Below are 233,466 nucleotides of genomic sequence, written 5' to 3'. Positions count from 1 at the left end.
TTGGCAAAAGACATGTAATATTTACTAAAAGATTTTTGTGTCAAAGACTCTACAAAAACAAAAATGAGGAACAGACACTAGTTGTATGAATTGGATAAACTAGAATACAAATTAAGCTACATAAAAAAGAGAAAAAAAGAAAAATTATTAAATAAAACTGATAAATCAGTAAAAAAAACTTCATATTAAAGGGCATTTCTTTTTGGAACATAAAGTTGTTTAAATCTTTTATTCAATGACATTCGACTTCCTCCAATCACCTTTGCATTACCACTATATCTGTCTACTTAAAACTTTTGTAGCATGCTACTGTCTGGAGGAGTCTGTTCAGATCTAGCCAACCTAAAATTGACATTACTGAAAAAAATACATACATATGGTCATGAGTTTCTTGGCTAAAAGATCTGTAAACAGAGTTCTCAAACACCGAGTAATAAAAACAGACATGATGCAGTACTTTTTGGAGAAATTTTAAAAAATTCTTGCAGTTTTTTTACTGGAGGACCTTACCAAAATAATAATAATAATAATAATAATAATAATAATAATTAGGTTTACTTGATCACCTCACCATAACTTGCCCATCAAACTCCTCACTAACAACCTGATGAGGTGTGGCCAGGAGTGGAGAGACAAGGCAGCCAAAATCGGGAGAAGCTGAGAAACCACAAGGAGGCAAGACTCTGAGGTTTGTTCTGCGGACTTCAGATGGACTAACATTACTGAGACTCAGTGGATGAAGAGGAAAATATAAGTGCTAATTATGGGTGGCCTTTTATGCTTCACCAAGAAGACTAGAGTTTAATGGAAGAAAGAGAGGCTTTTGGTGAGCTCCAAAAGGGAGTAACCTGGTTGGGTTTTGAAAAATTGCTTAAGCAATGCTATGGAAGATGGTTTGCCTGTCACGAAGCTATGTCAGTAGTTTAGGGGAGAATGACAAGGGCTGAACTAAAAGTAGCAATGACGAAGAGAAAATGGTAGGTATAAGAAATGTCAGAATTTAAAATTTCCAGGATCTGGAGACCAGTTGAGATGACGGGCGGGTTGAGGAGGAGGAATGAATTCTTACTTTTGTTTTGTGTGACTTGGTGTTGGTTGTCACCATTTATCAAGGCACAAGGCTCACAATTCAGTGCTCTATATGCAAAATCATTCAATCTACTGAATAAGTTAAAAATTATGATTAAACAGCCATTCCTTTGGCTCATGTCATCATTTGGGAAGACAGGCTGTCTGTCTTCAAGAGAACCAGAATAGCTCCAAAAAATAAGATTGCCTTAGAGGATTAGTATTAAGTTCTGGCCCTCAATCTAGCAGGAAATCAAGAATGGATTCATTTATTATTTATTTTTTAAACAATCATATTAATGGAAGTATTAATGATATCACCAATTTATTTACTTATATAAAAAAAAGCTAAATGCTAGCCAGTATCTTAATGTAGGTATGCTAACATAAAAATGGCAGGTAAAAATATTTAAAGAGGATTAGTTCCATAATTCATTCTATATAGCCTGAATATTTAATGGTATCAGATTAGAATAAATCGCATGTATCCCTCTTCATGATAAGACGGTATATGTCATATTCTTTCTTTTTTGGGTAAATTAATATACTCAATCATATCAATCCAATTTGGCTGAGACAGTGCTCTCCCCTTTCAGCTAAAATTGAGCAAGTCACCGTGGTTGTGTTTTGTTGATGGTTCTGTTACTCTATTAGTTGGGTCTGATTTTCAGAAATTTGTTACATCTCTAAGACCATACTTAAAATGAACTATTAAAAAGCATTCTTAACTCCTTTAAATTCCTTATCTTAACTCATTTGCTGCTCTCTGTTTCCCACTTTATGTTACTATTAGGGTCTAGTGCATATTCTAATTATCATCGTGAAAAGACGTTATGTACCTGCTGATCCAGCAAGGTTATTACTAAATGAAGGAAGATCAACATCTTACCAGATCACCTCAAAACATTATACATTTGTATTCACATTTAATGTTTTAGTCCTCTTTTTTATAAGAGGTAGTAACCTTTGAATTGTGGCCAGACACTGCCAACATTGTCTTTCAGAGAGATGACTTAACAGAGATAGTGTATAGTCCTGCTGAATTCCAGATTGGGCAATTTTGTAAGGCCAGTTCTCTCAATGATGCACTGGAAAGGGGCTCTGGACATTCCATGGGGGAGATGTCTAACAGTAACATAAAAGGATTGTTAGTAAGTTGCTAAGGCTACTGAAAACCAATCTATAACTGTTATAATGATCTTTTCCTTTTCAAAATAGCTTTTCAGTCGTAAAGTTTTGGTATATATATATATATAGCATTTGAAAAATATAACAAATAAAAGTAACCAGGTGCGGTGGCTTATGCCTGTAATCCTGGCACTTTGGGAAGCTGAGGCAAGTGGATCACCTGAGCTCAGGACTTCGAGATCAGCCTGGCCAACATGGTGAAACTCCGTCTCTACTAAAAGTACAAAAATTAGCTGGGCATGATGGCATATGCCTGTAATCCCAGTTTCTCGGGAGGCTGAGGCAGGAGAATCACTTGAACCCGGGAGGCGGAGGTTTCAGTGAGCCAAGATAGTGCCATTACACTCCAGCCTGGGTGACAAGAGTGAAACTCAAAAAAAAAGAAAGCGAGAAAGAAAGAGAGAAAGAGAAAGAGAGAGAGAGAGAAAGAAAGAAAATTTGTATTTAAGACACCCAGATGTATCTACTGTTACTCTGTGATGAACTTTCTTTATACTGTTTTCCTTAGACGGATGTCAGCAACATTGCAGAACAGGAAGCTCCTGGCACTCCCAATACTCACAAATGCACAGAATGAACATCTCAATTAATTCCCTCTGAGAGAAAGTCAGAAATAAGTTGAGAGACCCCTGCCTAGCAGGCAAGAAAGAAAACATGCATGGCTGGGCGAGGTGGCTCACGCCTTTAATCCCAGCCCTTTGGGAGGCCAAGGCTGGTGGATTATTTGAGTCCAGGAGTTCTAGACCAGCCTGGATAACATAATGAAACCCCATCTCTACCAAAAATACAAAAATTAGCTGGGAATGGTGGTGCGCATCTGTAGTCACAGCTACTCAGGAGACTGAGGCAGGACAATCACATGAACCAGGGAGGTGGAGGCTGCAGTGAACCGAAATTGTGCCACTGCACTCTAGCCTGGGCAACAGAACCAGACTCTGTTTCAAAAAAGAAAAAAAAAAAAATCCAAATAAACAAAACCCAAATATGCACTTCAAATGGGTAGACAAATCTGAGGCATACTTGAGCATGGACCCCCTTCCAGGTACTTCACTACATAACTGAAATCACTAACACTCAGATTCTCCCTGTGGAGAAGACTGGGACCTCACATACAGCACCCCAATTATAAGGTGCCCAACAGTTTGGCTCTTAATTCACCAACTCTGGGAGTTAGAGAGAATTAGGCTTACACAAATTTATTTAGACCACAGGAAAAAAGTGGCAGTTTTATATGTGTGTGCAAGCACTTTTTCAGAGGCTTTAATACTGTGAATTAGTACAGACACAGGACTCAAAAGTACCACTACCTGTTTCTCCCTGGAAGGTTTACAGCATACTCCCCTAGTGGCTACTTGACAGTCTGGTTTCTAACTAACGCCATCTGAGAGTTAAAGGGGCAAGCAAAAAGTAGCTCTCTAACAGCCTGAGCAGCAGCTTAGCACTTCCTGAGACTCTTCCTCCAGTTCAACTCTGCAATAATCCTAGTTCTCCCAATTCTCTCTGGAAGGAGTGTGTTCACCCACAAAATGCTCTAACTTTTACAGCATTTACCAGAAATACCATATCCCAAAACTTCTGGCTCTAAGAGCAGAAGAGACTAGGCATCTACAAGTCTCCCTAGATCACAGAACAAAGAGATGGTTTTAAATAGGCATGCAAACTCTTTCAGGAACGGTATCTCTTGGGAGCAGTATAGAACAGGGGCTAGAATGCACAGCTCCTTTTTTTTTTGTTTTTTGTTTTCTCTCTAGCAGCTTACTGCACACTCATCCAGTGACAACTAGACAGCTTAACCTCCAGCTTGCATCAGGGAGCTAACAATGCAGACTAATAGTAGCTCTCAGGTAGACTAAGCAGAAAGTTGGCATGTCCCCAGCCTATTTTTCCTAGAAGGAGTTTGTTCACATACCAAGTGTCACAACTTCTATAGCTCTATTTATTTCTTCTATTATTTTATAGTCTACCTATTCTTGAAAAGAGTTTGTTCAGAAATTAAGTGTCACAACTTCTATAGCTCCCACCCAAAGGACTGAATTCTTAACAGGCTAAACTTGGAAGTGGTGGGGCTTTGCATTTCTAACTTACTCTAGATCGCAGATAACAAAGACATAGACAAACAATGGCTCCACTTCCAAAAGCTATCTTCCCAGAATCAAAAAGTGTGGCCTGAACACAAATACAGGCAGTTTCCATAGAACCTCTCCCTGGCTTCGTGCAGAGAGAGTGGAAAAATAACACCTGCACCCAACTTCAACATGAGGATAGAAGGAACTGGACCACACATCTAATACTTGCATTAGAAATTTCCAGCCACATTTTGAAAGTCTGGCCTCTGTCTTACAGTTCACAGAGTATTGATAGGACATGGCATATCCCAATCTCCTGGGAGTCACCAGTAACAGAAACAGTGGCCTGAACAAACACAAAGCTTTGAGAGGCACGTTAAAATTTTTTGTCAAATAGACTAGTGATATTTTTCTTCTATGCAGGTCCTGTTTGATAAGACTGGGAAAGGCAGCTGTCTTATCTAACATGCAGAAAACAACACAGAGTCAAGGAAACTAAAGAAACAAGAAATATATATTTCAAATAAAGAGCAAAATAAATGTTCAGAAATTGACCCAAGTGAATGAAAGAGATGTAATTTACCTAACAGAGAATTTAAAACAATGATTATAAAGACTGTCACTAAGGTCCAGAGAGAAATGCAAAAACAAACTGAGAACTTTAACAAAGAGAAAGTATATAAAAGTATCAATCAAATCTTAGAGCTGAAGAATATTAAGCTAAACTGAAAAAATCAACAGAAAGGTTCACCCACAAATGAGATTAAGCCGAAGTAAAATATCAATGAACTCAAAGACAAGTCACTGGAAATCATCCAGTCCGAGTAGCAAAAAGGAAAAAGAATGAAAAAGAATGAACACATCTTAAGAGACATACTGACACCCTCAATCAGAGCAATATACACATTATAGGTGTTTAGAAGGAGGAGAGAGACGACAAGCACAGAACATATTCAAAATATAATGGCAGAAAATTTCCCAGTACTGAGGAAGAAAATAGAAAGCCAGATACAGGAATCCCAAAGAATACAAAATAGAATTAATCCAGATAAATCCACACCAAGTACATATATATCATGAAATACTGTGAAGCCATAAAAAAGAACAAAATCATGTCTTTTTCAGGAACATGGATAGGCTACTGGAAGGTATTATCCTATGCAAATTAACACACAAACAGAAAAACAAATATTGCACGTTCTTTCACATAAGTAGGAGCTAAACATTAGGTACACACAGACATAAATATAGAAACAATTGACACTGTGTGCTCCAAAAAGGGAAAAGGAAGGGTCCAAGAGCTAAAAAAAACACACTTCCTATCAGATACTATGTTCACTATCTGAGTGGTGGGATCAACAGAAGCACACCACCACACAATATGTCCCTGCAGCAAATCTGCACATGTACCCCCTGAATCTAAAATTTAAAAAAGGAAAAGAAACCCACACCAAGGCACATCATAACAAAACTGTCAAAACTTAAAGGTAGAGTATGGAAAGCAGTAAGGGAGAACCGAATTGTCACATTTAAGAGAACTCTGATAAAACTATCAGCAAAATTCTCAGCATTAACCTTGAAAGCTCAAGGGAGTAGGATAATATATTCAAAATTCTGAAAGAAAAAAACCTGCCAATCAAGAATAGTATACCTAGCAAACGGGTCTTTAAATAATGAGGGGTGTTAAAGACTTTCTCAGAGAAACAAAGGCTGAGTTTGTCACCATTATACCTGCGTTATAAGAAATACTAAAGGGAGTTCTTCAAGCTGAAGGAAAAGAATGCAAAATGCAAAATAGAAACATGAAAACATGTGAAGGTATAAAATGCACTGGTATTAATGGCATTTTTCAAATCCAAAACATTCGAAAATTGTAATAATGGCAAACACATCAAGGATTTCTCTAGTATAAGAGTTAAAAGTCAAAATTCTTAAAAGCAACTATAGCTACAATAATTTGTTAAATATATATATGATTAAAAGATGTAAAGAATTACACTATAAACATTAAATTTAGAAGGAGGAGAGTAAAAGTACAGACTTTATGTAAGTGATCAAACTTAAGTTATTATCAACTTGGCATAGCTTGTTATAGGTATAAGATGATTTATGTAATCACAAAGCATGATCCTATAATAGATACACAAAATATTTTGAAAAATTCAAAATATATCACTACAAAAAGCAAACAAATCCCAAATAAAGAAAACAAGAGATAAGTAAAAAAATGTAGGATCTAGAAAACAACTTGAAAACAATAAAATGGAAGTAGCAGGTTCTCATCTATGAATAATTACTTTAAAGGTTAATGGATTAAGTTCTGTAGTCAAAAGGCATACAGTACCATGATACATACCAAACAAGATCCAACTATATGGACCTACAGAAGACTCATCTTACCTTAAAGGACACTCACAGGTTGAAACTGAAGTGATGGAAAATGATATTCCAGGCAAATAAAAGAGAGCAGGGGTAGCTATATTTATTTCACACCAAATAAACTTTAGGTTAAAAAAAAACTATAAAAAGGGATAAAGAAGGTCAGTATATTATTTAAAAAAGATCAATGAATCAAGATAATATAATGATTGTAAATACATATGCACCCAACACTGAAGCACCTAAATATATAAACCAAAGATTAAGAGATCTGAAAAGAGACATAAATGCAGCACAATAATAGTAAGTAATTTTAATATCCCACTTCCAACAACAGAACTACTAATTAGACAGAAAATTAATAACAAAATATTAGACTTGAACTATACTTATACCAATGGAGCTAACAGACATATGCAGAACATTTCATCCAACAGCAACAATATATACATTTTTCTCAATTATACATGTAACATTCCCTAAGATAAATCGATAGATCACAAAACACATCTTAACAAATATCAGAAGATCAACATTATATCAAATATCTTTCTCAATCACAAAGGTATGAAGCTAGAAATCAGTAACAGGAGAAACCAAGAAAAATTAGTAAATATATGCAAATTAAACAACATTCTCCTGAAAAAACTACTGATTCAAAGAGGAAATTTCAAAATTAATTTTAAAAATATTTAAAGAAAAATGAAAACACAACATACTAAAATTCATGGGATTCAGCAAAAGTGGTTCTAAGAGGAATGTTTGTAATACTAAATGCCTACGTCAAAAGAGAGAATGAGAGAGGGAGAGATTTTAAATAAATAACTTAATGTTACCTCTCAAGGAATTAGTAAAAGAAGAACAATCTAAGCCTAAAGTTAGTGGAAGAAAAGAAACATTTCAGAGCAAAAATCAATGAAACAGAAATTAGAAAACCAATAACAAGAGATCAGTAAAGCTAAGGGTTGGTCTTCCAAAAAGACAAAATTGACAAACCTTAGCTAAATTAACTACGGCAGAATAGAGGTGGTTCAAATGAACTAAATCAGAAATGAAAAAAGATATCACAATTGATAATACAAAAATACAAAGGATCTTATGAGACCACTATGAACAATAACATGCCAACAAATTGGACAATGGAGAGGAAATAGATAAATGATTCGATACATAACCTTCCAAGATCAAATCATGAAATTAGGAATATAAACGGAACAGTAATGAGCAAGGAAATTAAATCAGTAATGAAAAGTCTGCCATCAAGGAACAGCCCAGGAAAAGATATTTTCATAAACATATTCTACCCACATTTAAAGAAGAACTAATAATAATTATTTTCATACTCTTCAAAAAATTGAAGAGAAGGAAATACTTCCACAATCATTTTGTAAGGTCAACATTAGCCTGAGACCAAAGTCAGACTAAGAAACTAACAGAAAAGAAAATTACAAGTCAGTATCACTGATGAATATGGATGCAAAAATCCTCAACAAAATACCAAAAACTATATTCAACAGTACATTAAAAGGATCATTCACCATGGTCAAATGGAATTTATCCCTGGGATGCAAGAATGGCTTACCATACGCAAATCAAGTGGGGATTGTTAATGGGTGCAAAAATACAGTTAGATAAAATGAGTAAGACCTAGTATTTAACAGCACAACAGGGTGACTACAGTCAATAATAATTCATTGTATATTTTAAATAATTAAAAGAATGAAAGTGAAATTCTCTAACACAAAGAAATGATAAATGCTTGAGGTAATACTCCAAATACCCTGATGTGATTATTAAACATCATATGCCTGTATCAGAACATTGCATGTACTCCATGAAAATACATACGGATTGTGTACTCATAATAATTATAAATAATATTTTTTAGATTCACTCTGCTTCTAGGTCTACAGATGTGGTTTTCTACCGATCACAAAATAAATTTATGGAAGTAAAAAACAATTAAAAATGTGATTCACCATAGTAACAGAATGAAGAATAAAAACAATATAACCACCTCAATAGATGAAGAAAAATCATTTGAAATAATTAAACATCCTATCATGATAAACTTTTGAAAATCAGTTATAGAAGGAATATTTCTCAACACAACAAAGACCATATATAACAAGCCTACAGTGAACATCATACTCAGTGGTGAAAAGTTAAAGTCTTTTGGATCAGGAGCAAGACAAGGATGTCTGCTTTCATCAATTATGTTCAACATAGTACTGGAGGTCCTAGTCAAAACAACTAGGTAAGAAAAAAAAGCATTCAAATAGGAAAAGAAGAAATGAAATTGTTTGCTGATGACATGATCTTACATATAGAAAACTCTGTAAGACTCCACCAAAAATAATTGTTAAATTAACAAATTTTGTGAATTTGCAGAATACAATATCAACTTACAAAATCAATATTATTTCCATACACTAACAATATACAACCTGAGAAGGAAATTTTAAAAAAAAATCCCATTTACAATAGTATCTTACACACACACACACACACACTCATTTAGAAGTAATCAATGGAATATGATAGAAATAAACCCACATAACTATGGTTAGTTGATGCACACACACACGTAGGAGTAAATTTAACCAAGGAAGTTAAAGTTCCATATACTAAAAACTATAAAACACTGTTGAAAAAACCTGAAGATGACACAAATAAATGAAAAGCTGGTCCATGCTCATGGATTCGAACAATTAATATTGTTAAAATGGTCATACCACCCAAAGCAGATTCAACGTAATCCCTATGCAAATTCCAATGCATTTTTCACAGAAATAAAAAATTGTAAAATATGTATGAAACCACAAATAGCCACAAATAAAAATCTTGAGAAAAAATAATGCTGCAGATATCACAGTATCAGACATTAAAACACAATACAAAGCCAGCAGCATGGTACTGGCATAAAACCAGACATATCAATCAATGGAATATGATAGAAAGCCCAGAAATAAACTCACACACCTATGGTCAATTAAATTTTCATAAAGATAACAAGATCAAACCATGGGAAAATGACAGACTTTTCAATAAATGTTGTTGGGAAAACTGGATATGCACACACAGAAGAATCAAAATGAACACTTATTTCAGCTCTTGTACAAGAATCAACTCAAAAGGGATTAAAGACTTAATATAACATAAGACTTGAACCTATAAAACTACTAGAAGAAAACATATGGGGAAACCATCATGACCTGGATATGAGCAGAGATTTCTTGACCCCAAAAGCACAGACAATGGAGGCAAAAATAGACAAATGGTATTGCATCAAACTAAAAAGCTTCTGCAGGAAGGAAAGGAAACAGTTAACAGGCTAAAGAAGCAACCCACAGATTGGGAGAAAATATTTGCAAATTACGCATTAGATAAAAGGCCAATATCTAAAATATGCATGAAACTCAAACTCCTCAATAAGAAGAAAACAAATGATCCTATTAAAAATGGGCAGAGGACTTAAATAGACATTTCTCAAAAGAAAACATAAAAGTGGTTAAAAGATACATAAAAAATGCTCAACATCTCTAATCATCAAAGAAATGCTAATTAAATCACAATGAAATATTATCTTACACCTGATAGACTGGCTATTATCAAAAAGATAAAAACAAGTGTTGATGAGGATGTGGAGAAGAGGGAACCCTTGCACATTGTTGATGGTATTGTAAATTAGTACAGTTATTTTGGAAAACAGTATGAATGTTACTAAAAAACTAAAATTACTACACAGTCCAGCAATTCCACTTTTGAGTATATAGTCAAAGGAATTAATATCAGTATGTCAACAAGATGTCTGAACTCCCACATTCACTGCAGCATTATTAACAATAGCCAATAGTTGAAAACAACTTAAGTGCCCACCAACAGATGAATGGATTTTGGCAATGTGGTATATATAAACAATGGAATACCATTCAGCCTTTGAAAGGCAGGAAATTTTGTCATTTATGACAACATGGATGAACCTAGAGGACATTATGCTAAATGAAATAAGTCAGACACAAAACAACAAATACTGCATGATCTCACTTAACATGTGTAATTTAAAAAGGCAAACTGATAGAAATACAGAGTACACTGATGGCTACCAAAGGCTATTACACTACATTATAACTAAATGTAGTTAAAAAATAATATACTTTATATTTCAAAATAGCTACAAGAATGGATTTTAAATGCTCTCACCAAGAAGAAAAGACAAGCATTTGAGACGACAGATATGTTAATTAGCCTGATTTGATCATTCCACAAGGTATGTTTGCATCAAAATGTAACATTGTAGCCCGTGAATAAATACAATCATTATTTGTCTATTAAAGATAAAATATTACTGAAGAAAAACAAAAGATAGGCTAATTCCCCTTGAGGAGGGGTACTGAATACCACAGTGTATAGTAGTGATTCATCTAGCTGTTTCCCAAAGGTATGAACTGCCAGAATTTGGACAATGGTAGTATCAGCATATGGATAAGAAGAATACCTAGATCTATTGTGGAATCTTAAAAAAAATTCAAAAATGTTTTACTTCCATTTATTTATTAGATTTTTAAAGCATAATTTTTATATTTGTATACACATTTGGACATTAAAATGTAAATAGCCTCTTTATTATTTTCTTCCAAATCAAGAAAATAAAAAAAGATCACCATGATATGACTACATATGTGTAAGCAATATTAATATTTGGCTACATTTCTTAGATTTTTGCCATATATACATATGCACCGTATATATCATTTTTGAATGCAGAGATAGTACAGGATTATTCGTTCCTTAATTATAGATGAAAATAATGTGAACAAAGACCTGGTGAAAGTTAACATCAATTCTGAGTTTCCAGATGACTATTTCCCCCAAACTTCCACATTTACTTACTGGATTTAAAGTGTTAATATATGTGTTTTTGAAAACAGACCCTCCAAATTCTAAGGGTTAAAGCAGAAATTTCAAGTGGCTCAAATTCTGTAAAAAGAATATAAACATTATATCCATATAACAGTACATTTTTTGTGTCGAAATTACTCAGTTGTAAATGTGGTACATATACACCACGGAATACTATGCAGCCATAAAAAGAAACAAGAGCATGTCCTTTGCAGGGACATGGATGGATCTAGAAGCCGTTATCCTCAGCAAACTAACACAGGAACAGAAAACCAAACACTGCATGTTCTCACTTACATGAGGAAGCTGAATGATGAGAACACGTGGTCACATGAGGGGTAACAATATAAACATACACTAGGGCGTGTCGGTGGGGCAAGGGAAAGGAGAGCATCAGGAGGAATAACTAATGAATGCTCAGCTTAATACCTTAGTGATGGGTTGATCTGCGCAGCAAACCACCATGCCACACGTTTACCCATGTAACAAACCTGCATATCCTGCACATGTACCCCAGAACTTAAAAGTTGATGAAGAAAATAAGAATTATTCAGTTGTCTTTTGTGATTATAGAAGTAACCTACAAAAAGTTAAAAAACAAAAAGAAAATTATAAATAATAAATTGAAAATATGCAATTAGCCTTCCAAAGATAAATGATGTAATATTTGATATATAGCTTTCAAATTTTTCTAGACATAGTTGTAAACATATACTATATGTATCTTATACAGCTGTACTCTACATAGTGTTCTGTAATTTGGTTTGCTCTCTTACCAATGCCCACAAAGACCTCTCCATGTCCGTATGTAAATAAGAAAACTGTCATACTGACATCTACCCAGTGTTCTATTATGATGCTTTAAACTTTATTTAACCCAATATTTATTCGTTTATTCAATAAATATTTATTGAACACCTATTACATACCAGGCCCAGTTTTTGCTTTAGAGATACGTATTAAGCCACCCTTGTATTGCTATAAAGAAATACCTGAGACTGAGTAATTTATAAGAAAAGAGATTTAATTGGCTCATGTTTCTGCCAGCTGCACAACAAGCATACGGACATGCGCTTCAGAGGGAGGGTCTCAGGGAGCTTTTACCCATGGTGGAAAATAAAGCAAGAGCAGGTACTTCAGATGGCAAAAGCAGGAGCAAGTGAGAGGAAGTTCAGGGGAGGTGCTACACAGTTTTAAACAACCACATCTCGTGAGAAGTCAGAGCCAGAGCTCACTTCTCACCAAAGGGATGGCCCAAGCCATTCATTAGGGATCTACCCCATAATCCACATACCTCCCACCAGACCCCATCTCCAACACAGGAAATTACATTTCAACATGAAATTTAGGTAGGAACAAATATCCAAGATACATTAGATAGATAATAAAAGAGCTCCTCTTTTAGAGTTTATATTCTAGGTGATTAATGCAAGCATAAAAAAAGTAAATACTATCTACATCAGGTATCTATAACTCCAAGGAAAAGCATAAGGCAAGGCAAAGATAGGATGTAATGGAGTTGTGCGGTTAAGAATGGCTATTTTACATAGGTCGAGTAAGTAAAGCAACTGCAGAAACAAGACACTCAGAATAAGTAATGAGAGATTACAGCTAGAGAGAAGAACGATTGCAAAAGCCTTGAGATTAAGTATGTGCTTGATGTGTCCACAGACCAGCTATTGGGCCACTGTGGCTGGGCAGAACGGGCAAAGGGCAGAATGGATAGGGGCCAGAGAGGCTGTGGGGACGGATGCTATGGGAATTTACAGAGATATAGTAAGGACTTCAGTTTTTTACCTGAATAAAATAAGGACCCCTTGTGTGCCTGCAATTGGTGGGTTCTTGGTCTCCCTGACTTCAAGAATGAAGCCGCATACCCTCGCAATGAAAGTTACAGTTCTTAAAGATGGTGTGTCCGGAGTTTCTTCCTTCAGACGTTCAGATGTGTCTGGAGTTCCTTCTTACTGGTGGGTTCGTGGTCTTGCTGACAGGACTGAAGGTGCAGACCTTCCGTGAGTGTTACAGCTCATAAAAGCAGCACGGACCTACAGACTGAGCAACAAGACTTATTGTAAATAGTGAAACACCAACCATTCCACAGCCTACAAGGAAACCCAAGCACGTTGCCGCTGACTGGCTTGGGCAGCCTGCTTTTATTCCCTTATCTGGCCCCACCCACATCCTGCTGATTGGTCCATTTTACAGAGAGCTGATTGGTCCGTTTTGACAGGGTGCTGATTGACGCATTTAGAATCCTTTAGGTAGAGGCAGTGCTAGATCTAAAAGTTCTCCAAGTCCCCACTAGGTTAGCTAGATACAGAGTACCCATTGGTGTATTTACAAACCTTGAGCTAGACATAGAGTGCTGATTGGTGCACATACAATCCTCCAGCTAGATATAAAAGTTCTCCAAGTCCCCATCCGGCTCAGGAGCCCAGCTGGCTTCACCTAGTGGATCCTGCACCGGGCTGCGGTAAAGCTGCCCGCCAGTCCCCAGCCGTCGCCTGCACTTCTCAACCCTTGGGCGGGCGGTCGATGGGACCGGGCGCCAGGGAGCAGGGGGCGGCGCCCGTCAGGGAGGCTCTAGCCACGCCAGAGCCCAACGTGGAGTGGGGGCGCTCAGACATGGCGGGCTGCAGGTCCCGAGCCTGCCCTGTGGTAAGGCGGCTGAGGCTCCGCGAAAAGTCGAGCACAGCGCTGGCGGGCCAGCACTGCTGGGGTACCTGGTGCACCTTCTACAGCTGCTGGCCAAGTGCTAAGCCCCCTCACTGCCTTGGGCGGGGCCACTGGCCAGCCGCTCTGTGTGCCGGGGCCCGCCGAGCCCGCGCCCGCATCCGCCGGAACTCGCACTGGCGCTCCGGAACTCTCACTGGCCCGCAAGCGCTCCTCGCAGCCCTGGTTCCCGCCAGCGCCTCTCCCTCCACACCTCCCCGCAAGCAGAGGGAGGGGGCTCTAGCTTCAGCCAGCCCAGAGAGGGTCTCTCAGGGTGCCCTGGCGGGCTGAAGGGCTCCTCAGGCACAGCCAGAGTGGACGCCGAGGGCGATGAAGTGCTGTGAGGGCTGCTAGCACATTGTCACCTCTCACTTGGAGAGTATTGAGTAGTGACAGTTTTGTTGACATTTTTAAGGGGTTTTAATTGCTTTCTTGTTGAGAATAAACCATAGAGAATTAAGGTGAAAGTAGGAAACCTAGTTGGGAGGCTAGCAGGGTGCATTGAAATATAAGATCAAGAAGATATTGAAAAAGCAAACAAATGACTGAAGTGAAAGGGGAAATCCATGAGAACAGAACATCCTAGAAGCCATGTAAGGAAAGTGTTACAAGGAGAAGGGAGTAATTAACTACAAATAACTCAAGTAAAATGAGGACAAAATACTGATATAACAATGTGGAGGTCCCACGTGACCATAATAAAACAAATATTTGTGGGATTTGGTGAGGAAGACCTAGATGAAGTGGATTCAGGATCAAATTGAAGCTGAGGAATTTCTGATCACAGGTAGTTTCTCTTTCAAGGGAATTTGCTGTGAAGAGAAGCAGAGAATTGAGGCAGTATCTGGAGAGAGATGTGAGGTCAACAGAAATGCTGGAAATACTAGGTTATACTTGTTCCATACCTAAAGCACTTTTCTGACTAAAAATCAAGTTAAAGTCACATGTATAATATAACTTTTGCTGTTTGCTATCATCTGTCTTTCTCTAAATTAGAAGTCCCTGCCACAGACCAGCTTTCTCCTTCCCTGTAGTTTTTTTCTCTCATCCATATTCTAAATCTGATGCTTTTACAGGGATTAATACAATATTATTTCATTTCATTTTATTTTTTCTTTTAAGAAATTTAAAATTTTGAGAGGGAGTCTCTCTGTGTTGCCCAGGCTGATCTCAAACTCCAAGGCTTCCTTTGGGAGGTCCTCCTGCCTAGATTTCTCAAAGTACTGGGTTTGTAGACATGGCTCCCAGACTGCTACATTATTATTATTTTTTTTTTATTATTATTATTTTTTGAGATGGAGTCTCGCTACGTCGCCCAGGCTGGAGTGCAGTGGCCGGATCTCAGCTCACTGCAAGCTCCGCCTCCTGGGTTTATGCCATTCTCCTGCCTCAGCCTCCCGAGTAGCTGGGACTACATTAGCTGGGACTAGGAGCCCGCCACCTCGCCTGGCTAGTTTTTTTTTTTTTTTTTGTATTTTTTTTTTAGTAGAGACGGGGTTTCACCTTGTTAGCCAGGATGGTCTTGATCTCCTGACCTCGTGATCCGCCCATCTCGGCCTCCCAAAGTGCTGGGATTACAGGCTTGAGCCACCACGCCCGGCCGACTGCTATATTATTTTTAAGCAGATCACCTTACCTTCATTTTAATCTCTTTCCTTAAAGGACTTTGTCTATTTAATGGAATAATCTTAAAAACTTTTCCTATGACTTTTTTTCTTTTTCTTCTTCTTCTATAGATTTCTAAATAAATTTAACTTTTTGGTTGATGTAAAGTCGATCTCCAATGCATAATTTACAAATAGTTGACTTACTACAAATAGAATTTAGCATTACTGATATTTGTACCTGATTTCCAATTTAATCTGACCTTACATTCATTAAGATACTCAGAAAAAAAAATTCCTTTTGAGGGTCATCCTATTGCCTATTTTGCACAGTACTACTTTCCTCTCCTTGTATTCCTCCCCGTTTTATTCTATTTGCATTTCTCTCCATATTTCCCATTCATCAGATTTTTTTTCTGTTGCTGTGTGTAAATTCCCCCCCCCAAAACTTATGTACCTTAAAACAACAATAATGATTTACTATCATTCATGCTGTCTGTGGATTTGGAATTTGAGAATGGCGTGGCCGGATGGTTCTGGCTCAGGGAGTCTTTTGAGGTTTCAATCAGACAATCATTTCAGAGGGATGATCTTGAAAGCCTTTTCTCCACTTGTTTGGTGCCTGAATTGGGAGGCCTTGAACCTCTGAGACCCCTTGAACATAATCTCAATGTCTATGTAATTTCTCCACTTGATCTACCCAGTAGATAAATTTTAGGATAGCTGAGCTTCTTGCAAATAAGCTCAGGGTTTCCATGGCATATGTTCCAAGAAAGAGTTAAATGAAAGCCATTATTTACTTGTGTGTATTAACCTTTGAAATCATCCAGTATCACTCCTACTGCAATCTGTTGATGGAGGCAATTATAAAGTTTCGTTTGCTTTCAAGGGAGGGGACATCGGCTCCACCTCCAGATGGAGGAGTGTCAATATAGCATGGTAAAAACAGCTTGTGGAATTAGATATATATTGGTGTAGCCATCTTTGAAAGATACAATCTGCCGCACCTCACAAGCACCAATCTCCTTCTTCCTTGACTCATGTTTCTCACTCTAATTATGCTCTTACACTTCAACATAATCTCCAGTCTTGTATGATTTTCTTATTCTCTAATCATCTCCTGACTTCACTTCCTTGCCTTCTAGTCTGACCCTCTGGCTAGGAATTTCTTCCCACTCTTCAGTACCCTCAGATGCGTGTCCCTTGTGATCCTTAAGTACTCGAAATATAGTCTGCCCTCAGTAAATGTGGGCTCTGTATCCACGGATTCAGCCAACTGTGGATCAAAACCAATTTTTTTTAAAAAAGGCATCTGTTACTGAACATGTACATGTACTTTTTATTGTCATTATTTCCTAAACAATACAACTATTTCCACAGGCGTTGGGTATTATAAGTACTTTAGAGATGACTTAAATTATAAAGAGGGAGTTATATGCAACTATTATGCCATTTTATATAAGGGACCTGAGCATTTGTGAATTTAGGTATCCATAGGGAGTCCTGGAACTAATTCCTCACGGATGCCAAGGGACAACTGTATGTCAATTTCCAAGTTTAATTATCTCTCCTTCTGCAGGACTGAATCATACTGAAAAAAAATTGCATTACTGAGTTTTTTGGCTTTATTATTAGTATTATTTTAAATTCTGTTCTTAATCAATGTATTGACACTGCCCAACAGTACTTCCTCAACTAATTACAAATATTCTCTGTTCTAGGATGGCTATTACAAACACTTTGCCACGTTTATGAAATCATCTTTTCACAATTCTCTATTAGCAGAAAATTCAGCTGCTGCTAACAGAAATTTCTCTTATTATCTGACCTAATCCCTCCAACATTTAATTTTTAAAATTATATGTTTTAGTTCATTTATTTTTATAATTTTAAAAAACATTAAGAACATATAATACTCCATATTTTTGTCTTTTATTGATATAGCTGCCTTCCATCCATTGTGTTTAAAGTCTTCTCTTTTTTTGTTATTTTTAAGTTAGTAATGTCACTTCAGTTTTGATTTTATTCTAAATCTATTATTATTTAAGATCACAGTCTTAACTTTTTAGGTTGACATTGATTTATACTGACATTATTTATACATACTATATGTCAACAATGGATCTAAGTGTTTAATACATATGGGTCATTTATTCCTAAAAAAAAAAAAAAAAAAAAAAAAACGCTGATGATGTAGAAACTATTATTTTCCTAATATTACTGAAAATTAAGCTGAGGTAGAGAGAAGATAACTAACTTTCCCACATCACAAAACTAGGATAACTAGAGTTTATGTTCACAACCACAATATGATACTTCTTCAGTTTTTACACAATGTTATTAAATTATTATTAAGTTGGCTTATAATATCTCTACTTTCCTGGCTTTACCAAGGTTTTCTGAGTGGCCAAATTATTAATTATTATAAATGTATAACAGTTTAAGAAGAAATTGTATATTCTTATTTTATAGGCTACAAAGTATAGTATATATGTGATAGATACACGTACATTCTTATTTTAGTTTGATATATTACTTTCTGCAATAACTATATTCTTGTTACCTGATAATTTGCGTTTTATCAAGGTATTTTAGTTTTATATTGTTTGTGTTTTGTTAATATGATTTCAAGTTTATAAAAGTTTGTCGCCATGGATCGTACATTTATTCTTATTTAATGTCCCTCTTTGTCATGTTTTCACCTTAAATTTTACTTTATCTAATGACAATAATATCTGACTTTATTTTTGCTTTCACTTCCCTGGGACATCTTTGTGCTTAATTTTAGTTTTTTTTTTTTTTTTCCTAATCACCTTAAATACACTTTTTATAAACAATGTATGGTTGGAATTTATTTTATTAGGGTTATTCAATCCATGTATTTTTACTCTAATAAAATATAGTTGCTTTTATGCTTTCGTAGTAATTTTATGATGACATTTTTCTTACTCTTGAATGCCCTGTTCAAATTCTCTTTTTCTCCCCAATTCTCAACCAATTTTCAGATTTTTATCTCAAATATTTTAATGTTTTTAGTCCCCGGCTGCTAAGAAGTTTTTCCTCAACTATCCCTCCTTGTTTTCAAGTATCTTAACATTTATTTTCCAGAAATGTAATCATTATTGCAGAAGGTACTGTTAGTTTCCTATCAGATATCTATGTTATTATTTTCCCCCTAATTTTATCTGAAGGTCAATGAGCGCAAATAAAACACTTTATATCCTGGTCTCCTTGACAGCCATCATTTCTATGATTGGTTGGGGAGGAAAGCTTCTTAAAAAGGGAAAATGCAGATTTCATATACCTTTGTGTTCCTTCTTCCTTTTCTCTTTCTTACTATAATTTGGGCATAAAAAAAAATGCAGCTTTGGTCACCTTGCACATAAGGCAGTCTTGAGGAGGAAAGCCTCCCTCTAAGGATATGGGGCAGGAACACACATGTCTGGCACCTTGAGAATGGGAAACCCACAAACCTGTCTTCCCCCCAACCCCCCAGATTGCATTTAAATGAAAGACAAGTAAATTTAGCTTTTTAAAGCCAGTCATTTGAACTTTCTGTTTTCTGTAGCTGAAGTTAATCCTATCTAATAAAAAATCAATTTTTCACTTGAATCTGTTAATGTATATGCATATATGAATATTTATGTCATGAGATGCAGCTTAGCTTAATTCTTGTCAAGTTCATTTTTCCTGTCTTGAGATCTCAGTTCAATTGTATTTTAGTTTAGGTCCTTCAAAAAAAAATTTCCTCGGAAACAGTCTCTGACTTATTAAATGTCCCAAAATGTCACCCTTTGGTTTGACACATTCTGGATTCAGAATCCACAGACCTCTGATTCTGCTGCTGCCAAAGCACAGACTTCAAGATGTGAGGGACTGCACGGTTGGAGTACTGTAGTGAGTTATTAAAATCACAACTGACAGCAAGGTAGCCTTTGAAAACTAACAACCCAAGTGTAGTCTTTGCCAGTAAAGAGCTTCTAAGGCTTGGACTTAGGACAGGTTTTGATATGAGACACTCCGGGAAATGTATAACATGAGTGGGGAAAATGTGGCCTGCTTTCTTCTCATTACAGAAGATACACACACTCACAAACACACACTCAAAGAGAGAAAGGTGGAGAGAACAGAACCCTCAAAACCTACACTTGTACATCAAGGCCAGCATTGGCAGGAGAGCAGCTAGCAGAGCAGGCTGAGGTGGGCCAGGTGGTGGCAGATTCTTGGCTCTAAGACCAGCAGACTGGCAGTAGTGTTAGGGTTTTGAGGCAACATATGCCAGAAGGAAGTGGTGGGGGTCATTGTTTGGGGGAAAAGAGAAAGAAGGCCTTTCAAAGACTGAACTTCTATGTATGATCCTAATTCTGTAGTAAAAAAGCACATTAACGAGAGGAGGACAACTTCACAAACGTATCTAAAGCACCCAGTCCTCTTAGCTACTGGAAAAGCACCTCTGTATTAAAGCGGATGGTGGCTGGGATCCATTGTAAATAGAATTAAACATTAATGTGGCCTCTTTTATTCCCCAAATCTTCATCTAGATATAAAATCTAGTGTTTATTTTCCAGCCCTATTGCCACTGCCTTGGTTTAGTTCCAAATCATGTTTCCTGAGGATGAATACTGCTGTAAAAACCTATTTGAGATCTAAACTTTTGAGACCCAGCTTTCAAATTCACCAGCTGTAAGGCTATTGTTATGCTCCCAGAACACAAATCTAACCTTGTCACTCCTCAGTATAGAATTTTTAAATTGTTCCTTATTGTATAACACAAGTTTCAAATTTCCTTGAATATTATTAAATACTTTTTACTATCCTTTTCCTCCTGTTCAATTCCATTTTCTGCCATGGGCTCCCATTTTCCTTTTAAATTATGTGTAATTTCCTGAAGGGTTCATGCTGTTTCATACCCCATCCCATTGTGGATCTGTCCTTGTGCCCAGAGTGGCCTTCCCCATCTCTGCCTTTAAACTACAGCGAAGCCTCTCCCAAAGCCACTTAACTCCAAGCAGAGCCAGAAGATTTTGTCCTGTCTAATCTCTAGCACCTAAAAAAAAATGCATTTTTGACTTTGTTTACGTTCTTCTTTACAAAAGAGTTAGTTTAATACGGACAGAGATTTAATCCTTTAGATCTGTATATCCCTTCTTAGTACAGTGTTTAGGTAAGTAGTAAATACTATTTTTTTCTTCATTAACAAGGTCTCCACTTGTTCTTAGCACTTTTAACAATTGATTGAAATAGGCTGGGCACGGTGGCTCACGCCTGTAATCCCAGCAGTTTGGGAGGCCGAGGCGGGTGGATCACGAGGTCAGGAGATTGAGACCATCCTGGCTAACACAGGTGAAGCCCCCTCTCTACTAACAATACAAAACATTAGCCAGGTGTGGTAGCGGGCGCCTGTAGTCCTAGCTACTTGGGAGACTGAGGCAGGAGAATGGCATGAACCCAAGAGGCAGAGATTGCAGTGAGCCGAGATCGCACCTCTGCACTCCAGCCTGGGCGACTGAGTCAGACTCCTTAAAAAAAAAAAAAAAAAAAAAAAAAAAAAATTGAGTGATGGGGCTTCTTTATTTATTAACCTATTCAACAAAAGTTAATTGAGGGTCTACATCTTATGAGGCACTGTGCTAGGCCCAGGACATGGCTCACAAATTTCTCAAATATAACATGGTTCTTGTCTACAAAGGTAGGTCCTAAAAAACTCAGGTCCTAGGCCGGGCGCGGTGGCTCAAGCCTGTAATCCCAGCACTTTGGGAGGCCGAGACGGGCGGATCACGAGGTCCGGAGATCTAGACCATCCTGGCTAACCCGGTGAAACCCCGTCTCTACTAAAAAAATACAAAACACTAGCCGGGCGAGGTGGCGAGCGCCTGTAGTCCCAGCTACTCGGGAGGCTGAGGCAGGAGAATGGCGTAAACCCGGGAGGCGGAGCTTGCAGTGAGCTGAGATCTGGCCACTGCACTCCAGGCTGGGTGACAGAGCGAGACTGCGCCTCAGAAAAAAAAAAAAAAAGAAAAAAACTCAGGTCCTAATAACTTAAGTCCTAATGGGGGGGAAAATGCTCCAATTAAAAGGCTAAGATCTACAATTAATTGATAAGAAAACTAGTACTACAAGATTCTAAAATGATATCTAGCAGGTTATTGAATTAAAATTAAAATTTTGAGAAAGGACAATTTTATGTATATATTAAAAAATGTACTTTTTCAGTCTTAAGAAAATTATAACTGAGACGTTCATCAAGACCTGAAATCCATCAATTGGAAAAGGATTTTAAATGTAGTTGACATTTCCAAGGACCAAACTAAGAAGGCAATTCCATCTATAATAGCTACAAAAAGATGAGATAAAGTAAAATGCCTAGGAATACATTTGACCAAAGAGGTAAAAGATATCTATAAGGAGAACTACAAAACACTGATGAAAGAAACCCTAGATGACAAAAACAAATGGAAAAACATCCCTGGCTTATGGATTGGGAGATTCAATATTATTAAAATGACCATGCTGTCTAAAGCAATATACAGATTCAAAATAATCTCTATCAAATTACCGATGTCATTTTTCATAGAATTAGAAAAAAAATCCTAAAATTCATATAAAACCAAAAAAAGAGTCCCAAAAAGCCAAAGCAATTTTAAACAAAAAGAACAGAGTCATTGGCATCAAATTATCTGACTTCAAATTATACTACAAAGCTATAGTACCAAAACAACATGGTACTAATATAAAAATGTACACATTGATGAATAGAACAGCATGGAAAACCCAGAAATAAAACCACACACTTATAACCAACTGATTTTTAACAAAGCCAACTAAAATATTTAATAAGTAAATGACTCTCTATTCAATAAATGGTGCTGGGAATATTGGATAGCCATATGCAGAAGACTGAAACTGGACACCTACCTCTCACCAGCTACAATTACAAAAAGTAACTCAAGATAGATTAAAGACCTGAACATAAGACCTGAAACTATAAAAAATACTAGAAGAAAGCCTGGAAAAAAATCTTCAGGACATTAACCTAGGCAAAAAAAATTATGACCAAGGCCTCAAAAGCACATGCAGCAAAAACAAAAGTAGACAAATGGGACTTAAACTAAAAAGCTTCTGGACCGAAAAATAAACAACAGAGTGAACAGACAAACTACAGAATAGGGAAAAAAATTTCAAACTATGCATCTGTCAAAGGAGTAATTTTTGGAATCTGCAAGGAACTCAAACAACTCAGCAAGAAGAGAAAACCCCATTAAAATGTGGGCAAATAATATGAAACTTTTTTCAAAAGAAGATATACACACTACTGGCATAGTGATGTCGAGAAAATGCTCAACATCACTAATCATTGGAGAAATTCAAATTAAAATCACAATAAAATATCATCTCACACTAGTCAGAATGACTATTACTAAAAAGTCAATAAACAACGGATGTTTGTGAGGATGCAGAGAGAAGGGAATGCTTATACACTTTTGGTGGAAATGTAAATTAGTACAACCTTTATGGAAGAGAGTATGGAGATTTCTCAAAGAACTAAAAATAGAACTGTCGTTAGATCCCGAAATTCCACTACTTGGTATATATCCAAAGGGAAAGAAATCATTATATTAAAAAGATACCTGCACTCACATGTTTATCACAATAGCAAAAATGTGGACTCAGTCTAAGTGTCCATCAACAGAGGATTTGATAAAGAAAATGTGTGATACACACACACACACACACATACACACACAATGCAATACTAAGACATAAAAAAGAATAAAATTGTAACTTTTGCAGCAATGTAGATGGAACTGGAGGCCATTATCCTAAGTAAAATAACTCAGAAACAGAAAGTCAAATGCTGCATATGCTCGCTTATAAGTGGAAGCTAAACAATAGGTACATGGGTATACAGAGTGGGATAATAGACCTTGAGTACTACAAAAGATGTGAGGGTGGGGAGATGAGAGTTGAAAAATTACTTATTTGGTGCAAGGTTCACTGTTCAGGTTATGAGTACACTAAAAGCCCAGACTCCACCACTGTGCAATATATACATGTAAGAAATCCACACTCATATACCATAAATATATAAACATAAAAATATTAAGGTATCTGGCATCTCAAAAATCTTTTCTAAGAGACTTTTGTGAATACAAATTATTAATGTGATGTGTTATGGTATAGAGGGTTACCAAATTTCATTTGGGAGGTTTTGATATATATAAAATGGAGATATTCACTCTTCAGCTCTGACACAGGCAGAAACAACTTGTTCAATCATCTGTGGAATTTGGAGCCAGTACAATCTCTTCCACAGAAGCCACAGTCTGGGAGACTGGGACCCCAAATCTGCATTTGTACCTTAACCATATTTTCAAGTTCAAGTCCGCTCTCTGTGATACAGGTTAGAAATTTTTTTAAATAAATAACTTGCTAAAATGATATAAACTTAAATGTATCTGCAGATAGTTTTCAGTTTTGCATAATATTTAACTCTTTAACCTTTTCCAAGTACTTTTATTTTTGTGCTTTTTTATTATTATACTTTAAGTTCTGGGATACATGTGCAGAACATGCAGGTTCATTACATAGGTATACACGTACCATGGTGGTTTGCTGCACCCATCAACCCGTCATCTACATTAGGTATTTCTCCTAATGCTATCCCTCCCCTAGCCCCCCAGCCCCCAACAGGTCCCAGTGTGTAATGTTCCTCTCCCTTTGTCCATGTGTTCTCATTGTTCAACTCCCACTTATGAGAGAGAACATGCAGTGTTTGGTTTTCTGTTCCTGTGTTAGTTTGCTGAGAATGATGGTTTCCAACTTCATCCATGTTCCCGCAAAGGACATGAACTCATCTTTTTTTATGGCTGCATAGTGTTCTATGCTGTGTATTATATGTGCCACATTTTCTTTATCCAGTCTATCATTGATGTGCATTTGGGTTGGTTCCAAGTCTTTGCTATTGTGAATACTGCTGCAATAAACATACGTGTGTATGTGTCTTTATAGTAGAATGATTTATAATCCTTTGGATATGTACCCAATAATGGGATTGCTGGGTCAAATGGTATTTCTGGTTCTAGATCTTGGAGGAATCGCCACACTGCCTTCCACACTGGTTGAACTAACTGACACTTCCACCAACAATATAAAAGCATTCCTGTTTCTCCACATCCTCTCCAGCATCTGTTGTTTCCTGACTTTTTAATGATCAACATTCTAACTGCCATGAAATGATATAACATTGTGGTTTTGATTTACATTTCTCTAAAGACCAGTGATGATGAGCTTTTTTTCGTATGTGTGTTGGCTTTACTGTTCTTTTTTGTGCTTTGTATTGGACTTTATTGATTGATTGATTGAATGATTGATTTTTTGAGACAGAGTCTCACTCTGTCACCCATGCTGGAGTACAGTGGCACAATCTCAGTTCATTGCAAGCTCCACCTCCCGGGTTCACACCAATCTCCCGCCTCAGTCTCCCAAGTAGCTGGGACTACAGGCACCCGTCACCACTCCTGGCTAATTTTTTTCATATTTTTAGTAGAGATGGGGTTTCACTGTGTTAGTCGGGATGGTCTCGATCTCCTGACCTTGTGATCCGCCCGCCTCAGCATCCCAAAGTGCTGATATTACAGGTGTGAGCCACTGAGCCCAGCCTCTAACAGACTTTATTTATATTTATTTCTTCCAAAATCATTTAAGTAAAAAATACAATTTTGAAACATTAAAATGCCAGGAAATGGAGGCAGATACGAACATAAAGTGAAACCAGATAGAATTAACACATACAATGTTTGTCACGATATCCTGTATGCAAAGATGGGATTGGGCATGTTACAGATCTGCCTCTAATCCTTCCAGCAGGTAATTTGAACAGCAAGCACGATTTTTAAAAATACTCTATTGTGCAGTGTTCTTAAGAAGAAAGCAAGAAAAGTACAAGTAGTACAAAGTATTCCTGGCACTAAGTCCAGGCAGAAATTTCTTTTTATATATTCTTTCGTATGAGCAATGTCCTCAATACATTTTTTTTTTTTCTTGAGACTGAATCTTGCTCTGTCACCCAGGCTGGAGTGCAGTGGCGCCACCTCGGCTCACTGCAACCTCCGCCTCCAGGGTTGAAGCGATTCGGCCTCAACCTCCTGAGTAGCTAGGATTACAGATGCATGGCCTCATGCCTGGCTAATTTTTGTATTTTTTAGTAGAGACAGGGTTTTACCATGTTGGTCAGGCTGGTCTCTAACTCCTGACCTTGTAATCTGCCCTCCTTGGCCTCACAAAGTGCTGGGATTACAGGTGTGAGCCACCGCACCTGGCCTTATACTTTTAAGTAAACATAATAACATGTTCTTATATTCTTTTTGGAAAAATTCTCAATGAAGGGTACTATCATTACGCCTACGTGATGGGATACACACACACACACACACTCACGTACGGTGCAATAACAGGACACAGCTCCACCAAGGGTTAACATAAGGATATACTTTAAATAAGCTGGAGGAAAAGAAAGGTGGCCTAATCTTACAGAATATTCTCCACAAATACTATTTTCTGTCATAGCTTTTGACATGCAAAGAACAGTTGTGAGTTCCATAAGTTTTTCTAAGTACCTGCAGTTGGTTTCTGAAAAACCGTTTGGAAATCCATTTATAGGTAAGTCCAAAGTAACGTCATCTGGTGGTGGTAGGAAGAGTTTTGCTTTGGCTTAGAACTTTTTTGTGATCAGACAGTATTAGTTACAAATTTGAAACTGGGAGAATATCTGAATCTTGATAAGAGCCTGGAATACAGTTATGTTACCAGTCAAAAATCAAGTCATATAATTTAGCTCTTAGAAAACTGAGATTGTGTTAATATATTCTGAACATTAAGAAGCCAAACAAGGACAGTGGCTTGAATGAAACTCTGCCTGATCCAATCAGAATCAGGCAACGAGGCCCCAATCAGAAGTGGACAGAGAAGCCCAGACTACAAACATTCTCCTCAACTGATATGGCGTCTGCTCTAAAACATGTAAGTGGTTGACTTCCTAGAATCCCAGATGATAAATCAATGACCAAATGCTAGTCTAGATCAATTAAATCAGAATCCTTCAGTTTCATCTCAGACTAACTAGTGTATTGGGGGTGGTATCAAAGAATCTGCATTTTTAACAAGAATCTCCGGGGAGTTTGAGACAGAAATGACTTGGTAGTCTTTGCCAGAAAATCCTGATGATATAGTTTGGATAGTCGTCCCTTCCAAATCTCATGTTGAAATGAGATCCCCAGTGTTGGAGGTTGGGCCTAGTGGGAGGTATTCGGTCATGAGGGCAAATCCTTCATGAATGGCTTGGTGCCATCCCCCTAGTATTGAGTTATCACTCTGTTAGTTCACGTGAGAGCTGGGTGTTAAAGAAGTGCCTGGCACCTCTCCTCTCTCTCTCGTGCTTCCTCCCTCTCTTGCCATATGGCACTCTGGCTCCCCTTGCCTTCTGGCAGGAGTAAAAGCTTCCTGAGGGCATTACCAGAAGCAGACACTGGTGCCATGCTCTTTGTACAGCCTGCAGAACCATAATCCAAATAAACCTCTTTTCTTTATAAATGATCCAGCATCAGGTAGTCCTATGTAGCAGCTCAAAACAGACTAATACACCTGGTCAAAATATTTTTAGCTTAGAAACAAGGTATAAGCAAACATCCCAGTAAATCATGCACATAAATCCCAGCTTTAAGTATTACTAGTTTGTTATAAGCTCTGAGATCATCTGGTTGAATAATAAACACAACTTGATTGGAAAAAGTGTCTCATTAAATAGGAGGCTTTGATTTATACTAGCTAAAGTCTTAGAGTGGGGGCATCAAATTGTACAAATATTGGTTAATGGTTTTATCGAGGTATAACTATAGAAAATGTTATTTAATTAAAATATGTTATTTAAAGTTCTTTTTGATAGTAGTAGCTAGAAGGCTGTTTCAGTGGTCTATTCTGGACACTCCTAGTAGCAACATGACCTTGCAATATGTATGTAAAATATTAACTATTATTCTGTGCTCTGTAACAGGAAAAGAGATCCTAAATTCATCAGATTTAAACCTTGAAATAAACCAAAATTTTCAAATACTTAAAGAAGGAAAAAGAAAACTCATTAATGGTCACCCCATTGAAAAATCTGTTAAGGGAACATCTTTACAGACTCTGACTCTTAAGAAAGTTCCGAACTTCTGAAACGATATAAACATTCGTACGGACCAGGACTTACCCACACTCTCTGAGAAATAAAGAGCTAGGAAGATGACTCCAGTTACCTGAACAAGTTGTATTCCAGGCTGTTCTTTGTTTGTTTGTTTGCTTTTATTATTATACTTTAAGTTCTAGGGTACATGTGCACAACGTGCAGGTTTGTTACGTATGTATACATGTGCCATATTGGTGTGCTGCACCCATTAACTCGTCATTTACATTAGGTATTTCTCCTAATGCTATCCCTCCCCACTCCCCCCACCCCACAACAGGCCCTGGTGTGTGATGTTCCCCACCCTGTATCCAAGTGTTCTCATTGTCCAATTCGCACCTGTGAGTGAGAACATGCAGAGTTTGGTTTTCTGTCCTTGAGATAGTTTACTCAGAATGATGGTTTCCAGCTTCATAATGTCCCTGCAAAGGACACGAACTCATCCTTTTTATGGCTGCATAGTATTCCGTGGTGTATATGTGCTACATTTTCTAAATCTAATCTATCATTGATGGACATTTGGGTTGGTTCCAAGTCTTTGCCCTTGTGAATAGTGCCACAATAAACATACATGTGCATGTGTCTTTATAGGAGCATGATTTATAATCCTTTGGGTATACACCCAGTAATGGAATCACCAGGTCAAATGGTATTTCTAGTTCTAGATCCTTGAGGAATCACCATACTGTCTTCCATAATAGTTGAACTAGTTTACAGTCCCACCAACAGTGTAAAAGTGTTCCTATTTCTCCACATCCTCTCCAGCACCTGTTGTTTCCTGACTTTTTAATGACCGCCATTCTAACTGGTGTGAGATGGTATCTCATTGTGGTTTTGATTTGCATTTCTCTGATGGTGAGTGATGATGAGCATTTTTTCAGGATTGGTTTTGACCTGCATGTAAGTTGATCAGTGATAAGCATGAAAGAATCTCCTACAAGAATACATAGAATGTTGTTAACTTTCGAATCACAGATTACTGCAAATGGAATGAGGGAAGTATTTTTCTTTCTCAATCCTCTAATTCTATGATCTCACTCCATTCTGGTTATGTGCAAAGTAAGTTATAAGAAGAATGCAAATTAAGGACAAGAAGGTAGGAAAGAGATGGGTTCTTTCAGCAACAGGAATGTAACAATCATGAGGTAGCATTTGAAGTTGAATATTCATAGTCTATTGGAAACAAAACAAAACAAGCAAACAAATGAAACATGGTCGATAGATACTTCCTTGTAATAATACAATCTAAATGCCTAGACTACATTTTTGCATAAAGAAGCCATGCTTTTAGAATTGATAGACTATACAGATGCAAAAAAAATACACTTTGTAAAGAGAAATATAATTTTCTAATAAAAGAATTTTCATTAAATAAGTCAACCTTGTTTGTGTGTGTGTGTGTGTGTGCATGTGTGTGTGTTTCCTTTTTTTTTTTTTTTTTTTTTGAGACAGGCTGTTGTCCAGGCTGGAGTGCAGTGGTGTGATCTCGGCTCACTGCAATCTTCGCCTCCCGGGTTCAAATGATTCTCCCACCTCAGCCTCTCAAGCAGCTGGGATTACAGATGTGCACAACCATGCCTTGCAATTTGTGTGTGTGTGTGTGTGTGTGTTTAGTAGAGGTGGGGTTTCACCATGTTGACCAGGTTGGTCTCGAACTCCTGACCTTAAGTGATCCACCTGCATTGGTCTTCCAAAGTGTTGAGATTATAGGCGTGAGCAACCACGCCTGACCAAATAAGTCAGTTCTTAAACACCAAAATGTTTGACCGAGCACATGAAGAAAGTTTCTCTTAGAGAAGGGAAAAAAATACAATATGATTAGTTCGATAATCAGATAAATAGTTCTGCTGCCTTTTCAAGATGCCAGCGTACAGTAAGGTAAGTTCTGTTATTTTACCAGTTCTCAATAGAAGCAATAAAGCTACAGAATGTATGTAAACAGTCCTTGCTGCAGATGCATTTAAAGTGGATACTTTCCAATTTTGGAAGATAAATTTAAAAATTATTAATAGCTAGTACATTTTAAAAAATGAGATTAACTTATTTTTGCCTCAAAATGTACCCAATTAAAAGCAAAGATTGGACAATAAGAAGTGTAGGTTTTAGAGGGTTTGAGAAATCAAATTAAGCAGATTTATATGATTTTTAAAATAATTTATAAATGATAAAATTATTTTTATGACAATTTCTGAAGCAGAAGAAAAACTAATGTGGGCTCATAATAGCAGAGATAGGGTATAAAAAGTGCTGTGGTTAGTGCCATGGCAGGCTTCCCATCTGGAGTATCAAGCATACAATTCTGAACAGAACAGTGCCTGGCTCTGCTGGCCTAGCCACCTAACTCCATGAGGGCTTTGTACCTTACTTCAACCATTTCTTTTCAGTTCTCTTCTAAGAGGGCAGGCTTTCTATTGTATGAAAACTGTCATGAATTTCACCAGGACAAATAGTAAGAATTTGTTGATGGGTGCTGATGAATTGATGGGTGCAGCACACCAACATGGCACAAGTATACATATGTAACAAACCTGCACGTTATGCACATGTACCCTAGAACTTAAAGTATAATAAAAAAAAATTAAAAAAAAAAAGAATTTGTTTGAAGTAAATAGTATCTAGTCATAAGTGCAATTCTACCTGATCATCTTGCTTTTCTCTGAGTAGAGAAGGAAGGACGTCCAGGATGGCACTGATAGGCTGGGATAAAATAAAAGGGTAAAGAATCCAGTAGTCGCTTTGGGGTTGAGAAGGGAAGTTGTAGTGGGAAGAAATGTATAGGAGGAAAGGATGGAGAAGTAGTTGTTGGCTTAACATAGAGTTTTATATTTCAGTGGAGGATCTGTTGTTATAGGAGATAATAAGCACACAGTGCAGCATGTGATCTGCTGTGCAAAACTGTGAGAGTGGTTTGATGAAGAAATGTAGAAATAAAAGTCAGTCACATCAGAGAGACCAAGGAAGAGTTAAGTTGGATTCCTGGATGCATTACCCACATTGACCCAAGGGCTAGAGAGTATGACTTCAAGTCAGTTTCCAATGTGTGTAAGTAAGGGGAGGAGAGCCCAAGAGGCTGAAAATGTCAGTAACAAAGAGAGGTTTACCATGATAAATCCTCTTACATGTGCTAGATTTTATTCATGAAAGAAAGAGTAGATGTCTGGGCATAAAATTGGTGAGCAAAAAGAATACTGGTGCTACTTGCCAGTTTGATGATGGTTAGAGATTAGGATTTGGTGTTCTCAAAGTACAGTTTAATTTTAGTAAAATAAATATGTGCTTTGTAGACACTGAGAATATAGAATGTTTTGTTCACATGGAAAGATAGTTCTGTAGACACATTGAAGCAATTGTGAGAAAATGAAGCAAAATGATGAATTGGGAAAAGAATTGTCATGCAGTTATTATTAAATCATTAATTGAAGAGATATTTATCAAACAACCTTTGTGTGCCAGGCATTATTCTAGGGAACCAATGAAACAACAGGCAGCAACACTAATGAGAAGGCCTTCGACATCAAGGAACTTTATATTCTTAAGGATTATTGGCAATGAATTTCCAAGGAGATAGGCAGTTTACAGATCTCTCCTTTCCACTTGTCTCAAATTGTTATAACCGTATGAATGTTAGTTAAAAACAAACAAAAACAAAGAGAAAGAAAGAAAAGGAAAAATACATTCTTGAGGGAAAAAGCTCTCTAGAAAAGCGGAAATATAGAACCTGGATATTTGTAAAAGAGTGAGGAAAACTAGACACCAAGGAGTGAATTAAATGAAGAAGAGACATTAAAGAGCCAAGATACAAAACATTGCGGTACATATTCGGACTAATTAACTGAATGTTGTATATGGAGAGACATACATAGACATACACACACACACATTTGCATTTAGAAATGTAAACAATTTTGGATATATTGACGATACTCTAAAATTGCAATTTTCCCACTTTATAATGGATATGCTATATGATCTAGACTCAGCTTTATAGGCAAGTCCTTCACTTAGTCTACCAAAATCATATAAACAGAGCTTTTAAATCTGTGCCCCTGTTTTAAGGAACATCACTTTTCTGAAGATGTTCTTGTTATCTCATCTATAATAAGTAAGTTTCATGTTGCCATGCACTGTTGAGGATTTTCCAGTTCCACAACATTTTGTTTGTACCATTCTTCCTCGGTAATTAAAATATTACCTTAAATATTTTGAAATTAATCAGAAATTGATCACCTAATAAACAACAGTTTAAAAAAAATAAGTATTGCTTTTTTGCTATTGCTCAGGCTTGGGCCTATGAAAAGTAACACAATAGCTGTTTTGTTTCTGAAGGTATCACAAGCAGTACCTCCTCAGATATATCTCCCCTCCGACCTGCCATAGCCTTAACATAAGATTCTCAAAACTGGGATTCCTTCTGGCTTGAGGCAAGAAGCTTAGCTGGGGCTTGAAAAGAGAGTTGTCACAGATTCAGAAGTCCACTGATAAACATAAATGTTCAGGGAAGAAAATGAATGGGTTTTAAAAAAATGTAAAATTATGAAATTTTGGATATGAAAAAATAAATGTTTTACTTTTTCCTTCAGCTCTGCTTCATTTGTTCTCAAATTAACTACTTGCCTCTTGTTAATCTCACGAGACAACAAGAGCCTAGGCAATTGGATGGGTTGGGTTAAAGGAAGGACCAGGAGTTGTATAGGACAAGGCATGCTGTGGAGGGAGGTCTGCTGATACAGCTTGGCGCTAAAACTGGTGGTGACATTACAAGTGAAGAGTGACAAAACAGTGAAAGGAGAACAAGAACAAAGAGATGCTTCGAAAATTTTGCTACCCAACTTCTCATGCACGGCCATGGGCCTGGATAACAATGAAGATGCTGTGACCACTCTTCAGGGCTGGCTCCAGAAGGAAGAGGAGTGGCCAAGTAGCTAGTCTTTGCTAATGGATTACTTAGAGCAACACATTCTCACCACTGAATAATTTGTTTTTCTTGTAATTTCACCACGAAAAAGTTCACTTCCTCCTGAGACCCCTACTAAAATCACATTTTCCTAGGAGTCAAGTATTTACCTTGAAATGTTACTTTGGCTTCATTTTATATAAAAGTTAGAATAAACAGTGCTGAATAAAAATTGATTTTTAAATTAATATTCTTAGTGTCTGATTCTGTAATTTCCCAGAATTATTTCGATAAAATTTGAAAAGCTGAAAATATACATTTTAAAATTTATCAGTGAACATAAAATAGTTCTAAATGTCTTCCACAAAATGGTGCAGAAAAAAATTAATTATGTAAATGTCACTTACTAGTCTGATAATAAATAGAAAATCATGAGTTCATCATTTCATCTCAATGTAGACTAAATCTCTCAACTCAGATAAAAGCTCCAAAATTTAATGCTGTATTTATCTGGTTTTCATAACTTTTATGAAATATTTCTGTACCAGTGTTAACCTTCTTTTTTATAGTACCTGCTCTTAAAAACAACATTAAAAACCTTTTATATCATGATTATCCTTGGTTATATAAACTTATTGGAAAAACTGTTTTGATCATTAGGTACTGCACCAGAGGGCTTAATTCAATCCTTAACTGCAGAGATTTGACATTAACTATGAGTGAATACACAACTCATCTAATCAACAATAACAAGATTTTTCATACAATAGAGAGGGCAGTGTAAATGTGATTATAGAATTCTCAATATAGTTTTTACTTAAAAACTACATAATGCACATCCGCACATCCTTTACAGCAGTAAGTGTGTAATCACATTGGATTTGATAAGAAATTTCTTCATGAAGACACAGTACAATCAGGCATAAAGAATTTCAAGATATAAGATAATTGTTAAACACCTGACATAATGTTACACACATGAAATACAATAATTATAGAAATACATTTCATGAAAAACCTAAAGGACATTTAACTCCAAAGATTATAAAGAAAACTTAAGAGAATAAAAATACGTGGCAAGTGGAGGGGGTTGTTGCACCCTCATTAGTAGCAGTAGTTGTGTAGAAAACAATTCCCTTTGAACTTTGGGAAATAATAGTGTTTTCATGCCTTTGTACTTTAGTTTTTGTGGTACATAAGGTAATAGAGTAGACTTTTACAATATTTTCTCTATATATTGTCTCTAAAAAATCTATTTTTTGCTTCATGCAGTTTGAAAACTAATTGAATAAAACTTAGTGGAATTTACTTTTTTTGACTTGTGACTTGTAGAAAGTAGAAAAGGCATTTGTTGTAAAACTGACACTGAAAAGCTTTCTAAACTGTAATGACTAGCAAAATTTTTTTTGAAATGCAGTTGATGGCTATTACAATTTACATCAAGTGCATTCTATTATTACACTAGTATTAAAATAATAGCCCTCCTCACAAATTGGGTCCATAAACAGTTTTGGGGTTTTTTTGCCATTCTGATATTTCAGGTTTAAGCATAGCCAGACTAAATGTTATAAACATATTTACCTTAATCTTCATTAAAACAATGTATCTTGGGAGTGAAATTCAATATCATTTTGTCTGCTACTTGCAATTAACTCATCAATAATTTATAACAGGTGTTTAATATCCTATAAATTCTCCAAGCTTTGGAAATTCAGAAGTAAATTTCCTCACAAACTGGGAGTAATCTTTAGCCAACAATAAATAAATTCAAGTATGAAGGTTTTCGTGGTTTTATAGAAATTCAGAAATAACAAAGTTAAAATGGATTCAATGTTAGATAAATTTATATCATCCCTATTGATAAAAGCTCAATGACATTGACAACTTACATTAAATCTTTGAAATATGGCAAAAAAAAAGAGAGATACATATTCAAGGTATAGCATAAAACAGTCCTAACACATTCCTTTCAAAAGATGTCTTTGCATTTGTGTCACTAGCAAATAATGAGGTAAACAGTTGACTCTTTGTTTCATAAGATTGGCAGGGTTTGGGAACACCTGTTTCTTTATCATTTGTCCTATTAAGGTAACCATACTAAATCCAGACCTCTTAGAAAGATTCCTGGATTCACATGTTGAGTGCTATGTACATGATTTATTATATTCCCAGAGTTTAAGTACTGGTTTTATTTTATTTTTATATCTCCTTCCATGAAATTATCATTCTTAGAAACTATCTGCCTCTGCAAAACAAACTTTAGTAAGTATAAATAAGATAGGGATTTTAAAGTTTTACTTAAAAACTCAAGTCATCCAGGTGCATGTAAAGCACACAAGTGCCTTAAAACCAGTCTTTCACACTGCACTTATCAATAGCAATTGTTTTGTAAACTGTATTTTTTTAATAAGATGACATGAGTGAGAGTCAACATTGATACTCAGCTTCTTCTTTCAGACATGCAGCCACATTGACCGTAGCGATGATGGTGGCCCCTGTTGTAGACACCTGTGCAGTAAAAGACTTTATTTCACACAGGTTGATAAACTTATGTCAGATGGTATCACTTAAAGCAGTGGGATCTCAAATCTTAAGTGCTTCAGAATCACCTGTAGGGCTTAACACACAGCTTCCGGGCTATCACTCCTAAAGTTTCTGGTTAAGTAGGTGTGGGATAGGGTGGAAATTAGCATGTCCAGTAAGTTCCCAGATGATGCTGATGCTGACAGTATAGAAACCACATTTTGAGAATTACTGATTTAGAGCAAAGGAATTCTGACTTCCCATCCGTCACATAACTGCTGCTCTCTGAGTCAGTTTTTTCCTCTCTCCCCCTTTCCCTCCCAATCTCTCTCCCTTTTCTCTCTTTTAAATTATAAATAGGTATATTTGGGTCTAAGGAATTTACTCTTCCTCTGAACTATTACTTGACTATTAAGGCATATTATCAACGTTATTTGAAGTTATCCTCAAACTTTTTAAAGTGCTGTCATCACGATCCAAAAATTACAACTCTCCTTTCATGCAGCATAAATAAGAAAAGAAGTTCTGAAACATACAAAGGGGAGAAAGGAGAGAGTTCAAATACTTTGCTTTCACTGATATAGTGCTTATATTTTACAACATGATCACAATAAACCTTGTATAAGAAGATAGTTTTTGCTTTGAGTCATAAAAGGCACAAGGTAACAGAACCCCAAATTCCAAGATTTGAAAACAAATTGTGGATAATTAGGCTGTATTACTTTTCTCTGAGAGTAATGGAAAATGAAAAAGATAACAAAAATTAATTTTCCGTGAAAGTTTTTCTTAAACACTGTGCCCCATATCTTTTGTTTCAATACAATCAGAACACCTGTTACCATAATATGCGATGAAAATCATCTTTCATAAACACTTTTAATTTTCAAGTAAATATTTGAATCAGAAGAATTTTTCAGGGGAATAAGTTTGAATATTCAGTGCTTTGACCCCTAAATCTTACATTTTCTACAAAATATAGGATAGTCTATTCATTTATGTGTGAGTTAAGAGCAAGCCCCTCTGTTTTTTAACCACCTGGTGCTCAGCCCCAGGCCCACATGGAATCCACTGACATCAACTGTCATTGTAAGTAAATTGAAAAAAAAAAAAAATGCCACTGTGCTACAAACTTTCTGGTGAAAACCACTGTCCTTGGTAGCTTCACTGCTCTGTCATGACCAAGAATTGTCCCCCAGATTGTTTGCTGCCTTGCACTCTGTCAACATGTCTCCCTCACTAGACTGAAGCTCTTTTGTAGGCATGTTTGCATTGACCCCACCTCATTCCCTAGCACCTAGCACAGTGGTGCATTTTTTATTTAATCCAGCGAGGCTGACTGTGTCATTTTTTTGTTTTTGTTGTTAAAAGAACATAATGATGTGATTTAGCTTATTCTTAAATGTTAAAGTCTTTCATTAGAGATGGAAATTATGTTAAAACTTTTACTGTAATAGAGTCTTACTGGCCATATATTGAGACAAGAAATGTTAGTAATGGTCAATTTGCAAACCTGAGAAAATTGTGTAAATGAGTGAGTATATAGTTTTGTAAGACAATTTTGAATTACCTAACACAATATGCTATTTTATATATAAATATTTTCTCAGATATCACATTATAACAACAGTCTTGTGATTTTTTCAGAAAAAAAACTATTAAGTCAACTAACATGTCTATTGTTAATTCAGAATTAGTAATTTCTACTTCTTTTAGTAGCAAAAAAAATCATTGGATAGTTTCTCGTAATTTTTAGGAACCAATTTGAATGTGAGAGATTCAAATAATAAGGGATTATAAAAAGAATTAGAAATGTTTAAACATTTAATTAACACACATTATAACACATGAAACTAAAAGTGAAATAGCCTGAAATAAGTTCAGTTGAAGGTTAAACTTCTAACATATTTAAATCAAAAGTTGAGAAATCATTTTAAACTGACTTTTTTTTTATGTCCAAAGAGCAATAGATTAAAAAAAAAAAAAAAAAAAGATCCACAAGCAATTTTAACTTCACATCAATAGGATAATAAAATTTTTGTTCCCAGTGATTTTAAAAAGGATAGTTTTACTCAGGTATCCTTGTCATATGAACCAATATTCTACCAGTTTTGAAGTGGTCCTGCTCCATTGGCTGCTGGGAGTGTGCTTATGCTAGTGAGCACGACTTGCTCGGAAAGTTTTGATACGTTATCAAAGTTGCTGATCTGAGTGGTCAAGGACTTCCGGCTCTCTGTGCTAGTTCGTCCCCTGGTGAGCCGATCCTCCTGGCGATGGTGAACTCCAAGGCAACAGCAAGAAAATGCAGCTTTAAATTCTTCTCGAAATTTTCCTGGCAAACAGAGAGAATGAAAGGAAAAGGAATTATGCATAAATGCTTCAACAAGTTGTGAATAGGGTACAACTGAGTTGCTCCCTTGAGCCAAACTAACAATGAGGTGTAATATTTTGCAAAGATGGGGAAAATAGAAAAAGGAAATTGAGTTTATTGGAAGCTTGGTAGACTCTTGAAACAATGAAGTATTTTCATAAAATAATGAGGCTGCCTTTCATGTATGGTGCTTGGAATTTATTTCATTCCTTTATAGTCAAACCTCATATATTTACACATATTGGTATATTTTATCTAAATAACTATAACAGAAGTGATCATCAGTGGAAGAATGCTCAGAGATATTTAATAATTAAACACAATGAAACTTATGTCATACAAAGCCAAAATTATACAAAAATTACTCCTGCATTTTACTCTAAATAACTGATACTGAAACAATTAAATCCACAAAATACTTAGAAAAATTCACTCAAATATCCAGAAAATTTCCAGTTTCATAATCTATGTAAGAAAGAACAAAGACTGAAGGGGGAAAACTACTGTATTCCTTGTCTTTAAATTATGGAGGAGACATTGGAGAACTATGTGAATGAATCAGTTACTTTTATTAATGTGAATGGCAGTATTGGGAATCATTTCTTCTCTCTTAGCCTCAGCTACCCACTGAGTTATCAGTGATTAAATGAGAAGATGAATGTTCACGGGCCCAGCACAATAGCAGTCACATAATGAGTTATCAGTGATTGTCAGTTGCCTCCTCTAACTCACTTTTATCCTCCATAACAGGACTTTGACCTGGTTCTGTGACTTCTGCTTCAAACACTTCTCATTACAACTTCCTTATAGCCTTTACCTGCTTAGTGCAAGGTTCAGAGCTTTAGTCATTGTGCTAGATTTAAAAAAAAAAAAAAAAAGAACAAAATTGTTTCTCAACAATCTAATTGGTTGCCTTTTTTTTTCAACCTATGCAACCAGAAGGCCAAAGATCAAGTTGGAAGATGCACATGCTTTATTAAACATGCCACAAAATGAATTTCTGTTCTTCCATATAAAATCATCATGCAGTTAAAGATAGAAATAACAAAGAAATTGCCAATGAGTTGGAGAGTAAGGCAATGTAAAAATGTAGCTAATTAAAACATAATTCTAAAAGTCAGTCAGGCAAAATGTGAATAGTGATTTAAATGATTTTTATAATTATATTGATTCCATAAACAGATATAAATTGTATAAGTCATACATATATCTATGTGTGTATCATTTAACTTACGTGTTATTTTGGAGTACTACTACTTTTGGTAGTCAGTGGGAAATATTGAGATAAATCCAAGAGATGATACACACAAGAGAAATGTAAATATAGCAAAATATCTAAAAGTTAATAGATCCCAATTCTGTCTCAATTAGGCTACACATTTTGGCAAAGGAATAACATAGCAAGGCAAAACAGAACAAAGTATTTTATATTTTTGTAAATCAAGAGTTTGAAGTATATCATGTGAGATTTTGTGTTATTGATTTCTCAGAATGTTTACTTTTCTATTATAACATTTCTTATAAGTTTTACATGGAAAAAATCACTTAGTTCATTTTCTCTGATGAGTTCAGTAACAAATATTTTGCCTCAAAAAAGAAGAAACTCAAGACAAATCAGGTCAGGGAAAAAGAAAAATCTCACATAGCAACTAAACTCTTCATGTAATTGAAGAGTGTTCATTGATTCCTCATCCTTGGTTAGAACTGTGGCTTATGGAAGAAAAGTTGAAAACTCACCACTGAGAAAATTATAAATAATTGGATTCGCAGCACTATTGGCATATACAAGCCAGTGTGAAAAGGTAAACCAGGCATATACAGTCTCTCTGTCGTCGGTGTGGGTAAACATCCCAAATACTCTGCAGGAAAAGAAACAACAGAAAAGTATCTTTTAAATAATTAAATTCAAAGGTGAATGAGGCTATTGGTAGAGGTTGGTCTGACCCCTGCCCTCCTCGGTTGCAGGAATTGACCACAGATTGGTTTCTGACCCTATAATTGGTTTAGAACAACTTCAGTGCCTGAACAGAACCTCCAGAGCACAATCAATAAATCAAAAGCCAAATCAGGTCAGAGAAGGGTCTCTCCCTTTCACAAATAGCAGATGCAGTATTTCTTGTAAATAAGAATACAGAAGTTGAATATATATCTTATTTCATTTTCTTTCTAAATACAATTGAATAATGTTGTATTAATATTTCATTATGTGTATCATTTAAAAATCACTCCTAAATGATAGTCTTCAAGTACTTTTTCCTACTTTCATTTATGTATTGATCAAAGTATCAGAGGCCTTCAACTCCAGTCTTCCTGGACTATCTGCAACTTGCCTCTGGGACTCCTTAATACCCAGAGAAGAAACAGTTCTCAATGGGCAGAATTTTGGCAATTTTAAAAAATTAATGAGTGTTAATTTTTCATGTATTATTTTAAACTTTAAAAAATGTTTTATTATGCTATCCTTAAAGACGATTTAAAAATTTTCTCCATACTTAGAAATATTCCATCTATTAAATTCTAATCGCTAACCTACAACAGATAACTTACAGCTACTCGATAAGATTATAGGTCAAAAATCATATATATTTCCTGCTAAAGTCTCCATCTTTGATTGTCTGTATCTGTGTGTGTGTGTGTGTGTGTGTGTGTGTGTGTGTGTGTGTTTTACCACAAGAAAGCATGATAACAATGCATTTCTGGTATAAGGTGATGCTCTAAAACGTACTAGAGTTTTACAAAAATACTACATAGAGTGAAACAATATGGACAACAGAAATTTGTACTATGTTATGACCCTTTACCTCAAAATGTCTTTGAAATCTTGGACAAATCTGGACTGTTGTAAAGAAATTGGTTTTGACTAATCCGCAAAAAGTTAAGTTTTAAGGAGAAGAAGCTAGGAATGGCTTTTGTGGGAGAAAGAAAAAACAAATTTCATATGCAAGGACAAACAAATATACAAGCATTTGAAAAAAAATGTGTGTGGTAACAAGAAAAACAATCTTCAAGTTCTTGTTTTCAAAAGTTTTTATATTGTGGAAAAGAGTAGAATGCCCAAAAACTTGAAATATTTTGAATTTAACATGGTCTTGCTCCTTTGACAGTTATTTGTTTTCCTTGGAAAGGAAGGGATTTGAGTCAGAAGAATAAGACAAATATTATTGACAAAAAAGTATTTGGAAATAAAAGGAAAGAGCAAGTTCTGAGATACAGGAAATCCAAATACGGAACCCAGAGAGAGGTAAATCCAATTTTCATTGAATTTAGACTGAAAGAAGATTAAAAAGAGAAAGAATAAAACCCATCTAGTAACATGTTTATAAAGTTCTTAAAAGCAGAAGACAGTATCTAGAGGTGGCCATAATAAATTTATACTAAATTTCTGTTAGCAAAAAAATGATAATAATAATAAGAGGCGAAGCACAAAAAGATATGGAGGGCAAAATAATTTCTATTTTGTGAGCTGGCATAAATAAAATTTATGTCTGTGAGCAGACATAAATGTCTGAAGGACCCAGGCCACAAAAAATCATATATCTTTAAGGCTGTGACTGTAGTAAGTAGTATTACTGAACAAACGTCTATTCTCCATTTCTTCTCCATTGAAAAAGCCATTAAACAATCAAAAACAGGGGCCAAAGAGAATGAGAACCCATTGCAGCGGGTTACACCACCTTTCTTCTGACTCCAGCCAAAGCTGCTGTTCTTCCGTGTTCCCAGCTGTGAGGAATATGATATTGATTCTGAAGCAGGGAAAAGTGAGAGGAGCAATTCTAGCTTAAGTTCGAAGCCTGTTGTAAACAGAATTGGTATTGCCTTGGGACCAGTCTATGTGGAACAGTTTTGATAATTCCCAATAAAGTTAGCTGGCCATGAAGTTTCGTGTGTACCGCTGCCTCTGCATCTGCTGTTCATGTCATGGGTCAATATTTTTAACTTAATAGTTGTGCCTGCAGTGTAACAAATAACACATTTTCCCTCACTGATTTTTATTAATATTTGTCCTGAGCTTGATTCAGTGACTTCAGGAAATGAATTCTTCTGTTTAGACATTCGACATACATATCTGCCTTGATTGCTTTTTTTAAAGTGCTCGCCAATGCACTTTTAAGTATAATTAGAAAACTAATATAAGATTCTTACCTCTTTTTATCCTTAAGAGATAATGCTCTCACAATTGCCTATGTTTTTGAAAACGAAGTTTTGAAAAACCCATTTGTTCTCATCAAGAAAGAACTGCAAGCTGTAAATTAGTTGTTACGCATTAGAACTTTGTCTGCATCTAAGGTTTAGCAACTAGCTTGAAGAGATTGGAGAAACATCTGTTTTATGTCTGCCATGCAACTGAGAATACGCATGGACAAAAGCACACGTCTGAGCACTCCTAAAGGCTGTTCGCCTTACCTGCTGGTAACAACATAACTGAGTCATCTGGCCTGACAAGGTATCTAGGCAGAAAGTTTAGGTTTTTCTCTGGCTAGTAAAAAAAAAAAATGTTAATTAAGAATCAAGAAATGGCAGGCTATTTCATTTTCAAATAACAGGTAAGTTTTACCTCTTTAGCACATTGAGGATGCTAATTGGTAGATAGCAGATTGCAAATACCAAAAGCACAACCATCAGCATCCGGGCTGTTTTCCTTCTGGCTCGGATCTGCTTTATTTCAGCCGCCACAGCGCTTATCCGGGACTTTGTCGGCTGTCCTGGCCCTCGAGGCTGTGAAACAGGCTGCAGGGGCTTCCATTTTCTCTGAACTACAGACGATGTTCCAGGAATCTGAAAGGAGAGGAGACAGACCCTTACTGCAATTTGACTTAGGATAAGTTCCACTTTGGGGAAATAATTAGAAAACACAGTCAGAAAAGGCTTCCAGACGCCTGAGGTGTGGGAGGTTTGAGCGCCTGTTTCTCCGGAGCATTTGCTGAGCTTAGTATGTGCTTGGCATTAATTCAGTCGAATGCCAAATAGGAGTTTGGGTGGGAAAAAAAGTTAAAACATCAAAATTTTGTCGATCTTTAAAGAAAGCTGCATGGATATTTCCTTGTAAAAAGAACAAAGCCTGGGAAAGGAGAATGATAAAGGGATGACAGCCATATTATCTTGTTAGGAATTTTTGTTCAGCTCAGATACCAAAGTTTAAAGCAAAGGAAAAACCCAGCAAGTAACGCCAAGCAACCTGTATGGATTTTTCACGCATCAATACTGCCATCTGCTGCCAGACAGAGAGATAGGACTTAACTACCTATAACTTTTTAGGTTTTCTGCTTCTCAAGTTCGGACAAAGCAAACTTTTGAATGAAAGGATATTTTAAAAAATCAAGTATTTTTTGTTGTCCACTATTTGTAGTTACGAAATTATTTGAAATCAATTTTGTGGTCCAGCCCTTTAAAATGCACACAAAACCATTGAGGATTTTTGTGATCTTACATTAATATTTCAAATAGCTGGAATTTGTAACAATAATTACACAATTTGTACTTTTCCATTTCTTTTTCTTTTCAGAGTTATTTGATAACAGCAGGGAGTCCCTCCAAGTATAATATTTTCTTAATTGTAAGCTCATGAAGATTGATAGGGTTTAGTGAACAGAACAATAAAATTCAGCATGCATAATTTTTTAAAGAGGAAAACGTGCCAACAAGCACAAGAAAAGGCCACCTTAGTTCTAATAAGATTATTCAACTTTGGTTTTTGTTTCTGTGCTGCAAACCAGTACTGACCAATGTGTCCCTGTGGCCTCTCAGAATAGATGTTCAATGGATTTTATTGCTTTTTACACCACAAGATCAAAGTCTGTTCGATAATCTTTGAGAACAGACTTTTACTTATATGTCCACACAGATAAATTAATATGACATTTCCTTTGACCATCTTCTCTCTTGAAGAGGCAAATGTTAACAAAAACCTGCCCTTAAATGGAAAATATCGGATAAATTATTTGTCTTCTCACTCTGTATGTTTTGTCGTGTAGACAACCCTTTTTACATAGTAGTGGTTCAACTCAATCTTTTAACCCATTAGTTGGGGAGAGATAGGAACTTTCTCTTCTCTGACTCTCATTTTAAATAGCAATTTTTAAAAATAACTGATGAGAATGAGCAATAGATGCTGGAAAGTTCCAGGAGACTTCTATCATGAAAAGCCTGTATGTGTCTGCTAAATGATCCTGAATTGTTTTCTAAATGATCTCTGAAAGATCAATTAAACTTTAGTGATTCTATCACTAACTGTTCCCCTGAAGGAGAGAATCAACATTCTGCATCTGATGACTTCTGCAACCATTAGAAACAGTTCTCGATCACCTGAGGTTGGGAGTTCGAGATCAGCCTGACCAACATGGAGAAACCCCGTCTCTAGTAAGAATACAAAATTAGCTGGGCATGGTGGCACATGCCTGTAATCCCAGCTACTCGGGAGGCTGAGGCAGGAGAATCACTTGAACCCAGGAGGCGGAGGTTGCAATGAGCTGATGAGATCACACAATTACACTCCAGCCTGAGTAACAACAGTAAAACTTCATCTCAAAAAAAAAAAAAGAGAAACAGCTGTGGTCCCTGACATCAGGGAAAAAATGTAGTGATGCCCTTTTTAGACAATCATCTAAATAAGGATAGAAGATGCTGAATCCTGCACTCATTTTGAGGACACATAAATTTCTCCATTGATAAGCTGTCTAGAGACACTGAGAATCCAGAGAAACTCAGTATAAAATTCAGAGGAATAACTGACATTACTGAGCTCCAGGAACTATGCATTAGTAATCCTAGCACCTTATTGTAAATCTCATAGATTTCAATCAAGCAGGCACTGAGAAGGATTAAGTAGAATACATGCACCCCACTTTTATTTCATGATTATAAATAAACTTTATAAATCATATTTAACACAAAAATACACCCTGAAAAATGTATTATCACAGTTATGAATTGGAAATAGCATGTACATGATGGACCTTAAAACCTACTCTGTCTTAAAAAGTGTTTGTGACCAGGATAAAGTTATGAGGAAGAGGCACACATGCTACAAACATTAAAGATATCATGAATAAACAATGAATTTGCCAACTTACATGAAATAGAAAAAGCCCTTGAAAGACAAAGATGACCAAAACTGACACTGTACGTACAAACCTTGCTACAAGAAAAAATCTCCAGTCCCAGATAGGTCCATTAATGAATTCAATCAAACAGTAAAGAATAAGTAATGCCAATCTTGTTCAGACTTTTAATGAAATGTACAGAAAATATAATATTTTTCAACAAATTTCACGAGGCCACATTTATCTTACCAATCAAAGATATGATAACAAAAGACAGCTAACAACTAAATATCCTTCATGAATAGAGATAGAAAGCACTTTAAAAATATGTTATCAAATCAAAGCCTGCAATATATAAATAGGATAATACCATTTGCTCAATCAGATTTATTCTAGCAATGCAGTGTTGGCTTACCACTCAAAAAATCAAGTCTTCTGTCACCACTTGTGGACTTTGAGCCAATACAAGAAGAAAAGAAAAATAAATAAATAAATAAATAAATAAATAAAATGCATACAGATTGGTTCTATTGAGAAGAAATTATTGCTTACAAAGATCATCCTAAAGAATCTACAAAAAACCCACTAGAACTTATAAAAGAATTTAGCAAAAGGAGCAGGACACTAAATCAATAAACAAAAAAATAAATTATACTTCTATATACTAGCAATAAATGGAAAATAAAATTTTAAAGGTTTCAATATCAAAAGAATGTGTTTTAGGCACACATTTCATAAAATATATATAAGTATATATATTTATTAAATATATAATATATTAAATATATAAGTATATATTTTATTTTTTAAATATATACACATAGATATTTAATAAAATATATGTTTTCTTTTATTAAATATCTATGTGTATATATTTAATAAAATATATATATACTGAAAATGATGAAAGCAGAGATATAATAAAGAACTCCTAAATAAATAGATTCATTGTGTTCATGCACTAAAAGGCTTAGTATTGTTAATATGGCAATTCTCCCCAAATTGATCTATAGATTTAATGCAATTAATCACATTCAATACCACAACAGTCTGTTTTGTAGAAATGAAAGTACTGATTTTTATTTTTTATGAAAGTGCAAAAGACCTGGAATAGCCAAAACGATTTAAAAACAGAATTTATTCTTTTTTAAACTTTAGTTGCAGGACTTATAAAAACTCATTTCAAGATTTATAATAAGGGTACAATGAGTGTTTAAGTGTATTTGTGATTGTGTGTATCCCAGAGGACTCCTCTGATGTATATATTTACTGGTCAGGGAAGGAAAGGTAAATATTTGAAGCAAAACGTATTCAAATCAAAGCAGGAAGAAAGTATATGAACAATGAAACCACGAACAACATTGCTTAATGCTGCCAAAAGATCAAGAAATACATTTTAAATATGTATATTCTTTATAAATCATTGGTGATTTTTGTGTAAGCTGTTTCACTGTAGTGATGAAAGTTGACACTACATTGAAGTGAGCTGAGACATCAGTGGAGGTGGCCATGAGTGAGAAGAAGATGACAAATGGAAATAAGTCAAGAATTTTATCTGGGAGGAGGAGGAACAAAGAGTTAAGTTTGTGGCTGGATGAGTCTGAGAGTTTGGATGATGATTTTTCTTAACGCATAGCAAATGCCTGCTCCATTTGCTAAGTGCTAAGAACCTTGTAGGACAGGTCTCTTTTCTCCTTACCCTATTCTGTAACCCATTACCCATTTCATCATAATGGAGTACAACAGATATTTGGTAGGCACTGGCTGTCTTATATGCAGCAATAATCTCCTTACATTTCCCTGTTCAGCAGGGACCGTGAAAATTTTTCTTGCCCCTTACACTCCCCACCATATGAAGATGACTGTGTTCCAACTCCGAGGGAGTTTTTCACATTAAATTCCATGACTTCCTGACACTTTTTGTTTACCTCGGTACTGCTCTGATAAAAATTAAGATTTGCATGCTAAATTTTTTATAATGAGGACTATAATTTTATTTGTTGTTTTTCTTAACATCATTCTCACTATGAATAGCTCCACTTTCAGAGTGTACAGATGGCCCTTATGGGTGACAACTGCAATACCTGGTCTTCTCACTATGCCTCCTGCCCCTTGTCCAACTCCAGATCTGTTGTCTCACAACATTATTCTGTCACACAGCCTATGACTTCTTCTTTGCAAAAAAAAAAAAAAAAAAAAAAAAAGGTTTTCCCTCTGCTCTCTGGGACTTGATATATGGTTTCATGGAATAGGTTCTCTCATTTTTTGCACACCTATGGACCATTTTAAAGTCTATAGAAGTACAGAAAAATACTTTAGTCAGAAAGTACAGAAAAAACAACCTGGGGATAGTTCCTATTATAGTCTCTCATTACATTAACATGTCAAATTGGGTGTTTAACCATTTTTGCTTCCCTGTGGTTTCAGCAGCAGAATTTTCTTAAAAAAAAAAAAAAAAATCCGTTTTTAAAATTTTTAAATATCCATAATTTTTGTTCTTTTTTTCTTTAAAAAAAGACATTTTATTGAGATATAATTCACATACCAAAACCTCACTGCTTTAAGGGGTTCAAAAATGATTTTTAGAATATTCACAGTTGTGCAACTATCACATCATCACTATCTAATCGAGAACATTTTCATTACCTCCAAATGAGGTTCCAAATCCATTAGTAGTCACTTCTCATTGTCCCATTCTGCTGGCCGCTGCCAAGGACAAATTATTTTGGCTCTATATATTTGCCTGTTCTCAATATTTCATGCAAATAGAATTATGTAATACGTGGCCTTTTGTGCCTGACTTCTTTCACTTACTATGTTTTCAAGATTCATCAGTCTTGTGGCACATATCAGTGCTTCATTTCTTTTAATAGCTGAATAATATTATATTGCTTGCATATAGAACAGTTAGTTAATCCATTTATTCACTGATAACATTTGGGTTGTTTCCCTTTTTGGCTACTATGAATTTTATACTGTTATGAACATTCATGTGTAAGTTTTTGTGTAAACATGCCTTCAGTTCTCTGGGTATATAGCTAGAGATTGAATTGCTGGGTCATGTGATAATTCTCTAAGATTTTGAGGAACTATCAAACTGTTTTCCAAAGCAGTTGCATCATTTTGCATTTCCACCAGCAATGTAGGAGGATTCCAATTACTCCACATCCTTACCAATAATGATTATTGCCTTTTAAAAAAATCTATCCTGTTGTGTGTGAATAGGTGTCTCATGATTTTGATTAATATTTCTCTAATGAGTAATGATGTTAAACACCTTATGTGCTTATTGACCATCTGTATATCTTCTTGCAGAATTGTTTATTCAAATCTTTGCCTACTTGTGATTGTTTTTTGAATTATTAATTCATAAGAGTTCTTTAGATATTCTGGATACAAATTCCTTACCACAAAAATGATTTGCAAATATTTTCTGCCATTATATGGGCTGACTTTTAACTTTTCTAATGGTGCAGTTTGAAGCACAAAAGTTTTTGTTTTGATAATGTCCAATGTATCTATGTTGTCATTTGTTGCTTGTGGTTTGGTGTCATATTTAAGAACCTATTGGTTAAGCCAAGGTCATGATGATTTGCTTCTGTGCTTTCTTCTAAGAGATTAGCACTTACATATAAATCTGTGATTCATTTTGAGTTAAGTTTTGAATATGGTATGAAGTGAGGTTCAACTCCATTCTTTTGCATGTGGATATACAATTGCCTTAACACCATTTGTTGTAGGGTTATGATTTTTCCCATTGAACTGTGTTAAAACATTTATCAATACTCAATTAATCATAACTATGAGCATTTATTTGTGGACCATGAATTCTATTCCATTGATTTATGTGACTAACTGTATGCAAGTACCACACTGTCTTAGTTACTTTGGCTTTTTATTAAGATTTGACATTAGGAAGTAAGTTTTCCAATTTGTTTTTCTTTTTCAAGATTATTTTGGCTATTCTCTACTCCTTGCATTTCCACATTAATTTTAGGATCAGTTCATCAATTTGTGTCCAAAATGCAAAGCCATCTGGGATTTTAATAGGAATTGTATTGAATTCATAGATTAATTTGAAGATTATTTCTATTTTAACAAGACTGAATCTTCCAATCCATAAACACAGAATATCTTTTCATTTATGTAGTCCTTCTTTAAGTTTTTTCAATGATATTTTGTAATTGTATGTGTACTCTTTGTGTACAGATTGAATCCCTTATCTGAAATTCTTGAGACCAAAAGTGTTTTGAGATTTTTTTGAATTTTGGATTATTTTCATATACATAATAAGATATCTTGTAGATGGGACTTAAGTCTAAACCCAAAACGTACTTATGTTTTATAAACACCCAATACAAATAGTCTTGAAACAAATTTTAATAATTTGGGGCATGAAACAAAGTTTTGGTTGACTTTTGATGTGACCTGTCACATGAGGTAGCGGGGGAATTTTCCACTTCTGGCATCATGTTAGCTCTCACAAGTTTGGGATTTTAGAGCAGCTAGAATTTTAGGTTTTGGGGTTAGAGATGCTTAACCTGTACTACATGTAATTCAAGGACTGTGTTGGTAACCTTTCTGAGACTGAATATGGTGATGAAGAACAAAATGTTACAGAAATGGACTATTTGATGCTTGAATGGAAATAGCTGACTCGAGAAACTTGTATAATGGTGGACTACTCATTGAAGTTGCTAATAATTATGCTTGTAAATGATATTCATGTATAGGACTTGAAAATATTGAAGGAATATTATTTAATTGATTTGATCAACATACTATTTATTTTTAATAATCCAGAGCCATTTCCTTTTCCTTATTTTTGTTGCCTATATAGAGAGGAGAACCACATCATTTAGCAGATGCACCTTTTAAAATACAAAAATAGGGTAATTTTCTCCCCGGATCTTTGGTGGTTATGTTAGAATCCTCAGCAATACAGTGAATTCATAATTCTCTTTTTAGGGAATTATAACTGCTGCATGGAATCCATGTTTCTATAATTTCTGAACATTCTCTAAATATACATGTTTATGCTGAAGACCTTTGTTTTTTTTTTTCGACAAGAGTCTAACTCTGCCACCCAGACTGGAGTGCAGGGGTGCAATCTTGGCTCACTGCAGCCTCTGCCTCGAAGGCTCAAATGATTCTCATGCCTCAACTTCCCGAGTAGCTGGGATTTATAGCTGGAATTATAGTCTTGCTCTGCACCACCATGCCTGGTTCATTTTTGTATTTTTAGTAGGAATGTGATTTCGCCACATTGAACATGCTGGTCTTGATCTCCTGGCCTCATGTGATCCTCCCGCCTAGGTCTCCCAAAGTGTTGGGATTACAGGCATAAGCAATCGAGCCTGGACAAAGTCTCTTATTAAGCTTCTTTTATTAAATTCATTTCTAGGTATTTGATTAATTTTGTTGCTATTTAAATGATTTTTCTTTGCTAATGCATAAAAATGAAATTGATTTTTGTATATTAATCTTTCATCCTGGAAACTAGCTGAACTCATTTATTTGTTCTAATGTATTTGTTTTGCAAAATAATTCATTAGGATTTTCTATATAAAATATCACATAACCTACAAGTAGAAATAATTTACCTCTTATTTTGTGATCTTCATGCCTTTTATTTTTTATTATTGTTAATATTATATCTTGCCTGTTTGCCCTGTAAAGAATCAGTTCTATTCAATATTGAATGAAAATGGTTGTAGCAGACATACTTGTCTTGTTTCTGACTTTAGTAGGGAAATATTCAGTCTTTCACCATTAAGTATGCTGTCAGCTGTGAAGTTTTCATAGATGACCTTTGTCAAATTGAGGAAGTCCCATTCATTCCCAGATGATTGAATATTTTTTATCATGAAAGCATATTGTATTTTTTTCAAGTGCTTTTACTGCATCTATTAAGATGATCATGTGGTTTTAGACATTTATTTCATTAATATGATGCATTACATTGATTGATTTTCACGTGTTAAAGGCACCTTGCAATGGTGGGCTAATTCAGTTGATCATTGTGTATAATTATTTTTATATATTGTTGGATTTGATTTGATAGCATTTTGTTGAATACTTTCACATCTATATTTATAACTATATTAGTGTGTAGTTTTATTTTATTGTAATGTCTGTGGTTTTAGTATCAGGGAAATTCTGACCTCATGGAAGGAAATGAGAGTGTTTCCTCTTTTTGTATTTTTTGGAAAAAGTTGTGAAGGACTGGCATTAATACTCGTTTAAATGTTAAGTAGAATTCAATGGTGAAGCCACTTGGGCTTCTCTCTGTAGGAAATTTCCTGATTACTGATTCAATCTCTATTCAGATTTCCTAATTCTCTTTGAGTAGGATACAGTAGTTTCTGTCTTTCTATGAAATTGTCCATTTCATCTAGGCTATTTGTTGGCATACATTTTTTCATACTGTCCTCTTATTCTCTTCTTATCTCTGTAATGACAGTAGTGATAGATCAAGCAAAAGCAAATCAAATTGGGAAGATAACTTCTGATGTTAGTGATTTTTGTTTTCTCTCTTTTTTCTTGGTTAACTTAGGAAAAGGTTTGGTCCTTTTCTCTGATCTTTTCTAAGTTCCAACTTTCTGTTTTATAGATTTTTTTTCTATTGTTTTTCTATGCCTCATTTATTCCCTTTCTAATCTTTATTATTTCCCTCCTACTGTTTTCTTTGGTTTTGATTTTTTTCTTTATTTTTTTAGTTTCTTTTGGTGGAATATTAGGGTTTTCTATTTAAAATCTTTCTTCTATTTTAATATAAATGTTTATACCTATCAGTTTCCCTCTCAGCACTTATTTTGCTGCATTTTGTATATGTATATATGTTGTGTTTTCACTTTCATTGATCTAAAAACATTTTCTAAATTCCCTTATGATTTCCTGTTTTACCTATTGATTATTTAAAAGTGCTATGTTTAATTTTCATACAGTTGTGAATTTCACAAATTTATTTTTATAATTAATTTCTAATTAACACAATTATAATTCTATCATGGTAGGAAAATGTATTTTTTATTATTTTAATTGTTTAAAATGTATTGAGGCTTGCCTTAGAGCATATCTTATGATCTAACCTGGAAAATGTTCTATGTGCACATGGGATAAACATGCATTCTTCTGTTTTTGGTGGAGTGTTCTATAAATATCTGTTAAGTCCAGTGGTTTCATAGTTTTATTTAAATATTTTATTTCCTTGTTGCTATTCTGCCTGTTTTTTCTTTCCATTACTGCAAGTGAGTATTAACATTTTGAACTATAATTGTCTAGCTGCCTACTTGTCTCCTTAATTCTACTAGTTTTTGCTTGGTATATTTTGGGTTTCAGTTGTTAATTGCATCTATGTTTACAACTTTTATATTTTCTTGATGGATCGATTCCATCATCATTATGAAACATCCCTCTCTATGTATAGCAATATTTTGTTAAAATTTATTTTGTATAATTTTAGAATAAGCACATTAACTACCTTTTTGTGATTATTTTAGTATTTCTGTTATTTTACATTTAACCTATTTGTATATCTGAATAAGAGGTATGTCTCTTGTAGACAGCATAAAGTTGAATCACGGGTTTTTTAATTATTATTATTGGTTGGTTTTTATCTATTATGTCAATCTGTGCCCTTTGAGGTATTGTATCCATTTATATTTATTTAATCATTAAGAAAATATAATTTATATCTGCCATTTTACTATTTCTGACTTATATATATTGTATCTCTTATGTTCTTCTATTTCCTCACTACTGCTTTATTTTGTGTTAAATATTTTCTGTATACTATTTTAATTCTTTTGTTGCTTTACCTATATTTCTACATTTTTCAGAAAATTATTTTCTTACTGGTTACACTGGGGATTAAAATTAGCAACTTAATCTAAACAATCTGCTTAGATTATGCCAATGTAATTTCAATAGTATAAAACAAATTTGCTGCAATATAGCTCCCTTTCCTCCTCCTTTTTGAATTACATCTGTATACATTATAAAGTGAATCTTCACAATTTTATAGCTATTGTTTTATGCAGTAATTCTTTAAATCAGATAACAGAAGATAAATATGTTTATTCTGTCTACTGTATTTACCTATGTAGTTACCTTTACTGGTGCTCTTTATTTTTTTGTATGGACTCCAGTTACTGCCTTCCTGATTCTGCCTCTGCAATTGTAATTTGTTTGCTATTTTCTCACACTAGACTGATTTGTCACCATCAACTATTATTTATCTTAAGTTCTCTTTGAAGAGTGCTGAATAAAGAGCAGCAGAAAACTTTGTGATAAGAGCTGGGGAGGAGAAGGTCTTTCAAAGACCTTGAAAAGCTGAACTATAGTTTCAGACCCAAATATCTATTACAGTCCATCCTCAGTACCTCACACCATAGCTGACACAGAGTATGTGCTGAATAAATGTGACATAAATTAACACAAGCACATGATGATTAAGATTTAGTGTTGAATTATATGAAGGGTCTGAACTAGGAAAAATGCTGACAGATAAATGAAAGGGTCAAGCAAGCTAACTTCTTTAAAAAAAAATAAGTTTTAGAAAATAATCTGTAGAATTTCCTGAGTACTCTGAGTCAAATTGCCAAAAAGAGAGAAAGAAAGAGAGAGAGAGAGAGAGACAAAGAGAGAGAGAGAGAGAGAGAGAGAATTTAAGTAGTTCACAGCAATGTATTAGCTAATTCTTTTAATGAGGCTTAAACTCCTTGAGAAAGTCAGACAAGGACACACAATTTGTTCACTAATAATATTACACTTACTAGTTCAAAAGCACACAACAGATTTCATGCATTTCTGTAATTTTAAGCAAAGAGGACAAGCTCTTCATTTGATGGCTCACTTAATGTAGCCTATGGCACACATAATACCTTACAACTTTGTTTATAGACACTAACAGTTGGAAATTGAGAGTTGCTCAAGCAGAATTCTATGTAATCACCCATTTGAGGTTAATTCACTTTATTGTGGCTGCTAAAGTGAGTTCAGCTGAACGTGGCATTTTCCATTCCAATCTGTTTTGTAAATGATTTTAGTTTCACAGCCCAAACATTGTACTGCAAATCTTCTGAATCGTGTGGCTTGCACTAATCAGCATAGTTCATGAAAAGAATGTGGATTATTTCTGAATCTGTGATGCAATTTATTTTAAACATTATTGCAGAGTTTGGGAAATTTCAAACTATACGCTTAAATGGTGGAAAATTAAATTGTTTGGATTTTGGTGTCACTCATTTATTTAACAAACATTTTAAAATATTTTCTGTGGCCGGACGTGATGGCTCACACCTGTAATCCCAGCACTTTGGGAGGCCAAGGTGGGCGGATCACGAGGTCAGAAGAGCCAGACCATCCTGGCTAGCACGGTGAAACCCTGTCTCTACTAAAACGTACAGAAAATTAGCCGGGCGTGGTGGTGGGCACCTGTAGTCCAAGCTGCTCAGGAGGCTGAGGTGAAAGAATGGCGTGAACCCAGGAGGTGGAGCTTGCAGTGAGCCGAGGTCACGCGACTGCACTCCAGCCTGGGTGACAGAGTGAGACTCTGTCTCAAAGAAAAAAAAAAATTTCTCTGATGGTACCATGTAAACTTTAGGGTTACCATGGTATCATGGTAAAGTTTTACCATATAAAAGTAACAAGACAGATACATTACAACCTTTAAAGAGTTTTAAATGTATGCCAATTTGTAAATAAATGAATAAGAAATTATAAGCATATATTTTATACAATGCACACTAACCAGTAAAAATAAGGAAATAGGGGATATTCTTAACACTGAACATTCCCCAACAAAATCTCAATCCAAATCTAAAACATCTTTATTTCCACATGCTCATTAATTACTTTTTCCCCTTCAAGAAATTCTAATCCATTTCTACAAACGTTTATCAGAGTAACTGGGCAATCTGGGCAATAGATTCTCTATGTCCTCTTTTATCTAAACTTCCCCAGCACTTTCTCCTATTCTACTTGCTTTTTCCTTATGAAAAAAGCAACTGATGTGTGCTGAGCATGTGCTATTTCTAGGGGTACAAAGATGACAGCGAGACAATCTTTATCTTAGCAGAGTTGACAGACAAATAAGAAGCACTATATTGGTATTTCCATGTGTATTTAAAAAAAAAAAAAAAAGTCAGGGGTGGAGCAAGATGGCCGAATAGGAACAGCTCCAGTCTCCAACTCCCAGCGCGAGCAACACAGAAGACCAGTGATTTCTACATTTTCAACTGAGGTACTGGGGTCATCTCACTAGGGAGTGCCGGACAATCGGTGCTGGTCAGCTGCTGCAGCCTGACCAGCGAGAGCTGAAGCAGGGCGAGGCATCGCCTCACCTGGAAGCGCAAGGGGGAAGGAAATCCATTTTCCTAGCCAGGGGAACTGAGAAACACAACACCTGGAAAATCGGGTAACTCCCACCCCAATATTGCGCTTTAAGGAAACAGGCACACCAGGAGAATATATCCCACACCTGGCCGGGAGGGTCCCACGCCCACGGAGCCTCCCTCACTGCTAACACAGCAGTCTGCGGCGATCTATCCGCAAGGCAGCAGCGAGGCTGGGGGAGGGGCGCCCGCCATTGCTGAGGCTTAAGTAGGTAAACAAAGCCGCTGGGAAGCTCGAACTGGGTGGAGCTCACAGCAGCTCAAGGAAGCCTGCCTGTCTCTGTAGTCTCCACCTCTGGGGACAGCGCACAGCTGAAGTCCAATAGGGGAAGCAGCGGGGGCCGGTGCAGAAGCGAACGACTCTGTCTGACAGCTTTGGGGAGAGCCGTGGATCTCCCAATGAGGAGGTTGAGATCTGAGAACGGACAGACTGCCTGCTCAGGTGGGTCCCTGACCCCTGAGTAGCCTAGCTGGGAGACATCCCCCACTAGGGGCAGTCTGACACCTCACACCTCACAGGGTGGAGTCACCCCTGAGAGGAAACTTCCAAAGGAAGAATCAGACAGGTACACTCGCTGTTCAGCAATATTCTATCTTCGGCAACCTCTGCTGCTGATACCCAGGCAAACAGGGTCTGGAGTGGACCTCAAGCAATCTCCAACAGACCAACAGACAGTCCTTCTGACTGTCAGACGGAAAACTATCAAACAGGAAGGACACCTATACCAAAACCCCATCAATACATCACCATCATCAAAGACCAGAGACAGATAAAACCACAAAGATGGGGAAGAAGCAGGGCAGAAAAGCTGGAAATTCAAAAAATAAGAGCGCATCTCCCCCTGCAAAGGAGCGCAGCCCATCGCCAGCAACGGATCAAAGCTGGTCAGAGAATGACTTTGACGAGATGAGAGAAGAAGGCTTCAGTCCATCAAACTTCTCAGAGCTAAAGGAGGAATTACGTACCCAGTGCAAAGAAACTAAAAATCTTGAAAAAAGAGTGGAAGAATTGACAGCTAGACTAATTAATGCAGAGAAGATCATAAACGAAACGACAGAGATGAAAACCATGACACGAGAAATACGTGACAAATGCACAAGCTTCAGTAACCGACTCGATCAACTGGAAGAAAGAGTATCAGCGACTGAGGATCAAATGAATGAAATGAAGCGAGAAGAGAAACCAAAAGAAAAAAGAAGAAAAAGAAATGAACAAAGCCTGCAAGAAGTATGGGATTATGTACAAAGACCAAATCTATGTCTGATTGGGGTGCCTGAAAGTGAGGGGGAAAATGGAACCAAGTTGGAAAACACTCTGCAGGATATCATCCAGGAGAACTTCCCCAACCTAGTAGGGCAGGCCAACATTCAAATTCAGGAAATACAGAGAACGCCACAAAGATACTCCTCCAGAAGAGCAACTCCAAGTCACATAATTGCCAGATTCACCAAAGTTGAAATGAAGGAAAAAATCTTAAGGGCAGCCAGAGAGAAAGGTTGGGTTACCCACAAAGGGAAGCCTATCAGACTAACAGCAGATCTCTCGGCAGAAACTCTACAAGCCAGAAGAGAGTGGGGGCCAATATTCAACGTTCTTAAAGAAAAGAATTTTCGGCCGGGCGCGGTGGCTCAAGCCTGTAATCCCAGCACTTTGGGAGGCCGAGACGGGCGGATCACGAGGTCAGGAGATTGAGACCATCCTGGCTAACACGGTGAAACCCCGTCTCTACTAAAAATACAAAAACTAGCTGGGCGAGGTGGCGGGCGCCTGTAGTCCCAGCTACTCGGGAGGCTGAGGCAGGAGAATGGCGTAACCCGGGAGGCGGAGCTTGCAGTGAGCTGAGATCCGGCCACTGCACTCCAGTCCGGGAGACAGAGCGGACTCCGCCTCAAAAAAAAAAAAAAAAAAAAAAAAAAGAAAAGAATTTTCAACCAGAATTTCATATCCAGCCAAACTAAGTTTCACCAGTGAAGGAGAAATAAAATCCTTTACAGATAAGCAAATGCTTAGAGATTTTGTCACCACCAGGCCTGCCTTACAAGAGACCCTGAAGGAAGCCCTAAACAGAAGGAACAACCGGTACCAGCCATTGCAAAAACATGTCAAAATGTAAAGACCATCGAGGCTAGGAAGAAACTGCATCAACTATCGAGCAAAATAACCAGTTATATCATAATGACAGGATCAAGTTCACACATAACAATATTACCTTAAATGTCAATGGACTAAATGCTCCAATTAAAGACACAGACTGGCAAACTGGATCAAGAGTCAAGACCCATCAGTCTGCTGTATTCAGGAGACCCATCTCATATGCAGAGACATACATAGGCTCAAAATAAAGGGATGGAGGAAGATCTACCAAGCAATGGAGAACAAAAAAAGCAGGGTTGCAATCTAGTCTCTGATAAAACAGACTTTAAGCCATCAAAGATCAAAAGAGACAAAGAAGGCCATTACATAATGGTAAAGGGATCAATTCAACAGGAAGAGCTAACTCTCCTAAATACTATGCACCCAATACAGGAGCACCCAGATTCATAAAGCAAGTCCTTAGAGACCTACAAAGAGACTTAGACTCCCATACAATAATAATGGGAGACTTCAACACTCCACTGTCAACATTAGACAGATCAACGAGACAGAAAGTTAAAAAGGATATCCAGGAATTGAACTCATCTCTGCACCAAGCGGACCTAATAGACATCTATAGAACTCTCCACCCCAAATCAACAGAATATACATTCTTCTCAGCACCACATCGCACTTATTTCAAAATTGACCACATATTGGAAGTAAAGCACTCCTCAGCAAATGTACAAGAACAGAAATTATAACAAACTGTCTCTCAGACCACAGTGCAATCAAACTAGAACTCAGGACTAAGAAACTCAATCAAAACCGCTCAACTACATGGAAACTGAACAACCTGCTCCTGAATGACTACTGGGTACATAACGAAATGAAAGCAGAAAAAAGATCTTCTTTGAAACCAATGAGAACAAAGATACACCATACCAGAATCTCTGGGACACATTTAAAGCAGTGTGTAGAGGGAAATTTATAGCACTAAATGCCCACAAGAGAAGTAGGAGAGATCTAAAATTGACACTCTAACACATCACAATTAAAAGAACTAGAGAGGCAAGAGCAAACACATTCAAAAGCTAGCAGAAGGCAAGAAATAACTAAGATCAGAGCAGAACTGAAGGAGATAGAGACACAAAAAACCCTCCAAAAAATCAATGAATCCAGGAGTTGGTTTTTTGAAAAGATCAATAAATTGACAGACTGCTACCAAGACTATAAAGAAGAAAAGAGAGAGGAATCAAATAGACGCAATAAAAAATGATAAAGGGGATATCACCCCGACCCCAGAAATACAAACAACCATCAGAGAATACTATAAATGCCTCTACGCAAATCAACTAGAAAATCTAGAAGAAATGGATAATTTCCTGGACACTTACACTCTCCCAGGACTAAAACAGGAAGAAGTGAAACCCTGAATAGACCAATAGCAGGCTCTGAAATTGAGGCAACAATTAATAGCCTACCCACCAAAAAAAGTCCAGGCCAGATGGATTCACAGCTGAATTCTACCAGAGGTACAAGGAGGAGCTGGTACCATTCCTTCTGAAACTATTCCAATCAATAGAAAAAGAGGGAATCCTCCCTAACTCTTTTTATGAGGCCAACATCATCCTGATACCAAAGCCTGGCAGAGACACAACAAAAAAGAGAATTTTAGACCAATATCCCTGATGAACATCGATGCAAAAATCCTCAATAAAATACTGGCAAACCGGATCCAGCAGCACATCAAAAAGCTTATCCACCATGATCAAGTGGGCTTCATCCTGGGATGCAAGGCTGGTTCAACATTCGCAAATCAATAAACGTAATCCAGCATAAACAGAACCAAAGACAAGAACCACATGATTATCTCAATAGATACAGAAACGGCTTTTGACAAAATTCAACAGCCCTTTATGCTAAAAACGCTCAATAAATTCGGTATTGATGGAACGTACCTCAAAATAATAAGAGCTATTTATGACAAACCCACAGCTAATATCATATGAATGGGCAAAAACGGGAAAATTCCCTTTGAAAACTGGCACAAGACAGGATGCCCTCTCTCACCACTCCTATTCAACATAGTGTTGGAAGTTCTGGCTAGGGCAATCAGGCAAGAGAAAGAAATCAAGGGTATCCAGTTAGGAAAAGAAGAAGTCAAATTGTCCCTGTTTGCAGATGACATGATTGTATATTTAGAAAACCCCATCGTCTCAGCCCAAAATCTCCTTAAGCTGATATAAGCACTTCAGCAAAGTCTCAGGATACAAAATTAATGTGCAAAAATCACAAGCATTCTTCTACACCAGTAACAGACAAGCAGAGAGCCACATCAGGAGTGAACTTCCATTCACAATTGCTTCAAAAGAATAAAATACCTAGGAATCCAGCTTACAAGGGATGTAAAGCACCTCTTCAAGGAGAACTACAAACCACTGCTCAGTGAAATCAAAGAGGACACAAACAAATGGAAGAACATACCATGCTCATGGATAGGAAGAATCAATATTGTGAAAATGGCCATACTGCCCAAGGTTATTTATAGATTCAATGCCATCCCCATCAAGCTACCAATGACTTTCTTCACAGAATTGGAAAAAACTGCTTTAAAGTTCATATGGAACCAAAAAAGAGCCCGCATTGCCAAGACAATCCTAAGTCAAAAGGACAAAGCTGGAGGCGTCACGCTACCTGACTTCAAACTATACTACAAGGCTACAGTAACCAAAACAGCATGGTACTGGTACCACAACAGAGATATAGACCAATGGAACAGAACAGAGTCCTCAGAAATAATACCACACATCTACAGCCATCTGATCTTTGACAAACCTGAGAGAAACAAGAAACGGGGAAAGGATTCCCTATTTAATAAATGGTGCTGGGAAAATTGGCTAGCCATAAGTAGAAAGCTGAAACTGGATCCTTCCTTACCCCTTATACGAAGATTAATTCAAGATGGATTAGAGACTTAAATGTTAGACCTAATACCATAAAAACCCTAGAAGAAAACCTAGGTAATACCATTCAGGACATAGGCATGGGCAAGGACTTCATGTCTAAAACACCAAAAGCAACGGCAACAAAAGCCAAAATTGACAAATGGGATCTAATTAAACTAAAGAGCTTTTGCACAGCAAAAGAAACTACCATCAGAGTGAACAGGCAACCTACAGAATGGGAGAAAATTTTTGCAACCTACTCATCTGACAAAGGGCTAATATCCAGAATCTACAAAGAACTCAAACAAATATACAAGAAAAAAACAAACAACCCCATCAAAAAGTGGGGAAAGGATATAAACAGACATTTCTCAAAAGAAGACATCCATACAGCCAACAGACACATGAAAAAATGCTCATCATCACTGGCCATCAGGAAATGCAAATCAAAACCACAATGAGATACCATCTCACACCAGTTAGAATGGCAATCATAAGAAGTCAGGAAACAACAGGGTTGGAGAGGATGTGGAGAAATAGGAACACTTTTACACTGTTGGTGGGATTGTAAACTAGTTCAACCATTATGGAAAACAGTATGGCAATTCCTCAAGGATCTAGAACTAGATGTACCATATGACCCAGCCATCCCACTACTGGTATATACCCAAAGGATTATAAATTACTCTACTACAAAGACACATGCACACGTATGTTTATTGCGGCACTATTCACAATAGCAAAGACTTGGAATCAACCCAAATGTCTATCTGTGACAGACTGGATTAAAAAAATGTGGCACATATACACCATGGAATACTATGCAGCCATAAAAAAGGATGAGTTTGCGTCCTTTGTAGGGACATGGATGCAGCTGGAACCATCATTCTTAGCAAACTATCACAAGAAGAGAAAACCAAACACCGCATGTTCTCACTCATAGGTGGGAACTGAACAATGAGATCACTTGGACTCGGGAAGGGGAACATCACACACTGGGGCCTATCATGGGGAGGGGGGAGGAGGGAGGGATTGCATTGGGGAGTATACATGATATAAATGATGAATTGATGGGTGCTGACGAGTTGATGGGTGCAGCACCAACATGGCATAAGTATACATATGTAACAAACCTGCACGTTATGCACATGTACCCTAGAACTTAAAGTATAATAATAAAAAAAAAATCACATACACCAATTCAACACACGCTCATTATTTTAGAAATATAAGTACAATTAGTTGAGAGGCCATTATTAAACAACAACTATTAAGATATTTTGTTTAATAATGAGCACTTTCTATATTTAGGCACTGGAGTTAATTAATCTAAGCAAGCTTATCCAACCCACCTAATATTTTGTTGTTGCAGTTCTGTTTTTTTTTTTTTTTTTTTTTTTTTTTTTTTTTTTTTTTTTTTTTAAGGCTTTTAGCAGCCTGAAGCCATGGTTTTTGTTTCTATCTCTAGTAATAAGCAGAAAATAGGGATGAGGAAGGGGCTTTACTGGCCCAACCAGAAATAGAAACTAAGAACCCACAACTGTGTTTTCTCCCTTGGACACCCCTGAATGCATGTAACAAATCTATGAGGAAGATTGTATGTGACCCCATTTTAAAGTTACTAAAAGGAGTCACAGAAATTTAAGTCATTTACAAAATTCATGTAACTACCAAGTGGTGGAGTGAGGATTTAAATTCATGCAGTCTGGCCCTTGTGTTTTTGACTTCTCTGTAGTGTATCATTCCAGATCATTCATCCCCACCTTGTAAGAAGCTCCCCATTGCCCTGTGATGTGTGGTGTCTTTCTGTCAGAGAAGAATGCTTCCCTTCTTCATGGTCAAGTTTAACCACATGACTTGTTTTAGCCAATGAAAAGTGAGATGTAACACATGCTGGTTTGTAAAAGACATTAAGAGGAAATATACTTTTCTTCCAGTTTTCTTTTTCTCTCAGTCTCAGAATGGCATGTGCCAGAAAGTACCATTTCTTCAGACTAGGTTCTGGAATGAGAAAACATACGGAGCACAGTGCCCCAGCCAATCCTCACCACTGAACTGTAATATGAGTGAAACAGAACTGTTGTTGCAAACCACATTTTTTAATAGAAGAATAACCTAGCAAAACATGACAGATACAATAATAGGTACTAGGAATCAGGATGCTGTAGTAACAAACACCCTAAAATATAAGCATTGGCTTCATAGGGAGGTGGAGAGTGCTGAGAAAACTATCACCAACATCTAGAAAATCACCACTCATGTGTCATAGTGGTCCACATTTGTTTTTATAGTAACAAATGATGGGAAACAAAATTTTAATAAATGTTGCTACTGGTTGCACTTATAAGGTCATAAAAGAAATGACTTCTTTGTAAAAGTAGAGGATTATGAGCCATGTAGTGTTGAAAAATATGAGTGTTGCTCATATCCAGTCAGTGACAGATGATCTTGAAAAATGCTTTGAATAACAAGAGTTGATTTAAAAAACAAAGACCCATCCTCAAAGACCAAATAAAGTGTTTGTGAAATATTTTTAATGAATTAAGGTGACTCCAGTAAATCTTTTCAGTTGGATAAAATGTGTCAGAGAAAACTGACTAATGGCATGGCTTTCCACAAGCCTGATGAACTAAATATTGATGATAAGTTTAAAGAAGGAGGGAAATACATCTCTGAGAATTATGGCATTTTAAGATACATTTTACAAAATGTGACAGACTGAGCCACATCCTTTTTGTCTCTATCTTACAAACTACTAAATGTGTTTGTTGGTGATTTGCTTTGCATCATCAAGGTTTAACTTAAATGTTACCTTCCCTGGATTAGATACCCTTTTAGTACATTTTGCTCGGATTCTCTGTGCTTCTATTTAAAGAAATTTTCACCCTGCATCTGACCATGTCCCTTCTCTAGACTATGAATTCCTCGATGGCAAAAAGTAGAATTTTTAGCTTTTTTTTTGTGAGACGTGTATGTGAAAGGTTCATGATATATATTTGAGGAATGAATAACTGAGTGAGTGAATACACACATTCACTGATACAGCAGAATTATCTAACAAAGTGTAGTAACCCCAAATCAGCATTATATAGTTTTTAAAATTATACATTCTGCCTGAGTCATAATCTTCTAAAGAATGACATATTTGAAGTTGGAGATTTAACCCATATGTTCAAATGTATTAAATAAATCTGATTAAAAATATAACCTTTTAGACTCACAGTCTCAAAAACTCTAAAGGAATTTTCATTTGCTATTTCTCAGAGAAAACGAAATTAATGTTATGCCTATACAAAAGTTAATCAATCACAGATGTTAAATTTTGTTTAAAATGTAGAGCACTTTATCAGGTTATAAAATACATTTGCTAAATATTACTCTAAAAATACCTAGACGTATTTCTATGTCTAGGTTCTCATTATTTTAGAAGAACACACAATATAATACTTTTCTGAACATGTTATGTTGGTTCAATGTGTTCTTCAATTTTGTTTATATATGCATCCTAAAAAAAACACAGGCAAATTATTTGGAAGGAATAACAAATAACAAATTATGTGTGGAGGAATAACACACACAAATTATTTGAAACTACATACCTGTCGACACCAGAGTTTACGAAATATTTGCAGATAAGCCAACACCATAAGACACAGTGGTGCCATATATGTCACCAGAAAGAAACAGATGTGGTACATCTTGGGATAAATTTCACCTGGGATGAAAATCAAAACAACAAAAGCTTACATTATAATTGATGGACTTTTTAAAAAGATACATGTCAATGCTTTTCTTCAAAGTACATATTTACCTTTTATTTGATGTCATTGTCATATTATATATGCAAAGGGGAAAATAATTCATAATATTTAACAACTTAACTTTACTCAGTATATGTGTACACACATACCAAATGTAAACTCTTAATTTCACTTAGTGTACTCAGATAAATAACAATTAGTTATTTCTTAATTTGTGCTACCCAAAGTCAAGTGTTCACTTGTTTAAAGGCCCTTTATTTGACTTGATTACATCTGGCTAATTAACAAAATTAATTTGAGTTCTAAACTTTCATTTACAAAAAGGGACATGACTCAATGAAAACCGAATAACTAATGCTTTGGTTAAAATCGGAAGAAAATATAAACTCAATTGATTCTTCCTTATTAGAATGTAAGTTCCCTGAGAAATGGGAGGCTATTCCCAGTTGTATCTCCAAATACAAATGTGAAAAAAATTTTGAAAACTAAATACGATAAAAATTTGACAATGATTCTTTTTGTTGACTTATTGGAACCTATACAAAATTCCTTCTTAAGCATAGTATGTCTGTGGTGTGTGGATTCTTTTATTAAAAATACATATATGCACTTTTAATAACAAGAATTTTAAGGCTTTATAACATTAATTTTCTCCAATCCAATATGAATATTTTCTCACTTGTTAAGCATAAGCATCTCTAGGACTGCAGTAATTTTTTTATTTATCATTAATCCTATGTACACAGATGATACACATCACAGATTAGCCACTTACGAACAAGTCGATTAATGACTTCATGGCATTGTGGTTTAATATTTTAGCTTTTGTAAATTATATTGATTACTAACCTTGTAAATGCTTTAGAAGATATATATATATATATATATATATATATATATATATATATATATGTTCCCTAAGTATTATATATTATATGTTCCCTATTTTATATATAATATATATAACTATATATTATATATAGGGAATCTGAATTTATTTATGTATTTATTTTTAAAAATTTTTTATTCCAGTAGGTTTTGGAGGAACAGGTAGTGTTTGTTTTTGTTTTGATAGGTTTTAAGGGAACAGGAAACAGGTGATATTTGGTTACATGAATCTTCAGTGGTGATTTCTGAGATTTTGGTGCATCCATCACCCATGCAGTGTGCACTTTACCCAGTCTGTAGTCTTTTATCCTTCACCCCCTCTCCTACACTTTCCCCTGAGTCCCTGAAGTCCATTTTATCATTCTTATGCCTTTGCATCCTCCCACTTATGAGTGAGAATATACGTTGTTTGGTGTTCCATTCCTGAATTACTTCAATTAGAATAATGGTCTCGAAATCCATCCAGGTTGCTGGGAATGCCATTATTTCATTCCTTTTTATGGCTGAGTAGTATTCCATGGTATATACATACTATATTTTCTTTATTCACTCATTGATTGATGGGCATTCTATATTTTTCCATTTGCGAATTGTGCTACTGTAAACATGTGTGTGCAAGTATCTTTTTAGTATAATGACTTATTTTCCTCTGGGTAGCTACCCAATAGGGAGATTGCTGGATCAAATGGTAGATCTACTTTTAGTTCTTTAAGGAATCACCACACTGTTTTCCATAGTTGTTATACTAGCTTACATTCCCACCAGCAGTGTAAAAGTGTTCCCTCTTCACCACATTCATGCCAATGTCTATTATTTTTTGGCTTTTTGATTATTTGATTATGGCCATTCTTGTAAGAGTAAGATGGTATTGGCCAGGCGCAGTGGCTCATGCCTGTAATCCCAGCACTTTGGGAGACCACGGCAGGAGAACCTCCTGCAGGAGGTTGTAGAGAGCCAAGATAGCACCACTGCACTCCAGCCTGGGTGACAGTGAGAGGCTCCGTCAAAAAAAAAAAGTAAAGTGGTATTGCATTGTGGTTTTGATTTGCATTTCCCTAATTATTAGTGATATTGAACATTTTTTCATATGTTTGTTGGTCATTTGTGTATCTTCTTTTGAGAATTGTCTATTCATGTTCTTAGCCAACTTTTGATAAGACTGTTTGCTTCTTTTCTTCCTGATTAGTTTGAGCTCCCTGTAGATATTAGAAGATATTTTTTATACTAGCTAGTATTCAAATATATCATAATGGTCTATCTAGTTTTACTGTAGTGTAAAAGAGGAAACAATATATCCTGCATAGATTCCATAGATTCCATAGATAGATATTAAATGTAATAACTCATTATAATTCTAATTGAATGCTAACACAACAGAGGTGTTTTGTTTTTCTTCTAAAAATTACATACTTTATTTTGACTTTTCTATTGGCAAGGAGATTTATCCCATATTATTATTGAGGAATAATGCTATTACCTCTATGCATTTTATTCTTTTCATTACTTCTTTTTTTTTTTTTTTTTTTTGAGACGAAGTCTCGCTCTGTCGCCCAGGCTGGAGTGCAGTGGCCGGATCTCAGCTCACTGCAAGCTCTGCCTCCCAGGTTTATGCCATTCTCCTGCCTCAGCCACCCAAGTAGCTGGGACTACAGGCGCCCGCCACCTCGCCCGGCTAGCTTTTTTTTTGTATTTTTTAGTAGAGACGGGGTTTCACCATGTTAGCCAGGATGGTCTCGATCTCCTGACCTCGGCATCTGCCTGTCTCGGCCTCCCAAAGTGCTGGGATTACAGGCTTGAGCCACCGCGCCTGGCTTCATTACTTCTTAAAAGGGATGTAGAAGCATGAAAGCTTGGTTACGTGATTAAATTTGTGATAAGGGCAGTTTATAGTCAGGATTAATCAATAACAATAAGCATGATGATTGTGATAACAATAGATAATATTTATTGAGCAATCATGATTTGATTCTTGCTGAATATATTTTAACATATTTATGAGTTTAATATCCTCCACAATCTTATTTCTATAGCCTGTCTTTCAGATGCAGTTGAGTTTGAGTCTAATGTTCTCCATATTCAGTCTAAACCCATCTTCTCTTTCAGTTTAGATGTCTTTATCTGCTGCAGTCTTCAGGGGGGTCAGCAGGATGTATGTGTTGGCAGGTGTAAGAGACCAATTTGAGGTGTCATTTGTAGCTTCTCTCTGGCCCAGGTAGCACTCACCTACCTCATCAGTTTCTAACTTCCTTTAAAGTTGATCCTGTAAAACAGGCCAGTTACATAAAAAGTGATAACATTTAAGTATTTCTGACTGGAGGAATAACAAACAGTCTTTTGCTTTGAAGTGCCACAGCCTACACAGCATTTGTTGGGCCAATTTCAAAGGAATCTGAAAGTGACCTGGGCACTTCCCAGGCACCTAAGAGGCTTTGAACTTTTATTTGTTTTGAAGAAGTGTCACATGAGCTTTCCACATTAAAAAATCTATATAACTTTGAAGCTTACGTACCTCTGAAGCCCTGATGTCTGTGTAAGACAAATTGAGTGGATAGAGGAAAGCAGATTTAACAGGTAACTTTTATCCACTGCAGCTATGGATAGCATCACTGTGATAACAGTTTGGCGTTTTGAATAGATGGTAGCAAAAGCTCCCTATGTGGTCGGTATATTTATGAATAATTAGAAAAAGCATGTAATTGACTGCTAAATGCACATTATGATAATGAACACTGATATGGAAAAAGATCAAGCAAAATTATACTTCCAGGGTAGGATAGATTGTTTTAATAAGGAGATTATAATAGATAATTGGGGAAACATGATAGTCTTAAATTCCTCATTTCACACTTAGAGTCTAAGCTGATTAAAAAATCAGATATGCCATTGAAATTTTAAATTATGTGTGATGAAAATAAAGTATTTTTGCATTTCATAAGCAATGTCTTCAATGTATTTAAGACATTTGTATATAACCTAGAATATAGCTACACAAACTTTGTTCCACATACACATTACTTTAATTTTAAAAAGTATTTTAAATATTGATAATCATTAAAAATTAGTTTTTACCAGCACTTTGGGAGGCCGAGACGGGCGGATCACGAGGTCAGGAGATCGAGACCATCCTGGCTAACACGGTGAAACCCCGTCTCTACTAAAAGAATACAAAAAAACTAGCCGGGCGAGGTAGCGGGCGCCTGTAGTCCCAGCTACTCGGGAGGCTGAGGCAGGAGAATGGCGTAAACCCGGGAGGCGGAGCTTGCAGTGAGCTGAGATCCGGCCACTGCACTCCAGCCTGGGTGGCAGAGCGAGATTCCGTCTCAAAAAAAAAAAAAAAAAAATTAGTTTTTACTCAACTGATGAATAAGCACAATCTAAATAAATGTTATATATATATATATATATATATGAAAATAACTAATAAGGAAAAAATGTGGATCTTTAGTCTTTGAAATCAAAGATTAAAGAGTCATATCATATATTTGACAGGCAAAACTTAATTTCTGTCAGATGAGTTAAGGTTCATTATTCAGCCAGCATGTTATCTTAATTATCTAGAAACTACAAACATTCCTCTTTCATGGTACACGTATCAGGAATTCAGTGAACAAATAAATTAAATATAATTTCCCAATATTCAACTTGACTGTCTTTTCAAAGTTTAGGGGTGCATTAAATTTACCTGAATGTTTAATATGTTTTAATATCTTCTCCCTAACAAATAGGTTTAATAAATCTTCCCATTAATAGACATATACACATATTTATATGCTTTCAAACCTCATAACAGGCCAGATGCCATAATTACTTTGACTGTAAAAAGGGTTCCAGTTTTTTAGCCCACCAAAGAACAATTTCTCAGTAATATTCAAAAAGAGAGATATTACTAATCTCCAGTGTTCAGAACAATTGACCAACAGTACATGATAATTAAACTCTGAATGAATGAATAGTGAAGAAATTATAACTTTGATTGAGTGTATAAAAAGAGTTATTTTCTTTCTTTTTGGAGACAGGGTCTTGCTCTGTCACCCAGGTTGGAGTGCAGTGTCATGATCTCGGCTCACTGCAACCTCCTCCTTTCGGTTTCAAGCTATTCTGCCTCAGCCTCCTGAGTAGCTGGAATTACAGGCACCTGCCACCACACTGGGCTAAGTTTTGTATTTTCAGTAGAGACAAGATTTCACCATGTTGGCCAGACCGGTTTCGAACTCCTGACCTCATGATCCACCCGTCTTGGCCTCCCGAAGTGCTGGGATTACAGGTGTGAGCCACCGCACCCGGCAAAGAGTTTCTTTCTATAGGATCTTTCCTGTAGAACTATGCATTTACAAACCAAGCAATCAAGAATTGTGGGTTAATTCAAAAAATTTAAAAGTATAAAATGATGAGACTGAAGCAAACAGTGAACACATACAAATATATATTTTAAAGATTATTAAAATAAGTATTAACATTCTTTATATGTTCTTGAGTGTTGTGTGTGTCTGCCAGAAATCATGGCTTATGGTTCTTTTCAGGAAGAAGTAATGGGCAATAATGAATATAATTAGTTTTAGAAATCATTTATCCATATATAATTACATATTTCTGATAAATTTTTTAGACAGAGTTTTCAGTTATTTTGCACCATGAGTAAAACAGCATTTACAAAACTTTTCCAAAAGTTATTTAATAGATATGTATCAACTGACCAAATTGCTTTTCTGAATTTTTTTCCACTGCAATATTGGTTGTAGGATAATTATGATATCACTCTCTATTTTTATAACTACATTGTTGATTTAACTTAGAATAAAGATAAGAAAAAGATTATGAATTAATCTCAAATAGAAGGTATTTTACAATAGTTTTTAAAAGCAGGCTAAATGACAGTTGGCTTTTTAAAATGTTTGAATTCAGAGAGCTGACACTGTAAAATATACTTTCTTATAGTTTTTTAAGTTGTGACAATCACACATATGCAAAGGTTTAACATTATAAGTTGAACAAGGACTTATAAATAGTTTACACGAACAATGATTTTACATGCTATGTAAAAATCATCATAATAAATGTCTAATAAAAAAGACAAAAATCTGCTTTGAATTATTTTGTGTTTCTTAAAAACGTGAAGTTATTAGCAATTTCATTTAATATTTAAATGACTGTAGAGCTTTTATTAAGTTGGATTTTGTAGATAATCACTTCAATCCAACAATACTTAACTTTAGTGTTTATAAGCATTGAATTATAGGCTATTATAAAATTGCCTTCAAATAGTTTTCTTAAATGACTTCTGTAGGGTAAGTTTAGATTTTTACGTATTCACCAATCATTTTCTTTTTTTTTATGAAAATGTCCATACTAGAGTTATGTAATAAAATATCAGAGTAGAAATGAGTTTTATGTATTTATGTTTACCACTCAGAGGTAATTTAAACATCATACATCTGTTTACTTAATCATAATAACTGAACAGGATTCCATGGCATTGCAATCTTTTTGTTAATGGAGGTTACCATTACTTGATTATTCAGGGAAACATTAAAAAAAAGAAAAGCTTATAAAAGCAACCCATAAACATATAAGTGAAACTAATTGCTAGAATATTAGAGAAAATACTGCTGACACATATTGAAAAATATTTTTATATTTTATCTAATTGCAATATCTATAAAACTTAAGAAATCTCAACTTACAAGTTGGAAGCTTTAGGTTTAAATATACCTATTTGCTTCATAATCTTGAAAAAATAATATAATCTTTCTAGGGCTAAATTTAGTCTTGAATTTAGTACAGGATTCTGAGAAAGACCTTTTTAGGCTTTCTAAATATAAATCAGTGTAAAAGAATTATATAAGAGACATGTCACAGTCAGTCCCCAACCCATCTTCTTTCAAAGCTCAATTATTTAGACTACCTGCCCTGATGTTCCAGAAACTACAAGTTCTGACTCACTTTCTCTCTTCTTTGTAATGTAGTATCTATGATGTGGATTTTCTTGCTTTCTGGACATCATTTTCCCTCTTCTCAGTCTTGATAATTGTTGCTTATCTTTAATGTTTTGCTGGAATGTTAGCAGCTCCTCCGTAAACTTTTGTTCAAATGGCTAGAACTGAGTGTGTTCTCTCATTTGTGTTCCCAGCACTTTGTGTATAAATATATTAAAATACTGATTATCCTATGAAAATTTGTTTATTGGCCTTTGAGCCTTATTATATAGTGTGTGCTCCCTTAAGCAGAGTCTGTTTCTCTCTAGGTGGACACAATGCCTGACATGTACTAAGTTCTCAAGGTGTTGTTTGAGCGTTAAATAAATGGAACATAAGACAATGAATATTGCTACCATTTTGAAAATTTCCATTTATTTTGTTTTTATCTGCACTATTAATTGGGAAAATTGGAAAAAACTAAAAATGATCCAGAGAAAAATACAGCAAAAAAAAGTTTCAATGTTAAAAAGGAAAAGTAAATCCCAATAAAAGAGAGATATTTGATATTTGGTATAATAGATAAAGCAAATTGTAAAATTTTAGTTATTATAGGTCTTACAACAATATATGAAATAATCTCAACCTCTCTTAAATATTATCTTGCTGTAGATATATCCTGTAGTATATGCCTAATATATCAGTGATTGACTTTTTTTCCTTGCAGTGTTCTAATACAAACACCAAGGTAGGAAATAACAGAACTTCAAAGATTACAGTATTTAAGAATATTATCCATAATCAATCCCTGGTGTGCACTGCTTGTTTTGATAAATCTTTCTAATAAAAAATAATTTTAATGTATGAATTCCCTAAATATGAGCCATTTTAGTATACCTACCTAGAAGAGGTCAGATTGTGGTGGTGTTTTTTTTTCAGATTACATGTGATATATTGGAATCAGTGCATGCTATGCTGAAATGTAGTTATTTTATTTTGTCATTCTTTCCTGTGCCCAGATTTGTGCTAGCACCAGGTGTTGATAGCAGTGTTCTCACTGTTACACAAAAACCTCAGACTGACTCTAAGAATTTCGAACCAAAGAAACATAAAGCCTTCAAACCAGATTGTTTAAATTTCACATCATACATGTCAGATGGGAAACCAGATTGATTCATAATTAATATAATTCTTAAACTGGATAATAATTATGCTAGTAACAAAACTCACCAATTGAATGTATTATGAATAGAGAAAACAAATTTGTATTATTTGACTTAGAGAACCACATGCTGACTCTGGTCATGTTCCTAGGACCATGTGACCCAGGACATGGTCTTAAAATGAAAAAATTCAGTTGTATTTGAAGCCCATTAGGGACACTGACACTAGACAACACAGTGTTGAACCATCTTTTAAATCATGGATCATTCCAGAATACATAATTGGATTTGTATTCCATATTGCTTTTTGTTTAAAGAGTTTAACAAAAACTAAAATAACCGAATCTTAATTGCAGAACAGTCTCCTTTCATTTCCTATCTGAAAGATATGAAAATGAGAAAATAGTAGATAACATTTCCAAAGGATTCAGATAGGTAGAGTTATTCTGTGAAATTGTTTTGAAATTCAAGTTGGTTTTCATGCTCTTGCAAAACTGTATTCACAAATGTCAATAAAATATTTAAGCCCAGCTTTACAATAGCTATGATAATCCAATTTTCAATTTGCTGCTGTAATATAAATGTCAGTTCATGGGCCATAAGGTACTTACCACCCCAGCGCTCATCACACACTGTAAAGAGGGTGGTTTTATTGGCTAAGCCCGGGAACATAGAGCTGCACTCCATGACGATGGCCTGAGGAATCATTATAATGCAGGAGACAATCCAGATGATGACAATGCTGTTACGGGCCCGCTTTGCTGTGCTCTTAAACATCAAAGGGTGACAGATTGCATACCACCGATCCAAGGCGATACAGCTCAGTGTGAGGACAGACACAGACACTGATACGGTCTAGAGAAAAGAAAAATCATAGTAATAGAGAAGCACCAGCTGTTAAAAGAGTTACTCTTAACATATTTACTATATGAGAAAGGTAGTCACGACATAAAAGCAAATTCAAAGTTGCCAAAAAAAAAAATGCATGCAAGTCCTTTCTATTTAAAAAGAAATTATATCACAAAGAAAAATGAAATATTAGAAATATATTTTTAAATGCATGTTTATTGTTAAACATGAAAATGTATGATGAAAACTTGGCAATCTTTTTTTTATTCCAAATGTCTTAATTTAGAATATGAAATTCTTTAAATAATTACTGTAATTATTTTGTCCTGTGACTTTTCCATTGATTGGAAGAAATCATACCCTCATATAGAAAAAATAAAATAAAACACATATGTTTAGTCTAAACTGGAAAAGCCTCACTTATAAACAATAATATGTCTTTCTTCTAAATTATCATATAGACATTTGATTGAAATTATATTTAATTAACATTTTTAATTATAGGTAGCTTACTTCATATTTTCAAATAATAAGGGCTATTTGTACATCAGTGCATTTTCAACATGTAGCACCCAAGGAAAGTTATGAGTCATGTTAAAAGAGAATTCTGTATGCGAATCTCCTTATGACAGTTTGCTTATTGCCAGCCTAGGCAATGTGACTCCAAAAACTAGAAAAGTTCACCCAGTCAAAATTTTTATATCATTAACAACACCACAAATCATTCTTTAACTTGGCACTTTAAGGAAATAACAACAGCACCAAAAAAAAAAAAAAATGTTAAAAATGTCTAGATCCACATGATTAGTTGATGTAATTATGTTCGATGTGCTCTCTTATACTGGATGAAAAATTGATTCTGATATCAGTCTCAGAATCCCCTTTCCCTTTAAAAAGGCTTTTGATTTCTTTTACAGTTTTTTACAGATTGTTATTTTTTTTTTTCAGCATGTATAAGGTAGTAAATTATTCACTTAATTTGCTTATTTATCATCTGTTTTCTCTATTGGAACAAAGCTCTATGGTAGGAGGGACTGCTTCTGTTTTTTTCACAACTGTGTCACCAATATCTGATACAACATTTGATGTCCATTATGCATTTAATAAATATTTTCTTTTTAACTTCTATTTTAATTTGAGGGGTACATGTACAGGTTTGTTACATAGGTAAATGTCTGTCATGGGGTTTTGTTGTACAGATTACTTTATCACCCAGGTATTAAGCCAAGTATCCATTGCTTATTTTTCCTGATCCTCTCTCTCCTTCCACCCTCTACCCTCTGAAAGGCCCTAGTGCATGTTGTTCCCCTTTATGTGTCCATGTGTTCTCATCATTTAGCTCCCACTTATAAATGAGAATATGTGGTATTTGATTTTCTGTTCCTGCATTTGTTTGCTAAGGATAACAGCCTCCAGCACCATTCATGTTGCTGCAGAGGACATGATCTCATTCTTTTTTATGGCTCCATAGTATTCCATAGTGTATATGTACCACATTATCTTTATCTAGTCTATCATTGAAGGACATTTAGGTTGATTCCACATTTTTGTTATTGTGAATAGTATTGCAACGAATGTATACTTGCATGTCTTTAAAACAAATATTTATTAATCTATTAATAGTGGTGAGCCTTAATTGAAGACAGTAGATGTAGTCCAGTCATCTCCCTCTATTTTTCTGTCCTGGTTATATTGATCTCACAGTATGTGGAAAGGGTAGATATCTCTATCTTTTACGTGAGGACCTTTCTTGTTGGTATGTTGATTATAGGCACAAATGAGTGAAAGAGATCTAAGAGCCAGTGCAACAGTGCAGGAAGTCTCTGGGCTGTCAGGATGATCTATCTGTTCTCGCTCTCTGATCAGCTAGCTGCACACTATTGACTCACTCACTTTACAGCTTTGGGCCTAATGTGTGTGTTGTGTGTTGTGTGTTACGTGTGTGTGTGTGCTAAATGAAGGAAATCAACAGGATAAGATTATTATCAACTATGATTCTTTTGTTTCTCTATGGGAGAAGCAGAAGAGTATAGTTGGAATCAAGTCTGCAACCAGGTTTTCTGGGCATGAATCCCATCTGACTTACAGAGTGATCTTAGGGAGGTTATTTAACCTCTCCATTCCTCGGTTTTCTCATCTGTAAAATGTGGATGATTAATAGTACCTAACCATGGAATTGTATGGACAGTTAGTTGAGATGAAAATATCTATTCCAGGGCTGGCATATAAGTGCTATGTGTTTGCTATTACTTATGATTATAATAATAATTATGATAATGATTATACTATTAGTTTTATCTTTCATTCTTAAGCTTGAAATTCTATATTGTAATTGGAACAGATAGCTTTTCAGAGAAGAATATTCATAAAATTACAAGTGAAAGCCTAACCTTTGCTAAATTATTGGAGACTAATATCATTTTGAGTGTAATTTTAAAGGGCTGGACTCTGTGAGAATGGGCTTAAGTTGATTAGTGACTCCTGGAAATTTCTTTGTGCTACCTTAGAGTACCTTCAACTTGCTTTCTCATACCAATCTCACCTTATTCTCTACAACCTCCATTCCTTCTCTGCAAATAAGTTAAGCACCTCGGGCCCCTCAATACCATTGCTAACCTGGGAATAGAACTATGGTTGTATAGATTTGCACAGTAGCCTTTTCATAGCTTCTGGGCTAGAGATATATTGATCCTCTCTAGCAACTAGAAGTACAAAGTGTTCATCATGGCTTAGTAATTTATAATCCATTAATCTAATCCACATGGATAAATGGGATAGATGTAGCATTCAAATATGAATGTCATTTCTAGTGTTTCCTAATGCCATTAGGTCATAATGATCAATTCATATCAGTTCACTTGAAAGACTGACATCCAGCACCAACAGTGACCCAGGGAGCACTGCCCTTCATCACACAGAAAAGTGGGGAATATGCTAGTGTGATTTATCTAACAGTAGAATGAACCAATCCATTGAATGAACCCTTGACAATCAGTGAGTTAATATTCATTGTTTGAACTACTATATTTGCTTGTGCACTTGACACATTAATATACAATTACGTGCAGTGTATAAAATTTTCTTGGAGGTGATATAAAATTGCATTTTATCATGAGTAATTATAAGCGAAAGTTTTGTTATTGCTTTTAACTTCTAAGAGTGTACTTCTGGGTATCTTTTTCATTTGGATTCTGACATTAGCTCAAGCCAGTCTAATAGTAAATCATTTGAGAAATGAATCTAGTGTGGATTATGAATGTTGAGAATGAAGTGGAGAGATAATGGGAATTTTCTTCTGCCTTCAGGTACTTGGCCTTTGACCTATACTATGGGCACCCTTCACATCGGGTAATATTTGGAGATTTCCTTTAGTAGAGAAGTCCACTTACTAGCAAATAGATATGTCAAGGTGATCTTAAATATTCCCTATAAGGAGAAATGAAAATTTTGCCAAATCACAGATTTGGATGATAAACACTAATAGGTAGAAAGGTTGCAAAGTATGACTGAAAGAGAGGGAGCTTGTTTGACTACCCATTGCCTACCTCCCACATCTCACTTGGCTTTTTTTTTTTTTTTTTTAATATTTTCTGTGTAGAGATTCTTCCGCAGTTAAAAAAAAATCACTCTGAAAAAGTAACCAATGCTATTGTCATTGTTGGAAGAGAAGTGAAATACATGATAATTATTCAGCAAATAATCAAATACATATTAATTGTCTTGGAGTTATACAATTATTAAAGATACAAAAGAGTCATTTTAATTATTTGGCCAAGCTTTATAACATTTCTGAGACTTTTAAGATTTTTGTGCATTTGCCAATGCGTTACAGCATATCACTCATAAATCTAAAGGCTGTATTGTATTTAGAAGAAAAAGAACATATAAATTATAGCAAATTAGTAAATGCCCAAATAATCTGAAATGCAACCAAATAACTTTAAAATGTGGCTGGGCATGATGTCATGTGTTTTAAAATATTCAGTAAGACATAAATATCATATCAGGGATATAAGTCATTCATTTCAGAATGTCACAACTAGGGAGAAAAACTGCTCAAATTTAAATTATATGTTTTATGCCCATCGGCACTGTTCATTGCATTTGGGAAAATTCTATGAAAAATGAGGCAATAAATATCAAGAATTTTGAGATACTAGTTTTACCTATGCACGAATCTCTTGGTGCATTTACACCTTTCAGTCAAGAAGTAATATTGGATGGTGTAACAAATGGATCTAGTCTTTTGCATCATGTGATTACCCAGTAGTTTTTTTTCCTTGCTCTATGGAGAAGAGGATCAGCTAAGGAACTGATTAGATCAGACACTGTGTGTGGAGAGGCAGACAGAATTCTTCCAGAGATGAGGATGTTCCTTGGACTGTAAGACTTGTTAAGTAGTTCTGCTGTGTGAAAGGGGACTGTCAGTGATTGCAAGAGACACCCATGCCCTGCATCACTAGCTGGTTACACTGCTTCCATTCTGTCCTCTAGTGCAAATACTCACAGGAAACTCTGAGATGCCTGCTCTGCAGAAAGCTATCGCTCTGCATTAGCACATGATTGTACCTGCCCTTATCACTTCACTTATCACCAGGGAATCTTCTGGTTCACAGAGAGAACACGAAATGTTCCCAGTCAGTTGAAGACTCTTGGCAACTGCAGCCATACCAAAACTTAAGAGAATCCTCAAAATAGTCTCCTGGGTAGTTATTGAAACCGAGAGAGGTAAAAGGCTTTCTGGAAGTACCACAGAGATAATGAAATATTAGAATTATCTGAAATGTATTATTTTTCTAGTGCCTCTATGCAAACACTACCAGAGCCATTCATTTCTTACTAACTTTTCTTCTATGAGGATATTTTTCTCTGTTGTCCCACGTACTATTTCCTCAAAACAATGTGCTACTGTTCATTTTGTAATCCATTCATGATTTTCAGCAGGCTGACCCAGACTAGCTTTATAATTAAACATAATATATGCATGGAGCTTATAACTTCTATAGTATTTTCCACTTACTATTCTATAAAAAAAGTTTAACCTTAAAATTTTTTCACTTCTTTTTATAAGAGGTAACTGAGGAACTATTGAACTAAATATCTCTTTGCAACATTTCATTCCAAAAGCCTAATCAGCATAATGTCTAGTAATAGGCTATTTATGCCCCCCCCCCGCCCACTAATTTTTTGTTACTGGGAGACTATTTTCTGTTTCCTTAAAATATTATAATCACCATCTGGGAGACTGCATGGAGTAACAACTGAGGATGCCGGAAGACTATGGGAAGACAAATAGAGAGTGATCACCATTTCACTTGCTGTCCAATTCATAAGGGAAATCCATCCTTTAGGATGGATGTATGAATGTGAACATCATCTTATGAATCTTTTGTTTCAAGAATTTTAGAGCTATAATAACAATCAGAACACTAATCTCTGAAAGCATTAGTTCTTAATTACTGAAATGGCAATTAAATAGAAAAAGAAGCTGTTTTCACTCTTAAGGAAAGAAAAACACCTACTAATGATGATTCTGATGCTGATAATTGATGTTTATTGAGAACATACTGTTTTTATAAAATCATCATCTTCCAGAGGGTAATCACTGAGCCAAGTTATTTATATTAATTATCTAAGTAAATGGTCACAGCAACCATATGAGGTGGATCTCATTAAAATTATTCTTTTAGATAAGTGAATTACAACTATTTGGCTTGATAGCATATAATTGGTGAATGGTAGAATGGAGATTCCAAATCTGGTAGTTTGAATTAGAATCTATACTAAAACCTGTTCATGGCACTGATTTGACCAAGTAGGTCTTAATTCTTCAGTATAAAATAAAATCACTGGTAAAAACAAATGTCCTCAATGATTTGGACTGGAAGATAATTAATTGGTTCAAGAGAAAGATCAATAACTGGTTTGGGGAGATCATTAATTGGTTAAATCATTAATTGGTTCAAGTTTCTTATTTAACAATGGGGAAATTAGGAATCAAAAAAGTTTGTGCAAAATCAAACTTTTGGAATCAAACAAGGAATCAAAAAAGTTGTGCAAAAATGTTTGTGCAGCATCTAATGATGCTTGGCAGATTGTTGCTTTATTTTTACCCAGAACTTAACTCATTTCCCCATAAATTCTCAAGTATTATTTTCCTTCAGTTTGCCAATGCCTTAGGCAAATATATTTTTCAATTCACTAGTTAATTTACCATAAGGGTCATGGCTATGACTGAACATTTTTTTAGTAGCTTCAAAAAAACATAAAAAAACAATTACCTGTAGATAAGGAATCACTTTGCAAAGGGACTGTCCAAAAAACCAGGTCTCAGTGATATCCACGAGCAGTGTGGCTGGAAGGCAGGTAATGGTCACAAGCACATCAGCCAGAGAAAGATTGACTATGAAGTAGTTGGTTACTGTCCTCATGTGGTGGTTCTTCCACACTGCCACACAAACTAATTTGAAAAGAAAAAGGAATGGTCACTCAACAAAGAAAATAGGTATTGGAGAGGAAACAATGTCAATATTTCTATAAAGTCCACAAATATGTATTTAAAAGGAAAAATACTTGAAGGCCATGTTGTATTTTCACTGAATCTGTCAATCTGTGTGAATGCTAAGTACATGCTTAAAATCAGTTCATTTGCCTTGCATGATACTTTTCAATAAATCATAAGGCTGTATTTATTTTCACTTGACTTTGAATTGCAAGTTTCAGAAGTTTTAAAATGGTCTTGGATTCATCTTTCTATTCCCTCAGTACTCAATATGTAGTAGAGTCTCAAGAAATGGTTGCTGAGTTAAGATAAATTAGGAACTAGCAATTTTTATTGCACTGTAGTGTTTACCTCATCCATGACCTTGACCCATATCTGCTCCTAAATCCTGCATTTGGAACTTTTAACAAATAGTTTTTTTTAAGGTGAGAGCCAAAAATTATTCAGCTCCCATCATTGCCAAATACTGAGCTAGATGGTTCATACACTTATGTTTTTAATGCTGACAACAATCTTAAGGGACAATGATATTACCCACATTTTATAACAGAGGAAGCTGGGACACAGGAAATTAATTCACAAAACTTGTCTGAGGACATATGGGCTCACAAAATATAAAACTACAGCTATAACTTGACTTTAGCCCCAATACTTGTGGTCTTTTCACCACATGGGTTGCCTTCTTTGGTGAAAATGAGAGTACTGTAATAAAGTACATATAAGTTCCAGACACTCAATTTTGCCTCCTTTCTATTACCTTAGGGCCTCTAAACATCGTCTTGTAATCAAACATAGTTTTCAATACTTTCATAGCCAGCCTCCCTCATTGCCTTGTAGTATATCCCCAGTTCAAACGCTGTCCTGTCTCATTCAGTTGCTCTTTACTGAAAGAACATCCAGTTCCTCAATTCTCTGTCCTCCCTTGGTCTGACATATATAAAAGTTACATAATCACTAGCTCTGGAGTTATACAGGTGTACACACTGCCATCACATCTGTTCATGGGTTTGCTTCATTGAAAGTTACTGAGTTTGTCTGGGGCATCACAAACTTGTCAGAGCTGTCACCCATGCACCCAAATAATGCGGGGATTAGTATCTTTATGTAGTGAATAAATAAAACCTCATTTTGTTACATTTAAATCACTGAATGAGGATTTCTTTGGACAATTATGTAACTCTTATTAATAGTTTTGTAAGCTGGAAAATGTTCTTACTAGTTCCTGAAGCTGAAATTGGCTGTCAGCTATCAACAGATGTCAATTTAACAAAATACCTGGATTTTGGAGGATTTAATTTTGAAAACTTCACATCATCCTCTAACTCTTGCGTGGTAATATCCAAAACTCAGGTGAACCTTAATCAGGGTAGCTGTAGTCATTATTATTTGAAAATGATGCCATTGAGTGATTTATTTTCTATAAACACTTGAAACACACACAGACACACACACACACATATTCACACACACACACACACACACACACAAACCCATCCTAGCAGTTGACAAACACATTATCACAGTTTGAGAAAACTGACAAAAAATATTATATTTCTGGTACTTGGTCAACAAGTTGTCCAAATAGTACAATCTTATATCTAGAAAAATGCACAGGACTTTTAGAAAACATGCAATTATTTCTAATCTTTTAACCCTGTATTTTGGACACGAGGAATGGTGCTGGTGGGAAGACTTAATGTATTATATCTAGGCAATCTAGATAATAGTAGAGCAAGTATATGTTCAAAAACACTTCTTTAGTCATTACTACGTGCTGTGCCTTGTTCTAAGCATTTTAAATTATTAACTAGTGTCATGATAATAACATTATGATGTGAATAGTATTAATATCTCTGTTTAACAGATGAGAAAATAAGGAGAGAGAAGTTAAGGGGCCTGCCTAAGAAAAAATTAAGTACTGGAGTACGTAAAAGTAAAACTAAGTGCTATATCTTGAATTTAAGTCTTATCCACCATGCTATATCATCCCTATAGCCTCTTGATTGGAGCAGAAAATGAAAAGGAAGCTACCAACGTCTATTTGACAGGGCTTTAAGATAGGATTATATAATTTTTCACTTGGAGGTTATTCAGTCTAACCTTCCATCTGATGCAGGAGTAATCACCTCTGCACCATCTGTGATTCATCCTGCTTGAACATTTATAATACTAGGTAATTTAAAACCTGCTGAAGCCCTTGAGTTCATTTTGTAGTGGCTTTAATTACTGGCAAGTTCTTGTTCATGTTCTGTTTTCCCTTCATTTCTGCTTACTACATCCTAATTATTTCTTGGAACTGAATGAAGAAACCTTACCTATTGATGGGCGGGGCCAAGATGGCTGACTAGAAGCTGTGGTGTTCGGAGGCTTCCATCGGGAAAAAACATAATAAGCCTCTGAATCCTTCACCGGCAACCAAGGTATCAAGGTTCTCTCATCAAAATTGACTAGAGGGCTTGCGTGACCCACTGAGAGAAGGAAGAGCAGTGTGGTGTGGTGACCCACATGGGGAAGGGGAACTTCCTCCCCACAGCCAAGGGACGCGAGCACCGGAGATTGTCAGAAGATCTCACTTCTAGTCTTAGCTGTAGGACTGTGGGAAAGTCACGATATATTTTCCTTATACTCAGCTCATATGTTAAATTGAATTTAACGGGAACAAATGAGAAAAAATGCTTAAGATAAACAAAATGTGTAATATTTATTTTGGATCTACTATCCCACTGTCTTCATATCCTTCACTTGACTTTTCGCTAATATAACACAGGAAAAGTGTTAGCTATTTGAAGGATACCCCAAAGATGAATGAAGAGAAAACTCACCACCGATTTCTCATTCATTTATTCAAAGATATTTACTGATTCCTATTTTGCACCAAACATTGTGAGAGGTTATGAGGCCAGTGTTTAAAAAGTAAGACACAGCGGGGGCGGAGCAAGATGGCCGAATAGGAACAGCTCCAGTCTCCAACTCCCAGCACGAGCGACACAGAGGACCGGTGATTTCTGCATTTTCAACTGAGGTACTGGGGTCATCTCTCTAGGGAGTGCCGGTCAATCGGTGCAGGTCAGCTGCTGCAGCCTGACCAGCGTGAGCTGAAGCAGGGCGAGGCATCGCCTCACCTGGAAGCGCAAGGGGGAAGGAAATCCCTTTTCCTAGCCAGGGGAACTGAGACACACAACACCTGGAAAATCGGGTAACTCCCACCCCAATACTGCGCTTTAAGGAAACAGGCACACCAGGAGAATATATCCCACACCTGGCCGGGAGGGTCCCACGCCCACGGAGCCTCCCTCACTGCTAACACAGCCGTCTGCGGAGATCTATCCGCAAGGCAGCAGCGAGGCTGCCATTGCTGAGGCTTAAGTAGGTAAACAAAGCCGCTGGGAAGCTCGAACTGGGTGGAGCTCACAGCAGCTCAAGGAAGCCTGCCTGTCTCTGTAGACGCTACCGCTGCGGACAGCGCACAGCTGCAGTCCATTAGGGGAAAGAGCGGGCCGCTGCAGACCCCAACGACTCTGTCTGACAGCTTTGGGGAGAGCCGTGGATCTCCTAACGCGGAGGTTGAGATCTGAGAACGGACAGACTGCCTGCTCAGGTGGGTCCCTGACCCCTGAGTAGCCTAGCTGGGAGACATCCCCCACTAGGGGCAGTCTGATACCCCACACCTCACAGGGTGGCGTCACCCCTGAGAGGAAACTTTCAAAGAAAGAATCAGACAGGTACACTCGCTGTTCAGCAATATTCTATCTTCGGCAACCTCTGCTGCTGATACCCAGGCAAACAGGGTCTGGAGTGGACCTCAAGCAATCTCTAACAGGCCAACAGACAGTCCTTCTGACTGTCAGACGGAAAACTATCAAACAGGAAGGACACCTATACCAAAACCCCATCAGTACGTCACCATCATCAAAGTCCAGAGACAGATAAAACCACAAAGATGGGGAAGAAGCAGGGCAGAAAAGCTGGAAATTCAAAAAATAAGAGCGCATCTCCCCCTGCAAAGGAGCGCAGCCCATCGCCAGCAACGGATCAAAGCTGGTCAGAGAATGACTTTGACAAGATGAGAGAAGAAGGCTTCAGTCCATCAAACCTCTCAGAGCTAAAGGAGGAATTACGTACCCAGCGCAAAGAAACTAAAAATCTTGAAAAAAAAGTGGAAGAATTGACAGCTAGACTAATTAATGCAGAGAAGATCATAAACGAAATGACAGAGATGAAAACCATGACACGAGAAATACGTGACAAATGCACAAGCTTCGGTAACCGACTCGATCAACTGGAGGAAAGAGTATCAGCGATTGAGGATCAAATGAATGAAATGAAGCGAGAAGAGAAAACCAAAAGAAAAAAGAAGAAAAAGAAATGAACAAAGCCTGCAAGAAGTATGGGATTATGTAAAAAGACCAAATCTACGTCTGATTGGGGTGCCTGAAAGTGAGGGGGAAAATGGAACCAAGTTGGAAAACACTCTTCAGGATATCATCCAGGAGAACTTCCCCAACCTAGTAGGGCAGGCCAACATTCAAATTCAGGAAATACAGAGAACGCCACAAAGATACTCCTCCAGAAGAGCAACTCCAAGACACATAATTGCCAGATTCACCAAAGTTGAAATGAAGGAAAAAATCTTAAGGGCAGCCAGAGAGAAAGGTCGGGTACCCACAAAGGGAAGCCCATCAGAATAACAGCAGACCTCTCGGCAGAAACTCTACAAGCCAGAAGAGAGTGGGGGCCAATATTCAACGTTCTTAAAGAAAAGAATTTTCAACCCAGAATTTCATATCCAGCCAAACTAAGCTTCATCAGTGAAGGAGAAATAAAATCCTTTACAGATAAGCAAATGCTTAGAGATTTTGTCACCACCAGGCCTGCCTTACAAGAGACCCTGAAGGAAGCCCTAAACATGGAAAGGAACAACGGTACCAGCCATTGCAAAAACATGCCAAAATGTAAAGACCATCGAGGCTAGGAAGAAACTGCATCAACTAACGAGCAAAATAACCAGTTAATATCATAATGACAGGATCAAGTTCACACATAACAATATTAACCTTAAATGTCAATGGACTAAATGCTCCAATTAAAAGACACAGACTGGCAAACTGGATAAAGAGTCAAGACCCATCAGTCTGCTGTATTCAGGAGACCCATCTCACATGCAGAGACATACATAGGCTCAAAATAAAGGGATGGAGGAAGATCTACCAAGCAAATGGAGAACAAAAAAAAGCAGGGGTTGCAATCCTAGTCTCTGATAAAACAGACTTTAAACCATCAAAGATCAAAAGAGACAAAGAAGGCCATTACATAATGGTAAAGGGATCAATTCAACAGGAAGAGCTAACTCTCCTAAATATCTATGCACCCAATACAGGAGCACCCAGATTCATAAAGCAAGTCCTTAGAGACCTACAAAGAGACTTAGACTCCCATACAATAATAATGGGAGACTCAACACTCCACTGTCAACATTAGACAGATCAACGAGACAGAAAGTTAACAAGGATATCCAGGAATTGAACTCATCTCTGCACCAAGCGGACCTAATAGACATCTATAGAACTCTCCACCCCAAATCAACAGAATATACATTCTTCTCAGCACCACATTGCACTTATTCCAAAATTGACCACATAATTGGAAGTAAAGCACTCCTCAGCAAATGTACAAGAACAGAAATTATAACAAACTGTCTCTCAGACCACAGTGCAATCAAACTAGAACTCAGGACTAAGAAACTCAATCAAAACCGCTCAACTACATGGAAACTGAACAACCTGCTCCTGAATGACTACTGGGTACATAACGAAATGAAAGCAGAAATAAAGATGTTCTTTGAAACCAATGAGAACAAAGATACAACATACCAGAATCTCTGGGACACATTTAAAGCAGTGTGTAGAGGGAAATTTATAGCACTAAATGCCCACAAGAGAAAGCAGGAGAGATCTAAAATTGACACTCTAACATCACAATTAAAAGAACTAGAGAGGCAAGAGCAAACACATTCAAAAGCTAGCAGAAGGCAAGAAATAACTAAGATCAGAGCAGAACTGAAGGAGATAGAGACACAAAAAACCCTCCAAAAAATCAATGAATCCAGGAGTTGGTTTTTTGAAAAGATCAACAAAATTGACAGACCGCTAGCAAGACTAATAAAGAAGAAAAGAGAGAAGAATCAAATAGATGCAATAAAAAATGATAAAGGGGATATCACCACCGACCCCACAGAAATACAAACAACCATCAGAGAATACTATAAATGCCTCTACGCAAATCAACTAGAAAATCTAGAAGAAATGGATAATTTCCTGGACACTTACACTCTCCCAAGACTAAACCAGGAAGAAGTTGAATCCCTGAATAGACCAATAGCAGGCTCTGAAATTGAGGCAACAATTAATAGCCTACCACCAAAAAAAGTCCAGGACCAGATGGATTCACAGCTGAATTCTACCAGAGGTACAAGGAGGAGCTGGTACCATTCCTTCTGAAACTATTCAATCAATAGAAAAAGAGGGAATCCTCCCTAACTCTTTTTATGAGGCCAACATCATCCTGATACCAAAGCCTGGCAGAGACACAACAAAAAAGAGAATTTTAGACCAATATCCCTGATGAACATCGATGCAAAAATCCTCAATAAAATACTGGCAAACCGGATTCAGCAGCACATCAAAAAGCTTATCCACCATGATCAAGTGGGCTTCATCCCTGGGATGCAAGGCTGGTTCAACATTCGCAAATCAATAAACGTAATCCAGCATATAAACAGAACCAAAGACAAGAACCACATGATTATCTCAATAGATGCAGAAAAGGCTTTTGACAAAATTCAACAGCCCTTTATGCTAAAAACGCTCAATAAATTTGGTATTGATGGAACGTACCTCAAAATAATAAGAGCTATTTATGACAAACCCACAGCTAATATCATACTGAATGGGCAAAAACTGGAAAAATTCCCTTTGAAAACTGGCACAAGACAGGGATGCCCTCTCTCACCACTCCTATTCAACATAGTGTTGGAAGTTCTGGCTAGGGCAATCAGGCAAGAGAAAGAAATCAAGGGTATCCAGTTAGGAAAAGAAGAAGTCAAATTGTCCCTGTTTGCAGATGACATGATTGTATATTTAGAAAACCCCATCGTCTCAGCCCAAAATCTCCTTAAGCTGATAAGCAACTTCAGCAAAGTCTCAGGATACAAAATTAATGTGCAAAAATCACAAGCATTCTTATACACCAGTAACAGACAAGCAGAGAGCCAAATCAGGAATGAACTTCCATTCACAATTGCTTCAAAGAGAATAAAATACCTAGGAATCCAGCTTACAAGGGATGTAAAGGACCTCTTCAAGGAGAACTACAAACCACTGCTCAGTGAAATCAAAGAGGACACAAACAAATGGAAGAACATACCATGCTCATGGATAGGAAGAATCAATATCGTGAAAATGGCCATACTGCCCAAGGTGATTTATAGATTCAATGCCATCCCCATCAAGCTACCAATGAGTTTCTTCACAGAATTGGAAAAAACGGCTTTAAAGTTCATATGAAACAAAAAAGAGCCCGCATTGCCAAGACAATCCTAAGTCAAAAGGACAAAGCTGGAGGCGTCACGCTACCTGACTTCAAACTATACTACAAGGCTACAGTAACCAAAACAGCATGGTACTGGTACCACAACAGAGATATAGACCAATGGAACAGAACAGAGTCCTCAGAAATAATACCACACATCTACAGCCATCTGATCTTTGACAAACCTGAGAGAAACAAGAAATGGGGAAAGGATTCCCTATTTAATAAATGGTGCTGGGAAAATTGGCTAGCCATAAGTAGAAAGCTGAAACTGGATCCTTTCCTTACCCCTTATATGAAAATTAATTCAAGATGGATTAGAGACTTAAATGTTAGACCTAATACCATAAAAACCCTAGAAGAAAATCTAGGTAGTACCATTCAGGACATAGGCATGGGCAAGGACTTCATGTCTAAAACACCAAAAGCAACGGCAGCAAAAGCAAAAATTGACACATGGGATCTAATTAAACTAAAGAGCTTTTGCACAGCTAAAGAAACTACCATCAGAGTGAACAGGCAACCTACAGAATGGGAAAAAATTTTTGCAACCTACTCATCTGACAAAGGGCTAATATCCAGAATCTACAAAGAACTCAAACAAATATACAAGAAAAAAACAACAACCCATCAAAAAGTGGGAAAGGATATGAACAGACATTCTCAAAAGAAGACATCCATACAGCCAACAGACACATGAAAAAATGCTCATCATCACTCGCCATCAGAGAAATGCAAATCAAAACCACAATGAGATACCATCTCACACCAGTTAGAATGGCAATCATTAAGAAGTCAGGAAACAACAGGTGTTGGAGAGGATGTGGAGAAATAGGAACACTTTTACACTGTTGGTGGGATTGTAAACTAGTTCAACCATTATGGAAAACAGTATGGCGATTCCTCAAGGATCTAGAACTAGATGTACCATATGACCCAGCCATCCCACTACTGGGTATATACCCAAAGGATTATAAATACTCTACTACAAAGACACATGCACACGTATGTTTATTGCGGCACTATTCACAATAGCAAAGACTTGGAATCAACCCAAATGTCCATCTGTGACAGACTGGATTAAGAAAATGTGGCACATATACACCATGGAATACTATGCAGCCATCAAAAAGGATGAGTTTGCATCCTTTGTAGGGACATGGATGCAGCTGGAAACCATCATTCTTAGCAAACTATCACAAGAAGAGAAAACCAAACACCGCATGTTCTCACTCATAGGTGGGAACTGAACAATGAGATCACTTGGACTCGGGAAGGGGAACATCACACACTGGGGCCTATCATGGGGAGGGGGGAGGAGGGAGGGATTGCATTGGGGAGTTATACATGATATAAACGTCATGCACATGTACCCTAGAACTTAAAGTATAATAAAAAAAAAAAAAAAAGAAACCTTACCTATTTACGTACATTGTATTTGTTTTCTAGGGCTGCTGTAATAAAGTACCATAAACCTGGTGTCTTAAAACAATACAAACTTACTGTCTCACAGTTCTGGAGATAGAAGTCTCAAATCAAGGTGTTAGCAGGGCTGTCCTGTCTCTGAAAGCTGTAGTAAAATTCTTCTTTGTCTCTTCGTATTTTCTGGTGGTTTGCAGGCAATCTTTGGTGCTCTTTGGCTTGCAGCAGTATAACTCCAATTTCTGCCTTTGTCAGTGCCTGACATTCCACTGTGTTTCTATCTTCACATGGCCATCATCTTATAAGGATCCCAGTCATATTGGATTAAAGGCCCACCCTACTGCAATATGACTTTACCATATCAAATTACATCTGCAATGACCCCATTTCCAAATAAGGTCACATTCTGAGTAATGATCATTAGGACTTAATCATATCTTTTTGGAGAAACAGAATTCAAATCATAAAGGCGCTCATTCAAGTATTTAACAACCAGAGCTATGCCCACTTCCCCAGCTTATGCTTCTCTAGCCTAAAGATCATCAGAATCTATCATGTGAAACTTTTGGGTTTTTCATTCCCCATCACCCTGGTTATTTTATTCTGAACACACTTCAGATTATTAGTAATAGCTCTCAGTGAGCTATCCATAACTGCAGTCATTTCTCCAGGTGCATTCTACCCAGAGCAGCAATGAGAAGGATGATTGATTTGGTTATTGTCACTCTATTAAGACAGTTTGAGATCTTGTAAGCGTTCTTAAAAGCCAAGGCTATATATATATATATATAATATATATATTACACACACACACACACACACACACACACACACATTGGTTCCCTGGTTTAGATGCTAGGTTATTTACCTCTCAATCCTAAGAAGAAATAAAAAGAAAAAAAAGGTGTTTATAAAGAAAGCTATTGGGACAATTAGATACATTTGAATTTTGAGTTTGTGTTAGCTAATATTACTGTGCCACTTAAAAATATGTTAAGTGTGGTTGTCACAATATGTCCATTCAAATATTTAAAGACTGTGGCTCTGCCCAAATATCAAATGAATCTTAAGCAAAATGAACAAAGCTGGAGGTATCATATTAACTGACTTCAAATTATACTATAAGGCTATAGTAACCAAAACAGCATGATATTATTAATAGTATAAAAATAGACATATGGATCAATAGAACATAAAAGAAAACTCAGATATAAAGTCACATTCCTACAGCCAATTTATCTTCAACAAAGTCAACAAAAATAGACACTGGGGAAAGGACACCTTATTCAATAAATGGTGCTGGGAAAATTGGATTAGCCACATGTAGAAGAACAAAATTGGACCCATATCTCTCACCATATACAAATAGCAATTGAAGATGGATTATAGACTTAAAAGTAAGATGTGAAACTCTAGAAACCCTGGAAGAAAACCTAGTATCTGTCTTTAAATGGACTATTCAGAATCACACATATATCTACAAGAGCACATCCTCTAAATTTGTGTTAGACAAACATCTGTTTATTCAGTAACCCACTCACCCGTGCAAAGTTCTAAAAGAACAAAGTAAACATCACCTTCTCCTGAGAGCACACTGAATTTATACAAGTTAAAGTTATCACTGGACTTCATGCTTCTCTGAAAGATAATAACCTTCCATTTTATCCCATTAATTATGCTTGAAATCTCCAAAATATCTCTTTCCTCTATTACATTCTTTCTATTCCTATTGCAAATACCCAATGTCAGACTGTTGTAACCATTAGCTAGAGTATTGCAGTGACCTCCTAATAGTTTCTCCTGCATTGTGCCTGTCTGTACTCCTATATATTTTATCCATTAATGTCATTAATGGATAAATGTCATAAAATAATAAAATAAATGTCATAAAATGGATAAAATCCATTAATGTCTTTAATGGATAAAATATATAGGAGTACAGACAGACACAATGTCTTGTTGTATTAACTCTTCCATTTCACTGAGAGCTCTCTTTTCTCCTGGACAGTACACAATTCTCAGATGGCCAATAGTAACTGTGTTTCAGTTGAATTTTTGCCCTTTATCCTTTATAATGTTTTCCATAAAATACACAGAGCAGCAGAGTGAATCTGATATTTCACTGTGTATCAAACATATTCCATGCCCAGGCCATCACTCATACCATTCCTCTGTCTGGAAATGGCCATATTCCATTTCAATAGCTTTTTAACTAATTAAATACTACCCAAAACTATCCAAAATCAACTGATCAACCAACCAAATAAAAAAGTTTCTGGTTTACAAAATATATTTTAATCAGGTTAAATTAACATGACTTCTTTCTTCTTTGATACCCAATCACATGTTGTACCCTTCATGGCCATAAATTGCATTCTATAATTACTGTGGATCATTGTGAATTCCTTTTGTATTTTTTCTTCTCGCTCTACTGGCACAAAGGCTCTTTATCATTATAAGCTGCCTTTTCTCTTTCCCTTACTTTGCCAAGTTTCTGCTGCTTTTCTCCCAGCAAGAATACTGCCTATAATACACTCTGCAGTAACTATGTATGGAATCAATTTGCTCATAAACTTAGAGTATGTTGCTACCATTGGTATGGTATATTTTCCCATGAGCAAAGTCTTTTAAAGGAGAAAAAAGGCCCAACGGCTAAACAGAGAATTTACTTTCTTCATTTCTTTTGAGTGAAATCTGAGAGCTTACAGAGAACTTAGCTGTTTGTCAATATTCTCTTAGACTTAAAGCAGGCTGTGGTTCTCAATTCGCCATGTACCGTCCTCCGATGAACTTTGGTAAGCCCCAGGACCTGAACTTGATACCACATTTTAAATCAGTTCTGTGAATAACCATTAAGCACCAACATTAAAGTCAACGTATGGTTAGTCTGTATTTAAAAGCCTGCCCTCATTAACCAGGAATAAGTGAGGAATAATTGAGCATATGAGGGTGAAAGAAGATAGCAGAAGGCAAGAATGCAGATTCAATGAATTCTTGAATTCCACCTCCAACATGGGCTTTATTGAAATAGTATTTTTGAAATGCAGAGGTGCCAAGAAGATACAAATATTTTTTCCTTTACCTTTCAGACTATCATTTGTCTTACCAGCTCTTTCTCTGAAAGAATCAGATGATATATAGCTCCTGTATATTCTCTGTAAGACATGGAAAGTGACTCAAGCTGCATGAGAACATCTGCAGCCATGATGCAAAGAAGGATATCTTTATAAAATGTGTTAAATAATATTCAGATATAGACTTTATGATGTAAGTTGTTTTCCTATTATTTTATGGGCTCAAGACGAAACTGATTTTCAAATGGGAAAATAATACATTATTTTTAAAAAGGCCTTTGCCATTATTTCACTTATAATAAACTGGCTTTTGTTTTAGTATCTCAGATTGTATATGAGCAAAATTACATTCCAAAACCAATACTTGCACTTAGACAAATGTAAATGAAAGTGATACGCTGGTGCTAAGACTGGATTAAGAACATGTAAACTGCATATGTAAGATTGCATCTCTTATTAAACATATACTTGGGCCTTGAAATGTCAACCAATAATTGACTATAAAATTTATGATATTGTGATGTGATTGGACATGGTACATAATTGGTAGACCACTGAGTGTCTCAAAAGGATCTGTACTAAATATATCAATTTTATTTAAAGAATTTGCTTATTTATTTAATTTTGGTTATATTAAAATAAGGTAAAAACAGAAAGGGACAATGATTACATGATTCCACAGATATGAGGTACTCAGAACAATCAAATCAGGCAGATAGAAAGTAGAATTTTTTTCTCCCCAGGATCTAGGAGAAGAGGGGAAGGAGACATTATTGTTTCATGAACACAGAGTTTCAGTTTTAAAAAATGTTAAATGTTCTGGTGGTGGATAGTGGCGATAGTTGCACTATAAGGTGAATATACTTAATGTCATTGAACTATACACTGAAAACTGATTAAGTTGTTGAATTGTATATTATGTATATTTTACCAGAATTTAAAAAATTAGTTGCTGGCTGGGCACGGTGGCTCACGCCTGTAATCCCAGCATTTTGGGAGGCTGAGGTGGGTGGATTCCCTGAGATCAGGAGTTCGAGACCAGACTGCCAACAGGGTGAAACCCTGTCTCTACTAAAAAATACAAAAATTAGCCAGGCTTGGTGGCGGGAGCCTGTAATCCCAGCTACTCAGGAGGCTGAGGCAGGATAATCACTCAAACCCGGGAGGTGGAGGCTGCTGTGAGCCGAGATTGCACCACTGAACTCCAGCCTGGACGACAGAGTGAGGCTCCATCTCAAAAAAAAAAAAAAAAAAAGTTGCCATGACAAGACAGACTACAAAATGTGAAATACACTTTGAACTAATGGTGATGTTCCCTCAAAAACCTTCAATACAGAATGAAAACTCCTAGGGATAATCTTAATGACTCATTTTATAAATATGATGCTTTTTAAAAGATTGAAAGAAAACACAATTTTTCAAAAACCTGAGTTCCAATATATTAATGCAATGTTAATCACAGCAACTGTGATTTTTATATGCAATTCAAATTATTTTTGAAACAAAGTATTATTTGTAGTAAGTTGTGATATTTCAGTTTAGATATTATCTTAATAAAACACTTCGCAATTTCTTGGTTGTTTATTTAATTTACATACATAAGCACATAAATAAATAAATAGTATAACAACTTCTTGATTGTTATTTGTTATATTATACACATAAAATCAGGAAACAACTTGGCCAAAATATACTGTAGTTCCACAGTTTGCCACAAAGTGTCAGTGAAAGCCTTTGAACCTGCTTCCATTGTCACTTCTGGAATGAGTTTTAAGCATTAAATTCATTGTAATATCTTTTATAATGTAGAACTGAGTATATTTGTTTGAAGTCAGATTTTCTAGATAGAAAATAATGTTTAAAGAAGGACAAAACGGCCAACACTTTCTCAATTAAATATAAATAAGGGAACGTGAAATAAAACATTTCTAAATGAAAAAGAAAAAAATGCAACTGAATACATAGGAAAGAAAGCCTATATTTAACTACCATTTTCAAAAAACCTACCTTGAAACAGGTCATGGAATGGAGTCATCCAAAATCATTACAGTGTTCAGATTAAAGAAGCTGGGAAGCTGACCATGAGTATTATCTTAAAAAGGTAAAATAAACCCTCCACCAAACCCTGAGGCATTTTTCTTTTTCTTGTTTTCACTCCATCCCACTGCTATGGCATTGGCCCTCTTTCTATTGCTAGTTTTACCCCCTTCTCTTCCTGGGCCAATATGTCTGTCTTGATCTCCCTTTCTCCATCTACACACCTTGGCAAAGTTGTCCCCAAATCTCCATCTCAGAAGAACTACATGCAAACGTGCCACTTCCTTTTTTACAACGCAGACAAATGGAGGACTGTTAAGAAGTGCATCTGTGCTGTGAAATGTGCCACCCAAAAGGTTATCTAATATGAATATAAATAAAACTTTTAAAACAATTTACTGGCCAGGCACTGTGGCTCACGCCTGTAATCCCAGCACTTTGGGAGGACGAGGCGGGCGGATAACCTGAGGTCAGGAGTTCAAGAGTGGTCTGGCCAACATGGCGAAACCCCATCTCTACAAAAATACAAAAATTAGCTGGGCATGGTGGTGTGTGCCTGTAATCCCAGCTACTCTGGAGGCTAAGGTGGGAGAATCGCTTGAACCTAAGAGGTGGGGGTTGCAGTGAGCCGAGATGGCGCCACTGCAATCCAGCCTGGGTGACAGAATGAGACTCCGTCTCAAAAAAAAAAACCAAAAACAAACAAAAAACCAATTTACCACATATGCACAAACAGCACTATATCTTAAATGTGTTTTGGTTTTTATTTCCTCAAGAAAATATAAAAGTCTCTAATTAGATAAATGTTTTCTCACTGGCACTTGCTCATTATGCTCAAAAGTGAGAACTTTTATCAATCAATGGTGTCTCTGTAGTGTTGATAACCGTTAGGTACAGTGGAGAATAATTAATATATCACAATTAATAATTTGTCTTGAAAGCGATTTAGAAAGAGTATCTTCACACACACACAAATGTGCAGGAAGAAAATGCATAGAGGAATGCTATACCACTGAATCCTGTGATTATTATTTCTACAGAAATCAAATCCATAAACAAATTCTTCAAACAGGTAAAATACAGTGAAGAAAGTGGGAAAATAGGCTTGACTTATCAGCTGTCTCTGAGTGGCATGATTTCTCCCAGGGAGGGGCTCAACCACAAATTGGCACCAAGCCTGCTGGCACCAAGAGCTGCCAAAGAACAAAACAGCAGTGTTATTAATAGAGCTTCACAGGCCTTTAGGGCTGGCCTGAGGAGAAGAGAGAAGGTTCCATAGTTTCAGTGTTCTATTAATGGCTATACCTGGTAGTTACAGTTTCACTTCAGTAAAATTTGTTTTAGAGGAAATGACAACCTTTTGGTTACACACATCTTTTTACACTTTGTAGATAAGCCATTACAAGTCCCTGTTCCCAGTGTGATGTCTTAGAAATGCATCTGGATTTTGACCCTGTTCTCAGAGCTCTTCAGGGCCATAAAGTCAGTCCTTCTCTTTGATCTTTTTGCATTAATTAACATACACAAGCAACCAGTCCTATCTTCCCCAAGACATTTGACTTCTGTTCATCTTACTACCTGCAATGAATTTATTTTGGGGGTCTCTTCTGTAGAAATGCTTTTCTCTTTCACCACATATCTGTCTTTAATCCACTTGTCTTTTGTTCTTTCATTATCTTTCATTAGTTGTTCTTACTGATTCTCACAACTTTATGTCTTATCTATGGAAGACCAACCCAATATTATAATTCAAAGTTATACCTCTAGTTCTTGCTCTCGCTCTTACTTTGCATACCAGAATTTCTGACTACAACTGTTTTTGTCTTCTAGATGTTCTATCTTTCTATTAAACTCAACTTATGAATCATGAAATGTATGTGGGTGTGTGGGTGTGTGGGTGTGTTTGTGTGTGTGTGTATTCAGTTAAAACATTTGGATACCGTCCTGCAGACTATGGAGAATTGGAAAATTACAAAATTACTGAGGGATTTTTAGCAACAGAATGGCAACATCCTTTTTCAAAGATGACTTAGGGGGAATATGTGGAAAATATATGTCTTTATGTTGGAAGCAGGGAGATTAATATTGACAGTTTTAAAATTCCAAGAAAGCAAATTGGTAACCAAACAATGGAAAAAGGTGAATTCCAAAAATAACAATGAGGTTGAAATATCAGGCCTTAGTGAGGGATTAGATATGAGGATGAGAGAGTAAGGAGAACTGAGGATGATGAGCAGGTATATTGCTTGACAGCTGGGGGTGCTCACTGAGCTAGGGGATAAAGGATAATGAGGTAGCTTTGTTTGGAAGAGTAGAGAGAAGATGAGAAATTCAACTTTGTATATGTAATTGTGAAGCACCTGTGAGTTGTCTTAGTGTCAATATCCAGTCGATATTTAGATTTATGGTTCTATACTTCAGGGGATATAATTTCTTTACATGTAAATATTTGGGATTCATCAGAATAGAAACAGTGATGAAAGCTTGTGGAGTGGATAAGATCAACCAGTAACAGAATTATAGTAAGAAGGGAAGAACCTAAATCATCTCCAGAAAACTGTGTAGTTTCAACAACATATTCTTGATTGGGAATATCCAGGAAGTGACAATTGATCTCTGAAGTACTAAATATTGCAGTACAAAAGTATACATTTGTTTTACTATTACAAAATGTTTCTATTTCTGGTAATGGCAGATAAGCTTACTGCAGAACAAACTTCCCACCTAAAACAACCAGAAGTGTTACACATTTCTTTAAGACATTGGAAAGCTACTAAGGCAGAAGGGACATCAAAGCCAATATCCTGGAGAAAATGCAAGGGGGAGATGCTCTGGCATTTAGCACCTCTTTTCTTCTCAAACTTTTTGGTAATTTGCAAACACTAGCTAAGAACAGGAGAAGAGAAACAGAGAACAAAGCAGATAATAGGAGATGCTAAGCAGGAAATTTAGTAGTCTAACAAAAAATAAGATGATAATTGGAGTCAAGGCCTATCAAATAGGTAAACAACCCTGGCTTTCAGCTGTAACTTCAAGTTGTGAACTCTAATAGGGATAAATCCGAAGTAGACAAGCTCTCCTAAAGAATGAAGCCCAGCTTCCAATGCCTCCAGTGACTGACGGGATAGTGGTTTTCTGTCCCAACACTAGCTGCTGGCCAAAGCAAAAGCAAATTCTCTATGAAAGAAGATAACATTATCTAGAACATCAGATAATTTCTACAATTTTTCATAAAATATCTCAGAAATTTTTAAATGATTGAATTAATAAGGTCAAGAAATTAGATGTATTATAAAGAATATAAAAAATAGAAAAATAGTCCAAGGAAATTATAGAACTTAAAAATATGTGAACTGGAAACACAACAAATAAATTTAACAGAAAGATTAGATAGAACCATCTAATAGGAATATACAAACTAATAGAAAATATCTAAGCTAAAGAACAGAGAGGAAAAAAGGAAAATGCAGAAGAGTGTGAATAACACATGGTGAAAATGCTACTATACATGTGATTGGATTCTCAACATGTGTGTATAGAAGTAGCCTGAGACAAAAGCAATGTTTAAAAACATATTGACAAGGCAAAGATATTATCTAAGAATTTTCCAAAATGAATTAAAGTTATATATTTATAGATTTAAGAAGTGTTATAAATTTCAACCAGGATAAAAATATAAGAGAAAATCACACCCACTTATATTATCATAAAACTGCTGAAAAACCAATAACAAAAGGAAAAATCTTAAAGCAAGAAGAAAAAAATGCATCACCTCCAAATTGTCATATTGGGATTGACAGCTAAATTCTCAAAAGTTAATATCTACAAATATTTTACTAATTCTCATAAACAGTCTTTTGCTCAGTGACCAGGAGTAAGTTCACAAAGTCTTTTATGGTATTTCTATTTAGCATTGTGCTGCAGCAATGGTAATAAAGCAATAAAAATAAATAAAATAATGAAGTTTGGAAAGGATTAAATAAAACCTATCATTATCCACAGAGGGCATACTTATTAAGAGTGAAAGAATCTCCAGATAAATTACTAATCTTAATAAATACCTTTATAACACTTGCTGAATATAAAACAATATATAACATAAGAGCTATGTGAAATTGATATATAAAATATAATGTATATATACAAAATCAATTCTGTTTCTATTAAACAAAAACAACCAGAAAATGCAATTTAAATAAATGATACTATTGACAATAGAAAATAAATGTTCAACAACTAGGAAAAAATTAATGAGAAACACATGATTTCTACACTGTAAGATATAAGGAATATGAAAAATAACCTAAATGGATAGGGGGATATACCATATTCACGGAATAGAGCAATAAGTATTGTAAGGCTGTGAGTTTTCTCTAAAATTGATATATGGATTCAACGCATTCCAAATTAAAGTTCTAGCATTCTTTTGGTAAAGACTGGCAAGCTGATTTTAAAATTTATATAAAATACAGTGGACCAAAATTAGTCAGTACTAAATTGTGGAAAACCAAATTTCAAGGATTCACATTAGCTATCAAATATTAACACAAAGAGTCAGTAAACAAAACAGTATAGTACTGGTACAAGGACTGAAATGTAGATCAAGGGAATAGAATAACAATTGAGATCCAAAACAAGAACAAAACAAACAAAAAATGTTGAGATCCACACCTACATATATAAGGACTCTTGACATATGACAAAAGTGCCATGTACTGCAATATCAAAGAAGTATCTTTTCTACAAGTGATACTGAATAAATTCATATCTACATAGAAAACATAAAAATTTGATTTCTACATCACATCATATAGAAACATAAATTCCAAGTTACTTACAGATCTAAATTTGACAGTTAAAAAATAAAATTCCCGAATTGCCTGTCTGACAGCTTTGACGAGATTAGTGGATCTCCCAGCACTGAGGTTGAGATCTGAGAATGGACAGACTGCCTGCTCAAGTGGGTCCCTGACCCCTGAGTAGCCTAACTGGGAGACATCCCCCACTAGGTGCAGACCGACACCTCACACCTCACACGGCGGGGTATGCCCCTGAGACGAAGCTTCCAGGGCAAGAATCAGACAGCAACACTCACTGTACAGCATTATTCTATCTTCTGCAGCCTCCGCTGCTGATACCCAGGCAAACAGGGTCTGGAGTGGACCTTAAACAAACTCCAACAGACTTACAGCTGAGGATCCTGACTGTTAGAACGAAAACTAACAGAAAGGACACCCACAACAAAACCCCATCAGTATGTCACCATCATCAAAGACCAAAGGCAGATAACACCACAAAGATGGGGAAAAAGCAGTGCAGAAAAGCTGGAAATTCAAAAAGTCAGAGCACTTCTCCCCCTCCAAAGGAACACAGCTCATCGCCGGCAACAGAACAAAGCTGGATGAAGAATGACTTTGATGAGTTGAGAGAAGAAGGCTTCAGTCGATCAAACTTCTCAGAGCTAAAGGAGGAACTACGTAACCAGCGCAAAGAAACTAAAAACCTTGAAAAAAGAATGGATGAATGGATGACTAGAATAATCAATGCAGAGAAGACCTTAAAAGAACGGACAGAGATGAAAACCATAACACGAGAACTAGGTGACAAATGCACAAGCTTCGGTAACCGACTCGATCAACTGGAAGAAAGAGTATTAGCGATTGAAGATCAAATGAATGAAACAAAGCGAGAAGAGAAGTGTGGAGAAAAAAGAGTAAAAAGAAATGAACAAAGTCTCCAAGAAATATGGGATTATGTGAAAAGAGCAAATCTACGTCTGATTTGTGTGCCTGAAAGTGACGCGGAAAATGGAACCAAGTTGGAAAACACTCTGCAGGATATCATCCAGGAGAACTTCCCCAACCTAGTAAGGCAGGCCAACATTCAAATTCAGGAAATACAGAGAATGCCACAAAGATACTCCTCGAGAAGAGCAACTCCAAGACACATAATTGCCAGATTCACCAAAGTTGAAATGAAGGAAAAAATCTTAAGGGCAGCCAGAGAGAAAGGTCAGGTTACCCACAAAGGGAAGCCCATGAGACGAATAGCAGATCTCTCGGCAGAAACTCTACAAGCCAGAAGAGAGTGGGGACCAATATTCAACATTCTTAAAGAATTTTCAACCCAGAATTTCATATCCAGCCAAACTAAGTTTCACCAGTGAAGGAGAAATAAAATCCTTTACAGATAAGCAAATGCTTAGAGATTTTGTCACCACCAGGCCTGCCTTACAAGAGACCCTGAAGGAAGCCCTAAACATAGAAAGGAACAACCAGTACCAGCCATTGCAAAAACATGCCAAAATGTAAAGACCATCGAGGCTAGAAAGAAATTGCATCAACTAATGAGCAAAATAACCAGTTAATAACATAATGGCAGGATCAAGTTCAAACATAACAATACTAACCTTAAATGTAAATGGACTAAATGGTCCAATTAAAAGACACAGACTGGCAAACTGGATAAAGAGTCAAGACCCATCAGTTTGCTGTATTCAGGAGATCCATCTCACATGCAGAGACATACATAGGCTCAAAATAAAGAGATGGAGGAAGATCTACCAAGCAAATGGAGAACAAAAAAAAAGCAGGGGTTGCAATACTAGTCTCTGATAAAACAGGCTTTAAACCATCAAAGATCAAAAGAGACAAAGAAGACCATTACATAATGGTAAAGGGATCAATTCAACAGGAAGAGCTAACGATCCTAAATATCTATGCACCCAATACAGGAGCACCCAGATTCATAAAGCAAGTCCTTAGAGACTTACAAAGAGACTTAGACTCCCATACAATAATAATGGGAGACTTCAATACCCCACTGTCAACATTAGACAGATCAACGAGACAGAAAGTTAACAAGGATATCCAGGAATTGAACTCATCTCTGCAGCAAGCAGACCTAATAGACATCTACAAAACTCTCCATCCCAAATCAACAGAATATACATTCTTCTCAGCACCACATCACACTTATTCCAAACTTGACCACATAATTGGAAGTAAAGCACTCGTCAGCAAATGTACAAAAACAGAAATTATAACAAACTGTCTCTCAGACCACAGTGCAATCAAACTAGAACTCAGGACTAAGAAACTCAATCAAAACCGCTCAACTACATGGAAACTGAATAACCTGCTCCTAAATGACTACTGGGTACATAACAAAATGAAGGCAGAAATAAAGATGTTCTTTAAAACCAATGAGAACAAAGATACAACATACCAGAATCTCTGGGAAACATTTAAAGCAGTGTGTAGAGGGAAATTTATAGCACTAAATGCCCACAAGAGAAACCTGGAAAGATCTAAAATTGGCACTCTAACATCACAATTAAAAGAACTAGAGAAGCAAGAGCAAACACCTACAAAAGCTAGCAGAGGGCAAGAAATAACTAAGATCAGAGCAGAACTGAAGGAGATAGAGTCACAAAAAACCCTCCAAAAAATCAATGAATCCAGGAGTTGGTTTTTTGAAAAGACCAACAAAATTGATAGACCGCTAGCAAGACTAATAAAGAAGAAAAGAGAGAAGAATCAAATAGATGCAATAAAAAACAATAAAGGGGATACCACCACCAACTCCACAGAAATAAAAACTACCATCAGAGAATACTATAAACACCTCTACCCAAATAAACTAGAAAATCTAGAAGAAATGGATAATTTCCTGGACACTTACACTCTCCCAAGACTAAAAAAGGAAGAAGTTGAAACCCTGAATAGAACAATAGCAGGCTCTGTAATTGAGGCAATAATTAATAGCCTACCAACCAAAAAAAGTCCAGGACCAGATGGATTCACAGCTGAATTCTACCAGAGGTACAAGGAGGAGCTGGTACCATTCCTTCTGAAACTATTCCAATCAATAGAAAAAGAGGGAATCCTCCCTAACTCATTTTATGAGGCCAACATCATCCTGATACCAAAGCCTGGCAGAGACACAACAAAAAAAGAGAATTTTAGATCAATAACCCTGATGAACATCGATGCAAAAATCCTCAATAAAATACTGGCAAACCGGATTCAGCAGCACATCAAAAAGCTTATCCACCATGATCAAGTGGGCTTCATCCCTGGGATGCAAGGCTGGTTCAACATTCGCAAATCAATAAATGTAATCCAGCATATAAACAGAACCAAAGACAAAAACCACATGATTATCTCAATAGATGCAGAAAAGGCTTTTGACAAAATTCAACAGCTCTTCATGCTAAAAACGCTCAGTAAATTCGGTATTGATGGAATGTATCTCAAAATAATAAGAGCTATTTATGACGAACCCACAGCCAGTATCATACTGAATGGGCAAAAACTGGAAAAATTCCCTTTGAAAACTGGCAGAAGACAGAGATGCCCTCTCTCACCACTCCTATTCAACATAGTGTTGGAAGTTCTGGCTAGGGCAATCAGGCAAGAGAAAGAAATCAAGGGTATTCAGTTAGAAAAAGAAGGAAGTCAAATTGTCCCTGTTTGCAGATGACATGATGGTATATTTAAAAAACCCCATTGTCTCAGCCCAAAATCTCCTTAAACTGATAAGCAACTTCAGCAAAGTCTCAGGATACAAAATTAATGTGCAAAAATCACAAGCATTCTTGTACACCAGTAACAGACAAACAGAGAGCCAAATCAGGAATGAACTTCCATTCACAACTGCTTCAAAGAGAATAAAATACCTAGGAATCCAACTTACAAGGGATGTCAAGGACCTCTTCAAGGAGAACTACGAATCACTGCTCAGTGAAATCAAAGAGGACACAAACAAATGGAAGAACATACCATGCTCATGGATAGGAAGAATCAATATTGTGAAAATGGCCATACTGCCCAAGGTAATTTATAGATTCAATGCCATCTCCATTAAGCTACCAATGACTTTCTTCACAGAATTGGAAATAACTGCTTTAAAGTTCATATGGAACCAAAAAAGAGCCCGCATTGCCAAGACAATCCTAAACCAAAAGAACAAAGCTGGAGTCATCAAGCTTCCTGACTTCAAACTATACTACAAGGCTACAGTAACCAAAACAGCATGGTACTGGTACCAAAACAGAGATATAGACCAATGGAACAGAACAGACTCCTCAGAAATAATACCACACATCTACAGCCATCTGATCTTTGACAACCTGAGAAAAACAAGAAAAGGGGAAAGGATTCCCTATTTAATAAATGGTGCTGGGAAAATTGGCTAGCCATAAGTAGAAAGCTGAAACTGGATCCTTTCCTTACTCTTTATATGAAAATTAATTCAAGATGGATTAGATACTTAAATGTTAGACCTAAAACCATAAAAACCCTAGAAGAAAACCTAGGTAATACCATTCAGGACATAGGCATGGGCAAGGACTTCATGTCTAAAGCACCAAAAGCAACAGCAACAAAAGCCAAAATTGACAAATGGGATCTAATTAAACTAAAGAGCTTCTGCACGGTAAAAGAAACTACTATCAGAGTCAACAGGCAACCTACAGAATGGGAGACAATTTTTGCAATCTACTCATCTGACAAAGGGCTAATATCCAGAACCTATGACGAACTCAATCAAATTTACAAGAAAAAAACAAACAACCCCATCAAAAAGTGGGCAAAGGATATGAACAGACATTTCTCAAAAGAAGACATTCATACAGCCAACAGACATATGAAATAATGCTCATCATCACTCAACATCAGAGAAATGTAAATCAAAACCACAATGAGATACCATCTCACACCAGTTAGAAAGGCAATCATTAAAAAATCAGGAAACAACCAGTGCTGGAGAGGATGTGGAGAAATAGGAACATTTTTACACTGTCGGTGGGACTGTAAACTAGCTCAACCATTGTGGAAAATAGTGTGGCAATTCCTCAAGGATCTAGAACTACAAATACCATTTGACCCAGCCATCCCATTACTGGGGATATACCCAAAGAATTTTAAGTCATGCTGCTATAAAGACACATGCACACATATGTTTATTGCGGCACTATTCACAATAGCAAAGACTTGGAATCAACCCAAATGTCCATTAGTGACAGACTGGATTAAGAAAATGTGGCACATATACACTATGGAATACTATGCAGCCATAAAAAAGGATGAGTTTGTGTCCTTTGTAGGGACATGGATGCAGCTGGAAACCATCATTGTCAGCAAACTATTGCAAGAACAGAAAACCAAATACCACATGTTCTCACTCATAGGTGGAATTGAACAATGAGATCACTTGGACACAGGAAGGGGATCATCACACACTGGCTCCTATTTTGGGGAGAGGGTAGCGGGGAGGGATAGCATTGGGAGTTATACCTGATGTAAGTGACGAGTTAATGGGTGAAGCACACCAACATGGCACATGTATACGTATGTAACAAACCTACATGTTGTGCACATGTACCCTAGAACTTAAAGTATAATAAAAAAAAAAGGAGGGGAAAGAAAAGCATAAAAGCATCTTACTTTTGCCACTTCTTTAGACTTCACTTTCTTTTGAAGATCCGAATGCACATGTGTAATTAATAAAATTATTAAAAATAAAAATAAAAAATAAAATTCCCATTGATATGATGATGGAGTAGATAAGCATTTCTTAAACAGATTTCATCAAATATATTAAACATAAAGGACATGTTTGAAAAATTAAACAAACCTAAAATTAGGCTATATCAAAAGAGGACAAAAATATATGCCAAAGAGTGAGAGAAGTTATTTATAACACATTTATTTGACGAAAACAATTTACATGATTATTTCTTGTGGCTAATGGGCTTTGTTGTTGCCGCTGTTGTTGTTGCTTTTCAGATATTTTTACTGAAGTATCACACATGTATAAAAATATACAAACCACCATGTATCACTGGACAAATTACAACAGAGTTCACATACCCTTGTAACTACTATTCAGACCGAGAAATACAACATGACCAGCACCCCGGAAGCTCTCTTCATATTTCCTCCCCAACAACATCCCCCCTGCCAACAAAAGGAAATCCATATACTGATTTATAACACCATAGAGTAACTATTATCTGTTTTTAACTTTATCTAGGTAGAATCAAAATTTGTGTGTTATTTTGTGTCTCAATTTCTTTCACTTATGATTATGTTTGTAAGATCTAGTTTGTATGTTTAGCAATAGTTCCATCATTTTCATTCCAGTGTGTGATTATATTATCATTGAAATACTCTACAATTGTTGGACATTTTGGTTCATTCTAATTCAGGGCTATTGTAAATAAGGCTGTTACTAACATTCTTATGTATGTCTTTTGACACATATGCGTAGATTTCTGTTAGTTACGTATCTAACAGTGAAATTGCTATCAAAGAGTATCCATATGAGCACCATTACTACATAACTGTCATTAAGTTTTCTAAAGTGCTTGTTACAGTACCAATTTTTACACTCACCAGCTGGTATGAGTTTCCCAACTCTCTGCATTTTTGCCAACATTTGGTACTACCTGGCTTTTTGCATTTTTTTTTATTATTCTGCTGTACCAGTTTCATACATTTGTTGCCAATTAGAAAATGGAGTAGAACATTACTGTCTAGGGCTTTCATTATCTTACAGAAGTTTTATCCACATTTATGGGGCAATTTGATGCCTTCTTTAGGATGTGATCTTTTTCAGAACTCATAAACTTAATTTAAATCTGGACTTATTTTAACACTAGGTAATCCTCAAAGTAATCTAGTCATTTCTCCCTTCTCTTCTTATAGTATTTTATAATCTTCTTTTTTCCTTAAATTGTATGTGTCATTTTACAAAACCAACCTTTTACCTTTTTTTCTATAAATCAGGTGTTCCATTCTAAATATAGTAGATTCTCAATGGTTGCTGAGTGACTGAGTGACTGACATTGATTGTGTAAAATGTACATGACCCAGGTTTTATTTTTTGACATTAGAGAATTTATCATTGATAGCTGATCCTGGAGAGAAGAAAATAACTCAGTATAGGTAAAGCAGCACAGCACCTATTTCTACTTTGGCATCTTATGTCATTTTGCTCTCATAAAGTCCTGAAATAGTATCTGAGAGTGGCTTAGATGAAGGCTGAAAACAACAGAATGACCTTTTAGATAATAGGATGGGTCACATTAAATGAATTTGCACCTAATCTAGAGACTGATGGCAAACCTTTCTGTGATGGTGTAGGTACACTACAAAGATAAAAAATCCAGGTCTGTGCTACAAACCACACTGATTTATATTTTATAGTAATGTATATTTAACTAACATACATGGATTTGCAAATAATTACAATATAGTTAACTTACTAAATAATATTAAATCATGTTTTACTTTCTATTTTTGAATATAGTTTCAATAATTGAGTAAATAAAGCAAAGACTATTTGTATCTTCCCCAAATATTACTGATTTTAGGCTTGTCCAGACTTTTATTTATTTATTTATTTATTTATTATTCTTTAGAGACAGGGCATTGCTCTTTTGCCCAGGCTAGAGTGCAGTGGCATGATCCTCCCTCATTGTAACATCATTTCTGTACTCAAGTAATCCTTCCACTTCAACTTCCCAAGTAGCTACAACTATAGGTGTGCACCACCATGCCTGGCTAGTGTTATTTTATTATTGTTTTTGTAAAGATGGGGTCTTGCCATTTTGTCCAGGCTGGTCTCAAACTCCTGGGCTTAAGCTCCTCCTTGCCTCAGAATTTTTGACATTCAAATGAAATTTGAGAATAATGTACAATGACCACTTTTAAAAACCAGCTTTGGCCATGCACGGTGGCTCATGCCTGCAATCCCAGCATTTTGGGAGGCCGAGGTCGGTGGATCACCTGAGGTCGGGAGTTTGAGATCAGCCTGGCCAACATGGTAAAACTCCATCTTTACTAAAAAACACAAAAAATTAGCTGAGTTTGGTGGTGGGCGCCTGTAATCCCAGCTACTATGGAGGCTGAGGCAGGAGAATCACTAGAACCCAAGAGGTGGAGATTGCAGTGAGCTGAGATCACATCATTGCACTCCAGCATTGGCAACACAGCAAGACTCCAAAAGCTTTTTTTTTTTTTTTGAGACGGAGTCTAGCTCTATGGCCCAGGCTGGAGTGCAGTGGCCAGATCTCAGCTCACTGCAAGCTCCGCCTCCCGGGTTCACGCCATTCTCCTGCCTCAGCCTCCCGAGTAGCTGGGACTACAGGCGCCGCCACCTCGCCCGGCTAGTTTTTTGTATTTTTAGTAGAGACGGGGTTTCACCGCGTTAGCCAGGATGGTCTCGATCTCCTGACCTCGTGATCCGCCCGTCTCGGCCTCCCAAAGTGCTGGGATTACAGGCTTGAGCCACCGTGCCCGGCCAAAAAAAGCTTTATTCATTTTTCAAAAATCCGTTTTTGTCTGTCACTTTACTTTCAAAATGTACCTCACTCTTCTTGAATCATCAGACAATCATTTCTTCAAATTACTGCTAAGAATCTAGAATTGTGTAAAAATATTTTCTTCTGAAATAAAAAAGCCTAATCTTTAAAATCATTCTCTTTGAAGACAAATAGATATTACAGAGGTAAAGTTTATGCACCTTGGAGTTAAAAATCTATTTCAGACTTCACCTTCCATATCTTGTTTAGTCAAATTATTTAGCATCTCTGGCTTTAGTTTTGACATGTATAAGATTGAGATACTTGGCCGGGAGCGGTGGCTCAAGCCTGTAATCTCAGCATTTTGGGAGGCCGAGACGGGCGGATCACGAGGTCAGGAGATCGAGACCATCCTGGCTAACACAGTGAAACCCCATCTCTACTAAAAAAATACAAAAAAAAAAAAAAAAAAAAACTAGCCGGGCGTGTGGTGGGCGCCTGTAGTCCCAGCTACTCGGGAGGCTGAGGCAGGAGAATGGCGTGAACCCGGGAGGCGGAGCTTGCAGTGAGCTGAGATCCGGCCACTGCACTCCAGCCTGGGTGACAGAGCGAGACTCCGACTCAAAAAATAAATTTAAAAAAAAAAATTGAGATACTTGTACCTATTTTATAGGACTGTTTTAATTACATAAAAACAGTTGTCACAAAGCTTGGAACATAATGCATGATAGATGTTCACTAAAAATTATATATTTTTCAACAGAATAAAATTTAATAAAGTTCTTCACAAGTGATCTCTGTCATCCAACATCAAGATTTCTATCTCTGAATATTTCAAAATTTTTACTGAAAAGTTAATCTGTATTTGATAGTTAAACTTGATCTGCAATCAGAGTTTGATAAACATTTCCTAGTTTTAGGACTCATACTGAATAAGGTAAGATGATATCCTTTTAGACAACATGTCAGAGAAAGATTTATAATTTCGACTCTATTCAAGGAAAGAACAACAAAAGAGAATGTCCACCTGGCTCTATTGGACAACAAGAGCAATGGCATAAACAGCTGCAGCTGTTTCAAAATTTACATCCCATCGATTTAGTGAGAACTCCCAAGAAATTAGGAATTGTGTGGTGCATTTTAATAAGTGAATATATAAAGAGTGTATTAATTAATTGCCCATTTGACAAAGTAATATTCATACCCCATGAATGAGTATGAAACTGAATTACATGCAAATTAATGTAAATAGTCACACACTGACAAAGAGGGGATGCTCTTTGAGGCAACTATAAGTGTTGTTAAGTTTTTAATTATAGGTTGAGGCCAAATGTTTGCCAGAATAGATCTCTGAAATAAAAAAAAAAGGAAATTATTTTGTATACAAAAATGTGTTCAGGAAAATGGGTTAGGACACATCTGTTCTGCAGAAGATGATGGACAATGAACAAAAATGGAGAGATTGATCACAGCAGGAAGAGTGAGGTGGAGATGAGATTATGAGTTTTCTTTGGAACATGTTAAATTTGATGTATTTAAGGGACATCCATTATAGAAGGTATAAGGTATGGTTAAATATAGAGCAACAGCAAAATGTATGATTAAAAATAGAGAAACAGCTAGATTGATACAGCAGTTATTAAATGGAAAGCACGTCAAACAAAATAGCTCATATTGGCTAGTCTTTAGTTTGTTATTTCACCACCTCACAAGTTTGCAAGCCTTGGCAATCATTTTTCTTTAACAAGTGAGTCAATTTCTTTTTCTTTCACTCAATTTTTGGATGGAGTAAGTCTTTATAATAACTGAATCTGCTGTATTAAGATGATGCATTTCTCTTCTAATTTGGAAAGAAACACAAAGCAGATTTTTACTTTATAAAATCTTGGCTTCCTTCCTAAAAAAAAAAAAAAAAAAAACTGCAAGTACTTCCCATAGTTATAATTAGAAATAAATAAGTGGGACACTTTCAGATACTGAGTTAAATAAAGTGGGTTATTCCTTTTGATTCTATTTGCCATTAAAACAAAGAGAATAATGTGGTGTATAATTTTATATGGATATTTCATTATTGCTTCTCTTAAAAGAGAGTATTAGTCTCTCTTCACAAATTTAATTTCATTACAATAACTTAAACTTAATAAAAAGGGATATTGAAATTTTTGCTGGTCAAACATTAAAAAGTTCCCTTAATAGAATACCTGTATGTCTATTATTATAAATATAAGTGAGTGTTATGTATAACTTTCATTCTTTTACCTCATTACTGAAGTGTGTATAGTTGACTATCATAAGTAGAATATTGATTGGATCATGTGTTTTAGAAAAACAGTGTATCTTTCCTAGTCCTCGCCTAAACCGTATTTCTGAATGACACTCAAGTCTAGAAATAGCAAGCGCCTATGGGTACCAGAGTTACGGGAAGTACCAACTAACTTGGCTAATTATGGAAAAGATTAGACGTGATACTTCTTACTGCTTCGCAGCCCGCAACAAATGATTCTACACAGCAGTGAAGTGACTGAACCTTGGTCTTACTGGCTAGAAACGAACCAGAAAAAAAATCTTTGAATTGTTTCATTGGATAATAACATTCAGATGACTGAGCCACACCTGAGGTTTTCCCTGAATTTTTATTCATTAATTCAGTCGTTCAACATATATTTATTGAAGAGAACGTTTCAAGTTTGCAAATATGCCTTACACATGTTTTAAAATGTGATTATCCATTTTGTGCAAAATACAAAACTGTGTTCTGTGGTTTAAGTCCCTTAAATCTGTTTATCGATATTAAATGGAAGTGGAAATTTATGTAGTAATTAATCTACGTCAGTCATCAGGCTAGGTGACAGTGAAAAATGTTTTGATGTATTCTTTCAACACATCCCATATTACTTCAATTCAGGGGAAACAATACCATTTACTCATGTTTTCTTTAATTTAGATTATACATTTTAAATGTCAAACAACTCTTGGGAGTTTCTGGGTTAGATGCTGACTGCAGCTTTCTAGGGATTATGCTCTGAGTAATGAAGTCCTAACAATCCTGTCATCTTAAACTCATTTTTGTTATGCTATTGTTATTATTATTAGAAGCATTAGTGTAAAACCACCCATAAAGCCAACCATTTATTATGTTTAACCATTTATTATGTTTACAGTTATTGCTCAAATCTTGGCAGTTTATTACATCTAAAATCTGTACTAAATACTTTAAAACAGAGTGTAGATTTTTATGGAATTAAAAGAAAGTTATTTAAAGTTCTCAGTCTATTCATATCCTGGTTAGTAAATATGAGCTCTCATTCTCAATTATCTCAGCAGTAACCTATAATTAAGGCATGAGAGTATTGCTGGTTGGTGCCTGACCAGTCAGAGAGCTCCAGGTACTGTCATTTTGACCCTGTACCATACCCTAGTTTCCTCACATAACTCTGGGGACCTTCCATTTTTTTTCCCAAGTAGTTTTTGCCTGTGAAGCTGTGTGTGTAAAACCTGCTGTATTATATTTCATTTCATTTTACTGTACTTTCATTATGAAAAGAGCACTCAACATGGTATCTACTCTCTTGATACATGTTTAAGTGCATAATACTGCATCATTAACTGTAGGCACAATGTTGTACAGGAGATCACTAGAACCTATTCATTTTTGCATAATTGAAACTATGTACTCATTGGACAGCAGTTCCTCATTTCTGCCTCCTCCCAGCCCCTGGCAACCACCATTCTAGTCTCTGTTTCCATGAGTTTGACTATTTCAAATACGTAATATAAGTAGAATCATGCACTAATTGTCCTTCTATACTTGGCTTATTCCACCTAGCATAACATCCTGCAGGTTCATCTATGATGTTGTATTCAGAAAGATACCCTTCTTTTTTAAGGCTGAATAACATTCCACTGTAGGTGTAGACTACATTTTCTTTACCCATTCATCCATGGATGGACATTTAGGTTGTTTTGTGAATAGTACTGCTATGAATGTGAGAGTGCATATATCTCTTCAAGATTTTGATTTAAATTATTTTGGATATATACCCAAAAATGGAATTGCTGGATCATATGGTAATTCTATTTTTTATTTTTTGAGGAAAATAAAAATATTCCAAGCTGGCACAGTGATTCATGCCTATAATTCCAGCTCTTCAGGAGGCTGAGGTGAGAGGATCACTTGAGTCCTGGAGTTGGAGGCCAGCTTGGATAACATAGCAAGACACATTCACAAAAAAAAAAAATGTCTATAGTGGCTGCATCATTTTATAATTCTATCAACGCATACAGGGGCTCCAATTTCTGCACATCCTTGCTAACATTTGTCATCTTTGGTTTTGCTAATGTTTGTTATCCTAAAAAGTGTGAGGTGATAGCTTTGTGGTTTAATTTGCAAAAATCCCTCCTTTTAGCATCCCACCATGAAAATCAGCCTCATCCACATGCACAGTAACCAAGCAAGTGAAGCAACCCTACTTAGTGGATTAATAAAATGAATACGAAGTTTGTTCCCAAACTCGCCCAAAAAAAGTGCTGAAAAGTTGTGAACAGCTAATTTTGGTTAAGTCATTTCTACATGTTTACTTTCATTAAAATAAGTTATTTTGTCAGTAAGTATGATTAAAAAAACCTTGAAAAATCGTTGTAAAAGAATTGTTTTAGAAAAAGAGATTTAAAATTTTAATTTTTCATTCTATGAAGTTTTAAGAATACAAGTAAAATTACTAATTGCCTAAGAAATTTCTTGGTACTTAATACAGAAATTTGAATAAGACTTGAGCAGATAAATGGAATTTGATAAGATCTCAGGGGCTATTGGTGTGATAGCTTCAGGGGCATGTTATTGGATTTTTTTTGTTTATTTATAATGTCTACTGACATTATTATTGAATAAATTATTGTGGTTCCAATAAGAAAGAACGAATGTAGTGAATAATATGGCATTGACTTCTCAAGAATCACAGACTGTAAGATACAGACATTCTTACGTTTTGATATACATGTCAAGCCAAAGATGCTATGAAGTAGCATCAAAAACTGAATTTCAGTTTCAAGGTATTCAAATCCTACATTACATATTAAAATTAAATATTTTAGTTTTTTTCTTCCTATACTCTAAACTCTCTTGCTTTCTTTTCAACTTCTTTGTAGAAATTATTTGTTGTGTAAGTTTCATTAATAACTTTCTTCATTCAACTCTTATACATAAATTTCAAAACTTTTTTCTATCCCCATTCTGCTTGACTTCTTTTCCCTTGGTCCTATCATTATTCATATGATGCTGTGGGTCCACATGCTCCTTCTGCTGAGGTTCTGTTATTCATCACTGTCCTGGAAATCCTCTCACTACCTCAACCATGACTTCTGCATTTGTGTAAGTCTTAATTGACTCCTCCCTCACTGTCTGTTTGTACTGCAATGCCTGAGGCCCAAACAAGTAACCTACCACCTCATCCTTCAGACTATAACCAGTGCTTTGATAATCTCTTGTCTTCCAACTGCCACAATACTACTTATTAGGAAAAATAATCACTGTTACACCCCATCTTATTTATCTCCCTGTGTTGCTGGCATCTTGATTACATAGATTTATCTACACTCTCAATTTCATTTTTAATTTAATTCCATTTATCTCTCCTTTTGCTTTTTTCTTTGTTCACAATAGAAATTGACTCTTCCCGTTTAGTGTCCCCTTTCCCCCCGCCAAGTAGAACCAACAGTACCTAATTTATATCAAGTATTATGCACCATGGGGAGACTAGTGATGCATAGGATATAGTATCTGTTCTCAGACTGATACAGTTTTCATGGGAATAGGAAACAATTAGATGAACATACTAAGACAGGCAGTAGTCAAATATTTAATTGTATGTAATATACAGGAATATCTTTAAGGCAGTAAAAAATTCCCTGTTCAAACATACATGTTAAACATTAATGCTTTCCATGTTGCATAAAATTAGAATAGGTTTTTACGTGTGCAAACACACACACACACACACATATTTGAGGGATAGGAAAAAGAAACAGAATTGGATAGAGTTGGATTTCAATTAAGGTCCCCATAGTAATAGCTTTTGTGAACTCAGCCAACCTACTTAAAAAATCTAAAACTAATCCTGACCCCTTGGGAGTAATGTAAAAAGTAATCAAAATAACCCATTGATATTTCCATGACTAATTCTCAATCAACAAATATTTTTCAGTAAGTGGATATCAAATACTTAATGTATAACTTTGGCTAGGTGCTTAAACCTTTCTAAGCCCTCACTGTAACACATGGATTAAAAAAAAATCATAGACTACTGCAAGGGTTAAGAAATCAAGTAACAGAATAATACATATCAATTATAACTATTATTATGTTATGCTGATATTTTCTTGTTTTTCTTCATTCATATTTTAAAATTTAAATTCTATAACTTTTATAAATAGATGCATTAAATTTGAAATAAGAAAGTTACTTTGTTAATGAAAAGAATCCTTCAGTAATCTTCATATCCTGTTTTCATAAATTCTTTCATAATGTAAAGAGTCACCTGGAATTTGGTATTACTCTACAAGCAGAGCTTAAACATAAATACATCATTTTGGATGTTTTTATGCTTACCTGTGCCCTAAGATAAAATTGCAGTTTTTGGCCGGGCGCAGTGGTTCATGCCTGTAATCCCAGCACTTCGGGAGGCTGAGGTGAGCAGATCACCCGAGGTCAGGAGCTCGAGACCAGCCTGGCCAACATGGTGAAACCCTATCTCTACTAAAAATACAAAAATTAGTCAAGTGTGGTGGTGCATGCTTGTAATCCCAGCTATTCGGGAGGCTGAGTCAGGAGAATCACTTGAACTCAGGAGTCGGAGGTTTCAGTGAGCTGACATGGCACCATTGCACTCCAGCCTGGGTGACAGAGTGAGACTTTGTCTCAAAAAAAAAAAAAAAAAAATTGCAGTTTCATTTTTCAGACTTCATCCTGAATGAATAGGAAGCACTTCAGAGCACTACTATTTGCTTTGTATTGTAATATGGGATTAATGAAGCCACAGAGGGACAAAGAGAAAGTGGGAGGAGAATAGGAAAGAAGGAAACTAAGAAGGATGTCAAAGCACAAGATTCAACATATCCTTTAAAGATACATGAGTTGTTGATGTTTTATAAAAGCTGCTCTTGCAAATCTCCCAATGATGCTGCAATCAGATGTTTCTAACCTAAAAACCACCTTGTTTGTCCCTCTCATTGCACAGGGATGCCCAACTAGGGAGGAAGCACAAAACAGCTTAGGCTGTCTTTCTAACAGTATTGTGTTGAGGACCAAATGAAAAGATTCTGAAAATGTTTTGTCAATGATAAGCCCAAGTAAGTCTTCCCAAATGTTGTAAGTATAAAGATCCTTCTATTATGTGAAGAATGTCCAAGGCATTTAATTACATTTATACTTAAAAGGAGTTGACAGAAATTATACTTTTAGTTTCTGTTGATTAAGAAAATAATTACAATTTCAATTTGATTACAGTAATTTAAAAAATACATTGACTTTATTAATTATAACATAACCTTCATATATCTTAAAAATATTAGATTATGTATATGGAATTATAATACACTGCACTAGCATTTCCAGGTACTTGACTATTGTGGAATGAATGGATGGGGAGTGACTGTGTGGGGTACACATTTTTATTCTCTATGCCTTGTGCAGGTCTGGCACATATTATATTAGAATCTCTCAAGAAGTATTTGTGGAATACGATGCTTTGCCTACACAGACCATGCTTATGACAACTCATATGCCTTTGTCTCACCATATGGTCTGAGAAAGCAACACCATTACTCTGGAGTACAGTCACTAATTCAACTCATAGAAGGATGGGGACAAGAAAGAGCAGAATGTGTTTTATTAAAAAAAAAAAAAAGACAGGGCTAAAATAATAACTAGGGACATAAAAGATCAGACACACCATTTGTAAAGTAATGTTTCTAGTTGAGTATTTGCATAATGCACTTATGGAGAGAAAGACATACTTATGTACATATAGACCAATAGTAAACACTATAAATAATTTTTGTACCTTAATTCCTAATTTTCTTTCATTTATCTACATTAAATCTGTAATATTTTTTAAGTTGACAAATAAAAATTGTATGTAGTTATCATGTACAACATGATGTTTTAAAATATCTATACATCGTGGAATAGCTAAAGGGAGCTAATTAAAAAATGTATTACCTCACATAATTATCAGTTTTTGTGTCAAAAACACTTAAAATCTACTCTCTTAGCAATTTGAGGATACAAAATATTGTTACTAACTATATTCAACACGTACAATAGATCTGTTGAATGTATTCTTCCTCTCTAACTGAAATTTTTTATTCTTTGACCACCATCTCCCCAACCACATCTCACCCCAACCCCCAGCACCTGTTAATCACCATTCTACTCTGTATTTCTATGAATTCAACTTTTTTAGATTTCACATATAAGTGAGATCATTAAGTATTTGTCTTTCTGTGCCTGGCTTGTTCCTCTTAACATGTTTTCCAGGTTCATCCATGTTGCTGCAAATGACAGGGTTTCCTTCTTTTAAAAGGCTGAATAGTATTCCATTGTGTATATATACCACATTTTCTTTCTTTCTTTCTTTCTTTTTTTTTTTTTTTGACAGGGTCTCACTCTGTCTTCCAGGCTGGAGTGCAGTGGCACAACCTCGGCTCACTGCAAGCTCTGCTTCCTGTGTTCACGCCATTCTCCTGCCTCAGCCTGCTGAGTAGCTGGGACTACAGGCGCCCACTACCACAGGCCTGGCTAATTTTTTGTGTATTTTTTTAGCAGAGATGGGGTTTCACCCTGTAAGCCAGGATAGTCTCGATCTCCTCCTTGTGATCCACCTGCCTCGGCCTCCCAAAGTGCTGGGATTACAGGCGTGAGCCACTGCACTCAGCCCATGTTTTCTATAGTTATCCATTGATGGGCACTTAGATTTATTCTATATCTTGGCTATTGTGAATGAAGCTGCAATGAATATGAAAGTGTGGACGTCTCTCTGACATACTGAACTGATATTCTCTGGATATATAGCCAGAAGTGTGATTGCTAGACCATATGGTAGTCCTATTTAATTTCTAATGTTATAAAACAAAATTTATTTAAGAAAATACAACACTTTGAATTGAATTTCATATACATTTAAATTAAGACTAAAGAATACTTACAAGATAACTCCAAGATGCCTCACTATCTAATAAAATCTCTCATTGAAAAAATGTCAGCAACTGTCTTTGAAGTGTGAATTTGGGGAAATTCACCCATGTAGAAATACACATTTGTTCAACTATTTCATTGCTTATCAAGTAGAAATTTGGCATGTAGATTGCTGCCATTAACAGCACTGCATATAAATAATTTCCCTGCATATAAATAATTTCTACCATATTGATAGATGAATAAAATTATTTTTAAAACAGATGATTAGGTAAAAGAAGTACTGAAATGTAACTACATTTTTTTTTCCCAGGTAAGTTGCCAGAATTTTTCTGCATCATAGCCAGATTTTTAAATCAGCCTACAGTTTAATCTAAATTTGGAGTGACTGCCCACCATATAGAGGTTGAAAAACTAAAATATTCTCAAGTGATAAAAAAAACAACAGAGAATAAATCTAAAGTTGAATTTAGACACAAGAGTAACATGAGTAACAAAAGTAATCACAAATACGTAGTAGTAAAAAGACCCTTTTCTTCCCTCTACCAATTTAAATTAATTTTGCAAATGCAGTTTGTTCCTAAATGCTAATTAGGGTCAAAGGACACCAAACAAAGGAAATTTCTTCCCTTTTGTAGTGTTAAAAATTACTTCAGGATGTTTTAAAAGCGATGCTGTATATTTAATTTATGGTTACAGGATAATGGTAATTTAAAGAGAAGGCACAAAGGAGAATAGAATCAAATCACGAAAGGTAAGTAAGGGCCTATGCACTAAAGTAACCAGATGGCTTGTTGTCACAGAATTGATCAGTCTAATTGTTTGGCATCACATAGATACAGCTGCAAGGATCCCAGTTACTAATAAAAAAGCTAGAAAAATTGGAAAATTTGGTGCCAATAATTTTAGGAGATTAACTGGCAGTCTAGCTACATAAAAATGGGAAACAAACTAAAAGAAATGGATCATTAGAAGAAAAAAAAATAGTTTATATACTTTGCTTTAGTAAAAATTCCCTAAAATGATAATATGGATATATTAACAAATTAGTAAGCTGTACTGTTTCTTGTTTTTTAATTTTATTTGAACTCGTGTCACTATAATTCCATCTGGCAAATTCTTTAGTAACTTGGTTTCAAAAAAATGTGATAAAAATCACGTAACAAGAACCTAACACGTTTTTAAATGAACAGTACAATATTGTTCATTATATGCATATTGTTGTACATCAGATCTTTAGAACTTTTTCATTTTGCATGCTTTAAACTCTATACTCACTGAAATGCAACTTTCCTCTTACCCTTACTCCCAGGCCTTGGCAGCTGCCATTCTGCTTCCTGCTTCTATGACTGACTACTTTAGATACTTCATAGAAATATATTTATGCAGTATTTGTCATTCTGTGACTGGTTTATTTTATTTAGTATAAGGTCTTCAAAGTTTGTCTATGTTGCAGCATATTATAAGATTATCTTCTTTTGTAATGCTGAATAATATTCCATGATACGTACATGCCACATTTTATTGACTCATCTGTCATTATAGATTTCATTTGTTTTCACCTCTTGACTATTGTAAATGAGGCTACAATAAACATGAGAGTGCAAATATCTCCTTGAGTTCCTGTTTTCACATATTTTGGAAAAATATCTAGAAGTGGGATTACTAGATCATATAGTTTTATTTTTAATTTTTTGAGGAACTTCCAAACATTTTTTCACAGTGGCTGTACAAAGGTTCCAGTTTCTCCACATCCCTTTCAACACTTTTTTTTTTCTAATTCTCTTTCTTTTGTTTCATAATGGTCATCCTACCAGGTATAAGTGATAGCTCATGTGGTTTGATTTGCATTTCCTGATTACTAATGATGTTAAGCACTTTTCATATATCTGTTGGCTGTTTTTACATCTTTGGAGAGATATCCATGAGGTCCATTGCCCATTTTTAATTGTGTTACTTATTTTGCTATTGAGTTATAAGTGTTCCTTATATATTCTGTATACTAACCCATTATCAGATATATGGTTTGCAAATATTCTCTCCCATTTCATGGTTTGCTTCTGCACTCTGTATTTTTTTATTATTTATTTTCTGTACATCAGTTTTTAATTTTATGTAGTTCTGCTCATCTATTTTTCTGTTGCTTTTATTGTCTGTTCTTTGGTGTCACATACAAGAAATTATTGCCAAAACGAATGGTATAAAACTTTTCTCCTGTTTTCCTCTATGAGTTTTATAGTTTCAGACCTTGTATTTTTTTTTTTTTTTTGAGACGGAGTCTGGCTCTGTCGCCCAGGTTGGAGTGCAGTGGCGTGGTCTCGGCTCACTGCAAGTTCCGCCTCCCAGGTTCACTCCATTCTCCTCTCGAGTAGCTGGGACTACAGGCGCCTGCCACCACGCCCGGCTAATTTTTAGAATTTTTAGTAGAGACAGGGTTTCACCATGTTAACCAGGATGGTCTCGATCTCCTGACCCCAGGATCTGCCTGCCTCGGCCTCCCAAAGTGCTGGGATTACAGGCGTGAGCCACCCCGCCTGGCCAAGATCTTGTATTTTTTAATCCATTTTGACTTGATTTTTTGAGTAAGATCTAATTTCACTCTTTCGAATGTGGCTATCTAGTTTTCCCAACACAACTGTTGAGAGACTATCCTGTCCATGATCTTTGCACTTTGTATATTATTTTACCATGTATATGTGGGCTTATTTCTGGGCTCTCTATGCTAGTGTGTTAGTTCATATATCTGTCTTTATGCCAGTGCTAAACTGTTTCTATTACAATGGCTTTGGAATATATTTTGAAGTCAGGAAGTATGAGAACCTCTACTTTGCTCTTCTTTCTCCAGATTCTGTAAGTATCCAGGGTTCTTAGAATTTTTTTCTATTTCTGCAAAAAAAAGACATTATAAATTTGATAAGATTGTATAGGATCTATAAATTGCTTTCAGCAGTGTGCACATTTTAACAATATCAAGTTTTCTAACCCATGAAAACAGAATTATCTTTCTATTTATTTGTGTCTTTTAAAATTTTTTTTCGGTAATGCTTTTATGGTTTCCAGTGTATAAGCCATTAGCCTCCTTGGTTAAGCTTATTACTAAACACTTTAGTCATTTTGATAGTATTGTAAGTGGGATTGTTTTCTTAATGTCTTTTTCAGAGAGTTTGCTGCTATTGTTTAGAAACCTAACTGATTTTTTGCATTTTGATTTTATATTCTGCAATTTTGATGAACTTACTAGTTCTAACAGTTTCCTTGTGTGGTTTTTAGAATTTTCTACATATAAGATCATTATATCTGGGAATAGAGATAATTTTCCCTCTTCCTTTCTGATTTCAGTGCTTTTTATTTCTTATTCTTGCATAATTGTACTAGCAAAGACTTCTAGTAATATGTTGATGAGAAATGGCAAGAATGGACATTCTTACCTTGTTCCTGATCTTGGAGGAAAAGCTTTTAGTTTTTACCATTGAGTATGATGTTATCTGTTAGCTTCTGATATGTGACCTTATTATTGTGTTGAGGTACATGCCTTCTATTCAAGTTTGTTGAGTATTTTTATTACAAAAGGGTATTAAACTTTGTCAAAGGACTGTTCAGCATTTATAGAGATTATCATGTGATCTTATCCTTTGTTCTGTTACTATAGTGTATCACATTGATTGATTTTCATATGTTAAACCATTCATAATTCCAGAGATAAATTCAACTTGGTCACAGTGTGTGATCCTTTTAATGCACTGCTGAATTCAGTTTGCTATTTTTTATTAACAATTTTTGCATTTATATTCATCAGAGATAGTGGCCTGTAGCTTGTGTGAGAGCGTGTGTGTTTCTTGTGATATCTTTGTCTCATTTTGGTATCAGGAAAATGTTGGACTCATAAAATGAGTTTGAAAATGCTTCCTCCTCTTCAATTTTTTGCAAAAGTTTGAGAAGAATTGGCATTTTAAAAATTATTATTAAATATTGACAGAATTCTTCAGTGAAGTTTTCTGATACTGGGGTTTTCTTTTTTGGGAAGTTTCTGATTATTGATTTAATCTCCTTACTAGTTACAGATCTGTTCAGATTCTGTATTTCTTCATGATTCAGTCTTGTATATTTCTGAGAATTTATACATTTTTTCTAGGTTATCCAATTTGTTACTGTATAATTGTACAGAATAGCCTCAAAATCTTTATCGTCCCTGCATCTTTCGTTGTAATAGCTCCTTTTTTATTTATGATATTATTTATGAGTCTTCTCTCTTTTTTCCTAGTTATTCTAGCCAAAGGTTTGTAAATTTTATTGATCTTTAAAAAGCGGCTGTTAGTTTCATTGATTATTATAGTAATTTTCTACTTTCTGTTTTATGTATTTTTTCTAATTTTTATTATTTCCTTTCTTTGCTAACATTAGGCTTAGTGTTTTCTCCTTCTTCCACTTCTGAGGTATAAAGTTAGGTTATTTACTTAAAATCTTCTTTTATACGTAGTCACTTACCAACGTAAACTTAACTCTTATTACCACTTTTGTTCCATTCCATAAATTTGGGTATGTTGTTTTTTTTTATTTCATCTTGAAACATTTTCACTTATCTTGAAACATTTCACATGTCCCTTATAATTTCTTCTTTGACCCATGGACTGTTCGGACTGTTCAAGAATTTATTGTTTAATGTACACATGTTGGTGAAATTGCCGGTTTCCTTTTGTAATTTAATTGATTTATAGTTTCATTCTACTGTGTTCAGAAAAGATATTTGGTATGATTTCAGTATTTTTAAATTTGTTAAAATATGTTTTGTGACATAGCACACGATCTATTCTGGATAATATCTGTGTGTGCATGAGAAGAATGCATATTCTAGTGCTGTTAGATGGAATTTTCTGCATATGCTTGTTAGGCTCATTTGGTCTACATTGTTCAATCCGCTTCTCATTGATCTTCTGTCTGGATGTTTTATCAATTTTTGAAAGTTGGGTCCTGGGCGCAGTGGCTCATGCGTATAATCCCAGCACTTTGGGGGTCCCAGATGAAGGATCACTTGAGCCCAAGAGTTCGAGACCAGCTGGGCAATATATGAGACTTCATCTGTACAGAAAGTTAAAAAATTAGCCAGGTATGGTGCTGCATGTCTGTAGGCCCAGCTGCTCAGCAGGCTGAAGTGGGAGAATCACTTGAGTCTGGGAAGTGGAGATTGCAGTGGGCTGAGATTGTACCACTGCCCTCCAGCCTGAGTAACAGAGTGAGACTCTGTCTCTAGAAAAAGAAAGCTGAGAATTAAAATCTCCTCCTATTGTTGTGTTGCTGTCTTTCTCCCTTCAGTTCCATTAATGTTTGTTTATATATTTTAAAGCCCTAATACTGGATACATATATGTTTAAAATTGCTATATCTTTCTGGTGAATTGACTCTTTTAATATTTCATAATGTCCTTCTTTGTTCCTTGTGACAGTTTTTGACTTACAATTTTTTTGTCTGATATAATGAGCCCTGCTCTCATCTGGTTACCATTCACATGGCATACCTTCTTCTATCCTTTTAATTTTATCCTATGTGTGTCTATAAATTTGGAGTGGGCTCCTTATACTTCTTGTAGACTGCATATAGTATTTTTTAAATCCAGTCAGCTACCCTATGTCTTTTGTTTGAGAAATTTAGTTCATTTATGGCTAAAGTAACTACTGATAGATAAACTCCTACTATTGCCATTTTATTGTTTTCTATATGTCATATAGCATTTTTGTCTGTATTTTGCTCTCTTAGTGTACTCCTTTGTGTTTCATTAATTTTTTGTAGTGACGTCACTATGGGTTGAATGTTTGTCTCCTCTGAAACCCATATGGAAACTTCATCCCCAATGTAACAGTATTAAGAAGTAGGACCTTTAAGGGACAATAGAGGCAGAGCCCTCATGAATAGATTAATTCACTCATGGATTCACCGATTAATGGCTTATCATAGGAATAGGATAGTTATCAAGAGTGGGTCTGTTATAAAAGCCAGTTTGGCTATTGTTCTTGCTCTTTTAGAATGTGATGCCTTCTGCCATCTTATGATACAATGAGAAGATTTTCACCAGATACGTCCCTTTGACCTTGGTCTTCTCAGTCTCCATAACTGTGTGAGCCAATTTCCCTAACAACCCCCCTTCTATATATCCCATTTGTTTTGTCTCTCTGGAGAACCCTAATACAGATTTTGGTAACAAGAAGTGGGGCTGATGCTAAACCTAAAAATGTGCAAGTGGCTTTGGAAATAAGTAATGGACAAAGGCTGGAAGGGTTTGGAGGAGCATGCAAAAAAAAAAAAAATCTTATATTGCTGAGAATAGTGTGCTTCTAGGGAGGGATTGGAGGATGAGAAGACTATGGAAAGTCTAAATCTTTTTAGAAGTTATTTAAGTGATTATGGCCAAAATACTAGTAAAAATATAGACAATGAAGGTCATCATGATGCTTCAGACAGAAAGGGGGAACAAGGTATCATAACCTTGAATAAAGGTCTTACTTGGCATAAAGTAGCAAAATGCTTACTGGAACTATGTCCATACTCTAGGGCTTTATGGAGGGCCAAACTTGAGAATAATAAAGTAAGATATCTGATATAAGAAATTTTTAAGCAGCAAAGCATTCATGATGCTGTGTGGCTACTTTTGGCTGTGTGGTTACTTTTGGCCAATTCAGGAGCAAAAGGATGACTTAAAGACAGATGTATAATTAAAAGGGAATCACAGCAAAATGCTTTGAAAAGTTCGCAGCTTAGCCATATAAACAGCAAAACTGCTTGCTAAAGAGATTAGCACTGATAGAAGGGAGCCAGATGCTATTCATTAAGACAATGAGGAGAATGCTTTAAAAGTATTTTGCATATTTTTAAGACTGTCCCCTCTCATGAAAAGCCCAGGGGCCAAAGAGGGTAGGATAGTTTCAGGGGACAGGCCCAGGGTATTCTCCACTGGCTTGCTGCCCAGGGCTGCTCAGGACTCCTCTGCTCTCTTCATGTGAGCACATCATTCCTCAGCCCTTTCAACTGACTCAAGAGGCTCCAAGTGTAGTTTATGTCACTGCTCCAGAAAGCAAAAGCCATAAGCCTTGGCAGTGTCCACCTGGTGCTAATTCTGCAGGGATACAGAATGCAAGAGCTGTGGCCATTATGGCCTCCACCTAGATTTCAGAGGATGTATCTAAAAGCGTGGGGATCCAGGCAGAGACTCGTCACAGGGACAGAGCCATGGCTGAGAGCCCCACTACAGCAATGTTGAGTAAAAACACGGGGTGAGAGCCAGAGCTGCCTTTGAGATCCTAGAATTATAGAAACACCGGCAGTATGCAGTGTTCACCTGGGAAAGCTGCAGGCATCAATGAGCAGTTCCAATCTGAGAAAGCTGAAGTGTGGTCTAAGCACAGCAAAGCCACAGGGGCAGAGTGGCTCAATGTCTTCCCCGCATTGTGCAGAGAATGCTTAACATGGATGCAAAAAAAGAGTATTCCTCAGCTTTACAATTTAATATCTGCCCTGCTGTGTTAAAGACTTGCTTGGGGACCATTATCCCCTTCTTCTAGCTTATTTTCCTTTTTGACAACGGAATGTCTGTCTTATTCCTGTACCACCATTGTATTTTAGAATTATATTACTTGTTTTGCTTTCACAGCTGAAAGGGAACCTGCCCAAGGATGAATCATGCCTTGAGTCTCAGATGAGACTCTTAACTTTGCATTTGGGAGTTGTTGCTAGAACAGGTTAAGACTTTGGGGCTACGGGAATGGAATGAATGTATTTGTATATGATAAGGACATGAATTATGGGAAATGCTAAGGACATGAATTATGGGGAAATATCATGAGTGAAATGCTATGGTTTGAATATTTATAGACTCTGAAACTCATGTTAAAACTTAATACCAATGTAATAATATTGGTATTAAAGATATGGGTTTTTTGAGAAGGGTTTGAGTCATGAGGGCTCTGCCCACCTGGATGTATTAATCTATTCATAAATTAATGGATTAATGGGCTAGTGGCTTAATGGGTTCTCATAGGACTATGTAAGTTGTCACAAACTAGGTCTATTATAAAAGCCAGTTTGGCTCTTGCTGTTGCTTTTTTGTCATGTGATGCCTTCTGCCAGTAAGAAGGCCCCCCAACAGAGGCAGCCACTCAAACTTGAACTTCACCGCCTCCAGAAATGCAGGAAATAAATTTATTTTCTTTATAAATGATCTAGTCTCAGATGTTTTGTTATAGCAAAATAAAATAGACTGAGACACACTTTCGTTTCTTTCTCATTTTCTTTTGTCTATTGCCTGTAGGTATTTTCTTTGTAGTTGCCATGGGGTTTAAATCAAACATATTATAATTATAACAATCTATTTTAAGGTGATAAAAACCTAACCTCAGTCTTATTTAGAACTCTGCACTTTTACTTCTCCTCTCCACACATGGTATGTTATCAGTATCACAAATCACATATTTTTACATTGCATATTCATTAATAATTTTATAGTTACAGTTATTTTAATACTTGTTTTTTAACTTCTGTACCAGGATGACGAGTAAGTTATCCACCACCATCACAATATTCTGTTGTTTTTCCTTTATATTTATCTTTGACCAATGAACTTTATACTTTTATATGCTTTTGTGTTGCTGTGCAGTGTTCTTTTATTTCAACTTGAACAATTTCATTTAGCATTTCTTGTAAGGCAGATTTAATGGTGATGGATTCCCTCGGCTTTTGTTTATCTGGAATATCATTTATTCTCCTCATTTTGAAGAAAATTCTTCTGGATAAAGTATTGTTTGTGGGCAGACTTTTTTTTTCAGCACTTTGAATATGTAATCCCACTTATTTCTGTTTTGCAAGTTTTCTACTGAGAAATCTGCTGATATTCTCATGAGAGCCCTCGTATATCTGATGAGTCACTATTTTCTTTCTGCTTTCAAAGTTCCTACTTTGTCCTTGGCTTTTGATAATTAGATTATAATGTGCTGAAGTATAGACTTTTCTGGGTTCATCTTAGTTGCAGGCCATTGTACTCTGGATTTGGAATGTCTATTTTGTCTTTCATAATTGGGAGGTTTTGGGTCATTATTTTGTCAGTGATACTTTATGCCTATTTTTCTGTCTTTTTCTTCTAAAACTCTGATAACACTTTTATTGGTCTACTTGATGATGTCCTTAGAGTTTCTTCACGCTTTTTTAGTCTTCTATTTGCTTCTCTGACTGAATAATTACAAATGACCCATCTTCAAGTTCCCTGATTCTTTCTTCTGCTTGTTCAAATCTAGTATTAAACTCCTCTATTATAATATTCAATTTGGTTATTGTATTCTTCCACTGCAAATTTTCTGTTTAATTCCTTTTACATGTATCTCTTTATTCATAGCTACATTTCGTTCATTCATTGGTTTTCTAAGCTCATTGAGTATCTTTATAATTGCTATTTTGAAATTTTTCTGAGTTTTTTAAAACAAAACAAAACAGGTCAGGCATGGTGGCTCATGCCCGTAATCCCAATGCTTTGGGAAGCTGAGTCAGGAGGATCACTTGAAGTCAAAAGTTCAAGTCCAGCCTGAACAACAAAGTGAGACTGCATTTCTACAAAAAAAAAAAAAAATTAATCAAGCACAGTGGCATGTGCCTCTAGTCTCAGCTACTCAGGAGGCCGAGGTGTGAAAGATCACCTGACCCTTGGAGTTAGAGGCCGCAGTGAGCTATGATTGCATCACTGCACTCAAGTCTGGGTGACGAAGCAAGATCCCCATATTTACAAATATGGGGATCACCAATAAGCCCAGCTAGAAATTCTGGGGCCTCTATTCTTTTTCTGCAAATTCATCTTTTCTGTACCAGTGTGTGTAAATTTTCAATTAGAATTAATTGCTCATTTCTTTTTTCAGGAGCTTGTAATCTTTTCCTCCCTTTGGTGTCTATCTGTGGTAGCACAGTTCTTCTGGAGCTGCTGAAACTTGCCTACCTCTCTTTTGTTCTCAATGGCCCCCAAGCATCTAGAATATGCTAGGTTCCATCTGCACTCTGAGATCAGTGTGGTAAAAACTCATTTTTTTTTGATAGATCACTCCCACAAAGCCATAATATTGGATAACTGCTTTGATTATTTCTCTCCCCAGGAAAAACCCCCTGAGAGTTAAGGGTTTTCTTCTGCTCATTCTATGAAGTGAGGGGAGGAATTACGGCAAATGAGTGCATGCTAGTCCAAACTGTTGCCCTTGTTTTCTGCAGCCCCCGATATTGTGGCCTTCCCTATTAGCACTTGTATTTAGGCATGACAGAAGCCAGTCCTTGGAGCAGCCCACACCCCACCCCCATCAGAATATTAGACTTATGGTATATTTTTCTCTTTCCTTTCTAAGAAAGTAGCCAGGAGCTGATAATTTCTTTTAGATTGCACTGTGCTATGCCAGAAGAAGTGACCATGATGAGTGAGTACAACAAATTTTCTGCTGGTTTTGTTGCAGCTGGTTTTGCACTCATCTGAGATACAGGAGCCTCTTAACTAGCTTATTGATTTCTCAGAAAGTAAATTTTTTCCATTTGTCATTTTTGAGTCAGTGGTTCCATGGAGGGAAGGAGATCCTGAGGACTGCTATAGCGCCATCTTGCTGATGTCACTCCCCAGCAACTAGTTCAGTTTTAATTCTCCTTAAATTATAGATAAATGACAAGACCCATATGACAGCTAATTTAAATAATTATTGCTTGCTATATATGCTGATAATATTACGAAGATGCCACAAGGTGGAATGTTGTCTATTCTAACTTGACCTTTCATAAATGATACCCCTGAAACCCCAAGATTCTATGTGCTGCTATTCAGTGTTTTTTTCTTTTTCATTTCACTCTACCTTTCTGTGTTCTCCCACACCTCTGGCATTTGCTTTCTGTGCTAGCTCCTTCTTACTTCTATCTAGGGTTTGACCTTGTCCTGTTGTTCTTCCTTCTTGTCTGCTCTCTCTCTTCCTCTTTTATTTCATGTACTCTTACTTTCTTCTCACCCTTGAGAGTCACCCTGCAACTATCTGACCTACATACAATTGGAAATCAATTGTCATAGCTACAATACCAATGAAAGAGCAGTGGAAGTTATCCCCAATGGACACATGAGAACTTTTGTAGTATATTTTTTGAGATCCCGAGTTTGTTTGAGATGTCTAAATAGTTGGAATTTTAAGTTAGGTGGCCATTTGTCAGATGCATTTTGATTGGCTTAAAATAAGATAACATCACTTATGATATGTTTGTTTGCAAAGAACAGCTTAAACCACAAAGACACTTGTTATTTAAGAATTTAGATAAATTATATCCCAGGGTTGGTTTAACATCTTATGAAGTAAAACAGACTCAGTGTTTCTACATACTTTCATATGTTTATTTGTCCTTAGGTTATTCATCACATAATTATAAAATGTCTACCTAAACCTTGGGTATCATATGCTCTCACAACTATTTCCATGCCAAGAAGAGGGGAAAGAGGCCCAAAAGAATCTTCTCCTGTTTCTGCTTTTGATTTATATCAGAAAGTAAAATCTTTCTTACATGCTTCAAAACAGAATTCACGTTATTGGCTAAAACTTGCTGAAATGTCCACTTCCATACCAATCACTGGGGAAGGGAAAGAGGATTGATATTGTTGCTTTAGAAAAATCATGATTCATTTCTGAAACTGGGCATGTTACTACTTGAACAAAGTTGGTATTCCTATAGTAATAATAAAGGGAGAATGGCATGTGTAGTTATCTAACCATGTTTACTTTGGAGTCATTTCCAAATTTGTATGGTCTTGAGTAGTCAAAAGTCCTTCTGTCACTCTAGCAGCAAGCCTCACACTCAGGGAACAACCGCAGCCATAATTGGGTTCTAAGGATACCTCTTATTCATCTTTCATTCTCAATCTTTGCACTGGAATTTGTTCATGAATGCTGGCTTTTCAGTATGATCTTGAGATATGGAGAAAGACAGGTATTTCTTTGTATGTATGTGTGTGTGTTTGTGTGTGGGTGTCTGTTAATGTAACACTTTTTGTTGTTATTCTTCAGCATTTCCTTTTAGAGAAGCCCACCTTTAGAGAAGCCCTGTGCTAAACAGGGGACAAGATAGCCATGGTTTCTGCTCAGATAATACTCAGGGGCTCCCTGGCAAGGTGTCGCTGATCAAATACTAACAATGAAAAAAGGTAGGCATTGTGACCTGTAGCCCAGCATGCTGTGCAAGAACACATCCCAGTACCTTGGGAAAAATAGAAAGCTTCCCAGAGGAAGTGATGTTTCACTTGAGGCCTGAAGGAGAATTAGGAGTTGGTCAGGAAGCTCCACATCAACACTGTATGTGCAAAGGCTTAAAAGTCAGTGAAGCATGCTATGTTTAAGAATTTGAGAGAAATCAAATAAGGCTAGAGGGCACAGTTGAAAAGGAAAAGTCATAAAAGATGGGGCGACATCATGAAGGGCTTTTAATAATACCAAGGCATTTGGAATGTGTCCCCACTCAACAACAGATAAAGATGAGTAGCATATAACCCCTGAAGTAAATGAAATACTGAGTAAAATGTGGATTGTAAGAAGAGAGGGAAAAAAGTCTGTATGCTCTCATCTATATTTATGGAATATGCCTTTTCCAGAACTGAGCAGCATATTAATTCCAGGTTGCTTTAACAGTGATCTGATTTATACCATTTGATGATTTGCAAAATGCTTGTGAGATGGAAGGTACAGAACATTCAGGATTTGAAAGTTATTGTACTTCTAAAAATTATATTTATTTTCACGTATCTCATGATCTCAAATGCTGTAGAATAAAATAGACCTAATAATACAGTCAATCTTTGCTTAATGACTGGGATATACGCTGAGAAATGCAGCCTTAGGTGATTTCATCATTGTGCAAACATCATAGGGTATGCTTATACAAATCTAATGGTATAACCTACTACATACACTTAGGCTATAGGGTATAGCCAATTACTCCTAGGCTACAAACCTGTACAGCATGTAACTGTACTGAACACTGTAGGCAATTATAACACAATGATAAGCATTTGTGTATCCAAACATATCTAAACATAGAAAAGTACAGTAAAACATGATATTATAGTCTTATGGAACCACCGTCGTAGATGCAGCCTGTCATTGACCAAAACGTCACTATGTGGTACATGAACGTACTCTTAGGAAGTAAAAACAATACCAATCGACATTTTGAAGGGCTTTTAAATCCAGGAGAAGTTAATAAAATCAGATTGTACCCAACAAAATTTTGTGTTGTTGTTGTTGTTGAAAGTTAAAGAACCTAAGTCTAGTTTATGAAAAGAAGTAGACATTTGTCATAAGGATGCAAATATGTCTTACAGAGTCTAGAGCCAGTTCTATATCCAGCCACAGGAAGGGACAGTGATCAGGAAATGGAAAACTATCAGGGTCATGTCTGTGTGTTTTGGCATTTTTCCTGTCCTCATTTGCTTATTTTATTCTCCATGTTTGTTCTCCCTGTGGACTGGGTTTCTCAATTCCCCACTGCAACAGTGGATCGTATTCTACTATAAGTGATGGCAGAGATGAGTTGCCACTTTTGAATTTGTAGTATAAATTTTAAGAAAAAGTATCTGAATTGCCCCAGGCCAGATGTCCACTCCTGGTATATTTAGAAAGGATCAGAATTACAGCATCACAGAGTGTGTCTGCAGGCCACCTACTCCTGTGTTTGGAGAGCATGTCCCCACCAAAATGTATCAATGTAAGCTAGGAAGAAAATTCAAAAGTCTATTCCAACACTAACAAACTAAGACCAATCCTAACGACTATACTACTAATTTAATTGTATTTAGTAGTTCAAAGTATGTATTCATACATACTTTAAATAAGCATACCTGCCTAAGAAATAACACATTTCTAATAATCGTTTTTATATATGAATTTTATTATTACCATAAAAGTGGCCATACTGAGTTAGTTTCCATTGATGTCATTCCAAAAGATAAACAAAAAGGCATTTTATGGGTGGACAGTCCCTTTTAGTGAGTTTTTTTTTTTTTAATCTAAATGTTTTCTACTCCCGTTATTAGTTCACAAACTTGGCCAAGGCAATAATTTACCAATTATAAACCATCATGAGCTCTATGCAGGAGCTCACTTTTATTCTAACCGAATACACTGTTCTTCAAAGACGCAAATGACATTAAATGTTTTGTAAATAAACTCACTGGAGTGCAAGAAGAATATTATATTGGAAAACATTAAACAACCTGAAAAAAAAAGCAAATCATTTCCCAACCACAAATTGCAAGTTAAAAAAAAAACTAAGCCAATATTAAAAACTACTTTAAAGTAAGTACTGCCAGCACTTGAAGTGATAAGATTTACGAAAACAGAAAGAAGAGAGTAAGCAACGTCAGCATTTCTTTGGGGATGTATAACACATTGGGAAGAATCCAGTTTTCAAGTTTTTGTTACTAAGCCTCGTTTACCTAGTAAACTCGGCTACCTAGTTTAAAAGTATGAACAGCCTGGCCCTGCCTCCTACAGGCCTCTCCTCTCTTCATAATTGATTGACTGTGTGGCATGTGAACAAAAAAACACCATGATAAAATGACAGCCTCTTCCTGTAAAGAAAAAGTTTCTGAGATCAGCTTATGAGGAAAAACAAAAACCAAAACAATGAAGCAATCCTATAGAAATCAAATATCGTTAAAACTTGAATTTGCTTCATTTTCACTCATTGTCCAAGTGGGCTTAGTAACATTTTACTTTCTTAATGAGGTATTTTATAACTTTTTTCTAATTCATTTTTCCTGACCAAGAAACCTCTTTCCATGACACTTAAAGAGCATGATTAAGCCTCCTTTATTATATGACTCACTGGTTCATGAATTCTGATAGTCTAGAGATTAAATCATGTCTCCTGAAGCATGCCAATAATATATGGTAGAATAGAATTGTTTTAACTCCCTTAGGGAACTCTATTTTAATAGATTTAGAAAACATTGTTTGATTTGCCTTATTGTTATATTAACATAGTACAAACTAATGCATAATAGTTACCTTAGAAAGTGCATACGTAATAAAAGAATCATGATAAGTAAGATAAAAGTAGTCTTCACTTTGTAATTATTTTTCAGTACTTCATACCTCCTTTCTGAAAGATGCCTCAGTAGCAGTATCCACATTTGGGCCTTGACTTAAGGCCCAAATAATGGTTTTACACAACTGTCATTTCTATGCATTTTTAAAATTTATATGGTTCATCTAAATCTGATGCTCATGAAAACATAACTCATCATTGAGTTCATCTAAATGTACCTATATATAATCATGGCTGCATTATATTACAGATATAACCTGGAGATCTTTAGTACACATCACAGCAGAAAATGGGAAGACTGAAAACATCTTAAAGTGTGAGGTGTAACTTCATCCACACAAATCAGAGCAGAAATCAGTAGATGACATGGATAATATCACGAAAAAAGCTTTGGATAAACCCTCTCATTTCCATCAAAAGATACAATCTTTCAGGATTAAATTTAATCATCAGTGAGGCACATTTATGAGTAATTCATTTATTTTTTTTTTTTTTAATTTTTTTTTGAGGTGGAGTCTCTCTCTGTTACCCAGACTGGAGTGCAATGGTGTAATCTTGGCTCACTGCAACCTCCGCCTCCCAGGTTCAAGCGATTCTCTCACCTCAGCCTCCCAGGTAGCTGGGATTACAGGCACATGCCACCACACCTGGTTATTATTATTATTTTGTATTTTTTAGTAGAGACCATTTTTCACCATGTTGGGCCAGGCTGGTCTCAAACTCCTGACCTCAAGTGATCCACCCACCTTAGTCTCCTGAAGTGCTGGGATTACAGGTGTGAGCCACCGTGCCTGGCCGAGTAATTCATTCTTAAATGGAGGTTTACAGATACAATTAAGAATTCTGCTTCTTTTTGTAAATAATTTGCTCTTGTTAAAAAGACTGAATATCCTCTCATTAGGGTAACAATCCATGATTATTCAAAGCTCTTTCAAATGTAAATCTCAAGTCATATCACATGATGATGGCATTAAAGCTCAACTAGTTCCAAGGAAGAGACACTAAAACAAAAAACGTTGACATTAAATTGATATTAAAAGCTAAATTTGTTGTAGGATCACAGATACTACAAACTGTTTCTGTAGTTGTAGCAGACTTTTAGAATGAATGCAGATATATATTAACATCCAGAAGTAGTTTATTGCTTGCCTTCTTTTGATATTAATATACTCTTAGAGGTTAGAAAAAAAAAAAGTGCATTGTGTTATTTTATTGTTAGAAGAAACTTTATCAGTCAACTTGACTGACCTTCCACCCAAGACAGAAAATCTTTGGTATAATGGCCCCGGTACAATGAACCGCTTAAACATTTGAAGTGGTTATATCACTTTTAGCCTGTTCCATCATTTTGCAATACTTCTTATTTCTTCCCTATTGTAAGCTACAATTTTCTCCCCATTATTTCTACCCTTTTATCCTAATACAGTCCCACAAATCTGTCAATATGGTCCTTGTATCCTATATGCTCATAACCTAATTGAATTTTTAGATTTACTTCAAATGGTGAGGTTTAAAATAAATCACAACCATATTTCTCAGACTTGATATGAAGACCATTGAAAAGAGAGATAATTATTAAGTTCAGGTGAATGCAAATCCTTAACTTATCAATTTCTACATTTCACTGAGTTCAAGGCAAAGAAAACATTCTGTTCTACGTATTGCATCATTTTTCATTCAAAATGCCAATAAATGCTTTCATAATTGAGCATTTTTATTTCACAAGCTAGACACACTCAGGTAAAATAAATTTTCCTTATTGTATTAGTGAAATGTAACAATTTATTGATCAATATAAATGAAATAAAATTTAGAATTTATTTCCAACTTTGCTATAATGCATAGTAACGAGACTCCATCTCAGTAATCTATGAATTTCCATATCTAAATCCAAAGAGTCTTAGATTTATAAGATAATTTGGAAGTTATTTTCTATCCTCTCATTTTATAGAAAAGCAAACCAATGCCTGGAAAATTAGGCATATTTTCAATGGTCTTACCTTAATTAATTGTAAAGAGAGGAATATAATGAAGTCTCTTGTCTTCTAGACAAGTGTATTTTTTTTTTTTCACTGCATGGAAAATCCTGAACTTGGAAACTTACATTAAGTCAATAAAAATACTCACAAAAAATTATTCTACAATAATTATGCAATTATTTTTGCCTTTTTTGATGTGATCTTTTCAAGAGGAACATGTCATGTTAAGAAGTTTCTGAAATTAATTAAATGGTAAAAATCTTTCTGATCTATAATAATGCATATAGAACACTTCAGGTTTTCAATAAATGTCACATAGCTTTATTTGGCCTTCATTATTCATGATCTAGTTACAATGAGCTAAGAACATAAGCCTTAATTCTGGGTTTGCTGATATTTTTAGAAGAATTACTCGCTTTGCAAATCCTTATAGATAGATGTTATTTTTCACCATACTCCTTGCATTCATTAAAAAAATTGAAATAACTATTAAACTCTTTATAGTCTCACACAGCTTCCATTAATTCTAGTTTCTGTTTGAAAATCTGTATCTTTTCTCCATAATTCATCTTAGCTAGTTTCATAAAATAACTATAAAATAGATGTAATACTTCTCTTACTAAGGAGATGAAGAAATTTCTCAGGTACTATCACAGTCGTGAAATCTTTTTTTGTTTTTAATTGTGTTGCAATTTTACATTTTATGATTATTTTGTGATTCTTCAATATGAAAATAGTTTTATATATTACAAATTCAAATAAAGATTTTAATGGGTCGTTTGTATAACTTCACCCACACTTATTAAAAAGCTCTTGAGCCATTTCCTCTACTATCAAAATATCTGAAATTTCCTTCAACGAATACTTGGTTATTTATTGGTCTTATTAAATCTTTCTCAAAGTCTGATTAAATATTTAATTGGACTGATATTCCAAAAAATGAGAGAATGATTTCAACAAATAAAAGAGTTAGTAAACATTATTTAAGAAATTTTTTTAAGTCATAATTTTTAATTTCTTTTATTTTTAATTTTTGTGTATACATTCATGGGGTACATGAGATGTCTTGAAATAGGCATAAATGCTACAATTATAATAAGGGTGTAAAAAATGTTCAAGCTAGGGAAACTATAATAGCAGAATAACAAATAGAGTTGCGTTATACCGCACAACCAGGGCAAGGCTGAAAACATGGGTTAAAAACAGCTAATATCATACTGAATGGGCAAAAACTGGAAAAATTCCCTTTGAAAACTGGCACAAGACAGGGATGTCCTCTCTCACCACTCCTATTCAACATAGTGTTGGAAGTTCTGGCTAGGGCAATCAGGCAAGAGAAAGAAATAAAGGGTATTCAGTTAGGAAAAGAAGAAGTCAAATTGTCCCTGTTTGCAGATGACATGATTGCATATTTAGAAAACCCCATCGTCTCAGTCCAAAATCTCCTTAAGCTGATAAGCAACTTCAGCAAAGTCTCAGGATACAAAATTAATGTGCAAAAATCACAAGCATTCTTATACACTAGTAACAAACAGAAAGCCAAATCATGAATGAACTTCCATTCACAATTGCTTCAAAGAGAATAAAATATCTAGGAATCCAACTTACAAGGGATGTAAAGGTTCTCTTCAAGGAGAACTACAAACCACTGCTCAACGAAATAAAGGAGGACACAAACAAATGGAAGAACATACCATGCTCATGGATAGGAAGAATCAATATCGTGAAAATGGCCATACTGCCCAAGGTTATTTATAGATTAAATGCCATCCCCATCAAGCTACCAATGACTTTCTTCACAGAATTGGAAAAAACTGCTTTAAAGTTCATATGGAACCAAAAAAGAGCCCGCATTGCCAAGACAATCCTAAGTCAAAAGGACAAAGCTGGAGGCGTCACGCTACCTGACTTCAAACTATACTACAAGGCTACAGTAACCAAAACAGCATGGTACTGGTACCAAAACAGAGATATAGACCAATGGAACAGAACAGAGTCCTCAGAAATAATACCACACATCTATAGCCATCTGATCTTTGACAAACCCGAGAGAAACAAGAAATGGGGAAAGGATTCCCTATTTAATAAGTGGTGCTGGGAAAATTGGCTAGCCATAAGTAGAAAGCTGAAACTGGACCCTTTCCTTACTCTTTATATGAAAATTAATTCAAGATGGATTAGAGACTTAAATGTTAGACCTAAAACCATAAAAACCCTAGAAGAAAACCTAGGTAATACCATTCAGGACATAGGCATGGGCAAGGACTTCATGTCTAAAACACCAAAAGCAATGGCAGCAAAAGCCAAAATTGAAAAATGGGATCTAACTAAACTAAAGAGCTTCTGCACAGCAAAAGAAACTACCACCAGAGTGAACAGGCAACCTACAGAATGGGAGAAAATTTTTGCAATCTACTCATCTGACAAAGGGCTAATATCCAGAATCTACAAAGAACTCAAACAAATATACAAGAAAAAAACAAACAACCCCATCAAAAAGTGGGCAAAGGATATGAACAGACATTCTCAAAAGAAGACATTCATACAGCCAACAGACACATGAAAAAATGCTCATCACCACTCGCCATCAGAGAAATGCAAATCAAAACCACAATGAGATACCATCTCACACCAGTTAGAATGGCAATCATTAAGAAGTCAGGAAACAACAGGTGTTGGAGAGGATGTGGAGAAATAGGAACACTTTTACACTGTTGGTGGGATTGTAAACTAGTTCAACCATTATGGAAAACAGTATGGCAATTCCTCAAGGATCTAGAACTAGATGTACCATATGACCCAGCCATCCCACTACTGGGTATATACCCAAAGGATTATAAATTACTCTACTACAAAGACACATGCACACGTATGTTTATTGCGGCACTATTCACAATAGCAAAGACTTGGAATCAACCCAAATGTCTATCTGTGACAGACTGGATTAAGAAAATGTGGCACATATACACCATGGAATACTATGCAGCCATTAAAAAGGATGAGTTTGCATCCTTTGTAGGGACATGGATGCAGCTGGAAACCATCATTCTTAGCAAACTATCACAGGAACAGAAAACGAAACACCACATGTTCTCACTCATAGGTGGGAACTGAACAATGAGATCACTTGGACTCTGGAAGGGGAACATCACACACCGGGGCCTATCATGGGGAGGGGGGAGGGGGGAGGAATTGCATTGGGAGTTATACATGATATAAATGATGAATTGATGGGTGCTGACGAGTTGATGGGTGCAGCACACCAACATGGCACAAGTATACATATGTAACAAACCTGCACGTTATGCACATGTACCCTAGAACTTAAAGTATAATAAAAAAACACAAATGAAAGTATTTCTTCAATCCCGTCTAAAAAATAAACACACTAGCCAATCAAAAACAAACAAACAAACAAAAAACAAACTCAAGAAATTATTCTTGAGTATAGATTGGCCTCCAAATACTTGCCTTTTCTCCTTTTTTAATTTTTTATAGCAGATGTCTTGGAAAGAATTGTCAGTGTCAATGTCTTCAATTCCTCTCTTTCTATTCTCTGTTGAATTTGAATTCACTCTACTTACCTTCTGCATCTTTCTATTACTACACTAAAAGCACTTCCTTTAAGGTCATTAACGATCCCCATAATGTCAAATTTTATGGTCGACTCTCATTCTACATCTCACTTTACTTATCAGTAGCATTTGAGGTAATTACTCTCTTGTCTCCTTGACACATTTCAATCTCTTCACTACCTTAGATTTCTTCTTCCCCAGCCATTCTTCTCAATCTCCTCTCACATTTTCTTGTCTTTTCAACATTTGTGATAGTATTCCATGTCCTGATTATTAGATATTTTCTCTAATTTATCCTATTTACCTACCTACTGATCTCATCTGGGCTCACAGCTTTAGATACCAAGTATGTGCTCCATTTCCCCAAAATACATCGTCACCCCAGACTTCTTTAGAAAACTCCATTCTCGTACATTCTAGTTGACTTCTTTACTTGGCTATCAAATAGACATTCAAAACTTAAATATTTGAAAATAAAATTTTGGGCCATGCACAGTGGGTCACACCTGTAATCCCAGAACTTTGGGAGTCTGAGGAGGGTGGATTGCTTGAGCTCAGGCAACATAGCAAGACCTCATCTCTACTAAAACTTAAACAACAACAACAACAACAAAATCACCTGAGCACGTTGGTGCACGCCTGTAGTTCCAACTGCCTGGGAGGCTGAAGTAGGAGAATTGCTTCAGCCCAGGAGGTCAAGGCTGCATTGAGCCAAGATCGCGCAACTATACTACAGCCTGGAAAACAGAGCAAGACCTTATATCCAAAGAGAAGGAGAGGGGAGGGAAGCAGAGAGGATTTTGATATCTTAGGATTTTAGATTCTCCCAAATCTAAGTTTCTACTTGCTTAGGACAACTTTGGTGGCATCCTTGACTTTCTCTCCCACTCTTTTTATTACTTCTCACAATCCATTTTTCCACCAAATCTCTTGACTGTGTCTTCAAAACAAATAAAGATGTGATAGCTTGCACAATCTCCTTTGCTACCACTTTGATCCAAGCTATCAGGCTCTGTCCTACATCACTACAACACCTACAAAATATTTCCCTGCTTCCACTCTTTGCCCCAGTCTTAGTTCAGGTTTGCATAGAAGATTCTAAGAAAAATATTCAAATAAAGGTAATTTATTTTGGAAGTGTTCCCAAGGAACACTATTGGAAAAACGGAGAAGTAAGGTCAAGTGGGGAGAAAATTAATAAAAATTATGTTAGTAAGCAAGATACTACTATCAGAAACTTGAGCTCAATCCAGAGGGTGCCCTCTGGGTAACAGTGTAGAACACACATCTCAGAGCTCTTCCACCCAAGGAATATGAGAGCTGGGGTATTCATCTATCAACTACCATGAGCCATAGGTTGAGAGTGCTCCTTGTCAGTGCTCTGTGTCATTCCCAGCCTGCTGGATAAGTAAGCAGATTAGTCCCTCACAGCCCTTATGAGAGGGGATAGAAAAGCTGTCATGCAAGAACTCACCGAAGTTGGCAACTAGACTATTTAACAGACTTGTGTGTTAAATATTGAGCAGAGAAGGGTAAAATCAATATAAGATCTGATACACACTCTTAGAGACAATTTTCAATTTAGCAAGAGTAGTCCCGTTAAATGTAAGTCAGATCATGTTACTTTTCTACTCAAACCCTTCTAATAGATCTCCATCTCATTTGGAGAGAAAAAAACAAAACAAAACAAAACAAAAAAAAACCCTAAGTACTTACAATGAGTTACAATTTCTTACCAGAGATTCTTTTTGGTTTCCAAGTACATCTGACTTTCGTGCCACTAATTTCTTACTGTTACTCATATACCTAAGGTATGCATCTACATCACGGCTTTTGCATTGGCTGTTACCTTTGTTGGAAATGTTTTTTCCTAAGATAACTGCATGGCATTCTCCCTTCCTTCTGAAGATTTTTGCTCAAATGTCACCTTATCAGTGAAAAGGTGACCATCCACTTGTAAAGTGAACCCATACCGGAACAGCCACTCCATAATGAGAGGTGAAGCTGGCTGAGCTTCTGGGTCAGGTGGGGACTTGGAGAACTTTTCTTTCTAGCTAAAGGATTGTAAATGCACCAATCAGTGCTCTGTGTCTAGCTAAAGGTTTGTGAACACACCAATCAGTGCTCTGTGTCTAGCTAATTGGGTAGGGACTTGGAGAACTTTTCTGTCTAGCTAAGGGATTATAAATGCACCAATCAGCACTCTGTGTCTAGCTAAAGGTTTGTAAATGCACCAATCAGCCCTCTGTCAAAACGGATCAATCAGCACTCTGTAAAATGGACCAATCAGCAGGATGTGGGTGGGGCCAAATAAGGGAATAAAAGCAGGCCACCCCAGGCAGTAGCAGGAGCAACCTGCTTGGGTTTCTTTACTGGGTGTGGAAGTTTTGTTTTTTCGCTGTTTGCAATAAATCTTGCTGCTGCTCACTCTTTGGGTCCACACTACCTTTATGAGCTGTAACACTCACTGCGAAGGTCTGCGGCTTCACTTCTGAAGTCAGCGAGACCACGAACCACCAAAAGGAATAAACTCTGACACATCTGAACATCTGAAGGAACAAACTCCGAACACACCATCTTTAAGAGCTGTAGCACTCACCGCGAGGGTCCGCGGCTTCATTCTTGAAGTCAGCGAGACCAAGAACCCACCAGAAAGAACCAATTCCAGACACAATGACACCTCTTCGATTTTACTCTTTTCAATAGCACTTAACTTCATCTAAAATTTTAATGTACATATTTTACTTACTACTTGTGTTTGTTTCTCAACCCCCAGTGAAAGTGATCTCCAGGAAGACAGCATTTGTTTTGTCTTTATTTTACCAATCCCTGACTATAACATAGTTGGGCACATGGTAGGTCGACAGTATAAAAAAGATAGAAAGCAAACAAACAAAAACCCCAAACCATGGTTGCAATATTGAATGTCATTGATTAATAAGACAGAGATAAACTAATCAGGAAAATAAGCTATTCTCTGAGCTTGGAGCTATGCTTGCTATTTGTCAAATGAGTTTTTATGTATAGAACTAAGTACAAATTCTATCCTTCAGAGAAATTTTATATATACATTCATACATATTCCCTTTATTGAGTTTTGATAAAGTTTCAGGCACAGTTTTTCTCTGTATAGAGGCAAATTTAGAGCGGGGTTCCTAATTATGTAGTTCTAGTTTGATACAACAGTAAAACTGGAAGAACTCTGAATAATGAAAAGAGAATAGGCTTTTTAAAGAAGTGTTTTTACATTTTTTAAGGTAATGAAAGTATATTCAAAGCAACTCTGATGTGGAAGCAAATATTACACATAAAATTTGAGCTGTTGAAGCTTAAGTGGGATGTGTGTGTGTGTTGGGTGGCAGGGAGAGTTTTCCTCATACTACTTATCCCTGCCATGCTTTAAACTACCATATCAGATAAAAGTTTTTTCACAGGCCAGCTCCTGAAGATAGGCATTGCTATAGATTGAATGTTTACTAACCTCCCCCTGGCTTCATTTGTTGAAATCCAATCCCTAATATCATGGTCCTTGGAGGTGGGCCCTTTGGGAAGGAAGTGGTCATGAGAGCAGAGCCTTCATGAATGAGATTAATATTCTAAAAAAGAGACATCAGAGAACTCCTTTGCCCCTTCTATCATGTGAGGACGTATGAGACAACAGATGTTTATCAATTAGGAAACAGGCCCTCGCCAGACATCAAATTTGATCTTGGACTTCCGAATCTCCAAAACAGTCAGAAACAAATTTCTGTTGTTCATCAGCCACCTAGTCTATGGTATTGTGTTAGAGCAGCCCAAACTGTGTAAGACAAGAATGTATAAAACAAGATAATGAAGACTAAAATTTAGATCAACTATTCCATTGATGAAGGTCTATCACCTCCACAAAAGGGAACGTATTGTATTTACAGGTAGTTGATAAATATTTTCCAATGCGCTTTAATTTCATGAGTGGGTTGAGAGAATTTAGCAAGAGTAGGTGGTGAAGAGACAAAATATATGTAGCTATCAAGTAGCATTTCTTGTCTGAAAAGCAAAAATGGAAATAAAAACAATATTTATTTTATTAAGATCACCAAAGCTATTTTAGAAACACAATTAACACATTATTTAATCTGAAAAGTTTTTTCTACTCTCTTCTTTCCAAATCTGAGAATCTATGAGCTCTCTTATAACCTTGAACTTACCTCTATTGTGAGTGCAAGAACTTATGTTGAATGTTTTAATATCGTTGTATCTATAGCTTCTTTCTAAGAATATTACATTCTTAAAATTGCTTCTTGAATAACTTCCTCATTCAGATCCATGGTCAAGAAACATTTCAAAACCAACAAAAGCAGGCTTGTTAAAGCAGGTGTGTTAAATCTGGGCAATGTGAATAGCTGTTAATAGTATATGCTTCTGACTTACTTTTTTTACTTGCTATAAAATCTGAGTTTGTGGATGTAAATAATTTAGAAAACTAGGTCTTCTTGAAGTATAAAATATTTAAATTATCTTCTGGCTAAGCAAGAGGTTGAATTATCAGTCATAGATTTATGCAAATCCCCCCAAGCAATGAATATGTCACTTGCTAATTCATTTACACTCATGAAAATTAGTTTTGCTTAACCTTTTCCACCACTAGTAAATCAATGTAGCTACGTAAGAAAAAGGTTAATTTATATAGTGTGCTTACCATTTAAAAATACATTTATAAATGAGCAAAAAGAATCACCAGAAAAAAAATCCCTTAGTTTGTTCCCATTGTAAATTAGAATTGCACTATTGTAATTTGCATTTAGAATTCCACAAAAATGTGTTTTTGAAGTGAACATATATGAGTATTTTAGATGTACGTTTTTCAAGCTTTCTGTACATGGTACTGTGGAAAACTGCCAGAATCATTAGCATGACTTAACACAAGCAGAGAAAAGAGAACAGCAAAGGTCTAAGGTTAAGTAGAATTTTACTAATTGTATTATTGATGCAGCTGGATAGAAAAGTACATTCTTGGACTACATGTGCCTCTCTGCCTAAAGCAGAGAAGGACAAATGGCACTAAGGAAAAATAAAAGTATTTGATACATTTTCCCTGCCTACACTTAATCCAAAATACAAAAAAGCTTAAATGACCAAGGCAGGGGAAAAAAGACGTCTGTCCTCTAAAATCTGGGAAAACCTACCAAACAGGTCTACCTTAATTCCTACTCTCACCAGCTTAACTCTTTCTCTACCCATGAATGTGTGCAATATGGCAGCAAGCAGAGGAGATATGATTCTTAATTATGCAAGTAAAAAATTCCATTCTCTGATAGGAAAGAGGAATTTGGATCCACAAAATCAATACGTATATCAAAATCAAGACAATATTAGATAACAAAATATTAAACTATAATTGAATATTGAAATAAATTATAAAATAACAACAAATAATTTCTAAATATCTAAACAGAATTAAAGAACATGCTGAAAGCTATTATACAAAATAAGATTTAGAGAATATACAATAATATTATATAAAATATATTGATTCTGTAATTGCAGACAAGAAGCATCAAAATTCTACTAATTGTCTTGTCAGGAATACCAATAATAAAAAATTAGTTTTTAATGTAGCGAATAAGACTAAGGATATTGTAAAAAGATATATGGACTCATGGAAAAGTATTAGCAGGGCAGAAGAAGAAAGAACAGTAGATGCATTTATGAAGCAACTGATAGACTGAAAGACAACCATTAGTAGAATTACAATTGTGAGTCTCATCTTCTGAATCAGGAAAAAGTCTTTTTAGAAAACATCAGTCTGGCCAACATAGTGAAACTCCATCTCTACTAAAACTACAAAAAATTAGCCGGGTTTGGTGGTGTGTGGCTGTACTCTCAGCTGCTCAGGAGGCTGAGGCAGGAGAATCGCATGAACCCAGAAGGTGGGAGCTGCAGTGAGCCAAGATCCCGCCATTGCACTCCAGCCTGGGTGGCAGAGTGAGACACCGTCTCAAACACAGACACACACACATACACATGAACACAAGAAGTAAACAAGTACAAAAACATATATAGTAAAATTGAAAAAAAAAAAGGATATTTAAAGGAGAGAGAAAATTATAGTAAAAGATTTCTAGATTCAGCTACAAATTCTTTTGAAGTTTTAACAGCACAGATTTTAATCTTGTTGTCACAACAAGGTGGGCCTGACAGGTGGAGAAATCTGATGAATGGCAATATTCACTTGGGCAGTAAGTGGCAGAGCTCTGGTCTATCCAGCACCAAATACCAACCTTTAATCACCACGCTATGCTCATTTACATTCATTGTACAAGATGTGGATTTCTTTTTTTTTTTTTTTTTTTTTTTTTGAGACGGAGTCTTGCTCTGTCGCCCGGTCTGGAGTGCAGTGGCCGGATCTCAGCTCACTGCAAGCTCCGCCTCCCGGGTTCACGCCATTCTCCTGCCTCAGCCTCCCGAGTAGCTGGGACCACAGGCGCCCGCCACCTCGCCCGGCTAGTTTTTTGTATTTTTAGTAGAGACGGGGTTTCACCGTGTTAGCCAGGATGGTCTCGATCTCCTGACCTCGTGATCCGCCCGTCTCGGCCTCCCAAAGTGCTGGGATTACAGGCTTGAGCCACCGCGCCCGGCCGTGGATTTCTTTAATATATTCATTCAGGTACTGAGCACATTGATAGTATGCAGTGAATAAACTTGTGATGAATTTAGATTTTTGACTGACTGATTAAATCCTTCCCTTATATATTTTTCATTTCATTCACGCAGACAAGGGAGAAACCTAGAATTTTAATATGATATTTTTCCCATATTGTCAATTATGATGAAGGGTTTTTCCCCAGCTTTAAATTATTCCCAAATTACAACTTCTTATTAATATTTTTAAAAAATAAAACAAATGTAATTATTTTGAAGTGCACATAAGAGATGTTGAACACATTTAGAGATAAATGCATAACTGCATTTTGTTTTCACCTTCCCACTGCTATTTTTGTAATGCATAGAATGTATTCCTAGAAAAATTAGTTCAATACATTAATTTGAATATGTGTACTCTAAGTGGACAGATTAGGAGAAGAAAGGAGATAACTTTACAGATTGAAATAGTTCATATTAATGAGTTAGAAAACAGTCATGAGTCAGCTGTTTTCTAGTAAGCATCTACATTGCCTGAGACAGAAGACTACCATTTACATTCCTAAAAGAATTCAATCCTCCCCTTTGTAAATATCTTTTTAAATACTCTCCAAATTTTCAAAGACAAAACGTGAACTATTTCCAACATTATGACATGTTGCATTAAAAAAAAAAAAAAAACTGGTCAAAACCACAAAATTAGAAATTAGAAAGTTGGGCTAGATGATCATAAAGGAAAATTCTTCCTCAACATTTGTGGTAGTGACGTGTTTTTGTCATTACAATATCCATTTCTCATTCTCCCATTAACAGTAACCTAATTTTCCTTTCAGAGAACCCCCTTAACCAACTCTCCCACTCTTCATATTAGTGTGCCCAGTTGTATTAATCCCTTACCTGAGCAAAGTTAACTAGGTTTGATGTAAACTACTCTTGGAATTTAGGCTTCAGTAACCAGGAAAACAGAAATACTATCTTCTGTTGTAATTGATCCTAGTGTATTACAGGCCTGAGGCCATTTCATCTTGCCACAGGAAACCTAAGAATGAATCCAACAGGGAGGAGGAAGAGATTGGAGTGAGTGACAGATCAGATCCTGATGGCAGTATGGGGACTAGGGAATCCAGGTATTTGTGAAATTCAGTCCTGAATTCTTCTGTTCCTTGAGCCTATAACTCTCCTACTTTTCCCTTGCACACATATATTTCTTTTTTTCCTTGTTAAGCTAATTTTCAGGGTTTTATCTCTTGCAGCAGGACAAACTCTGGATAACACAATAATTCGAAGACCCTGATTCCACATCACTATTTTCTGATTTATTATCCAAAATTAGTAAAGAAAGTTGGATGAGAGGAAGCAAAGAAATGACACCCAGAACACTAGTGGGTGCTAGTATGCCCAAGCATTGATCCAGATTAAAATTTAGTGTTTGGGTTAGAGGTAGGTTTAAGGTTAGGGTTGGGTTTAGATGCAGGATTTTGTTTAGGGTGAGGGTTAAAAGTAGCCTGAAGGTTTGCATTAGGGTTACAGTTTGAGATAGTGTTGGGGTTCATTTTAGATCTAGGGTAAGAGTTAAAGTTGGGGTTAGGTTTAGAGCTAGATGTATGATTAATAATAGGTTTGCAGTTAATGTTAGGGTTAGGGTTGGAGATATAGTTAAAGATAGGTTTGGACTTAGTTTGAGACTTACTGATTAGCATTAAATATTGGGAATTGGGTAGTGTCAGTGATGGGGTAGAGATGCAGATTGGGGTTTGTTCTAGCATTAGTGTTATTGATAGGATTGGGGTTAGGATTATATTAATGCTACATGTAGTTTTGTGAAGGTTAAGGTTTGAGGTACATTTTGAGTTTTGTTTAAGTTTAGATTTACTTTTGGGGTTGGGGTAGAATTGAAATAGGATTAAGTATTTTGTTAGAATTAGAGGGACCTTTGGAAAAAAAAAAAAAAGAATTAGAGGGACCTTTATAGTGAGTCATCAGGTTAGGTTTACAATTAGAGTTATAGCTAGGTTTACAGTTAGTGTAGGTTAAGAGAAAGAGTCGGCCGGCCGCGGTGGCTCGTGCCTTTTATCCCAGCACTTTGGGAGGCCAAGGCGGGTGGATCACCAGGTCAGGAGATTGAGACCATCCTGGCTAACATGGTGAAACCTCGTCTCTGCTAAAAATACAAAAAATTAGCGAGGCGTGGTGGTGGGTGCCTGTAGTCCCAGCTACTCGGGAGGCTGAGGCAGGGGAATGGCATGAACCCGAGAGGCAGAGCTTGCAGTGAGCCAAGATCACGCCACTGCCCTCCAGCCTTGGCAAGGAAGCGAGACTCCATCTCAAAAAAAAAGAGAAAGGGTCAAGTTTATTTTTAGGGTTATGGTAAGTGGCAGTCTGGGGTTTGGGTTATAGTTTGATATAGAGTGAGGTCTGAGGTTAGTTTAGGTTTTGGGTTAGAGGTTGTGTTAGACATAGGTTTGATGATAATATTAGGGTTGGGATTACAGATGGAACTGGGGTTAGTGTAAAGGTTGAGTTTCAAGATAAGGTTTGTTTAGTTTTTGACTTTGAGTTAGAGTTATATTTGGGCCTATGTTCAGAGTCAGAGTCAGGGTGGGAAGTAGAATTGGAATTTGTGTTCTGATGAGGGTTTCAGATGGATTTGGGATAAAAGGGTAGGGGTGGGTTGGTGTTTAGATTACAATTGGAATCAGAGCTAGATTTGAGGTTATGATTAGGATTAGAATTAGAAGTAGGTTTGTGGTTAATGTTAGGTTAGAGATAGGATTAGAGTTAGGTTTGGGGTTAACAGTTGGGTATAGAGATAAAATTGTTAGTTAATTCTTAGTTTTAGGCTTACGTTTAGAGATAGAGTTAAATTTAGTTTTACAGTTGGTTTTAGGGTAAAAGTTAAGGGCAGATGGGAGTAAAATCAGAATTAGTTTTAGTTTTGAAGTGTAGAGGTAGGGTGGTTAACGTTAGGGTGCAGTTAGGGCTGTAGATAAGATTGAGTTTAGCGTTAGTGTTAGATTTTTATCAGGCTTGCAGGTAAATTTGAGGTTACTGAGGGAGCAACATATTCCTTGCCTCATTCAGTCAAGGCTTCCTTTAAGACCACCCATGCTACAGGGCATACATCATCCTCACTCTAATCTCTACATAAATTTAGAGAAGAACAATCTGTGAGAAGTGTAAACTGTGTCAAAGAGGAGAGGTAGTCAGAGTTTGTTTTCCTTCTTCTTTCTTTTTCTTTATTCTCTTTTGTTAACCTCATTTTCTCTATCTTTTTTTTTTTTTTTTGAGACGGAGTCTCGCTCTGTCACCCAGGCTGGAGTGCATTGGCCGGATCTCAGCTCACTGCAAGCTCCGCCTCCCGGGTTCACGCCATTCTCCTGCCTCAGCCTCCCGAGTAGCTGGGACTACAGGCGCCCGCCACATCGCCCGGCTAGTTTTTTGTATTTTTAGTAGAGACAGGGTTTCACCGTGTTAGCCAGGATGGTCTCGATCTCCTGACCTCGTGATCCGCCCGTCTCGGCCTCCCAAAGTGCTGGGATTACAGGCGTGAGCCACCACGCCCGGCCCATTTTCTCTCTTTTGCTTCCTTCTCACCACCTGAATAATATAGGTTGGTTCCTATTTTAATCAGTACTTTGAAGTACAGCCATTCAAATCTGATAAATGTAAACAAAATAAAGCTCAGGTAACCGGGAAGGAGTAGAGAAAGTCTGAGTGACTAGGTCTAAAACTAATATCATGGTTCTCTCCATTTCTTTGTGTCTCTGAAAGCTGGTCTTGTATGCTCCTACCATAGATGATTTGTTTTTTACATGGCAAAGGGAAAGATCTTAGGCACCTCTAGGTTTAATCGTCCCAAGTGGCTAAAGGTTAGGTGGGGAAAAGTTTATATATCTCCAACAGGTGATATGTAAAACCCAACACACAAACTCTGACACTTCCTTGTGCATCAAATTATAATTCATTTGCTGCTGTGGTTGGGGGATGGGAGAAGATCAGGCGTTTTTGCCTCTGGTCCCAGCTGCTGGGGTACTGTGATTGACAACTCCTCCACCCCACCATACACATGAAATGGCACAAGGATAGCTTCCTAAAGAAAGATGTAGTACTGTTAGAAGAAGGGGGAATGTGAAGAAACAGGAGTATAGCTGTTGGGAAGACAGAAGTGATAATGATCGACAAGGATTAATTACAGATTCCTATGCTATAGTAAAATTTTAAATTACTGATATTTTATTTTATTTTAAAAATAATTTATTTTAATTATTATGAATACTGTTTTTAGATAAGCGTCAATGTGTAAAGATCAAATCAGGGTAATTGGGATATCCACTTCTTCAAGAATTTATCATTTTTTTGTGTTAGCAATATTCCAATTCTTCTCCTTTAGTTATTTTGAAATATACAATGAATTATTGTTAACTACAGTCACTCTGTTGTGCGGCCAAACACTGGATCAATTCCTGACATTTTAGACATTGTTAAGATGTTCAGGAATGTGTTCCTTCTTATTTTCTTTCTATGCCTGTTTCAGTTACCTTCTATCTGATTTTAATTTAAGCTATTTCTAGTTTTATCTTCAGTGGTTACCTAGAAAAACTTGATCACTTTCCTCATGGCATCTTTACCTAAATACATTTGAAAACTTTATCAGTCCTCGAGTTGTTTTGATATGTTTTTTTCTGTGTTATTATTTTCTTGAGATTTCTCTTTCTGAGGTATTTCCTATTGTGATGTTTCTGTCTTTTAAGAAAGTCAATATCTTATTGATTTTTCATTTTATCTTCATTCACTCTTATTGTCCTGTATGGTTACTGTGTTTTCTCTTCATTCATTCTTTTCTCTTCTGGCCTTTAATTCTGAAAGTAAATAATCTGATAATTATCATTTTCCCAATAAGTTTGGTGATCATTTTACTGGAAAACACAATGACTAGAGGAACTAATGTGTCTCTATCTTTATTATTGGGTTTCTAAATATTTTATATGAGTCAGTCCATGTTTGCTTTTTAATCTAATTTTGCCTTCTCATATGATTGTACTTTAATTTAAAGCCATAAAATTGTGTTGTTTTATAGCAATCCAAGAGGCCAACATCTCTTTCATTTAAAAAAGTACCAGATTCAATGATAAAGCACTGCCACTAATGTCTCATTGTTTTGATCTCCCAATGGTCATACTTTCAGCTTACTGAATGACAAACACACATAATTAAATAACAAACTCACAGAAACTAAATATTATGAAGCTGAACAGAACACAACAGAACCTCCCAAAGTAAATCTCAAAATTTTTTCATAAAGTTTTTCATCATGTTTATTAGAAAATCAGACTCATATTAAGATTTGGAGTACCATAGTATTGATAGTGAAGTAGAAATCACACCTATAATTAAAGATTAGTCAGCATCTCAGATATATTTTATTATTTGAAATTTGAAAACAAATATCCATATTTAATTATACATAGAATAATTTTTAAAATTTCATTAAATTATTTGCATTTCTAGATTACATGCCTGCTATTTTTTAAACAGAATGGGTTATAATATAAAAATTTATGTTTAAAAGGAACTCTACTTATTTTACTATTGTTGTTTAAAAGGAAAGCATTATTATCTTTTAAAGAGAAGTCACATACTTAGCAACATGAAATATTTTTTCTTATTAGACTTTTAAATAGGTGAACTTGTAAATAACTGATGTTTCTAATAATATATGCATCCTAAAGATATTGTCAATAAAACTCAAGCCTGCAAGCTAGCTTGGAAACTCCCATTCTAAGGTTTTTAAGACTCTACTTCTCTTTCCTCATAAAGTTAATAATACAAATGTAGGATACAATGTTTATTTTTGTTTTTTTTTTCTTTCTGTTTTTAGCTCAACTATCTATGATCATGGGAAAGAACGGGAATTCAGACAAATGAAACAAAACATTTTTAGGGCACTATTTTTAAGTCTGTCAGAGAAAAAAAAAATCTTTATTCAGTGTTAAAGAGACAGACAATGTATTTAAGATTTTTCTACCTTTTCTGTTTCATTGCTGACATGATAATAAGCTCAGAACCAATCATCAGGGAGGAGCAGAGGAGGAAAGGTCAGAGAAACCCATGGTATCAACGTATCCATTAATGGAATTCACACTGTACTATCTGTCGTATTCTTACATTGATAAAATTAGTGATGCTAACCTAAATAGGTCATGAATGACCTATTTTTTTAATCAACTAAAAAGTAATAATAGAAGATTAAACTAATGTATTATATGAGAAATGTGGAGAGAGTATTTTGATCAAGTTTCATAGGTAAAACAGAAAAACGGGGTGAGGTTAGGACCATAGGAATGCGCCCATAAACTTTGATTTGCTGGAAGGCAAATAAATCCCAAAGTTTCCTACTTGGAATGAGTGGAAAAAAAGAAAAACAAAAAACCCTCAAATCCAAAGTTTTGTTGTTGTTTCTTTGTCATTCTCTGAATAATAAAAACTGAAGGTAGCTAAGGTTTTGCTCCTTTATGCCCTGCCTCTGCAGCACTATCTGCTTTTTCTTTTGCCCTTCCTGTCATTCACTTTCTTAACGCTCTGCCTCCTGAAGTTAAAGTTTCCTTCTCATTCATTAAGCAAATGTTATATATATGATTCTAGATCATAGTACTCTGTTTATATCTCTTTAATAGTAAGCACTACACTGTGTTTTACTTTAATATATTGCATTTCTGTCCTTCCCATGAAGCTGTCATGTCCTTGAGGTTAATGATAATATCTTTCTTGTCTTTGCTCCTTCTAATGTCAGAGGAGTGCTTGCCAATTAATAGATGTTCAATATTTGTTTGATGAAGGAATGAATGAGTGAATAAAGGAATGTTCTCTCACTATTTTTATTTAGTTTATACCTATTCAATAGTAGCACACCCCCTAGATTAGATCTCAGCAGAACATCAAGTTCTAGACTGAAAGATGTTGACATATTCTCTCTGAAAATGGTTATCCCTGAGCTTTCAAAGGAGTCAGTCCCTGTGACCTTGCAGTCATTATCCAAAAGATCTCCAGTACATTTTCTTCATTTCTTAAATATGATCTCAGATACTGTTTCCTCATACTCATACTTAGTGCTAAAGATAATATTTAGCAGAAAAATGGCTACAACTACAGCATATATCCAGTTCTTATGTAGATTGAGTATGTAGATTAACATGATTCTTAGAGACTGCATGCAAAAAAGGAAGGCCATTCCATTTAGTGAAAAATGAGTTTAAAATGTTTTATCAATCAATACTTACCTTACTTATCAATGTTCTGTGTAAATACAAAACCATAATTTGGGATCTAGATGCAGAAAAGTGTGTATGCACATTGTTGAAGATAATGACTCTTTTTGTCACCCAGGCTTCATTGCAATGGTGGAATCACAGCTCACCATAGCCTCGACTTCCTGGGCTCAAATGGTTTTCCCATGTCAGCCTCCCGAGTATCTGGGACCACAGGCATATAATTATGCCCAGCGAATTTGTGTGTGTGTGTGTGTGTGTGTGTGTGTGTGTGTGTGTGTGTAGAGACAGGGTCTTACCATGTTGCCCAGGATGGTCTTGAACTCGTGAGCTCAAGCGATCTGTCCACCTCAGCTTCCCAAAGTACTGGGATTACAGATGTGAGCCACCATGCCCAGCCAATAATTACTTTCTTAGCATAAGCCAAGATAGATCCTAAATAGTTTTGTTGGAATGAAAACAGAAGATTAAAATTTGAGTAGCTTGAACTGAATGTAAAAGAGATGCAAGTTATCTATTACTAAAGCCTCTGATATTTCCCTAAAGTTCATATGAGTATCCACAGGATTTTATGTATATATAAGATATATTCACAATGAATAGAAAAAAAAATTTAGACTTACATATTTTATATTTTAAATCCGAATTATTGCAATTTAAAGTGAAAATGTCTCGTCTCTAACCTACTATAGCAAATATATTTCAAATCTTAGAAATCTTGCACACAATGTTTTGGTAACACCTACTCTTTGAAGGTAGAATATTTGCTAACTCCAATATATTGAAGAAAAGATAGGTAACCATATGTCTGCAGTGGATTAGATGAGCTTGAGAAAGTCTTATGTTTTCTTCTCATTTCTTTATAGAGGATTAAGGATATTTCTGTGAAAAAAAATGCATTTCTAAAATCTTAGTGTAGACTAGTCCTTGGAGGAGATTTGTATTCATTGTCTTAATCCTTATTCTTCTGGTACTTCCATATCTTCAATATTATTGAATTTTTTTTTTAGACTGTCATATAATTCTGGTGTTTATTTTGTGACCAATAACTCCTGACATTTATGATTTAGTATATCAGAGCTACTAGATCTAAATCTGCTCCAGTATTTCACAATGTTTTTGTATAGTGAAACACCTTTACATTTATGACAACCCTTCAATTATTTCCATGACATAATCGACTAAATATATTTACTATGTATAGCAATATGTGTATAGATTTTAATAGTTCAAAGAACACACAGTAAAAAGAAGTGAGATTAATTTTAATCTTGAAAGACTGACTTTATATAGAAAATCATAAGCTAGAAAATATAGAACAATATTTTGCACTACTGATTCTATTATGCAGTGACTTCTACTTAGTAGCCAAGACTTCTGAGGTGTACTTTTTTGCAAAGTTGTGTAAGTTTAAAAGTATATTGTTGGCTTAATACAATAATAAATTACACCAATATACACACTAATAACTCTACTTTAAATTTAATATAACTAAAAATAGAACTTCAAAGTTGTTACTAAGAAAACTTTTTGGGTTCCCACATCTTTGCTCCTTCCATCATTGCCCCTAATTCCTCTTACTGGTCTTTTTGTTTGTTTCTTGTTTTCTTGCCAAATTCCATTTCAAGGCAGGTGTTTTAATCTTCTCCCCTCTGTTAGCTCTTCATTGACACAATAGAATTTTTGTCAAATGAAAAACTACTTGGTTTGTCAATTGGCCTCCATCAAATATAACAGGAGGTTACATTTCCCTGTTGCAGGAATTCTCATATTTGGTGAACTGAGGCTCTATTTAAAATGTAGATTCCAGAGTCTTCACTCCCTGAAATTCTGACTTGATAAGTCAGGCATATATTCTGAAATCAGAATTTTTACCATGTACCCCTGTTTCTGCTTTCTGGATGTTTAAATACATAATTCAAAGTAGTCCTTTTTAACATTTAAAAAAATGTAGCTGTGATGATTCACACAGGAGAAAACCAAGAGCAAAATAACCTGTAAAAAAGAATTTATGTATAATCACTTATTCACTATCCAGTTCCTTCTATAGTCTTTGCTCTATATGGGGAATGTATAAAAAGGTACAGACACAAAATATGATATTGATTATAAATAGCAGATTTATTTCACCATACGTGACTCCTTACCTGAACTCTTACCTTCATGTTCTAATGGCCATCTTACATACACTTACCTGTACCATATCAAACTTAATATGCTCAAAACCAAACTTTTGAGTCTTCTCCTTCCCTGCTGCAAACATACTCCTCCTCCACGGCCCAATATCTCAGTAAATGGCCCCCCATCAACCTACATGAAAGTGTGGACTCCTCTCTTTCTCTTATACCCATAAGGCAATCCGTCAGCAAATGCTGTTGGTTCAACTGTCAAAATATATACTAAATATCACTAGAATACAAGTTCTCTACAAGAAGGAGCTTCGTCTGCTTTGTTTGCTGCAATAGGCACACAATAAATATTTTTTGAATCAATAAATTTATTTATTGTGGCAAAAAGGTTTTTCCACATTAAGAGATTTACATTCTCTTGTATGCTTTTAATTATTCCAGAAGACATTTTCTAAAACATTTTCACATAAACTGTATATATTGCTTGCATAGCCACACAGAAAAACAAATACCTCAGAGTAGTAGGCTGATTGTGAATAGCACGTTGGGGAAGAAGCCCTAATTTCTGCTGGACAACTGCACATGGGTACTCCTCTAGCAATTCAAACTCCACATATCTTTGTCCAATTCATCATGACCCTTCTACACACTACAGTTGATATATATTATATATTTCCTATTTTAAGAAAAAGAAATGAGTAAGAACATTGTACTTTCATTTTCTTTTTTTAATTTAATTTTATTTTATTTTAAATTCTGGGATACATCAGCAGGACGTGCAGGTTTGTTACATAGGTAAATGTGTGCCATCGTAGTTTGCTATACCTATCAACCCATCACCTAGATATTAAGCCCCACATGCATTAGCTATTTATCCTGATGCTCTCCCTCCCATAGTGCCCACAACATGCTCCAGTGTGTGTTGTTCCACTCCCTGTGTCCATGTGTTCTCACTGTTCAGCTCCACTTATAAGTGAGAACATGCAGTGTTTAATTTTATGTTCCTGTATTAGTTTGCTGAAGATAGCCACTGTACTTTCTTTGGCAGAACATTTCTGTTAATCACCAGGTTCTTTTCTATTCCAATCAATTCCTCACATTTGATGAGTTGCCAACTTCCATCTTCAGACTGCCTCTCATATTTGCTTCATTTTTTTTTTTCCTGTTCTATCCCATTGTCCTCACTTTATTCTCAAAACAACTGTCCTGAAGAGTCTCAACAGGCTTGTTTGACTAACTGGTTTCCCAGTGTCTGGTCTCTCATAACTTTAATCCATTCTTACCATTGCCCCAATTTAATCTCCCTTTAGGGAACTCTGAAATAACACAACAGTCATTTTAAAATCAATCCAGGGATTGCAAAACATGTTTAATGCAATCCACCATAATACACCACTGACAAGACTGGGCCGGATACTCACAAAATAAAGCAAGCCACGAAAACAATTGAAAGCAGTAGAGGAGATTAAGACCTTATTACTCAAAATTACTGAGAAATGTGTTTAAAAACCTGTGTATTATTGGAATTGCCTGAATGATTTTTGGAATGGTTTATAAATAATTATTTTTGTGTCTTCAGGCTATGATGCATTTAATGTTACTACTTCACCAACGTAGGTGAAATTTCTCATTCTGTGGAACTTTTCAAAATCGTATTCACATATCAACAGTACCTCAAAATGCTACCTCCTCAGCAAAGAAGGTATTTCTTTCCCCACGTCAAACCCAACTCTTATATATCAATGTTCTGAGACTTAGTATATGCCTCTTCATAATCCTCATACTATAGTTTATTGTTTACATGTTAGTCTCCCCCACAAGATTAGAAATTCCTTGTAGGTAAGAACCATGCCTCATTCACTTCTGTATTTCCTCCACAGAATGTAATAGAACAGATTATACATTGTGGGTGTTCAATAAATATTTGCTGAATGAAATAAGAAAAGGAAATAGCTCCAAATTAGATAAGCCCTAGAAAGTCAGTGTGTTGGTTCAGGATGCTTTATTTTTCTGTGTACCTTTTGCTGCCACAGTTGGATTTAGCCCTCTGGTGCTCTTTGTTGCTTTTGCCTCCACTTGGATGAAAAAGATATGTTTGCATGACTTCAAATCAACAATCTGCAAATATTTCTATTATTGATGATGCTAACTAGGCATTCAGAGCAGTCTTCTGAACTCCTGTTTACAAAGAGATGAAATCTATGTCTGGCTTGAATCTTGCTCTTGTACTCCTCGCTCCTCTTTCTGTCTAGTACCTGTAATCAGGTACCTACAAGTAGTTACAGATCACTGAGACATTGGTGATTAGTTATGGAATGCAACCCTTTGGTTAAGTTTACCCTTTGGTTAACCCTTTGGCTAAGTTTACCAGAAAATGTGTATGACGCTGTGTTTTGTTTAAATCCCAAAGGTCATATTTTTTCAATTTGCTACACAGACTAGCATAGCTGTACTGTCAAAGGAGGAATGGAAGTGGGGAACAAGACTGCATTTATGGCCGGACACAGTGGCTCACCCCTGTAATCCCAGCACTTTGGGAGGCTGAGGCGGGTGGATCACGAGGACAGGAGATTGAGACCATCCTGGCTAACATGGTGAAACCCAATCTCTACTAAATACAAGAAAAAAAAAATTAGCTGGGCGTGGTGACTCATGCCTGTAATCCCAGCACTTTGGGAGGCCGAGGTGGTTGGATAACGAGGTCAGGAGATTGAGACCATCCTGGCTAACACGGTGAAACCCCATCTCTACTAAAAATACAAAAAATTAGCTGGGCGTGGTGGCGGGCGCCTGTAGTTCCAGCTACTTGGGAGGCTTAGGCGGGAGAATGGCACGAACCTGTGAGGTGGAGCTTGCACTGAGCTGAGATTGCGCCACTGCACTCCAACCTGGGAGACAGAGCATTTACTCTCAACTCAGGAATGGAAAGGCCAATTGATAATGTGTAAAGGTATTCAGACAACTAACACAATAGCAGCTCTCTAATACTGAATGTCACTACCTGTAAAAAAAAAAAAAAAAAAAAAAAAAGAGCAAAGAATAGCCCTATCACACTAGTTGTTGTAGGATTAACTAAAACAGGTTAGTTAAAACCTGTTGAAAAGTTATGTAATAAGGGAAATGTAACAACTCCAAAAACCCTGTTCTGTAAATATTATTCATTACTGATTTTCAATAATAATACATATTAATAAGTTTGGTTCAGTTGTTCTAGGGTCTGCTAGAATTACCAATATCGTCTTTCTTTTTTTTTGTTTGTTTGTTTTTGTTTTTGTTTTTTTGAGACGGAGTCTCACTCTGTCACCAGGTTGGAGTGCAGTGGCTTCATCTCGGCTCACTGAAACCTCCGTCTCCCAGGTTCAAGCGATTCTCCTGCCTCAGCCTCCTGAGTACCTGGGAGTACAGGCGCCTGCCACCAAAACCAGCTAATTTTTTTTTTCTTTTTTTAAGTAGAGATGGGGTTTCACCATGTTGGCCAGGATGGTCTCGATCTCTTGACCTCGTGATCCACCTGCCTCGGCATCCCAAAGCACTGGGATTACAGGCATGAGCCACCATGCCTGGCCCCAATATCTTCTTTCTGTGGGTGAGGTTACACCTTTTTTTTTTTTTTTAATTTATAATGATGAACATTTTAAGAGTTTGAAAGCAGAATTAGACAGTGTTGGTGTTTCTCTTATTCTCTATTACATAAAATGTCTAGAACTATGCATCTACTATCAACATTGGTTTTCTGTGCCACCTGAAAGTGTGATTATTTTTTCAATTGTCTGCACAGTCCAGAACCCTAGAATTAGCACAAGTCACTGGCAATGGAAGAGAATGACAGAGGATTAATAAAGTTTAGGCTCTATGAGCATGCCTGAAACATCCTAGGCTCAGGTGGGGATATGTCTGTCCCTTTGTATTATAGAAAGTACAGAGTCATAGTAACATTCTGTCACAGCTATTTCACCTCATTTGGGACACAGATCATTAAGTATTTGCTTGGACTTTTATAAAAACAATCAAGAATTATTTTGAAACAAAAAGAGTTTAAGTAAGAGTTTTGCACATTACATGTTCTTCTCGGTTATTGCAGAAATATAACATGTCATTTAAAGAAATCTTGGTGTATCTGACTTGAAAACAAAAGAACAAAAAGCTGCTAAAGTTTGTAAATTTCATTTTGCTTTTCTTGAGAAGGGCAATATAATTTCATGGTATAAATCACTTAGTAATGTCAAGGAGATCTCAGTGCTGGGGAAAGATTTTCAAATGGTCTTTCATAATCATTACTAGAATAACTATAAAATAGTTGATGTATAAGTTACTTAAGATATAAAACAAAATAATCACAAACAATTCAAATTATTGAAGTTTTATTTTAAATATTTATATAGAAGAAATTTAAAGCCTGCAATGCTTAATTTAAAAAATGTACTTATATCTAAAAGATTCCTCCTGCTGGAAGTCTTACACTTTACTACATTTGCTAACTAAAAATTCTATATTCCTGAACCTGTTCTTGGCACTGAGGATACATCGGCAAACAAGAAAAATAATGAAACTATTCTCATGCAGCTTACATTTTCCTTAAGGGAGACAACAGAAAAAGGAACAATAAATTAACAATTCCATTTCAAATGGTAATCAATTCTATGACAAAACTAAAACGGGATGCTATCACACACAGCACATGAGGGAGTAGTGATTCAAAGCTGGCATTCTAAGAGGACTTCCATGAAAATGTGGTATGAGCTGAGCAGGAGCCAGCCATAGGAGGATCAGAAATTGTGAAAACTCTAGAGCAGGCATATATTGTTTAGGGAAACATTGTATCCTGTTCAAAGAAATATTGTCAAGGAATATTGTCTGCTAAAGGAAAAGAAATCACGCTAAGTGATCAATCATCCAAGGGATACTCCTTCTTGCATGGCTGTTAATTCAAGGACTTACTCATCATTTAGTGTATTTATCATTTTTACTTCTGTAAAGGTTATAGTTCATTTACTCAGGGGATAGTTGAAAATACGTCTTGAATTTGGGAAACTCAAGGCCTTATATCCAGTTTTTAGCATTTTTAATGTTTGGAAGATACTTTCTTAATCCTGCATGAAAAATTAGGGTGTATTAATTATATTATTCATATCATCCAGTCCCCAGACTGTGTACACATGTGTGAGGTATGCACATGTTTTTATTTATGTGTTTTTAAGTTCTTAAATTTTTATTTTCCCCTTTATCTCTAAGATGGTTTGGCTTCTTGTCAATGACAAGTTATAAAGTTCATTATGCCTGGGGGAAAAAATAACACATCCATCTATAAACTAGGGTAATCTTACTGATTTTCAGGAATGTCTGAGTCACCATCACCATTTCTGATGATTTCAAAGAACAAGGTCTCTTTAGGTTTCCCTGTGTCCAAAGTATAAATCAAGCCCAAACACACAAATGTCTCAATAATTACGAAGTTATTTTCCTGAACCAGCTTTGGTAAGATTTGTTAATGTATTTTTATCTTCAGTCTATATAAAATTGAGAAACTTTTATATAAAGTATTATAATTGAGGAAGTTAAGTTTTTATCTATTTTTAATAAGGAAAAGTTGATTCAGTCTAATATAATAACAAAATGGTTTCTTAAGCATGTAATCATACCTCCATACCCCTGCCCAGAAAGATTAGCACAATCTTCACATTTTAAGAAAGACAAATTGTCTTCAAAACAGTATTTATGAGCAATATGGTTCTCTACCAAAGTGGTTGACTCATCAAATTCATTCCAAATTGATGAATTAAATTATTAAAGCCAGTGGCTTTCTGACCCCATTTCTAACAATGTAGTGATAAAATCAAGGCCTCACATGGTTACAAACCATGTGCCTTATAAATGCATTTTAGAGTCACTGAGTAGGAATAAAAGCTAAGAATCTACAAAAGGATATTACAATTTGTAATCATTGCTGTATTTCCATTGTGAACTAGGAACAGCAAATAAAAGCTTCTAAACTATCCACAGATTTAGAAATTTTGAAGTGTATTACCATGCCAACCTGTAGGGAAATGTTCACCAAAATTCCCTAAGGGCTGACCTGGGGTCAATGTAGCATCTTCATTGATTATTTGAATGAAATACATGCCATTTAAAATAAAATTTCAAGTGAGAATGTTGAGAAAGTTGTAGAAAATTTAGAAGGAAGTGGGGATTTAGTTGGAAAATGTGAAAAATGTTTATTAGACCTCAAATTTTTAATCTTATGAGTTCCAGTGTGAGGCCAAAATGTGATGTAGAAGCTAAAATGAGAGATGGCTAGGGGTACAGTGATGCATTGAAGCCCCAATCAGTAACTAATCATAAGAATGATTTTAGTAAAAAAAAAAAAACCATGTAGAATATTGGAAAGTATTAACAGAATTATGGCATGCAAGGTTCACACATACATGTTCTAGGAAATATATCATTAAAACATCATAAAGAAAACTTGCGGCTGGGCACAGTGGCTCACGTCTGTAATCCTAACACTTTGTGAGGCCAAGGTGGGAGGACTGCCTGAGCTCAGGAGTTCAAGAGCAACCTGAGCAACACGAGGAAATCCCGTCTCTACTAAAAATACAAAAAATTAGCTGCGCGTGATGGTGCATGTCTGAAGTTCCAGCTACTGGGGAGTCTGAGGCAAGACAATCACTGGGACGTGGAAGGCGGAGGTTGCAGTGAACTGAAATGGCGCCACTGCACTCCAGCCTGGGTGATAGAGCGAAACTTTGTCTCAAAAAAAAAAAAAAAAGTAAAAAGAAAAAGAAAAATTTCTTCTCAAATTTAATATTCAGCACAACAAAAACAGCAACAGTTTTTCTAATATGTATTCTTTGTTTCTCTTCCTTCCTTCATTTTCCTTCATTTTCTCACTTTATTTTTTTCTTTCTTTGTTTTGTATGCAGCAGTAGAAAGTCTCCAGGAAGTAATTATCTGGAGAATTTGGATTATGTTCTTTACTGTCAGTTTGTTTGTTTTCGTTAAAAGAAGCTTATTGCCAAAACAGGATGCAAACTCCAGTGTGAAAACCTTCCCTAGTCTTTCCCCTTTTGTATTTATGCTCTGCATTTTCCTCAAAATGCTCTCATGGAAAATGCAAACCAATGATGGCACTCTAATTTAAAATCCTTTAACGGCTCCCCCTAAACAACAGTGTCAAAGCCTAGATCTTAAGAATTGTACACAAGGTATTTTATGGCCAATCCTTATCTACTGCTTCAGCCTCATTTCCAGACTCTCCTCATCTGCACTTACACTGGAGTTACCCAATTGCCTAACACTTTCTTCATAGTTCATTCTATTTCACGCCTCTTTGATTTTGCTTATGTTGTTTCCTCTGCTTAGAACATCCTTACCCAATTTTCTTCACCTGGGTAACTTGAATTCATCTATTAAAACTCAGTTTAGGTGTCATCTCCTCCTGTATCTCTCTCTTTAATCCCCCAGTGGAGCTAAGTGTCCTTCTCAAATACTTCCACTACATTCTGTGCAACCATCTGTCATAGTAGCACTTATCTCATTATTTTGAAAGTATGTGTTTATATGTCTGTCTTTCAAAAAGAGTGCAGGTTCCTCGGATTCTATTACCTTTGTACCCTCAATCCTAGCACAATAATTGGCACACAGTCTCTTAATATTATCAATTACCTCTATTGTCAGAGACCCAAATTAGAATGATATATCGCCGGGCGCGGTGGCTCAAGCCTGTAATCCCAGCACTTTGGGAGGCTGAGACGGGTGGATCACGAGGTCAGGAGATCAAGACCACCCTGGCTAACACAGTGAAACCCCGTCTCTACTAAAAATACAAAAAAAAAAACTAGCCGGGCGAGGTGGCGGGCGCCTGTAGTCCCAGCTACTCGGGAGGCTGAGGCAGGAGAATGGCGTAAACCCGGGAGGCGGAACTTGCAGTGAGCTGAGATCCGGCCACTGCACTCCAGCCCGGGCGACAGAGCAAGACTCCGTCTCAAAAAAAAAAAAAAAAAAAAAAAGAATGATATCTCTACCAGCTTATCTTAGTGGTACGCCATTAAGTATTGAATTCCTCCAAATTCTCGTATTCTGAGTCTATGCAAGTTAAAAATACTTTTCACTATTATATAGATTCTGTGACAGCGACATCACCATCTCCCAATCCCCTTTGTAGTTAGGTTGATACAATATTATTGATTTGGGCCAAATGAGAATGAGCTTGACTGGCAAGTGTTAATTTTTGGCAAAGGTAGTTAAGGATCAGTATACTTCTAGTTCACAACTTTAGAGGCTGTGCAACAACTTATACCGAAACTGAAGTCAAACAACACAAATTTATTATGACACAGCTTCTGAATGGTCAGGAATCTGCAAGAAGCTTAGATGAATAGTTCTGCCTCAGTGTCTGTTACTAAGTTGCAGTGAAGCTGGGGATGGGTTGGGGTAGTGACTGTTATAGTCATCTCAAGATTCAACCTTGTCTGAAGGATTTGCTTCGAAGCTCACACATGAGGTTGTTAACAGACCGTATTTCCTCTCTGGCTGCTAGCTGGAGATTTTAACTCCAGAAGAACTTTTAAATCCAGAATTTTAACTCCAGATTTTAACACTTCCTCCAGAAGAAGAGATCCAAGAGCTACAGAGAAAGTGGGTTCTTGAGCCAGAAGCTGTAAGCTCTTGTTATGTAATCTTGAAAGTGACATCGTTTCACTGCTGCTATAAGTTTTTGGTCACCCAGACCAATTCTGGCATAATATGGAAAGTGACTACACGATGGTGTGACTACCAGGACATGGGGCAGGGGTTGGGGGACGGTCATTGGAAGCCATATTGGAAATTGATCACCACAGAGTCCACCTTTTTGGGATGGTGCGCAAAATGTGGAGGCTGCCTGAACCATAACTCATTGGATGAAACAGACTCTCCAACCCACCTTAGATGTTAATTGAGCAAGAAATAAACTTTCGTGATACTAAGCCAATGAAAATTCAGGGTTTCTTTGCTACTGTTCAGAACAGTAACTGTCCACATGGATTTCTGTTTACTGAAAAAGACTGTGATAACTGAAAGAATTTTGGGTGCTTGAGGACTTGTAAGAATAAACTCTTACTGTAAATTAAAACATCAAAATTATTATTTTATGTTTAACAAGTTTATGAAGTGTATTAATGTGAATTTTTCCTCAGAGTTTTGACAAAATCATGTATCAAAGACAGGATAGCTGATGACCAGTAAAAGGTAATTACATGCCTTATCCTGGCCTCTTGAAATACAGGAAATTTGCAAGCTTTTCCCAAGTTGACACACAACCACTTGGTTTTTCTGTGTGTCCACGCTTTTCTTCCACAGTAATTTTAAATCACTTCACGCACTTGAGTTTTTTCATTAAAAAAGACCTACCTCATAATGTTGTTGTGAAGAGTAACTGAGACAGAATATGGAAAAATATCTTCTGAGGAGTAAAATACTATATAAATATTAAACATTGTTCTCATGTGTTTAATATTGAAGGCAGATTACTTGTAAAGGCCCAATAATAATAATCTCTAAACATTTTTTAGAAATATATAGTAATTTATTTTGAACAATTTGTTTTCTGTTTATGAAAGAACAGTTTTTCTGGCAAGAAATTTAATGTTATTTTAAATATCAATTTAATTCATTTACTTGGTTAAGAGATCACTTCTCATTGTGAACAAAGGTGAAATGAAAAAATTTTATCCTCAGAGTCAGCAATTCAAAAGACTGGACATACGTGTCATGTGTTTCATCCAATAGCATCTCAAACTGTTTCAGAGTCAGTATCTAAATGTCATTTCATGTTTGATGTAATAGGTAATGATTCTTCATACATATATAACATTATTCTGTTCCAGGAACACTATCCGGTGATATAAAAATTGACCTATTCAGGTCAGGCACAGTGGCTCAAGCCTGTAATCCCACCATTTTGGGAGGCTGAGGTGGGTGGATAACAAGGTCAGGAGCTCAAGACCAGCCTGGCCAAGATGGTGAAATCCATCTCTACTAAAAATACAAACAAACAAACAAACAAAAAACAATAGCTGGGCATGGTGGCATGTGCCTGTAATCCCAGCTACTGGGGAGACAGGAAAATAGCTTGAAGCCAGGAGGTGGAGGCAGCAGTGAGATGAGATTGTGTCACTGCATCCCAGCCTAGGTGACAGAGGAAGACTCCATCTCAAAAAAAAAAAAAAAAAAAAAAAAGGTTGACCTATTTAATAAAATCAATAGCAATAGCAACATGATTTGTTTAAATAAATACTAATTATTTCTTTGACAATGCAAGACAAAAAGAAAAATAAACAAGTATCTTTACAATATGTGAAGTTTTAAGTGTTTAGGTCCTCAGGATCAAATTGTGTCTAAAGATAGTACTTTCAATAACAAAATAATCCTTGGCCACAATTATCTAACATTTTTTTTTCAGTGAGTCACCCCCCTGAACAGGTAAAAGCATTTTTGGCAGCACCTATTTTACCTTGAAATTTTCTCTTGTAAAGTAACCCTAGCCTGACCTTGATTAGCTTATCAAATGAGCTCATCCTCAGAGCTGAAGAACTGTAGTGTATCAGAAAAATAGCATGGCAACATGCCCAAACAACTCTGTAAATTGTCTAGAGGACACATCTAAGTATCTCTTCCTTCCTCTTTCTTCCTGTGCTTCTCCAGTCAGGGTTAGAAGCTACAGAAAGAGGCAGGATGAAGTAATGGAACAAGCATGGACCATGGAATTTGTTAAATCCATATTTGAAACCTAGTGCTGCTATTTACTGCCTGACTAAACTTTTGAGTAAGTTAACATTGCTCTTTGAAATTCATTTTTCTTATTTGTAAAACCTATAAATCTCCTCATTATAAGTTTGTTGTAAGGCATCAATAGAGTATATGTAAGTGGAGCCTGACATATAGGAGCTGGCATATAGTACCCAATAAATATTCAAAAATTTCCTTTGCAGGGAGCAAAGGAATTGAAGACAAATACTCTCAGTTTCACCAATCACATGCCATTGACTAAAGTACCAGTGAACCACTACTTAATAAACCAGCATTCCTTAAGGTGTAGAAGATGTCAGAATGCTATAAGAAGAAACATGGAATGATCTTCTTTCACTAGTTAAATAACATCAGCAGTGGATGTTTCGGAGCTGAGTGAGAATATGGAGACTTTGGGATGCTAACATAGCTGCAGTGCATGAAAATTTTCAAATACAATCTAAAATACAAAATAAGGAAAATTAATATAAAAACATATGATACAATTTAGTATGTAAGCACTACTAAAATCAAGACAGTTTTCTAAAAACTGGAGCATTGTGTTTATATTTGAGTTTTAGATTTGGTCTCTTGAAAATTGGTATTTTTTTAATTATCCCATTTTCAAATATATTTTTTCAAATACAGAAATAACTCACTACATAAGTTATCATTTGCACACGGTGCTCTCATTATTGTCTGTCCATGATAAATGTTCCTGTTGCCTATGAAATAGCCATCTTAAAAGTTATCATCGGGACTTTGTTTAAGTCAAAGATATAATTTATTTTACTAAGTAAGACTAAACAGTTATGATTTCAGCAAAAATGCAGAGGCAACAGTTTAATTCTTATTCAGATAAGCATTTTTGCATTTTAAAGCTAAAATGCACCATAGTTTTAAAGCTTAGTAGTTAATATTACCTTTTACAGTCACTATTCATGATTCTATTGAGTCTTGGCTGAGATGAGTTATGTATTATTTCCACACCTAAAAAGGGGTTAGAAGTAGCCCCTTTTTGCTTCTGTGTAGAAAAAGATGGATTTACAAACACCCATGAAACTAAAATGGGCATTAGGAGAAGTAGAAAATAAATGTCTCTAGGCTTAGGAGTAACATGAACTTGCAATTCTACCACTTACATATCTGACACAAGACTAACACTGTAGGAAGCAACCCTATGACAAGTATTTCCCCATTCCACACACCTAACTTGGGTAAACTGTTATTGGGTAAATTACTTAATGGATTATGTATTCTAACTATGAATATTTCACAAAATATTTTAACACTATATTAGTTAAATCAATATATTACCAATGTGTGTGTTATTTAAAACATTAGTAGTGATAGACCAGCCTATTAACAACTCAAAAACTCTAAATGAATGGGACCCAGCACAGGCAAATTTAAGTTGAGAGAGAAAGCAAACTATTCCAATAGTTAGGAATGGCTTTCATTTAAAGGCAAAAAGGCAATGTTAAGTAAGGAGATGGGTGGGTGGAGCTAGTGTGGAAAAGGAGAGTAATGTGTGTCAACACCATTTTATTCACCACTTTTAGGAAAATACGCAATTAAGGAAAAGGCTGGGGCAGAGGCCATAAAGAGCTACAGAGATACAGACTGGCCATGAAGGCAGAAGCTGGCTATACACCACATCACAAAAAGTTCAGTCATGAAAATTAAGGAATAAAAATTGACATTAATTAGTGTCTATGTGTCAAGAAAAATATATATGTGCATGTGTCCCTTTATATGTCTTTACAGTGGGTATGTGTACATTATATCCTGATACTATTTCTACAATGCAGGCATTATTGATCTTAATTTGCAATTATAAAAAAATTGGCTTGGATAGTTCAATAACTTGCTAATGGCACACAAGAAGCAAGAAGTATAGCTAGACTGATGTCGACATTTATTACATGTTTTCCCATTTTCCATATGAAGACAACAACAGATATGATAGAAGCATACCAGGTGAAACAGATGATATCTTTGAATGCAGATATGAAAGGCAGAAAATTGATTGTTTTCCCTAGATACTTAATGTTTAAACTGACTAGAATACATATCTCCCTACAATTGTCACTCAAGGAAGCAGGAGTAAAAATTAACATAAATCACATTTCTTTACATTTCCCCAATAGCTCCTCTGATATACACACTAATTTTAAAAAATGATAATCCTCAAAATATACCAGTTGAATAAGTTGATACATGTACTTAGCTGTAGTAGAAGACATAGTTAGGAATAGGTTATAGGTGGCATTATTTTGAAGATACTGAAAAGATACTCCTTTCAAAGAGAACCTTACCCTATGCTCCTTCCATAGAACTTAAAATTTCACAATAAACATGCTTGCAGCTTTTCATTGAATGTAAATACTCATAAAATTCCATTTAAAACTTTACTCCCCCAGGAAATTGCTTTCCATTTCTGGAAGGAGTATATGAGAGTGGAGAGGTGGTATAATGATAGAGAGGGACGATAGGGAGAAGAAAGAGATGAGGACAGTTATGACTTTGTCATGCTACTCATAGCATATCCTATTACATCACTGCACAAAAGGACATTGTGGGGAAGATGACTTCTAACCGATGGCATTATATTTGTAAGCCCAAAAAGGTTGAGATTTTCCAAGTAGTTAGTTATATGAAAGTACAAATGGTGACTGGACCTGAAGGCTCAGTGATTACATCTGCTGCCTACACTGTGGTATTTTACCTTCATACTTAATATTGCTTCTTTATTTTGCATAAATCATGTGACGTCCTGTCCTACCACTCTATGTGTAAAATTACTTACACCAGAGGGGCAAAAAAGCAATTCTCAGTCTAATTCATTTTGCAAATTTGACAGCGACATCAAAGAGCAGGAAGTTGTCTGTGAGTAACAACACTACTCATTTGTTTAAATGTCAAACCTAAACCTCACCAACTTTCAGGCAGTATGTCAGAAAAGAATGCGTTTCAGTTCAACCAGAGAGGATTTCAGTGTTATTCAGTCCTGAGGAAAATAGCTGTCAGTTTCTTGACAGCAGAGTGCTTTGAGCAAATCTTTCTTTTTAGGCTGAATGGAATTAGCCATTTCAGCACTTGGGGCTGTGGATAGTGTTATCTTCCTTGATGTTATGAAACAAGCAGCCTTACTGTAGAGGTGTTTCATTCTTGAAACTAAAACTCCCCAGGCTAGCAAACATGTATCCCTAAACTATGCAATTAGGATATGGAGACTATTCATTACAAGGTCTGTGCAAGGTAAAAATGCAATAACAGCAAAGAAGAGCACATTTTACCACAAAGATGCAGCTTAAAATTGAAATAAGGAAGGCAAATAGTTACTATTCCTAGCTATTCATAAAATAATTACTGCTTCTCTGGACAGGTTTTTGGTAAAGAGAATGACAGTGCCATTAATCCCTCATTGTACTTTATTGGCAGTGGACATTGATGCAGGGGAGAACAGGAACACGTCCAATAAGCTTGCAGACAGTCAGGAGCAGAGAATCTATTCTCTATATGCTTTCTAGCTCTAGAGTGGAATAACAATGGAGAATTCTGGATCTGAGGTCAGAAAAAAATAGAACTGAATCTAAATTATGTCCCTTAATATGTCATTTTATTTCTCTAAGTCTTGTTTCTTCTTCTGGTTAATGTGGGTTATTTTGATGTTTAAGGGAGAGAATGTACATGAAGGGACCTGGCACACAGTAGGTACTCAAAATGTGTTCAATTTTGATTATTCACTTATCAATAAGTGTTGGTATAATGCAGTAAAATGTTGCTATGCTGGTAGCCATGTGTCTTAAGAGATGTAATCGTAAGGATGGGTAACAAGAAGAAGGAAAGCAAGATTGGGATTATTATCAACAGAATTATGCTTATAACAAGAGTCCTAATCATGTGTATTTCCACTTTTGTTTCATTTTGTTAGTATACCAAAAAGATTTCCTTTTACTTTTAAATCAACCAAAGGAAAACAGTCTAAAAATAATATTTTAAAATGTACTAAAGTTCTCAGAGGTTTCTTGTCTCCTCAGATAACATTCTACCAACTCTCTGGAGAACTCCTCTCATTCACACACTATCATCTATTCTGCCTGCTGAGTTGGGATGATTTCTACCCAGACCAACACACTTGGGAGAGAAGGTAAAAATCAGGTTAGTACTGAAAGCCTGATAATTTCCTTGTCAGTTTCCATTGCAGCTACAAGTTCTTCGCTTTTGACTGCAAAGCCTCCCAGCCTATCTCACCTCACTCACCTATTTCCCATTTTATAACTGAAAATCAAGAGCAACTCCTAGCCTCCTCCATCTCCTGTCATTTTCAGCAGACTTCCTCCACACTGCCCTCTGCATGTGAAAAGTCTCCCAGCCTTCTACTCCTCATTCATCAAGGTACACTCTCCTTCCATTCACAATTTATTTCAAGTTATCCCTCCCTTCCAAAGCCCCTTTTCTGGAGGAAGATTCCCTAGTTGCCCTAATACATTCCATCATCGCACTCACCATGTTGCCATCTCACCCCCTCCCCAACCCTCAGAAATTGTTTAGGGGGAGAGGAGTGGGGGTCGAGGAAACCTGTGCTTGCATACAGACCTAGACAGGGACAAATAGCCTAGCATTAAGCTTAGTCTCATCTTTGGGGAAAACAAAACAAAAGAACAACAACAACAAACAGTTGACATGAATAATTCCAGAGCCTGGCAACAAGCAGACTAAAAAAAAAAAAAAAAAATACTTTGCTGAGTGGATGCATGAATGAATGGATGGATGGATGATTGAGATCTCTGTGGTACTTTTCTGGATGCCCCTCCTTCTTCTTGCTCCAGGCACGGTTCCTGTTTAATTCAGCTTCTATGAGTGAGTGCACTTCCCTGCTTTGCCTCCGTCTCCACTCCCTGCTGGTTCATAACCACCTCTTGACTGGAGACTAAACCTCCTCGCCAAAGGGCAATGCCACCTAGCTCACAAATGCTTTGTGACTTCCACAGTCAAAGAGAGCTTTCTCCTTCGGGAGGTAGCTTTGCATTCTGCAAGCTCTGCCTCTTCCCAACCCCCCTGCCGAAACACCCAGCCACGTTACACAAAGGGATGACTGACTCCCCCACCCACCTACACACACACACTCAACAAAATCCACCTGGAGATCCCTGCCGCGGCCCCTTCCCTGCGCTTGTAATCTAGGTGCTCGAAAAAGAAACGCGGTTTCCCTGTTATTCCTGCACAACAGGGAATAACCTTTCCAGGGCTCGGTCCTGGTTCGGAAAATCAGAAAACTTTTTATTATTATTATTATTTTATTAGAAAACCCCACCCGAGAGCAGAGACCTCTTTGTTTGCTTCCCAGGGGGAAGGAGGGGTCTCTTTAGAGCCTTCGCAGCTCGGGGCGGAGTGGGGGGTGATGGCCCCTGGGAGGACTGCCCCGGAGGAGACTCACCCAGGACGTTCCCAATGAGAGCTACGACGAACACGATGATGTATCCGGCGATCAGGACCCACTCATATTCTTTCGGGTGCAGGTATTCCCTCCACAGGTACCGCAGGAATTCCTCATCGTCATAGTCGGTGGGGTTTAAAAAGGGCTCTTGAGTTTCATTCAGCTCCGAAGCAGATGACCAGTTGCGACAAGGGGGGGAGTCCTCCAATTTGGTGCCGGACATCACGGGCTCGAGTCCGGTTCCGCTCAATGCTGCAAGCTCCTCTCTGCCTGCCCCATGAGCACTGGTGATTTGCGGTGGGAAAGGCTGCGCGGAGAGGCGAGAAGGGGCTCCCAAGCAGAAAATGACGTGAAAAGTTACGGAGCCAAGGCCTCCGGAGCCTTCTGCCGGGCAACTTCTGTGGCGGCTTTGCTGTCTTTACAGGCGATATTGCACCGGGAGGAGAGGCAGCTGAGAAACTAGGGACCCGGCACTGGAGGCTGCAGCAATGACACCAGGAGGAGAAAGCTACCTCCGGCTCAGCTGAAGCTCAATGACTCCTCATTCCAGCACTCAGTCCGCAACCCACAGCCTCCTCCTGCGCTGAGGGAGAGCTGAAGCTGAAGGGAAAAAAAAAAAAAAAAAAAAAAAAGTAATGAAAAGTAATTTAATCTGTTTTTTTTTGTGGGGAGGGAGTTAAATCTCTCTTTTTCTACTTATTTTCTCTATTTTTACATGCACTTATTATAAGCCATGCACAGACATGCATCAGTCTGTGTGGATAGGACAAAAATGTAACATACAGTTAATACAGAGCATGCTGATACATTTGTCTCTGTAAAGCAAATATAAAAGTAATAAGGAGGCACCTCTGTGTTTCTCAAGCAGGACAATGGAAAAGTCATTCCAGGCAAATACTTTAACATTTAATATAAACTTATTTTAACATTTGACATTTGCCAATTTAGCACTTGGTGAGTCTTTAAGGTGTCTCCGTCTTCACTTTTTCCTTAAAATTGGAGAATGAGACTGTTTTTAAATTGAAGGGTCTCTTTAGCTGAAATTTGTATTTGCAATAGTTAAGTGTCATATGAAATATAGCAACAAATTCTTGAAGGACGCCAAGGTTCACAAATATGATCATAGTTAATGTTGTCAAGCAAGACAGACTACCAATATACTAAACGATATTAAACATTCACTGTAGGATGTAGTAATCTAAGCAGAAGTGCGCTCTCTGGTAAATACCACACCCCATTGGGTCTTTCTTCCGATTGATTCAGGGCTGATGTCACCTGCCATTCTCTCATGCATTGGTTTTGTCTCTAATAATAAGTATTCTAGGATTTGTCAGAATGTGAATTCATGATCCTTTTATTCTTAATAAACATGGTAAAAATATTGCATTTGAGTAATTACAATCTTGCACTTGGGAAGAGCCTGGAAATCTTATCTGAACTTCAGCTTAAGAGTAGAAGCCTCCTGATAACATTGCTGACATGTCCCCATCTAGCTTGGATTGACCACCACAATTCACTACTTCCACCCTTATAGGAGTGCTCTAAAGATGAGAAAACTGTTTCTTACATTAAACCAAGATCTTAAGCCATGATTTGCCTTTTTGAGACTTTTACCTCTAATCCCTAGTTAGCATCTTGGTGCTACACAGAATAAATCTTCCACATGACAATGCTTCACAGATTCAAAATAAACATCACAGCTCCAGCCCTCCTTTTTATGCCCTCATGTTTCTTTTTTTAGTACTTTTTTTCAATGTTGTTCAAATGACAGTAGCTCCCACCTGTATCTGTTTGGTCTTCCTTTACACAACTGTCAATATCTTGCAAAATATGTAACTGGGATGAAGTAACAATAATATGGTTTGAGTCTTGCCAGTGCAAAAAGTACATTATTCTTTGGATGCAACCAATTTTTGTATGTAATTATTTTTTCAACACACGCAAGACATTGGTGGTTTACACTGAGATTTAGTTAACTACCACATCCCCTCCTCCAATCATAATTTCTCACATTTGTGCTTTATGGTTTATAAAATTATTTCATATGCATTTTTAGACCCCTGAGGGCTTAGCTATTACTAACCCTCTTTTATAGATGAGGAAGCTGTTCCTGGTGAAATTAGATGATTTACGAAAGATCGATGGATTAGCAAAACCATCTGTTCTTTCTTCTATTTATAGAATACTTTTTGGGACCTAGTACTTCTATTATTGTATAGTTATCATGTTTTACAAGAAATATTGTTGTATTTCCCCAATCTGCACTAGCTAAATTTATTTTTACGAGAAGGGCATCAACGGGTATTTTATTATTTTACCAAATATTTCCTGAGGGTTATTTTTCCACTCTCAGTGACACAAAGTTAAAACAGGTTGCTGTTTCCATGAATTTTACTTTCTAGTAAAGTTATATTTAAAAGAAAATCAACTAATAAATGCATAGGGAAAACATTAGGAAGAGATATTCTATAATAAAAACCAAACAGGATGAAGTGATGATGAGTAGAAAATCCCAAAGGTCACATTAGAAATAATTGGTCAAAAAGGCTCTGTTAAGAGATGATATATAAGCAGAAGACCCAATTGATACCTGCATATATTAATTTAATTCTGTTAATTTGAAGTTTAAACAGACCTTAAATTCTAATGCTATTACACAAAACATTAGCCATTTCTCCAGACCTGTTGTCACCAGTAAATTTGACAAGCAGGCCTTCTGTGGCTTTGTTCAAGTTCATTGGTATAAACTGCCAACTTTATACTCTGGTACAATGTATTCCTCTGATATATTAATATCTGCATTTTACTCCTCCATGCACTATTCATCTCAAAGTGGGAAAGGTTGTTGCAACTTAAGTTCAGATCTATATTCATTAACATCTGCAAATTCCTTGTCATTGACAATCTATAAATATGGACCCAGTCTGCTATTTCCTAAGTAGTCAGTGTCATTAGCTTTCATTTTTTGGCACTTCAACTTGTCTATACTTCAGTCTTCTCTTCGTAAATCTTCTACCTACGATTAATCATCACGGTAAATTGAAGTTATAAATAAGGGGAAACGAAAATATTTTCAAGATTTTATCCTGATACCTGCTTTATGTTATGACAAGCTGAATTTATCGTGATCCTACAAATATTCCATTTCCTTCTATCTAAGATTTATTTGATGCTTTCTTCTAAATATGTGGTACTCCAATGTCATAAAATACTCACTTAAATCTTCAAATTATTACTTGTTTTCTTTTTTCAAGTGCATCATAGATGATACATATTACAATGCTCATTTTTGATGTGAACATCTTCCTTCGATCTTTTGATATCTTTTGAAACATAAGAAATAAATTTCTAGTTCTTAGGTATTACTCTTCTCTTCAGTTCAAATCTGTCTGCTGGATGTAGGGAAAAGGAATCAATCCATGTCACAAACACGAAAGAAAGCTCTAAATTTGTCCCGTGATATCCCCTTAAGGTTGTTAAAAGAATTAAATGATTTGATATTTTTAGACCAATGCCTGATATAGAAAGTAACTGGAAAATGTTTGTTAAATGACATTTAAAAAATATGTGATATCCTACTGCAAATATTATTTGCTATACATATCAATTACTCTGTGTTAATGATAGTTAACATCAATATACATTTCAAAATAGCTAAAAGAGAGTGCTTAACATGCTCCTAACACAGAGAAATAATAAATACTTAAGGTAATGGATACTCTAAATACTCTGGCTTGGCCATTACACATTCTATGCATGTAACAAAATATCACACATACCCTATAAATATGTACAAATAGTATGTATAAATAAAAGGTAAAAAAGAAATGTAGCTCACAACATTCAGAATAATTCTGTTTAAATAACTAGCTTAAATTTTTCTTGTCACTTATTTTAGCTCTTTCACTAACTGGAATATATTAAAAATGAGGAGGTAAAAATAAATCTCAAATCCAGGAATTTTTTTTTCTTGGTGTTTATAGTTAGGTTGTTTAGAGATCTTATATATGGGCTGTCCCAGATTTTATTTTCTTATTCCTGGTAAGAGATCATCTTTTTTGCAGGCCTATATTAACTTTCTATATGCATTTCAGTAAATGTATCTGAGTATCTATCGTGTGCCCAGGAGTTCAGCTAGGAGCTGGGATACAAGGATTAATAAGACTAGTCCAGCCTCAATGATCTCTCAGAGCATTGGTGACCTGGAAATGTTGCCATTATTGAGAAACTGTGAAGGTAGGGAGATGCATAGTGGCATGAAAGCATGAAAGAAGTTGCTTGCTTGCTTTCGTTTTCTGTTGGAATGATAATAAAATCAAGTCTGAGCACTCTTGGTAATGATAATACTGAGGTTATATATTCCCAAAATAAATGCATTAGATTTGCAGGAAGTTATCTGACATCTCTAGGCTCCAAACACTACATTTTAAAAAACAATATGGTCTTCAGCTAAATTCTTCTAGAAAAGTCTCAAATCACAGGGGGTCTAGAAATTTATATAAAGGGAAAAGGGGACTCCTTATAACGTGTCACTGCACGTACTCTCAGTGGGCTGCAGAAAATGAAATAACCTCATGCCCTAAAAGATTAGGCCATGAACAATCAAAGCCACTTGACACAAATTACTACAAACATTTGTGTCTCTCTGTCTCTTTTTCTTCCAATCTTTCTATTACCTCCCATGCTCTGTTCTAATATGTCTCTTCTCAGACAAGAGTCTCTCCATTCCATCCCGCCTCCTGTCCTGCATTATTAGATCTGATATTTTCCCCTCATATTTTTATTCAACAAATACATATGAAGCCCCCATTATATTCCTATATCATGTTGCGCATAGATAAACCCTGTTCCTGTCTTATTCAGTGTGTCATGAAAAGCATACAGTAGCAGTCAAATAATTTCGGTTAGTAAAGCAAATGCCCTAAGGTGTACACCTAAAAAAGTCTGAAAATGCAAGCAGAAGAGACATCTATTTTTCCAAAGTGGCAGCAATAAAACCATATGGAAAAGACATTGTCTAAGCTGAGAACTGAAGAATGAATGGTAACCAGATATGGGAAGTGAGAGAGGCAGTTGGTACCAGACAGAAGTAAGTAACTTTCTGTGAGACAAGTAATGTTACCACTCATTGAGAGATTACATGGGCCAAACTCTGTGCCAAGTACCTTACATACATTAACTCAATTGATCTTCACGACTCTAGGAGAAAGATTTTATGAATTATGACTCCAATTTTCCAGGCGGGGCAATTTAGTGTGACACTATCTCTACGAAAAACTTAAAAAAAAAAATACCAGGCATGATGGCATGTGCCTGTGTTCCTAGCTATCTGGGAGACTGAAGGGGGAGAATCACTTGAACTAAGGAGGTTGAGGCTGCAGTGAGCTGTGGTCACGCCACTGGACTCCAACCTGGGCAACAGAATGATACACTGTCTCAAAAAAAGCATATTCCAATTTTACAAATGAAGAAATTGACACACAAAGAAGTTAAGTAACTTGCCCAAGGTCATATAGCTAGAAAGTGGTGGACTGTTTAAGCAGATTTGTCAAGGTCCAATTTCAGAAATAAGCTTTTTGCTGTTACTCTATTCTGTTTCCACAGTAAAGAGTTTTCAGTTTTCCAGCTGTGTCCTTTACTAATGGTAGTTTTAATTCTTAACAAAAACATTTGTAATATTATACAAATTTTGCATATTTAAAAAAATCCAGTTGTATTTTAAATAGTACTGAAGAGGAGAATTTTGGGGGAACTTGTTATACTCTTCAAGATGACATCTCCCCCAAAGAGAATCAATCTCCTTCTATATTCTCTGAGATAAAGATATTTGTCTTTCTCCTAAGGGCATAAATGTTTTCTCATTCGTCTTTGTATCCCCAAACTTAACATGTACTTTGTGTTTAGCTGTTGGTCAATCACTACTTGTTGATCAGGCCTGAACTCAACTGAAGGGAGGAATTCCTTCTTCAAACAGTGACTATTTTTTGAAAAATATACATACGTGTCACCTTTATTTATGTAACACCAAGGAAATTCCTGGATATGTATATTTTTACCTATTACTAAACGTTTAGACTGGAGATGGATTAGCAATCTTTATGTATGATGTGCTTTTTATAAATTCACTTCCTCTTTCCACAATCTAAAAATTGTTTTCTTTTCAAAATAATAAATGGTTAAAATGCAAAAATAATAATAGAGGGCAGAAAAAGAATGAGTTCAAGTCTTGCAGTACAAACTATAACTTTGGGTGTACTTGCCCATTTCAGACACCCTGCTCAGAACTATCCATTACTGTCAGTTGCTCTGAAGGATGGGATCTGGGGAAGGAAAGAGTAGGAGCAAAATATGTGTATTTTCAAACATCAGTCCCAGGGTCACATGAGAATTTCCTACAATCTTGGGTTTGGGTTCATTGAAATATTTCTGTGTTCTTTCAATACATGTTATTTCTTCTGGATCTCAGTCCTCTGGGCTTCTTTTCCTTGAAAATAATATATTTGTCTGAGTTAGAGGAAGTTTACTCTTAGGTGAGGAGCAGGTGGGGCATGGCATGTAATCATTAAGACCCGTGTTCCGATTTTCCACATAAAAAAAAAAAAAAGATCCATTTTGTTATGAAATACATCTTAATTCTATTTTAATAAATATACATACAATGAACTCGATATAGTTATGGTGAGAGGTTTATGTATTGGACTCCAATGTTAAAAGCAATGTGACATGCTTTTACTCCAACACAAATGCAATCAGTGAACTGCATTGAGTAGCATTGTGGAAGCGATCCTGCCTTGTGTGGAAATTTCTCTTTGTTATTGATAAGAATTTTTTTCTTTTCTAATTGTGATAAAATTCGCATAACATAGAAGTCATGATTTTAACCATTTTGAGAGGTATAATTTAATGGTTTACAGTATATTCACAATGTTGTGTCCTCATCAGCACTACTCACTCCAGAAACCTCATAACTACTCATTTTCCTCTCCTCCCACATGCTGACAAACACTCATTAAGATTCTACTTCAGTGGATTTAACTATTCTGGAAATTTCCTTTAAATTAAATCAGAACATGCGGGGTTTTGTGTCTGATGTCTTTTACTTAGCTTAATATTTTCAAGGTTCTTCCATGTTTTAGTGTATATCAGCACTTTATTATTTTTGTGGCTGAATAGCATTTAATTATATGGATATACCACATTTTATCTATTCAGCAGTTGATGAACACTTGTATTATTTCTACTTTTTGCCTGTTATATATAATGCTGATCTGATCATTCTTGTACAAGTTTTCAATGTATGAACTTATGTTCATACATAACTTATGTTCAAGTTTTCGATTTATCAAACTTATGTTTTCGATGCTCTTGGGTACATGCCTAGGAGTTGAATTATTTCATACAGTAACTCTATGTTGAACTATTGAGGAACTGAAAAACCGTTTTCCACAACGGCAAGACTCTTCTACATTACCACTGGCAATGTATGAAGGTTTCAAGGTTTCCACATTCTCATCAACACGAGTTATTTTCCACTTTATAAATTATAGTGGGTAGAAAGTGATATTTCATCTTGTGTGTGCGTTGTGTGTGTTTTAAGTCTCTTAACGAAGAAAAGCACAGAACTGGATGACTTTACTGCTGAATTCTACCAAACTTATAAAAAAAACTAACAACAATTCTCAAACTATTCCAAAACACTAAAGAAGAAGTGTTTTGAACTTCCTGACACATTCAACAAGAACAGCACTACCCTGATACCAAAATCAGACTAGAATACAACACAGAAAGAGAAAACCACAGGCCAATATCCTTGATGCTTATAGATGCAAAAATCCTCAACAAAATATCAGCAAAGTGAATCCAAAAAGCATCAAAAAGATAATACACCATGATCAAGTGGGATTCATCCCGGGGTGGAAGGATGATTCAATATATGCAAATCAATAAATGTGATACCTCATATCAACAAAATAAAGGACAAAAACCATATGATCATCTCAAAAGACACAGAAAAGGCATTTGACAAAATGCAACATCTCTTCATGATAAAAACTCTCAACAGATTAGGCATAGAGGGAACCTAACTTAACATAATAAAGTCTATATATGACAAATCCACAGCTAACATCATTGTGATATTAAGCTATTTGCCTCCTGAGTAAAGGTGATGAGCATCTTTTGATGAACTTGTTGGCCATTTGTGTATCTACTTTGGGGAAATAATAGATATTCAAATTAGTTACCTTTTTTTTTTTAAGATTGGATTATTTATCTCTTTATAATTAAGGTGTAAGAGTTTTTTTAATATATATTTTGTGTACTAGTCCCTTAACAAATACATGATTTGCAAACATGTTCTCCTATTTTGTAGGTTTTCTTTTCATACTCTTGATAGTATCCTATGATACAAAAAAAGTTTTAAATTTTGATAAGATCCAATTTATTCATTTTTTCTTTTGTTGCTTTGGCTTTGGGTATCATATTTAAGAAACCATTGCCTAATCAAAGATCACAAAAACTTACATGTGTTTCTTTTTGGAGTTTCATGGTTTTAGCTCTTATACTTAGGTCTTTAATCTATTTTGGGGGTTTATGTATATGACATAAGAAAGGTATCCAAATTCATTTTTTGCATATCCAATTGTTCCAGCACTTTTATTGAAGGGACTTTACTTTTCCCATTGAATGGGAGTTCAATTATTAAATGTCTTGAGGCAGTCTTCTTTGGGTTAAATCTGCATGGTGTTCCATAACCTTGTATTTGAATACTGATACTCTGTTGTTATTCCTTTGAATACACTTTCTATCCCTATCTCTCTCTCTCTCTCTCCTCCCTCTTTAAGGCCAGTAACTCTTAGATTTATGCTTTTGAGGCTATTTTCTAGATCCTGTAGGTATGCTTCATTGTTTTAAATTTTTTTTTTATTTTGTCTCCTCTGACTGTATTTTTTCAAATAGTGTTTTCAAGTTTACTAATTCTTTCTTCTGCAGGATCAGTTCTGCTGGTAAGATGCATTCTTTCATATATCAGTTGAATTTTTCAGTTCCAGAACTTCTGCATGATTTTTTTTTTTAATTATTTCAACTTCTTTGTTGAATTTATCTGACAGAAGTCTGAATTCCTTCTCTGTGTCATCTTGAATTTTGTTGAGTTTCCTCAAAACAGCTATTTTGAATTCTCCATGTGAGAGGTCACATATTTCTGTCACTCCAGGATTGGTCTCCAGTGCCTTATATAGTTATTCGGTGAGGTCATGTTTTCCTAAATGGTCTTTTTTTTTTTTTTTTCTTTCTTTCTTTTTTTTTAAAAATACGTTAAGTTCTGGGATAGATGTGCAGAACACGCAGGTTCATTACATAGGTATACACGTACCATGGTGGTTTGCTGCACCCATCAACCCATCACCTACATTAGGTATTTCTCCTAATGTTATCCCTCCCTTAGCCCCCCACTGCCTGACAGGCCCTGGTGCGTGATCTTCCCCTCCCTGTGTCCACGTGTTCTCATTTTTCAACTCCCACTTATGAGTGAGAACATGCAGTGTTTGGTTTTCTGTCCTTACAATAGTTTGCTGAGAACGATGGTTTCCGGCTTCATCCATGTCCCTGCAAAGGACATGAACTCATCCTTTATTATGACTGCATAGTATTACATGGTATATATGTGCCACATTTTCTTTATCCAGTCTTTCATTGATGGACATTTGGATTGGTTCCAAGTCTTTGCTATTGTGAATAGTGCCACAGTAAACATATATGTGCATGTGTCTTTATCACAGAATGATTTACAATTCTTTGGGTATATGCCCAGTAATGGGATTGCTGGGTCAAATGGTATTTCTGGCTCTGTATCATTAAGGAATCACCACACTGTCTTCCACAATGATTGAACTAATTTACACTCCCACCAACAGTGTAAAAGCATTCCTATTTCTCCACATTCTCTCCAGCATCTGTTGTTGCCTGACTTTTTAATGATTGCCCTTCGAACTGGAGTGAGATGGTATCTCACTGTGGTTTTGATTTGCATTTCTCTAATGACCAGTGATTATAAGCTTTTTTTCGTATGTTTCTTGGTCATATAAATGTCTTCTTTTTAAAAGTGTCTGTTCATATCCTTCACTCACTTTTTGATGGGATTGTTTTTTTCTTGTGAATTTAAGTTTCTTGCAGATTCTGGATATTAGCTCTTTGTCAGATGGATAGATTACAAAATTTTTCTCCCAATTTGTGGGTTGGCTCTTCACTCTGATGATAGTTTCTTTTGCTGTGCAGAAGGTCTTTTGTTTATTTAGATCCCATTTGTCAATTTGGGATTTTCTTGCCATTGCTTTTGGTGTTTTAGACATGAAGTCTTTGTCCACGCCTATGTCCTGAATGGTATTGCCTAGGTTTTCTTCTATGGTTCTTATGGTTTTAGGTCTTATGTTTAAGTCTTCAATCCATCTTGAATTAATTTTTGTATAAGGTGTAAGAGAGGAGTCCCATTTCAGTTTTCTGCTATGGCTAGCCAGTTTTCCCAGCACCATTTATTAAATAGCGAATCCTTTCTTCATTGCTTGTTTTGTCAGGTTTGTAAAAAATCAGAGAGCTGTAGATGTCTGGTGTTATTTCTGAGGCCTCCGTTCTGTTCCATTGGTCTATGTATCTGTTTTGGTACCAATACAATGCTGTTTTGGTTACTGTAGTCTTGTAGTATAATTTGAAGTCAGGTAGCATGATGCCTTTTTTTACTTTGGATTGTTTTGGCTATATGGGCTCTTTTTTGGTTCCATAAGAAATTTAAGGTAGATTTTTTTTTACTAATTCTGTGAAGAAATTCAGTGGTAGCTTGATGAACATAGCACTGAATCTATAAATTACTTTGGGCAGTATGGCCATTGTCACGATATTGATTCTTCCTATCCATAAGGATGGAATGTTTCTGCATTTGTTTGTATCCTCTCTTATTTTCTTGAGCAGTGGTTTGTAGTTCTCCTTGAAGAGGTCCTTCACATCCCTTGTAAGTCGTACCTAGGTATTTTATTGTCTTTGTAGCCATTGTGAATGGGAGTTCACTCATGATTTGGCTCTGTTTGTCTATTATTAGTGTATAGGAATGCTTGTGATTTTTGTACATTGTTTTGTATCCTGAGACTTGCTAAAGTTGCTTATCAGCTTAAGAATATTTTGCGCTGAGACAATGGGGTTTTCTAAATATACAATCATGCCATCTGCAAACAGAGACAATTTGACTTCCTCTCTTCCTATCTGAATACCCTCTTTTTCTTTCTCTTGCCTGATTGCCCTGGCCAGAACTTCCAATACTATGTTGAATAGGTGTAGTGAGACAGGGCATCCTTGTCTTGTGCCAGGTTTCAAAGGGAATGCTTCCAGCTTTTGCCCATTCAGTATGATATTGGGTATGGCTTTATCATAAATAGCTCTTATTATTTTTAAATACATCTCATCATTATCTAGTTTATTGAGAGTTTTTTAACATGAAGGGGTGTTGAATTTTGTCGAAGGCCTTTTCTGCATCTATTGAGATAATCATGTGTTTTTTGTCATTGGTTCTGTTTATGTGATGGATTATGTTTGTTGATTTGCATATGTTGAACCAGCCTTGCACCCCAGGTGGGAAGCCAACTTGATTGTGGTGGATAAGCTTTTCGATGTGCTGCTGGATTTGGTTTGCCAGTATTTTATTGAGGATTTCTGCATCGATGTTAATCAGGGATATATTAGCCTGAAATTTTATTTTGTGTGTGTGTGTCTCTGTCAGGTTTTGGTGTCAGGATAATACTGGCCTCAAAAAATGAGTTAGGGAGAAGTCTCTCTTTTTCTATTGTTTGGTATAGTTTCAGAAGGAATGGCACCAGCTCCTCTTTGTACCTCTGGTAGAATTGGGCTGTGAATCCACCTGGTCCTGGGCTTTTTTTTTGTTGGAATGCTATTAACTACTGCCTCAATTTCAGGACTCGTTATTGGTCTGTTCAGGAATTCGACTTCTTCCTGGTTTAATCTTGGGAGGGTGTATGTGTCCAGGGATTTATCCATTTCTTCTAGGTTTTCTAGTTTATTTGCATAGAGGTGTTTATAGTATTCTCCAATGGTACTTTGTATTTCTGTGGGATCAGTGGTGATCTCCCTTTATCATTTTTTATTGTGTCTATATGATTCTTCTCTCTTTTCTTCTTTACTAGTCTGGCTAGTGATCTATCTACTTTGTTAATCTTTTCAAAAACAAAAACAGCTCTTGGATTCATTGATTTATTGAAGAGTTTTTTGTGTCTCTATCTCCTTTAGTTCTGCTCTCATCTTAGTTATTTCTTGTCTTCTGCTAGCTTTTGAATTTGTTTGCATTTGCTTCTCTAGTTTTTTTCATTGTGATGTTAGGGTGTTGATTTTAGATCTTTCCGACTTTCTCATGTGGGCATTTAGTGCTATGAATTTCCCTCTAAACACTGCTTTAGCTGTGTCCCAGAGATTCTGCTACATTGTATCTTTGTTCTTATTGGTTTCAAATAACTTATTTATTTCTGCCTTAATTTCATTATTTACCCAGTAGTCATTCAGCAGCAGGTTGTTCAGTTTCCATGTAGTTGTGCGGTTTTGAGTGAGTTTCTTATTCCATAATTCTAATTTGATTGCACTGTGGTCTGAGAGACTATTTGTTATGATTTCAGTTCTTTCACATTTGCTGAGTCTTTTACTCCCAATTGTGTGGTCAATTTTAGAATAAGTGCAATGTGTTGCTGAGAAGAATGTATATTCTATTGATTTGGGGTGGAGAGTTCTATAGATGTCTATTAGGTCTGCTTGATCCAGAGCTGAGTTCACATCCTGAATATCCTTGCTAATTTTCTGTCTCATTGATCTGTCTAAGATTGACAGTGGGGTGTTAAAATCTCCCACTATTATTATGTGGGAGTCTAAGTCTCTGTAGGTCTCCAAGAACTTGCTTTATGAATTTGTGTGCTCCTGAATTGGGTGCATATATCTTTAGGATAGATAGCTGTTCTTGTTGCATTGATCCCTTTAGCATTATGTAAGGCCCTTCTTTGTCTCTTTTGATCTTTGTTGGTTTAAAGTCTGTTTTATCAGAGATTAGGATTCCAACCTCTGCTTTATTTTGTTTTCCATTTGCTTAGCAACTATTCCTCCATCCCTTTATTTTCAGCCTATGTATGCCTTTGCACGTGAATTGGACTCCTGAATACAGCCCACTGATGGGTCTTGACTCTTTATCAAATTTGCCAGTCTGTGTCTCTTAATTGGGGCATTTAGCCCACTTACATTTAAGGTTAATATGTTATGTGTGAATTTGATCCTGTCATTAATCCTGAGTTCCATTTTAATTCCACTCTGGTCTGAGAGACTGTTTGTTAGGATTTTCATTCTTTTGCGTTTGCTGAGGAGTGTTTTATTTCCAATTATGTGGTCAATTCTAGAATAAGTGTGATGTGTTGCTGATTAGAATATATATAATTCGAAAATATATATATTAGAATATATATATTTATAATTATAGAATATATATATAGAATATATATATAGAATATAGAATATATATAGAATATAGAATATATATATAGAATATAGAATATATAGAAAAATATAGAATATATATATTCTATATAATAATATATATTATATATAATAATTCTATATATAATATATAGAATTATATATATAGAATATATATATATGCCAATCAGCAACACATCACACTTATTCTAGAATTGTTTTTGCATTGGCTGGTACTGGTTTTTCCTTTTCATATTTAGTGCTTCCTTCAGGAGTTCTTGTAAGGCAGGCCTGGTAGTGACAAAGTCTCTTAGCATTTGTTTGTCTGTAAAGGATTTTATTTCTCCTTCATTGTGAAGCATAGTTTGGCTGGATATGAAATTTTGGGTTGAAAATTATTTTCTTTAAGAATGTTGAATATTGGCCTCCTCTGTCTTCTGGCTTGTACGGTTTCTGCAGGGAGATCCATGGTTAGTCTGGTGAGCTTCCCTTTGTGGGTAACCCGACCTTTCTCTCTGGCTGCCCTTAACAGTTTTTCCTTTATTTCAACCTTGGTGAATCTGAGAATTATGTATCTTGGGGTTGCTTTTCTCAAGAAATATCTTTGTGGTGTTCTCTGTATTTCCTGAATTTAAATGTTGGCCTGTCTTGCTAGGTTGGGGAAGTTCTCCTGGATAATATCCTGAAGAATGTTTTCCAACTTGGTTCCATTCTCTCCATCACCTTCAGGTACATCAATCAAATGTAGGTTTAGTCTTTTCACATAGTCCCATATTTCTTGGAGACGTTGTTCTTTCCTTTTTATTCTTTTTTCTCAAATCTTGTCTTCTCACTTTATTTCATTAAGTTGATCTTCAATCTCTGATATTCTTTTTTTCGCTTGATCGATTCGGATATTGATATGTATGCTTCACAAAGTTCTCATGCTGTGTTTTTCAGCTCCATCATGTCATTTATGTTCTTCTCTAAACTGGTTATTCTAGTTAGCAATTACTCTAACCATTTTTCAAGGTTCTTAGCTTCCTTGCATTAGGTAAGAATATGCTTCTTTAGCTCGGAGGAGTTTATTACCCACCTTTTGAAGCCTACTTCTGTCAATTCATCAAACTCATTCTCTGTCCAGTTTTGTCCCCTTGACTTGTAGAGTTGTGATCCTTTGGAGGAGAAGAGATATTCTGATTTTTGGAATTTTCAGCCTTTTTGTGCTGGTTTTTCTCCATATTTGTGGATTTACCTACCTTTGTTCTTTGACGTTGGTGACCTTCAGATGGGGTTTTTGCATAGATGTGTTTTTTTTTTTTCCCCAGATGTTGATGCTATTCCTTTTGTTTGTTTGTTAATTTTCCTTCTAACACTCAGGCCCCTCTGCTGCAGGTCTGCTGGAGTTTGCTGAAGGTCCACTCCAGACCCTGTTTGCCTGGGTATCACCAGTGGAGGCTGCAGAACAGCAAAGATTGCTGCCTGTTCCTTCCTCTGGAAGCTTCTTCCCAGAGGGGCACCCACCAGATGCCAGCCGGAGCTCTTCTGTATGAGGTGTCTGTTGACCCTTGCTGTGAGGTGTCTCCCAGTCAGGAGACACAGGGGTCAGAGACCCACCTGAGGAGGCAGTCTGCCCCTTAGCAGAGCTTGAGCACTGTGCTGGGAGATCTGCTGCTCTCTTCAGAGCTGGCAGGCAGGAACATTTAAGTCTGCTGAAGCTGTGCCCACAGCCGCCCCTTCCCCCAGGTGCCCTGTCCCAGGGAGATGGGTGTTTGATCTATAAGCCGCTGACTGCAACTGCTGCCTTTCTTTCAGAGATGTCCTGTCCAGACAGGAGGAATCTAGAGAGGCATTCTGGCTACAGTGGCTTTGCTGACCTGTGGTGGGTTCCACCCAGTTTCACTTCCCAGTGGCTTTGTTTACACTGTGAGGGGAAAACTGCTTACTCAAACCTCAGTAATGGTGGATGCCTTCTCCCCACCAGGCTCAAGCGTCCCAGGTCGACTTCAGACTGCTGGGCTGGCAGTGAGAATTTCAAGTCAGTGGATCTTAGCTTACTGGCCTCCATGGGGGTGGGATCCACTGAGCTAGACCACTTGGCTCCTTGGCTTCAGCCCCCTTTCCAGATGAGTAAATGGTTCTGTCTCACTGGCATTCCAGGCAATACTGGGGTGTGAAAAATAACTCCTGCAGCTAGCTCAGTGTCTGCCCAAAGGGCCACCCAGTTTTGTGCTTGAAACCCAAGGCCCTGGTGGTGTAGGCACCCAAGGGAATCTCCTGGTCTGCAGGTTGTGAAGACCATGGGAAAAGCATGTCAATTCATCAGTCTCTCACGGCCTCCGTTGCCTAGGAGAGGGAGTTCCCCATCCCCTTATGCTTCCCGGGTGAGGTGACATCCCACCCTGTTTCAGCTCGCCCTCTGTGGGCTGCACTCACTATCTAACCAGTCCCAGTGAGAAGAGCTGGGTACTTCAGTTGGAAATGCAGAAACCACTGCCTTCTGCATTGATCTCGCTGGGAGCTGTAGATTGGAGCTGTTCATATTCAGCCATCTTGCCAGCCACCTCCTGGATGGTCTTGATGCTTGTGGGTGTTCATCAGTTTCTGGGCATTGAGGAGTTAGGTATTTATTGTAGTCCTCAAAGTCCAAACTTGTTTGTGCCTGTCTTTCTTGGGAAAGCTTTTCAGGTATCAAATGGGACTTGAGTGTTATAAGATTTTGAACATTGCAGCTATATCTGCACTGAGGACACCCAAAGACCAATAATGCTTTGGCTGTTGCAGACTCATAGACGTCTTGGATAAGATCCGGAAGAATTCCTTGTATTACCAGCAGAGACTTTTATTCTCTTCCCTTACTTTCTCCCAAACAAAGTATCTCTCTCTTTGCTGGCTGCCTGGAACTTAAGGAGGGGTGACAAAAGCACCCATGTGGTTACCACCCTTGGACTGTGCTGGGTCAAACCAGAAACCAACATAGCACTGGGTCATGCCTAATGCCCATGGTAACTACTATCTGGCTACCACCTCTGCTCCTGAAGGCCCTAGGCCTCTACAATCAGTAGGCGGTAAAGCCAGTCAGACTTGTGTCCTTCCCTTCAGGGCAACAAGTTCTCCCTGGTCCTGAGTGGATCCAGAGATGCCACCCAAGAGCCAGGGCCTGGAGTCAGAAAACTGCAATGTGTGTAGATTCTCTTTAATTATTTTTAATGACATTTTTTATTTTTCAGTACATAAAACTTGTACATTCTTAGTAAATTCCTTCCTAAGCTTTTCATGCTTTCTAATGCTCTTATAAGTGGAACTGTTTTGTTATTTTCATTTTCAGAGTTCTTTGCTAGTGTGTAGAAATACAAGTGTTTTTTGAGAATTGATATTGTATCCTGCAACTTTGAAGAACCCATTTATTAACTCTGGAAGTTGTGAGTGTGTGTGTAATCTCCAGGGGTTCTCCATATATAAGATTATGTCATCTGCCAGAGATAATTTTACTTCCTTTCTAATCTAAATGCCTTTTTTAATGATTAATTGACTAGTACTATATTTCCAATGTTTAATAGAATTAGTAGACCTCCTTGTCTTTTTCTGATCTTAGAAGAAAATATTCAGAGATTTTTTTTTTTTTTTTTTTTTTTTTTGAGACGGAGTCTCGCTCTGTCGCCTAAGCTGGAGTGCAGTGGCCGCATCTCAGCTCACTGCAAGCTCCGCCTCCCAGGTTCACGCCATTCTCCTGCCTCAGCCTCCCGAGTAGCTGGGACCACAGGCGCCCGCCACCTCGCCCGGCTAGTTTTTTGTATTTTTTAGTAGAGACGGGGTTTCACCGTGTTAGCCAGGATGCTCTCGATCTCCTGACCTTGTGATCCGCCCGCCTCGGCCTCCCAAAGTGCTGGGATTACAGGCTTGAGCCACCGCGCCCGGCCAGATTTTTTTTTTTTTTTTTTTTTTTTAGCATCAGTTGTAATATCTCCTGTCTCACTTCCAATATTATTTAAGTCTCTTTTTTTAGTCAAGGTAAAGGCTTGTTAATTTTGTTTGTCTTTTCAAAAACATACATTTTAGTTTTGTCCATTTTTTCTGATTTTTTTTTGTTCTCTATATTATTTATTTTTGCTCTAACCTTTTTTTATTGTCTTTCTTCTGCTAACTTGGTGTTAGTTTTTATCTGTTTGTCTGTTTTCCCTAGTTTTGAATAACTAAACTCCACCAGTATGGATCTCAAATGACCAAAGCAAATTTGAATCATAAAAACACAGCTAGAGATATCACACTTCCTCATTACAAAATATATTACAAACTACAATAATCAAAACAGCATGGTACTATCATAAAAACAGATATAGTCACAAATTGTATAATCGTGTTTTCGTCAATGACTGACTGCATAAATGATGATGGTTCCATAAGATTATGATGCCATATTTTTATTGTACCTTTTCTATGTTTAGATATATGTAGATACACAAATGATTACCACTGTGTTACACAATTGCCTATAATATTCAGTATCCAGTAATATGCTATACATGTTTGTAAGCTAGGAACAAAAAGTTATACCATATAGCCTAGATGTGTAGTAAGCTATACCATCTACGTTTCTGTAACTATACTCTATAGTGTGTGCACAATGATGAAGTCATGTAATAATGCATTTTTCAGAATGTATCCCTTCCCTCTAGTTAAGTGATATATGACTACATGTTGACCAATGGAACAGAACAGAGAGCCTAGACATAAACTCATGAATTTAGAGACAACTGTTCTTTGCTGAGGGTAACAAGCAGTGCTATGAAAACTGGATATCCATATGCAAAAAATAAAATAAAATTGGACCCTTATGTTGCACCACACAGAAATATCAACTCACAGTGAATTAGATTTAAACTTAAAAGATGACCATAAGCTCCTAGAAAACAACAACAACAAAAAAACACACAGGAAAAAACTTTAACATTGGCTCTGGCAATGGTTTATTGGATATGACATCAAAAACACAAGTAACAAAAGCAAAAATAGACAACTGGTATTGTTTGCTCAACAAAGAAAACAATCAACAGAATGAAAATGCAACCTATGTAATGTAATAAAATACTTGGTAACCATATGCAAATATCTGTGTCCTCTCAAAATTCATATGTTGAACCGCTAATTGCCCATGTGAAGATACTAGAAGGTGAGGCCTTTGGGAAGCTTTGCCCTTGTGAATGGGATTATTTTACTTTTAAAAGGGACGCAGAGAGCTGTCTTGCCCTCTTTCTACCATATGAGGATCCCCAAAAGAGGGCTGTCACCAAACCTACCATGTTGGCATCCTAATCTCAAACTTCTAACCTCCAAATCTTTGGGGAATAAATTTCTGTTTTTTATAAGCTACCTAGGCAATAGTATTTTGTTAAAGCAGCCCAAACATATTAAGACAGCATATATCAGATAAATACTTAATATCCAAAATGTATAAGGAACTGCTAAAACTCTATAGCAAAAGACAAACAAACAAATAAAAACATACCAATTAAAAAAATGGACAAAAGACCTGAATATATAATTTTTCAAGAAAACATATGGATGGCCAAAAGGTATATGAAAAGTTGATCAACACTTCTAATCATCTAGGGAATGCAAATCAAAACCACAATGAAATTTTATCTCACACCTGTTAGGATGGCTACTATTAAAAAAACACAAAAGATAACAAGTGTTAGCAAGGATGTAGAGAAAAGGGAAGCCTTGTACACTGTTGGGGAGAATGTAAATTGATGTGACCACTATGGAAAGCAGTATGAAGATTCTTCAAATAAGTAAAAGTAGAACTTGGTTATGCAGGCATACCCCTAAGAATTAAGCTACACCTACTCTGCTTGTGGTCTATATAAAATGGAACAACAAAGCCCAGATGTCAGCATATCTGTTTACAGCATTGTTCACTAAATAATTTAAGCCCACTGTTGAGACCTACTGCTTAGCATAAAAAGATTCCTTTTAAAATAGTACTGCTCATTGATAATGCACTGGTTACCCAAATGGTCTGAGGGACACAGATCTACAGGGAGATTAATGTAGTTTTCATGCCTGCTAACAGAACATAACTTTGTAGTCCATGGATCAAAAAGCCATTTTGATTTTCAAGTTTTATTTTTTAAGAAATAAATTTTGTAAGACTACAGTCCCCATCGATAATGATTTCCCTGATGGATCTTGGGAAAGTAAATTGAAAGCTTTCTGGAAAGAATCCACCATTCTAGGTGCCATTAAGAACATTTGTGATTCATGGGTGGAAACCAAAATATTAACAGTAACAGGAATAAAAGAATAAAAGAAGGAATAAAAATAAAGAATAAAAAAAGGAATAAAAGAAGCTGATTCCAGCCCTCATGGATGACTTTGAGAAGCTCAAGATTTCAGTGGAAGAAGTCACTGCAGATCTGGTAGAAATAGCAAAAGAAATAGAATTAGAAGTGGAGACTGAGGATGTGATTGAATTACTACAATCTCATGACAAATCTTTATGGGATAAGCTGCTTCTCTTGATAAGCAAATAAAATGGTTTCTTAAGATGGAATCTACCCTTAGGAAAGATGCTGTGAACACTGTTGAAATGACAAGAAAGGATTTAAATTATTACACAAACTTGGTTGATAAAGTAGTGGCAGACTTAAGAAGATTAACTTCAATTTTGAAAGATGTTCTATTGTAGGTAAAACAGTATCAGTCAGCACTGCATGACACAGATAAATTTTTTGTTAGAGGAAGTATCAATCGATGTGGCTAGCTTTGTTATTGTCTTATTTTAAGAAATTACCACAGCCACCCCAACCTTCAACAACCATTACTCTGATAAGTCATCAGCCATGAACATTGAGGCAAGACCCAGTGGTCCGCAAAAAAAGATTATGACTCAGTAAAGATTCAGATGATTGTTAGCATTGTTTTAGTAATAAAATGTTTTTAATTAGGGTATTTAATTTTTGGATATAAAGCTATTGCTCACTAAATATATTACAGTATGGTATAAACATAACTTCCACATGCACAGGAAAACCAAAACATTTGTGTGACTCACTTTATTGTCATATTCACTTTATTGTAGTTGTCTAGAAATAAACCTGCAGTATTCTCTAAGGAAAGCATACAGGGCCAAAGGAATTGAAAGCAAGATTTCAAAGGTATCATCTGCACTCATGTTTATTGAAACATTGTTTATAATATCAAAGGCATGGAAGCAACCTACATTTCCATCAACAGAAAAATGAATAAAGAAAATATGATAAATACACAAAATGGAATATTATTGAGCCTTTAAAAAGGGAATTCTGCCATTTGCAATGATGTGGATGAACCGGAGGACATTATGCTTAGGGAAATAAGCTAGACATTAAAAAGACAAATACTCGGCCGGGCGCGGTGGCTCAAGCCTGTAATCCCAGCACTTTGGGAGGCCGAGACGGGCGGATCACGAGGTCAGGAGATCGAGACCATCCTGGCTAACACGGTGAAACCCCGTCTCTACTAAAAAAAATTAGCCGGGCGAGGTGGCGGACGCCTGTAGTCCCAGCTGCTCGGGAGGCTGAGACAGGAGAATGGCGTAAACCCGGGAGACGGAGCTTGCAGTGAGCTGAAATCCGGCCACAGCACTCCAGCCTGGGCGGCAGAGCGAGACTCCGTCTCAAAAAAAAAAAAAAAGACAAATACTCCTATCCCACTTGCACAAGAAATCTGAAAAGTCAAACTCACAGAAGCAGAGAGTAGAGCAGAGGTTTCCAGGGCTGGGGGAGGTGGAAATGGGGAGGTATAACCAAAGGGTAAAAAGTCTCAGTTATACAAGATGAGTAGGCGCCAGAGTTCTTCTGAATAGCACAGTGCTTACAGTTAACAATGCTGTATTGTATACTTAAATATTGCAAAGAGTGTAGATTTTATGTTAAGTGTTCTTATCATACCAGTTATAATAATAATAAGAAGAAGAAGGGTAGGAGGAATCTTTTGGAGGTAAGAATGTGTTTATGGATTTGACTGTGGTGACAACTTCCTGGGTGTTTACTTATCTCCAAACACATCAAGTTGTATACATTGTATACATTTATAGTCAACTTTTAATGTCAATCATACCTTAATAAAATGTTTTTTTAAATGTAGAATATTAAATGTATGTGATCAATGTGTTGTCAGCAGAATGAGAGCTGATTGATAAATACACTTCAGGGCTGCATCCTGGAAACTGAGGTTGACCTGAGGGTGACATCATGACATCTAACGTTCCTTAGTGCTTCTGTAAAAGATAGAATCGTTAATGTGATTGCAATATCTATTTTTTTTTTGTTTTTAACAGAAGCATTGATTAGAATGTAAAATTTTAAAGTTTAGTGAAAAACAGCATTAAAGTGATTTAGCTTTATCAAACATTCTAAATGATTTCCAGTCAGAAGTTCTGAAAGCCAAGTACATTTGTCTTGTTTAACTAATGTATTCAAATATTTTCTGAGAGTAGGTCTTCAAATTTTATATAGATTTAATTAAATATAGGGATTGAATATGAATAAATGTCCCCTTAAAGTATATTTAAAATTATTTTTATCATTACAATATTTTTAAAAGTTCTTTTAAACTTTACATGGTCAAGGTGTTGGTTTCATGATATCAAGATATAAATGCTGGCTTGCAAACTTTATTTAAAACATGCATTAATGGGTTTACATTAAATTTCTAATTTATTGTTTATTTATGGATGACCTGTTTGGCTTTGTCCAGATATTTTGATGTGTCCTCAATTGACCTTTCTTGTACTCATGCTTTATAGAAAGCAGAGAACAGAAAGCACACTAAATATTAATCATAATAGCAATTTGCTCACCTCACTTTTTACCCACAGTTGTGTCCACTTTCACTTGTTGGAAAGAGTGGCCACATCTGTACTGTCTCAGAGAAAATCCTTGCTGTATAGTATTAAACCCTGTTGGGTGCTCATATTGGTACAAAGATGAAACACATTGATGACCTCTTTTGAAATACAGTAACAGTTATGAGCAAACATATTTTGGCCTTTTAGCATTAAAGTAATTTTTTCCACAAAGCAAAACTGTATTTGGTTGAGAAAAAAAAAAATAAAACAACTTTAGAAGAATAACAAACATAAGAAATGACAGGGAATGAAAGATTTAAAGGGTCTCTGTGGTGGGAAAGCTTACTTTTTTGTAAGATCCTCTGGCTATGTTCACACTAATCAACTAGAAAATTGCCCTAAGGTTATAAGCATTCATGCAAATGTTTTGCGTGAAAGATATTAACTTTCCCCATTTTATGGCAACATGCAGGTTCACAACTAAAATAAATCAGGAAAGAAAAAGAAAGTATCTATCAGAAACAGTCATTTTATTTTCTTATCATTCAAGTTCTCTGTCTGTCAATTTGCACTGCAATGCAGTTATCCCTGTAAAATGGTGGTTCTTAAAATCTGGTGATTCCCATATGTGTTTAAGCATGAAATAAAGTGTCATGGATCCTATCCCTCTAAAATGCTCATATAAACATATACTACCTGAATTCCAGCCATGGATTCTGATGTTCATAATCTCAGCCTTATAGAGATTTAATTGGAAGCATGTCAGAGATACAGTATTTTCTAGCCATAATAAGATGCTCCCATTAACTAATTTTGTACCTTGGAATAGCCAGGGGATCTTTAACCAACTAACCATTAACTAAAACTTTGTAGGAGGAGCATATTGGCTTCCCAACACATCCCAGAGTTTCCTCAGCAACTATCCTGCAGGCTACTCTAGTCACAGCTTGTGAAACAATTCTTACACTCAAGTTTGGAGTAACATGGAGAAGCACATGGTAGGTGGGTGGTAAGTAAGGCTGTTACTGCCTGACATCCATTTGATATAAGAGCAAGGAATGCCCACTTCTAAGATTTCCAATCAACGACTGATAATCCAGAGCCTTAGATGAATAATGCTGGAGGAACTGAGTTTTGAAGACAGCTGCTGTTTACCAAAACAGACCCTCTAGAATTCTTTTGGTCATCATTTACTTTTAAAAGAGATTGAGGCCGGGCGCGGTGGCTCAAGCCTGTAATCCCAGCACTTTGGGAGGCCGAGACGGGCGGATCACGAGGTCAGGAGATCAAGACCATCCTGGCTAACACGGTGAAACCCCCGTCTCTACTAAAAAATACAAAAACAAAAACTAGCCTGGCGTGGTGGCAGGTGCCTGTAGTCCCAGCTACTCGGGAGGCTGAGGCAGCAGAATGGCGTAAACCCGGGAGGCGGAGCTTGCAGTGAGCTGAGATCCGGCCACTGCACTCCAGCCTGAGCGACAGAGCCACACTCCGTCTCAAAAAAAAAAAAAAGAGATTGATACAGTTCCCACAAAAATAAATGAGTAGAAACACACACACACACACACACACACACACACACACGATCATTACACAGTAGAAAACAATTTTTGAGCAGTTTAACATTTGAAATTAATTTTGCCCTTTGCTGCCATTTTTTATCACTCTTGTAATATTAGATAATTTGGCTAATTTAAATAAAGGTACTATAAACCTTGGTTTGCCTCATTGTTGGAAACATCAATGACATAAGTTTCTATTGAAAAAGAAATGATCTCTAACAACAAACTAACAATTCCATTCAGGCAGATTCTACAAATTCATTCTACCTCCCATCGTGATTTCACTAAAACACCTTTCCCAGAGCTAAACTGTTTACATCGAGAGCAGATACAAAGTCATGTAAGATACAATTAGCTCTTTTCTTATTGCAAATAATTATGTATCATCATCATCTTTATGAAATAATTTCAAAGGGACACTACATTAAAAGGAAGGAGTATCAAACTCACCCAACAGATCATCAAAATGAATTATCGAAATATAACATCATATAGCAGTCTATTGTACTGAACCTGAGAGACACTTGGGTTAAAATCTCAGTCCTTCCTCTTGCTAGTCGTGTCACTTAGCCAAAATACCTCTCTGTGTCTGTTTCAATACCCTTAAATGGGGATAATAATGGCACCTATTTCATAAGGTTGGTGTGAGTTTGTAGGTAAAACACTTAAGTCATTATCTGACTCATGATAAGTGCTATATACATCAGTAAACAGCTGTATGTATGCATATGTCTGTGCAAATTTATAGTATTCTTAAGCCACTGTACTTATTAGTTAGCATATATTCCCCTTGTATATTCACTAGAAAGAGCAACAATATAGTATTTATTTTTATCAATTATGTAGATTTGTGGTAAAATATGAATTAATGTATATATTATACTTTTATGCAAATATGAATTCACAGATAATTTACAAATATAACTAGTAAAATAGCTATATTTTGTATTTATAGTAACCGAATATAAGTAATTAAAATGGCTTTATTAGAATAGATTATTACCTTATATTTTGGGAGAAAATAAGTATGTAATAGTTTTAAATATCCCCTAAGCTGATAGCTCCCTAAATTTGCTGTCTCTTAGAAACATTTGGGATTTTTAAAAAAATTTCAGTGCTTAGGTAGCATCCCATACCAATTAAATCAGAGTGTATGGCAGCAAAAACTAGGCATCAGTTGTTTTTTTTTAGATCCCCTGGCTATTCCAAGGTACAACAAAATTTGGAAGTACTGCCCTAAAGTCTTTATTCAAAGTATAGTACATAGACCAAAAGCATTGGAATCACCTTGGAGCTTGCTAGATATGCAGAAACATGGGCCTCACTCCAAACCTACTAAATCAGATACTATATTATTAGCAAGATCCCCAAGTAATTCATACACATGCTAAAGTTTGAAAAACATTGTTTGAATTTTTAGAGAAATTAAGCAAAATCCCTAGGCAGAACAATGTAGAGAAATTAGTTTGGACAAATATATTGGCATCAAAAATGGTGGTAACAGTCATCTTAAGGAGAAAAAAAAAGCTTGATTTTTTTTAACTTTTGCTTTAATCTGATATTCTGATTTTATTAATGTCAGGTACTTTATCTGCAATATTAATTATTCCAACTTCTCTCCAATAAGGCATTCTTGCATTTGCCCAGAAATGAATTAGCATTTTTGACCTTGCAATGTCATTGTTTTGTTATAGATCTGTATTGTGGAAATTAATACTTGTGAGTCTTTTTTAGTATAGTAATAAGAATTCTATAACCATGTGGTATTTGTTTGCTACTATACAAATGAATTATTACTTTTGCATTAATACCAGTGTCCTTCCTTTAGGTTTTATGGCATCCAAACTAGATGTCTTATACTGTATATTATCCCTCTCCGGGATAAACATTTAATATATGCCAATTCCACATAAATCTTATAGTTGTTCTCCACTATTCAATCATTTATTAGCTTAGTAGCATTTGTTGCATGTTTACTGTGTACCAAGAAATTTTACAGGGGAAGTTTTTTACATAGCCTGTGCAACTAATACTATATTTTGTTCAACTTGGAATTTAGGTTGGAAAATCAATAAATAAAGAAAAATAAAATTCAACAACTCATTTCCAGCAGTAGATGGAAAACAAAGTGCTATCAAAGAGAAAAAAAGGAATACTTTTCCTGCTGATGGTCATTTTTTTGTTCTTGAGGGATTACAATATCATGTGAGGGGAGAAGGGTAAAGGAGGTTGGTTAAGAATGTTATGAGATGTCCGGATGTGGTGGCTCAAGCCTGTAATCCCAGCACTTTGGGAGGCCGAGGCAGGCAGATCACGAGATCAGGAGATCGAGATCATCCTGGCTAACACGGTGAAACCCCGTGTCTACTAAAAATACAAAAAATTTGTCAGGCGTGGTGGCGGGTGCTTGTAGTCCCAGCTACTCGGGAGGCTGAGGCAGGAGAATGGTGTGAACCTGGGAGGCGGAGATTGCAGTGAGCTGAGATCACGCCACTGCATTCCACACTCCAGCCTGGGTGACAGAGCAAGATTCCGTCTCAAAAAAAAAAAAAAAAAAAAAAGAAAGAAAGAAAGAAAGAAAGTTATGAGACGACTTTGTATGCCACATTAGAGAGCCAGGACATCTTCCGTGGATATATGGAGTGATTAGACATTGACATGTAACAACGTCAAGAATATGTTTTGGTTTTTCTTTGTTTTGTAAAGGGATACTCGGTTTTAAGGTGAAAATGAAAGCAGTTGAGAAAAGAAAAATAAGACCATTTGGGGTCTATCACACAACTGATATTTCAGTATATGAAGACAAAGTAAATGAGTAAAACATGGAATGAGAAGGAGGGAACGCATTTAAACAGAATTTGGTAAGTAAAATCTACCTACTGGTAACTAGAAGAATATGACTGGGAAGGGCAGTAAAAGACACAACAAAGTAGACTGGTAGCTTTTCTCTGGGGTCATATGCTAATGGAGAGGATAATTAATTTAAAAAAGAAAAATGGGAAGAAAAGACAGTTGAATAGGGAGAACATGGGCGACTTTAATTCTGGCATCTTATCCCTGTAGAATATCTTAGCATAACTCTTAAAGAAACAATGATGTATATTAATCCAGAGCTCACAAGATAAGCATGGTCTAGACAACAGGATTTGGAAGCCACTAACGCACACAGGTAGTCTTTGGTGCCCACTGGTCATATCACTTGGAAATTTATGGAGAAAGGTCTTGAGACAAAGATCCTGTAGACCAAGGGTACTGGCGGGTGGGTGGGCAGGCGAGGGAGCAGATTATCATAGGAGCGTGAACCTATGTGAACTGCGCATGCGAGGGATCCAAGGTGCGCTCTACTTAGGAGAATCTAACCTGATGATCTGAGGTGGAAGTTTCATCCCAAAACCATCCCCTGCCTTTCCCCTTTCTAGTCTTTGAGAAACTTGTCTTCCACAAACTGATCTCCGGTATGAAGAAGTTTGGGGACCGCTGCTATAGACCACCAATATTCGAAGGACACATAGAAGATGAGTCTGCAGAAGACAGAGAAAGAGTTGTCACGGTGGAAGGTGAAAAGGCAGAACAGATCCCAGCACTTTGGGAGGCCAAGGCGGATGGATCACTTGAGGTCTGGGGTTCGAGACCAGCCTGACCAATGTGGAGAAATGCCATCCCTACTGAAAAAAAACCACAAAATTAGCCAGATGTGGTGGCACATGCCTGTAATCCCAGCTACTTGGGAGGCTGAGGCAAGAGAATTACTAGAACTTGGGAGGCGGAGGTTGCGGTGAGCCAAGATCGCGCCATTGGACTCCAGCCTGGGCAAGAAGAGCGAAACTCCGTCAAAACAACAAACAAACAAACAAACAAACAAACAAAAACAAAAACAAAAAAAAAAAAAACGAACAAGCAAACAAAAGGCAGAACGGGAAAGAATGGCATCACACACTGATTTTTATAAAAGACCTGAAATGAAATGCATCGCAATCAAGCTCTGTTGTGGTTCCATTTTCCCAAACATGATGCATGACTAATATGTGACTTCTAATCATTTTTTAAGGGCTTGAGAATCATATAAAACTAATATAAAAGCCTAGATTGAGAACAAAAGCTGATAATGACCAAATGCTGCCTAAAACTTGGCTTTAATCCGTATCATAGAAAAGCTGGAGTGAGACAAGGCACCAGGGTACCTGCGTTCATATTTTGGCTCTACCCACAGTACATAACTTGAACGTGGTGCTAACTCCGCAGTATGTCTCATTTTTCTGTGTATTAAATGGAGCTTACTGTTACCCATCCTCATCAAATTATTGTGTGGATTAAATGAGATGCTAAAGGTCAAGTATTTGGAAAGAGTTAGCATAATACACATTCACTAAGTAAATGTTAGCTATTATTATAATAAAAATGTTTCATTAGCTTGGCTGCGATCCTGCAAGGTTACATCAGTCACACAATTCCAAATAAGACAAAAAACCAAAAAGGAATAGAAAACATTTTCTAAGCAAGGCAATAACTTTCTGGTCTTAGGCAAATCCTCTTTTAGAATAAATTGGTTTTTGTTTTAATCTTGCAGGGAAGGCAAAGACATTTGGAATAAAAGTTTCAATAGCAAGACCCAAATGATGGGTCTGTGGGATACACTGTATTGACATAACTACAAAAACTGGAGAAAAGCATTTTATTCTGTCTTCTAGGGAAAAATACAAAAGAAGAAACTGTAGATAAGGATGACAGAGTTCCTAAACTAAAAAGCTAGATACCTAGAACATACTATAAGAAGTCAGGATAATTCAAGGGTTGACTTTCTAAGCTATCCAGGACATTATTTAATTATATTATAATGGGTAAATTCCATAAACTTTTATTCTATTAACTTAAAAAAATATCTGAATGATCACATTTTGCCCAATAGCTTAAAACTCCCTTTGATTATCTAGAAATAGTTATTTTTATATGTAATGTTTCACATATAATGCTCAGGCTGATCTATCTATCTATCTATCTATCTATCTATCTATCATCCATCTATCTGTCATTTATCTATCATAATCTGCCTCTATCCATCTATTTATTTGTAGATTGTGCCCAAATACTGAAGTGTTATGGGAATAGAAATATGTACAATTCAAAATGTTATTTCCTCACCCTAAAATATTCTTTCTGTTGACACTTTTAATGGACTGGAATCACAGGTGTTTCCTTGAATAGAAATAAATGTAGATGATTCATTGGTCTGGCAACATACACAGTGGGGAAGAATACATTATTATTAAATCTTGGTATGTGCATTTTATCTCAGTGCTACCTCTTTAATTAAAAAAAAAATGCTACACCACACACGTGGAAAACAATGCTGCAAAAACAACAAAAATTATATTTTCTATTAACTACTTACATATGTTTATATAGTAAGGTTTTAAAAGTCATTGATACACAGCTTTATGCCCAAGAAAATAAACATACCATTAATATGCATTAAAAATAAAAATATTTAAACATTAAATGGTCAGTTGAGGCCGGGTGTGGTGGCTTATGCCTGCAATCCCAGCACTTTGGGATGCCGAGGCGGGCGGATCATGAGGTCAGGAGATCAAGACCATCCTGGCTAACACAGTGAAACCCCGTCTCTACTAAAAATACAAAAAATTAGCCGGGTGTGGTGGTGGGCGCCTGTAGTCCCAGCTACTCAGGAGGCTGAGGCAGGAGAATGGCATGAACCCGGGAGGCGGAGCTTGCAGTGACCCGAGATCGCGCCACTGCACTCCCGCCCGGGCGACAGAGCGAGACTCCGTCTCAAAAATAAAAAAAAAGAAAAGAAAAGAAAAAAAAACATTAAATGGTCGCTCGACAAGTACTCTGACAAAAGCCATCATTTCTCTTAAGGACTCTTTAATTCTCTTCAATAAGTTGTTTTCGGTTTTGTGGAAGATAAAGCTCACTAATTTACTTTATGTTGTTGGCATATGTCACATCTTGATTTTACTATTTAACCACGTTGAACTTTTTGTGCTCTCTTTGATTATAATGGGGAATATTTTATCAACATAATTTTACAATTTATTTCCCATTTCTTGGTGTTTAACATCCTATAATTTATGAAGAATAATTACTGCATGTATCTTAAATGGGTTTCTATAGCTTTTACTCTTTTTTAGCAATAATTCCTTTTGTACATATCTCATATTTGCAATGTTCTGAATGTGTATGCACAAGTTATTAGTGACCCCAATATATTTTCTGTTAAAAATACTTTTTTTATTTCCTGCCTTATTTCTCTAAATTCTATCCAGTTGTATTGTTTGTTCTCTAGGCTTCTTTAGATATCAATATTATATATTTCTGAACATCCAACAGCTGGGTCCAAACATTTCACAATCTATATTATCCATTTAGGATATATCTTTATTTAAATAAATTATAAGCTCTTCTATAGAAATAATGTTTTACAAAAGTAATGCTCTTTAAATGAATAAAATTAGTATACTTATTACCAATAGGAGCACAGTTTGACATAAGAGACAGATAATTAAAATAGAATTTATATGTATTTATCTTTTCTAACTTCACTTTGTAAACTTAGGTATTTGCCTCTCTTTATCCAGACCATGAAAAAGTTAGCCATTTCTAACACATTTTTCTAGGACAATGTCTGTCACTTGATATATGATCAATAAATATTTGTTGAATAAATAAGCACTTGTTGAAGTGCTAGTAAGCTAAAGGGCAGGGATTCTAACTCAGGCACAACCAGCTTCTGAACTCTCTCTTCCTCTATGTGCCTAATCTCCATCAGGGCAGATATGTCTGTATGTAAATTATTAAATTACTTGTGGGTATACCTTTGCAAGATTATACTAACACTTTTTCTAAGCAACTAGGAATCAGTAGGAAAAAATTGGAATTAAAATTGAAAGATTAATTTCCTGGATCTACAATATACTTTTGTATATGTGCTTCAGTTTCTGCATCACAGAATGATGTTAGATCTTTCATTTTGTGTGTGTTTGTGTGTGAGAGAGTATTTTTTAACAGATAATATATTTTAAATTTTTTGTAAAATCTAAATATTTATAAATGCTAGTTGTGATTATAAATAATGTGCTGTGATGCTAGCTGGAAAAGTATGGGAATGAAGGGCAACATTTGCAAAAGGGATTTCTCCTTCCTTCCTTCCTCACCTCCATTTGTTTCTGAAAAGAAAGGTTTTGGTTGTGGAGTCATCCCTCAGAAAACACTGGCAAGATTTAAGTGAAGAGCTTGGAGAGGAACTGAATCTAATTATAAGGAAACAATTAGTCAATACAGAGCAAAGGACCCTAATAGACTAAAACTCACAAAGACAGACTAGAACTCATTGTCTAGTCAATTCAATTGTAGGCCTTAATATTTTCTATAGGCCTTAATATTTTCAATATAATGAAAAAAGGAGACTGGGCAATAAGTAATATGGAAAGACTGGGAGATTGTAGGAGATATCTGGTTGGTTTTCCATTCACTAAAAAAAGGGTTAGATTAAATGCTACAAAAGTCAAAGCACCATGTCCTTTTTCTTTTCAGTTGGTCTCAATAAGAGGTCAGGGTGCCCAGAAATAATATCCACTATGCATGGGTGTGGTCATGTCCCAAGATGCAGCTTTGACATAGTCTACTAAACCACCATGACTCACTTACATAATGACAACTCTGACATTTCACAGAGACAGCTTTAAAAGCTACCCCAACAGCTATAAGTATTTCAAATTGGTCAATTTTATGCCTCTTGAATTTCAAGGAAGAACTCACTTTCTAGAAAAAAATTTCAAATGATCGTCTTCTGAGTCTACCTACTTTACTAGGTGTACTAGTTAGCAAGATTTCAAGTAATTTGGAATGTTGTTTGGCTCCTCTTTGACCAATCTAGAGAAAACAGGGTTTTTTTTTGTTTTTGTTTTTGTTTTTTTGCTGAAAATCAAATCAAGACCAATAATTATGCATAAAAGTGCCCAACATTTATAAAGCATCATGCTTTGAAGTTTATGGTTTACCCAGTGCTTTTATTACTTATTACCTCCTTTGATCTTGCCACCTTTGCATGTGGAAGGGAAAACAGCTATCGTATTTTACTGATAAGTGGAACTGAGACCTTAAAGATTTTGGAATTTATCAACTCTCTCAAGGAATATTAAATAAATAATCAAATAAAGTCATAAAGCTCAGTGATATCAAAACTAGGTTTCTGGAGTTTCCAGTCTTTAGTTAATTCAGTATATCAATCTTCTCATAAATACCAATAATTGAATCTCAGAAACCTAGAGGAGGGCTTCTGGCTTGCTTCAGTTGTCTCCTAACTAGTGTCCCTATGTGTGCACTAATTTATTTTAGTCTATTATTTAGGCTGCAGCAAGTGTGGTCCTTAAAATATAAACTTAATCTCATCTCTTTCCCCTATTCCCAAACCTCAAATGGCTGCTACCATGTCAAAAGGTGAATTCACAATTTTCATTCTGACCTATGAGGACTTCCAGGACCTATGTTTGGGACCTTCTTTAACTTCCTCACTCTAGGGTAGCCACATTTACTTCTCTTGCAACACATCAAGGCCACGCCTACCTTGCGCTTCTGTGTTTCTGCCTGAAACTTTCTCCCTCCAAACACAAATGAAATTTGTGCTCCCAATTTACGCTTCCAATTTTGTCTGGCTGAGTGATTTAGGTCTCTACTTACTACCAACTCCTCAGAGAGGGCTTCCATATGTCAAGTGTCCCCCAAACCCAAAGTCACTTTTTGTCCTCTTACTGTGCTGTATTCCTAGCATCTGGAAGAGTGCCTAGCAAAGATAGGTTTCAACAAATATATGTTAAATGAGTAAATGAACAAACATATACAGTTGAGAAGAAAGATATAGCAAGGTTGAGCTTTTGCTCATGTTAGGCTATCCACACAGAAATATTTGAATTAGTGTGCTGGAGAGTAACTATAGAAAGAATGACTTTCCTTTCAGGAGCTCTCTAACCCTCTGCTTAAGCAGTTTAAAATGACACAGCTAAAATTCTGGCTCTAAATAAAATGTAAAGGTGAGGACTGGATTTTAGAAGGAATTCATATATGTAAAGCAGTGATTGTAACAGAAAATACAGTTTTAACATGTATTTCTCAATCTACTAGCTTGAATAAAATACGAGTACCATGGCAAACAGCATGAGCATGTTGCTTTGCAACACTTGCCACATGTTTTAAGCAGTAGAGATTTACATTCAAGGAATTAATTTTGTCTTCATTTATCTGACCAAGTTATTCATTCATCTGATCTAAGTTCACCTTAGCAATTAAAATAGTAGGATCTCAGATTTACAGCATTTTTTAAAAGGAGCTTATCTTACTTGCTAGAGGCAAACAGGAAGACTACATCTTTCTTAAAATGGATTAAGTCTCATCACACTGATCATATGAAATGTCTTTATAGGCAAATCATTGAGGACAAAAAACATTATTCTACCTTTTCAGCTTGTTTAAAATCTTAAAGTTTCTTTTTTATTTATTTTTAACTGAATACATTGTTTATTTACTGATCATGCAAAATGAACTTTAAAAGTGATAATTGTTGCTAATCATAAAATAAGCTCTAACTGTCTCGCACTTGCATACAGGAAGAACAGGATATACTGCATTTAATGTGCCAGCAGTAAGAACTAGGAAATGAAGAAACTGAAGGCTAAAGTTCCTATGGCCACATTTTTAATGGTGAGATGGTGGTTCCTGTGTGTCATGAAATTAGGTCTTTTAAAAATTTATATAAACCTCAAACTTTTCCAGTAACAACTAAGGTATTTTTGGTGCTTTACAGCCTAAAGAGTGCTTTCATAAAAACTACCACATTGGTGGCTCACAGTTATCTAGTAAGTAAGGTGTTAATATTCATGTCTTTTTTATAGTCAGCCAGCCTGAGGCTCAGTGAATGACATAATCAAGAACCAGAGCAAGGACATTTGACCTACAGATCACTCTTTTTCCACTAAATCACAATGTCTCTTGGATTTCCAAGATATAAAATGGTTCAGGTCATTTACCTAGCCACTCTCTCAGGTTTCTTGAGTTCAAGGCAATGCTGATTAATAATCATAGCCCTACCCGTCTGAAGTATCACAATACTTCACAGTAGATCTTGGAATTTGTTATGTCTTGCTCTCAGGAAAAAATTTAATTAATTAACTAAAAAGCAGAAAAGGAATATATTTATTTCTTCTCTCTGTTTTAACATTCAGTTGGATGCACCTAAAAGACCAGTCTCTAAATAAGAATTGTCCGTAATCTCAGAGCAATACAGGCTACTGTTTTCAGAGCATAAGGAAGGTTTTAGCTGGCTGCCTTTCAGGCTGTTTCCACTTTAATGTGGCTAGCATGCTTGATGTGTTTTGGATCTACTCTAAAGGGTTTTTTATTTCTTAGTTCTGGCATTTCTGTGATAGAAATAGAAATCAATTGCAGAAAGTCCTGCTATGGAGAATCATTTCATAAGGGTTTTTAATGCTCATTTGCATACCTTTGATTATTAGTCATCCAAGGTCATCTTGAAAGAAGGCTCCTAATGCTTACCCACATCCAATTCTCCTCCCTTTTTGGTCCCACAGAAGAATGAGATTTTCCACCATGTGACTATTTCTGGATAATAGTTTGTGAGCAGAACTGATGAAACATTTAATTGCTGGTTTGAGACCCTTCAGTGCCCTTTACCCATGTATCAGCAACTGAGGACACATCAAGTTCCAGATGGCATAGCCACAAGATGGAGAAGCTCCATCAGCCAGGGTCCTCATGTCCAGTGGGACACTGTGCCAATCCAGAAGGCCATGTAAGCACAAGTGAGAAAGGAGCCTTATAGGTTCCAGCTACTAAGATTTGGGGGTTACTCTGTTAACTGCATATCCTAATTTAAAATTCTAATGCAATAGTCAAAGGTGCACAGGAATTGGATGCAGGAGACTTGGATTATATCCAACGTAGTAGCTTTATCCACTTGGGTAAATCACCTAAATTTGAGTTTATTTTCTTCCTTCCTAAAACCAAGGTGATAAAGTATGTTTTATCTATTTGAAAGAATGATTATGAAAATCAAATTACACAGTGTATGTGGAGTTATTCTGTAATTTATATTCATACATGTGGTGACATATTTTTAATTTTTTTGTAGTTGTGAATTCCCAATTGAAGGAATTTATTTTCCCAATGTCCAACATTCTACTCCACAGACAAAGTAAATAAGAAGACCAAAGTTAGAGTGTGTGTGTGAACAGGATGCCATTCTTCATTAGTTAGTTTGACTCATTATTATAATCATACTGTGGCTCTAGTAGCTAAATTCAAGGTTTAGAATCAGGCATTGAAGACTCAAACTCAATTCCATAACAACCAGCTGTTTCAAAGTTGTCTATATATTTTTCCTTTAACTAGCTGTGAGCCTCAGAGAATAAAGACCCTCTTACATTTTTTTCAGCACAATGTGGAATACAAAGTAAACTATGTGTTAAGAGAGTATGAGATCAATTTCTATTATTCTGGAATACTTAAACCCTATTCCCTACTCTAGCAAGGCAAATAGACCAGCAAAGCTTGTAGGCACTAATTAGATATTTCCATTATTAATTAAATAGACTGAGAAGGGAAGCAGGCATGCAATTAATGTTCTACGTTTTGGAGCCATGAAAATTGACCATGTCTTGTGTCCTCTCCAGATAAGAGATGCTGGGGATATGGTTTGATTCCTCAAGTTATCATTGAATTTCCTTTTCTGTGATTAAGCAACGCTACTGCAGTCCTTAGAGACCCTCTAGGTTGTGGTTAAAAGTGGGCTTTCTGAAACCAGGGTGAATTCCAGCTGTACTACTTGCTGAGTTACCTTGAGTATGTAACTTCTTTATGCCTGTTTTCTCATCTATAACATGGATAAATGATAGCATATAACTTACACGGTTGTTTTGAAAACCAAGGAGTATAATATATGTAAAGTGTTTAGAAAGAGGATCAAGATATAGCAAGTATTATAAGGCTTAATTATCTACTGTCTCCTTTAATCAAATTAGAAATTTTTAACCCAAACTCCAAACTCCAACTAACACAAATTGAAGGAACTGGATGCTCTGAAATATGGAGGAGTTTGTGAGAGGAGAGATAAATGAATTTTTGGGCAACTTTCAGGAACACATTTAAGCCATAACAGATGAGTAACAATATTACAGAAGTTTTATGATATTCTGATTGGCTAGAGGTCTTTAAGAGTCCTGAATCTTCCGGGATTAGATTTGTGTTTCTTTTCATGGGAGACCACATTTAGGTAAACTAATTATGATTTTTATCTAAACTGAAATCGCTCTACAAAATTATCTTTTTCTCCTTATTTATAACAAAAGTTTAAGTGTTTTACTGGATACTCTAGCATGAGACCTCATCTTTTTCTCCTTATTTATAACAAAAGTTTAAGTGTTTTACTGGATACTCTAGCATGAGACCTCAAAGTCACTGTTAATCTTGTATATTTCCTTGCTCCAAACCCAATTAATGGCCAAACTTGGACAAATATTTTTTACTGTAGAGTCTTTACCATTCCCTTTTTGTTGCCATTTCATAGATTCCTCATCTTTCCACTGCTTCATTACTCTGGGCTTTCCACCACACTCTTTGCTACTAGTGAAGCTTTCTTCATCCTTGGTGGAGTAAATAGAAGACTTTGTTTTTACTTTTCCTTCCAAGGATATAGATTTCAGAAGAAATATCTGCACTCCCATGTTCACTGCAGTATTATTAATAATTGTCAAGATATGGAAATAACCTAAGTGCTGACAAATGAATAAAAAAGAAAATATTTCATACATACACAGAGAAAGAGAGAATGAAATATTATTCAGTCACAAAAAAGAAGGAAATCCTGCCATTTGTAATGACATGGATGAACCTGGAGGACATTACACTAAATGAAATAAGCCAGACACAGAAAGACAAATACTGTATGATGTTACCTATATGTGGAATCTTAAAAAGTTGATGCCATAGAAAGAGAGAATAAAATGGTAGTTACCAGGGTCTGGGAGAGGGAGGGCAGTGGAAAAAATGAGGAGATGTTGGTCAAAAGATACAAACTCTTAGTTATAAGATGAAAAAGATCTGGGGATCTAATATATAGCATAGTGACTATAATTAATAATATTGTACTATATACTTGAAATTTGCTATGAGGCTAAATCTTATGTTCTTACTACACATACACACACATAGACAAATGGTGCCTATGTGAGATGATGCATGTGCTAATTAACTTAATTTTAATCATTTTACTATGTATACGGGCATCAAATTATCTTATTATAATTTTTTTGCCAATTATATCTCAGTAAACCTGGAAAAATAAATAATGACAAACAAATTTCTTTATCATATTGTGTTCGGTTTTGCTTGATAAGATTTTGATAGAAAATTTTAGAGTGAGTTGAATTAAAATGTAATAAGATATGCAAGTTCATTCATAGACTTTTAAATGTGTCATTTAGTATAGATTCTCTGTAAGCAAAAAAAGTATATAGTATCATTTTCCATTAGTTATTATGACATTTTTGAAATGAATTTTTTTTTGCATGTGCTTGCAACTTTATGACCTTCTTATTTAAGGGGCATTTATTTTTTGTCATGAGCCAAGAACTTAAAATAAATCACATTGCTGATTTATTTTACATCCTACATTGACATATCTTTACATCTTTTGATGAAGATAATGGTGAATTTGGCTTTATTAGGTAAGGAAACAAAACTGTGTGAATGTGAAGTAGTGATCCACAGAGTAGCTAGCTGTCTACTGGAGCTATATGTATATTTGTCACAGGATAATTAAAGTAAAAAACATGCAAATACCTTTATTCAAATAGGTTACAGTATTATTCTTTGTAAAATGCAATAAAAATCATCTATATGTGGAGAGACAACATACTATGCTGTGGTGTTTCTTAATAAAGATTGTGCAGAAATGAACTGATGGAATGGTAAGGACTGGATGGTTGTTTGATAAAAGCAAAAACAAACAAACAAACAAAAAACAGAATAATCAGTCTCCTCGACTTAAAAGGACTGTCACCCAACTTATGAAATCCACTAGATAGCCATAGAAATAAAATGTGTTAGGTTTGTTTTGCTACTATTTTGGTGGAGAAATGAAGAGGTATGTAAGAAGTGAGAGGATCAAAGAACAAAGAAAAGAAGTAAGAAATGTATATAATCCTAAGATGTGCGAATTTTCATTATGACAATTACATTTACAAAGTGACCTTTGACAAGTTAACTAAATGATAAATATTCTCGCTTGCTGAATAAGAAAAACTGTGTTGAATAAGAAAAACTGTTTGTAATAACCACTTTTATACTATGTTATGCCAATAGAATAAAATCAAGAAATTTTTTATAAAAGAAAAGTAGCCATATAGGTTCACTTCTGCTAACATTATTAAATTAAGAAAGAAATATTAAACGTAACCAAGTAGTAGATTTATTCCTAATATAAATAGCTATATTGAGCTTCAAAGAATAGAAAGACAGACAAATATAACTAGATAGATAGAGATAGATAGATAGACAGATAGATAGGCAGACAGACCATACATATAGATATATAGCTACATCTTCTTTCTTAGAAAATACAATGTTTCATTGCCAACAGATATCCATACTGGCATGAAAACTGATGTTAAGTCATCAATAAGTTATTCCTGACTTTCAGATCACTCTGCAGCAACTGAAGAAAGCTTTGAAATGGATATCATAATTTTACTTTGGACATTTGTTATTCCTAACTTGATACATACCCTTTCTGAATTTTAGAAATGCCTTGGTATGTGTGTGTGTTTATACAATCTCTCTCTCACACACATACATTTATGGAAACAAAGCAAGTGGGAAGAATATGTCTGTTAGCTTCAATTTTGCATGCATAAAAATGCATGAGAGAAAGGACTGAAAGCAAGAGCAAAGAAGACATAGGAAACAGGAAATGTTAGGCTTGATAGACTATACTGAGAGAAAAAAATTTTACTCTAAAAATAAGTCCTACCATTTTACTCATTGGTGTTAATTTGATTTTGTATTCAACACAAACATATTGTATCAATTAGCGATTAAATCAAGCTTGTTATTTTACCAAGCTAAGACTACTGTTGCACAGTGGATATCAGCATTTCAGGGTCTTAATTTGAGATTATCAGCTATCCCAGTTTTTAAGGATTGCTTGAATATAACTGCAGAAAACACTAGTTGATCCTCTATTGGTGTTCAAAAGTCTTCTGTAACTTAAAAGCTGTGGTCATCATGGGTCTCTGGTGTCTATGTAAAAAACTGTTTGGTTGATTTTTTTCCCCCAAAGAATGATTCGTGAAGATCAATCCCATCTAAACATAAAGCAATACCACTTTCAAATATTTTGTTTGTTTGTTTCTCTTTACAATTTGCAGGGGGGAAAAAGACAGAGAGAGAGGTATAAATGGAGTTTGTCTGAATAGAGCGTCCCTGTCCCATTCCTTTGCTCCCTAACCATATCTTCTTTCCCTTAAGCTTAAGAACTGACCTCAATCTGAAACGGATGTCCTACTGGGGTAGCTCATCTTTGAATGACTGTTTGTAACCTATGTCTTCCAAAAAACATTTAACTTTGATGCATCACATTCCATCTGTTTCCCTGTTCTTGAGGCTAATTGTGTAACATCTAATGCTGTTAACCTACTCCAGGATTGGCATGTGTAGTGTGTCAATATTCCCCTTTCTTGTGCCCATAGCACATATAGATAATCAATAACTACATTCTTTTCCACTTTGCCCATACATCTTTAGAATCCTTCTTGCTACTGCACTTCAGTCAGTCTACAGCAGTTAATCAAGGCTAAAACCTATTTGCTACCCTTAGGTTACTCATTCTCACTTAAAATATGTACATTATAATTAAAGAGTTTAGGAGACACAATGATTGCCCTCAAATTTACTTTTATTATGACTACTTGTTATTAAATTAATAAATTATATATGCAAATGTGTTTAATAAGACTCATTCTTGTGATAGTCATTAACTTTTATATGTTTATTCAAAAATATACAATTAAAGTGTTATTCAAAGATTATTAAGTTTATTAATTAAAGGGATATCTATATATGTTTAGAATTGGCCACAAACACATGTACAAGTCATGCTATTTATTTAGTCTACAGAAAAACCTTGCTGAGAGTATGAATTGAAGGCATTATTCTTTCATTTGTGTCCCTAAAATGCATTGCCTTTAAATGGACTATAAAGCTTGCCACATGGTTTCATAGTTGCTTCATTTCCGGGTTCACTAACTAGCTCCTTGGAAACAGGAGTTTCTCATTTTCCTCAGCACCCTATGCAGAGTTTTTCACATAGTAGTGGTATGACAAATATTTAAAGAGTAAATAATTGACTAAGTGGATAAGACATGTTATTTTTCAACAAGTGCTCTTATATTACTCTGTTGTCATGAGATTAATTCTATTCTCAGTACATCTAAAACATTTTAATTGTCTTATTCCAATGAAATTTTGTACAAGCACTAGTTTCAAAATTGTTATTTCCACTTAAAATTTTTCCCTTTTTTTTGCTTGTTGAAATGTTAAATTAACTGACTTTAGTGTTATATGAATAAACTTGACACTAGTAATGACTTTAAATTTTGAAAGTATTCATAGATATCATCCTTAAAACCACGTAAATAATCATATGAATTTAGGAGACTATAAAAACTTTAATACCTAAACAAGATTGTTAAGTTACAAACATCTTTGAAGTAGTTCAAACAAATTAAATCATCTTTGGACCTTCTGAGGAACATCTAGAATTTGAACATTTGAAATAAATTATTTTTTTTAAAGATAAATTACATTTGTTTTTCTTTTCTTAGCCCAAATACATTCCCCAAACAGGAAAAATCTGAAAAGGTAAAATCTTATAAAAGGGGAATTACTGTGTATTCATGATCAATAATAACAATAATAATATATGTAAAACCACTCAGCTGATCCCTAAAGACGTGACCTCCTCAATATCATGAAAAAAAAAAAAAGATCTTTAATTGCAGAAAACGCTGACATGCTATAAAGTATATTTGAAACTATCCCTTAAGCCTTGTTGATTAGTAGCATAGTGCTAGTTTAATTCAAGTCAACCTCACTTTTACTGAATCATCAGCTTAATCTCACCACTTGGAATCTTGTTTTTCCTTTTCAGATTCACCTAGCTCTAGTTCTTTCCAGTTCCTTTTGGAAACTGTTAAATCCTGATGGTTATGATTCATTAATCTCAAGCAATCTTTCTTTTGTGCATGAAAATTTGCCCAAGCCAGAGATGCTGTCATTGAGAAAATAATTGACCTGATATTAAAATGGTAGTGTTTACAAGTCATTTCTGTGTATATGTGTGTTGGGGTGGGATATTAATAATGCAGGAGAAGAAAACTATATAAAATATAGAAAATCTCTGGGGTAGGAGAAAACACTTCGGTCTTCAAGGAAGAGACTGGAGATTTAAAGGCCAAGACCATGTTGTACGTGCTTTGTTGAGAACATTTGCCTTTACCCTAAAAGTAATGAGATGTTATTGAAATATTGTAAGTAGAGGATTGATACCATCAGATTTTAACTTTCAAAGTATCATTTTGGCTTCCACCTTGGAAATAAACAGAAGGAAGAGAATTGTGGTTGAAGAGGACCCATAGCCCATGTGACTGGTGATGATAGCTTTGAAAGAAATACGAATATATTGGAGATGAAATTTATAGAAACTGGTTGGGTTGCTTTTAAAGAATGAAGGAGAGGAAAATGAAAAAAAAAAGATTACCAATTCTTCAGCTGGTAAAAGTTACTACATGGTGGTGACATTCATTGCATGGAGAATACTGAATACTGGAAAATAATCAGCAGTGGAAGCAATTATATATTGGTCCCACTGAATCTGTGCTGCCTTTGAGATTCACAAGTGAAGAGAGATCAGGTAGGAAGCTAGAGGTCCATAATTCAGAGAAAGTCCTCAGATTAGGGATCAAATGTTCAAGTTACTGAGTATAGATCAGTGCCTCTGACATGGATAAGGATGAAAATACTGACAGATGAGGGAAGGGATTAATGCTTACCTGAGGAACTCTATCTCAATAGACATTTAAAATGAGTTTGAAACATTAGTAGGGGTTAAACAAATAAAGACATGATGGTGTCAAACCTGATCATGGGTACAGGAAAATACATGTGGGTTAGCACTACTAAATACAAAGTAAGGGAAAAGCAGTGGAAGTAGATGAGTAGGGAGACTAATGGGTTAAAGTAAAAGAGAAGTTATTCTCAAAGGCAACTTCTGTAGAAATTTGGATGTCATCTTGCAGGAAAAGTGAAATGATTGAAGAATATTGGCTGAGAAGACATGTGATCAGATTTGTGTTTTACAGGGACAAACTGAAAAGAACCTAGAGGATGCATTTAAGAACAAACAAGACTGGCATCAGGAGAACCAGATAAGTGGCCATTGCTTTTATCCAGACTAGATGCTGGTGGAAGGAATAATTGGAAAAGAAAAAAAAATGTGCTAAAAATATTTATGGAACATGATATTGTGTATGTCAGAATACGAAGACTGGAAAAGGGGAGACTATGGAATAACTTGTAGATTTCTAGTTTTGATGACTAATACTGCCATTTATGGCAACGTTCCATCACTATTTTAACAACACCAACTCATGCATATTTTCCTAGATCTATGATGGGATTTCATGCCATCTTCATTTGATTAACTCTTACTTATATTTCAAAACCCATTTCAGATGTAAACTGAATTGGATTTCCACAAGTAAGGCTTAAGCCCTTACCTTATACATCAGTGGCATATTTATGGAAGTTGGCACATTTAGGAAGGAGTTTCCATTTCTGATATGTTGATTTTGAGGAGATTTGAGTACATAAGAGGATATGATTAGTCAACATTTTGATCCATGAGTGAGAAAACTTAGAACAAGGTTTGAGCTGGAGAGAAAGATTTATGAGTCATCAGCATGTAAGCAGTAATCAAAAGTAGGAGAGTTGACGAAATTGCATAATTAGCATAAACAAACTATCATGCCAAAGACTGTTTTCTAGGGAACTTGGGTTTTAAGATTTAGGCTGACAAAGGGATGACCAAAATAAAACCAAAACAAAACAAAGATCAGAATTGTTGAAGAGAACCAGGAGAAGCCAAAAAATTTCAAGAATGAGAAGTCTTTAGTATCAGATACAGAAATAAACCATTAGATTTGGAAGCATGGTGCATGGAATACTTATATCTATTCCTGATAAATTTTAGATGTTTCCAAATCTCTTCATGATTATGTTATTATATTAAATCAATACGGGCCGGGCGCGGTGGCTCAAGCCTGTAATCCCAGCACTTTGGGAGGCCGAGACGGGCGGATCGCGAGGTCAGGAGATCGAGACCATCCTGGCTAACACGGTGAAACCCCGTCTCTACTAAAAACAATACAAACCAATACTAGTGTGCTACAGTGGTGTAAACCTAATATTCCCTATTCCTCCTACTGATTACATCTAAAATGTCTGTAAAACATGTTTTTTAAAACTAAACTACATGGATATTCTGAAAAGTAAATAAAAAACAGGCAGATACACAAAATAATAAAATATTTAGGAATACAGCTAACTATGAAGGTGAAAGATCTCTACAAGAACTATAAGCCATTGCTCAAACAAATCAGAAATGACATAAACAAATGAAAAATATTCCCATGCACATAGATAGGAAGAATCAATGTTGTTCAAATGGCTATACTGCCCAAAGCAATTTATAGATTCAATGCTATTCCTATTAAACTATCAATGACATTCTTCTCAGAACTAGAGAAAACTATTTTAAAATTCAAATGGAACCAAAAAAGAGCTTGAATACCCAAGGCAATCCTAAGCAAAATGAACAAAGCTGGTGGCATCACACCACCCTACTTCAATCTATACTACAGGGCTACAGTAACCAAAACAGCATGTACTGGTACATAAACAGACACATAGATCAATGGAACAGAATAGAGAACCCAGAAATAAGACCACACACCTACAACTACCTGATCTTCGACAAACCTGACAAAAGCAAGCAATGGGGAAAGGGTTCCCTATTCAATAAATGGTGCTGGGATAACTAGTTAGCCATATGCAGAAAATTGAAATTGGACCCATTCCTTATATCATGTACAAAAATTAACTCAGGATGGATTAAAGACTTAAATGTAAGTCACAAAACTTTAAAAATCCTGAAGACAACCTGGGCAACACCATTCAGGGCATAGGAATAGGCAAAGATTTCATGACAAAGATGCCGAAAGGAATTGCAACAAAAGCAAAAATGGACAAGTTGGATCTAATTAAGCTAAAGAGCTTCTGCACAGCAAAATAAACTATCAACAGAGTAAACAGACAATCTAACAAACTGGAGAAATTTTTTGCAAACTATTCATCTAGTGTCTATAAAAAACTTAAATAAATTTATAGAACGTCTCCTTTTGGACATTGATTAGATTGTTTCTGGCTTCTGGCTCAAGCATATGACATGCCTTGAAACAAACCCTAGAGATCTACAATGCAAGAGGCTGATACTGATTTTACTCATCTGTGTAGCTTCGCCCTAAGCGTGAGGAAGATGCTGAAAATTGCTTCTAGTTAGTTAGGCATAAGACAATTAAGCAAGGAATCAAAACAACAAGAAAGCAACAACAAAGCTGTCTCAGACCTCACAAATCAATCACAAAATACTGCAGGAGAGGCTTTTAAGAAAGATTCCGACAAAATGGCCGAATAGGAACAGTTGCAGTCTGTAGCTCCAGCAAGATCAACGCAGATGGCAGGTGATTTTTGCACTTCCAACTGAGACACCTGGTTCATCTCACTGGGGCAGGTTGGACAGTGGGTTCCATGGAGGGCGAACCGAAGCAGGGTGGGGTGTCACCTCACCTGGGAAGTGCAAGGGGTCAGGGAGTATTCTCCCCTACCCGAGGGAGCCGTGAGGGACTGAACCTGTGGAACCATGCACACTCCGGCTCAGATACTGTGCTTGTCCCATGATTTTCACAACCTGCAGACCAGGAGATGCCCTCTGGTGCCTATCCCACTAGGGCCCTGGGTTTCAAGCATAAAACTTGGTGGCCATTTGGGCAGACACCAAACTACCTGCAGGAGTTCTTGTTGTTGTTGTTGTTGTTTTTTCCCATACCCCAGTGGCACCAGGAATGCCAGCGAGACAGAACCAATCACTCCCCCTGAAAGGGGTACTGAAGCCAGAGAACCAAGTGGTCTGCTCGGCAGGTCCTACCCCCATGGGATCCAGCAAACTAAGACCCACTGGATTGAAATTCTCGCTGCCAGCACAGCAGCAGTCTGAGATCAACCTGGGACTCTTGAGCTTGGTAGGGGGAGGGGTGTCCGCCATTGCTGAGGCTTGAGTAGGCAGTTTTACCCTAACACTATAAACAAAGCAGCCAGGAAGATCAAAGTGGGTGGAGCCCACTGCAGCTCAGCAAGGCTGCAAACTGCCAGATTTCTCCTCTCTGGGCAGGGAATCCCTGAAAAAAGGGCAGCAGCCCCAGTCAGGGACTTACAGATAAAACCCCATCTCCCTGGGACAGAGCACCTCGGGGAAGGGGCGGCTGTGGTTGCAGCTTCAGAAGACTGAAATGTCCCTGCCTGACCGTTCTGAAGAGAGCAGTGGACCGCCCAGCACAGCATTCGAGTTCTCCTAAGGGTCAAACTGCTTAGTCAACTGGATCCCTGAGCCCCATGTATCCTGACTGGGAGACACCTCCTAGTAGTGGCCGACAGACACCTCATACAGGAGAGCTCCGGCTGGCATCTGGCAGGGGGGTCTCTGGGATGAAGCTTCCAGAGGAAAGAACAGGCAGCAATCTTTACTGTTCCGCATCTTCCTCTGGTGATACCCAGGCAAACAGGGTCGGGAGTGGACCTCCAGCAAACTCCAGCAGACCTGCAGCAGAGGGGACTGGCAGAAGGAAAACTAACAAACAGAAATGAATAGGAGGTTCACTCAAAGACTCCATTCAAAGGTCACCCACATCAAAGACCAAAGGTAGATAAATCCACAAAGATAGGGAGAAACCAGTGCAAAAAAGGCTGAAAATTCCAAAAACCAGAACACCTCTTCTCCTCCAAAGGCTCACATTTCCTTGCCAGCAAGGGAACAAAACTGGATGGAGAATGAGTTTGATGAATTGACAGAAGTAGCCTTCAGAAGCTGAAGGAGCATGTTCTAACCCCATGCAAGGAAGCTAAGAACCTTGAAAAATAGTTAGAGTAATTGCTAACTAGAATAACCAGTTTAGAGAAGAACATAAATGTCCTGATGGAGCTGAAAAACACAGCATGAGAACTTTGTGAAGCATACATAAGTATCAATATCCGAATCGATCAAGCGAAAAAAAGAGTATCAGAGATTGAAGATCAACTTAATGAAATAAAGTGAGAAGACAAGATTTGAGAAAAGAGAATAAAAAGGAATGAACAAAGCCTCCAAGAAATATGGGACTGTGTGAAAAGACCAAACCTACATTTGATTGGTGTACATGAAAGTGATGGGGAGAATGGAATCAAGTTGAAAAACATTCTTCAGGATATTGTCCAGGAAAACTTCCCAACCTAGCAAGACAGGCCAACATTCAAATTCAGGAAATACAGAGAACACCACAAAGATACTCCTCGAGAAAAGCAACCCCCAAGAATCAGAATCATCAGACTCACCAAGGTTGAAATGAAAAAATGTTAACGGCAACCAGAGAGAAAGGTTGGGTTACCCACAAAGGGAAGTCCATCAGACTAACAGTGGATCTCCTTGCAGAAACCCTGCAAGCCAGAAGACAGTGGAGGCCAATATTCAACATTCTTAAAGAAAATAATTTTCAACCCAGAATTTCATATCCAGCTAAACTAAGCTTCATAAGTGAAGGAGAAATAAAATCCTTTACAGATAAGCAAATGCCGAGGTATTTTGTCATCACCAGGCCTGCCTTACAAGAGCTCCTGAAGGAAGCACTAAATATGAAAAGGAAAAACTGGTATCAGCCACTGCAAAAACATACCAAATTGTAAAGATCATCAACACTATGAAGAAACTGCATCAACTACTGGGTAACACAACCAGCTAGCATCAAAATGACAGGATCAAATTTACACATAACAATATTAACCTTAAATGTAAATGGGCTAAATGCCCCAATTAAAAGACACAATCTGGGAAATTGGATAAAGGGTCAAGACCCATCGGTATGCTATATTCAGGAGACCCATCTCATGTGCAAAGACACATATAAGCTCAAAATAAACATTTGGAGGATTATTTACCAAGCACATAGAAAGAAGGAAAAAAAAGCAAGAGTTGGAATCCTAATCTCTGATAAAAACAGACTATAAACCAACTAAGATCAAAAGAGACAAAGAAAGGCATTACACAATGCTAAAGGGATCAATGCAACAAGAACAGTTAACTATCCTAAATATATGCTCCAAATACAGGAGCAAACAGATTAATAAAGTAAGTCCTTAGAGACCTACAAGAGACTCAGACTGCCACACAATAATAATGGGAGACTTTAACACCCCACTGTCAATATTAGACAGATCAATGAGACAGAAAATTAACAAGGATATTCAGGACTTGAACTCAGCCCCGGGCCAAGCAGACCTAACAGACATCTACAGAACTCTCCACCCTAAGTCTACAGAATATACATTCTTCTCAGCAACTCATCATACTTATTCTAAAATTGGCCACATAATTGAAAGTAAAAACACTCCTCAGCAAATGCAAAATAATGGAAATTGTAACAAACAGTCTCTCAGACCACAGTGCAATCAAATTAGAACTCAGGCTTAAGAAACTCACTCAAAACCCTACAACTACATGGAAACTGAACAACCTTCTTCTGAATGACTACTGGGTAAATAACAAAATGAAGGCAGAAATAAGGTGTTCTGTAAAACCAATGAGAATGAAGACACAATGTACCAGAATCTCTGTGACACATTTAAAGCAGTGTATAGAGGGAAATTTATAGCACTGAATGCCCACAAGAGAAAGCAGAAAAGATCTAAAATCAACACTCTAACATCAAAATTAAAAGAATTAGAGAAGCAACAGCAAACAAATTCAAAAGCTAGCAGAAGACAAGAAATAACTAAGATCAGAGCAGAGCTGAAGGAGACAGAGACACAAAAAACCTTCAAAAACTCAAATAATCCAGGAGCTGTTTTTGAAAAGATTAACAAAATAGATAGATCACTAGACAGACTAATAAAGAAGAAAAGATAAGAATCAAATAGGACACAGTAAAAATGATATATGAGATGTTACCACTGATCCCACAGAAATACAAACTACCATTAGAGAATACTATAAACATCTCTACACAAAAAAATAGAAAACCTAGAAGAAATGGATAAACTTCTGGACACATATACTCTCCCAAGTTTAAACCAGGAAGAAGTCAAGTCCCTGAATAGACCAATTACAAGCTCTGAAATTGAGGCAGTAATTAATATCCTATCAACCAAAAAAAGTCCAGGACCGGATGGATTCACAGCCAAATTCTACCAGAGGTACAAAGAGGAGCTGGTACCATTCCTTCTCAAACTATTCCAAACAATAGAAAAAGCAGAAATCCTCCCTAAATGTTATGAGCCAAGTATCATCCTGATAGCAAAACCTGGCAGAGACACAACAAAAAAGGAAAATTTCAGGCCAGTATCCCTCATGAACATGGATGGGATGGGGAAATCCTTAATAAAATACTGCCAAATCGAATCCAACAGCACATCAAAAAGCTTATACACCACAGTCAAGTTGGCTTCATACCTGGGATGCAAGGCTGGTTCAACATAAGCAAATCAATAAATGTAAACCATCATATAAACAGAACCAATGACAAAAACCACATGATTATCTCAATAGATGCAGAAAAGGCTTTTGACAAAATTCAACATCCCTTCATCGTAAAAACTCTCAATAAACTAGGTATTGATGGAATGTGTCTCAAAATAATAAGAGCTATTTATAGCAAACCTATAGTGAATATCATACTGAATGGCCAAAACCTAGAAGCATTCCCTTTGAAAACTAGAACAAGACAAGGATGCCCTCTCTCACCACTCCTATTCAACATAGTATTGGAGGTTCTGGCCAGGGAAATCGGACAAGAGAAAGCAATAAAGCGTATTCAAATAGAAAGAGAGGAAGTCAAATTGTCTCTGTTTGCAGATGACATGATTGTATATTTAGAAAACCCCATTGTTTCAGCCCGAAATCTCCTTAAGCTGATAAGCAACTTCAGGAAAGTCTCAGGATACAAAATTGATGTGCAAAAATCACAAGCATTCCTATACACCAATAGCAGACAGCCAAATCATGAGTGAACTACCATTCACAATTGCTACTAAGAGAATAAAATACCTAGGAATACAACTTACAAGGGATGTGAAGGACCTCTTCAAGGAGAACTACAAACCACTGCTCAAGGAATTAAGAGAGGGCAAAAACAAATGGAAAAACATTCCATGCTCATGGATAGGAAGAATCAATATCATGAAAATGTCCATACTGCCCAAAGTAATTTATAGATTCAATGTTATCCCTATCAAGTTACCACTAACTTTCTTCACAGAACTGGAATTACTTTAAACTTCATATGGAATCAAAAAAGAGCCCGCATAGCCAAGACAATCCTAAGCAGAAAGAACAAAGCTGGAGGCATCACGCTACCTGACTTCAACCTATACTACAAGTAACCAAAACAGCATGGTACTGGTACCAAAACAGATATATAGACCAATGGAACAGAATAGAGGCCTCAGAAATAACACCACACATCTACCACCATCTGATCTTTGAAAAACCTGACACAAACAAGCAATGGGAAGAAGATTCCCTACTTAATAAATGGTGTTGGGAAAACTGGCTAGCCATATGCAGAAAATTGAAACTGGACCCCTTCCTTATACCTTACACAAAAATCAACTCAAGGTGGATTAAAGACGTAAATGTAAGACCTAAAACCATAAAAATCCTAGAAGAAAACCTAGGCAATACAATTCAGGACATAGGCATGGGCAAAGACTTCATGACTAAAACACCAAAAGCAATGGCAACAAAAGTCAAAAATTGACAAATGGGATCTAATTAAACTAAAGGGCTTCTGCATAGCAAAATAAACTATCATCAGAGTGAACAGGCAACCTGCAGAATGGGAGAAATTTTTTGCAATCTATCCATCTGACAAAGGGCTAATATCCAGAATCTACAAAGAACTTAAACAAATTTACCAAAAAAAAAAAAAAAAAAAAAAATTAAAAAGTGGGCAAAGGATAGGAACAGACACTTCTCAAAAGAAGACATTTATGCAGCCAACAGACATATGAAAAAATGCTCATCATCACTGGTCATTAGAGAAATGCAAATCAAAACCACAGTGAGATACCATCTCATGCCAGTTAGAATGGCGGTCATTAAAAAGTCAGGAAACAACAAATGCTGGAGAGGATTTGGAGAAATAGGAATGCTTTTACACTGTTGGTGGGAGTGTTAGTTAGTTCAACCATTGTGGAAGACAGTGTGGCATCTCCTCAAGGATCTAACTAGAAGTACTATTTGACCCAGCAATCCCATTAGTGGGTACATACCCAAAGGATTATAAATTGTTCTACTATAAAGACACATGCACACGTATGTTTATTGTGGCACTATTCACAATAGTAAAAACTTGGAACCCAAATGTCCATCAGTGATAGACTGGATAAAGAAAATGTGGCACATATACGCCTTGGAATACTATGCAGTCATAAAAAGAATGAGTTCATGTCCTTTGCAGGGACATGGATGAAGCTGGAAACCATCATTCTCAGCAAACTAACACAAGAACAGAAAACCAAACACCACATGTTCCCACTCATAAGTGAGAGTAGAACAAGGAGAACACATGGACACAGGGAGGGGAATATCACACACTGGGGCCTGTTGCAGGGTTGGGGGCTAGGGGAGGAATAGCATAAGGAAAAATACCTAGTGTAGGTGACGGGTTGATAGGTGCAGCAAACCACCATGGCACATGTATACCTATGTAAGAAAACTGTACGTTCTGCACATGTACTCCAGAACTTAAAGTATAATTTAAAAAAGAATAAATAAATAAACAAATTTACAAGAATAAACAAACAACCCCATTAAAAATTGGGCAAAAAATGAACAGGCACCTTTCAAAAGATGACGTACATGCATCCAACGATCAAATTAAAAAAAACTCATCCTCGATAATCATTAGAGAAATGCAAATCAAAACCATAATAGTCATTCTTTCTATTAACTTAATACCACTTAACACTAGTGAGAATAACTATTATTAAAAAGTCAAAAGATAACAGACACTGGCAAGGTTATGGAGAAAAAGGAAAACTTATCCAGTGTTGGTGGCAGTGTAAATTAGTTCAGCCATTGTGGAAGACAGTGTGGCAATTCCTCAAAGACCTAAAGACAGAAACACCATTCAACTCAGCAATCTCATTACTAAGTACGTACCCAAAGGAATAGAAATCATTCCATTGCAAAGACACACATACACATATGTTCACTGCAGCACTATTCACAATAGCAAAGACATGGAGTGAACCTAAATGTCTCTCAATGATAGACTGGATTAAAAAATGTGGTAAATATACACCATGAAATACTATGGAGTCATAAGAAAATCCAAGATCATATCTTTATAGGAACATGGATGGAGCTGGAGGTCATTATCCTAAGCAAACTAACTCAGGAACAGAAAACCAAATATCACATATTCTCATTTATAGGTGGGAGCTAAATGATGAGAACACATGGACACATAGAGGGGAACACACACTGGGGCCTTTTGGAGAGGGGAGGGTGAGAGGAGGGAGAGGACCAGGAAAAATAACAAGTGGATACTAGCCTTAATACATGGGTGATGAAATAATCTGTACAACAAACCCCCATGACACAAGTTTACTTATATTACAAACCTGCAGATCCTGCACCTGTACCCCTGAACTTAAAATAAGAGTTAAAAAAGAAGGAAAAACAGAAAATAATAAATAAAGCAGTCAGACTGTGGAGGGAATTAAAAATTAGAAGAAGTAACTGGCAAGAGGATAAGTTTTCCACTTTCCTTTATTTTTATTTTTATTTATTTATTTATTTATTGAGACGTTAGCACAAGGGCAGGTGCAGCATGTTGGCTAAAATCTTAATAGAAATTCCAGTTTCTACACAGTGGAACCAGGAAGTGAAATCCTGTGGATGGAGATTATACAGAAAATAATTACAACAGAGTGCAATTGCTCTGTAATTAAAGAGAATACAATAGGGTGATTATAGTTAACAATAATTTATTATATGTTTCAAAATAGCTAAAAGAGAAGATTTTACAGGTATCCAAAATGAATAAATAGTAATGTTTGAGGTGATGAATATCCTAAATAATCTGATCATTGTGCATTGTATGCACAATACAAAATATCACATGTACCCCATAAATATGTACAACGATTATATATCAGTAAAAAACAAAACAAAAAAAAAGGAGCACTTATCTGAGATTCAGTAGACTGGATTCTAATCCCTTGTTTACTACTTTAGATCTGTTTGATTCAACCTCTTTGAGCATTTAGCTTATCTTGTAAAATGAAATAGCTACCATGATACTTTCCCACTTAATTTATTAGAGCAATGACAAATATCTAACATAGCAATGCATTTGAGTGTTTTAAAAGACTATAAATTTGTACTTAAGTATTACTCACATTTACATTGTCCTTGGTTTATAAACTTTGACATTTTTACAATATGGATCCATATTCCAGACATTATCTGAATTGTGTCCAAGTTCAGATAATTATCGTGACTTAGCTTTTCTCAGTCCATTTAATGCAATTGTTATTTGATCATCTGACATCACACTGTACATGTAGTTTTTTCATTGGTTCTCTCTTTTATATACAACTGTAGATGGAGTGCCCCAGTTTTTGTTAGATGTTTTATTTTATGTCCAGTCTCTAATGAGTGAGGAAAGCCCCTTTAGCAAAGATGGAAATCTGCTGCCTGTGGCCTGTGACTTCTTCACTCTTTCCTTTTACCACAAAGTAGAGTTCTGAGAGGTTTCTGAACCAACTCAGTCACTTGGAACTCATCATTTAGACTGTTAGTATCTTTCATAATTATATCCTTTGAGGAGAGGTTTCTGATCTGTTACCTTTGGAATAAGAGATTTTTTTTCTCTCTCTCTCTCTGTTTACAGTACTGTTCAGAATAACCACTATTTTTTATACAATCACTTGGAAGCAGATGTCCAGGTCTAATTGAATACGAGCAAAGAATTTTTTTTAGATAAATTGTATTCTAGGTATTTCAAGAAGAAATATTTTTAATTTTAACCACAAATTGGCGATTCTTTTCTCTCCTTGCTTCTCCCTTCCTCCCCTTTTTTCCTTTCTTCTCTTCTTTCCCTCATCTTTTTCTTTCCCTCTTCCTCTTCCTTCTAACTCTCTCCTTTTCCATCTCCCCTTAGAAGTATATTAGCCTCTTTTAATATTTTTTAAAAATTAAAACCAATGATGAAAATATATATTCCCTAATTAAATCTAAACACATTGAAATATTTTCAAGATTATGCAGACTAAAAATTAGTCAACTCAAAAATAATTTGCATTAACAAAATAATTTAAGTCTCATACATGCCAGTAAATGATGTTATACTATGTGATATAGTCCATCTGTTTTACTGGCCATTTCTTATCAATAAAAGAACTTCTGCATTCAGATCATAGATTCTAGATAAGGGAAGTTTCTCGAGCTTTACATATAATTCTGTTTCTCTTTGGGGTTAGTAAATTTGTATTACCACAGAACAAGCCAATATATTGACAATATTTTGTAAAAGTTAAAAAAAACGGAAATGTCTTGAAACAAAAAAATCCCATGAGGCTACAAGAAATAAATTTGGATTAAAAATTCTTGAATACCTGAGACATTTTGAAGCTCTATGGAAACATATGCATGCATAGATAATTTGATACATTACACACATACATCATGGAAACAATATCAACCCCAAACAAAAGAGATGTAGTAATTGAAAAATACAAATATATATGTATTTAAATTTTAACCTAGAGTAATAGTTTGAATAACTCTGTGTTAGTTATGTTTCATATTCTCATGGTTCAGCTATTATCATTTTCTGATTAAATAACAGTTGACATCCCTAAATCTACTAAAATCTACATAAAATCGAGGTGGACATGTTAATTGCTTTCCATTTGACTTAATAAAGATTATGGAATAACAATAACAACAATAAAAAGGGTAACTACCATTCTAAAATTCCACTGGAATAAAATGGTAGCAAGCATTTCAGAGAACATGCCTGGTACTATGCCAAGCACTTTACCTGCTGCTGTTACTACTACTACTACTACTACTACTACTACACACACACATTCTTCAGCAACACGATGCATTTGATATTACTATATTTGTGCCATAGGCGACTAAGCAGAAGTTTAGAAAATTGATTAAATAGTCCAATGTAATACAACTAATGTAGCAGTTGAAGGACTTGAACTTGGCCTGATTGATTATTCTTTCTTTTTTTTTTTTTTTTTTTGAGACGGAGTCTCGCCCTGTCGCCCAGGCTGGAGCGCAGTGGCCGGATCTCAGCTCACTGCAAGCTCCGCCTCCCGGGTTTACGCCATTCTCCTGCCTCAGCCTCCTGAGTAGCTGGGACTACAGGCGCCCACCACCTCGCCCGGCTATTTTTTTTTTTTTTTTGTATTTTTTTAGTAGAGACGGGGTTTCACCATGTTAGCCAGGATGGTCTCGATCTCCTGACCTCGTAATCCGCCCGTCTCGGCCTCCCAAAGTGCTGGGATTACAGGCTTGTGATTATTCTTTCAAATGAAAAGTCTCTACTCTGAATCTCTAGGAGTTGAGAACTAGAAGTGATTAAAACCTAGATTATCTGTTCAAGCCACAACAGTAAAAACTGAATAAGTAGGTTGAGGAACTCATAAGTTAATAAAATCAATAGAGTATACATGGATAAATGAAAGATAGAAATGTTTGCATAAGGTACAGAAGTTAACAAAGAGAGAAGGTAATATATTCAGGATTATACTAACTATACTGATGTAGTACACCTTAATTCTGCAAACACTATTGGAAAATTCTCACCCACAGCTCTGTTCTCTGTCACTTGACTACAGTTCTAAAACCTTGGCTTGCACATTTCTAATTTGTATGTCTGCATGCCTCTAAAAGTGCAACATTGTCATTGGAAAATAAGGGTCTTTGGTAGTGAAAGCCTTGCTTCTCCACACCCACTCACCTTTTAATTATAAACTTAGTTTTGAGTGCTTCACTTTGTACTCTGACTAGGGTAAGTATCTTCTACTTTACAGAATAGGCACAATGTTTCTGTATTAGATAACCAGCTCAAATAATGCTTTTGTGTAGGTCAACTTATAAAAATACAAGCATTAATTTATTGGAATATGGAGTCTTTCTTACAGCATCAGCACTTTATAATCATCATTCAAAAATTTTGGAAGACAAATTACACATTTTTAAACGACTATTGTGTAGACAGCAAAACTAGCATAATTTTCCTTTTCCATATTAGTATCCTGTTTTTGTTCAAGGTAGGTGGACGCTGCAAATACAGAGAGTAAAAATTCTGAGTGGCTTTCAAATGTTTGGATAATCTGGGTTATTGGAATTTGGTGGAAACATATTGTAATTTGATTGTACTCAGCTCAGGGAAACAGGAGCATTACTGGGAGGAAATACTGTTAACACTGTTGGTAAGCAGGATGAACGCTAACTAATCAGTGGAGAAAAGGGACTGAAGTTTCCAAGTAGCTCACATAGGTAGTTGTTTGTTCTATTTTGTGTTGTTTTGTGTGTAAAACACGTTTATCACTTTTTTGAATTTGAATGATATATTTTATTTTTTTATTTCAATAGGTTTTTGAGAAACAGGTGGTGTTTGGTTACATGAATAAGTTTTCCTGTGGTGATTTCCGAGATTATGGTGCACCCATCGCCTGAGCAGTGTGCACTGTACCCAATCCGTGGTATTTTAACCCTCACCCTTCTACTCTTCCCCCGAAGCTCCTAAAGTCCACTGTATCATTCTTATGCCTTTGTGTTCTCACTTATGAGTGAGAACATATGATGTTTGGTTTTCCATTCCTGAGTTACTTCACTTAAAATAATGGTCTCCGATCCCATCTAGGTTGCTGTGAATGCCATTATTTCATTCCTATTTATGGCTGAGTAGTATTCCATTATATACACCAAATTTCCTTTATCCACTTGCTGGTTCATGGACATTTGGGCTGGTTCCATAGTTTGCAATTGCGAATTGTGCTTCCGCAAACATGCATGTGCAAGTGTCTTTTTCGTATATGACTCCTTTTCTTCTGGGTAGATACTCAGCAGTCAAATTGCCGGATCAAATGGTAGGTCTACTTTGAGTTTTTAAAGGAATCTCCACACTGTTTTACATAATGATTGTACTAGTTTACATTCCCACCAGCAGTGTAAAAATGTTCCCTTTTCACCACATCCACACCAACATCTATTTTTTTTTTTTTTTAAATTGCAGGAGTAAGGTGGTATCACATTGTGGTTTTGATTTGCAGTTTCCTGATAATTAATGATGTTGAGCATTTTTTCAAATGTTTGTTGGCTATCTGTGTATCTTCTTTTGAGAAATGTCAATTAATGTCCTTAGCCCACTTTTGGATGGGATTATTTGTTTTCTTCTTGCAGATTTGTTTGAGTTCCTTGTAGATTCTGGATATTCCTCATTTGTCACATGCATAGTTTGTGAAGATTTTCTCCCACTCTGTGGGCTGTCTGTTCACTCTGCTGATTATTCCTCTTGCTGTGTAATAGCTTTTTAGTTTAATTAAGTCTCACATATTTATCTTTGTTTATGTTGCATTTGCTTTGGGGTTCTTGGTCATGAAGTCTTTGCATTAGCCAATGTCTAGAGGGTTTTTCCGATGTTATCTTCTAGAATTTTTATGCTTTCAGGTCTTATATTTAAGTCTTTGATCCATCTTAAGTTGATTTTTCTAAGGTGAGAAATGATGATCCAATATGATTCTTCTACATGTGGCTTGCCAGTTATCTTAGCACCATTCCTTGAATAGGATGACCTTTCCCCATTTTGTGTTTTTGTTTGCTTTGTTGAAGAACAGTTGGCTGTAAGTATTTGGCTTTATTTCTGGGTTCTTTGTTCTGTTCCCTTGGTCTATATGCTTACTTTTACAACAGTACCATGCTGTTTTGTTGACTATAGCCTTGTAGTATAGTTTGAAGTCAGGTACTGTGATACCTCCAGATTTATTTATTTTTGCTTAGTCTTGCTTTGGCTATGTGGGCTCTTTTATGGTATCACAGGAATTTAAGAATTTTTTTTCTAGTTCTGTGAAGAATGAAGAATGATGAGGGTATTTTGATGGGAATTGCATTGAACTTGTAGATTGCTTTTGCAGTATTGTCATTTTCACAATATTGATTTTACAGATCCATGAACATGAGATGTTTTCCCATTTGTGTTGTCTATAATTTCTTTCAGCAGTGTTTTGAGGTTTACCTTGTAGAAGTATTTCACCTCCTTGGTTAGGTATATTCCTAAGTTTTTTTGTTTTTTTGTTTTTTCTTTTTTTGCAGCTATTGTAAAAGGGGTTGAATTCTTAATGTGATTCTCAGCTTAGCTGTGTTGGTGTATAGCAGTGTTACTGATTTGTGTACCTTGATTTTGTATCCTGAAACTTTACTGAATTCATTGATCAGTTCTAGGAGCTTTCAAGATACTTTAGGGTTTTCTAAGTATACAATCATATCACTGGCAAACAGTGACAGTTTGATTTCCTCTTTGTCAACTGTAACGCATGTTATTTTGTTCTCTTGTCTAATTGCTCTGGCTAAAACTTATGGTACTATCTTGAATAGAAGTGGTAAAAGTTGGCATCCCCACCTTGCTTCAGTTCTCAGGGGGAATGCCTTCAACTTTTCCCCATTTAGTATAATGTTGACTGTGCATTTGTCATCGATAGCTTTTATTACCCTAAGATATGTCCCTTCTATGCTGATTTTGTTGAGGGTTTTAATCATAAAGGGATGCTAAATTTTGTCAAATGCTTTTTCTGCATCTATTGAGATTATCATGTGATTTTTCTCTCTAATTCTGTTTATGTGGTGCATCATATTTATTGATTTGCATATGTTAAACCATTCCTGCATCCCTACTATAAAACTTGCTTGATCATAATGGATTATCTTTTTCATATGCTGTTGTATTCAGTTAGCTAGAATTTCAATGAGGATTTTTGCATCTATGTTCATCAGGGACATTGGTCTTTAGTCTTATTTTCTAGTTAGGTCCTTTTCTGGTTTTGGTATTAGGATGATGCTGGCTTCATAAAATGATTTAGGGAGGATTCCCTCTATCTTTTGGAATAGTATCAACAGGATTGGTACCAATTATTCTTTGACTTTCTAATGGAATTCAGTTGTGAATCCATCTGGTTCTGGACTTTCTTTATTGGCAATTTTTTAAATTATCACTTCAATCTCACTGCATGTTATTGTTCTGTTCAGAGATTTGATTTCTTCCTGGTTTAATCTAGGAGCTTGTATATTTCCAGGAACTTATTCATCTCCTCTAGGTTTTCTAGTTTGTGTATGTAAAGGTGTTCATAGTACCCTTGAATAATCTTTCATATTTCCATGGTATCATTTTAATATCTTCCATTTTGTTTCTAATTTAGCTTTGGATCTTCTCTCTTCTTTTTTTGGTTAATCTTACTACTGTTTTATAATTTTATCTTTTCAAAAAAACAGCTTTTGTTTCATTTATTTTATGTGTTTTTTGTTTCAATTTCATTCAGTTCTGCTCAGATCTTTGTTATTTCTTTTTTTTTTTTTTTTGTTGAGACGGAGTTTCGCTCTGTCGCCCAGGCTGGAGTGCAGTGGCCGGATCTCAGCTCACTGCAAGCTCCGCCTCCCGGGTTTCCGCCATTCTCCTGCCTCAGCCTCCGGAATAGCTGGGACTACAGGCGCCCGCCACCTCGCCCGGCTAGTTTTCTGTATTTTTTAGTGGAGACGGGGTTTCACCGTGTTAGCCAGGGTGGTCTCGATCTCCTGACCTCGTGATCCGCCCGTCTCGGCCTCCCAAAGTGCTGGGATTACAGGCTGAGCCACCGCGCCCGGCCTGTTATTTCTTTTCTTCTGTTAGGTTTGGGTTTGGTTTGTTCTTGTTTCTTTAGTTCCTTGAGGTGTAATCTTAGATTGTCTATTTGTGCTCTTTCAGACTTCTTAATGTAGGCATTTAAGGCTATGAACTTTCCTCTTAGCACCACTTTTGCTGCATCCCAGAGATTTTGATAGGCTGTGTTACTATTATCATTCAGGTCAAAGAATTTTTGAATTTCCATTTTGATTTCATTGATGACCCAGAGATCATTCAGGAGCACATTACTTGATTTCCACATATTTGCATGGTTTTGAGAGTTCCTTTTGAAGTTGATTTTCAGTTTTATTCCACTCTGGTCTGAGAGAGTACTGTACTTGATATAATTTCGATTTTCTTAAATTTATTGAGACTTATTCAATGACCTAGCATATGATCTATCTTGAAGAATGTTCCATGTACAGATGAATAGAATGTATATTCTGCAGTTGTTGGTGGGATGTTCTGTAAATGTCTGTTAAGTTTGCTTGTCTAGGGTATAGTTTAAGTCCATTGTTTCATTGTTGACTTTCTGTCTTGATGACCTGTCTAGTTCTTTCAGTAGAGTATTGAAGACCCCACTATTGTTTTCTGTGTATCTCATTTCTTAGGTTTAGTAATAACGGTTTCATAAATTTGGAAGCTCCAGGGTTAGGTGCATATATATTTAGGACTATGATATTTTCCTGTTGCATTAGACCTTTTGTCTTTATATAATGTCTCCCTTTGTCTTTTTGTTTTACTGTTATTACTTTAAAGTTTGTTTTGTCTGATATAAGAATAGCTACTCCTGCTTGCTTTAGGTGTCCATTTGCATAGAATATCTTTTTCTACTCCTTTACCTTAAGTTTATGTAAGTCCTTATCTGTTAGGTGAGTCTCTTGAAGATTGCAGATATTTGGTTGGTGAATTTTTATCCATTCTCCCATTCTGTATCTTTTAAGTAGAGCATTTAGGCCATTTACACTCAGTGTTAGTATTGAGAGGTGAGGTATTATTCTATTCATCATGCTAGTTATTGCCTGAATACTTTGTGTTTGTTGTTGTTGTTGTTGTTGTGTTATTGTTTTATAAGTCCTGTGAGATTTATGCTCTAAGAAAGTCCTATTTTGGTGCATTTTGAGGTTTTGTTTCAGGAATTAGAGCTTCTTTTAGTAGTTCTTGTAGTGCTGGCTTGGTAGTGGCGAATTGTCTCAGAATTTGTTAGTCTGGAAAGACTATCTTTCCTTTATTTATGAAACTTAGTCACTGGATACAAATTTCTTGGCTGACAATCATTTTGTTTAAGGAGACTGAAGATAGAACCCCAATCCCTTCTATCTTGTAGGGTCTCTGCTGACAAATCTGCTGTTTATCTGCTAGGTTTTCCTTTGTAGGTTACCTGATGCTTTTGCCTCATAGCTCTTAAGATTCTTTCATTCTTCTTGACTTTAGATAACCTGATGACTACATGCCTAGGCAATGATATTTTTGTAATGAATTTCGCAGATGTGCTTTGAGCTTCTTGTATTTGAATGTTTAGATCTCTAGCACCTCCAAGGAAGTTTTCCTCATTTATTCCTTCAAATATGTTTTACAAACTTTTAGATTTCTCTTCTTCCTCAGGAACACCAATTATTCTTAGGTTTGGTTGCTTAACATATCCCAAACTTCTTGGAAGCTTCATTCATTTAAAAAAAAAAAAAAAAAAACAAACTTTTTTCTTTGTGTTAATTCAAAGCCTTGTCTTTGAGCTCTGAAGTTCTTTCTTCTATTTGTTTGATTCTATTATTGAGAATTTCCAGGTATTTTGCATGTCTCTAAGTGTGTCCTTCATTCCTAGAAGTTGTGATTGTTTTTTATGCTACCTATTTCTCTGGAGATTTTTCCATACATATCCCATAACTTTTTTTTTTTTTAATTTCTTTAAGTTGGTATTTGCCTTTCTCTTGTGCTTCCTTGAGTAGCTTAAAAATTGACCTTCTAAATTCTTTTTCTGGCAATTCAGATATTTCGTCTTGGTTTAGATCCATTGCTGGAGAGCTAGTGTGATCTTTTGGGGGTGTTCAAGAACCTTGTTTTGTCATAGCACAGGAATTGTTTTTCTGGCTCCTTCTCATTTGAGTAGATTATGACAGAGAAAAGACCTGGGATCTTTTGTCCAACAAGGTGTTCCTTTGATGTGGTGCTCTCCCTCTTCCCCTAGGAATAGGGCTTCCTGAAAACTGGACTGCAGTGATTGCTATTTCTATGTCTAGCCACCCAGTGGAGCTACCAGGCTCTGGGCTGGTACTGGGAAGTGTCTGCAAAGAGTCCTGCGATGTGATCAATTTTCAGGTCCCTCAGCCATGGATACCAGCACCTGCTTCAGTGGAGGTAGCAGGCGAATGAGGTGGACTGCCGTGCTCCCTCAACAGCACTGAGTTTATATCCAGGCAGCCAGTCGGTGAGTGGGGCTGGGAACTTGCCCCAGGCTACAAGCCTCTCTGCTGAGAAAACAAGCAGGATTTCAGGCTTTGCCCCACCCCACAATGGCTTCTGTGTTCTCTCCATTCACCCCAACCCCCCCATTCTGCCCTGGAAAAATTGCACTCTGTTGAAGTTATTACAAAATTACAAAAAGCCAGATGTTTTCTTCTCCCTGTGGTCTTTCCCCAATTCCACTGGCAGCCCTCCCAAAGGACACGCGTGAAATAAAGTCAGAAATGGGTTCCCCTGGGCTTCCTTAGGGGCCAGAAGTGCCTACAGGGCTCTTCTTGCTGCGGCTTCTACTTTGATATTCCTTTCAGCTCTCTAAATTCATTTCAGCTCAAGGTTAAATCCTTCTCAAGAGAGATTTAATGTTACCTAGAAAAATTTAACCTTACCGAGAGCTGAAATGAATTGAGGTGAGGATGTGTGTTCAGAGGTGGACTATCCCCGTCTCACATTTTGGGCACTCACAGCTTTTCAGCTGTCTCTTGGAGTTTGCAGCAACAAGCTGCTTCTTTCAAAGGGTCTGTGAATTCTTTTGGTTTTAGTAGTATGTTCCTGTGGTAGTTCTTGGAGCAAAAGTTCATAATGTGAGTCTTCACCCACTGCTCTGTCCATCCCAGGGGGAGCTGCAAGTTAGTACTGCCTCCTATCCACCATTTGCCCGATCTGAAGGATATAAAGTTTATCTCTTTATGAAGCAATAAAAAAAGTTGCCTTCAGAATAAAACCACTGATTATCATATAGCAGTTTGATTTCGTGTAGCATTTTTTAAACCATTTTTAAAATTTCATTTAGTTTTACCTCTTATCATGAATTTATTGATAATAATAAAAGTTAACATGTATCAATTTTTGTTCTTTTCTGATTTTAGTGCTATTATGTTTTCAACCAAAAGTATGGATAGGTGGTTTAAAATAGAAAATTTTAAGCATAGCAAATCATAAGCAATGAATATGCACAAAATTATGAGGGGTATTTAGAAACACCCATGAAGTATTACGATAGTCATAGCATACTTCCAGAGGCTGACTGTGAGTAAAACAGAAAATGATATAAGCACTCATCCAATTACAATGAGTAGATGGTTGTAAAACTCAGCAGTAAATTTAGAAAATCAAAACTATACCAGGATGTATATTTAGAATATTATTCTTATTGTTTGAAATTTATGTATGTGTAAAACTTGATAAGAAAGGAACCTAAAGCAAATCAAACATTTAATGAAACTATTATTTTTGCAACAATACTAATATATACATTTTTTAAAGATTAGGCCTTTTAAAATATACTGCCAAGCTTAGAAAAGGTCAAGGAGAAAATATAGTGTATATGTTACCGAACCTATAGGGGAAGAAAAAAGGGAGAAATAAATATATTTGTATAGTTCATGCATGCATGTAGCTATCTATCATCTATCTATCTGCTTATGCCTATCCCTTTATATCTTGAAAAGAGACAGACAGAGATAAAAATAAACATACCTATATATTCATAAATGTATATATTATCTCTGAAACCGAAAACAAGAAGCTAGCAATGGTAGTTGCTTTGGGGAGCAAAGAACTGGGAGGCAAGAAGTCAGGGTAGGAAGGAGACTTACTTTGTGTCATATATCCTTTTATAGCATTTGAATATTTTTGCAAGCATGCTCATTTCCATTTCAAAAACAATGCTATAAGACTTTATAGATGATCAATTTTTAAAAATCATAACATTTTAAAGAATAATTACCAGAAAATATTTGGCACTTACAAACAAGACATCAGCATGGAAAGTCAGAAAATGACAAATATAGATAAACCAGCAAGCAGTAATTTGCTTATGTGCCCTTTGCAATCACTTGCAGAATCACCTTGGAAAGAAAGACAGTCATAGCAATCACTTGCAGAATCACCTTGGAAAGAAAGTCACACTAGAAGGTGCTTTGATGACTCCTTGAATTACAGATAGTCACATCTGTTTGAGATTGAAAAAGTTAAGTATCTTTTTGATTGACAAGTTAAACACAGGCCCCTTTACAGCCTTCATGAGTGATACCAGCAACAGAAGCACATAGGCATGTGCAAAAGATTTGTGTAAAAAGATTTGTGTAAAATAAATTCAGCCTAGGCTGAATTTAACCTAGGGTTTTGTCAGGACTAGCTTGATATATTTACCATGATGATGTCTGAAAAAAACGGAATTTGTAGAATGCGTGGGGGTTAACAAAAAATTGAAAAATGGTGTCAAAATATTTAATAAATTATCTTTAATAAATCAGAATATTCCTTAGGACAATTTCTAAAACATGGTTGTTATTCAATAAATATTTATTGAATTGACTTGAATAAATAAAAAACAGTAAATGAATTAAAGTACATATCTTGAATGCTTAAATTGCACCTTCATTGAAAATAACTCAGTTTAATATATTCACCTCTTGATTTATTTCAGTGAGTCAAAAGGAATGCTGAAAACACTAACTTTTATTATGTTCAATAAGATCTTTTGCAATTACATAAGCAGTAACCTTGAGATCTTGCTGTGCTCTGATAGGTTGGCAGGGAAGGTGCTGGTAAGAGTTTTTAAACTCAAGGTTGAATTAATATCTGTCTCCATGGGAGAAAATAGCACAAAAGAGTAAGAGCTATAGGAGGTGAGTAATTCCATGCATTTTTAAAAACGAAGAATGGTCCATAGTTGACAAACTCAGCAGAATTTAAGACTGAATTTTCATTAACACTGCAAGGCATTATAATAATATTCTTCTCTTTTCTTTTTTAAGTACACTTGACAAGACCATTCCAGTGAAAACAGAATTTTAGATTTCAATCTAGAATGCCTCTTGCAGTGGTATAAGT

At 36.1% G+C, this 233,466-nt stretch overlaps 1 protein-coding gene across 3 annotated transcripts; it reads right to left on the bottom strand.

Moving 5' to 3' along the window:
• Nucleotides 1–35,486: 35,486 nt before the first annotated feature.
• Nucleotides 35,487–169,534, bottom strand: HCRTR2 (hypocretin receptor 2). Of its 3 annotated transcripts, XM_033217493.1 has the most exons (8): nucleotides 168,935–169,415; nucleotides 79,238–79,416; nucleotides 72,719–72,962; nucleotides 63,983–64,098; nucleotides 42,480–42,700; nucleotides 39,662–39,783; nucleotides 37,660–37,885; nucleotides 35,487–35,541 (listed from the first exon to the last, which is right to left on the bottom strand). In XM_033217493.1, the coding sequence occupies exons 1-8, from the start codon at nucleotides 169,155–169,157 to the stop codon at nucleotides 35,487–35,489; spliced, it is 1,386 nt and encodes a 461-aa protein (XP_033073384.1). In that variant the 5' UTR covers nucleotides 169,158–169,415. The 3 variants fall into 3 exon arrangements, 2 of the variants coding, with proteins under 2 accessions (XP_033073384.1, XP_033073385.1); XR_004438790.1 differs by lacking the exon at nucleotides 35,487–35,541 and having other exon boundaries at nucleotides 37,360–37,885; nucleotides 39,567–39,783; XM_033217494.1 differs by lacking the exon at nucleotides 35,487–35,541 and having other exon boundaries at nucleotides 37,360–37,885; nucleotides 168,935–169,534.
• Between the last annotated feature and the right edge of the window lie 63,932 nt (nucleotides 169,535–233,466).

This window comes from Trachypithecus francoisi, unplaced genomic scaffold, assembly GCF_009764315.1.
Source record: "Trachypithecus francoisi isolate TF-2019V2 unplaced genomic scaffold, Tfra_2.0 Lachesis_group10, whole genome shotgun sequence".
Taxonomy (NCBI): Eukaryota; Metazoa; Chordata; class Mammalia; order Primates; family Cercopithecidae; genus Trachypithecus; species Trachypithecus francoisi.
The sequence above is the reverse complement of the archived record's forward strand: the minus strand, read 5'-3'. Positions and strand labels throughout refer to the sequence as shown.

What these genes read in the sequence shown, in the direction of transcription:
- HCRTR2 (XM_033217493.1), bottom strand. Translation starts at nt 169,157, where the DNA reads ATGTCCGGCACCAAATTGGAGGACTCCCCCCCTTGTCGCAACTGGTCA. An exon ending in AAGTGATTCCTTATCTACAG is followed by an intron (nt 72,963 to 79,237) that starts GTAATTGTTTTT and finishes TCTTTTCTCTAG; the next exon opens with ACCGTATCAGTGTCTGTGTC. An exon ending in GCAGGACCACTTCAAAACTG is followed by an intron (nt 35,542 to 37,659) that starts GTAGAATATTGG and finishes TTTACTGCACAG; the next exon opens with GTGTCTACAACAGGGGCCAC.